The sequence below is a fragment of the Cavia porcellus genome, unplaced genomic scaffold (genome assembly GCF_034190915.1).
Source record: "Cavia porcellus strain 051 isolate PalLab524CR breed Dunkin Hartley unplaced genomic scaffold, mCavPor4.1 scaffold_6, whole genome shotgun sequence".
NCBI lineage: Eukaryota > Metazoa > Chordata > Mammalia > Rodentia > Caviidae > Cavia > Cavia porcellus.
This window is the reverse complement of record NW_026947489.1, coordinates 12,847,399-13,135,756: the sequence shown is the minus strand read 5'-3', so window position 1 is coordinate 13,135,756 and position 288,358 is coordinate 12,847,399. Positions and strand designations below refer to the sequence as shown.

At 41.6% G+C, this 288,358-nt stretch overlaps 2 protein-coding genes and 2 long non-coding RNA genes across 16 annotated transcripts; 3 read left to right on the top strand and 1 right to left on the bottom strand.

Annotated features, from left to right (window-relative positions):
* Positions 1-122,944: 122,944 nt before the first annotated feature.
* On the bottom strand, positions 122,945-233,379 carry LOC106028886 (uncharacterized). Of its 8 annotated transcripts, XR_001202518.2 has the most exons (11): positions 229,905-233,379; positions 198,556-198,836; positions 197,003-197,114; positions 195,256-195,369; positions 194,309-194,397; positions 188,859-189,022; positions 187,045-187,699; positions 181,972-182,105; positions 138,050-138,162; positions 136,742-136,866; positions 122,947-130,106 (listed from the first exon to the last, which is right to left on the bottom strand). It is a non-coding gene; the product is annotated as an uncharacterized LOC106028886 (long non-coding RNA). The 8 variants fall into 8 exon arrangements; XR_010047944.1 differs by having other exon boundaries at positions 122,945-130,106; positions 194,309-195,369; positions 198,545-198,836; XR_001202519.2 differs by lacking the exon at positions 195,256-195,369 and having other exon boundaries at positions 122,946-130,106.
* On the top strand, positions 224,031-225,531 carry LOC106028887 (uncharacterized). Its single transcript, XR_001202521.3, has 2 exons — positions 224,031-224,452; positions 224,563-225,531. It is a non-coding gene; the product is annotated as an uncharacterized LOC106028887 (long non-coding RNA).
* On the top strand, positions 228,420-241,752 carry Nr2f2 (nuclear receptor subfamily 2 group F member 2). Of its 6 annotated transcripts, none has more exons than XM_013158656.3 (4): positions 228,420-228,549; positions 229,190-229,297; positions 237,074-237,601; positions 240,293-241,752. In XM_013158656.3, exons 2-4 carry the CDS (start codon positions 229,255-229,257, stop codon positions 240,565-240,567), a joined length of 846 nt encoding a protein of 281 aa, XP_013014110.1. In that variant the 5' UTR covers positions 228,420-228,549; positions 229,190-229,254; the 3' UTR covers positions 240,568-241,752. The 6 variants fall into 6 exon arrangements, with proteins under 6 accessions (XP_013014110.1, XP_063106037.1, XP_005006353.1 ...); XM_063249967.1 differs by having other exon boundaries at positions 228,442-228,549; positions 229,099-229,297; XM_005006296.4 differs by lacking the exon at positions 228,420-228,549 and having other exon boundaries at positions 228,649-229,297.
* Positions 241,753-244,081: 2,329 nt separating this feature from the next.
* On the top strand, positions 244,082-253,615 carry LOC106028873 (uncharacterized). Its single transcript, XM_063249965.1, has 3 exons — positions 244,082-249,039; positions 251,521-251,591; positions 253,362-253,615. The coding sequence occupies exons 1-3, from the start codon at positions 248,462-248,464 to the stop codon at positions 253,433-253,435; spliced, it is 723 nt and encodes a 240-aa protein (XP_063106035.1). The 5' UTR covers positions 244,082-248,461; the 3' UTR covers positions 253,436-253,615.
* Positions 253,616-288,358: the final 34,743 nt, after the last annotated feature.

Genomic DNA, 288,358 nt, shown 5'->3' with positions numbered 1-288,358 from the left:
AAAAAAACGAACTTAGTTATAAGATTGTTAAAACTGTTACATTAAGTCAGCCTCCAACACTCAACCAACTTTTGTTTCCTTGTGTTTCACCACAGAGCAAATTAGTTAGTTATCTGAGGACATTAGTTTTGTAATATCTTATCTGATAGCATCATGAAGTAATTTCATTGCTCATGGTTAGATATTTTGAGGACTTCTTTTTTTTATTTTAAAAAGAATAAAACAAAACAAAGCAAAACAACAGAACAAAACAGATCAGAACAAAACAATGCAAATAACACAGGACTTCAAAACAAGACAACAGAAGATCAACAATGGCTACCATGGTGTCTCTTGTTTTTCTCAAAATAGCTGTCCATACCTTCACACACAATAAGTTAATACAAAATAAAATAGTATAAAAACGCCATCAAAACAAAAGAATGAGAGCCTTACAAGTCTTCCAAACCAGACATATCAATAGGAAATCACAGGAGAGATGGAAATCAATGATGGCTACCATAATGTCTCTTCTTTTCTTCAAAATAGCTGTTCTGGCTGATGCATGTCTATGTGCCACCTCCACGGTGTCATAAACATTCAACATGCTACAAGGTACTTCACACATGTTGAAATAAAAAACTGAAAGCAGACTAAAACTAATCAAAATCAATAATAAAAGCATTATTAGACTTCAAAACAAAATTAGCAGTGGCTACCACCATGTCTCGTTTTCTTCAGTGAGCTGTTCACACCATCACAATACTAAAATTGTTTCTTATAAAGCCTTAGGTGACGTTCTAGACATATAAAAGCCTATACATGTCACCTATCCTTTCTGTATTAAAGGGAAAAACAAAACAAAATGTAAGAAAAATAAGAAAAAAGAGTAAAATAAATAACTATAACAAAGAGCCCAAAACACTAGCGATGGTGCCTATACAACTTTTTCTTCCCTAGGATATAGTCACGAGCAGGGGAAAAGATGAACTCACAACTCACTGTGGCAAATTAAAACAAAATAATTGATGCTTAAAACTTTACTAAAAGAATATAAACTTTCCAAATGTCTTTGTCATTGCCACAGAGCCCCTCTTTTGAAGAAAACTATTCAAAGCCTCGGTATAAGAGAGAGATAAACAGTTAAGGAGCATGCTGGGTAGAAAGAGACTATGTCTGTGCCCAACCTCTCATGGCATTCTGATACTCAGATGAATATGCTTCACAAGCTACTAAAAGTCACTGATCCCTATCAAAATGAACACATCCTTTCAAGGATGCTATTTACATTCTTCTCGAGCTTTTTACTCAGAGGGAATAAAGGTATAGATAGATAAGTTTGTGAATATTAAATAATATTTATTGAAATAAATAATGAGTTCTTGAATGGGGACAGGTGCTCCTGGGGAGGGTGAGAGTAAGAAGAAAAGCTTGTGGGTCGCATTTTCCTGAGAGTGGGCTTAGGGACCTCTTCAGTATCAGCTCTCAAGAACGGTAGTTATAGTCAGTGCAGAGTTTTCACCTAGCATGTGCCAGGGCCTTGTTTCCATTCCCAGAACCACCTCCCACAAAAAGAATAAATTCACAGCATGGGCTGGGCTCCTAATTTGCAACGAATTCTAGGGATACCTGGCCAAGGCCCACAAGAACATTATCTAGCAGACAATGTACCACTAACTTCTATCTAAACTCAGGAGCTCAAGGAACCATAAATTGAAGAGCTAACCACCCTGTTACACAGCAGCTCCTCAGAAGCTGGGCCCTTCTCACCAACCTGCAGTAGACTGTGGACCTCAGAGGTCATTTACTGAGCCCCAAGGTTGCAAATAGCCCAAGAAACTCTTTCGTTTGGTTCTCACAGTGTATAGTTTATAACATTATATAATGTGTCCATAAAATAAATGCATAAAATATATGCATGTATACCACACATCTTTCAAATTTAGAGTATTCATAGCTAAAAATCACACATTGTCTATCAAGTCTGGGCTCTCCTTTTCACCTTGAAGCTGCAGGCTGGGTCATGGCTACTGTTCTGATGTGCAAATGTTCTCATGCTTGCCTGACCAAGGCAGCTAAACTAGTGGTTTTTGTGAAGATTAAATGTCATGTATGTAAGTAATTTTAAAATGTTCCTGGCACATAATAGATGTGCACTAAATGACAGCTGGTATCATTTATTTATTTACCTAGCTAGAGTCCTTTAGAGAACATCTCGAGAATTCACATCACTCATGTGATAAGCATCATATATGGTCTGAGCTTGTGCAGCCTATGAGTTTTCAATCTGGGAATATAGGAATGTTAAAAGAGAAATGTGTGTTGCTGCTACAGGTAAGTCCAGGAGCAGTGCCTAATGCCAGACCTTTCAAGAGCTTAGACCCATGCTTGTCAGAAATGTGGATGCTAAACAAGGTACTCGGGTAGCTAGAGCATGGTGCAAAGGAAGACACTAAAGTGTGACACACATTGTAAGTGTGCAGTTAAGTAGAATGTTCTGGAAGTGCCAATAAGCAGTCTAAAAGACAAAAACATTCAATCCACAACCCTCCCAGTAAGTCATTGTGAGCAATATACCCTATTCCTCTAGAAGAAACTTAGTAAAGCCATGTGATTCAAGGGCTGTCTCTCTGCCTATATGGCATCAGTCAACTCCAATGCTCTTTAGATGTAGACAAAGAGGAAATAAGAATAAACCTAAATACATAATAAATTTTGCATGTTATTATTTTCTAAAACTTCAAATCAAGCAATACAACAAATATAACCTGTGAGTTCAATGTAAATGAACACTCAGGTATGGATATTGTTTCTATATATTTAAATACTATATATGCAGCTACATTTATACAGATTTTGTCAAACATTAAATTACAAAAACTAGGCAGGTGTGCTGATTTTGTGAAGCCTCAAAAATCCCCCCATACATACACCGATATATAAAGATTCAGCAATGGGCATGCCTGATTAGAGACCAAAAGTGAAGTGAACTTTTCTTGTATTTTCCCAAACAGTAGTAAATACTCTTTAAGAATCGTTCTGGACAGCCTCAGCCAGAGGCTGTGCATTGAGATCTGATTATAGTGATAGAAATCTGGTTATTGGTGTAGAGTGCTGTGCTCCTGTTGACTCAGGAACAGAATTAAGGAGTTACAAGGCCTTTGTAACCAGGAGGTAAACCCTGCTCACACTGCAGTTGGGCTCTCTTCTCCTCTCCCCTCCCTTCCTCAGCATCTCTCCACCCTTGTCAGGGTCCCATCACCCAAGAACTTGATCTACTGCAATTCCTTCCCTTTCTGTCCTAAACCACCTTGTGTTTGACCACAGTCTTTTGCAGCTTGCTTGAGAACCCACATGCAGTCAGCCGAATGAAGTCTTTATGCCACAAAACCCAAGGGAAGGGAAACAAAGGGACAAGAAATCAACCCATCAGCCTGGGCTGCCTTTGCAGACGCATCAGGCCAAAGGCTGCAATTGCATGCATTTAGAGAAGAAAGTAACAACAAGCCACTAAGTCTCTTTGTAAATATTTCATTTCCTTCTTCCCAGAAGATGGTGAGTCAGAATTCGTTTTATGTTTCCACTGTGGTACTACTGCTGACTGTGAGCTCAGTTAGACATATTTGCAACTGTGCAAACACAATTTGAAGGTCCGTGGGTCTCTTTGAAAGAGCTCCTGACCCTCACACAGCTGTTCCTTCCAAGGGTCCTTCACTAGATTGACTTCCTTCCACTTTCTGACTTCTGTGTACACTCATCCTAGGTGATCTTGTTGGTCTCCTTGGCTTTAAGCACCATCCCTCTACAGAAATTTCCTATTGGAAATCTTCACCTAAATTTCAAATCTGTTTCCCAAACCTAACGTGGCCAAATTGAATCTCATGATTCTCATGCACTTTGCTCTTTTCCAAACCTCCTCTCTCTTCTTTTGAGTGGAAGAGAGTACACACAGTGTATCTAGTCATTGGCGCTAGTCAAAGCCTAGACATGCCCTTGGTTTTTTCCCTTCCTACTCTGCCAACATTAAATCCTTGGAAAGTTTTTCAGCCTTGTCTTAGTTACTTTTTACTCATCACTGAGACAAAATACCTGAAGCCCAAAGTTGGGAAAGGAAAGGTTTATTTCTTACAGTTTTTGGAGGTTTCAATCCATACTCAGTTTGGCTCCAAGGCAGGCTGGCATGGCTGGGCCGCAGTTCATGGCGGCTGCAAACAGCAAGCAGGAACCAGCAAAGAGCAAGACACACCTTCTTCCTGCCATTACATCACATCCTGGCTCCACCCCTAGGTGGGTATAGCACTAACACCATCAATCCAAGCACTAGACAATGAACCATCACAAATGCACAATGCAAACTCATGAGGCCTGGGGGACACAGACATAAACCATGACAAGCCTCCTACACCTCTCTCTCTGACTCCTCTGAGTACTACAGTCCACACAATCCATCTTCACGCTGGACTCCTAAAATCCAGTTTGAACTGTCACTGTTCACCACTCGGCAGCCAAAGTCATCTTTAAACACATAAATAAGATCCTGACACTTCTAGGAAAAAAAAACAAAAAAAAAACAACTTCCTCAGCTTCCAAACACATTTAGCATGAAATTCAAATCTTCATCCTGTTCTACATGGACCAGGCCCTGGACCTCATTTTATGCTACTCTTCTTGCTGATGACCACCCAACTTCCATAGTGATTTCCATGCTCTCTTAACATGGCCACATGTTTCCCTCTTATCCAGAACGTCCCAGAGCTGCCTGTTACCTCTGGCTGAAATTCTCGGTCCTTGGAATTTCATGCTGGCTCATTCGTATAACTGAGTGGCTTCTCAAATGCCACATATTCCGAGACACTTTCCTAGTCACCAACAATTTCCTCAAGAGTAATATGAGTGTCCTGTTCCTTCTCTTTTGCTTTCTGGTGGTGAGGTGAGCAGTTTTGACCCAGCACGCACTTCTCACCATGGTCATCCAGAATACTCATCAGAAGCCTGAAAGCATTGGATCGCCTTGTCATGTGTTGGGACTTCTAAAACCTTGAGCAAACCTTTTCTCTTTATAAGATAATTCTCTCAGACACTTGTTATAGTGACGGAAAAGTAACAACCCCCACATAGCGCTGTGTCATAGTCTGATGTTTTATTCTCTCTGGTTCAAATTGTATATTTAATTGTTTATATGGTATCATTTCCTTTTCACATATGACTTTTTATCCTAGGAGAACTTGCCCATCTAATTCACTAGAAATTCTCAAAGCCCAGGACAGTGTCTGTTCTGGAACTGGGGCCTCATTTGCGACACATGCCATACTGTCCCTGATCAGAAAATGGTGCTCCAGAAAGATAAAATATACACCCTTCATCTTATTTTGCTCCTCACCCTGTGCTTGATCATGGGCAAATGCCTAGATTTTTCTAAACCTTGAACTTGGAGCCTAGAAAGGAATCTGATTATAGTATCTTTAGAACATTATAAAAGTAAACTCAGCCCAGATGGTGGTGCACACCAGCAATTCCGGCACTCTGGAAGGCTGAAGGAGGAAAATTCCAACCCAGACCTGGAAATTTAGAAACTTGTTGAGACCCCGCATCAACATTTACAAAAGCAAAAAGAGTTGAGTATATTGACTCAGTGCAAAGGCTCTGGGTTCAAACCTCAGTTAAAGAAAGAGAGGGAGAGGGAGAAAAAGAAAGAGACAGTCAGAGACCGAGAGACAAACAGAAAAGGAGGAAAAGAGAAGAAAGTAAAGCAGGAAAAAAAGAAAGAAAAAAAGAAGAGAGAGAAAGAAAGAAAGCAAAAGGAAAGAAAGAAAAGCAGAGAGGGCAGAGGAGAGAAGGGAAAGAAAGGCAAGGCAGACACTCTAACTACAAGAAAGAGTAGAGATGAAACACAAGACGTTAGGGTTGCAGGAAAAGGAAAAAGAGGAGGAAATAGCATCCTATGTCTTGGGAAGAAAACCTTGATAGACAGGTGATGGAAAAGGGATCAAACTGAAAGGCATTGCAGTCTAGGAAAAGGTAGACACTGCGGTTAGTCATAAAGATTTATTCCGGGTGTGTGAGTGCCTTCTGTCTCCCACCCTTGGTGAGCATGGGGGATCCTTGCCCATCGCATTTGTGAAGCCAGTGGCAATGACTCAGCCCATGTGCTGTCTATGTGTGATCTTAGAGGACACAGATCCTCCTGGGAGCAAACAGAAAGAGGTTAAACAGCTGTAACATTGGGCTCTGTTTCATCCTTTTTATGATTATAACTTCAGTGTTTATGTGTGTGACATTTATGACAGTAGCACATGCTTAACATGTATGTTGGGATGTAATTTGGGTCTTTCAAACTGAGGGAAACCAAGAAGGAATCACAGAAGAATGAAAATTTGTGCAAGCTATAAAAATTTTGACCACTAACTGTACATATGTGGATGCAAGTGTGCATTTCACATTTTGCATAACATAATTTTTCTTTATATAAAACTTGTATGCACACACATATGTATATATGAATCACTGTGATGTAAATATGTACATGTGGCAATAGATAACCTATATTATGCATACATTTACATACACAAATTAGATAAGAGTGACAGTTTAGCTTTTAGTCAGAGCAATACACAAATTTCTTAGTTATCACCAAAAGCTTACATGATATCACTGTAGCTTGAACAGGGAACAGAACACTTTCTGTTAAAAAAAAAAAGTCCCTTATTTATCTTTATGTGTGCTCCAGGTATTGCAAATTTAATTGCCATAGTGTAAATATAAATTAATGATTAGTTCTTCCAATGGACATTTTATGGATTTCAGAAATTCAATAGTACTTCTTTTGCCCATCGATAATTATATATCTACATAAAAGCTTTTAATTATATGAGAATAGTGATAATAATTATAAAGGCCCATATTCAGCTGATAAAATATATATGGCTTCAGAAAAAGATTATACATATATATATATATATATAATGAATTATTTCTATGAAAGAATAGCTCAATGATATATTTAATGATTAAAACTTACACAGTTTTCAGGTTTTATATTTATGGGGAAAAATTACTGGCTTGTGGAAGAAGAAACATTTTTCTTCCTGATCTTTCTTTATTTTATCTTTCTAAGATTTTTACTTATTTTTTGAATGCCAAGCATGGTCTCCTGAATCTAAAAGACAGGTATAACAAAAAATCAGGGTTGATTTTCCATGACAAAGTTTAGTTTAAATTTTATATTGTGCAGTAGTTGATAGAATCTTATGTGTTTGTCAGTGTGTATTTAGCACAACAAAATTATAGCTATCTATGGAGAAAACCTGTCACTTATTTTCCTACTGTAATAAAACTGATCATATTTCTATAATGTTCATATACATTCACCAATATTATATGAGAATAGTGATAATAACATAAAATGGAATAAAAATCTAGTGTTTATGAGTCTATAACTTTGAAAATAGTGTCCTGATATATGGCCTGAACTAAATTACAATAAATAATTCAACAAAGAAGATCATTACATTTATAAAATGAGAAAAAAATTGAGAATTTAGGGTCCTTAGGTGAGGCTGGAAGCTAAGCTTCATTGGAGACATGATTGCACCTTTGATAACACAGACTTAAGTAGGACTGCTTTTTCCTACAAACTAAGAAATGAAAGTATGAATTTTCTCTCAAGACCATTTACCTTTTGTGGCCTAGTGTAAGGAAATAATGATGCGATAAGACTCTGAAATTAGAGTATTTCTATATTGCACTTCAAGGTTTGGATTAAGTGGGGGTGGGAACGGAGGAATTAAGGCTGGTCAATGAGATTAGTGTTCCAAAATTTTTTTAGAAAGAGAGGGAGAGAGACTCCAATTAGAAGTATCCTGGGGTTATTAGCGATAACAGTGCTCATATCCAATTAAGATGAAAACCATTTTACCAGCTTAATGTGCCACCTCTGGCAGTGTAGGTTTATTAGTTTTATCAGACTTGAGAAGTGAAACTTGAAATGATACGTATGCTGAGTACCAAAGAGACACTGTGAAGACTTGGAGATAATTGCTATAAAGTGAGATGCCTCAAACGTTGTTGATTAACAAGCATTGTGCATTTGTGGGGGGAGGGGTTGGTCATTTTAGAAAATATTGGACAAGATCCACTGATTTGTGCACTACCATTAGACAAGAAGTGACTACAACCTTCTTTGATATCCAAATTGCAATTATATGACATATTCTTATAGGACAAAACAACCTTCAAGGTCCCTGACGCAGAGTGTTTGTAAAATCCCAAGCGAACAAAGACAGTTGTTTGTGATGAATGTCAGGTTTTCTGTTTTCTCTTCCAGATTAAAGGATATAATGAGTAATGACTATTATTAATTATTTATAGGAAAATCTCTTGTATTATCTTCAAGATTCTTAAGATGGTATGCAAGCAATAAAGTTACTTTTGCTTTTAAAAATATATTTAAATAAGCAGTTGAACTTTTCAGGATAAATTTATATGTTTATTTGACTCATCTGAGTATTACAAATGCTAAAAAACAAATACATAAATAAAGCATCACACTCAGGCAGCAATAAAATCACTCTTAGAGTTGTGCAGTAGATATTTCCTTGACTTATAAAATACTTGTCACTTACTTCTGAAGTGATTGTGGAAAGACTTCATTCTACAAAGGTTCATCATGGACCAAAATAGGGAAATGATTGTCTTACTGTAACAGCTATGTGAAATGGGCTTATCCCTGTGATTATCTTTGTGTGAAAACCCAATAGCATGTGTCTGTTTGTGTGTTAGATATCTATAACTATATCATAATTACCACAAGATAAGCGGCTTACACAACACATATTTATTATGTCATAGCCTGTGCATCAGGAATTGGGACAAAGTGAGCTTAATCTTAGAGCTGTGAGGTCTCTCAAAAGGCTGTAATCAAGATGTTGGCCAGGGCTAGCATCTTATCTGGAAGTCCAAATATGCAAGTAATAACTTCCAGAATGATTTATATGATTTTCAGCCAGCAGGATTCAGTTTTGGGGGAGTTTCTGGACTGAAGGAGTTTGTTTCTAACTGACCCTTGGATGTAGTTCCTCCAGCCTTCGATTGTTGCTCTGACATGGTGAGCAAGGAAGAGAGTTGATTATGCAAAGGAATGGAAACAGTGACATTCCATCAACTATGGTACAATTTCTCTGGCTAGAAGTGAGTCTCAGGACCAGACTCCAGGAGAGGGGACTGCCCAAGAGCGTGACTACCAGGAGACAGGACTCACTGGAGGTCACATAATGGCCAGCCTGCCACAGGGAACCTCTGGTTGGAGGTGGATTTGCTGAACAATGCCCATGTAGGTAGGAAACCTGCTTCTGATATAACAGGAAATACTTTTGTCAGCTCTGTAAAGCTGAAGGATACATAGTTTCATTTGATCTTACAACCTTCATGTTCTGATCTCTTAATTTCTTTGGCTAAAAACTTGATTGATTTTGATGATTTTATAATTGTCCAAAGCATTTGACTTTGTTAAACGTTAAAAAAGAATGATCCAACTACTCCTATGACTTCTACTATGTAATGTGTACACACATTAACCAGCGACATGATTTGTGTGTATTTTTTAGAAAATAAAATATCCTACAGTATTGAAAGACAGCTTCCACTGTATTTCAATTCTCATTTTTGCCTTGCTATACAATAATTATGCCATGTAAATATTGTAATGTCAACAACAAATGACATTTTGGGGATAGTACTATTTTTCTCAAGAATACATTTAAAGTTCATAAGGACAAACATGCAAATCATAAGAAAAGGGGACAGATGAAAAGGGACCCCTTAAGTGGTTTATTATCCAAGGACTCATTTTTATAACACCCATACGACATTTTCCAAATCTGACCAACAATTCCAATTTCAGTTGAAAGTCCACCTGTACAAGAATGTTACCTATGGTTAGGTGGCAAATGGAGTCCAGGGCTGTCCACCTCCGCCTAAATTAACCTTTTCTCTGCATAATTAGAAAGCTGAATTTTAGGTCCAACTCATGGGAATGTGTTTTCTCTACTAGCCAATAAAAGTTTCTTCACATTATCATGTCCTTTTTTCAAGAAGAAAAGAAAGAAAGCATGATAAGTTAATGACTTCTATAAAGGACCATCCAGAAGCAGGAACGTTTATGAGCACTATGGAAATTAGTGGTAAAAGTACCAAAGTCAGCTTCATTCTCAATAAAGAGGAAAGTATTTATGTACCTAGTAAAGACTTAAAAAATCACATAGCAGCAGGAGTATGGACAAAGAGTTGGGAAATAATGAATCTGCAAATCATTATTGATTAAGCTGTGAATTCAAGATTGCCTCTTAACCTAAAAGATTCTGTGACCCACAATTTTTTCTTTTATTTTGCCAAATGCATGAGATTCAATTAATAGTTATTGAACACTTATCCAGTGTCTAGGTGTACATAAAGGTGAGGGGCATTCAGAGTCCATGTTTGGCCTGCATGTCCTCCTTGAGAAATGTCAAAACACTCCTTCAAACTCACCACATTCTCAACTTGAGGAAGAATTTAGATTACTCAGAGAACACTGTGGCCTATGGCACAGGTGCAGACAGTATTCTGAGGTCCTCCATGGTGTGGCTAAGGCCCACCAATGTTTCCTTAAGACAGTTAAGTACTAAGAACGGCTCCCACATCTGTTTGCAGAGTTGAGCTGACAGAATGGTGAAGGAAGCCAGGAATCCCCAAGCCCAGCAAAGGGTCTGAGTCTATCATAAGCTCCTAATACTTCTAGCATGTTGGATTATGGGAGAATCAGGTGGACAGAGATGCTTCCTCAGGTGTGTATGGAGAAGACATCCAGCTGTCAATCAGCTTTGCTTAGCACACTATCCTAATCTGTTGTGTCAACTATTAAGACAAAAACCAAGAATAACATTTTGCATGAAAGCTGAGGAGATTAAAGGATGTAACAATAAACAAAAAGAAAACAAATGCTACTCTGTTCTCCTGATAAATGTAGCTCAATAAATTATATGATGAATGAAAGACATTTAAGTCAGACGCAACTCGCAGTTCTTAGGATCCACAGTTGTAGAAAATTACTACTTGCTTTTAATATCCAGTCACTAGCTGTCCCCAGTAGTGTAGTGTGGAGTAAAGGAAAAAGAAACGGTGAGTCACATTAATTAATTAATATTTTTGTCTTTTTGGTAAAATTCAGCTGCTGGTGTATGGACTAGAAAAATTCTTTTTTACTAGTAAGATCAAAAGCTTTTGTAACATATGCCTTCCTCTAATGAGCCATATACATTTGCTTCCCTTTAAATAAAAATATCCATACTTATCAAAAAAAATTATTTTTTCTTATAAATGTGTGACATTTGACATTTTACAACATACATATTTTCATTGTTGTTTTGGCTAAAATTTTTTGATGGTTTATATGGTCCACGTCCTGGATTATTTATTTACCATATTCACGTATATTCCCAGGAGCCCAAAGCTGGTGTCACTTTTATTTTATCAGTGATAACAACCTCTGTGGTAGGAAGACAAGGGAATACTCTGTGTCCAGTGACACAGAGTATGCACAGGGTTTTCCACACTGCAAGGCATTCGTTATCTATATGTATCTCAGAATCCTCCTACTAAACTACAGCTCACACAGTTATGCTTAAATAATAGCAGTCAAGGAAGAGAAGTGAAGTCATACTGGGTAAGATTCAAAAATCTGATTTTAAATACTTTTCCATGACTTATCACATGGAAATAAAATATTAATAAAATTATGCTTAAAAGTCTGGTACATGTGTGTGACCTCAGCATTCTGGGAGGTTGAGGCAGGAGCACTGCAAGTTCAAGCCCATTCTAGGCAACTTAGTGACCTAGAGAGAACGTGACTCACTAAAAAATTTAAAAAGGGTTGGCAGTGTAGTTCAGTGCAAACATCCTCAGTTCAGTCCCTAGTACCATCACCAACACACGCACACACACATGCACATGCACACAAATCCTCACTTCAGTATTTCTTCATATACTGTATGGTCTTTGGTCACATTCCTGTGACTTCTGTTTACTTATCATACGTTCTTTTAGCTTTCAAGTTCTTTGTCTTGCCAGTGTTTGCAGATGGTTCTTTAGCTCATCCAACTCCAAATCACAGCAGCGTTTGCCTCTTTCTCATCCAAAGGGTACCCCTAGTCTCAGTGACTTAGCAGTACTCCACTATAACCAGCTGAGACCCCAGGAGCTGTGCTGTCCACCTGCAGTTTCTTAGGAGCTTCAGAGGGCTCCAGGCTTGAGCCAAGCTGTCTGGAACATCCTAGGCGCTCAAAAGACATCTTGTGGGGTGAAGCAGACAAGCAAATGTTTAGGAATCTCAGTTGATTCCACTTGGGAAACACTTGTGAAAAAATTTCTTGTCATGGATTTAGTGTTGTAATGATGAAGTTCTTTAAAAACAGGTATGTTTTACCGAAGGATGCATTTAAAATTTGAAGAAAGAAAAAAAGAAATTAAAATATTCTCAACATTTGCTATCCTGATTTATCTAGGACAGGGCCTTTTTAATTTAAAATTACCTACTAAAAATATTTTGAAAGTGACATTCAAGTCTTTTTCAACAATAAATTTTATGACCAATGAGATAAAGCCCAAAGTTCTGAATAGATGCTTTAAGTTAATTTATAAACAAACAAAAATATTTTGTCTTGTCACTTACAAAAAATAAATGATTAAGATTCTTTGAGAAAGAAGGTCTCAACATGAAGTGGAATTTTCACCAAATAACTTTAGCACACAGCTTTGGTAAAAGTTTATGCCGAGTTCTGTGTTCCTTAACTATACCATGAAGTAGGGGTAACAATAAACAGTCTACAATCAAACATTCACATTTGTCCTAAAATCAAGTTTTTTCCGAATTGTGTAATAATTAAGTTATAGAGCTATTTCACTCAGGACAGGACAACCATCTTTTAAAAAAAATCAAAAACTATCCAATGAGCGACTTAGTTCATATGGTTGATTTTGTCTCTTGCCTTCCATCTGAATATTTAACTCAAGAGAAAGTCCTGCTCTCTTTTCAACTAGGATCACAGCAGTTTCTGTTTCTAACCTGAGAAGAATGTGATCAGGACTGAAAAGCCCCCGTCCTATTGTTAGACTCCCCGGCACTGACCCTTGCTTTTAACATCATAATGAAGGATGCTCTTTAGTGGATTATCTTGAGAAGGGATTAACTCCTTCAAGTCTTCTTAGGGGGCAAGGTGTTTTGAGCCCTAAATACACACCAATTGCCTGCTTAACTTTTCATCTTATTTTGAAAACTGCCCAGCTGGGATTCAAATTCTTTTCCATAGAGCTGAATTTTATTAGTAGCAAAGTTGGAGTTGGGGGCAGCAGATGCTAAATATAAGCACTGTTCTTTTAATCTCGTGGGGCCAAATGTTTCAGATATTTCACTGAGACAGGCACGTCAGGATAAAACTCAATCTAAACTCCGCTGCAAACTCTGCGAGCGCTTAAATCCTTGGCCCCTTCTCCCAGGCGCATGACTTAAGCCTCTAAAAAATGATGCTTTTTAGCTGGACTCCACCTTTAAATGCCACTTGTCTACGTGGCTCTTGGGCCACAGCTTTTAATGTTGTTACTGACATTGTTTTATTCATACTCAAAGTAGAATTTAGATGCTTTGCATGCACACATGCGCTTTTGAGGAGAGGACTAATTGCTCTATAATTTATAATCAACTAGGTTCCTTAGACTCTGCTTCTTTATCTTAATAACCATTTATTTCTGTCTGCTTGCACATTAATATCAAATTTTTGCATTTGTTTCTATTCCTCAGACCCTCTTCTATGCTCCTTTCTATTAACTATGCCATTGTTTATGGAATCACTTGCCAGAAAACTAGACAGTTTCAAACTTTTCCCCTGTTTCTATTATTTCAAACTTCTTTCCTTAATAGAGTACAATTTCTTGTTTGTTCAACCAAAAGATTTCACCACTGAAAACACCTCACTTTAAAATGCTCGCTGCATGTAGAAAATTACTGGCCCATATGCATGCAGATGAACTTTTCCTTGGAGATTTATCTATCTTTCAGGCTTAATATTTTTTAACCATGAGCAAATCTTTTCAATCTATACTTTTCTAACAAAATGCAATAAAATAATTAGAAAATACTATGCTCCATGTATGTTTTAAAATATGTGTACAGCAGAGTCTACAACCAAAGGATTGTAAGAAAATGAACTTCCATAATTTTTTTTTGCAAAGTGCAAAGTATCCAGGTGCACTTTTCTCATGAATAAAATGAGCTCTCGCTCTTTTGATATCTACTGCTCTATATAATAACTCTTCTTCGGGCTATGCTTTAATTGTAAATAATCCTCCACATTCTTTCAGTGTAAACTCTTTAAGGAGTCATGAATTTTATTTATACTCTCTCTCTCTTTGAGAGTCTTTTGTTTATTTGCTGTTTCGTTCTTTGTGAAATAACACTCCCAGAGGAAAATCCCCCTCTCTGCTTAAGGAATTAGGCCAGAGACAAAAGCAGGGAATTCTTTAAGCCTTGTTTTGTGCTAAGAGAAATGTTTGACATTTCTGTGGAGAGGTGTTTAGTTTGGATTCATTAGGTCTTAGGGACTCTTTTCTCTTTCTGGCCTTTCAGTTTCTGTCACTGTGTTTTTTCTGTGTTTGGTAGACTGAGGGGAATTTGCCAGAGTGCAATTAGGTTTCCTACGTCCCAATAGCAAAAATCCGGTTGCTTTAATGGGTGGACCAAGTATTCCTTTTGCTCAGCAGGTTCAAAGCTGAGTTACACTTTCTGATACCCATCCAGACAAGAAAACTTGCAGGGACAGAGGCAAGGAAGAAAAGGCTTTCTGCTAGGGATTTAGCTTAGTGGCACAGCGCCTGCCTGGAAAGTATAATGTTGTGAGTTCGATTCCTGATACCAAAAACTAAACAATAAATAAATACATAAAAGCTTTCAGGGAGGTTTATGTCCCAGTTGAAATAAACACCTCTCCGAAGCATCTTTACACAAAGCTCCTCAGCCAACCCAGTCACTGTTGCATCCCTTAATGTCTAGGTCTTTGTTTTGCCTGTGCTTCTTTTAGACACCGTACAGAACGTATCTTTAACCTATTTTTCTTTAGCACAAAAAGAAAATTCAGAATGTTTGGGTTTTACAGCATATTGGCTGACATCCATTTCTTCTCATAGTCACTGCAAGAATGTTGATTGCCTGGACTGCACACGATGCATTCTTGTCATTATCAGAGGCAAAAATTTGTCTTCTGCTATCTAACAAAAATACTTTGCTGCATGATTAGTTTCACTGCTACAGTTAGTAGCAGCTCAAGATTTGATAATTCCCTAGATTCTTAGGCCAGCAATAGAGCTTGCTGGGTGTCCCATTTTCTTCTTGAGGCTGCCATGATGTTTTCTACTTTCTTTCTGCTGGCTTCAAAGGATGGAAGGGGTAACATGGGAAATCAGAGGGTGTCACTCAGTGTCACTTCAGAAATTAGGGAGCACTGCATACAGTCTGAACAGACTGCCTGAGACCTACATCTAGGCTATGTTCCCGAGCATGGTTGTTTCAGCCCAACGGGCTCTGCTTTGGAGCTTGGGACACATGCCTGCTGCAACTGCCGAGCTATGGGTCGCCCATGCATGGGGCATCTCAGGGAGAGATGATGCTAACAGAGGAGCAAGATGGAGCTAGGGCCTGGAGTCCTCCCCAGTGAAGATCATTTTGGGGACACTTTCTTTGGTTGGCTTGCAATAACCCTTGGGCAGATCTGGCTGGGAGAGCATTAAAAACAAACATACAAAAAAAGACTGAAACACTAAAAAAAGACCTAGGACCTGTGATTAAACAGGCAGAGGCCAGGTGATAAAATCTTCAACTGATGAATTGTGCAGATGTGAAGTGTGACTCCCCAGGCCACTATCCCTCTTTCCAAAATGCTAACTTGTCTTATTGAAGGTGCGGACAACCCTGGGAGCCTCGTCAGTCTGGTTCCACTGACAAAGATGCCTGTGAAGAGCTGGCCCCCTCCAGCCCATGGCCCCAAGAAGTTCTCTGCCCTCACCATGGACTCCCGCAGATCTCACATCTTTGGGTGTTAAGTTCTATTAGGTTTATTACAATTAATTTTAAACTTAAATTTTACAAATGAATTTTAAATATTATTCAATGCAGTGAAAAACTCAGGCTATTGTTTTGCCCACTGTTTTTAAAATGCTGGAGTATAAGCTGAGTTCAAGTTCTTCACGATTCAGAATTGTCTGTCAAAAATCATCATGAAATACCGCATTATTTAAAGGATTTGGAGAAAAATACAAAGAGGCAGAACTAGTAATGGTTGAAATCACCAATTACTTCATGAGCCTTTGTTCACCGAAGTTGGAAATGGTGGCAATCTGCTATAATTCCACAACTGCAAAGCCGGAGGCAGGAGGATAGCAAGTTTGAGCTTAGTGTGGGAAACTTATCAAGACTCTGTCAGAAAATGTTAAATAAAAAGAGGGCAGGAAATGCAATAACTACAACAGAAAAGGCATTAGTCACTAAAGAGTAAGTGAGGAGGAGCAACATGAAAAGCATTTGTGAAAACGTATGAATATGAACAGGTATAAGTAGCTATTTATGTTATCGGAAGAAAAACGAATCTAATGGAATGTGAATTAAAATTTTTAAAATTTCTTTTTTTCTAAAAGAAAGAGCAAACTGAGCATAGTGATGCAAAGCTATTACCCCAGAACTCTGGGAGACTGAGGCAGGAGAATTAAAAGTCAAGCCCAGCCTGAGCAATTTAGAAACTTTACAAGACCCTGTTTCAAAATAAAGAAAAAAGAAAAAAGGGTGGAGATATAGCTTAGTACAAATAACCCAGTGCAATCCCTGCTACCACAAATAAAGAAAAGAAAAAAAAAAGAAAGGAAAAGAAAAGGAAGAAGAAAAAAGAGAGAAATGATAGTTTTCAGACAGAAAAGGGGGATCAGAAGGAAACAGGAAAATTCTATGAAATGTAGGAGAGTCAGACATATGCTATGGTTAACCAAATGTCTGCCTGGAATTCAATGCTAGCAAACTTATCAGGCAGGGGCTTGTGTCCATGAAAACCATTCCTAGTCCTTGAGAAGAGAACAACACAGTACTCACTTTGAGTAGAGCCTGGCATTTTCCTTGGCAAGCCTATGTTTCAGTGGGGTTTTCTATGTCCGTCTTCTGCAGTGCTCCTAAGGTACAGAAGAGACAAGAAAGACAGCTGTGAACAGAGTTTTAACCTCCTTTCATTGACAGAGCAAGGAAGAAGGAAACCCATGTCATTGTCCTTAAAGTAACAGATGAAAAAACTTTCATGAGTAGAAGTCAATTTTGTTTCATTCTGTGGAATATACATGGGTTGACAACATGCATTTAAATAATCATATTTTTCATTTTCATTTCTTTTTTTTTTATTAAAAAGCTCAACAATAGTGGAAGGGAGCTTGTTGTGAGTGCCCAAAAAAACAGAGTTTTCCTAAAATAAGCATTGATATATTAATAATTCGGTGGCAAGTATATTGAACCCTATGCTACTAGGAAGCCATTAGACAAAAAGCCCATGATAACTACATAACAATGATAGAATTTGCTTTGCAAGTATGCATCTATTCATACCATATAAAATCAATTACTATAAGTCCCACAGGACTTTTCCCCCTAAATCTACCAAATATAATCTGTTCTAATGTGCAAAGAAAGCTGGAGAAAACAGATTCTGTCTTAACCCTGGAGATCGCTGACCCCCAGCACCTCAATGTGAAAATCCAAGTTTGTCATTAATTCTAATGACACCAAATGTGTCTCTGTATTTGAAATCTTGCTGTAAATACACTTCTTATATTCTAAACACAAAAGCTACTCTTCCTGCACAGCATTCCTGTTATTTGCTCATTAGCCTGTGGATTGTAACTTTAAATAAACATAGTTCCTAAACTTCTTAATAAAGACAAATTGACTTCTTCAGTTATTATACAAAGTGACATATTTTGTGATTGTTGTGGGGGAAGTTGTGGTTCTGAGATATGGTAAAAATCAGGATCTCTTTTAGGCAGTGGCTTGTATTTTTTCTCAGGGAGACCAAATCTTATTCTCTACTCTCTCATTTTTGCAGATAAGGCAGAATGACTTAAGGCATAAAAGGTCTGATTATGTTCCATATATGCATCTTGTTGCCAACTTTTGTCTCTGAGTGAGGTCTGAGATGTTTAGGTGTATATTATCTGAAAATTTGATTGATTTCCAAAGGAAATAGTTATGTTAAAAAGAGATGGATCTTTGGATATTATTTGATGATACAATTATTTGGCATCTAAAAATAGGCGAATACCCTCAGAATACTACTATAAGCACACTAGTATTCTTTATAGAATGAGTTCACCTTAAGACTTTTCAATATTTTGTGCCACAGTATTTAACAGAAAACCTAATGGTGCCTTTCTGATGAAAATAAACACTGCTGTGTCTCACAATACAAGAATATTTTTTCTGTCAAATTTTGAAAAGGTTTGAAAAAAATTTTCTCAGATTTCAACCAAAAAATAAAAACTGTTTTATAACAGGCACTGACAAGGAGTTTTGGTGCAAAATCCACCAAACAAAATCCACCCATCAACCATTTTCTCTAGTTGATGTGCCTTGTAAAGGTTCCTTTGCAGATATTGTTTTAAATGTGATTATGCTGCCTCTTTTCTTTATTGCTGCAAAATAAAGACTTTCTTCCCATAGGTTGCCTGTCACTTTTGAAATGGGAAACATGATGAATTGCGGCACATTTGCCTTGCTAGGCTTTATCAAGCTCATTAGAGATGATGCATGATCTGAACTTTACAGAAAGTACAAAAAAAATCATGGACACTCTTTCTTATCTCTCTGTTTACCACTGAAATTGTTCAGGTTTACTTGCTGCACAAACTGATCACCTATTAAGGACAAAAAAACCTTGATTATAAAGTGCATGACTTCTAGAACAGCGTTAAGCTTCAGTTGTAACTTCTCAATGGCTGGTAGTTCCAAACTTTTAGCTCAAATGTTTTTCTTTTATTTTCTCATTATCATGCTACCTATACAAACCACTTCACAAGTATGTATCAGTGCAATGAAAAAGTTCTTTTCACTTCAACCTTATGATGAAATAGCCTTACAATAAATGCCTCCAGTGAGAATGTTTCAGTTTAATAAAACCAAATCTTACTCGTGAATTTAAACAAATAATCAGGATATTCTGCTGAATACTCATTCTGAAAGAAAATTTTAGCATGGAGTTTAAAATTGAATTACATCAAATTAGCTTGAAACAAGTCCTTGAAGATAAAAAATAAACTTATAATGATAAAAAAGAGACTTTGTTTTTAACCTCTCTCTACAGTATTTTAAAAATTTATTTGATTTGAACTAAAACCTAGACAGATCCACAAGAATGAAGCTTGTCAGATTTTTAAAAAATGTTTTTCCAACTTTAATACTTATCAGCTAGGTGGATTTCCCCTTTATCTTTCAGGTATTAATTGCTATCAAAAGTAAGATACCAACGAATATTGTTTTTAAATATTTAATGGAATTGGAAAAAGCAGTTGTAAAATAAAGAAGGTGACTATGTCAATAGAAAACGTACCTATTATTTGAATTTTAGTTTCATAATAATTCTGATATCTTTACACTTGTGATTGATGTGAATCTTTGTCAATAAAATATAGAGGTACTAAAAAGATAGTAAACTTCAAAACTGTGTAAAATTGTGTATTACCATATTGCCTGAGAAAGTGTTATAGGTGTTCCATGAGTCAATCTCTTCTTCTGTGATTTATTTTTTTATTTTTTGGTACTGCGAATTGTACTCATGACCTAGCGCTTGCCAGGCAGGCGCTTATGCTGCTGAGCTAAATCCCCAGCCCAAGATAGTCTCTTCTTGTAAGGAGGTTTTCAAAACATGATACCTATACGTCCTGTGATAAATCCAACCACATAAATCAAGTTAATGTTTTATATTTAAGTAGTTATTTCCAGTTGGAAACTGGACATCACCAGAAATCTCTTTTGCTTGTTTTTTACTCACTTATGAAACTTTTTGTGTAGTGTCATCTGTGATACCTCCCACTGGTAACCAGCTCATGTCAGGAGGTAGCAGCCAGGCCCAACCTCATGTGCACACAGGTCACTGTCTACGTTGCTTCGTGCTGTAGATACCCAGCATAGACTGCGTAAAGCCTCAGCCAACCCCATACCAGCATATCTAACAGTCACTATTGGATAGCCATAGCCAGCACTGGCCAGGATAAACAAACAGTCACGCTTCAGAGACAGTGTAGCCAATGCAGGAAGTGCCTGGGACCCCACTACCCACTTGTCTGGAAGAACCCAGGAAAATATTAAGATAAAGAAGCAAAAAACAGTCCCTGGCCTCCAACCCAAGCAGAGCAGGTCTTGGAGATGTAAACATGGAAGAGTTTTGGAGCCACTAACCCTAAGTTTCTAAACTGATGGCAACTGAAGAAAAGAGACAACTTCATGGGGCTATGAAAGAAATTGGAACAGAAATACTATCTCAGACTTTAAAAAAGGAAATGAAAATATATGTATATATAAAGAGATGCTAAGCATCTCTAAAGAAGACATAGATAAAAAATAGAGGAGCATAGGAAAATGAGAGAAACCTTGAATGAACACTCTGAGGATATAAAATGCATGACACAGATTCAAAAAGATATCCATGAAATTAAAACTCCATTGAAAACTGGCAAAACTACTTGAAAGAAACTAAAGATAAACTTTCAGACCTTGAAGACAGGTTTCCAGCTAGCGATTATGAAAGGACAGATCTCTTAGACATAACAAGGAACTAGGAAACAACAATTCATTGGCTGCAAGACGATGCAAAAATAAATGACTTAAGAATAACTTATGTCAGTGAAAAGCAAGGATCAACACAAATGGCATAAAAATATTTCCTCTAAGTTAAAAGTTGAACGTTACTGATTTTCTCATAAATATATGAATTATATATTTATAAATAGTCTTGCTAGATAGATAGGTGGATAGATAGATAGATAGATAGATAGATAGATAGATAGACATCGTAGTTATGTAAAGTCAGCATTACCCAGTTGTAAACACCCACTGGAGTGTCGGAACTTATCTCCACGGGGAATGCAGCAGGAGTGCTACCTGCCAAGTTTGAGAAATACAATCAGTGAGTCAGTCCTTGGCACTGCCATGACAGAGAAAACTGTCTACAGAAAAGATCAATCCAAAATGTAATATAACAACCAGATAAAGAATTAAATTTCCTTAAAATGAGTTGATTCCTGTGAAGACACAACACAGGGGCTTTTCTGACACATCAAGGGAGGTGCAAGCTGGAATGGGATGTTGGGAAGGAATGCCCAACTAGCACAGGCCAGGAGCGTAGGGTGGGACAACAGGGCACCTCTCTTAGAAAGCCTTGTTATGATGAATTGAAGTTTCATAAAGAATTCCAGAGAAGCCAAGAGGAAGTTGTTAACCAAGAGGATTTATAAAAGAGGAGGCTAGCAAGAAGCAAAGTCCTGAGGTCACCATAAAGATATGCCATTGTTCACAGATTGCTCAAAAAGCATCAGACAGATCCAGGATGAGCTTCACTGCAAGAATAGCAATGCAAATCGTCTTGTATTTCATATCGATGATTGGCACAGAAACTCTGAGGTAGATAAAGTGAGAATCATAAGCTCCACTGTATAAATGTAGAAGCAAAGGTCCAAGATGCAGCTTCTTGGGAAATGGGGGATGTGCCCAGGTACGCGCACAGTCCCACGTACACATAGAATTGCACTCTATTTCCATCCTAGATCTCTGTCCAATACTGAACATACCAGACCATTGTAAGTCTTCTCTTTTTACTTTAATACCAAGATGGAAGAGGTTAAGCTAGACAGTTCATGCAACAAAACACCCAAACAAAAAAGCTATTTTCATTAGTATCTTTCTCTTTAATGTGTGCCTTTTGGTCATCTAAGTAATTTATTGGATAAGGATCATTTTGCATGTTTGTAATCATTTATGTTTAAGGCATAGAAATAGCAACAACATTATTCCTGAGAAAAACATTAAATAGACTACTGCAATCACATCATACTCTGTATGTATAAAAACTTTTATTGCACACTAAATAATAGTTCTAAGAGGATTTTCTAACACTGATGTGGAATCCATGTGAGATATGAGAAAAATATTGTTTCTATGGTTTTAACATTCTGCTTCATTTTCACAAGTGAGCAACTACTTGAAGGAATAAAGCCTGTCACTTTCCACCAAAGTAGGAGAGTAACTCTTAGCTACTTTTTGATTATTTTTTTCCCTATTCTTTTATCCATCTACTTCATAAGAAATCAGGAACAGGCATTCCTTCTCCAGAACCTATTTCTACCTATAGGAGCTAGAGAAAACATGTAGACTTCTCACCTGACCTTCCAAAAAAAAAAAAAAAAAAAAAAAAAAAGAAAGAAAGAAAGAAAGAAAAAGAAAAAATGAAAAAGTCTCAGCAGAACATCTCAGTTTTTTTTGTTTTGGTTTGGTTTTGCTTTGCTTTGTTTTGTTTTGTTTTTGTATCTGGGATTGAACATCTCACTTTTGTAAGTGGAATTATTAAAAGGAGCAAAGTATCATAACCTTCACAGTGATTTCAGCACAGTGGGCAATTTCTACTTTGCATTAGAAATTTAATCAAAAGTGCTTTGGCTAGATTACGTGGCTGCAAATGATACAGCAGTACATAGAAGCTGAAACACCTATAGCCGCAATGGTACACTGACTGATCTGAGTTTTCCAAAGCTGAATTCCCCCAGTGTGGCCAGCCCTATCTTACTGGAAAAGAGAAAGCTTTGCTATCGCTTTGTACCCTTGCAACTCCTTGGGTTTTATATGGCATTTTAATGGATGGTTGAATGAAAGAATATAGAGATCCAGGAAAAGGACTTCAGACAAATTCAGAGATTTAAAAATCAACAAGAACATGTACAAGGAAGAGACCCAAGAACCACAGGCATGGCCCTATAAAACAGTAACTCCTCTCCCGCCAGTTGAATCCACGTCTGCTTTGCTTTAGTATAAAACTGTACCTCCAATCATATTATGCTTCATCATTTTATAGACAACTGTTACCTAGCCTGCTAAACCAGTGCACACTAGAAGTCAAGAGGATATAATTTAATTTTATTTTATTTTTTCAGTATAGAGCTTTAACTCTTAGGTTGCCTGGTTAACCAGTAGGTCCTTAAAATGAGGAGAGTATAACTTACTTTTCTTTTTTTAATGGCGAGCCTTAGCATTGAGCTACATCCCTGGTCCTTTTTAAAATCTTTAGTTTGAGTCACAGTTGTGCCAACTCATTGAACTTTCGATCTTCCTACATCTGTCTTAGCATGTTGAGATTACAGGAGTGTGTCAGCACACCTGGCACACTTAATGCTATTCTATACAATTACTCATTTAAAGTGGAAGCTAGAAATTGACAAACCTGTCTAAATTGTGCCACTGTCACCCAACCCAACCAATAGCACTGACTTAAATATTCCAATATAAAAAGTTACTCAGTTTGTTTTTTATAGTTGTTGGCTGAGCTGTCCAACCCACATTCATTCGTGCATTTATTTCAACCTTTTTTTTTTTTTTTTTTTTTTGGTTAGTGCTGATAAGGAAACCAGAGCCTCACACATGCTAGGCAAGTACTCTACTACTGACTTTCACCACCAACCCCCGCCCAAATCCATGCCCCTTCCTTCCTGCTTCCTTCCTTCCTTCCTTCCTTCCTTCCTTCCTTCCTTCCTCCCTTCTTCCTCTCTCTCTCTCTCTCTCTCTCTCTCTCTCTCTCTCTCTCTCTCCATCTCTTCCTTTCTTTTTATGCCCATTTCTCCAAGGAGTTGCCATCAGTCATTTGTCATTGGAGTAGGGCTGAAATGTCAAGACAATAAAACAAAAGTTGGTACCGCTGAGAATTGCACTTAAAGTCTCCAGAGGCATGCAGGTTCCAATATGCAGTGAGCTATTTGAGTGAAAACTATCTTTTCCAAGACAAAATGCACCACTGTATGCTGGAAAAATCCTTCACAAGTGTGATCACCGCGTGAGCAGAGCATTTCTCCTGTATCACCTCATAGAGTGATGCAGCCTTCTGTAATTGACGCTGAAGTGCACTTGTAGCTGCATTTATCATTCCAAAAATAATTGTATTTACAATGCTATTTTCAGGTTCTGGTTACATTTGTTCTTCTAGTCACTCTCCTTTTGTTGGAAAGTCAAAAGTTTTCTTAATAAGACTGAAATACTTTGTGCTTAGGACATTTAAAATGGAGCCAAAGCAGTTGTTGAGAAGGTCTATGATAGAGCTTTAAAAATATTTAATCATTTGGAATCACTTAAAAGTCATTGCAGTTATATAAGTAAAGAATATATTCCACTTAACCATAGACAATTTAATTTCATAGGAATTCTGGTTAATATGGTAATGTAAATTAGTCTCAAAGATAATACTCTATAATTTACTTGAAAAAATTTGCATCTGTTATAAATATATAGATCTCTGTGATTAAACCAAATAGGATAAGAGAATTAAGTTTTATGCCAAGGATATCATATGGTATTATACCTTCTCTATAAAAAAAAAATAAATGTTTCCAATTTGGAAGAAAAACTTGTTGTAAATTCATGAAATCTGAAAGTTGCTTTCACATCCGGATTCTCATTTGGGCACCTGGTGCATTTCTCTGAAGTATGTCTACGTCGGTGTATTGGTACATCTGTTTCTTTAATAAATCTGCTTTGAAATACAGAAGAGTCATGCTGTTTAAAAGCTGGTGAAAGGTGATTGCTAGGCTTGAAATGAAAAAGCCTAGTTTTATTTTCAAAAACAAGCCCCTTCTCAGTTTGACTGAAATGCATTAAGCAGGACGGAGAGACTATCTCGTAATTGTCAGCAGATTGGCAATCTGACATAGAATTCTGGCAAACCTGGGCTTAATTGCTAAAATATGACTTCCTAGCAACTACAAGTATGTTCTGGCAATGTCAAGTTATCCCAAACCACATGACTTGACTTCTGCTTTAGAATTAAAATTGAAGATTTATCCCAGGTTGAAGCTGCACCTCACGCTTTCTGCAAGAACTCTGTAGACTGCAGACAGGAAAACGGGGTAGCGCGAAAGCATTGCAGTGCCCCAGGGGTCAATGTCAGATACAATCTAATTTAACATCTTTATTAAGGATCTCGAAGAGGGAGTAAGCCACATATTAATGAAATGTGCAAATTATATTAAACTGGGAGCTGGTGTAACCACCAGTAAGGACAAAGAGATAATAGAAATGCACCGAAAGAGGTTAAAACTATGAGCAGGAAATTATTACGCGAAATCACCTTCCTGGGATTGATCATTTTGGAGATGAGCATTGGGAGTCAGAAATCTCAAAGTTTGGGAGCTTTATGCACCTGGGAGCCAAGAGGAAGCAAAAGAGGGCAACCTTTAGTCAGTATCTAATTTAGATGCCAACATAAACACTTTGCAGTATGTAAATGTGCGCAGTCCTGCAAACCGGGAAGATCACAAACTCAATAATTTACATACAAACCGACTTAGATGCAGTAGTTTAACTAAATATAACACAGATAGCTATAAAAATGCCTGGAGCATTAACAGTATTGACACGTACAATGTGAACCATCATGAAATGAAACAAAGGCAAAACGTGTGATATCTGTATGCTGTGAACACAGCAAATAAGTACATATTCACCAGGCAACATCGGGAGGTCGCCACACAGGAACCACATTCCAAATGTTTGCTAATTAACAAAAATAAAAGTGTCCTTAAAAAATGTAGTGAATTTACAAGGCTTGTCTCTAGCATCTTCTATTCTCCCATTTGTCCCCAAATCCCACCCTAAAACAGTTGAAATAAGTTTTTAAAATGTCAAAATGCTGAAGTCCTTAATAAAAGAAGTATTTAAGGCAGCAGCTGACAAACTTTAATTTTAAGTAGAAGTTGCATGACTGTGGATAACTTATTCAGTCTGTTTTTGTCTTACGGTTTCATTTCTACAACTTTGGTCTCTGTCTTGGTTACTTTTCTCTCATTACTGGGACAAAATATTTGATGCCCAACATGAAGCTTACAGTTTTTGGACGGTTTAGCTGGCTCCCAGGCAGGGTGGCGTGGCTAAGCTGGGAGCTGCAGCAGATACCAGAAGTGACAAGAACAAAAGGGCAAAAGGGAAGAGCCCGTCTCCTCCTCTGCCCTGTGCTGTACACCGGATTCCAGCCCCTGTGTGGGTGCAGCACTCACACTGGGTCCCAACACTAGAAGAGGAACCAATCACAAACGCTAGCCTCTGCCACCTTTGGAAGGCCCACCTGCCATGACTGCGTGAGGCTTTGGGGGACATCCAGACACAAACCTTAACAGCCACCAAAATTATTGTGACAAGGAATTTTCAACCAAAAAACAAAAACAAAAAATCTTTGCATTTTATGACTTCTCATCTTTTCCCTTTCTAGTTCCTCATGAAACCACCATTGCCCAGGCCCAGAAAGAAGACCTTGTGTAGCCCTGCTGTCCTGCAAGGACTGAATTTATTGGGTTTCTTTGGAGCCTGTTTAATAGAAGGCACCTCCCACTGACCTTAATCTTTACCTGCTTTCAAGATCCAGGAGTGAAAAGAAACAGAGGAAAATTCCCTGGTGTCCCAGATGTTTGAAAATGGAATGAACCAGGGGTTCAGTTCAGTGGTGCAGGACCTGCCTGGCAAATGTCAGGTCCTGAGTTCAATTCCTAGTACTGAAAGAAAAAAAGAATAAAGAAAGAAAGAAGTTATTGACTTACAGCCCATAACAGTGCTTCCTTCTAAAGAGCAAAATTTCAGGAGCTAAGCATCTAAAAGCAGATCCAAGGGATCTAAATTGCAGAAGTGCTAAACTAGCAAGAAGACTATTTTATTCAAATTTCATACTAAGGCCCTCAAATGCATTTCACACAATTGTAGGATTGACTGCCTGAATTGAGGAACCAAGGTTTCCATGTGATTCAAATATATTTGAGGAGAACCAGAAAGCATGGGAATGGAGTTATGGGCACAACAAGAACGATTGCAAACACCAAACGAGGTTTGCACTGGTAGGATAGGAATGCTGAAAACTTTAAAAAATACACTTGCAATGCAGGAGAAGAATTATGTTAAATATACTAGAAGCAATTATTAGGAACATGGGGATAAAATTCAAAGAGAAAACAATACTTTCATCTTTGTATGAGCTGAAGTTATCTAAGTACATACTGAAAGATAATTTCATTAATGATTCCTAAAAATCAACGAATTAAAATACAACTGTCCACATGAAGTCACCACATTAAATACAATGAACTTACCCGCTTCACACAACTGAGGTTCTTCCAAATATTATAAAAATTTTGCCAGAAACTCGAGTTTTTCAGTCTTTAGTTTTTCTTCATGTATAACTAGATAATACATCAGAAGTCCAACTATGGAAATTTTAAAATATTTTTCTAATGTGATGGGACTCATTCTTTTTAGAGAAAAATCAATTAGGTTTTTCTGTCCTTGCCTTCTTCCAAATGTATGCAAAACAAAAATTATTGATGTCACAATATATGGGAAGGTTTTAGTGCTTGCTCTGTGTCAGCCTTTTTTCTAGGTAGTGGGAATGAAGAAGAAAGAAGACCTCGTCCTTACTCATAAAAAGTTCACCAATATGAGAGACACTAGCCAATCATTTCATACCATAGGCTATGCTTAAGGAATGGGCATTAATAAGACCAGTAAGTCTTCTCAGAATGCCATAATAAATAAATGACTTTGTGTTCCCATATTAAGATAAATATTTCTTAAATGAAAATATATGATTTTGTTCAGAAAATAAGATTAGTTTCTGAAGACAATTAGTATATATATATATATATATATATATATATATATATACATATATATATATGTAAAGTGATATCTGATTCCCCTATTAAATGCAATGGAAAGACTGTGCCTGCCATCTGTGGCAATTAGGCAAGGCCCTGTGATTTGCTTTGGTTGATGAAAGGTAAGCAGTCAGAATGAACTGCCACAAAGTTTTCATGGCCAACACTTCAATTCTCTCTTACTCCAGCAATCACTAAAGTGTATGTTGATAGGAAGGTAATTTTCAGAGCTATCCTCTGCATGGTAATCTGAAAATATACTCAGATCAGCCATGAATTTTGCATTAAGCTGGTATCAACCTTTTAGTATCAAACCCACTGATACATGGAGATGTTTGTTACTGCAGCATAATTTTGAGCATCTAAAGTAAAAGGCTCATTATATTTAAGGGCAAGGAAGATACATTCTTTATAAAGCAAGCATTGCTCTGAAAATAGATTCATTCTCCAAGGAGTCAAGAAGAGTTTATTGCATGTCAAAAAGATACAAAATTGTTTAAGCACACATATGTCAAACTTTGAATTTAGAAGAATATTTTGAATTCATGCCTTTTCTCTGCTCATTCTCATCCACAAACACTAAACATAAAGAGATCTTAAACAGACCATTTTGACACTAAGTGCACCTATCTCCTTCATCCTGTGAGTAGCCTATTGATCTACATCCATTCATACCTGAAAAATGTTTTGAAAGCCTCTAAAATAGAAAAGTGATTTTCTTTGTCAGACACTTAAGATTTTGACATGAAAAAAAATACAAGTGATTAGAAAACTATTCTTAAAATTGACTCCATAGTTATAAAGATGGGTAAAAATATAAATAAATATGCCTAAATCACAGAACTTAACACATAAAGTAAAAATGCACACTTTTTTGCATTGAAGATCAGTCTCTTGTATCTAATTTGAAGAGGTACTTAACAAGTAGTATAACAAAGGCTCACTTTCTATTATACTAAGTAATTAATGTAGTCTTACCCATTTTGCCTGATAGATTTCAAAGCAGAAGAGTGACAGTCCCTCCCTGTACTATCATTGAAAAGCTTCATTATAGATCATTTGTTTCTTTAAAAAGACATTCATATGCTTGTTGAAATGAGAAACATACTAACCATGGAGGAGTACTGTAGCTGTTTCCTTGAAGTTCCATGTGCATAATTGCCAAACAACTTTGGAGCAATAGCTCATGGAACTACTGAAGAGAAAAAGAACCCAGCAACTGGTATGGAATTTGAGTGAGAGAACAGGTTTGAGAACTTAGGTTTTTTTCAAGACCTATCATGCAAACTCCATGATAATCAGCTACCAAATCTAATTTTCTAAATACACTTGGTTCCTCTTTATCCACTGGAAACAGATAATTAGACCAATCTCCTTACAGTGTATGTCTAAAAGCAGGGATAGTAGCAGACTCTATGTATTCTGCACTTTTTCTATACCTATGAGACAGGCTACACTACAAATTAGGCACAGTAAGAGATCAACAACAATAACTAACAATAAAATAGAACAATGTAGTAAAGCACTGTAATAAAATTATGCAAGTGTGCTCATCTGTTTCATTATATTGAATTCACTCTTCTTTAACGACATGAGATGAGGAAGTATTTTATGGCTTCATTTCGACATATTCTAATTGTCAACATTGCTACTCTTGAGATTTGGTGTCCATTGTTAAATAATATGGCTTATCTGAATACAAGTGTTGCAATATTATGATAGCCTGATAATCAAGAGGATTGCTGAGTAACTAACTGGCAAGTAATGTATATAGCATAGATACACGGGTTACAAAGATGATTCACATTGCTCATGGGACACAGCAGAATGATGCAAGATTTCATTAAACTATCCCAAGGCATGTCATTCAATGCTTTTGAGTTGTTTCTTTCTGGAATTTTCCACTTACTGTTCTCAGACTACATTGGGCCATAGGCAACCAAAACCACAGAAAGTAAACTTCAGATAAGGGAGGACAACTGCAAAGCTCAATGCATTCTTACTATTTGAATAACTTCTGACTCTTCTTGATTACTTTGTGCATAAAGGTCAAATTTCAGAATTTGCTTCTCTTTCTAACAACCCTTGTGCTTCTACTATGCCAAGTGGATTTCACATCCCCAGATTTATTGTGCTTCTTTGTTCTCTTTATACATGTTTATCTTTTTTCTACTGTGAATTAACACTGAAGACAGAGTTCACTCATAGGATATCTCATCGAAAAGCCAAAATTACTTGTTTCTTTTTGCCTATATTGGTTGCACTTTGTGTCTTTCGCTGCATTGTACTATGTGATGTCATGTTTTCTTATAATTATTTATATACTGGCTCAAGTTGATACACTCAGTCTCTTCAATAGCAGAAAATATGCTGTACTTAATTTTCCATCGTGTCCTTTTCCACGAATGTGATAAAGGATACTCATATCATATGAATATGGCATATGATAAAAGGGAAATGCTTGGTGAATGAGAATCAGTGGATGAATGAATCAGATCCAAAATCAGTGGTGATTTTACCAATGACATGCTGTGTGACCTTGACCAGGTCATTTTACTTCTCCGTGTTCCCAATTCCTAATAAGAGCAGAGCACAGTAATTGCTACCTGCCATAGTGGGATGCTGTGGGGATTAATGAAATAATTTGTATAAAGCAATCTGAGCTCCCAAAAGAAAGGCACTATGTAAGAACAAAGTGTTATCATAATTATTGTGTAGCACCTTTCATCTGAGAATCTCAAAGCACTTCACCAAACGTTAACTCATTAATCTTCCCAACATTCCTACGAGAGCATTTCATGATGTTCATCTAGAAAAAGGAAACATACAGACCACAAAAGGTTAAATCCCCAGCCAACAATGCCATCCCTTTTGCATGCCAAATCCGAGAGCAAGTTTCAGGACCCTAGCTCTAAGACAGTCCTTTGAACATGGAAGCATGGCATTTTTCCCTTTGCCTGGTAAAGAAAAAGCCATTGAGCTGCCATGACTGGCTGGCAAAAATCCAGTTGGACTGAGAGCCCAGGTTAATACCTTCCACAGAAGAAGGGGTTGGAAGGGGTTGGATGGGAAGAAAGCCTATGACCGCAATCCTCCCCTCCGCTGTAACAGTTAGAAGAAAATGTAAGCAACCCCAATGCTGCTGGCTTACTCTCCTCCAGCAACGTGGGCTCCACTCTTTTCATCAGCCTTCTTTAAACTTGACACCTTTCTGGGATGTCTCTGTCTGGCAGCCAGAAAACATCTCATCACCTTTGAATACAAAGGTAGCAGTTTAGCAACCAGAAAAATAATCCTAAAGCACTGCATTCAAAAGAGCTTTCCCCTCCTAATACTGTTTTTCCTGCTGAATCTCATGAATGTTAGCTGAGACAGGTGGTACTAATCCGCCTTCTAAGAGGGAAAGGAAGAATGTTAACTATTCTGCATATCCTTGGAGGCAGTGCTATCGCTTGGATTAAGATGTGTTACATCAGGAACATCCAGGGAAGCAGAACCATTTCTATTTATAGCCAACCAGAAAGGCACCATTTGTGCTTTTTTCACAAATGTTAAATTCATACTTCCTAGAGTTTGAGGTCAAGAAGACTGGTCCAACTGTGTCGGCAAATTTGCTGCAAACATACAGGCATGTATGAAAATAATAGCGTGGTGCCGAGAGGCCAGGTGAATGCAGCAATCATCATTCCAAGAATGATTCTTCCACACACACCCACTTCCAGGGAAAGCTTTACATTTTATCTTGTTTTTTTAAAGCTAGAGGAGCAGAGTTAATTCAGTACGATCCACCTCATACTGATAGAGTCTCTGAGACCTCTGTAAGAATTTCACTCAGCTTCCTTTATACTTGCAAACTTTTCCTCAACTCCATTCATCTGCAAGCCCACTCCTCTGAAGTTAAGCATTCACAGACTTTCCACTGGAGACAGATTAATTCTGGGAGTGCTACTTCTGACCAGAGCTGTCTCGACTTCTCTAATGTTCTTATGCATCCTATATCTTTTGCAGACCTCCTTGATGGTCACATATAGAAAGGAGAAGGTACTTAGGAACAAAATCTGCCCATTTTTATGCTGTGACCTTAGGGAACTTCCTAAAACTTTCTGAGTCTTCTTTTATAGCCTGTTAAATGAAAATAGCAAGTCTACTTTGAATACATTTGGGAAATCACACACACACACACACACACACACACACACACAATAGTTTACACAAAAGATTGGTGCCTTTGACTGACAGAACCTCCAGATGATGGTCAAAACATTGAATTTCAATTCATGTACCCATCACAAGAAGATGAGATCTACTCACTGTGCCAGGAGGGCCTTCCAAAAGAGCTGCAGGACAGAGATTAGACCGGGGCAGGTCCCTGACAATGGGGATCCAGAAGATAAAACAAAGTAGGTCCAGGAGGAGGTAGCACAGACCACCATCAAGGTCAAAATAACAGGGAGTAATTTCTAGGAAGACTGGAAAGTAAGGATGAGAAATCATCACAGGGACCGGAGTTTCAGAATCATAATCCCTGGGGAAGGCAAAAAATATGAGAGTCAAAGAATTAACGGACTAGTCTAAGGATTGAGCCAGGAGTTTTTTCCTATACTGGTAAGGCCAGAGCCTTTTGCATGCCTAGCAAATGTTCTGACACTGAATAACAGTGCCAGCCCTTGCCTAGGATTTAGGTAAGGAAGTCTGTCTCAAGGTGAGTGTAGACAGACAGGAAAAGTCCGTAAAGAACCACTTCCACCAACCCACAACTACAGTATTAGCAAAATATACTAATATACTAGTATATGTAAATATATACTAAATGTAAAGATTAGTAGTTTTGCTGTAAAAGAACATCAGATCCTTTTAAAACTGTATTTCTCTCTATTGTTTCCTACTTACACTTGTGTATTTCTTTATGGCATCTGTCCCGACCACGCAGTTTCTTAACAGCACAATCAGGTCCCTCAGTTCTGAGTCCTATTGGATTTGCCTTAGCTCCTTCTCTGCCATCTTGTCATTCATAAATCTAGGTATCAAAGTTGGACTCCCATCTGCGACTATCTGAGAATCCTCCGAAGATACCAGATATCTTTGTGTTCCCAAGCCTGATAGGTATCATGCTACTCAGTCAGCAAGGAAGCTGAAGTTTCCAATGTCCTGCAAAACATTTCCTTGGTCATCTTTACTTCCTATTGAGAAGAAAACCAGAGAGGAGGCAAGAATTCAGGAAGTCACTGGAGCTTTTAAGAACCACCCAACCAGGAACGAAAGGGAGTAACAAGACACGAACATAGGAAACAGTCTGGCTTGCATAAGTGTCCCTGACACTTATGCAAGGGGCTGTACGGAGTGAAGTCTTGGTCCCCAGGCTATGACCATGCTGGGGGAGGTCTAGAACCTTTAAGAAGGGGAGTCTAGCTGAGGTCTTTTGGGAACAGGTTTCTGAAAGGGATATTGGAACTCCAGACCTTCCTCTTCCTTTCTTGCATGTCCCGGGCATGAGGAAGTTGACTTTGTCACATGTCTGATGCACTGACTCATCCCAGGCCCAGAAGTCACAGTCAAGCAATTGTGGAACACAAGCTTCAAAACTGAAAATGCACATTTTCGTTTTATGTGTTTGATTATCCCAAGTATTATTACAGTATTAGAAATCCGACCAAGCCACTGTGTAATGTTTACCTCTTACTTCTAGTTTCTATAGAGCTGCAGGCCCACACTGCAGAAGGTAACACGTAAAAAAATATACCTTCATGGTCAGTGGGCATGTCTAACCCACCTCTGTTCCTCTCTGCTTTTATTAGTGGAATAGAATAGCTCCTACATGCAAGGTTTAAAAAGATGCTTTGTCCTTCCCGGTTGGGGGTTGAATATGCTCACGTTCACATCTCAGAGCTCCTGTGTTCCTGTGCACTCAGAGTGCGGGAAGGAGATTCTTTACCTCACCAAAGATAACTCTGCACTGTGTTCTCTAAGCATTGACACCTGCACCCAAAGGCCAGCTGGAGCCAAACGTTTGTCTACCTCCCAGAATCTGGACAATGTGCCCTAGGTATCCCCTGAACCCAGCCTAAATGGATTACAAGTAATTTAATGAAGCATAAGTGGCTAAGTTGGTAACTTTAGGGCCAGGATAATTTTAGCATATTCAACTGGTTTCAAAAGTTAGATACCGTAAACACTTACCAGCTACTGAGAAGAAATAGGAGCTTCAGAATTAACCAAGTTCAATTATAAGGGAGGGGAAAAGTATTAAGAGAGACCGCCACTTTTAAAGTCCCTGTGTATCGCTGACAGGGTCTAGCAGACATTAAGTAATTAAATATTTATTGAATGAAAGACTGCGTGTTTGGTTTTACACCCAGCCCTCACTGCTCTGGGGTATTGTGTTTGTTGTGGGATCTCACTTGCTAGTTTATTTCTTCCCGCTCACCAGCACTATTTTGAATTCTAAGCAGTCCTTGACTTTCCAAGTGGAAAATGCATTCCACCCAATGACCCAGTACTGTGAACCAGTCAGCATTGTATAAGCACTTGCTTAAAGGATGGGTCTTATGGGCCACCTCATTTCTCAACACAGAAATTAGAATAACCCCAGGTGGATCAGGTCAAATCCCTACTGGAGGAGTTTGCCAACAGAGAGCGGTTACAAGAATCACTCCCATTTATCCTGCCTTCATGATGGGCCAGGCACTGTACTAAACCAGTAACAGATTGTAATCTTCACACAGCAAACAGGAAGACCATAGAATCCCGTCATTTATTGAAGAGGTTAATCACACAAGTAAGAGGCCAGAACTATGCTCTAAACCCAGATCCGACAGCTCCCCAACTGAAGCTCTCCCCACCATACAATCCTCCACCCCCCCAAAAAAACAGTCTTTCCAATTCCCTCAGACCCTTTTTGGTGTGCACCTTGGTGAAACCTTTGCCAGGGCTCTCAGAGTTCTCAAAAGTTTTGTTTCCAACTCAGGCTCAGCAGAAGACACATTTGCTGCTGCAGCCTAAAAACACTCAAAGGAAAAAGGAACAGGCTACACTGCCAGGAAGAGTAAGGAAAAAAGGGGCCTCCTTGCCTGCATAGAGAAATTAGAAAGCAGAAAATATGTGTAATTTTTAACTCTCAGACTGGTTTTTTACAAATGAAATTTCCTCAACCAGACTGAACATGCTAAGGTAGAGAAATCTGTATATCCCAGATTTGGAGACTCAAAATGTCATTGTAAATTAAGATATTTCTGAATGAAATGACTCCTCTAGTAAGTTATGTCTGAACATGACCACTGGAATTTCAGAGCTGACTATCGGGAGATAAAAAATGTAAATGAGCTTTGCCTGGAGGGTCCCAGGCTGCAGGTTTTTCTGGAGAGTGTGAGACAAAGTTGACGAAGCCATGGTTTCATCCCAAGTAAATTAACCTTGTAGGAAGGGCCAGAGCTTCTTACTAATGTCAGAAAGTGCCCCCAGACGCTCCTGTGGCTCAGTCATTTCCAAAGAGTGCAATTTTATTTAGGAAACAGAAATGTCCTTTAACATTTCCCCTTAACCAAACACAACCAGGTTAATTAGCACGTTCCTCCACGCTGTTCTTTTTAGGCTGACAAATTTCTTTTGAAAATTGAGAAAAAGAATAAGTCTTTGAACATCCAGACCCTGCAGCTCCTTTGCACTGAGCGGCTTGTATGGGCCCTGGAAAGACTCATGTTCACTTCAGAACAGGTTTAGCAGCACCCTAGACCTTCTCTTATGGGAGTCTGCAGATCCAGGTGCCTCACAAAGATGCCTGGTAGATGTGCGTAATGCAAAGACTGCCACTGCCACCTAGGCTTTCAGGGTTCAGAGTTATGGCTTTAATTTACTGACAGGGTAGATGGTTAATGATGGTGTCACTGTACAAGACTGGGATTATGCCACTGAGGCCAGGCAAAGAAATAAATGGAACTGGGTATGGGTCACTTCTCACTACTGGGAAGTGGTACCCAAAACCTGTCATTTAGAGGGGGAGAGATTTATTCTGGCTCACAGTTTTCAGAAGATTCAGTTCATGGTCAACTGGATCCAAGGCAGAAGCATCAAGGCAGAAAGGCACGGTGAGTGAAAGCTGCTCCACCCATGGCAGCCAGAAAGCAGAGGGAGAAAGGAGAGCACACCCTTCCTAGGCACCCAGCCCTAACCAAGCCCCACATCCCCAAAACACATTCAGCTGTGAACTCATCAGTGGTTTCATCCACTGGTGATTATTGCACTCCAACAATCTAATCACTTTCCAAAAGCAACATCTTTGAATATAGAACACTTTTGGAGGGACCTAACAAGAAGGAAGTTGGGTAAGACAGTAAATGCTTAGCTGATACAAGATACTGAAGAGAAAACTCAGAATACAAAGTCCACTGGACGGATATGCTTCAGAACACACTGTGTACATAAGAGTTGGAATGTGCTAAGCGTTTCTCATCTGTGGGATTCCATGCTATCTCTTCTATGGCGATATCTTATTTAACAGTCTGTTACTAAGACAGGCCAGGCTCAGCCTGCAAACCTTCTTTGTAGATCAGTTAGTCCATGCTTCAATCTAGTAGGTACAGCTTTAAAATGCAGAGGCAGGGGACTGGGGATTTAGCTCAGCGGCATAAGCACCTGCCTTGCAAGCAGGCAGTCGTGAGTTCGATCCCCGGTACCGATAAAAAGAAAAAAAGAAAAAAAAATGCAGAGGCAGGAAAAAGAAGGAACCATCAGACCACAAGCAAGGAAGGTAGTCACGCAGTGAGGAAGAAAGGAGGGTGGCAGCCAGGTGAGCAGCGTCCTGGGTAAATAAAAGAGGCAGGCTCCAATTCTCAGCTCTGCTTTCCTGGCTGGATCTGAGAGCACTAAGAGAGTGACTGACAGGTGTGCTGGCTCACTGGGGCAGCTGGGGTTCCACAGGTGTTCAAGGTTCAGGGTTGAAGTTCCAGCAGAAAGCTGCAACCCTGAAGTTCTCCAGTCTTGCAGCTGATTCCTGCTCATGGTTGGGCCACGTGAGCCGCACAGAGAAAGCTGCTTCCTTCTCGTAACCCTTGGTCCTCCTTAGCTTTCCTTTCTGCCATGCCACATAAGCCTTGGGACTGCAGAGTGTTGGTTCAGCCCCACTCCATCACTGAATGGCCTTTGGGACATTCTCTAAGCCTGCTTCCTTCATTTACCCAATAAGCAGAGGGATTTCTGCTTGTCCTTGTCTCAGTGTCTTTTTGAGGATAAAAAGACCCACCTGAGAGAGAAGTAAAACATAATGTGATCATCAAGAGGGAGGATGCTGTGAGAGAAAATTTCCTCTCCCAATTTTCTTGTCAAAATGCAGACCGTGTCACCAATGATGGTAGTGTTGATAAGGGACCATAACATATGAATCTGAAGGCATTCATTTAGCAAATTATGAAGTATTTGTTATGGACGTGCCCTGTAATATCGCAAACAGAACCTCCCCTGTAGGTCAGATGCTCATTCAGCAAATTATGAAGTATTTTTTATAGATGTGCCCTGTAGTATCTCAAGCGAAACCTCCCCTGGAGGTCAGATGCTCCTCCATCATCACATTGAACATTTCCCCAAGTAAGGTATTCAAAGAAAGAACTGGGTATTAATCAAGGAATTTATTGGGAGTGATCAGATTGGAATTTGTAACTTTACTAAGTGGATGTTTTAGTGAGCAGCTATGATTTCTTCTTTCAACTCTCTTAGCCTATCCAGAAAACTATGAAGTTCCTGAACATGAAATTAAATGAAACACAGTGTGTAAGAGAAGAATTTATTAAAACTGACTCTCTAAAATCATAGTTCTCAAAGCATGGTCCCAGGATCAGCAACATATACTTTTCCTAAGCGATTGTTAGCAATGCAGATTGTCAGGCCACCCCCAAACCTACTGAGTGGATAAGACTTACATTTTATGTAGTTATTTCCTATGTTAATTTTAACTCTCACATAATAGTTGTATGGATATAGAATACAGAACGATGATTCAGTACATATATACAATGCAAACTGACCAAAGCAGGGCTCTTTGAATTTTCATCTTATGTTTTAAGTTTTTGAACTCCACTGTTTTAGTTCTTCCGAACTATATGATAGTGAACCATGGTCATTCTTCAGTGCTGTAGAGCCGTACAAATTATTCCCCCAAAATAGGAGGTTGGAGATTATCCAATTGCCCTAAATCTCTCCTTACATCTCTCCTTACTGTTCCCCAGTGTAGCCTCTGCCAAGCACCATCCTCTCTTTTTTGAGGTCAAACTTCTGGCTACCACACATGAGAAAAACCAGATGATAGAAGGTCTGTTTGAGAAGACCCTATGAATTTCTGTTCCATTGCAGTTTTTGGTTGCTGCTAAGAAGCATCATAAAGATACTGAGGCAGGTAAACAGCTCAAATTTAGTGTTAAACCAGCTATCTCAAAAGAGATGGGACAGAAAAGTTTGCTTTCTCATCCTGTCATAGGGAAAGTTTTCCCAATTACAAGTATTTTACATGCAACCTTGAGTAAATTACTGTTGACTGTCAAAGAACCATTATGGCTCTGTATTATCTAGTCTAAAATTAATTTGGTGTCAAAAACCCTGATGATGTATGAATGGAAAAATAACTATTTGAGAAGGATATTTCTTTTTCTCTATCCTTAGTACCTGAATCAGAGATGATCAAAAGCATCTTGATCTGAAGTTGTTATATCAATATAATTAATAAAGAAATTACAACTAAGAGAAGTGATGCAGAAAAGATATGACCTTTATTGTCTTCAAATTCTTTATTCAAAGTTTACTTATATGTGATGGTGTTTCTGATATTTATTGTTTTGTAAGCCTTGTAAATAACCATGTCAAATAACAAGCTTGGCTGGGAAAACAAGATAAATACAACTTTTTAAAAAATTAACAGTGACAAATTTAAAAAGCTAGCAACTTCCCACATTTCCCATCAAAGCCAAAAAACAAAACAAAACAAACAAACAAACAAACAAAAAGCTAAGAGTTCTGGAGATTTTGTACTTTAAATACAAAACATGATGAAGTCTTTTTGGGTGAGATGCTTCCTCTTCGTTTTAGTCCATGTGGCTGTGAAGTCTCGTCCTGGAGTCTTGCTCGGGATCAGTCTTGCTGGTGACAGGCGTAGGATTTACAGATCAAAGATATGGTAAGTTACTGCTGCTTGCTTGCATCAAAAATTCATGCTGAAGTTGTTCACCTGGAAGTGTTCATCCTAAAGTTACTCTGAGACCTTAAAATTTTTTCTTTACTTATTAAAACTTCTAGTGAGGACAGGCTTTTGTTCATTCATTCATTTATTTGAGACAGGATCTTTATGTAGTTCAGATTAGCCTTGAAATCACCGTGTAACCCTGATTGGCCTCGAATTCACAATAATTCTGTTGCCTCAATTCCCCCAGTGCTAGGATTACAGGCATGCACCATCATGACCAGCTCAAAGACAGCTTTTTCTATATCATGACCCACTCAAGTGGCACATGTATGTGTACCTGATCCTCAACAAAAATATAAACAGATCAGTGCTTCGCACAGATTCACATCTAATCAGATGAAGTCTATACAAAACCATCTATTAAACATGTATCAACATTCATTCACAATCATGGCTTATGATGACTCTCACTTCACCTCTGCTAATTCTCAATCACTATTTTTAATCAAGTAAATCTATCTTGATAATGATGGGACAGATGGTTGAAGAGTCAAAAAGTTCAGCATGTTTGGAACTAATTCAGCTAAATTAGTAGTGACCAGTAGTTCTGATAAGTAGTGTCACTAATTTGCTCTTGCAGAAGACAGATTCCATGAAGACTCTAAAATGTGATTTTGTTTTCAATGACAATTAATCAATTTTAATATCATCGTGGGGTTTTGTCTCTACTAATGCTGTATCTAATGACTTAACTGGAAGGTAAATAGTTGAGCCAGGTTGGTTCACTGTGAACTGGATTTCTTGAGAAATTAACATAGAACTGTAGAAGCAACTAAGAAAAGTTATCTAAGGCATTCTTGCTCATGCCATCTGTGAAAAGAAAGCCTGCTGTTGACCTGGCTTCTCTGTCAGTTAGCACTTTCTGTGTCACACAAGGCAATATGAGATTCTAAGTTATCCTAAGAATTTGGTGAGCCTTCCATAGAGCTCTGGGTTGACCAGTTGTTTCTTGAAATTGACTGAAATAATCAGGTGTTCCAGATCGTATCATGGTGGTGCATAAACGGGGGCACCGTGGTTAAACCAGGAGACTTAGAACACTGAAGTCCCAGAGCCTTCTCAAAACAATTTAAATACCTGAAAAAATTTACAACTGCAAGAACTAAATATGCCTCAGTACAACTGAATCATGTGAATTGGTGAAGCTGTGACAATGATACAATAATCTGAATGTCAAAATGGGAGATTAGCTAAAATATAATCAGCCATAAAATGAAATAATAAACATGCCCACTCTGATTATTATGAGGTAAATAACATGGAAAGATATTTGTGCTATGTTTAATTTAAAATGGATTATATTACCATCTGTCAATATGACTCAAATTCTTGAAATTATAGGTGTGGCACATTTATGCATGTTCCCTAAAATGTTAGAAGGATTTCTTCAGTTTATATTTTCTTTTCATTCATTTGTCTAATACTTTTTCACTGGTTATGTGTGGCTAAATCATGAGAATAAGATTATAAATATTAACTTGGTATTTTTATATGTTTATCTTATTTTATTTTATTTTATTTTTGTCAGCACGTCTGCAGTAAATGACTGCATTCCCTGTGGAGAGTTGGTCCATTTGCCTAATATGTATTAATTCATTTTTTAGCATTGCTTTTTTCTCCCTTGTCCTTCCCTCCATCTCTCATTCCCCTAATTTGGTATTTGTAATGAAGTACTTTTCTTGGGACAATACACACTAGTTTGATATTTTAACAAGTTCTCTTTCTTGGGACATGATGTTCTAAATCTTTTACAAAGTCAAAGAAAATATTCCTAAGAGAAGTCATTATATGGATCGTTGTTTCTCAGAAAGCAGGATTCACAGTGGAGACTTCCTGCGGGCTTGGGAGTTGCCGTGTGTTTTCCTTACAGTATTTTTTGCCTTTCTATCTTGGCATTTGAAAAGATAACTATAGTTTCCAGGGTGTTTTTCTGCTTGTCTTGTGCTCTTCTTCAAAGGGATGTCAATATTTCTGCCTCTGGAATTGTGGTACTACACAGGTGAAAGATAATGGTCAATTTGTGAACAGAGCTAAATCTTAAATGTTTGTTATTAAATCAGTGATTGTAACCTTAGAATATATTTTCCTCCAAAAACCATCATCCACAATTATTATGTTCCTAAACACATAAAACGTACATAGTTAGACAGTATTGTTTTTTCACCAGGAACTTAGCTAGCATATGTCACTATGTTCAGACAATCTGAGTAAGCAGGAATAAAGGACCTCTATCCTTTTATCTCCCACTTCAAGCCCTCTGCTTCTAGTAAGCATCTTGGAGACCAGCACCTTGAGCCCTAGCAGGAACTTTACTGAACAGTACAGGGGAGAGCTGGGGAAGGGAGGGTTGCTGGAAGGCTGTCGTCCAGGGTGAAGCCTCCAGGCAGACGACAGCGAGCAGCCTGAGGAGGAGGGGGCAGCATACTGAGGTGAATTTCCCAGGCACATCTTGATCCTGGATGGAAACCAGGACTCTGATGAAGCCTCAGTGTGCTGGGGCCACCATGGAGTGAGCCACAACTGTGAGTGTCTTCTCATGGTCTCAGCGCGGACTTGAACACAGCCCTTTTTAATTTGCTTAGTATTATCATTGTTCATAAAACAAGAATAATGGTGACAATAACAACCTTAATGCCTAATTACACTCAGCTGGTGTGAGTCTACAACCAACAGAGCATTTTGTGGGAATAAACTAATTTGCCTTAGACCTGCGATTATGTACATTTGCTGCTTTTTCTTAGGGAATTAAAGAAATACCAACATCACAGATAGGTGAAAGATGAGTCCTAACTGCAGTGTTTTGTGTCTGCTGTGGTCACTTCCATGGTAAACCACCCTTAGACTGTCCTTAATATTTTATCCAAATAAATTGGGCTCTGTACAGCAGACTGATGTAGGGGAGGGCAAAAAGGACCAAAAATGCTTCTATGATGCCCCTGGAGGAGGGAATAAGAAGAAAGATCAAGAAAAGCAAGGACAAAGAGCGGTGCCTCCTTATGGACAGATTTCACAGAAGCAGGGATCCGATGGAAGGACCAGAGGAAGAAAGAGGGAAGAAAAGAGGAGATGCTCTGATCACCTGGCTGTGACCTATGACCAGGTGACCTTTAGGTTTGCAAAGAAATACATAAATGTTGCGTATTCTTTAGTGTGTCTGTAGGGCTAGGCCACTGCAGCACAGCTGGATACTGCATTTCACAAATACTTCCTTGGGTCTTGCTGGAAATATTTCCTCTCTGAATAAAGTCTTCCTAGTGAGGTGTTTAATGACTCACTCTGGACTATGTTGTGGGTTAAAGGTGGCAGTCCCGTTAATAATGGAGGAGAGATATTGACTGCAATCACAGATTTTCTCTTATCGTGTGCTGATAGTGTTTATTGAATAATGCTCCGACTACTTAAAGAAATAGCATTGATCCACAGCTGTTTTAAGACGTGGAACTCCAGGTGATTTATGTATACCTGTGTGTGCATTTGTGTGCTCTTGGGAGCTGCAGACTTGTTCTACGAGGCCACAGAAACACAACTAGGTATACAACACATATATAGAAACAATATCAGAAAACTAGGTTGGAAAACGGACTTGTATTTTTACTTCTTTGTGCTTAAAATACATATTAAGCATTGGAAGAATGTGTAGCTGCTTGGTTTCTTTTGAAATATAAGAAGGCAAAAAAAAGAAGAATTCACCTGTATTTTCTTAGACTGGCTTCTCAAATTGTAGATAATCAATTGGGCTGCAGAGTTTATAAATAATACTAAACCTCTGAATCAGAACCTCTCTGTGGAAGCTGCCAGAATCTATATTACTAAAGAATTCTCTGAGTAAATGTAACATGGACCAAAAATTGAGAAACTCTGATCCTTGCCATCCTTATTAACGATCTGCCCAGTGGACACCCAGTTCTGTTTTACTACTTATAGAACTGTCTTGTTTGCAGTGTGAAATTTCATGGACTCTTCCAGCATTATAAGCAATACTGCTGTGCTCTTTTCTCTTAAATCTACACTCAGGAAAGACATCTTCTTTTGAGGCGTATAATTTAATTTTCTTAATCTATACATTTTTAATTACAAGTGATAGGGAATATGGAAATTGATTGATAAGAACATATTAAGTACTTCTGCCCAATCTACATGAATTTCACTGCGTAATTATAGATTATCACATGTTAAGTTTAAAAAACATAATCTTTGTATGCACTGATACCTTCAACATTATGTTTTTGGTACTTAACATTTAACAAGTGTCAATGTACTAAATGTATGTCCTATATAATGAATAATAGAATAATTCATTAAACATAATCCTTTAAGTTGGACACATAGAAGTTCTCAAAATAGGACTGTCATTGGAATGATAGAGTATTTTTCAGCTTTAAAAAGAAGGAAAATTTTGTCATCTGCAAAAACATGCTTGGACCTGCATGACATTATGTTAAAAGAAATAAGACAGACACAAAAAATAAAAATAATGTATGATTTCAATTATAATGTGAAATCCAAATGCCTGAACTTAGAAAGATAGATACCAAGGGCTGATGGGTAGAGTAGTGTAGAAAAGGTTCAAAATTCACTGAGGAGAAAACTAAGTTCTGGAGGCTTACTTTATAGCATGGTGACCATAATTAATCAAATTGCATCATATACCTGAGGTTTTCTGGGGCTGGGAGTGTTGTTCAGTAGTAGAGTATGCCTAACCTTCCTATGATCCCGGGTTCAATCCCATGCACCAAAAGTAAACGAACAAGCAGAAAAACAAGAAAGAGAAATTTGCTAAAAGAGTAGATCTTTGTGCTCTCATATAAAAAAATTCATGAGCTAATGATTACACTGATCAGCTTGATTTTCACAATGTACATAACCATCAGAACATTATTTAGACTTTAAACATGCACAATTTTATTTATCAATTGTGACTCAACATAGACGAAACAAAAAAGTATGAATATACCTCATAATTAAGTATACCTCATAACTAAGGATACACAGGAATTAATGAAATAACAGTGAATACTTTAAAAATCTGTTACAATAAAAGATAAATTACCACTAATCCCCCTCAAAAGATCCCTACATATTGGAACACACTTGTCTCATCTCTCTCGCCCTTTCCGTAGCACTTCTGAAAGGCTTCTTTTGGAGTGTCTTTATTTGTGTTGACGTGGCTGCCTTGAAGTCCTGGATTGATGCAACAGGTTTACAGCAATTTCTGTCAAACAAAAATATTGCAGTGTATCCTCACTCGGTTTATTCACCAGACCTGGAACCATGTGAATTCTGGCTCTTTTCCAAAGGTTAAAAAAAACCATGAAAGGCAAACATTTGAATAGATAAACATTGTGACTCCAATTGAGGACCCGGAGGTAATCACAAAAATGCAACTAAAGACACAAAAGTGGACTTTCAGGGCTACTTCGAAAAGTAGCGAGAAAACGGAGTAAGTGATGGAAGAACATCAATGTGATTTTCACTATGATATTTCTTAAATTTAAGCATTTATTCGGCTTTTTATCATGCTTTGTGTACTTTGTGAATAGAGGACAAGAGATAATTTAGGAAGAAAGGAAAGGAGAGGAGAAAATAAAAACAGGAGGGGCTCATCTGTTCACGGGTCTTGAAGACCAAGCAGTAACCGGAATTTCCTGTCTTCCCCTCCTTAATGGGCTCATGAAACCTTGGCATCCGTCATTCCCATGCAGTTGCAAAGTTGTCACCTGCTGTGGATTCCATTGCTTGCTCCTCTCTTTCCCTGAAGGCACAGCTCCCCAAGCATGCATTTTAAAAGTGATGTTGATGATGCACATGGTCACACACCAATGGATTTTGTGTATCTGCTGTCACATCAGTAGGAGCTAGGTCCTGTATGTATTATGACATAATTTTCACGATGCCATCATGTTCCTCAGTCAGGGAGGAGGGCGCGTCACCCGGTAACCTGTTAGCTAAAAGTTTGGTCATTGACAGTATTGTATCTGTGCCTGATGAAATATTTTGAAAGGTTCCATTTATCATGACAGTATACTAAAGCCAAATGTTAGGAAAAGAAAATCGCTGCCTATAAACATCACCTGGACATCGAACTCATGAAATAAGATCTCTTGGTTTATTTCCTGAACACTTGTTACATGTTAACGCTGAATTGTTCTTTGAATCACTACTAGGAAATTTTGTCATAACCTGGTTAGTCAGATATCAGTCCCACAAAACTAGATCCAGGTTTGCTGAAGAACACATGACATGTGATTGAAAAATAAAATGAGTAGATTTTTAAAGTTTATAACAGTAAAAAGAACACTGCTATGAATTCTCAAAATACACTCCCCCACACCAATTGTCCTAGTTGCTTTCTCAAGCAGTACTGGAAATCCTTTCTTGAGACTGTCTTTAATTGCACAGTCATCACTGCCTCAGTGCTGTGAACTGATTCTAAACATTGTTTTCACACGATTTTGACTTTGGGGAACAACCAGAAATCACAGAAACACATCCAGAAAGCGAGGTGGATGAGCATGCAGGCCTGTCTTTCAGTGAATGGCACTTCTCACTATATTTTTTTAATCACACCATGTAAAGACATGAAAGAGGCCTCCCAAAACTGTTTCAGGAAGTGGCTGGGATGATAGGAAGCCAGGCAAGGTGGTATACCAGTAATCTCAATGTTTGGGAGGTCAAGGTAGGAACATTGCCATGAGTTTGAGGCCAGTCTGGTCTACATAGTGCGTTTAAGACCAATCTAAGAAGAAAAACAAACCAACAGACAATCAAAAGAGAGTGATTTTAAAGGGTGCTTGAAGCAAGGAGGAGTATTTTGAAGAAAATTAATAGCAATGTATCTTTGACTGCAATAAATTTTTAAATTTAAAAATTCACCATGTATTTCAAGCAGGCCTCTCACTATGAATGTTGTAAGTAGAGAATCTGGGATTCAAATCTATACCCATTTATCACAAAATGAATGAAATTCTCTTGCAAAACTCACTGACTTTTGCAAAAATATTGAGATATTGCAGCCACACCAGTCGCCACTTAGCTTTACAATGAGCCAGAAACATCTGCATAAACTGTCCCCCCTCTCCTGTTACTACTGGAGACTCCTTCTGCTGGCCCTTCTGCTCATCTGCTGAGGCTTATCCACAGTAGCTTTATTTTTCTATGATATTCTAATCATTACTTCATTAATTTTTATTGAGGCCAATCAGACATCACTCTGTGTCTGTCAAATGGCATTTAGTCCCCAGAGCTTATGATTACACATTTTTGTGAAATCTGCTAATACCATTCACTACATTTACCAAATATGTAGACTGGCTATCACCACCAAGTCATTGTTTTATGAACCATCCTGTAGGGATATCAGTTTCATGGTTTCCAATTAGCATTATTTTTTAAGGTAAGAATACAATAGAAAATATCAATATATATTTTGAATAGTAAAGCATAAAATACTTTAAAAACTCCTGTCACAGGTACAGAGGTACATTTGTACCTGGATTGCAAATGTTCACCATATTTCTTTCTGCAGGTCCCAATCAATGTAGTTCACAAACTTTTCTGGGGCTGCAGGCTCCTGACTATATCTTTCATTTTTCTGTCTCCAAGTGAGCACATCACTGCTGTTCACTTAGCTGTGTTATTACCTCAGATTTTGAGAGAAAGGTCACTGCTTGTTGATTGTGAACACAGACTTTAAGATCTGCAAATGATATTCTGTCATTCCTAATGGGATTGTCTATTCCTCCATTTATCAATGCGTTATTGGACAGTGGGCTGTTTGGATAGCACAATTCAGTGAGTTTTTTTCTGGAGGAGAAAAAAAATCTTTCATTCATAATGAACTCATTCATTCATTTCACAAACACTTTTCATCATGTGGACATGGTCTTAGCCCGTTGAATATTAATTATCCACTTAGATGATGCTAGATATTATTGTGGTAAAAACACGAAGTCTGCCAAAAAATGTACATGCACTTGAGTAAAAGAAAAATTTATTAAATATTTTAATACTAAATTTATTGAGATATCATGAGATTAATACAAGTTACTTTTGGTCTCTGCAATTACAAGAGGTGCTCACAGTGGTGGCCATGAGCTTCCAGACATTTGTTAGCATGGTGAACTGCTGCTTGGGTGACGTTGGCCATTGAGATTACTTCGCATGCATTTTCAATGTCTTCTCTAAGGACCTGCAGTGTAGTGGGTTTTCTGCGATGCACAACAGACATCTATGGTTCCCCATACTAGAGTAATACATCTATTGAAAAAAATACTGTTTTTTCTTATTATTAATGTTGTTTATTGGTACCATTTAGATATGCATAATGATTTTGTTCGAGAGGACAAAGGAACTAGCAAGGGGTGGAGAAGGAAAGGAGGGAAAGAAAAGGAAAAAATGAGGAAAGAAGGATAAAATGGACACAAAGCTTTCTAAATAAGGAAGGGAAGAGAAGTTGAAAGCAGGACAGGGGGGTGGGAAAAAAGAGGAATCAGGTACACCACATACAGGTGCACATTCCATACTGTTTTTCTCTTCATGAAGTGTGTATACATTTGGGGGGGGGCTGTATATTGGATGAGGAAGTCTGGAGAAAATTTTCAAAAATATACCTTTTCAATATGATTTGTGCGTCAGGGGCCGCACAGTATGATTATATCCAAGTTCCGTGACTCTACACTAGACCTTAACCGGTTAAATTACTTCGGGAGAGCTAGGGAATAACTCATATCAGAGCACTTGCTTAGCTTGCACAAGGTCTTGGTTCAATTCCCAGCAGAGAAAAATAAAATTATTTGAAGATATGAATCTTTGAATTATGTCAAATCATAATTTTATGACCCAGAAACGATGCATGAATGAGACATTTGGAAAGTATGCCCTCTACATGCTGTGCATCCTTGAGGTTGTATCGCCAAGCTCACGTGCACATGCAGCGGGAAGTAGGTTTGAAATAAGAAAAGCCTGGGATTGGTTGGAGATTGGATAGCGTGAGAGAGTTTTCCATCAATGAAGGCAACCACAATTTCAAGAGGAAACCAGGACTAGAAGTTGGACCTTTGCCATTCCTCATTGTTTAAGCAGAGTGCTAAAGATCAGATAAAAGTTAGAAACTCGGCCTCTCCTCTGGTTGAAAAGATAACCCTTAAGGATTGCATAGATTTGTATCAACTTTGTTTCTGTTTGTCCTTAGTCACCAATATTTTTTGGCACAAAATAAGGACAACCCATGCAAATGGAGGGGAGGCTCAGTGCCAAATAACTGGTTCATTTGGAAGTACTGACCTGACATACAGAAAGACTGGACTTGGTTAGCTTAGTTGTTACCCAATGGTTTTTTTTTGCTTTTCCTCCCCTCATCTGGTGTGTGTGTGTGTGTGTGTGTGTGTGTGTGTGTATACATGTGAACTCTCTTCAAGGCTCGACTTAGACATGTCGTAGGTGACATGAATCTTGAGACGTGAATCTGTGGTTGAAAAGAGAAATGCAGTTTTGAACTGTGTAACCAAGTTCTCACCCCATAGGACCGCCTGTAACAGCACATTTGGAAATGAAGGAGTGTGATTAGATCAGATAAAGATTTTATGGAAAATAAATAAGTTGGCCCAAAATCACAGAATTACACATTTTGATAGACCTACATAAATCCAGATTTTTAGGTTGTAAATAGCTATTTCTAAAAACCATAAAATGTTGCAGCTGATGCTCCGTCAACTCAAACAAGCACTTATGCAAACACAAGCCAATGCTGAAGGAGAGGAGCAGAGAAAAAGCTTTTAACCCAAGGTGTACCCCTCCCTCGGTGTCTCACAGCACTTTTTCCCAAAGTATGGAAGTCTTCACTTCACCTGCTTCCCTTTCCATCCTCAGACTGAAACTAGACCTGGAAGAGAATCCAGGTAGATTAGTTTCAATTAAACTTTTCCTTTACCAAAGGCATTTCTGTTTGTGATTTGATGACCCAGTTAATAAGTCATCTTTCACATAATGACTGTGGAGGGAACACTTACCATAACTTATTCTTCTTTCGCCTGGCCTGCTGGTCTCACCAAATGGCCAACAGTAGCACGGTGAACATCTGGTCACTCTGATCATCCTCAAGATATCATAAAACAGACGGTGTGTGCATGCATGTATGCATGTGTGCATGTGTATATGTGTAAAATATCAAGTATGCACATAATGAGATTGTTGTGGTTTAAATCTAGAGTGTCCCCCAAAAGGCTAGTGTATTCAGGGGTGGAGCTTTTAGAAAGTGATTAGTCTTGGGGTCACTGTGAGCATCAGTGAATTAACCCACTGGTGAACCCCTCGCTGACTGAGATGCTGAGATGGATCCTGGTCAGCAGAGATGGTTTGCTGGCAACAAGACCTGGAGGGTGCATCTCCCTGCCTGGCTTCTCCGTTCTCTCTCTGCTTCCTTCTTCACAGAATGAGTACCTGCCCTCTGCCCAAACCATTCCACCATGCTGCTTCTGCCTGGTGGCCCACTGACCAGGAACTGTAACCACGAGTTCAAATAAACCTCTTCTCACTTACGCTATGGGTACTGGGATTTTGTCCCAGGTACTAAAACAAAGGTGAACTGAAAGACTTTTTCTGGCATTAAAGTCAATTTGTTTTAAGAAAATTGTTCTTCATTAGAATCCTCCCAAGTTTCTCCCCTACAGTGTAAACAACGTCAGCATTTGAAAATCACCCTTTTCCTATGGTTCCTCACTGGGTCATTCAACCACTGTGGAAAAAGCTCTTGAAAATCAGTCTCAGAGGCTCACCAGAGCTCACATCATTCTCAGCAAAACAGCCACAGCACAGCTAGTGAACAGCCTCTGCGTTTTTGGAAGACACTCTCAGCTTCACTTTGCCCTCAAATGTGCTCATGTATGCCTATTTTGGGAGTTTTACTGACTTGGGCACTCAAAGATTTTTGGATTTTTGACATCTAGTGGAAAAAAAAAGAAAACAGAGCAATCAACCAACTCCTGATCCTGGTTATCAAATGATGGGTTCTGCTGCCAAGGCTTTGTCACTGACCACATGAGGGAGGCCACGTTTTATAGGTGTTCACAACAGTGTAAGGTTCATGCCACTGAAGTCAGCCAACACTAGGTGATGTGGTATGACCGGCTGGGTTAGCGGGCTTGGCCACAAGAGGAAAAGCAGCAGGTGTTAATTCTCATCTAATTAAAGATCAAGATTTTTGAAAATAAATTCTAAGTTCAAAGGAGCAGAAATCACCAGAGAAAGGCAGCCTGTCTTTGTAGTTCTCCTATGCAGTATTGGTAGTCGGGCAGCAACCAGTTCCAAAGTTTAAATTAACAGCTCAGAGGTAGCAGCTACACATCCTAAATCCATGGGTGCCTGGAGAACCTGGTCCCAACTTCTTGCTAAATGAACAAATTACTGGTTTTACAGCCAAAGTGTTTTAAGAACTATCACCACTTTGTTCTAGTGTAAAGTTAAACTATGTGCGTGTGTTAATGTAGTACTTCATGGTGTGCGTTTGTGCGTGTATGTGTGTGTGTCTGTGTGTATACATTCCCACCCTGTGTACTCTTGTTTTATCTAAATTGCAGGCAATAGCAATACCATATCCCCATATAATTGCTCTATGTCTGGAGTCAGTGAGTCTGGGTTTAACGTAGAATTAGGGCAAAACAAGCTTTTGGTCACTTCAGACTTCACTCTGTTCGAAGTACATTTTAATATTCTGGTTGATAAACAGAAGATGAATGTTTGTATCAATGAAACAACTGTGCCCATGGCCCCTCTTTTTTAATCTGGCCCTTCAGAAGTGGATTTGAAAGCATTTGTGTAAAAATACACCTGAGCCTCAGCAAACTTCTTATCTCTGGAAGGCTAATTCCCTGACCACTCAACTTTGTTTTCTGGCTTCAGCTGTGAAGGAATGTCACTTACTAACAAGATCTTTAGCATATATGATACCTTTAGCATTTATGATACCAAAAATACTGCCTTCAGCCTGGTGTAGTGCTAAATTCCATGTTTCTACTTTGAACTTAACATTTTTAATTTGATTATTATTTTATTAAAATAAGATTTTGATAGGTTCCAATGATGATGATTTGTTGTTACAAGTTTGGTTTCAGGTATCTATCTATCTATCTATCTATCTATCTATCTGAAATGCAAATTCATCTCCACTATGCTCAAATGCACAGTGTATACAACTGGCATTTTTACTTGCCTTAGCTCATCTAAGCCCTCTCAGGAGACTCATCCCGCACAAACCACCCCTGCACAAGCCATTGGATTATACAAGAAGGAAGCAAAAAGGTTACCTTGCCAAATTTTACAGTGAGTGATACCTTCAGCAAATATCATCACTTTTTACTACCAGAGCTTCATGCAGATAAGCACTTAGTCTTTGGGGTTTCCTCCTGCCCCTCTCTATCCTGAGATGGAGTCTGTGTGAGGAAGTTCCTTTAGGCTTCAGGGCAGTAGCACCTAGGAGATTCACACAGGGATTCTAGGTACAGCCAGCATCTGATAAGGACTGGTGGCTTGGTGTTGTGTCTGTGCAGGTAGGAGCCCCTTAGCACTCACTGATGTATCAGACCCTGAAGCTCAAAGGGCCCCTGTGTCATTGGGTCTTTATTTGAATGATAGACTTCTGGGATTACAACAATTCAACCAGCACAGCCTTGTGTCTGTAGCATGGTGGAACTTCTGCAGCACAGCAGAGCTCACACTAAGAGGGGAGTAGTGCAGTTGCAGATATGGTCGTCATCTCAGGGGCCCCTGGGGAGCTCCAGCTCCATGACCTTTCCTGGTGGTTTCCCAGACTGGCCGTGGATGTAGGTGAGGCCGACTATCCTTAGCTTCTCTAATGGCATCTGGTTGTTTCTAGCAACACTCAGAACTGTTCACCCTAATCTTCTCCCCCAGTACTGACCCATTTATCCTGACATGGACCATTAATCCTGATATGTTAACTTAATTGGAGGAAGAGCTGCTTGCCCCCTTAGTAGAGCAGCTCCGGGGTGCAGCTGGGTGGACACAGAGGTATGACATCGGGTACCATATCTGTTCCCTCACCTGTTTGTCTCTGGCACTGTTTGCCAACTTTTCTCATATCTAGGTGGTCAGTTGACTAAGCTGTGTCTAAAGAAGCAAAAAGTCAAGTGATCAAACGGGGAAGTGTGACATGCTATATCTCATTTAATTATCTGTAATGGCTGGAATTCAGATAAAATGGACAGAGCTACAGCAGCTCTATTGGACCCTGTGGAAATCTTGGCATGGGGTTTCTGTTGGTGTAAAAAGATATACAAATCTCAAATCCCATGCAGTGAAGAGTGCCAGCCAATCTTCCAACTCGCCCTCCCCAAGCAACACAGGAAAGAAACACATTTCTATCTACTTTCAACCACCATTTAGATTTCCCACCACTTAAAACCCAGCCTAATTCTACTACATTTCCTCTGTCCTCTACCTGTTTTCTAGATGCTTCCTAAGTTGACATGGGATTTTGCCATTTGTCCCTTTGATGTGCAAAGAGTTCTTTTTCTTGAGGAAACCTGTATCTCATGGCTCAGGCTCTTGGTCATAAGTAGGATTTCCCCTCTCAGCAACACAGATGACCTCATCTTCCAAGTCTGTTTCCAGATGAATAAACCAGAATAGGAAGCAATTTAAAAATTTGTTTACCAGGGGTTGGGGATTTAGCTCAGCGGCATAAGTGCCTGCCTTGTAAGCAGGCAGTTGTGAGTTCGATCCCCAGTACCGATAAAAAGGAAAAAGACAAAAAAAAAAAAAAATTTTGTTTACCCGTAAAGACTAACTTGGTGCAGACACCAAAGACCCATATAGTTGATATTGAAGACTGAATATTATGAACCTCTTTCTTTTGCAGTCAAAATCGCATAAGTGTCACCCTACCTAGGACAATGAATGCTGTGGACAAAATGAGTGATTGTAGTTGCAGGGAGCCCACTGGGAAATTGTGGAGAAGAAGGAAGAGAACAGACATGAAAATACTTAAGAGTTATCCTCAAAGCTGCCATAGTGGTGCACATCTATAACCCTGGCTACTCTGAGGGCTGAGGAATGAACATTTTAACTTTCAGACCAACCTGAATATTATAGTTATAGAGCATATAGTTAAATCACTTCTGCCCAATTATCCCACGTGCACAGGTGAAATACATTATGTTTACTTTTTTCAGGTTTTGAATCCCTTCTGGGTGACATGGAAACAGCACCACCTCTGCAGCCCAACTAACTTCCATCCCAAGTTAATCCAGAGTGTCATCTCACTGCCCAAAGCCTTAAGGAACATATCAAGGAAACCCACTACAGTCCCTTGCTAAGGTACAGACCTGGAACATGGGGAGGGCTGAAGTATAGTGTACACACACACACACACACACACACACACACACACACCATACTACTTTAGGTCCCTCTACCGAGTATGCAAGCTACACAAGGCTGAGAACAGCAGCTCAGTGACCACCATCAGCTATCACAAATGATTTGCAATGGGTGGTTCTCTGCAGCATCCCTGCTCTTGGGAGCAGGACTTGTCTTGCTCTGTGGCCTCCGCCTCCTAGGGTTGCTAACCTGCCAAATCCTGAGCTACATTAACCCTTTAGACATTACTGTCCATGCTCTGCAGGCTGCCTGCAAATAAGCAGGATCTCCTCTCCTTGGCTCCAGGTCACCTATTCCAGAGCAAAACTGCTCGCTAAGTTTGATAAAAGTTCTTCATGAAATCACCTTTTAAACCCACCTCTCTCAATGATGAAACTGCATCTGTCCACTTATTTCACCATACTCCACTCCCAATTCAGTGTCCCAGACAAAATCCCAGCTCCTGCATGCTGTCCCCACATATTCACACCACAAATTCCCACCCACCCTGAATCCTTCCTGCAGGATCCTCCCCTGCTGCCCGGGCTCCAGGCTGACACCACTCCTTCTGCAGCTTCAATCAACTATGTTCCCTCTGGTCCCAGGCTCCCTATGAGCTGTCTCCTGGACCCACAATGGTGTCCCACCTCATCCCTGACTTAGTAAATACATGACCCTGGTTCATCTCCCCACAGGTCTCCCTGCAAACATCACTTTCTGGGTGCAGCCATTCTGGATGTCTGTGGCACTCCTGTCTCCCATCAGGACACCCCACACACTCTCAGTCCTCTTGGCACATGTATTATATGTCAGATCAACTTGTCTGTGCCTCCTGAGGGTGACTTAATGATATTGTTTTCTTGGACTTCACTTTATTGCTCAGAGATAAGAATTCTATAGAACACCAAGAACAGAGAGTGGACTTCTCTTGAGCATAGGAAACCCAAGAATGGGGGCTCCCAAGTGGAATCTTCTGACATACAAGGCAATCAATGAGAAACCTGAAAATCTGTGAGTAGAAAGGAATATGCTTTAAGAAAACACAGCTTTCAAGTGCTTTCTTTGACAGGTGCAATTAAATACCTACAAGAAAACCTGAATACATGACTGATTCAATCTCATTTGTGTTTTACTTTTCACAAAAACGAGTGTAATAGTGCGTATTGGCTGGCACACGCAAGGCAGCGAAGCCTCTCCATATCAGTCCAACTTGCCTGTGTGAGTGCGCGCCTCACCTGGCCTGTGAAAGTTGTGGGGATTTTTTCCCGGGTGTCAAATCTCAGCACAGAGTTTCTATTGGCCCCTGGCTCATCTTTTCTGTGACATAAGCAGACTTGAGCTGGTGGTGGCCTGAAGAGTCTTGCAAGAGCCTACCCAGTATGCCCTTCCTCGAGACTCCAAGTCCAGTGAGTTTGCAGTGGTGGTTCACAATCGTTTATGGTGAAGTGAAATTGGCCAGCGCTGTACATCAGGACTTTATTTCCGAAAAAGATATCTGGCTGGTAAATGTTTATCAGCCCATGACCAAAGATAAGAAAATTCACAACCAAATCAAGAATCATGTCTTTAAATGAATTGATTTGAGGCTACCAGGTCCTGATTGCCTTTCCTCTAGTCCACTGAAAAACTCACAGGTGGCACTAATTAGCACATTGCACCTAAGCCTTCTATTGATTTCTGAGGTGAAACTCTTAAGCCACAGCAAGATCAAATAATAAAATAAAGTAAGATCTCCAGTGTAGAAGTTTCTCATTACGCTTAGAATTGCTTCTCCACTCTGACGCCATCGACCACAGCTGTGGAATTTCTGTCAACTCTTTTTCTAACTTGATTGTGAAGAAGCAGAAGAAGAAGAAGAAGAAGAAGAAGAAGAAGAAGAAGAAGAAGAAGAAGAAGAAGAAGAAGAAGAAGAAGAAGAAGAAGAAGAAGAAGAAGAAGAAGAAGAAGAAGAAGAAGAAGAAAGAAAGAAAGAAAGAAAGAAAGAAAGAAAGAAAGAAAGAAAGAAAGAAAGAAAGAAAAAAAGAAACCGGTGGCTGTCCCCCTGTCATGTGATGGTCAGAAACAATGAAGGAAAGGGGCCCAGGGTGGCTGTCACCTAGTCCCGGAGAGACCTGTTGCCTATGGATTCTCCTCCACTCACTTTTCCTCTCTGTGCTGGTCTACTCTTTTAAATAGACATTCAAAAAAAGGGGTTATAAGTGGAAATCAGGATCTTAATTGAGAGAAATGACAAATCCTGTGAATAATCCAGTAGTGCCCACAGTTAAATTTTGAAAGTAAAGAAAACTCCTCATGTAACATAACTACACAAAGCCAACATTTTCCCTCTTCACTTAAGCTTTGGAGTAAAAACAACTCTAAATTTAAATTTATACCAAATCACATAAATTCTCCATCTGGAGCCTGTTTCTGATCATATTTCCTTTGGGATCCATTTTCCTCTCTTGTCTTTATTTGATATAGACTTATAAATTTGTTTTATAGTCTTTTTGCTCTTTTAGTGGAGATTTCCATGATATCGAGAAGTCATCAGTGTCTCTAAACATGCCTGCTTCCCCAAACAGATGTGAGCATTGTGTCTCACATCAGTCAATCCTACAAAGCATAGCAGGACCTCAGGACAGTGGGAAGGAGGCTAATTTTGAACATTGGAATCAACAGAGTTAGAGCACACACTTGCATGACAGATAAGATGCGCCAGACAAGTTTCCAAACACTTTATATGTGTGAAAATATTTAATCCGCTGAGGGTCCTGGAAAACAAGAATTGTTTCTATCCATATTTAAGAGTAAAGGGAAAACTCAGGGCAAAAAGATGTAACTTTCCTGGTAGCACAAACTGGTGAGTAACAGGGCTGGAATTCAAACCCAGCTCTACAGTTTACACCTTTATTCCTGCCCAGCCAACATGCAAGAGGTGGTATTTATTATTCAGTAACAGCACAGCCAAGGACACGTGCTTCATTTATCTGTCACCTTAAACTACCTCTGCTGTTTTTTTTGTGGAGTCCAGGGACCACGCAAATCTGAAAACCCTTGGCACTTCTCAAGAATGCAGAACCTCAGAAGCCTGATCAGACCTAATGAGGTTCTCCCATTTCTCCTCCACTCAAATATACATATAACATCAGAGCCTGGGGTATATCACCCCTCGTCTGATCCTGAGGGCAGTGACTTTCTCCAGCCACATTCTTGTTCTTTGCCATACATGAACTTCTGAGCCAAAAAAATGATGCTACAAGAAAGACATAGAATCATATCTGGCTTGTAGGTCTTCAATATCTGCCATAATGAAGATGCCAAGGCAGAGGGAAATTCAAAAAGTCAGCAAAGAGAAGATGAGACCTTTGGCCTAGAAATTGATGGACATAAAGATGTCTTCTCTACAATGAAGAGCTGTTGGTGGGTTGTTTCCATTTTGTTTAATGGAAAACAATAGAATCAAATGCCCCATTGAAATTCTACCCAAATTCATCCAAGTAAGTAGGAACAAAACATCTGGCATTGCCAATAGATTTTGGATTTTGACATATACATACTTCTTTTGCAAATGTGTCTTTGAGAGAACATTCTTACAATTAAGAAGAGCTTCATGCTGATGACCTTTTAACAATTTTACCATAAAAAGAGTCGATCTTATCTATATAAGATAAGCCTGACACATGTTCATGAGTATCCCTCCTTGCTCAATTATGATGACAATAAAAGTAATTAATATGAGTAGGTTCGTTTAACAAATAATTCCAAGTATCATATTGGGAATGCAAACTTTTTTTTTTTTACTAGAGTTGAGAAGATGCAAAATACAAATGGCATTGGTACTGACAATCTTGGGGTGCACAGTGAAAGATATTACTGATTTTATTACTCTTTTTTTTTTTTTTTTTTTTTTTTTTTTGGTACTGGGGATCAAACTCTCAACTTCACACTTACCAGGGTATCACTCCTTTAAAAGATACTTTAAATTAGCCCTAGTCAACAACAAAGAATGTTTTATCAGGTACTTTCTAATTGATAATTCTTGTTTATAAAGAACTAAGGAAAACCAAAGCCTTGAGAAGAAGGTCCAAAATTTGATTGTTTAGGCCAGTGTTTCCCAAACTTTAATAGCACAAGGGACAGATTTCATGGAAGATAGTTCTCACAAACTTGGCTAGAGGGAAGTAGGTGGTTTGGAGGTTAGAGTCTCATAAAGAACTATGCCTGACCCGTACCCTTCGCAAGCGCAGTGCAGTGAAGTTCATTCACCTATCACAATTTAGGGACTGTGCAGACCTGACAGTAGGCAGAGCCAATCAACAGCAAAGAATGGGAGCGGGTATAAACGCAGATGAAGCTTTGCACATGTGGACTGCTCACCTGCTGCTGCTGCGTGGCCTGGTGTCTAACAGGACTCCTGGGCATCAAAATCTTCTGCCTCTAAGACATCTATCCAGTCCCCAGCAATGAACGGATGATGGTGGAAATTCTCTAGCACCATTTGCTTACAAGGAATTATTGATTCTGTGTTTAAATTCAACTTCTAAAACATTTATAAATTCCATCCACTCATGTAACTTTTAATGGATTTGTTATCTGAAATAAGACAAATGGAAAACACTCATACCATGGTCTGAGTATTTCATCAGTGTGAGAACACAAGTTAAAAGCTTGGCATCTGATACATGGTTTGAACCTAAATCTATCTTGACCAAATGTTTACACCTTGTCTTTTAAATGTCACTGTGAAAGCTACTTGCCTTTCTATTTTCTGTTAAGGACCCTGATGATCAGTAGCATTGCACATTTCCATTGTGAAGGATTACCAAAAATATTTCAGATGAATTTCTCCTAGAGTACTTCCTGATTTATTTCTCAAGTTATTCCTTGATATGATAAGGGCTGTATGAAATTTTTGGCGATTTCAAAACTATAACACAATTCCAAGCTAAGTTCATCCGTTTACTAAATTAAAAATATCTATATTCAGGATATGAATTTGTGGATTATAAAATCAATCAATTAAAGGATAGACCAAATGAGTGGAACCATGCAGTGGACTTAGGCAAGCCAAATAAAACAATCGCATACCAGACACTATAGCTGAATCAAATGCAATAATATAAAGCCCAGGAGGTTAAGTAGATTCCAAAAAGAATATTATTATTTAGAATTTCCATTTCCTCTGTGTTAAAATCTGGGAACTTTTATTTCATTCATTTGATATAGGTTAGATGTAAGAAAATATCATTATATGTAAGACCATAGTTCAACATTCAGACCTCTTGATTAGGGAAACTATATATCTCCTAGTATGAAATCATTTAATATTATACAGAACACAAATGTCTTGTCAAATTTTGCTATTGCCACAGTTTAGCTGTGATTTTCCTTTATTGCTGCCCTCCCCTACACCTTGACCACAAACCCCAATTTTTCCAGGCACTGGGTTCCTAAATGGTTCAAGGGAGCCTGAGACCCACAGTCCTGGGGGTGAATTCCTAATAGAAATTTCACTTCCTTATCCAGGATTGATTTTAAAAGGCCAGTGATCAAATTCTGCCCAAAGGATGGTAAAGCAAAGAACATGAAGGATCTTTGGAGAATACCCTGTTATGTTTCCCCGTTGTCCAGACAGTGATGCTGCTGAGTGAAGTGGTAACACTTTCCAGCAACAAAACAGAACAAGATGCCAAGGTCAGAATGACAAAGTCAAACAATAGAGTGTCTTGAACTTTGATGACCTCATTGAGCTGCTGAAGAAATCCAACTTGTTCTATAGCCTGACATCTTATTACACTATATAATAATTGTTCTGATATTTAAGTCAACTGGCCACCAAATCATCCTGATCAACTTCACCTACACACATATTTCAGTCAATGATGGCATTACTTGCCACCCTGATGTTTCTCCCTCATTTGATTAACTCTTTTTATGGAGGCCTCACCTCCCATCAATCATGTTGGACACTCTGAGCCCCCTTTGATAAATTTCTATGAAAATAAGTTATGTATTAGATTCTTTGATACTGGACAAAACAGGAAAGTATACCAGTTCTGCTTCTATGCCTTGGGGAAACAAAATAAGTTGTTCCAATTCCTCCTTTGGATTTCAGCTTGGAAACTGGTTAGGATCCATTCACACCCTACAAATGAGATCCAGAAAAGTGGACCAGAAAGAAAGAGTCCTTTCAGTTCAAAAATGTTCCCACTGTACCATATACTCCAGATGGATGGAATCCTGTCCTATTGTAATAATGCTGTAGACATTATTACTGATAGCACATGCATTTTTTTCACTAGCCCATTGTTAAAGTTTCAGTGTAAACTTGGCTTCCTCAACTGCTACCTGCAATATGTCCGTAGGAAGTAAAGTTTCAGAATAAAAGATGATTAAACTGGGCATTCTGTAATTGAAAAAAAAAAACATTTCAACATTTTGTGAGAGTCACGCTCTCCATATCACATATGTAAAACAAACAAAGCAGAGCCCATGCAAAGATAAACATGATGGCACAGGTCACCCCTATCCAAGATGCTACCAGGGGAGACACACTCCAGACTTCAGGGTCACAGGATCAGTAATGGCTCAAGTGACTTCAAACTTCATTTCACTTAATGATTATAGATGGCATTTTGAAGAACTATCTTTCCAAATAAGAGTCACCTTATCATGAAATGAGTGGACCAAGTGGGAGTACATTGGAAATAGTTTATCTTCATCCCAAAAATAGCTAGGCATTTGGGGTGATAAGCAACATAATCCAACTATAAGAAGGAAAGTGGGTATCAGAAACAAATGGATCTAGGAATGCTAAAAGATCCTTTTCCATTCCTCCTTATACAATTGTCCTCATGTCTGTCCATACATTTTTATTCTTTTTTAAAACTTGGTTTCTCTTACTTGCCAGTCAAAATAGTAATAAATATTGCTGTCAACAATATAGCAAGTTGGATATCCAGTTCAAGTTGCAACATTCCTAGAGGTAGATTCCATTCAGTTCAAGTGTCCAACTTTGGACCAATCAGTTTTGACCAATGGAAAGTACTGTGATTAGCCTTTTCGACTCAAAAATCCTCTTTTTAGCCAATCAGAGCAGAGATCTAAGGAACAAGATTGCATTCTACAAAACGGCTACCTGTCTCAGCCCCAAAGTCAAAAGGAAAGAATCAGAAATGATGGAGCTTAAAGTACTGCTTATCCTCAGCCCTGTCTTCATAGTGTACAAGACTTAGAGTAAAATGAAAACATGGGCCCTTTGTTTAGAGATTATTAAGCATGTCAAGCAATGGTATGCCAAACCAAGTGTGAAGCCATTCTAGGTGTGGGGCCCAATGTTGGTACGTGTGGGAGTCCCGTGAGGTGGTCCCGATGGTCTTCTGTAAGCATATTTTAAAGATCTAAAGACCTTACGTGATAGTTTATCAAGTTGCCAAGTCAACAAACTAGACACATGTAATTAGGGCCACTTATTTGTTCATCTTTTATGTAATACTGTGACATAGGTACCCATTCCATGTTATATAAGAAAAAGTGACAAGATCCTTCATCCAAATTCTACAAACTCAGAAATTCCACACTCAAGTCTTTTGACTGGAGGTTAGGGAAGGTGCTTACCTTATATAACAAATCCACAAACTTCATCATTATGTTAGATGGTGGTTTAAGATTTTTCTCCATCTTCAATTTTGTTTTTAATTGAGTTGCAATTTAGTTAAATGGCAAAAGAAAATCCATACTTGAGTCAGAAAAGCATCCTCTTCTGCCTAGTTTAAAATCACTATTGTAAATGAAAATGTGGTTGTGTTAGACTCTAAAATACGATTAAGAGACAAAATATCAAAGGTTTCTAATACTAGGAAAATATTATATTTAATATGAACTAAACAGTAGCAGGGGTCACCTTGCTTAGGCCCTTGCTGTGCTTTAATGTTGGTTGTCCCTCAAAAGTCAAGGCTTGGTCCAAAGTGTGGCATTACTGGAAGATGATGGAACCTTGAGGAGGTAGGGGCTAATAGGAGGCCCACAGGTCACTGGAGTGAGCCCACAAAGAGGACTGTGGGATGCTGACCCCTTCCTTTGACCTATTTTGTTTCCTGGCCTTGAGGTGAGCTGTTTCAGTTACCGCATGGTCCTGTCTCACTTCAGGACTAAAATAATGTAGCAAATCAATCTTGAATTGAAACGTCCAGGATAGAGAGCCCAAATTAATCTTTTCTCTTTCTAAGTTAGTTATCTGGGATATTTCTTTTTAGTAATTGAAAGCCAACATAGCGCTTCTTGGTATTTCTGTAGATTCTAATGAATATGTAATATATAACATACATTGGTGTTGCCATTTTATCTCTGACTTTCTCTCTCCCCACACTGGAATTTGCAAACACTCACCTTTGTCCATACTACATACAGCACAGCAATACTTTTCTGTTTGTAACTATGCTGACCCAGTAGTGATTGTCCTACCCTTTACTCTTGACAATATCAAAACCAATCCCACAGGTATCAACACTTGTCACATTTTACTAAATATCCCAGTCTTATGGGGAAGCAACACAGGTCAACAATTCACATGAGACTGCTACTGTGTTGAAAGCTCTTCAACCCTGTTCCTGTGGGGACCAGCTCCCTGGGTTTCTCTGCAGCACTTCTCAGAGCAGAATTTGCTTGGCCTGGGAGGGGAGTGAAGCTCCTCTTTGCCTGGGGACCACTGCATAGTTCACCCCTCACACTGTGATAGGAAATGCTATTTCTTTGATCTGTTCTGCTGCTTGCCTATCTTTAGCCACCCAAAGACTTTGACATCTTTGCTAAACTATCACTGATTGAACAATATAAAGAAGTCACTTGGATTTTTACTTTTGAAACACTCTTTATATTATCTTCAAACTATCAGCAGCAGTGTGAATAATTGCAAGGAAGTAGCACCAAGGGTGAATTTCCATTGATCGTCACACCATAACACCAACTGCCAACCCTCTCTATTCCGGCAGAACTTTTCCACAGGAGGCAAAAGTGACCACAGACAGCTTGGATTTTAAATAAAAATTGTACTTTACCACACTGCACTGGAAACAAGTAAAATAAGCTCCTTTATCTGTTTCATAAAGCATAATTCCATTTAGCTTATTTTAATCTCAATTTTCTTTTGTTTCTATAGAAACAAAAAAAAAAAATCAAACCCTGGCATTCAGTGCTCACACATGTGAATTTTCAGTTTATAAAATGGTCTTTCTCTATTGTTTTAATGTCTAGCAAATTCAAAAGTACTGTTGAAGCCAAGTTATTTATCATAAAATATACAATAAAAACACCTCTGCCCCCCAAGAAAGGCAACAATAAAGAAAACTGAACTATATTTTATGTTTTTTGAAACTGCTAATGCCACAGGGTAACAAAGCATTGTATGAGGCATTGTGCTTCAACAATTTGGGTTGTAAGTTGTATGCTAGTTTCTTATAATTACTTTAATGTACCCTATCTCTTCTCACAGTTTCTTAAAAGAAACTAGATGTTGTGCTCAGCCATAACAATAGAATATGCTTTAAATGTCCAGGAAGCTGATTTGGGATACAATGTGGCCAATGGAAGCAAACATCTATCCTACAAGTTGTTGTATAGAATGAATGGATTAAAAGTATTAGCCACCATTTATTGGTCACTTTCCAAACAAAATCGTACGTAATACCTAGAAAATAATTCCTATGTAAGAGATAATAATGTTTCTAAACTATCTGGCAAGAAAGGAACTTTTTTTAGAAAGGTTAAGTAGCTCATTCATGTATTGAGAGACCAAATGGGAACCTAAATTTAGGGGCTGAGTGTCTTTGCTCTCCCTTCCTCAGGACAGCCATGGAGGCTTATTTGTTCTGCATCATTTTCCCCCTTTTTGGAAAGCAGTGGTTCTCCAAGTTTGTTCTGTCACAAATAGCAGCAGCACACACAAGGACAGAAAGACACAAGGAGAATCCCAGTAAACACAATAAAAGAGACCAACACAATGCAAAGAGGAAATAATGGAGGAAAACGTTTATTCAGAGTGGGCATTCAGGGAATTTCAGCAGGGCTTTGAAGGATGAGCAGAACAAGGACACAGGAGGAGAAAGTTATGGGGGGAGAGTGCAGCTGCCGTGAAGGTAACCTGGAGCATCAGAAGATAAGATGTCAGGGGAATCAGACTGGGAACAGGAGCTGGAGCCAAGCAGAGCTCACTCGTGCAATCAGGAAGTTTTAACAATGTTCCAAGAGAGGGACTAACATGACAATAGCTGTGCTTTGGAGAGAAAAATTAACTTTTCAATACTGGGCATTAAACATTAGACATTTGCATTGAGTTACATCCTCAGTCTGATTATGTCTATTATTAGTCTATTATTAGTTATTCATTCATAAATTTTGAGACATGTCTTTTTCAATTCACTAAACTGCCCAGGCTGGGCTTAAACAAACAATCCTCCAGCTTCAGCCTCCTGGAGTGCTGGGATTATATGCATAGGCTACCACACCTGGCTTGAAAGAAATATTGGAAGTCGATGTGTAGGACAGGATGGTGAGGGGTGGCAGGAGGTGCTCAAAGCCTGGAGCACAGGCTCTGTCCAGAGCCTTGACTGAGATCTTTAGTAAAATTGACTCCACTTGGTATTTCAGTCTGAGAATGATTAGTGTAGACAGTTACAAATGAAAAAGACCAAAAGTAATCCCTTCCAACTCTACAGCATGATCGTTGCTTAGCTTCCCTTGTAAGATTTCCTTTTTTATTCCTGATTGTGAAACTCACTCTTCTTGATGTAGAAATGTATAAAATTTAGATAACTCTAAAGTTAACAGGAATCACTTACACTCAGAATATTCTTAGCATTCTACTGTAAATCATGAAAACGTGTGTGTGTGTGTGCGTGTGTGTGTGTGTGTGCCTGAATGACCTTTACGCACACAGGAAGAGACGAGACCTAATGTAGTCTTCTCTTTGTCCATCACTGTGCGTAACAGGTGTGTTTTCAGGTAATCAAAAATTATTTGAAGAAAAATACTCATAGAATACATAATATTACAGCTCTTGGACTTTTCACTATTTAACACTCTGCTTTCCACTTTCCATTAGAATATAATAAAATTATATTCTAAATTTTAATTATTTGCCTAAGTAATTTCTTGCAGGTTGAAATTAAGGACATTTTAGAGTTATAGCCCAAAGTATCTTAATTTCATATCATCACAGTAGCCACAAAGATTTTTTCACTATTTTGATCTCAGGCAAAGTTCATTAACTTATCAATCTTCCCACAATCTGGTCAGCATCAAATATTTAAGTTTTTATTTTTATGACAACATTTTACTGTTAGAGCTGCTAAAACATTTCCATTGTCTTCTTAGCATAGTCTGATAGTGATATGGCTGATGCTTTTTCAGAATAGAGCTAATCTTCCCTGAAAGTATTTTTCTTACATGGCCATTTTTGGTCTGTGAATACCAACACACGCTGTCAGTAGCTATCAACAAATGTTCCAAACTATGAAAAACTGCAGAGTGAAATGTTCTAGAGACCAAAGGAAAACTGCATGAGAATCAGGAGACAAAAATAAATCTTGCTTCTGGACCTACAGCAGATTCATTTATTAATTTATTCACTTTAGTAATATTCAGGGTGATAAATTTGAAATAACATAAAGGGCTCCATTGATTATGTACAGAACATTGGGTGCAGACCAGATTTTCTTAATACATGAGAGGTTAAGAATGATCACTTTTGATGTTAATTGGAAGAATTCTCTGTAGGGTAGGTGCACTCTTGACAAATGAGTTCTCAGCTAATTTCAGGGCATGGTAAGTGAGTGGTACACTCTTTAAGAACCAGTTTTCCTCTCATTTATCAATATTGTGCCCTATAGTGTTATACTGTAAATTACTTTTGCTTATGATTACTTTCTTTAAAAATTAAATTTGGAGTGAGGTCAAGTATATAACCCCTCAGCTTTTCATTGAGAATAGTTTACAAACACAAAAACTTATGATTTCTCTCTGAGTTGGCCTGAGAAATACTACAATATTTGATCCTTTCTAAAGTGTCTTCAGACTTTCCCAGCCTGAAGCAGCCATGATTTCCTCTCTGCTCCCACAATTCCTTTCATCTTTCTTTATTGTGTCATGTGCTGCCTTGTCACCATGTTGGTCTTCCTCACAGAACTGTATGCACCTGAAGACCAAGATCATGGTGTTCCTTTATTTATTTTTAATAGCTACATAATAATAGTGCATATTTATGGAGTGCAGTGCAATGCTTGTGACAGATGTACTATGTATAATTCAAATCAAGAGGGAGGACGTGTTTTCTTCATGCTGTTTGGTGCCCATTACTAATACTCTCCTGTTTAACAAATCGATGGGTGAACCAAGGAAATAATAGCAGTGTAACTTTGCAAGAATCTATGCATAAGGTAGGTGTGAAGTAAGATAATGACTGTGGATGATCAGGAGGTGTCATCTCTCTTATCCTGCCAAATTCAGTGAGGGGTTGGCTTCTTTCTTTTTTTCTTTTTTTAAGAAAACATAGGAAAGAAAAGATAACCAGGTTGTACAGATACTATGACACCTACTCAATCTCATTTTTCATTTTCTTCCCTTCCGTTAGTGTTCTTAGCTTATTGCAGCAGCTTATTGTGGTCAGATTTTTTTGAACTACATTTCTTTGCCTCCCTGGTAAATTAGACGCAGCCCTCCCTAGTCAGTTTAATATATGCAATGATAGTTGAGCAGTTATTTCAGGAAAGTTCCCCTTAAAGGATGCCCCTTGGCCATTGACAGATGCCCTTTGGTTCTGTAGTCTCCCTTCTCTTCCTGACTAAAATTCAGAAGAAATAGCTAGAGCTCTAGCAACTATCTTCAGAATGCAAGAATACACATCCCACAGAGGCACACAGACCCTCGCATCAGTCCGTCCACCCTGTAAGTGTGGCGGACATGGTTAGATAAACTTGACAGGCTCACAACTAAACTTGGGAATTTTCTGGAACTTGAGGTCAAACAAGAACATTGGGATCAAGATAATGGTGGGGATTTGAAGTTTTCACACCAGGAGTTTATTCTCACATACAAACAAAAGGGCTGAAACAAAGGGATAGGAGAGGAGGGCAGGCTTAGACAACTGAGGAGATTTGACTTTGAACACTGAGCTTGATGAAACCCAGGTGAAGATAACAAGCTTAGGAGGACCCTGATAGTGGCCCAGAGTTTTGAGGAGGGGAGATAATTGCAGTAGAAGAATGGCAGGGTTTACTTAAGGTATCAGTCAAAGAGAAATCAATAAAGCATAGAATTTTGAAGAAGCACCCAAGGCAAGAGAAAAGGATTCAGTATAATTGGCAGGGTGTGTGGGGGAGGGGACCAAAACAAGCAAACCAAAAAAGAGTGCTTCAGAAGGTAAGAAATGCAAAATGGCGAAAGAGAATGATCATTCACAAACTGTCATTCGATGTGGCCCTTGGGAGTCAGAAGTGCCCAGGGTCTCAGCACCCAAAGGTAGAAATGTACAGGGATTCCAAATCCCTGAGGATGTGTTGACAACAGGGTCTTACACCCAAACACTGACTCTGAAGGGAGGAAGAGAGAATACCAAGTAACAAATACCACTGAGGTGTAGCTGGATAGTGTGTCCTGCTGGGCTGATTAAAGGCAGTATTTTCTTTGGATGACATCTATAACACTTTAATGTTTAATCAAATCCAACATTTGTTAATCCTTATCTTCACTGTGTGTATGTGGTGTAAACTACAGGTCACATCGCGTGCTGGGTTTTTGTGAGTGAATACTTTTATGTCATTGAATATTTGTTTTTCAGGAAATAAGTGTCCTATCCTTAATGTAAGAAGTCTTTTTGCAGTGTTCTAATTCCACAAAAAGTGGCCCTTGCGTATATTTCCACCTTTCACCTTTCTCTCTCCACAGTTGAAAAGCAAATGCTAAAAACTGGCCAAAATCAGCATCACTTTGTGCAGGGCATAGCTAAACCAAGCAAGTTCTCTTTTCTCCTTTGGATACTTCCACTGAGCCTAATCCATATTTTGGGTCTGAGCACTACCCACCCACCCACAGACACAAGTACCTCTTCTATGCCAACTCAATAAGATTCAGAAACGTAAGTAACTGTGTGGGAAATAATTTAGAGGATTCTCAGATGCTGAGACTACTTTGACACCTAGAACTATAGAGTGTGTAAAATGGGCATTATTTGTCTATCTGTTTGAGACAGTTTCTAGCTAGGCAGTCTAGGCTGGCCTCAAACTCACAGCAATCCTCCTACCATGAACCACCATGCTTAGCTATTTGATTTACTACTGCCAGAAATATTCTTCCCATTTCACAGGTGATAAAATCTGTAACCAAAACTTTCTAGTGACATATGCTGGTCATAGAGCCAGAATGCAGAGGAACTGAGTTGAAACCAGATGGTTTTGGTGGTAACATGTAAACTCATAATTACTCTAACTTACTTTTATATGATCATGGCCACTATGATCTTAAATATATTTTTAAGTATCTTGTTCTGCATAATGACTCAGCTAAAATAGATATAATTATTTCCATTTTTATTAATTTTATCCAGAGGTGATAAATCCTCAGGAATCTGCCCTGGTCACTAAGCTAGTGATGGATCAACCCATCATACGAGCCATGTTTTCTACTTTCGCTTCCAAGCCCTTTCTGCTTTAAATATCCTGGAATATAAAGCACACTCATAAAATCTAACCTCTGTTACAGCAACTGGATACATTTAGCATAACAATTTTGGTTGTGTATTTTCTTTGTTTTCATTTACCTAATTTTTTTAAGAAATACTGGTCTCCAAAGGTTTCCAACACCCATCAGTCCACTCTAGAGATGGATCAAGCAGATAGTTTGGAATAAGACTCTCAGGTCAATCATTTTTAGAACCAAAAGCAGAGTGAACCATTTTTGGTTTACTATTTCGAGGTTCTGAAATGTTCAGTTGCGTTTGTTCCCTTTGGTCTGCAGCCAGGAATAGAGGCAGAAGGGCTCAAATACCAAATGAAAGGGTGTTCTCACAGTGTTTCTGGCTAGGACCAGAGTAGAAATATCGTAGAGCTTACAAGCAAAGCTGTTCTTCCGAGATTTTCATAGCAGACCTGCAAAAGCAAGTTGCTTGCAAAAAAATTTACATGGTTTGAGTAGTTATCTGAAGAAACAGACTCTTAATGCTAACTCTTCCTGACCTGACTCTGAAATCTACACCCTGCACCCAAGGATCTTCTTCCTCTCTCATCCATCCCAAGCCATGCATTCATACAGGAGTGCCCTCTTTTGCTTAGCCCTAAATGAGTAGGAGATTATTTTACAGATACACTTCAACCAAAGATACTCATTGTCATTTTCAGCAGGACGTATAGAAACAGAATAGTTCATTTTTCTTTAGAAATACATTCCAGACAAATCACATCACCCTCAAAACTTACATAATTCTATTGTATTTCTCAATAGCTCTTAAATTGCCAACTTCCAAGGTAATCTTATCTAATTAGTTTAAACTCATTGGTGTATGTTTGGATCACGATATTTTTGACTATTGGATTAATTTAGCTCTCAGCCAAACTTGCTCTTTTAGTTTTATTCCAAACTGGCTGCAAGGGTCAGGTATGATCTCTCAAACTGTATTTTACTCTTTTGTTTTTTAATTTAATAGCCATGGACTTGTGACTTTCTTCTCTGTAGTTATTAATTTTATTTCTAAATTGATGGTTTAATTCCTTCCTAGATAACTTTGTTCTACCCTCATAATCTCAGGCAGTTAATGTTAAATAGCATCACTGCTATCATGAGAGTCCACTGAAATCAGCAGTTCAGAAAAAAGAGCAGATATTTTCCAGGATGACTAGAAAGGCTGTGTCTCAATCAGACCAAAACAAGCAGTAAATTCCCTGAGAGAGGTTATAGAAACGTAGAACATTAGTTAGCGATTTTAGAGGGAAGTGATCCTTAAGGCATTTTCTGCTGAACATCAATTAATAATGTCTTTTAAAAAAAGAGTTTAATAGAAAGGTAACTTTTGAGATACATTGAGTTTGACAGACTGAAGCAGCATGCTTTCTTCTGTCCATTTTAGAATCCTTACAATTCTAACAGTCCATGGAGAGGCAGGAAGGAAGGATGATGTGCCAAATACAGCTGACCTGGGCACAGTTATACCCCAGAGCATCTCATGGAGATAATCCACTTTGGGAAGCTCTGACCTAGAACGACTAAGGCTCACTGGAAGAAGAAATAAAGGCGCCTCCCCTGAGCATTTTGCTCATGCCACAAGTAGATTGTTGTATTGAATCTTCACAGTAATCCTGCATGATGGAGAGGAAATGTTATTCCTATTTTACAAGTGAAGAAAATAGAGTTCAGTGGAGTTAGCAGTAGTCATTGACTCCAGCTGCTTGTAGACAATAAGAACCAATCTCTGAGCTTTGGAACCAAAGGCTCAGGAGGATGGTCCATGTGGACATATGTGTATCCAGAGCTCCACTGATGATAACAGTGTAAGTTTTGCGCGGAACCCACTGAAATATCCTATTTCTTTACAGCCAAAGTTGTGTAAACGAAAGAACTGAAGTTTTGAATTCTATTTTCTTACTTCTAAGTCTCTTGGTCTTTCTATTGTAACATACCAACAAAGAATGACGCTTAGTGTCTTCAAGTAAAGATCTAGAAATTGTAAGAAGATACATATAGGTTGTACATGGTTCAAAGTAATGCAGTAGCCTCCAAGATGGCCAGGTCAACCACACAAGGCTTTCAAAATGATAGCCAACACATCACTGTGTGTGCTTATTTCTTACAAAACTACCTGGGAACTTGTGTCTAATAAACACTGCATGAGGTGCTGTCAACTAAAAATACTTTCTTTTCTATTATCAGATGGAAGCATGGTCCCATTTCTCCAGAGCATTGTATGTGGATTTTGAATATTTGGTGACTTGTTCTTAAAAACCTAAGTTAAACTGTGTTCTCAATGATAAAGCCTCTTCTCTGGCATTTCTAAAATCCATGAAAAATTTCCCTGTTCACCTACAGTACTGATTTTTCCAGACCTGCCTGCCTGCTCTTTCATTCTGATTTGTGACTGTTCCAGGTCAACTCCCATATCTGCACTAAAACTGCTTGTTTAAAAAAAAAAAAAAAAGAAAGAAAAACCTGCCAGTAATTATTAACCCCTTTGCTTCAGCTTCTTCTGTAAAAGAGAGCTACTGGACAGGCTCCCGGTCTAAAACTCTAAACACTGAGTTTGTAAAGTTAAAGTGCCTCTAACGCCAATTGATAGGAAGAGGGTTTTTATGATTTTCTCAAGCAATTGTTCTCTCCTGTAGACATTTTACATTTTACATTGATCTCTTTAGGCTTTTTACACTTGGCTAATGCTTCTGTTAATAAGGAAACTCCAGCAAGTCTTAGCTGGTAGAATGTCCATCACTTACACCACTCAACAATGGATGAATGCACTCCACAACTTCAGAACAGAGCAAATGAGTACCTAAACCTGAGGAAAGCTTTGCCGTAAAATGAGCTAAGAAAATAACCTGGCAAAAAGGAATGAAGAATTCAAAGAGAAATTAACTTCTCATTCTATTTACAGGTCAAATGCCTCTTTGGGGCTACATTGTGCACAGTTGGTAAAGCACATAATACCCACATAGTTGAGTCTAATGGCTCTTTGAAACCCATTAAAGTGTACTAAGTCAATACATATTTTTGGTATTCAGTGCTTATCTGAAAAACACATTGTTTTACTTAAGTGGGTTGCTGTTTGAATTGGGTAGTTTACCCAGTAGGAAACGGAGGTTGAAGATTTGTGGGCTTATGTGGTACTTAGGGAATTTCTGGGGTTAAAAACTGATACCCATTTCCAAAAATGCATTTCAGAATTGAGAAAATAAATGATTTTTCAACTATTCATATCATGTAAGAGTTGCGAGTATTCATGACAAGAAGAAACTAAAAATATTTGCCAGAGTTAAGAAAAGTCCCTCTGTACCATCGAACACCAAATGTCACATGAGTTAGGTAACAGGAAACTTTTGCACAGTGAAAGAAATATTTTTTTATTATTCCATAAAACATTCTTTTTTAAATTTTATTTTAAAGAGGGTAAAATTAAATAGAACAAAACAAATCATAAGAAAACAATGTAGGAGACACAAATTTCAAAGCAAGACAACCAGAGATCTTTACTGTCTATCATATTGTTTCTTGTTTTCTTCCAAATAGTTGTCCATATTTTCACATACAATGAATTCATACAAAACAAAATCATATAGAACTAATCAGAACAGGATGAGGAAGGCACTTTAGGTCTTCAAGATCAGATAATAGGGAAGTCAACAATGGCTGCCATAATGTCTCTCATTCTCTTAAAATAGCTGTCCATAACTTCACATATGTTGAAATTAAACAAAACAAAACAAAGAATAATAGTATTGCTGGATTTCACATCATGACACTATGGAATCAGCACTGAATGCCTTAGTGTCTGTTTTTCTTCAAAGGAGCTGTTCATTTCATCGTGCCTTATAGAATTGATTCTCATAAACTGTTTAGAAGTTCTACGCATGCATGAGTCTCTACATGTATACCTATTCTTTCTGTATTAGAGGAAAAACAAAACAAAACAAAACCAATTCCTAGAAAACCACGAAATGAAAAAGACGTACAAACAACAGTAGCAAAAAGTTCATAGGACACTGACAACATAGGTCTTCAAATCAAAGTGGTAGGAGCATAACTAGGTTGTTATTTTACATTATGATCTTCAAGAGTTCCTCAGATCACCATACAATAATATACACAATTGTTCCAATCCTATGACTGTTAACTATTTTGTGCCAGGAATTTATGGAATTTGTAGCAAATCATCTTAGCTATACTGTGTGTTTATATAATTTTATATTTTTTCCTTTTTGTTCTGAAAGAAATATTTTGAAAAAGAAGAGGGAAGAACCTCATTAAGTGTTTTTATTAAAGCAAATTGGAATAGTTATCAATAATTATAAATATAATTGGAATAATTATCAAAATTAGAGGTCATTTATAGATCTACTCATTCTCTTATGTCTACAGGGCTAAAATCATTAGCCCATGTTCCCAGAAAGTTTGTGTCAATGATATTTCTGATCCTGTGATAAAATATGTGAGACAATCAACTTATAAGGAAGGAAAGCTTATTGTGGCTTATACTTACATAGGCCCCAGTCCATAGTCACTTGGCTCCATTGCTTTCAGTCCTGGGATGAATCAAAACATCATATCAGGAATGTTCAGTGGAGCAAAGCTCTTCACCTAATTAGGCTGGGAAGAAAAGAGTGAAAAAGAAGAGGCTGGAATTCTAACACCTTTAAGGCTATGACCTCAAAGACCTAACGTCTTCCTACTCATCCTAATCTAAATGTTCTGTCACCTCTCAGTAGCACCAAGGACTGGGGACCAAGCCTTCAACCAATGACATACTGAAGATCCAAACTAGTAACACTTCAAGAGCACAGTGCAAGATGATTCACATCTTACCTCTCTCCACAGCAGGCCTTCACCATGCACAAGGGAAGCTACAACTGTGGCTCCCTTCAAAAACAGTTCACTGAGGTATTCAAACCCCAGCCATGGCTGAGTCCTTAAGGAATCCACAATCCAGTAATGCACATCTTCTGTGATTTATGCCACTGAACACTGAAAATTGGAAGTGAACCTCATTTATTCTGTGTTTCTCTCCCAGATGCCCATACTCCAGAGCTGGGAGGTGCCTTCACCCTCACATTGGGCCCACTCCCAGCAGCTCCCCTTCTCTACATCCCACTGTTACTGACCTTGTTCAAGCCCTCAGCACAACTTCTTAATCAACTGCACCACCCAAAGTGCTACTCCGCACACAGCTTTGAGCAGAGGTACTTCAAATCCGTTCAGGCCTTCTGGTGTTCTCCCATACGAGGCTTAAACAAGTTGGCCTGAAAATGAGAACTTCCATGATCCTATCCCTGCTTGCCTCCTCAGTGACCTCACTGTCATCACCCCTTCTATTAGCTTTGTACGCCATGCTGTGAATTGATCATATTTCCTTATACACACACACACACACACACACACACACACACACACACACACATGCTGCGTGTAGGTTTATGTCTCATGGTATTTCTGCTCTTCTGCTTGCAATGTCATCTTGCTGACCTCAGATCCCCCCTTCTAGTCCAAACTGATCATTGCAATGCATGCTGTAAGGCCTAACAGAGACCCATGACCACCCGCCCTGCAAAGTGTCCCCATTGCCTTCCATCCCACCCTAACCAATGAGGTCCCATCGTCTATGTTCCCATAAGGCCCTTCGCCTTGCACTTCTACACATGACACTCTGTGTGAGCTTCAGCCTGAACTCTAGCTCTTGGAAGTTCATAATCATATTGAACTTAACTCTGCGTTCTAATTGTCTAGCGCAGATCAAGTATTTAATAGATACGTCACGTTTATTGAACAATTGAAGAACAAAGCAGTAATACCCTGGATGGCTCCTTTTTCTGAAATCGTGGTACAGTACTGATTCTCATTTTAACATAGATATAGGAATTTCAATTTTTTAAGGATTTGTAAGCATCTGATTCTTCACTTGACACATAACATCAATGAAGTCGAAGCACTTTGAGTGGGATTCTAGACTTGATTCTAGATATAAATCACTTGTTCTCTCTTAATTTGATGGACTGCCAGAATCAAAGGTAGAGATGAGGGAAATAGGCTGTTTTATCTTAAGTACCTACTACTTCCTGGGAATTATAACTTCTGCGTAAGTCAGATGGGAGTCAAATAACTTGGCAAAGGTCACAGCTGCAAGTACGTGGCAGAGTCAGAGCTACAGCTCAGAGCCAGGGCATAGAAATATATGTCCTTCCAATAGTACAACAGCAAGAACACCATTCTCTTGTGTGCAGAGAGCACACACCATCCAAGAATCTGCGAAATTTTTAAAATGCCTAATACATGTGAAACTCACAACTCTGCCTATGGAATATTATATTGAAGTGAATTTCATTATTTCAAACAGCTTGAGCCTGATTTCTTTAGAGCAAAGAAACAATCAAAACAAAGACATAAAACCCCCTGGCTCGAGCATTGCTCACCTGTTTAAAGGCTATGGACCAGGGCCTGTGGCTCAGAGGAAGCTCAAATAAGAGGAAGCTTTATTTTTCCTCTTTCATCTGGCAGAGCACAGTTTTGTAATCCTCCTTCCATTAAATACCGTTTTTCTTTTGCCAATCCCATCTGATTTTAAAATATCATTTTTATGAAGGGTAATATCACATGTTAGCAAACTGTAAAAATTAATGGATAGAGTTGGTAAGAAGAAAATGCATTATTTCAATAGTTTTATTTTTTGCCTATTACACATTTACAAGTTCTGTTGTTTACATGGATATGTATTATAGATGGCTCTACTCAAAACATATTACTTTAACACTTTGATCATTGAGAAATTTACATCAGCATTCTAGTTTCTTTCTCACTCAAAGAACTCTTTTCTAAAAAATTTGCCTGGATTGTTGTTAATATTCTTCTTCTAAAATAACTATTAGAAATTCTCACAGAGGATCTCATAGAAAATTATCGTACAAGTTGAATCGAGATAATTAGCTGATTAATATAGTTTCTGAAGTTCTCACACTGGAACTTGGTACATATAGATATCTATAGATATAGACAGTGTATGTATGTGTTTTATACTAACGATGTTATATTGAGTTTTGGACCTAGGGGCTTTTGCACTGCACTACAGGGTCTCTCACTAAATCACCAGGTTGCCCAGGCTGTGATTGAACTTGAAAGTTCTCCTGTTTCAGCTTTCCAGAGTGCTTGGATCAATACTGTCACTGAATGAGCACAGATCCTGGTGCCTACTACATTGTTTTCATGCTATGTGTTCAGTGAGAAAATGCTCTCTAGGGATCTGAGCTACTCATCTATTGGTATCCCTCCTGTGCTTGCATTTTTGATCTGACCACTAATCTATCAGGTTGATCACATATTAAGCAAAACAAAGTGGAAAATTTTAGGAAGGCTCTAAGACAGGACAACTCACAAAAACAAAATGCTGGATTCTTAAGTGTCATCAGGACAAAGAAGGAAACAAGAGTTCCAGGTGACAAAAAAATGGCCTCTGAAAAATCCATTCCAGAGATATTTCCATGTTTGTCTCCACTCGGATTTCAGCTTCCCGAGACATGGAGAATGGAGGCTGAGTGTAGATTCTACCCACCTTCTGGGGCTTAAAAAAAGTCAGAGTGCAGATTTAGTAAAATATTCAAACCATGTGGCCTGAGACCAAGCAGTGTTGGCCACAAAAGAAAGGTGTCCCTTCTGAGTGTCCACAATAACAAATGAAACTGACAGGTGGCCACCAAGTCAGCAAAGCATTCCATTTCCTTTTCTAATAAAGTGATAAAATTCCTGAACATTGATTTTAGATCCTGAGGCCTCAAATTTCTCATATAAAGTAGTCAGCCATTCTATATAATATTTTCTAGCTGCATGCTTCCTCTTCCAATCATCCCAGTTCTCTCATTTTCCATGCTCTGTAGAAAGAGAGAAACAGACAGAGACAGAAAGAGCCAGAGAAAGGCAGGAAGACAGAAGGATAGAGAGGCTAAAAACAAACTAACTAAACAATGGATCATAACAATGTGAAAACATAGAGGTTGATTTTGGATGAGCAGAACTTTGAAATCATTGTATCGTAAGTATTACAAGTTATCAACTGCACTCATTAATAAATAATACTGTCATGTAGGATCTTTATTAATATGTTTCTCCATAAATGAAATCTAAATGACAGATCACAGTCTCTTGTAAACGTACAAATGGACTGATAGTTTGAAGCATCCCTAGAAAAAGTGAATAGAAAACGCCTTCTATGTATGAGATGCAAGGAGTTGCTGGTTCTCTTTCATTTTCCAAAACTTTTATGACATTCCCCAAAAAGCCTTCCCTCTTTCTATGACCAGCTCAAATGTCATCTTACTATTTATTATTTTTATTACCATTGTTATTTTATTACTACTACATGTATGTAATACTGTCATGGTTTATGTCAGTGGCCTCCAAGCCTCACGCAATTACCATTCAACCAAATCTAGCATTTGTGATTGATTCATTGTCTACTGGTTAGATTGGAGGTGTGAATGTTTCACCCACCCAGGGGTGGAGCCAGGATATGATGTAAGGGCAGGAAGAAGGTGTGTGTGTGTCTCTCTCTCCCTCTCTCTATCTCGCTGGTTCATGCTTTTGCTTTTTCCAGCAGCCACAAAGGGTTGCCCTGACATGCCAGGCTGCCTTGGAGCCAACTGAGTATGGACTGAAACCTCCGAGATCTGTAAAATTAACCTTTCCTTCCCTAACTTGGGACATCAGGTATTTTGTCTCAGTGACAAGTGAAAAGTAACTAAAACAAGTACAAAAGGTTTACCTTCCTTGGGGGAACTTGATACATGTATATAGCCTGTCTTAATTTTTATTTCATTCACCTCCCCTCTCCTCCCTGGCACCTCCATGCCTCGCTTGATCCTTTGCCCTTTTTTTGTTCCTGTTTGCGGGGCTGCCCACTTCCTTTAAAATATTCAGTTCAGCTCCCCAAGTCTTTGGTCACACTCCTGTGTGTACATACAAGAATTACACCTTTATTTTATTACCTTTTTATATTACTCTAAATAATAAGGGATTATATTTATTGAATACTTACCATGTTCTAGAAGCACAAGTGTTTAATGATGTCAGTAAGAGAGCACCAGTGACCAAATTGGTTAGTGCGTAGTACTTACGTAACAGTATCAGTAAGTGTTATATTATCATAATCCTTATAAATGTAGATTTACTAATTGGAAGGATGAATATCTCATTATTTATAAGATTATAAATATTATACTATTATCCATTGACCTGTTAGTGGATATCTTCTGGCTGTCTTCATTTCATAGATTGAAAGTTAAGGACCTGTCCTTGGTCACATACCTCCTTTTTCTCAGCAACATTTCGGGCCTCTGTGTTTAAATAAATACTTCTTTTTTTGAAGCCTGTGGCTTCAAAGGGAGCAGAGGCACCCAAGTGTGAGTGGAAAGGACTTTGCTCAGAAAGGCAGGGGAGAGCAGAATAATTGTAGCAGAGAACAGGAAAGATAAAGTTTTATGCTTAAGGAAGTCTAGGCTCCTCTTGGCGGCAAAATATCCAGCCACTTTTCTCCCGATGTCTTCAGAAGACAGGATATAGGTGCATTTATTGAAGATGGTTTTCAGTCTTAAATGTTCACAGGCTACTGATGTGCTTTAAGCCCGTCAGCCTCCCACTAACACACAACTGGCTCACACACAGCCAGAACAAGCATTCTCTGGAGGCAAAACCAGTACTGCAGACCAGTGCTGCAGGAGAATCTCTCCAGGGCCGCTATCATTTCTACCAGCTTAACCTGTAGCTGGGCCTGCATACCTAGCTGGACATCTTCAAATCCTAAAGTTCCCCCTTTTGACAAGAAGTTATGTTAAAATATTCTTTTAACTTTTTTCAAAGGCTGCAGTTCTTAACCAACTTCTTAACAAAAATATTTTAATGAAAGTGGCATAAATCCACCATCCAGTATTTTCTTGGTTGAGCATTTGGCAGCACTGTTGGTGTGCTGGGAGTGGGACCTAAGAGTCATTTGTGTTCTCCTTCTTTCTGAGCCTGGCGTAAGGGCAGGTAATGTTTTGCAAAGCTGGTCTTGTAAAGTCACTTTAGCTACACATTTTGATGCAAACAAAATAGCAAACAAATTTGGAGCTTCATATGCAAATTATTAAACTGACAAAGTCAACTTAAAATTACAGTATTCAGATCTATCACCATCCCTGCCCTTGGCAGTCCAGTAAAACAGCCAGCAATCACAGATTTATTGAGTATACACAGACCCTCAGAAAGAGGAAAAAAATCACTGGCTCATTCTTTGAGTCTTCACTCCTGTCTTATTTTTTTTTTCTTCACTTGTGTCTTAAAAGACAAGCATTCCAAACTCCTAAAGTCCATTCTTCAAGTTAAAACAACTCTAATCTTGTTTTCAATTAATTGAATATTCAATAAGTGAAACGAAGTGTGTCCCATCTGAAATCTGCACCCACAATTCTCGAACTGGAAGTATGAAGAGAAATATTTTTAAAATGTTTTACTCCTCCTACAAAAGTAGATTGCTTCGGAGTGTCTTTTTGATTACCACAGATGGTTCTACACATGTTCAGGGTTGGGAGGATAACTCGGGGATTTCTTTTGTGGTTCAGGAGGAAGTTGAGTTCAAAGTGCTTGAGAATCCTGGTATACCAGAGTCTTCACTTTTGATGGACTTCGGGGTTGGGTGGCCTTCACCAGTTTCATGTGTGATTAACACACCCCTATAGAGGTGAGGCTGTAAATATAAAGTCAAGTTTATCCTTTAAAACCTAGAGTGCCCAGTGGCCTCCAGGGTGCGTGGTCAGGTGTTTCCTGGTGAACACTGCTGTGTTGTGTGAACCTAGAACCACTGTGTAGTTGTTCTGCAGTTGATTGTGTAGCCGGATATGCATACGTGAGCAAGCTAAGGACAGGACGTAGTTAAACGTAGCCAAGGGACTGGACGGTCCAACTCTTCATCCAGCACTTCTCATTCCCAGGATAAGAAGGAAGTGCGTGGAATGCAATAGAGGGGAGAATTAGCTACTCTCATTATTTTTTTGTTACTTCTCTTTCATGGGAGGAGCATAAAGCAAATAGATGAATTTTCTATAGTTAAAGAAATAGGAAATGAAATTCTACTTTATATTGAAGAGGGAAAGCCTAGTTCAACTCAAGTATGATCACTTATTTTACTTTCTAACCTGGCTTAACACCTTCGATTAAACTTTTAACTGCGCTCTTGACTGGATGAATATATATCGCCTTCATAATGAAGAGGGTAACTCACTGATTATCCTATACATGATCCATTTTTATACACTGTACTAAATCGTATTTTTCCAATGCAAGCTTGTTTTGCACATGAGAGCTAATAAATGTGGGACATAATAAGAAACTTAAAATTATTTGAAATCAAGGAAAGTGTCAGGGACAGAGCAAAGTTTGGGAATGCAATGCACACTGAATCTCCACAGTTTACCTTACTTACTTATTGTTTTAAGTAGTGATTTTACAATTTGGGCAAGACACGTGTCAGTATCACTTAGTACAAGCTTAATAAATGTTTGCCACATGAAGATATGAAGGATTCTTCTATAAGAATGCTTTAAACTTTCCTGCAAATGTAATTCAATAGTTCACTCACAATCAAGGTGCTATCATCAAGATATTCCAGGACATTTTTGTCTCCATGACTGACCAGTATTGAAAATAAACTATCTCAAAATAGATATGACTTTATTGTATCCTTCTGAAAGTTAGGCAAAAATTATCATGGCCTATTATACTGTACCACATCAAACTATGGAATTATTTGCCATATCTTCTTTCACTGTGACGACCTCCCACCTTTACTGTGGCACTGTCCTTAGGTGACACCTGCTTTCCTGGTAACCAACAGCTCGGTGCATGCAGTGCTGTAGCAGATGGCTTGAGGCATGATGTGTTTATGGCAGTGATTACTTTATGAATAGTGACAGCTGATCAGGGACATAATAAAACAATAGTGGCTGGCATCCTGGAAAAGGTGCTAAATAGGGGTGACATGCTTAGTGAGGGTCATACCTCTCTCTTGAACTTCATTATCAATTCCAAAGGGACACTCAGGCCAGCCCAGCAATGGCAGGTTCGCACACAGAGGAGAGAGCCCAACCAGCTCAAAGGTTTCCCTCCATGTTAATTGGAATGGTGGAGGGCATCCAGCTTTTAATGTACAAGGCATTTGGATGAATAAATGGCAGTGTGTTTTCTTGGCTTTATTCCTTGCAGACTATCCCCTAAGCCTGTGGCCCAATACTCAAGCACTTTTCAGAGATCTGATTCTTATCTCCCTCCATGAATCACATGAGACCAGGTAGATATGAACTTTTCTATTGAGTAGAATTTTGCTTCTGAGGACTGGTGGCTTTGCACATCTCTAGGAAGAGTTAGCAGGGAAATCTCCACTAAGGATAATGTATCCATTCCAGCACTGGGTGGTGGAGAACACTGTAAAGTAAGTAAGATGAAGTCCTTTTAGTCAAGCTGCATAATTTCTTGGGAAAAAATATATGCACAAACAATCATAATCCAAAGTGGTGAGCTGGGATTATCATCTGAGTTGAGAAAATAATGTCACAAATTTAAATGTATGTGTATATGAAATGATTTAATGAAATGCACATTCAGGACAATGGCTACGGCTCAATGGCAGAACACTTGGCTGGCACATGTGAGACTCCGGGTTCCATCCCCAGCTCTAAAAATTAAGTAAGTACTCAGTGTTCCAATGACTTCACCCAATACTGCTGACTTACTGTGGATTACTAATACATCTTCTTAAAATATAGTACATTTTTAGTAATTGAAAGAAACATGAAGTCTTTCATGGTACACACGGTTTTGAGGTGTCTGGTAGGTTTTTCTCGTGCTCTTACACTTTTCTTACCTCCCTGTAAAAATAACACGCCTGCATAATCTAACTTTTTTTAAAAAGTTACATGCAAAATAATTTTCACTATGTAATGGGGAATGATACAAAGAAGTATTCAAGTGCATTCTAAGATTTATGTATAACCAATGTTCTCTTTTAAGTCTCCCAACCAAAGCTGAGACTATCACAATGACATCCTCCTGCCCATTACAGTATCTTCCCAGAGTGACGATTAGAAAATTACTACATTATGTCTGCCCTGGAGACATGAGAAGGCCCTGATATATTTCAATGATTTTACTTAACCTAGTAATTAGTTTACATGGTTTTATAGAGATTTTACTGCTACAGAGATGATAGTTTTGCTTTTCAAATGTAGTTCTGATAGCAGTCACTTCATTTCATGGTTTACAAAAGATCTGATATATTGGCTAAGAGGTCATCATTTAAAATCACTGAAAAAGGAACCCAGCATCTTTCACTAACCAAATACTGCTTTGCACATTCTCACATTTATGTTAAATATTCCTTGGTTTGTGTACTCAGTGGGCCAGGGAAAAAAGATTTTGTAAGTATAGCCAGTCTTTATTAGGAATATCAGAAATTTTGCATACAAATGCAGGGAAGAGATTTTGCAGTTGTCAAGGTTTTGAACCTGTTTCCTATGAATGTGAAAGGAATAACAAAAATACTATGGGAATGATAATTCAGCCAACAAATTCTTTATTAGGCATCGCACACTTAGGTTCTCATGTACAGGAGTAACAACAAATCATTCCTTTCCTCTTGAAATGGGTTTCCTAGAAGAGGAGAGAGGAAACAGAATGATGGAGAAAGCAAAATGATTTCACACAGAGAAACAGAATGATGAAGACACAAGAGCACGCTTCAGGAATTGGGACAATTGAGAAGAGACATAAAGAAGGGGACGGAAAGGGGCAGCCAGAAATTGGATAAAAGAATGTTCCAGAAAGCAGAGGCAGAGATTTTCATGCAATGTGGTCATGGCATAGCGAACAATGCTTCAAGAATGCTGTAAGACATCAGTGCCTTTGACTTACTGCTATCAAAAAACTGAAGGGATACCAAGGCTGTCCTGTATCACACCAGTTCTGTATATGAATGGAAGTGTGTAAAATTTCGGTGCAAATGCACTGATAGAAAATCTTTTTCTCTTAAAGTTTGTAAGACACAGATAAAATAATCCATAAACCAATTACCCGCCAAAAGCATGACAGATGTTATACAAGTCAGCTTGTAATGTAAGGTCCACCTGTAGAGAAAGTGCTCTACTATTGAATTTTAGGGGAAAACCTTTCACCAACATTTACTTTGTCTTTTCCTTTTCAATTAGCTTTTAAATTTTTCAGAAGTAGAAAATAGATATTTTCTCTTTAAAAACATGCACCGGTAAAGATAAAAGATCCCTCTGACCTTATCATCTAGCTCAGTACCTTCTCTAGCTCCTCGGAGATGAAACATTTTGTCATACATTGTTCGCAGAAGTTGCAGGAAATTTTTCTCTTGGGTTCTTCTCCACTGAGACAAAAACAAACATCACTGAGAGAATGCCGCTCTCTAGCTAATGGACACCCACTTTCAAATCTGGGTTCACCCCAAGTATGCTGATGAGGGACCACTCGTTACCACAAAGCAATGCGGTTCCAAGATCAGAGATCACCTTCCTCTAATTTTTGACTTCCACCTACAGCTGTCCATGATCCCTCAGAAAAACTAGTGGGGAAAGTAGTTTTGCTCTGAAAGCCAACAAAAAATCAGCCCTTGAGATGATTTGTAAAAGGATTTTGTAAGCCATGAGCAGAACAGCATGGTTTCCTAGTAGGCATGGAATTCAGAGTTGTAACCGAAAACATTTATTTGGCTACAATTAAACATCCTAACACATGTTAGCATTTGTTGCCAATATGCTTCCTAATTAAGAACAACATAAAATCATAGGAAATCCTGTATCCTGTCTTCATGCACTTCTGGTGCATCTTCAGTGGGCTGACTTTATTTCCCAAGTATAACTACACATGGGGAAGAAAAAGCAGGTTGATAGAAAAGTCCTGTTTTGCCAACCATGAACTGTGGTGTCATTAACAAGATTTATGTAGATTCCAGAATGTACCACTAAGTACTTTTTTTCCTCCTTAAATAAGTGTTGCTATTAAAAACTAATTTTAAAAAACCTAATAAGCACCCCCCATAAAAAGTCAGCACCATTTATTTGGTAAGGTATTATCTCTAACTGTGGTAAAACTTCAAATAGTTTCTATTAAAAATTCCATCTGTGGGATTATCTGGACAATTGGCCGCATTCATATATTTTATCATGTTGATTAGACTTCAAGAGAGACAGCACACTAGGATTTGGTTTTCTTCTTAAATCTTCCTTAAATCCATGTTAATTTCATCTGAAAATATTTAGAGATGTACCTGTGAGTTGCTTGAGATAGACAAATGAACATCAGAAAATCACTGCACACACACACACACACACACACACACACACACACACACACACACAAATGTACATGATATTTGTAGCTAAAGCTAGGACTGTATGAATTACCCTTAGAAACCCAGGATTTATCAGTTTGGATGTAGTCTTTAAACCTGCAGAGTCAAACAAATTGCTTACTTTCCCTATCATCAGACGGAAATCAAAAGTTAAAAAACTAAAAGCAGAAAGTTAAAAGCAACCATTCTGGCACGTTATACTTTAGATTCGTCCTTCTAGATCTTTCTTTTTTTTCTTTCTTTCTCTTCCTTTCTTCATTTGTTTCTTTTCATACACTGAAATCAGCTTTGAAATAACACAAAGAATTAAATCTCAGGTCTGACAAGTTATCTCAAAACATTTCTGTAGGACTTTTTAAAAATAATTTTAAGAATTATTAAGTATTTGTCAGTGAAACACCCAGCTGCCCCTTTCCTGAGCATGGTTTTTGTATTCCTTTTGGTCTCTCCCCAATTCCAAATCTATTTATTGCTTGTTGTTCTTGGCTCTTTCTCGCTTTTCATTTTTCATGATTAGTTCTTTATGATTGTGTGTTTCCTTCTCTTCCCAGCCCCGCCCCCACCCCATGGCTGCCAGCCCAGTTATTCTCTCCGGGCTCTTGAGTTTCCCTTTACTAATGAAACCAGAGTTGCCTCCCTGCCTCGCTTTGGCTATCCAGCTGTTTCCGTTTTAAAACATAAACTCATCTTGAGTCACTGAAGTTCCTGGGCAAACCTGCCTCTTTCTCCTGAAGAGGTTGATAACAACATGAGCGATTAAAAGGGTTTTTAGAGAGAAGCACATCTGGAGGACTCGGTCATGGAGGAAGGATGGTAAACAGAAAAATGAAACTCATAGTTTGGAACGTTATGAAAAAACTCATTTTTCCTTAATGTCTTGATCTCCTTCAGCAAGTGGGTCTTCTAGAAGTGCACTCTCCTTCCCAGCCTCCTTCTCTTCCTACCTCGTCCGTGAAACATTTCTTGGCCTCTGGGAAAAGAGCCCAGCTAAGGCCACAAACCTGGACTGCGTATGATTAGGTGGTGAAAAGGAGCCAACCTGTGTTGCAGCCTGCCAAGTCAAGTTAATTTACTGCAGTACTGTGACGGTGCAAGCAGGTCTCAATCCCTATTTAATCTCTGGTGTGCCCTTGACATCATGGAAATTACTTGCAAAACTAATGTCACCAGATAAACCCTGCTAAGTCTTTCAGAGAAGGCTCCCCAAACAAAACGACCTGTTTACTTCTTAAGCTTTTGAATCCCCCAAATATTTCTAGAAAAATTGAGGAGCTCCCCTCTATCATTTTACCAAAACAGATTTCCTAATCTCAGGATTGTAACTGATGAGAGCTCACATGACTAGGAATTTGCATTCTATACAAGCATTGGTTGGATGTATTATATTAAAGATCCTTGGTCTGGTATCTGTAACAGCTCTGAGTAAAACTCTAAAAGGAGAAAGATTTTTTTCCAGTGAAATTATTGGTCATCAAAAAATAAAGGAAAAACACACAGGAAAAGAAAACAAAAAAAGTATTCATTAGCTGAGAATCTCACTTAAAAACAATTTTCCATTAATATAAAAATTTCCACTGGAAAGAAACAGGATTCTGATGATCTGGTAGTAAATTCTTTACCATTTACAAAACCATTCACAACAACTCCATAAAACAGGAAGTAAGAAAGTTAGGGATATTTGATGAAAAACCTCAGGATGTTCCAAGATAAACATTCTCTTAGAACTAAACTCCACCCAGAATGTGTATCCTGGATACCTATACGGTGGAGGTCTCTTCAACAGAGATGTCGCAGAGGATTGACTTGTCTTAGAGGAAAGAGAATCCGAGAGAGTAGGTTACGGCTTGGGTATAATATTTTATTTTCTAATCTACTGTGTCCTCTGACATGGTTTCAAGGCTGGGGTCTTTGAACAGAATCAGTCCCATAGGCATGATCCTGCCAGGAAAGGTAGACAGAAAGGCCTTAGGTCCTAACAAACATGACGTGCCTGATCGTGATATTTATAACTGCTCAGCCCTGCCAACTGATATCATAGCTTCCAGTTCTTCCTGACCCCGGCTTCCACTGCCCATCTGACCTTCCAGTATCCCCTGCGCCTGCTGTTTGCCTCGCAGCTCTGACTTACAACACACCTGATTGCAACCACTGGACTCTGTGGTGGTGTCCCCGAGGCAGATTTTGACCTCTGGGTTCTGTCTGCCCCTTTGGTCCCCTGAGAAATATTGACCTGAGGCTCACTCTGACCCTGTCTGCCACAGGTCTCCCAATGTTATTAGGCCAGGAGCCAGGCAATGACATGGCCTGTGCATTCAGTGGCCATGCATGCCCACGGATCAAGCTACAAGAAGCCAGGCAGGTTGGGAAAAGCTGGTCCAGGGAATCGCTGACCTATTTCCATTTCAAATTTCAACCTTTGTAAATTCAATAAATGCAGCAAAATAAAGCAAACCCCCCAACTCCATCCCAGCATTTCTTCATAGGAATCTGTCAGAGGAGAAATATTTTATATATTTTTGAGCCATCTCTGTGCTAGGACTAAAAATATCTGATTTTTGGTTTTAATTTTAGCATTTATCTTTAAAAAGTACCAATGCGTAATGCAATATCCTTAAAATGAAAGAAAAAAAAAAAAAAAAGAAAAAAAAGAAAGCAGTGCTCATTGTTTCCAGGTCAGATATTGTTGCTGGTAAAAAAAAAAAAAGAAGGCTTGATCCATGAACAAGATGGATTTAGTATGAAGCTAATCATGCCTGATCTTCAGGGCTTTTCTTGGCAGATTCCTTCCAAGGGCCTGAGAGGAGCCCCCCAAGTTCTGCTTTCATTATCTCTTAACTTTTTATTTAAAATACTTCTCAAAGCTATATACTTATCAAGCCCCACAATACCCGATTGTGATTCAGTAACTGAATTATGGATTCACACCAAGGGGCGGGGGGTACATGATCTATCAGTATGCTTATGTGGAACAAAGATTTGCAGAGGATTAAGTAAAACGTTGGAATGGTCTTATCCATCACAAACTCAGAAAGGTGTAATAAAATCGAAGCATCGTGGGCCCACCAGTTGGTCCACGACTGCTGCCGCAAGTGGGCATTTAATGCCAGCAAACTGTCACACATCATATCAAATCGATGTTGCTCATCTGAGTGCTGTGTTTGTCACTGTTTGAGTTCAGTGTGTAAATTTGTTTTGGATTTGCGCTGTATCAGAGCTATACACTACAGGGATGTATGCCTACTTTGGAGCTTGTGTATACTAAGGAACTAATTTTGTAATCAAAATGAAGTAATTTCAATTTTGTACAAGGAGAAATAGTTTAAAAAAAGAAAGCAGGGGTAAAGAAGGAAGGAAGTTAGGAAGAAAGCAAAAGGAGCTCCAAAGAAAACAACGGTGTGGGCTAGAGTCCAGATTTCTAAGTCAGATCTCAGTATCACCCTACCTATTGCTTGAGTGCTGCACAAAGACACTCATTAAGCGATGTTCTCATTTATTCAGCAAAAACCCCTGACCCTGTTAAGGCCCCAGGCTTCAGTCTGAGAGATTACTACTTGCTATAGCTATCAAGAAGGGAAGGGATGAGAACATGCAGTCCTCCAGGTAAAACAGCACAAATCTAAGTAAAAATAATCTCACCTATGTATCAGTCACAAATATTTGTGTACAGCCTTTCTGGCAATGTGAGATGACTAGTAAGGTGATCAAGATGATGTCTTCCTTTAAGAACAAAACATCTTTGGGAATTTTCAGTACATTAAGGCCAGAATACGATTCATCTGCCACATTCCAAGTGGCATGCTCCTGCAACTAAGTCCCCCTGCAGTTTAACTTCAGAGCTTCTCTGGGGAAACTAACTAATTTTTAATATTGGTCTAAGCAAAACATAATTAGGAAGGCAAATTTCTAAGAGGGAGAAATCCTGCAGAGTATTCCCAAGTCAATTTATGTGATTCTGCATCCTTTGTTGTTTGAGTTCCCTTCTTCCTCTCCCCTTCACAGGTAATCATGGATGGCCTGTAATTAAATAATCCCAGGTAATGAGCAGCGGGAGCATCCCTGGAGAGTTGCTTCTCAGTAATAAGCCTAGAGTTTTATATTTGCCACTATTTTGATGCTGGATATTCACGCTCCTCTTTGCTTCACATTTGAGCACATCTAAGAATCCTCTGCCTTTGATCTGGAAGCAGGGAGGAGATGCTCTGTTTCATATCTACAGCTGCATCTGACGTCTACTGTTGATTGTTGCATCCTTGGCCACTTTACCCTTATCCTTCCAGGAAAGGGGCTAAAAATGAAGGGGGTGTCACTGTTACTGAGTCATAGGACATTAAAGCTCGGCAGGGCCTGAGAGATGATCTTGTCCGAAGAGAGTTAATGAGACTGAAAGTTTTCCTGTCTGCTTGGAGGAAAGCATTGATAGGCCATCTGATCTGAATGTTTACTTCTAAATTTGGCTTTTTTTCCAAACACTGGTGGAGTCTCTGCCTCATATAAGGCATCATACTAATGGCTGCATCAGTCAAGGAGATATGGAGGCATGCTTTTTGGGGGTGGCTGAATCTAGAGTTTGTGATTGATTCATTGTCTATGCTGGAATTATGATATGTGAGTGCTATACCCATCCTACAATGGGTAGCAGTTTAAGGACAGAAAGATTCTTCCCTCTCTCTCTCTCCTTCCCTTTTGCCCTTGTTTTTGCTGTCTTCTCTCTCCACCCTGCCTTGGAGCCAGAGGATGATGGACTGAAACCTCCACAAACTGTGAGCTAAATAAACTTTTCCTTCCTTCATTTTTGGGATCAGGTATTTTGTCTCAGCAATAAGAGAAAAGTAATTAAGACAGACACCTCAGGTCTGCCACACAACATGAGGGAAAAATGATCTCTAAATGCCACTTGGTTCCACCTGCCATTTTCTTCTTTATTTCTTTTCTTTTTTTTTTTTTTTTTTTTTTAACACACAGCTATCTTGCTGACCTCTGCTCCACACCTATGATCTCTTATGTAGGCAACAAGCAAATAACACATTCACCAGGGGTCATAATAAATAAAAGAAAGTAAAGAGGACTTTTGAAAAGCAGGAGTATCAATTACAGTTCCAGGAAATCTGGAAAGCAAAAATGTAAATGAGAGTCCCTCATTATTTCTTTTTTAAGGATACTACTGCACTCAAAATGTGGATTTAAAAGTAGACTGTGTCGGTGTTGCTCCCGGCCGGCAGGAAGAACACGCGACAGATTCTGACGGTGTGCAATCTTGCCTTTATTTGTCTCCGCGTGGGCCCCGCGAGGCCTCTGCTCTGCCACCAGCCCTTTCTCGCCGGTGGACTTTCTCTATCTCTCTCGTGCTTCTCTCTCGCAGCGGGAGAGGCACTCACTTTTATAGGGTAACAGTGGCCAATCAGTTTAAAGCACGCGATGCAGGCTGACTGGCTAACATCAGTTGTTGCTAGGCAGACTATCTTACAGAGCGGGTTGTTTAAGTCGCCAGGGCAATCAGGGGGCAGGAAGCAGGCGCCAACTTGGCTCACTCGATGGGAGGGGTAATCTAGCTCAGGCTTTGTTCTTTCTTACAGGCCTCACGTCCGCCAAGTAAGGCAACCGGGCTCGGCCGCGGCTCCCAACAGACTGGAGCACATACGCATTTGCGTCCCTCTGTGTGTTCCATGGCTCTCTCTAGGAAAGCCAAAGTGCTCTCACACATAGATTTAAGATCCCAGTGTCAGTGCCACAGGGCACAGTGTGGGAGACAGGCAATAGAAACAACTAAAAGCATGGCTGAGAAGAAAACTAGATCGTAATCCAGGGCAGTCACCTTGCAGGTAGATAATCTCAAGGGAAAAAATGTCACCATTCCTGCTCCTCAGAGCACAGTGGTCCACACCAAATGGCACAGAGCAAGTAAAGCACCATGCTTGGTGTACAGTAGGTATTCACTACATGGCAAATAGTTTATCACCACTACTTAGTGGGTTCTGGGAGTGTGAGTGATCAGGGTGACCCCATTCCGACTGCACCACATCAAAATAAACATGTGCAATGCGCAACAGGTGGGCTGCTTTATCTGCATGATAATGTGCAACTGTTTCCAGAATTCTTACCCTGAGCAGATCCTTTTCTGCAAACTACTTATCTCCTCTGTTTGCTGCCCTAGTCTTGCACAACACCCCCCCAACACACACACACCATTTACTATTTAATTGCCTAGCTGTTTTAGCTGCCTGGACAGAGCTAAATATAGCGCTATCCTTCCCAACCAGCAACCCTTTCAAGGAGCTAAATTGCCTTGCTTTTAATTCTCTACCAAAACCTGATCTCAAGCTTTATAAAAGAGAAGCACCAAGGGCCCTTCTACAATAGAATGTTTCGCAATTGACATGCTGTCCCTTGCTTGAAAGGTTTTGTATACTGGCACTTAATCCTTGTTTCAGTTACAACCCCAGTAGGGAAATTTGACTCTTGTACACGAGTTCTTCATTTATTTCTGAGCCAAGATAATTCTAGGATTACCACTTAGAAAATTGGAAGAACAGACTTGGGCACAGTTTTCATGCAGACAGCATTGAAAAGAGGGGCATGTAGACTACCTTTTTGGTGACAAGGTTAGGGATAGGTATTGTGGTTAAATCCCATTAGCAAGAACATTACACTCATTAAGCGAATGCTAGAGTGGGAACTGAGAAGCCTTCTTCCCCCAATCCACCCTGGGTGTCCTCTCCTCCTCCCAATGGCTTGTTCCTCCAATGGAGTCCCCTGACTTCTTGCCCAGAGAAAGCCTATCCACAGTAAATCACAGGGTATGCCCATGCCAAGTGGCTCCAAAGCCAGAAGACACACACTGTAAAGGACACATGTCATTCTGCAAAACTCTACCAGCACACACCATTCCTAAACTGTCCCTCTTACTTCTTGGGCAGCCTTTAGCGTTTGGAAAGTATTCCTTTGTGTTAAAGTAAACACAAACTATGCTGCTAGCATCATTCAAGAATCTAAAGATTCTATTAATCTGACATCTTAATTGTTATCGAGGAGAGGAAACAGGGGTGCCTTTGTTTCCTGAATGACCACATGCTTCTAAAAAGTGGCCCACAGTGTCAGAGTTTGCATCTCAAGTTGCAAGCAGCTCTGTTCACCGTGGACCTTCAGTGGAACTAATTCTCACACAGAAAAAGGGGCGGCAACAGTGCACAGAGCCGAGCACAGTCAAAGTGCATGTCAGGGATCCAAATGAAGGCATTTTCTCCCTCCCTTCCTGCAAGGTAGTTTAAAATAAGCACTGATGAATGTGTGTCTTCATAATGTAGGAGCAGGCTACTCACACAGACACACACCACACCACATTGAACACCAGCATGAAATCAAAAACCAAAGAAAAATTCCTGCAACAGTGAGAAAGGAGCACACATCAATGTAATAACAGCATTCTATGTGCTTATTCTGTGTGACACAGAAAAGGAGGCATTAGCTCCCATCTCCCAACCATGGACCTGCTACTAGGAATCCCACATTCCCTGAGAATAGGGAAACGGCCAGCTTAGCTGAGAGACACACATGGAACCCAAACACTGTACCACTGTGGGTTTGGCAGCATTTGAAATGAGCCTAAAACTTTGGTAAAAAAAAAAATCAACTTTAAAAGATGAGTGGGCCCAGAGATAGTGAGGCACTCTTAGAGACTGAGGCAGGGCAGTCACGAGCTACAGATCAAATCTGTGATTTAGGGACACGCTGATGCACACAAAAAAAGAGAGAGAAATAGGCTTGGGATGTAGCTCAGTGCAAAGGCCCCTAGGGCAATCCCTAGTACTGCCAAATAAGTAGGAGTAAGCACTGTGGTTAAGAAATGCCGATAAACTAAGAGAGGTAGAGAGATCCATGAGTCCTGCAGGTGCTACTGAATTTCTAATGCAATGAAAACTCATCAAAATTGAAAAACATCAAAAATGTATTTAATATCTCTCACCTGTCAAACATCATAGCTTTGCCCAGCCTGCCTTAAACATGCACAGCTAGGCAACATCATCCAACTCAAAGTCCATTTACAATAAGGCATTGACTATCCTTTATCTTACTGAATGTCAGTATCCAAAACACGGCCAGCACTGTGGCCATGCAGCTCCTCCTGTTTCTCCCGGCAATTTGATTGGTGGCTGCTACCCACCATCACAAGAGACATCACTAAGCATCATCAGCCCAGAAAAGACCACAGTTAAAATTCAGGGGATTCTCTCTTCCAAACTCTGGGGCCTTCTTACTAGCACGAAGCTGGATAATCATAGGCTGAGCCACCTTCATTTGGGAACTGTTGTGCTTTGTAATGAGCATGCGATATTCAGGAGTTCCTGAAAGAGTATACAGGAAAAACAAGGTGAGGGTGTGTTTTAGAAAGAGTCATTTACATTGCATTCAGGAGAAAACTAGTTTGCTACATTTGTTGTGCCCTAAAATAATATGATCAAAGACAGCCATAATGAAGGATAATGCAGTAGTGGGCAAAGATACATAAGATTATTTTTTAAATCAAAACCCTGATGAAGGTTAAGGCCATTTTTCATTCAACAGACTTTTGGTTGCTCACCCACCAGGTGCCAATCCCTGAGCCAGCTTTACCCAGTTGAGTGGTGCAGCTCAGAACATTAGACCTAGAAATAAAAGCAGTAGATTCTGTAGGACTCGAAAACATAGGGAATGTGCAAGTGTGGGAACTCTGAGTTGAGGGGCCAAAACTCAGGTGGGTGAATGAGTTGGGCGAGCTATGCACAGACAGAGAAGTCAGGGAGCAAGATGGGCTAAGTGCCACCGAGGGCAAGTTCACAGCGGGCAGAAGTGCATAGGTGCCAGTGTCTTCATATAACAGTGCATGCTGTGGTGCCACCTTCACCAGACACAGACCAGAGCAGGAAGCAGGGGAGAGAGAAAAATCAAATCAGAGCCAGGAAACCAGAGAGGTCCAAACAGGAGAGCCATGGGAAGACAGAGAAGACCAGCCCAAGAGGAAAAACTGATGTCACTCAAGCATAGAATATGCAAAGGGATGAGCAGTGCAGTTGCTGATCTTTATAGATTTGCTTTGTTTTGGGTGGTGTGGGGGATTGAACACAGGCTCTTCCCACTGGGCCACATCCGTGGCTCTTTTATTCATCATCATCTTCACTACTTTCTTTTTTGTTGTTTTATTTTTGAAGACAGGCTGTTTCTAAATTGCCCCAGATGGTCTCAAGCTTGACATCCTGCTACCTCAGTCACCCAGATTGTTGCGGTTACATTCATCTATACGCCACCATCTCAGCCTGAGAAATTTTAATGTTTAAACTTTATGTTGAAAAATGAGAATGTCCAGAAAATAATCGATCTAGATCAACTCATAAATTTCTGGATCTATCTAAAAGGTCCACTGTGGCTGACATACTAAGAATTGGCCAGAACTTTAAAAAAGTAGTTTGCTCTCACATTCACTCCCATAGGAGCTCCCCAGTTAGGAAGAAGGCATTGTAAAGAACTGCTTTCTCCCCAGGATTCAAGAATTTACTCCCAAGAAACTTCAAGTATCACCCAGGTGAGAAGGGGTGTGAATGGTGGTCTCTCTCTCTCTCTCTTTCTCTCTCTCTCTCTCTCTCTCTCTCTCTCTCTCTCTCTCTCTCTCCTAAGGTAGCTAGGTTTTCTACTTTCCTGAAGTAAAAATTTATCAACAGGAATCTCATAATTGACAGGCATGCACCATCTTTTTTTAATCTTCTCTTCCTGGAGGACAAATGCCAAGTTCCAGGCTGAATTCACATTGCTGAACCCTGAGGTCTGCAGGGGAAGTGTTCTGGAATTTACCAAAATAGTCTGGGAGGTGAAGGAATTGTAATGCAGGTGCCTCACCTCTTCCCTCCACTGGTGGCTTCTCCCCCAAGCACTGACGCCCAGAGCTTATTTACTGAGTCAATTAACAAAAGATAACCTCCCATTGTGCAGCCATCAATAAATCAATCGTGTTAATACTATCTTGGAATGTCCCCCACTATTGACTTTCATATTGTTTACATTAGACATTTGAGAAAGCCAGAGCCCTTGAGTCGGCTCGTTTCAGCGTTAATGGATTCTGGAGTAGCCGTCACTGCATGTAACTCTCCTTACAAAATATTGAAGTTTCCGTGGGGTTCACCTGCTTTCCGATAGCTAGCAGGGCATATCCTCCTGCCACCCCACACGACCGGCAGCCGAGTCTGATGAATGCTTAGTGAGGCAAACACTCTGCGCAGTAATGGAACAGTCACTTAGGGCACACCTACTTCTTTGTGATTTGAATAATCTATTTCCACCCACCCCAGCCCCCCACTGTTAACCACCCTCAACAATCTGGGGAATCAAATTAATCTTCAATTATGTGAAAGAATTTCAGGAACGAGCACAGCTCAAGTTACTAAGTAACTTGCTTGTGTGAAGAGATTCACACTGAAAGACGAAAAGGGAGGCTTTTAATGAAGTCTCCTCTCCCTCCAACAAGGTAACCCGCGAGAACCCCCACATAGGAACCTCAAAAACTTTGGAGGCCAGCTTTCAGACTTAGTTTAAATAAGTCTTGCTGCGTATTCTGCAGATGTATAAAACTAACTGAATATAAGAATCGCAAAGTTAGGCCTCACGTTTTATTTTTTGGTTAGCACTTCCTTCTGAACGACATCAGAAACACTTAGGGAACAGGTTGTTTGTTTGTTGTTTGGGTTCTCCTCCCACTGCACCCCAACCTCAGCTGGGAGAATCCTCTGCGTTCAGGCCGAGGCAGTTTGCTAAATCTCCAGATAGGAAGGCGGGGAGGGGGAGGGAAAGCACCAGTCCTGGAACTTTTTGAAGGTTCGGATTTCAGGGCTGGCTGCAGAGTGGGCAAAGTTCACTGCTCGCTCTTTGCGACATGCTACATACTTTTCAAGTTCCCACTTGCTTCGTAGAGAGGAAAAAATGTGGCCTCGGAGTTCAGGTTGCTAAGGGGGAGCGGAGCCGATTTCACCGCGCATTCCTTGCCTGAAAGATAGGCTGGCTTGTTGTTGCTTCGCTGTAAATACCAGAAAGTCTTGATCCTCTCCACTCTAAACAAATACACTCGCTGGAACTTTGAAGCCTTGGAGCTTCAAAGGTGGGAAACCAGCTAGGCCACTCCATCAGCTGGTCCAAGACTTGACAACAGTATTATTCTACCTCGTAGCATACCCCCTTATCAGACATTCCTTGTCACAATACCTTGTGACAATGCTGGGTATTTGAAACATCCGTGACTACTGGATAATAAAAGAAACATCTCATTGTTCTTAGCTTTCTGTTTGTTTGTTTGTTTTTGTTTTGATTTTTAACCTCATGATATATATATTATATATAACATATATATAACATATATATATTATATATATATATATATATATATATATATATTTCTTAATAGTGTTTTGAAGAGGGTAAGAAACAGGACCTTGAAAGAAAAAAGCAGACATTGAATTGACTGCTCTTATAGCCTGCTCTGTTACCCTGCCCTGAATATCTCTAATGAATATATATGATCCTGGGTCCTCTTCTACAATTAATAATAAGTTTTATTGCTTCAACTTGTTTTCATAGCAGAAATTTTTGTTTTCCAAAAGGATTTTTTTTTAAATGACTAAGGCCTTAGCATAGGCATCTTACACAAAATGATGAATAGTTATCAATTCTATATAATAGACTTTACAAAAAGAATTAGGAACAATCACAGGTGTAGTTCGCCTCAGTGTACCACTGTGCATTGTGCTCTCAAAACCATTTTTCATGTAAAAATATATCTACCTTTAAACAATATTCATGATATCCAAAAATGCAGAGTGAATTAGAAGGAAATCTTCTTTACACCCTAAATGAGTAACTCATGATGTTGCTTATTTGGGACTCTGCAAACTTTGGGTCAAACTGGGAAATGTCGATTCAAATCCTTTCCTGCTTTAAAAAATGCAGGAGCCATTTGAAAAGCCTTTGTTACTGCATGGATGCCTTCCTTTCTATTTTTGTGGCAAGGCCAGCCGCCTCCCCTCACCAGGAAGTCCAGCATCTGCTCCTACCTTAAGTTCATGGCAACTGCTCAGTCCACCGCTCCCCACCCTGCCACAGAAAGTTCTTAACTTCTTTTATTTTTTCTCCACTTTCATGTTAACATTTTTTCAAAAAATAAAAACTTACTATTTAACGTCAATCGATGTCTGCCTGGATGTTTCTCTGTGCCCCTACCAGCTCTTTTTCTTGGGAGTCATCAGTTCATATGGATACCTAAGTGCTTAAATAGCCTTTTAAATACCATAGTTTCACTTTCTTATCAGCAGGGCTTCTGAAAATTACACAAAGGCCGAGACTCATGTCCTATTTTGAGATTCCAATATAAAAACATAAAGGCATCCCCAAACAGGATTTGAAAAACGGATTCAGTTTAAATATCTGATGTTCACTAATGTTATCTAAGAATGTGCAACATAATAGAGTATTATTTCAGTTATCGTAGCTTTTGGTTTGGAAACAATGCCAAAAGTCTATATATTAGGCATGAAGGCGAGGCCCTAACCCTCTGGCCCTGCTCCCGCCTCCACAAGTCCCCCACATCAGATCCTACTAATGGACAAGGACCACTGTGGTTAATAAACATCACCAGGCTGGAGAAGGCAGGAACTTCTATCCTATCTGCACCTTGTCTGCAAAGAAAAAATGGTGCCCTAAATATTCCCACAGGTCTCTTCTAGTGCTATTCTGTGGCTTTATATTGTTCAAGGCACCACAGGCTGCTAATAGAAACAAGGAAGATAACATAATAAAAATTACTAGTGAAGACAAACAGGCTTGCGTAGATGGGGGAGACCTAGGAAGTCACACAACAATAGAGTGCAAGAGCTAGGAGCATGGTGGGAGGCAGAGGGACAAATGGAGAACTCTCATCTGTACCTGTGTTCCCAGGGCTTGGTTAGCGCCAGCCACACAACATCCTATGACACCCAGACACAGCTGCATACTACTCCCATGGTTACCCAGCTGTTCAGCATTGTGCAATGGGTGAGTGCAACCCACAGGAATCATCCTGACCATATTCAATGCTTTTAAATGAACACATTTCCGTTTTCCGAGCAAAGATCTCTTCTCACTTTCTCATATGGAGAAGATAAAATAACGAAAGTAACATTACAATTATGCAGCAGTCACATGGTCCCAGGAAAGGTAGCTTTAGATCCCAGATCTAAAGTAAAAAATCAAGTAGAAGCTGTTAGAGTTTACTGGCATAAGAGAGAAGTGAGAAGTATAAAAAGAAAAGAACAGGTTTATTGAGGATGAGGAAAGGAGCACACAACCCATGGCAGCTGGGTTGTCTCTTTCAACCAGACACAGACAGGCAGAGGGTTATATGACCTCTGACCTGAAGTGGCACATGAGGTGGGTATTGATGACGTGTGAGGAATTGATTGGAATTCGCTATGGGTGCAAACAGGAAGGGGAGTTGCAATCAGAAAAAGAAGGAGGAAGTGGCAAGCGCTCCTACTTTGGCCTTCTGCCATGTTAGACCACCACCATAACTATACAGCAATTTATACTATGGCAAGAACCTTTCAGAAGCAAAATACCTTATTATGAAGGCTCTGCTAATATTAATGACTCAAAATATGCTGTTTTTTGTAGATTTCAACAATTGTGACTCTCAGGGTTGAAACCTTGGGAACTCGATTGAAGAGAATGTTGATGGTTAAAATAAGGAGTGTATCTGTTAGGTTGGACCATGAAAATAAGGAATTCCTTTAACAAATTTCTCATCCACGATTTGGAAGCTGAAGTGACCCTAAAGCTCCATGTGCTGAAGGTTTGGTCAGCAACCTGGGTTACTGTTGGGAAATGGTGGAGTCTTTAAGATATGGAGCCTCATGGGAGGAAGTTAGGTCACTGGGGTTGTGGCTTTGTAGGAGATGTTGGGACCTGGCCCCTTACTATTGCTCTCTTTTCTTCTTGGTCATCCTGTGGCCAGCCTCCACAATGTACTCCCCATCATTATATTGTGCCTCATCACAGATCCAAAGCAATAGGGCCTGTTGACCTTGCACATAAACTTCTGAAACCATGAAAGAAATAAATCTTTCCTCCTTACACACTGATTTTCTGAGTATGTCATCATAGTGATACAAAGCTAACATAGACACTTGTCTGACTTCCCAGTAATAAGAACAATAATATTTGATAATGATGATAATAAGTGCTTCTTTCATACCCACCAGGTGCTGGACACTGTGTGAAGTGTACTGAGCATCCATTATGAATCCACTTTGCTCTTAGAAGTTTATATACCCAATCATAATGAATGCCCAAGAAAATGCAGTAGGAAGCAGATCCTATTATTCTTAGTTGCAGAGGAATCAGTGTAAACAGAAAGTAGTTTAATAATGTGCCCCTGTGTCAAAGAGTTGGAAAAAGAGGACCTGGGGAACTAGGCTATGTAGACCTGCCCTTTATCCATGTCTCCAGTAGGGGTACGAGAGGCCATGAAGTGGGGAACTAAAATCCATCTGAACACTAATTAGGAGATAGATCTTCAGTTTTCTAAGCAAAAGCTGCCTCCCTGAGTCTTCATGCTGCCATCAAGAGAATAATAATTCTTCCTTCTTCAGTCTGATAGTCTTTCTATCTGAGATTGGCAAACTATGGCTTTTGGGCCAAATCTGGCCCTCCATCTGTTTCTGTCTGGGCTGTGAGCTAAGAATGAATATCACATTTTCAAATGGTTACCAAAAAAATAAATTTTCCAAAAGCATAGAATATTTTGTGACACACAAAATTCACATGAAATTCAAATCTAAGTGTCCATAAATGAAGTTTTATTGGAACACAGTGATATTTCATTTGCATATATTCTGTGGCTGCTTTCACTCTAATGCAAGGTCAGAATTAGGTAGTTGCAACAGAGCCCATATGGCCCAAAAAAGGCTTACATATCTCTTACCCACTACAGAAAATATTTGCTGAACTATGCTTTAAGTAGCTGGGGGGAGTTTCCTTGTCCTTTCCTAAATTTGCTTTGTATATGTGTGGTTAAAAAAAATACTTCAAGTCCTCCCCTTCTCTTATCATCTCATCATCCTGGAAACTCTTAAATGACATTGCCTTGGTAACATACATCCTATCCCTCCTAGAGTAGTGCTCAGGGGTAAATTCATATCATGGAACACAGCTCAGCAATGAAAAGGAACAAATTATGGTAGAGACATTAAAAAAAGAATGAATCTCCAACTACTATGCTGAGAGAAAAAGCCTGACACAAATTGTTTTTACTGGGTGCTTGTATGAATATAAAATTTTGAAAGAGATAAAATAATCTACGGTGAAAAAGGTAAAAACAATTTTGAGGGGGGCTGGAAGAGGAATTGCCTGGAATGGGCACAAAGAATCTACTTGATAATACAAACCTTCTATGTCTTAACAGTTGCTTGAGTTATAGAGTTGTATATATCTGCCAACATTTATAGATAGAGTTCGATGTAGTACTATGTCTGCCTCAAAAGACTGTAAGTAAGTACTGTACTCGAGTTAATGATCAGCATGCTGAAATATTTAAGGATATCAATACCTAAAACTTGAAGAGCTTCAGAAAATCAAGGTGGTTGAGTGGCTGGACAGAGAAATGAAGAGATGGCAAAACATGTGAGACAGCAAGAACAGAACATGTTGACCGGGAAAAGTAGGCAGTGGGCACAGGACTGTCCACTGGCTAATTCTTTAAAGTTCTATGCTTAAATCTCATCATAAGAAAACTCATTTCTCAAAATAAATCCTCTACGTTTTCTATCTTGAAGATGGTAATATTATCTCAAGTACATACCTGTCTCAGAACTTATTAGAGTGTAGATGATAGACAGGAGCCATCCATGTCAGTTTAGCTCATAGAAAAAAAATCTTAAAAGTGGGCCCACTCTTATTATTTTGGAAATTTTAAAAAGTCTTCATAAGTAGAGAATAGCAAAGTGAAATGAATTCCTCTAGATACAACCGGAAATGACACCATTCTTTCCACTACGTTGGCCATTCTTACATTAGCTTTCCCTTTCCTGTAATGTAACTAAGCAGATCCTAAGGGTCCTATCTTAGACTCACGAAATGAGACATCTTGTGTATAATCCTGAGGACTAGTAGTGGGAACATGTTCTAAGACAGAGTCTGACCCCATGGCAAAAGATGACTTTTTCTTCTGTGTTTACATTTTATCATAAAAAGATGCCTAAAAGGAAAGACATGGAAACACCCATAGTGAAATGCTCCCACCAAATTCTTTGTGGAAAATAGTGCATATTCCTTGAGTGAACTTACACTTTTGTTCTGTAACTGTGTAGAAAGCAGAGGAATGTTTTGACTATTGCTGAATTGCTAGTCTTTTTGTTATGGATTAAAAACTAGTGGTCAACTTAACGCCAGCTGAATTAAATCAGCTTGGTGCTGAGCGTGGAGGTTCACCTGAAGAAAGTTGCCAGCATAAATAGAGACTGTGGAGAAGAAGAGATAGATGTTGTGGGTTTCTCTAAATGTTGCTGTTTTGAGCCATTTGGTCTCTTGGAGGAGCTCATCTTGACTAGCTTCCCCAGTGGGGCTTCGAGCATTCTCATCAAAGGAGCTCAGGACCTTGTTGGTGAAAGTGGCTGTGGTTCACTTTGGGGGAGCTCTGGTGCTTACATCGAGTATTGCTTCCTGGCTCCAGAGAGGAAGACTTGTGCCGTTTAATCTCCAAACTCATCATGCTGGTTTCCTGGCATGTGCTCAAGTGTTCTTATCAGAGGAGCTCCGGACCTCCGTGTCGCTGAGGAGGTTGTGGTGCTTTTCAGGACAGCCCTGGTTCTTTATTATGAGCATGACTTCTCAGCTCCAGTGTAGAACCCTCAACCTAGCAGCACAGCTCCTTCACCCAGCTGGCACAGACTTTCTAGTTTCCACCACCAACCTTTGGGCCTTCCCAGCACAGCTGTGTAAAAGAGACTTGCATGAGTCCTTCTTGTGGGCTCTAGACCTTCAGATGGACTTGTGGGATGCACTGTCATGGGCTCTAGGTTTTCACCTGGACCCATGCAGAACATTGCTGTGGGGTCCAGGCCCTTGGCTGAATATTCTGTGTCTTTAGTGTTGTGGGTAGATTTCCTGCACTTTCTTGTGTTAACACTGGGTGACTATAATTATAAACATTATAAACTCTGTGTCCTGATTCTAATTGTTCTCTATACAACCCTGATTATAACACTTTTAGACCTCAGCTGTGGTTGTCATGCATTTCTCCTACTAAGGTTCATTATCATTTGTCACACAACAGTCTAACCCCTGTTACAAAAGTTAGATGAGTGTGTGTGTGCATGTGTGCATGATAAAAATTAGAGAAAGTGCTCCAAATAGAAGGGTTTATCTCTAGTTTAAGAGTTTCTATATGGGGCCACTGCTATATATTATATGCAGACTGATTTTGTTGCTTTTATCCAGCACAAATGTTATTAGTAGCAATCACAATCCTGCTTCAGTTTTTCAGAGATCAATTAGCTGGAAAGTTCTTTTATCTGAATGGAAGCTAAGCCTCAAGGTAGCAAGCAAGAAAAAGTCCTGAGAGCAGTCCAAATAGTGTGAGAACATGGGGTATCAAGCTCATATATTTACTCATGGAACAGACTCCAAAGCCAAGAGTTAAAACCTTATGTGACTTAATTAAGCCAAACTCTAAGAAGCTAGGATTTCCAGTTCATCCCTTAGAGAAGGTGTATATAAGCAGACATATTAAAAACAGCAAGAATTGGGAGGATTGGTAGCCACCATTCCAAGTCCCCCAAAATACTAATAATTTGGGGAGATGGAATGTAAGGGTAAAAAGAGTTCATGCTCATGCCGCTGTGATGGTTAGGATCTGCAGTGTCCCTGAAAGGCCCACACAGTGAGGTCTTATTGCCAGCCTGTAACACTACTGCAAGGTGGTGGGACCTTTAGGAGAGGTGGCCTAATGGAAGGAAGGTCAGACAGTTGGGATCCCCACTCCTCCCAGTCTCTCTTTTGCTTCCCAGTCACCATGATGTGGACAGGTGTCTTCTGCCACGAGATCATTCCATGCTGTTCTGTGCTACTCAGCCCTGACGCAGAAAGGCCAAGCAACCATGTGTCTGAAACCTCTGACACGTGTGCCAAAATCAACTTCTCCTCTTTGAAGTTGTTTGTCTGAGGTATTTTATCACAGCAACAGAAAGCTAACACAGTCACCTACATAGCATTTTACAGACTGCTCCTAAAATTATAGTTCTATAAAACACTACTTTTAAAATTACGTAAAGGAAAAGCAAAACTCCTGAACTGAGAGTGTGGCTTGGAGGTAGATGATTTGGCTATCACGGAGGAGGCCCTGGGTTCGAACCCCAGCATAGCAAGTAGTAGTAATCATATGAAAGTGGAGGACACTGTATTTCCAGGTGTGATTAGAAAATACTAATATAATTGTTCATGCTTTACGTTTTTTATTGGGATTCTAACAAGTTCTAAAAATAATATTGGATTCTTGTTCTTTCCTCATTTCACTGTTTTTTAAAAATTTTTACTAAAACTTGTAGATATTATTTTCCTTTTCTCACGTCCATCAATCTGCCCCAATCTTCTGGTCTAGGTGTGGCTCCTATTTCTCCCACAGCCATCTTTAGACAGATGTTTCCTGACCTAAACTTCATATTCTTTTTGTTTTGTGCAAATTCCAGGCAACATGTAGTTTCTGAGGCCAACTTCCCATCTGTCCATGTGTTCTCTTTCCTTCAACTTTCACTTCCTAGTTCCCTTTCCCACGTCTTTCCTCTCCAAACTGTATGCCAAGCATTCTTTCCCTGGACTCCACTTTTAAATCCTTCCTGTGTTTCCTCTTCATGTCAAAGGTTTGCAATTTGTGCTGCTTTTGTTTCCTCCAGTGTGTTTACTTCGTTGCTTCAATCCCAGTTACTTGTCTTCTTGAGCCAAGTCTCATGCTTAACCTGAGAGTCACCTAAACATCCCATTTCCTCCCATCTGTGCAGTGTCTGCCACTTTCTCTTCAACGTGCATTTCTCCAATGTGAACCCACCAGCCCACCCAAAGTGCAGGTATTGCTTTAGTGCTGGTCTTAGGTCAACTCCACAAAGTGGGAGTCTGAGTCCGCTTGATGGAGACTGACCACCATCTTCTCAACAATGGATTCCAAACCAGTAGAGCAGTGTTTGTTTTGCAACCAAACTCTTGGCTCTGTGGCTTCATTTCTCAATTTCTGCATTTACACAATGGCAATAATCCTTTGAGCCTGATTATGATGCAGGGTTGGGTGAGGTCCCTGAGGCCACATTTATGCAAGCTCTTTATGACTTTTAAGGCTGCTGCTTTATCCTTTCACTTGAAAAGTTTATTCATATGAAGACCCAGGCACAGAGTTCTGTTCTTTTTTATCTTGTTCATTTCCTGTGATCCTAAGAAGTATTTGCGTAGGCTCCACCGACTTCCACCAAGTTCCCCAGTTCTGTCACTTATAGGGCTTGACAGAAGTAACCTGGCGAGTAGTCCAATGTGTCACCTCTGGCCTTCAACAGTTGGCTGGACCCTTGTCCCCATCATTATTTACTGGGTGTAGGAAATTGCAGGAGCCCACTTAACCTGTATATCCTGGTTTCTCATCTTTATAATGGGACTTAGCATAAGCACAGGCAATTCAGAGGGAGTTAGGATGATGAGAACAGTCATAGTCATAGCTGTGTCACCTCAGCGAGGGCAGCGATTCCATGCTTCTGTCCCTGCCTTCTTAATCTCCCCCCACTTCCCTTCTCTCCATCTCTCTTTGTTCCTCTCTTCTCCTGTCCCTGCAGGGATGGATGCTGGGAGCTGGTGTCCCTGCACACCCCGTAAACTCTCAGGGGAAAAGTTCAGGCTTTGAAGCCTCCCGCAGGTCTGCCTGTCTCTCCTCCTCCAGATTCTTCCCTGGCAGACTCCCCAGCTTTCTACCGTCTTCCTGATTAGAGAGCATGTCAGCGTGGCAGGATAATTTACTGAGATATTAATTTGTGTTTTTATCTGTGTTTGCTGGCTCTCCACTCTACAAAGAAATCTGGGCCTCCCCGCCTGGCTGTGCCCCTGCCTCGGGGTAGGTTTGTTTTTAAAAAGACCAAAGCCAAGACACCTGGCTTTTGTTTCCCCAAAGTCCAAACTCAGGGAGGAGATAATGTCAGCAGGGGAAAAGAGGAGAGAAGCTCGGGAGTTCGAAAGCAGCCAGCAGGGAGAGGTTTGGAAAGGTTTTGATAGATGGAAAAGAGGACCAGGTCCCCATCAAGGACTTCAGTCCAAATCATGGCAGCTCCCAGAAAGAGGCTGAGCCTCAGATATGATGGATTTTAGATGAGTCTAATTACTGGAACAAGCATCTAGGCTTCCAAAATCAACGAGCATTCCCACAGCCCATGCACAATGAGACAGCAGAGCTTGGGCGGCAGAGAGATTCATGCATACAGCGACAGAACAACAGAGTACATCAGCACATCAGCATCTCTGCCTGCTCAGGATGCTCCTACTGTTCTGAGATCCATGCAAGGATTGAAACAGTGGCCTCCCAGCAACCTTGGATCTCCATACACAGAAGGGGAAACTGAGGCATCCAGAAGGACCTTGGCCAAGATCACACAGTGAGGCCATGGTGAGGTCAAATGGGAATAATGAAAGGGCTCATCAACTCAGTCTAAAATGTTGAGTGGAATACTGCATCAGCCAAAGCATAGCATTAAAACTGAAAGTGGAAGGCACTGTGAGAGCCTCTGGACCATCAGCTGCAGCCAAGCCTGGCATCTCTCAAGAGGTCACCGTCTCTGTGCCCATGGCTCCAGTGCTTTCAAGGAAAGAAATGATTGTCTTTCTCCAGTTGAAGCAGAGTGTGCATCTCAGAGCATTGTAAATACCACTGAAAAGGCCTGGAATTCTGCTCCCCTGCAGCTGTCCAGCTGCTTGGCTTATCCAGGTACCTGTTCTTCCCAAGTCTTACTTTTCTGATCTGTACAATAGGAGAAAAAGAAGCCATAGCACAGCAGTTACAGTCATTAAGCATCCATTATTGGGAGCTCTTTGGGAGCTCAGACTGCAAAGGTCCTCATCCTTGTGCTTAGTTTCCCTGCTCAACCTCCCTGGCTGCTTTATGGAATATCTCAGTGTGTCACACCCTTGACCATCATTCAGAGGATCCCAAGCCTTCATCCCTGATCTGCTAAGAATGATGCACAGATCAGGAGGCGAGCAGCTGTGAACTACATCTCTCTTTAAGCTACATCACCGCCTGAGCTCTACTACCTGGCTGATCAGCAGCAGCATAGTCTCTCCCTGGGGAGTGAGCCCTGCTGTGAACTGAACACACTAGGCATCTAGGCTGCCCACGCCTTTGAGTCATTCCAAAATCCATACCCACTGCCCATCTGTGAAAATTGTTCACCAGGGAACCCATCCCTGATGCCACAGAAAGTCAAGAAAAGTCACTGGTCTAGTTGGAGGAGAGACCTTTGAGGAGATCTTCTGATGCCATATGAAGAGTACTTCCAGTGGAATAATTCAGTATCCCACAGAGCCCCAAGAAAGGGCCTTTAACTATCCTGCAGGGTGGGCCTGAGGGCAGTTTTCTGCAGAAGTTAATGGACCAACTTTCTGAAAACAGCAGTCACCTCTACCTCACTGAGATGAGAGCTCGGAAATGGCTTCTGGACCTGGGCCCACTCCAAACACTGCAGTCAATCTGAGGCTCTGAGCGACTTACATGTTGCATCACTCTGGGCCCCACATCAAGCCAGCAGAGGAGAAGCCAAGAGTGCACAGGGCTGCTGGCACATTCCATAAACCCAAATTTCCAGTGTTGCCTTGAGTGAGATGTGTAGAGGAAATTTTCCATGTGTTGATTAAGCTCACTGAGCATGTGACACGAAGAGGAAATGTAAATGTGGGATTCTGATTGGCAAAGTTCAAAAGCCTCTGATTCCAATACCCAAGTAGAGATCTGTGAGCCATTAAGAGTGTGTACTCAACTTCCAGAATGCAGAGGTTGTGAAGAAATGTCTTTCTGGAATGTTAGAGGAGAGCGAAAAAAAAAAAAAAAAAACAGCACTGAATAGCAATCTTTGGAAAATACTTAGTTCCCAAAGCAAAACATACACATTCCACGAGATTGAGAAGTAATTCAACTGTTATGCTTCTGAATAATTCTAAAGTAGCTCCATAATGGATGTTCTGTTTTTAAAGAAAATGTTGTTAAATCTGACTGTGTTTCCCCTTAGATCTACTAAAGTGAGGTGAGCTCATAAGACCAACCCTGCCTTTGAACTGTTTTTCAGTTCTTATCATGCTAAACTTAGCATAAAACCCCAGACCCTGTGTTTCCTTGCAAAGGCTGTATTTTGTTGCCAGCACAATGATCAAGTCCACTTGTCTCTTCTAGGACACAAGAGGCTTTAGCTAAGTCAGAACAACTCACATCTAACATATATATTTATTGATTGCAGGGTTCACCGGGAAAGACAAGCTGAGTTATCATTTAGCTGAAAAATCTAAGCAGCGTTTATGTGCATGAAGAAGAGCACATTCAGAGACACTGAGACAGACTGGGAGAAATGCATTACACACAGCTACGCAAATCTCTTCAACCACACAGGCAGCCAGCGCGGAATGAATGGTCCAGGAAATGGCAAGAGCTCTAGAAGGCTTATCTACTTCCCACCCCCAGCCCAACCCTCAGAGATTAGGAGTACAATCGCTTGTGACAGATTGCTCCCCAGTCTTCCTCCTTACATTTTATATGATAAATTCAACGCGAAGTGACAGTCACAGCACGCGTTCAGAGCGCTATCTAAAAAAACTAATTTTACTGAAGTTAGGACTCAATGAACGAGAAAATGTGAATGTACACCTAGGGCATATCTCAAAACTTTAATCTCTATGAGAGCCATAATGGTTATTTATGGTCTGGGTGATATTAATATTTGAAAGGATTTCACTAAAGGAGCGCTGGGAGACTGTGAAATTCTACTGTTACGTAAGATAATAATATTTCAGTGGGTCTTTCCCTGTGCTGGTACCTTAATGAGGCAGGAAAAGGCAAAAGAAAAAGCCTGGCTCTTGTTACTTGAGTAGCAGCCGTAGCTGACTGGCCAGTGGTTCATTTATAACAAACAGCTTTTCTTCCTTTTTTTATTTTTTGGAGATGGAAAAATGGCTCAGATTGCTATTGCCTGTTTAAATACGCAAATGCAATTAAAAACAGTCCAAATCCAAGGACTCAATTGATGGGTAAAATTAAGGTCGCCTATGCTCCCCTAATCCAGTTGCTTGCTAAATCTCGGTTTTAGCCATTATGGCTATGTGGGATGGAAATGTCTTGCTGGTGCTGGGGTTCATGTACACTGACTGGGTAGCTAGAGATAAATGCTGTGGGCCTTCTGAAATGGTCAAGTGCTTAATACTGACCTTCTGAAACAAACAAACAAACAAAAAAAAATGGGTTCTGCTCCCCAGGACCATGTCAGGGTCCTTTCTTTGTTTCTCACCACCTCCTCCACCTCAGGCCCAGGAGGAAAGGAACATTTTCCCTGCCAGTTGCCACCACTGATGCATCCCTTTGCTATCTGTACAATCATTCCATAAAAAGAGGAGTCTGTGTTCTTATCCTCTGGGAACAGTAGCGCCTGTCCTCCTTCTCATATGTATAAAGGTTATGCTTCTGTTGCTTGATATTATTTTAGTTTCTTAAGGAGTTATTTGAGGTATTCAGTAGAAAAAAAAAACATTTAATATATGGGAAAGAAGGAAGGAAGGAAGGAACGAAGCAAAGAAAGAAAGAAAGGAAGAAAGAAAGGAAGGAAGGAAGGAAGGAAGGAAGGAAGGAAGGAAGGAAGGGAGAAAAGGGAGGGGAAAAAAAGGTGACATTTACAGCCAGGAGCTAGGTACGCCATTGCAAAGGTCATCAGTGAGTAAACAGATATTAATGGTTAGCTGAATCACTGGTACACAAACAGGTCACATTAATAATTAACACCAGGAAAATCTAGTACCTTCACTGAAGCTCAGGAAAGCGCTGGCCCGCAGAGCACACACCCCAAGAAAGGATGAGAAAATGTCCCTTGTGATTTCCGGTTGTTACAAGTGGGAAACTGTTTTTTTATTTTTACATTATTCATACTTTCACCCTCAAAAAGTTAAAATAAGTGGGATCCATCAGGTAAAAAAGTGAGTGGGAGGTGAGGGAAACTTCTGGGTAATCGGGTCTCTGTTCATAGATCTGTAGCCTAAGTTTTTCAGCTTTCTTGTCTCCCTACTTGTGAACATTGCTCAGGAAAGTTACCTCTAACCTCCAAAGCCCTTCTAAAAAAATTAACTTTCTCACTTCATGGTGATGCCTGTGCCTCAGATACAAACTCCTGGGCTAGAACGGTTATCTTTTGCACCCTGTGATTGTATTCATCTCAATTTTTTAAGTGGGGAAAGTCAAATCTTGATCTATACATGTGGAGACAAAGGCTTTTAAATACATTCCCCTAGTTCTCTATAGGAATGTTTTAAAAAAGAAAAATAGTAGCACAATAGACCCAGCAGAGAATCCGAGTTTCTACAAGAACCTAAAACTGACCTTGGAACTGTGTGAATAAAACCCAGATGAAATAGTTTATATGTATAGCCTAACGGTTTGCAGACAAGGGAGTGACACTGCTTTCAGATAAATGTGAAGAAACAGTTTTTTAAAATAAATGTGTAGTTTGACTACCAAGCCCACAGAAGACACTGTGATATACCAAACCTGAAAATCAAATTATTTAAGGCTGGTTATACTAATATCAGCCTCTGACCAGCTGCTGAGACAGACTGTAAAACCAGACTAGCCAAAGGCAGCAAAGAAGATAGATTTGAGAGAAAGTAGGAAGGAATAAGACAGGAGGCTTGCACCTTAGGTAAATGGAGGGTGGAACTGAGCATACACAAATGGCAGAGGTTTGGGGAATGGCTTTGTACCTGCTGGTAAAGACAAGCATTGATCTGAGGGTGTCCTGACAACCTACTACTATGCCACAGCGACGTTCTAATGGCTCCGGTGACCCAGGTTTTCTTATATGCCCTCAACACTCTTGACCTAAGGTTCTCTCCATATCATCTGTTTTATTTTATTTTATTTTTGGTGCTGGAGGTGGAACCCGATACCTTATACATGCTAAGCACATACAGCGACCTACATCCCCAGCCCATATCTTCCCTTTTGACCCAAGAAAATCCTTACTGGTCTCATAAAACTCAGGTCAGTGCACATCTCTTCTAGAAGGGGATGCTTTTCTGTGTCTCACCAGGCACCTCTGCCAACCTCTGGCTTCCCAGCCACTTCTGAACTATAATGGTGGGATCTATCTGCCTTCTCCTATCAAGATTCCGATTCTCTTACTGAAGGCAAAGCTACTCTTTTCATCTTTGAACCATGTGTCTTAGTTCATTCTCTGCTGCGATAGCCAAATTCCTGAGACCCAATAATTTGTAAAGAATGTAGGTTTATTTTGGCTCAGGTTGCTGAAAGCTGGAAAGTCCAAGATCAGGAGGCGCATCTGGTGATGGTTCGTCTTGCTTTGACTCATGATGGAAAGCAGAGGGGCACGTGAGCATAGACAGAAGAAAGAAAATGGGACAGATGCCTCAGGATAGCTAACCCATTGCTGTGGGACTTGAGAATCCATTCTTGAGGACGCCATTTCCAATCTCCAAACACCCCCCACCAGATCCCGTCCATCAACACTACTGCCAAGGTTACCAAGTCTTATGATGAGTTTGAGGGTTTTAATTTTTGGGTGGAGGAAAACTCCATTGAAATAATAGCACTATTTGGTTGGAAAATAGCACATTAATGTTGAATGAATGCAGAAATGAATGAAATGGATGGATGCCTAAGCAATAATGTCTAGTAAAAAGACACAATGAGTGAAGTATTAGTTAATCTCTTTAGCTTTCCTTTTTCTAAAGCTTTGCACATGTTCATTACAACTGCATTTGTGATAGAAAGTTTTACTTTGAATAAAGTAATATTGCAGGAATATTTTTAATCCAAACACCATGTTCTGCCTTTGGCTCTCAAAAGATGTATATCTCATTATGCAAAATGCATTTAGTACATCTCTAAAAGTGATCAAAGTCTTAACAGTTCCAGAATTACCAAAAGGTCCAAATGCAAAGTCACCTCTGAGACTCACTACAAACTCTTAGCTGTGAGCCCTGTAAAAATCAAATACAGTTCAATACTTCCAACATACAGTGGAACAGATTAAGCTTCCCCATTCCAAAATGGAGAAATAGAGGAATAGAAATACATGGGATCAATGCAAGAGTAAAACCCAAGAAAGCAACTCTGAACCACATATTAGGATTCTAGCCTGGTGTGGGTTAGGGCTCCCTAAAGAAACAGAATCAATAGAAAATATGTTTAATTATCCAAGGGGAAGCATTTGGTAGGCTTACAGGAGCAGGGCTGGGAGGGCCCACAATGGCTATATACAGGATCAGAAGGGAGCCAGTCCACATCGGTCATCTCAGCCATCTGCATGCTGAAGATCCAGGGGACCCAGCAGCTGTTCAGCTCAAGAATGCAAAATCTGTGGAACAAGAAGCATCAAAGATGCAACCCCAGTTGACAGTCAAAGGCCCGAAAACTCACAGGAAGGTCCTTCATGTCCATCTGTGTTGGAAGGCTAAAGAAACTGGAAACCAGTGTTCAAACGCAGTGGTGAACACTAGAGCTCCGCCAAGAAAGGACCATTTCTTCTTTTCTTCTTTATTCCATCCAAACTACAAGCCAGTTGAGGAGTGCCACCCACTTTAGAGTGAGCTTTCCTTTCTCGGTTGGTGGGCTTACACGTCAGTCATCCACAAGCACATACAGAACTGTGCTTTACCATTGGCTAGGCATTTCTTAACCCATTCAAGCTGATATATCTGATTACCAATCACGATAGAGTAACTCTGCAACTTGCTCACAAATTCTCTTGTGGGGAAATGTAAATTGGATTTGTCCAAATCTCTGCCAAAGTGAGTCTTACCTGTTTCAGAAATATACAGTGCATAGCATTTCACTCTTGCTTACAGCCCCCTCCACACCACCACTGCTTTTCCTCTAGCTTTTGGACACCCTGCACCCTGACCAAGGACTGTACTGCTGTACACTGTCAGAATGTGCAGTAGGCACACAGCAGCACACCTGTGACAGTGTCCGGCAGATGCTTGAGCAACTTCCACAATTTGTTTGCACCTATGAATGTTCGTAACGTGAGGGCTGCTCATAACGGTGCAAGTTCACAACTCAAATATCTGTAACCTGGTGAATTACTGTAACTTCATTCGTTCAAGTTGCCTAGGCACGATTAAACAGGACAGAATATGAAAGGAGAAAGAGAATGGATATTACTGGGATCTTTTACTGGGATCTTGTCACTTACTTAGAACTCTGTATAATTAACTTTGTTACACAGTTGATGTTTTTAACCATATGAAGGGGCTGTCACTGTCCTCATTTTGCATAGAAGGGATCTGAGCTTCAGTGTGTTGAGTAACATGCAGTTAATTACAATCAGAGCCAACGCTCTCACCTCATACACAGCACTGCCTCCATGTGAAAAGATTCTATACTCCAGGAGCTCAGTTTCCAGCTCATATGACATCACAAAATCAATGACTTCTATAGGTAACCAAAGCTCAGGGTGCATATAGGCCAATCCTAAGATCACAGATGGTTAGAGAGATATGTGATCAAGGCTAGCGGCAGTAAAAAATTGTTTGTAAAACATATGGGTAATTCACAAAGTACTTAATATTCATTATAAAAAAATAATTGACCAAGGCATCCACTGAGATGAACAGATAGAGAAAGTCTGGTACATAGATGAAGTGGAGTATTATTTAGCAGTTAAAAAGAAGGAAATCCTTTCATTTATGGCAACATGAATAGAGCTGGAGCACATTATATTGTGCACGATGCCTTTGACTGTGGACTGGGGCTGCATCTTTGATGCTTCTTGTTCTGCAGATCTCATATTCTTAGGCTGAGCAACAGACAAGCATCACATGATCTCACTCATTTAGAATCTAAAAACATTGAACTTACAGAAGTAGAGATTAGAAGTGTAGTCACTACAGCCTGGGAAGGGGACAAACACATAACTAGAGAGAGGCAGAGATCAGTGAGTACAGAATGCAGCTGAAGAGACAATGTGACTCCCAACACCCACAGCACGGTAGCTTTCTGTCACTATACCCAAATAACTAACTTACAAAGACAGAGCTTTATGTGGGCTCACGGTTCAGGATGGGTCAGTTTTTGATCAGACAGGCTTATTGCTCTTCGTTCTCTGGTGAGGTTGATACATGGCCATGACAGAGCATGCGTGGCACAGGAAGCAAGAAGCAGGCACAAAACAGGGCCACGGTCACGATGCCCCTTCAAAGGCCATGTACTCAGTGACCTCAGTGGCTCTCACCAGGCTCTATTTCTTAGCAATTCCACAGCTTCCAATTACTGTGATATAATCATTACATGTTGGAAACACACATGGAAATATTACATTATAACCCATGCATACCAACAATTAGATATCATCTAAAAAATGCCCAATGTCTTCTCAAAGGCTCTAGTATTTTGTATTTACAGGTTATGTTATGTTTATATACCATTTTCATTAAATATACAAGTATATTTTATAGCTCAATCATTTAATAATTATAGTTTTCATGAAAAGCTTTATAAAAAAAACAGGTTTGTGATAGCACAGAATTGCACCTTTTCTAGCTAACCAGTTTCCTTTCCCTCACAGAATACCAACGACCTCTCTCTTAGACAACAGGACGAGACTATCGGACTGAACCCTGGCAGGGAAAGTACCACTGAACAGAGAAAGGTTCCATAGACAATAATTAAAATAATAATTAAATGCCAGAAAAGGGCAAAGACATGTGCTTTTTTAAAACTCCAAGGAAAGAATAAAATAAAAATAAGCTTCTGTGAAAATCATTGCAGACATCTTTAAAAGCTTCCCCAAATTTCCAATGGCTCCATTATTAGCAATTCTTAATGCATGAGGTAGTCATTTAAGAATAAATCTTTCAGTAATTCAAAACAAGGACTCTTCAGTAAATAGTTGAAATTAAGGGGGGAGTGAGAGTCATATGGTTTCCATTAGGATGATAAAATAGTTCACTTGAAACCTTTTACAATACGCTTTGTTAAGGGAGGTGTCTGTGCCTCGCACTCCGTCACTAGCCATTTGACACAACATAAAAAGCTTCAAAAGCCATGTTAGGCCTCTTAATCAAAAACTAATTGTAATAGATATTGGGGAGTGTTAACACGGTGACCGCTAGGTTGTACTGTGCTTTGGAAGCGGCAGTGAACATTAACCACAACCCCGGGTTGATAGGGCTTATCTCAATTTCAGAGCTAAGTGCTAAGTACTGGAGGCCAGTATCTCCTTGCTATTGCTTTGTACCACTTTTGGAGTTAATTGCCCCATAAGGCTGCTTCTTCTTAACGAAATTTATGTCACTGTCAGAGGACTTGAAAGATACTGGTGCAGTTTCAGACTTTACAGAAAACAGAGACATAAACAGTGGGGAAAAGAAAATACATACTTGGATCCTAATGCATTCTGGGCAGGGCTGGTGCAAAACTCCCTAGCACGGGGAGGTATTTGTACAGCATTAACTCTTTCAAGCCTGTAATGGAATACTCAGTGAGCTCACCCTAATGGAAAGGGAAGACCTGACATTGTAGGGTCAGTGGTCGGCATTCAATAAATCCTTAATGATCAGCATTGCGAGGTCAGAACTGCCAGGAAGCAAGGACTGGAGTCTTTGTTGTGTGTGTTTAAGACATGGTCAGTGCACAGGAAATGTTTCCTGAATGATTAATGAATGAATAAATAATCCAACTAGAATACAGTACTGCAGAATTTTCAGAGGCCCTTAACAGCTGATCTCTATGACCATCCACTTGACAAACCAAAGATTTCATTAATGACAGCCTAATCTCAGATGAGCACTTTGCAGTTCCCTCTCTGAACTTCTTAGCTTCAGATGGACCATGGAGATTCTTTATATTCTTTTATTAAACATCACTGTTTTCCTCCTCCTCTTCCTCTCCTCTTTTTCTTTGTCTTTGTCTTCTTCTGCTTCTTCTCTTCTCCTACCTACCCCGTAATCTAGGATTATCTCTGGTCTTCAACTTTGAAGTCTTCCATAGTGATATTTAGCAAAGTCTGGAGTTCATATAATAGTACTGATTGTAGTAAATTTCTCAGTATCATGATTTTACAAGAGGCTATCTCTAGGACAAAGTAAGTGAAGGCTGAACAGGAAATCTGATAATTTTTCTTTGACTCTAAAATCACTTTAAAACAAAAAGGTTTTGAAGAAACAAACAATTTTAAAGTTATGTTACTGTGAAAAGTTGACATTCAATCATCTAAATAGTCTGGAGAATGGCAAAATATAATTTTTCAACTAACTAGTTGTATCAACCAGGTAGAAAAACCATTTGCAAATGGATGAAGATTTCTCATTTCATTTTGTAAGTGCTTATATAAGTTTTCTATCACACAAAAGCTCTCAGAGGTGAAGTTATTTTCTAATCAATGCAAATAAGAAGTGAAATCTTTACCACCATTTTCCTACCTATAAAACTAGTAACATTAAGTATCATTTCAGATTCTTTTATTATTTTAGATGATTTATTTACAAAAAAAAAAAAACATCAACAGTACACGGGAAATTAATATGGGAAACTGATTCCGATTATACGACGACCGGTGTGATTTTGAAGTTTTAGGTCCTCCCCTGTTCTCAACCACTGTGCCTCTTCCAGTGAGTGTGTGCTGTGATTGTCACTGTGTCCTGATAGCATTTTCCTAACAACTAATGATGCTGAGCATCCTTTCATGGCTTCTTGGCTATTTGCATATTTTCTTCAGAGAAAAATGTCTGCTAAATCCTTCGCCCATATTCAATTAGGTATTTGTCATTGTTCAGTTGTATTATTTGCTGTTCGACATACAAGCCCTTCCTGGATATATGATATGAAAATATTTTCTCCCATTCTGTGCATTGCGTTTTCACTTTTCTGAAGATGTTTTTGAAGTATGAAAAGTTTTGGCTCACTTTAATTAGATCAACTTTACCCATTTCTTTCTTTTTATTTATTTATATTTTCCTTCTCGGCATCACATCCAGAAAACTGTTGCCAACTCAGTTTCATAGCTTTAATTCCATAGTCTGTCTTGAGGCTATTCTTTGACATGATACGAAGTCTTAGCCTCTTTCTCATTGTTGAGACACAATACTTGACACCCACAATCTGAAAGAGAAGAGGTTTGGTGTCCGGCGCCGCGTCTGTCCCGCAGAATGAGGCACACGAACACTTTGTCTCTGCAGGCTCCTTTATTGACTGGGCTACAACCTCAATACACGTCCGTCCTTGACGGCTTCCTACGTGTTGTACATCGAGCACTTCCTATACTTGGGCTTATATAGCTAATGTTATCCAATCATGGGATTACACGTGGGGACAGGCGATTGGGCGGCAACAAGGAAGCAATCAATCATTACCATATATGGCGGGGACAGTAAGCCGAGCAAGAACCAGGAAGCAGGATGTGTGCGCCATCTTGGGCACACGATGGGCGGGGGAGCAGCGAGGCGGTAGGCGGACGCCATCTTGTGGCTATATTCTCATGGGTAATACGGCAGGCTCCCAACAGTTTGGTTTGGTTCATGTTTCAGTCCACAGTTGGTCGGCTCCAAACAAGAAACAGCATGGCGGAGAGGCCTGACTGAGGAAACACTGGTCAAGTCATGGCAACCAGGAAGTAGAGTGAGAAGAGAGGAGCCCTTGAGCAAAAGCCCTTCCAGGTCATATTGCCAGTGACCTTTCTTTTCCAAACAGGCCCTGTCTCCTAACAGCATGTCAGCTATATTGCCCCACAATCCCAAACCTGTGGAATACTCTACTTAGGAGCACATGAGCGTCTTGGGAGATACTTAGATATAAACCATAATAGTGTGGGATAAGGGGTATGAGATTTTATGCTTGTATAAGGAGACCAAACACCATATTTTGATAATATTATTTTTCTACTATGACACTTCTTGACAACCTTGTCAAAAATTAATTGAGTTTTCAGGTTTAGTGGGACATTCCTCTGTTCCCAGCACTCTGGGAAGCTGACACAGATCACAAGTCTGAGTTCAGTCTAGGCAATTTATCACTTAGTGATCATATAATCTCCAAATAGGGATAATATTATTTCTTTATAACAGCATTGTCTTCCTCGTGAATTGGTCTTTTTATTATTATAAAATGTCCTTTGTGTCTAATAACTACATTTATGTTAAAATCTATTTCACCTGAACTAATAGAACCACTTTGTTGGTTACTATTCTACTGGTGAACTTTTCTATTTTTAAAATTTCGACGTATTTGTGTCTTTGATGCTAAAGCATGTCTTTTTTAGGTAGCACAAAGTTGAATTATGCTTTTAATCCTTTTTTATAAGTCTCTTCTTTCTGTTTGTATCAATTAGTACAGTTATAGTAATTATGAATAAGGTCATATTTATATCTGCCAGTCTGGTATGTATTTTCTATATAGTTTATGTTCTTTTATATTCCTTTACTCAGCCATTACTGCCTCCTTTGTGGTAAATAGATATTTTACAATATGCTTTGTCAATGATTTTCCTATTTACTTTACTGTAGTTTTGTTATTTTCTTGGTGGTTGCCTTGCATAGTATGCTCAGGACTGTAGCTTACAATCTGGTTTGTATTAATAATGACCTAGTTTTAAAAGTATACCAAAACTTTTTCCAACAGAATTCCATTTCTTCTTCTTCCTTGTGCAATTACCTTAGATAATCATATTATCTATTATCTATACTACAGCTAATCTATACTACAAATAATTTTTAAATTAATGAAAAGCTTTACAAAAACACTTGTATTATCTTTTATACTTACCTATGTATTTACATTTGTTAGTTATCATTTACTAACTTTTGCTGCAGCTTAAAGGATTCTTTTTAGGTTCCTCTTGTAGGGAAGGTCTATTAGCTACAGAGTTTTTTCTCTGTGTTACTTTTGGTTTGTTTGTGTTGTTTGATGTGGGGTTTTTTCTTCCCAATAAGGATATATTTCCCATCTATTTTTAGAAGATAGTTTTGCTGGGTATAGAATTCTTGATTAATCATCTTCTGTCATGCATCTGAATATGTGAACCATTGCCTTTTACTCTTCATTTTTTGACAAGAAATCACATATTAATCTTATGCATAATTACCTTACTCATGTCATGATTCTCTTTTCTTCTTTTTCTTTTAATTGTTTGACAATGAAGGACTGATTCTTTTTTCCAAAAACAGTTTAAAGTCACTCCTCACCCTTCTTACTGTAGACTTTGAACTTAAGCAAACAAATGTTTCATCCTTACAGTCAATTATCGTGGACACTATTTCTTGGTTTATACGTACCATGTAAAATGGAAATAATAATAATGTACAAAGGATATTCCTAAACCTTAACAATCAGATAAATATTGACATTTGCTGGCTCACATGAAACATTCTATCTACTCTTATTCTTTTCAAAGCGTAAAGCCCCTTAGTGGAACATCTCCATGAAGGGAGGAGCCTCACTTCATGGTACTGTGAATAGGTGAAGATAATTCTTACATTCACACTTAACACAAACATCATCTTGCTGGAGATTTCCTCGTCCGGCCCAGAGGACTTGTACTCTACTCACTCTCTTTCCAGTTACAGATCAAGTGATCTTAATCTGTATGTTTGAGCCCAGAAGTGTTTCAGATTTCTGATCTTGTTATATATATATATATATATATATATATATATATATATGGTAGTATTTACATATGTGTAAAGGGATTTTAGAGATATGACCCAGTTAAATTGAACTATGGTTTACATACACCCTATCCTGAATATAATATTATATATTGACATTTGTTGGTTCACATGAAACATAGGCTGAATTTAATATTACACAATATTTTCGTGAATTTGTATTTTGGTGGTAATCCAGTACATGAGATCAAGTGTGGAATTTCTTTCCTGTAATATTATGTCAGGGCTTCAAATTTTGAAATTTTGGAACAGTTTGGATTTCAAATTTTCAGATTAAACATATCACCCTGAACATGAGTATCCATATTCTACTTTGCTTGGGTCAGGGAGATTTCCTGTGAAGCAGGATGTTGTATTCTAGAACTGGGGTGCTGGAAAGAGGGGAGGCAGGAAAAAGTGGTAACTTACCATCTTCTTGCTTTATTTTTACTTTTGTTTTTGTCTTCATATTCCTAAGCCACTGTGTGATATTATTTTGCTGTCTCACTTTCTTTAAATGAAAACATAAAGCCCATGAGGGTTTAGGCAAGATTTTGTCTATGTGGTTTGTAGCTACGTTCAGATTCTGTAGGACTACCTGGCACACAGTTGGGACTAAGTAACTGTTGAAAAGCTGCATGGACACTCGATTGACTGATTCAGTGATTTTCTAAAATTCTTTTTTATTCTTTAAGTTTAAAAGCCTAAATAATTAATACAATGATGTAGATGACACTGCAATTCACAAAAGAGCATCTTATGTGATAATAATGTCCAAGTGGCATTGAGAAACTCAGATAGCTGTGTTTCCTTTTTTCTGATTGAAATATAATGAAAATGAATCCACAGGAATGTAGACATTTCTCGCGTTTACTTTAAAACATTGGCTCTAACCAACATAGCCCAGATTGTAAATAGAAGATTAGTGTCTGTGAAGGGAAAGATTTCCATCCATAAAAGTACATTCAAAAGGAAATCTCCGTGTTTTCTTCCCCTAATAAAAGCAGAAGCATTACACTTAAGACTGATAATCACCTTAAATATTCCATGCGGATGTAAGAATGCAAATGTTAAAAACACAATCCAAGACCACATCTTTGGACTCCAAAAGAGGACCCAGAGGAAGATGATGCCCTTTTCCTCACAATCAGTTTACTATAAAAATGAAAAGACATAAAGTAGCTTTAGATTTAATTAAAGCAATTGACTGAATTGCATTTTGTAGTTGTGATCATCATTAACATTCTTGACCTCTCTGTCACATAGATGTGCCAGAGAATTTTTCCAGTGGATATTTATTATGAATATGATCATCAATAAGCACCATCAACATTAAAATTAATTTTAACTTCTTCATGGAAGACTGAAAGCACAACCAGCTGTTGAAAACCATCCGTTTTAAATCATTTTTTATAGATTCAACATGACAAAACCTCAACTACAACTAATAGGAGATTTTATGTGTGTAGGCAAATATATATATTATTTAATTTTATTGTATATCTAAATCTGGTTGCATTAATCACATGACCATATTTTCCAGAGCCCAGGGATTCGCTTGCTATTTTAAGCACTTCTGTGCAGTCCTGGAGCTGGCCTGCTCCACGTCCATGTGGTCATGCAGCGACACATGGGCATTTGGTCTTATTTTGACTGCTTGCAAAGAGCTTAATAAAAGACAGGCATTAGGGCATCAAAAGAACTTAGTCCACAGGTGTTCGGAGCTGGGCTAACTTGTATGTTGAACAAACAATTAAGCTCTGGAATTTGAAACCCTAAATTCTATCAGTTGAGCACCTGTCCCAAAGGGAGAGGGAGAAACACCTTTCATTACATTACCCTGGGGCACGCAGGCTTGGGGCTGTATAGAGTTACAGCTGATGCTATTCAGGCCCCAGGGTTGAGAGGCTGCTGCTCTGTCTCTGACTGCTGACAGCCCAGGGCTTTGAGTAGAATGTCTTTGAAGAATGTTTCCATCTCTGTTTACCTCCACGGCTCTGTGCCATTTCCTACTTTACCCAGCGCTTACTACTGTAAGTCAGATCTATGCAAAAGATTTCCATTATACCACTTCACCTAATCCCTGCCAACAATATGGCAATGCTTAGAGAGGTGAATGTAGCCTTCCCGCCGTGGTATAATCTCAGGCGATGGAACCTGGATGCAAAACCAGGCCCACTGGACCCCAGAGCTCTTAATCTTGATTCCCCAGCCTTCTCATGTGCAGCATGCAGACTGCTGCAGGCTCCAGGGCATCTTCTGGCCTCCATGCTGGCTACCCATTGAGGTTTGTCGAGGCTCTATTCCTTCTGATTGACCTCATCCATTCCCATTAGGTACCCTGTCACTGTCTATGAGCCATCAGCTATAAACCCAATGTCTCCAAGCAGGGTTGCCTGTATCCCAGCCATAGAGCTTCACATGCTGTTCCCATCTCCTCTGGAGGTGTCACATGGGCTGCCCCAGGGCTCACTGATCTGCACGAGTCTGCTTCTCACTCAGTGACATTTGTCTGGTTTTCTTGTAGGAACCCAACCCTGTCCCATGAGCTCCTCCCTTGTCCTCTTCCTTTCCTTCATTGTCACCCTGATCACATCATCTCTCATCAGCTCTGCTTTCTAATGATTCACATTGGTCCTCTTCTGTCCTCTACTCCAGCATGGCCCAGCAATATTAGGCTAGATTTCGTACAACTGGATGCAGGGAACGCTACTGATATTTCAGTGGCAGAGATCAATAATACTGTAGTGCATAAGACAGAATCACAGCAAAAATTATGCAGCCCCAAATGTCACTGGTGCTAAGGTTGCAAAACTGTTCTAATCCAAGCTAATATTATCTCTTACCTAAACTGTTGCCATTGACAGCAATTCATCCCTCACCCCTTCTTTCCTTCCCCTCCTTCTGTGCTCTCCTCCACGTTGACTGATGGCATTTTAGAAACACAAATCTAATACGTGGCCTTCTGCTTTTGTGTATCTCATCAATAAAGCACACAACAAGTGCTCAATAAAGACTTCTGAGTGAACTGATAGACGACCCAGTCATCTATTGGAACAGTTGGAATGTACACTGGGATGTTTTCCAGTGGTTCTGTTAGCATCCAACCCAGTCCTGCAATATCAGGATTAACACACGATGACAGAAAACCTTTCTGTTTAACGTGACCTCTGTGTTTCTCTGAATCAGAGCCTCCAGCTGGCTCTGATCCTATTTGTCACTTCTAGCAGGGAGAACCCCAAAGGCCACAACACTTGGCTGCTTCTTGCTTTTTTCCCCTTCACAGATCACCCCAAGGGAGGCATCACTTACAGTCTCCCTCAAGTTCATCTTCAGCATCTTGATTTACCTCCCTGACTCCCAACACCTGTTGAATTATGAAACAGTCCATTTCCACTCAGAATTCTTAGCATAGGGCTGGGGATACAGCTCAGCAGCATAAGCTCCTGCTTGGCAAGCACAAGGCCCTGAATTTGATTCCTGGTACAAAACAAACAAAAAAAAAAGAAAGGAAGAAAGAAAGAAAGAAAGAAAGAGAAAAGAAAAGTAAGTTGAGAATTCTTCATTTTCCTCAGCCAATTTTTTAAGTTGAATTATATCAGGAAAACCATATCGAGCATATTTTCCCATGTCACTGTCTGGATGAACTCAAACCTCCCATGGCACTGTGGCACTGCCATGTACATAAAACTTACCCTTGGCTTTCCACACCTCAAAAGAGTACTCAAGGTCTGCAAAGCCTTCTTCGATCTGGCCCCAAACACCTTTTTCTTCTCCCATGCGACAGTATCCCTCATTAAACGTACAACTCAGCCATTCTGAGTTCTGGTTTGTGTAAAATCTCTTACTCAGTTTTACTATTGTTTGCCATTGTTCGAATCCTTTGCCATCTTATGAGGTCATTTGTGCCCTGTTTGTTTCTTCTGGCCGGTGAATTCCAGGTTACAGACTGAGTAGGGCACTGACACTACTTTATATGTGAGGCCGGGTTCAAATCATTTTAAAATCCATTAAGACAGTTTGTTACAATCATTGTTTCTAAACCATATCTGGACTCAAGGTTCACTCTGTCTAAAACCTACGTACCCTGTAAGTCTCCTGCAGAAAGAAATTTCTCCGTCTTTCTGCCAGATAAAAGCTCAAGGCCATAAGCATTTTTTTTTTGTTGGTTTTATTTTAGTGGAGCTGAGGACCAAACACAGTGTCTTGTGCATGCTACACAGGAGCTCACCACGGAGCTGCGTCTCCAGACGCCCTAGAAGGTCTTAAAGACTGTTCTAATCACTGAGCCAGGCCTGGAAACCTTCTCTGCTTTGCTCCCAGAGGGACGCCTCCCCTGATATTCAGCCCCAGGCGCACCCTGTAACTGCAGGTCAGTGCTAAACCAGACAGGGGAAAAGGCTGTCACCAAACACCTTCAACCATCTGAGCTACTCTCACACTTGGCTTATGGAGCCTCATCTTAGACGGTCTAAAATGAATGACCTATTTGGCTGCCCTCTGCTTTCCCTCTGTCCCTCAGAAACACAAGGAAGGTTCTCTGAGCCTTGTGCAGGCAAATTCAGAGATCTGCTCATTTCTGTGTTCCACCCACTGGAAGTCAGTCAATAGCAGCACACACCTTTAGACATTGCCAAGGGAAGTTACATTTGATCTAGTGACCTACAGGTGAGTGGTAGGTCATATGTAATTATCCTTGGGAGGCGAGTGGAAGTGAGTAACAAACCTTCCTACTTCACTCTGAAATACCACCAAATCCCTTAAGGGAGTCCACTGATTATACTTTAGGGGGTGCATATGAGCCAGCTCGGGTAAATAATTAGACTGTATTTTTAATTAATATTTCAGTGCCTTCTAGCATGATATTAAAGATTATGATGCGATTGGAGGTTAGTAGAAAAACTGTCTCACTTTGATGAAGGCAGAATGAACAAAGAAAGTCATGTTAGATTAACCAAAAAAACACCCTTCCATTTTGGCACCCTTGTGTCAAAAGTTCCCGGGCGCTTAAAGGAAGTTTTCAATTTAGCAAATGCTCTGTGTGCCAAGGTGAATGTTGGTCTTCAACACTAAAAATAAACTCAGAAGAGAAAATGAAAGGCAGTTACTGTGCATTTCTAGTTGGCAGAGCTGCAAAACTTTTTACAAAATCATGTGAACTTTACGAGAATAATAACAATTAACCCAAATGTCTTAATGGGCACCATTTCAATGTTTGTTTCATAAAGGTTCATAAAAGTATAGGCTCACGAAAAAAAGCCAGTTCAATTACGCATGAACTTTTCATTATTTTTAAACACATTTTACCTATTTTTAATTGATGGAAGTGTTACATATTTTGCCATATGAAGAGTTTTTCACACTTTCTTAATTCAAACCAGGTGGATTTTTACAATTCACATATACAGGTTATTATTTGGTCTGAACTGGAGGCCAAATAAAGTAATAGTAAAATTCATTTACTAGATCACAATGCATACATTATTCCCTAAAGAAATTTATTTTATACATTCAAAAGATGGAAAAAGATTTGTTTAACTCTGGCTGATCCTCACAGCTCGCTAATGATGAGGCTACTAATAGTCTACAGATAATATTCTATAGAGAATATATTATGAATGAGAAACCCAAGCTTCAAAAAGTTGTGTCACTTGTCTCAGGACCACATGGCAGGGACAAGTCAGAATCCTAACAGAGGCATTTATAATAGCTTCTGCAAGTCTCAGATAGCAAGCAAATCAAGTAGAGGGTCTATCGTTTTACTTTTGTTTGGTTGGGAGGATTTTGTTGGCTACTTTTAACTTTAGCTATGGTTGCCGTATCAGGGATATATTAATAGCTCAGTGCATATAGTTAATAAATCATCTGTACTCAGCTTTCTATTAAGTGCAGGTCTCTGCAATCTACAGATTCATGTATTTATAGTCAGGCAATACCTGATATTAATGACGATGACCCCTGAGATGTCGCAAGACAATAAACAGTCACCTGAAGCATCACAGAACAATAAAATTACGTTTGTTTGTGCCCCAATCAGCAGATTAGTATCTTCCATTGTTGGCTTCGAGCTGGCCAGCTCTGACCATCTGTCTTACAGACAGCTCAATTATAACATGTCCCAAATTAGAAACTCCACATCTCCCCAGCATTTCTCTTTCCTGTCCGGGTTTCCAACTGCAAACTTGGGGGTCCCCCTGAGTCTTCTTTGTAGCCAGAGCCGCCACTGTGAGCAGCTCCCATCTCCATCCGTTCTCCACGGTTCCTGCCTTCACCCTAACTCTTTTGCAGAGAAGATTTCGCCAACCTCCTTGTCTGTTACCTTAGGGCTCCTGTCTCCTCATGGCACTTTTCTTCCAGGTGCCCAAAGTCATCTTTCAGGAGCAGAAGTCATATATGGGCTAAAGACTGCTGGCACTGCCCCTAAGCTAAAGCAATGTGTCCTACCGTGAGATCTGTGCAAACAGTAGGAAAGGGGCAAGAGTTAGATCCAGCTCTTGGGAATTTTCGGTTCAGAGGAAGCCTATCAAAGGAGCTGAGAAGTCCTGCAAGAAAAGACTCATAATTTGTCTGTCCCAGAGAGCTTGCATTTTACTTGGCCTCAAAAGCTCCTTCTCCATCGAACTGCATCTTCTTACACCAATCATCCCACATTTATATTGCTATTTCCAAGGCAATGTGCTCATTTTTGTGTTCTTTTTTAATTTAGTTTTTATTAAGCTTATTGGTTTAGCTTACAGATACATAATGATCATATTCATCAAAGGGAATTTGTACCGGTACATGATATACCTTGATTCCTCTTTTTTTCTCATTTCCTTTCCCTCTCTTCAACCCTCTTCCCCTCCTTATTTACAAAGCTTTGTTTCCATTTTATCCTTTATTTTCTCATTTTTTTCTTTTTCCTTCCACCCACCCCCCAGTTTCCCTCCCTTTTGAACAATTTCCTCCTATTTCACAGTATCTATTGTACATTTTGATTCTTATTTACACTTTCAGTTTCTCACACCGGAGAGACAGTGTAACATTTACACATCTGTGTCCAGTTAATTTCACTTAAGAGTATGGTCTCAAGGTCCTTCCACTTAACTATAAGCATTCCAGGTTTATTCTTCTTTATGGCTGAGTAGTACTCCACTGTATTTTTAAAAAAACATCTTTTTTACCCACTCATTAGCTGATGGGCTGTTGGGTTGTCTCCAAGATTTAACTATTATAAACTGTGCTGCTATAAACACATGAGTTTGCATATATTGCTGTGGAATAATGCTTTTAACTCTTTTAGGAAAATAAGCAAGAGAATGGCTGGGTCTAATGGAAACTCTAGTCCTAGTTTTTTGCTTGTTTTGTCAAAATTAAATTTTCAAATTAGCATATTCCTCCCCAAGTTTTCAGTCTGAAGCACTGCTGCTAAGAATATTCAGACTGAACTCCAGCACGACTGCCTGACTGAGCTTTTCCTCCAGGCGCTCCTCATTCTTGCTCTGCAGTAGATGGTCTCTCTGGGTGCACAGAGAGAAGTCCATCTTCTATATAGGGTTACTTTACTCTTCCATTTTTTTATCTAGAGCACCTAGCACAGTACCCAGTAGGTAATAGGCACTCAATGAATACTAGTAGAAGATAGGCTTCACTGTATTCTAACTCAGTAACTTTCCACACTGTACATATCAATGCATATTTATATATATTTCCTCCAGAGAGGTAAAAGTGACTTCAAAAAGCATGTAACCCCTTCCCTCACTATGGCTCAGAGAAAGCAATTTCCAAAGGGAGACTGAATGTGTCCACTGTCATTACTATAACAAAATACCTGAAGCAGGTGTTTGTTTGTTTGTTTGTTTGTACCAGAAGTTGTTTGTTTTGGCTTCCAACACTGCAGGTGCAGAGCCTGGGGCCCTCATCTGGCAATGGTGAAGCAGATCTTCTTGATGACACAGTGCCTAAGGCAGGACTGAGTGTCACACAGGAAGGGACAGAGAGCCCATATCTGTATCGGTTGAGTCTCTCTCCCTCTTCTTATAAAGCCACTGGGATTATGTCACTGGGGCTCCATCCTCACAACTCTAATAACTTCATCTAATCCTGATTTCCAAAGGCCCTACATGTAATCCTCATAGACAAATGTAGTTTCTATCTTCTTAGCCCTCCCTAAGGGGATTAAACATTGACACTTGAACCCTTGGGAGACACTTAGACCACCTGTATGGACATGTGTCCCCCCTGTGTCTCAGGAGACTGGGTCCTCTCCAGTGCTCTCTCCAGTCACTTGGTTACTGCCCACACCTCCCCCACCTTCCCACAAGCCCTTCTGTATCTGTATCTCCAGGAGAAGATGATGGTCCCCAAAAGAACAGAAGAGATTTCTCAGACACTGATCAGTGGAAGGCTCTCATGAGCACCAGCCATGGTTCTGGACGCCACAGAGTGACCACCCTCATCTAGAGATTTATTGTGGCCCCGAGGAACTTCCTTGATCCTGACCAGCAGAGCAAAGTCCACGAGCAAGTCTTCAATTGGTTCTAGCTCCAAATATGTTAAATTTCAATGAGCTACATGAAATATTTTTTAACAGCGAGGCAGATCTGAAAATGACTCTGCCACTTTCCAGCTGGGCAAGCTGTTTCATCCTTTCCTTTCTCTTGTCTGAAGATGAGGATAAATGAAGCAGCATTTGAAAACATTTAACACCTTGCCTGGCACATAGCAGGCCATCAATAAAAGGGGGTTGAGTCTGATTTTACTTTTTCCTGAGTTTCACAGTTTGTAAAAATAAAAAGAGAAACCACTTATGTAAAATTAATAACCAAGTCAAAAATCTGTTACTAAGTACATTTTGGACACATCTATTTGTCTCTGCCCCTCTGTGTTAAATTAAAATTAAAACACACGCTTTAAAAAAAGTCCTCCTTGTTCAGCAGAATAGAATCCTACATTATGCATCTGAACCACCCATTTTAACATTAACTGATTTTATTTGCTGCTAAAGTTTAGTAATTTGAGGTCCCCTGGTTATGGAGGCAAGGTCTAGACAAGATATGTGCACCATGGTATAGTTCTATCATAGGAGACTTAGTCTAATCAGGGCAAAATGCAAGTATTTCTTTTATAAGGTCAGGACTTTGTGGATTATTCTCCCACTGTTTTGTAAGGGACTGCAATGTGTGAGGCAGTTTATAGCAGACAGATGGGACAATGCACAGCTCCCGCTGGGGATTGGACCAAGTCGTACACAAGGAAGTCCTGGGGCCCTCTGAGCCTAGGACACCAGCTCCACCAACATGAATCCCCCTAGCACAGGAGTTCATGAGTCGATTGGTTCACTTCTTTTCCTTCCCAAAGATTACCAGGATCAACTTGCATAATCATCATGGAAAAAATTAAAACGCTATTCCCAGAGATCAAGTTAATAAAGGCCTTTGAGACCTAGTTTCGTAAAAGAGAACACATGTGATTTTTTCTTCAAAAAGGTGTAAAGCCTTTGAGATAATGTTCAGTTCAGTAAAGCAAGAATGACTTCCTCCTCCCCTTCCCAATGTTTTATATTTGTAGTGTCTTACATCTCAATTAAAACCCTTGAGAAACTTCTTCCCTTAAGAGCATGTAATGAATTTAATATAAATTCAAGGGGGAAATAAAAGAACAAGGATGAAAACACCAGAATGAAGCAGAGAAAATAGAATGTTATAGAATACACTTGGGGTTGAAAAGCCATGTGCTACCCCTTCTGCCCATGATACAGTCTGTGTTTCCTACAATCCTACTAAAAACCATTTCGCCCTTGATACTTAAAGCCAGCCTAAGATAGACATGTCTATAGCAAATCACTTCACTCTAGCAGGGACAAATCTAATCTTTAGGACCCTAATGTAGGCAAGAGCAATTCCTCTTGAGTTGATACTGTATCTACTACTTTTACGTAAAAACAGGTTCTACTTTCTCCCACATAGGGGATTAGAACTCTGCTCCCAAGAACGGCATTTAATTAATTTGGCAGTTGGTTAGTTGGATAAAACCCTGGAAACATCTTACAGACCCACCCTCACCCTCTGGGTAGGAAACAATGGTCAAAAGGCCAGTTATGCAAATGACAATAATGTCAAGCCAATGAGCTCTGCATTCTACTGACCTTCCCAAGGCCACACAAAACAAGTGAACAATACAAAGAGTGCCTCGCTCCTTATTTACTAAAAATTTTACCTGCAATGTCTAAGAAAGTATTAAAGAATAAGCCAAAGAAAAGACTTAAATCAACCGATATTGCCTATCACAACTAATGTTTCCTGTGGGCTTTTCAGTTTGTTTTCACTTCTTACCTAATTTTGGAGAATGCTGTGTGGTAGATAAACTTGAATGTCTTAATTATTTGTGCTGCCTCAGTTTCTTCTCCCAGTATGAGGACCCTCTGGCCTCACACATGCGTGCACACATGCACACTCATACACACTTAATATTTTATATCTGGCAGACCCAGAAACAACGAGATGCTACATTTTTTAATTGTCTCAAATGAAGAACCATTCTAAGGGGACAATAAATGCAGCTGTGGTGACATTTTACACTTTATAATTTATTTATGTCTTTCTGGTGACCAAGATAAGCTATTTGAAGGTATAAAGCTATCCTCCATTGCAGGGAATGACTAAACTAAATGGAGCTCGAAAGTGTTTGTTGAATATGGATACTGGGCCAGCACTGTGTTCTAGGCTTGCACAATGAGGTCACCATAAACCAAAGTACAGGTCATGCCTCGCACCCAGGCACTCAGCAGCAGCAGCTCCGAGCTATCGTGTTCCGTTCGTACTGAGCACAGCACCCTGGTGCCAACCGTGCCCACTTGGACAAAGGGCGGCCTTCTGCAATCCATCTGTCACCAGGAGCAGCTTCCTGCTACGGTATTTGGCAGAGGAGGCTCAGGATCTAAGGCCACAGAGCCTTGTAATGTCATGGAAGATCGTTTCAGTGAAGGGCGATGTGAAACACCTGAAAAGCACAACCTTTGAGATAAAAGTCAGACAGCTAACCCTTCTCCCTTTATACTTTCTATGTCAAGTCCAATTTTGGGTTTCCTTCTTCTAAATAGGACAGTCTCTTTTCTCTACACCACCATGTCTGCCTCTTTGATGTCAACTGGCATCAGCGTGGTCAGGGGTCACCTAACCACTGGGATGTACCCTGAGAACTGCATCATGAGGTGCCAACCTCATGTGAATGACAGCCTGTACCTGTGTGAACCTAAATGTCCTCCTCACTGTTCCCTGCGGTGTCTGGATGCAATCAACAAATGTAAGCATCACGCGCCTGAGGCTGCTGCCACCCATCAGGTCACGCAGTTTACAGTAAACTTTTTAACTGAGAAGTACAATCCACGATAATAACAAGTATGGCGTCGTAAATCATAGACCAGTCACCGTCACTTACTATCACTATCAATTACCGCACATTGTCCATAATTATAGTGCTGTACTTTTACAAGCCCAGGGGGAATGTATGTTATTGTACATCAGCCTCATCACAAACACATGAGCAACAACACTACTGTAGTTATAACCCCACTGGGCCATGGGAAATTTTGTTTGTTTATTTGTTCTTTGTTTTGTTGTTGTTGTCTTTTTGAAACAGGGTTTTACTCTGCAATTCAGGCTGGCCTTGAACTCACTTTGTAACCCAGGTTGTTCTCAGACTCACAGGGTCTTCCTGCTGCAGTCTCCTGAGATCACAGACATGTGCCACCACACCCAGCCAGTCAGAGGAATTTTATGCAACATGGGACCACTATTGAAAATGTCACTATGTGGCTTGTGACAGTACTCACTTTCCACAGTTGCAATGGTTGTACCCAAGTTCTGGAGAAAGTTTAGGAAGTGCTGTGTGGGTGACATGCTCAGAGCAGATATGGTCTGTCCTCTCATTGCTAGTGCCTGTGTTAGGCCCAGTGCACGATGCTGATGCGTTCAGTCCCCTCAATTCTGTGAACCAGGAGTCCTCAACCATTTAATCTAGTTAAGAAAAATGCAATCGCATTCTACTTCACATTACTCCACATTGCACAGTAGCTAAAATGTGACCCCAAGATCTCTTGTCCTCCAGTGTCACTAAGTCAGCAGGAACAGGAGGGAAAGAATTGGAGGCTGGAACAGGAGCTCGGTGATATTCAGAGCTAACTTCCAACACCCAGGATGGCTGTGGGCGGGTGGGTGAAAGACATTCAGGAAGTATCTGTTAGACTGACCTCAGGAAGCAAAGCTGGAGAATGAACCTGTCGAGATCTAAGAGGCATGCAGGATGTGGCCCCTCGGAAGTGTACTCTGCAGGGGCCAGCTCACTCCTGGACACGGGCCCCCACACTGTTCTGTGCTCATTCCTCCTCCACACGCTCGCAGGCTTCTTGGAGATGGGGTCTTTATTTCTATGTCTTATGCAGAGACAAAAGTTCAGACTGCTGCCCACAGTGTCCACTATCACCTGCCCAGGGGCTCTTCCTCAGGTTCACTGCCCATCCAGGCTCTGTACCTACATAAAAAAAACAAGAAAAATCTTGAAGAAAGGTGCTCATCCATCTTCCTGGTGGTCTTTCATTTCTTTGCCAATAAGGTGATCTGCTTCACAACACACTTCAATGTATTTGACATCTGTCATAAAACCCAGGTCAGGCAGATCTGTCTCCTGTTAAAATAAGCCATTCCGCAGAGACTTTTCCTCTGCTGTTTGGCCCCACAAAATAATTATAGACATATTGTCTGCACATCTAGCCAACCCTCTTAATGGGAGCCATAAATTACCAGTTCTGCTTCCCCCTGTTTCTATCAGAGAAGCAGGGTAACACTTGGAGAACCAGGAGGAGACACCATGGTACTAAAAGCCGAAAGGATGGTGGAGCAGATGGGGGGTGTCCAGCTGAATTGACCGCTGTCAAACAGACACCTTCCTTTAACAGCGTTCCAGAGTTAATCTCTGTAGCGATACACAGCTGTTTGTCTGTGATGAGGCATACATTTTCTCAGAACACATCACTAAGCTGGGTCTGACACTCATACAAAACAGAAGGAAGTGGGAAAGAGTTCTCTTCAGACCTAAGTGGGCTCAGCCCTCTTAGGGGACGAGACATACAGAAGAATTCTGAGATCACACACCCTCAGATCAGGACGAAAATATGGAAGAGAAACATCCTTCACTATTTCCTTTTGTTTCTAACTCTGGAGGCACCAATTGGAAAATCAGATCTCAGTTTCCCAAGTTCCCTGGCAGTTGAGAGACTTGTCACAGGATTACTAAAATTGCCACTATGCTAAAAATGTGTAGACCTGTAAAATGCATAAATCCGTAGATCAAATACATATTGCAAAGCATGGATAACAAAAATATAATGTCTCACCCTCATGTAGAGTATGCAGCTTTCTCTGATGATCCCAGAAAATGGTCTGCTTTTTTTTTTTTTTTTCTGTTTTGCAATCCTGATTAAATCTAGGGGATGTAGAGCTATATCCTCAGATCTTTTTCTTTTGAGACTGTCTCACTAAGTTATGAAGACTGACCTTAAAGTTGCAATTCTCCTGCCTCAGCCTTCCAAGCAGCAGGAGTTTCAAGAAAGCCATAGACTGGTTTAAAATAAGCAAGTTTTTGAAACACATGCTGACTTTCCTATAATTGTTTTGTGGAAAGGGGTAGGACCTCCTTTCTGAAGACATTTGCAAATATTTCCACACAAGTGACACTCTAGCAGTTCAAACGTATCACACCGAACAAAAAATATCTGCTGAAATATCAGTTTTACTTAGGCAAAAGCAAGGTTTGTTAGGACAAGTGAAGCTGGGAATTCTTCCCAAATTTGGGACCACACAAGCAGCCCCAGCAGGTACTTGGTGAGGGTTGTGGGGAGAGACAGATTGATGCAGAATGAGTGGCAGAATGTGGCAACGAGGAAACAGAGGTGTCCTTTAATAAGTTACCAGAGTGAATTCAGAATATCCAAAGCCCACTGGCAAGGAAGTTTGCTCTCTCAGGGGCTCCAAGCCTGTAGTTTGGTAAGAAGAGAGGTTTGTGTGGACAGTAGAGACCTTCTCAAGTGTCAAATGGTGGGCACTAGAAAATAATATTTCCAGTTACAAATTCTTTCCTGGATCCTTCTCTGCACCCAACACAAGGATGGGTACTAGGCATTTTTGTTAGCTCACACAAAACCTGACGGCTCCATGTTTAGATGAGAAATGGTCTGTCTTGCTCAAACTGGGATAAATTGTTGAAAGCAGTACAAATGCTTAAGCGTCTTCTTCAGGATCGGGAAATCATCTATCATTTGGACTTTGAGTTGGAGCATTCCAAAGGAGAAACTTGCTTTCTACCGTTCCGCTGCTACACTGGGAATAAAGACGGCTGTTGAAAGAGATGCGTTAACAGTATCTGGATGAGAGATTAACTCTACAAGGGGCAGAGGAAATCGCCTATTTCCCCTTGTCCAACCCACTCAGCTCAAACCACCCCAAACTGCCAGTGGATTTGAAATGAGAGGAAGCAGCTAATTTTATAACCAATAACAACACTGAATGCTAAGGATGTTAAGATAAGGGTAATTCAACTCATGTTTCTAACTACGAGGAGATCAGAAGCAGGGATCAGAGAGGCACCAGCAATCTTGGATGTTCCAGACCACACATTTTCAGAGCCTCTTCTCTAAGTGGGCATCCTTCTCCTGCTTAGAGTTTGACTGGTGCTTCTTTAGCATAGTTGGAGCTCCGCAAAAGTGTCCGCGTGGCACAAATCCTGCCAGTCTTCTGAGAGATGCGTGGCCATCAGTTTCTGAGAGGTGAGGAGAGGCAGACTGCACGGTCTGCTTTTCCACAGCTCTGAACATCAGGCCACCACCGAGTGACCTGAGGTCCACAGAAGCCCCTCCTCACGTGGGCTCTCTGCCCCTTTCCCAGGTAAAGTCCTTCAACAAGATCGCAGTGATTTCAGTCCAGCAGTACTAGAAGTCAGGCTGGCAAAGTGGTCCATTTGTACTGGGCGCCCCTGGACAGTTGCCATACGTTCAAACATTATTTTTCACCTCTAGGCTTCGATAGGTGGCTTTCTTTGAGGGGAGCTCCTGTTTCACTGAATATCATATACACATACCACATGCGCCATGAAAGAATTAGCCCAATTTTTTGCCAGATTTTGGCATGTTGCCTGTGGCCAAGGTCATTGGGAATTAGTGGCTCTTTTCATGTGACTAAATGTCAGGAAACATATTGCTACTTCTCGAGAAATGGCTCACTTTCATCCCACAGCAGAGAGCTGAGTTCTGGTCCCTGGGATTACTCAGGGACCTGCTACCAACGCACAAAGAACAAAAAAAATCTCCTACCTAAAATAGGAACCTGCCCCTTGTTTCAGTGGCATTGATTTCCGCTGAAGATCTGTAAAAACTTTGCCATCTCTTGGGAATGTTCAGTTCGGCAATTGTCATTCAGGTTCCAGACAAAAGGCAAGTGACACATGCTTTATGCTAATCCAATACCCCCACCCCTTGACTTACAGGTCCTTAATCACTCTAAAACCGCACACTTCCCCAGAGTTCTCTTCATCTGCTTAAGCCTAAATTCGTGCCTGCAGGTGGAGAAAGACTGGATACTACTGCTCGATCGCTGGTGATAATATTTCTACATCCATTGTTAAGCTTCTTAAGTTTCTTCTTCACTTTAGAGAGTTTAGCGTATCATTTGCTGAAACCCTGTGTTCACTGTGCCTCAGGTAAAGTAAGATTCGATACCATGTTCCAGGGAGATTATCTGGGACTAAGATGCTGAAGGAGTAGATCAAGGACGCTCAGCCAGTTCCTCAGCAAATGCACCTTTATAAACTCTCCAGGGTAAAGTGGGTCGCTGGGTGTTGTTCTGAGACATCTGGAAAAGTCAGCCGGGTAGAGGAGGCTGTTAGAGTGCTTTGTGCTGAGCCTCGGGGCTGTAATGCAAACCTGGCTGTGACACACCACAAGTGACTAAGACCCATCCCCTTGGAAGGGGGACCCCAAACTATTTGTCACCTGCTTGGACTTGGAATAAGAAGAGTCTGGAAAGGATCCTGAGTTCCGGTGGGTGCTACTGACCTCACAGGGCCCTGGGGTGCCTTCTTAGTACTCTTGAAAACCAGGGAGCTAACTGCGGCTGACCTGAATATCCATCTTCTAACACCCATGCGGGATAATTCTAGAAACTGAAAGCAAGGCAGAGAGGTGGTTCCCTTGCTGGAGGGACAGAGAGAAGGGGACATGTTGGTCATGGTGCATGGAGTTTCATTTTATGGAGGATAAATAAATTCTGATAGTATACATTGCATTGTGTAATTGAAGTGTGCATAGAGACTAGATTTTAAATACTTTGACCACAAGGACATTAAAAAATAATAATAATAATAACTCTGGGACGATGGGAAACCCTACTTTGTACATCTTTTTTTTTTTTTTTTTTTTTTTTTTTGGATTTTTTACCAGTACCAGGGATAAAACTCACGACCACAGGCTTGCAAGGCAGGCGCTCATGCCGCTGAGCTAAGTCTCCAGACCCTAAGGTATTCTTTTTTCTTTTTTTTTTTTTTTTTTTTTTGTATTCACTTTGCACATCTTGACTACACATCAGTGTTTTTTGATGATGCTTCAGTAAAACAGATTGAGCTGGAATGGAGTAGAGTACTGAGTCACTGCAAACACCATCCTGTGAGGACCCACCCCGTCCATGTAGCACACGACATAGCCTCTACCTATATCTGGATTCCTTGACAAACACCATGTGCTTTACAAGCACCCAACAAATTGTCTGGCCCTCCTAGACCTCAGTTATTGGCTTCAGGGTTTTCCACTTGCCAGGCATGGTGGCACACACCCTTAATCCCAGCCCTGGGGAGGCTGAGGCAGGAGAATCACCACCAGTTCGAGGTAGGTTGAGATACACAGTGAGCTCAAGGATAGGCTGCACGACATAGCAAGACCTGCTCAAAACACCAAAAAATATTTTTTTTCCTCTTTGTTTGAGATGGGGTCTCACTGGATAACCCATATTGACCTAACAGTCAGATTTTCCTGTCTCAGCCTCGTCACTGAGTTTACTGCTATACACTGCCATACATGGCCAGAAACATATTTTTTATCAGCGATTCAGACTTTTCAGGTATAAAAAACCCTTCCTTAAACGGTTTTACTTCCAAGCCAGGCTTTACTTCTTAAGTAGTTGAGCAATCTACTTTCCATTCCTTTAAAACATGAACTAAGAAAGCAAATGAGAGGTTTTCCTTAAGGGGCACACAGAGAGTTAAACAAACAGGCCCTCCCCACTAGACATTTTACACTTTACTTCTTGATTAGCGCAAGTGTTCCTTTAAATTAAGACAATATGCTCGCAGCGATGAGCTGCCTTGGCCATCTATCTTCCTCCTGTGATCTGGCTCTCATTGAGCTGCAATGAAGCCATTTCTTCTGCCTGGGGCTGATTAAATAGCGTAAGCCCCGTTCTCTAAAGAGATCTGAAGATTCTTTGCAGAGCACGTGTCTGCCCGGCACCTGCAGACTCCACATCTCGGTTGCCATCGTAAGTGAGGCATCTGTTCCCGAGAGGTGGTCTCTTTACATCACCTAGTATCTTGCTGGTCAGAGCACAGACAGCTCATTCACTACCTGAGGCTGCCACTCAACAGGTAATCAATGGTCGCAGGGGAAGTGTTGTCCTGATCAAGAGTGAAAGGGTTACTTCTTTGGGCAAAAACTTGTGACTTTGGTAAAAAGCCTTTATGGATCCCAACATATGATCTTCTAATAAGCACACATCAGGGAGGGTAAAAGGAAACCTTTGAAATAAGGCAATTCTTTATTTGACCCCTCTTCTGTTCATTGATGCTATTGATGCCCAGTGCCAAAAACTGTGGTAAGACCTGAATATGAAAAACAGCCCCTGGCGTTCTCCAAGTCGCCTGTGAGTGATAGACACAGACATTAAACCACTAATGATTAATGAGTGTGCAATTAGCAGGGGGTGGAGCTTCCCAGATGGAAAGTCACCCTGGGAGTATCCAAGATGGAGGTCTGATGTCTCAGGGCTGCAGGAATGACTCCCTTGGGGAAGTGACATTTAAGCTGACACCCCAAGAAGAAAGAATGGTAAGTTCATACAAGGTCCAAATGGTGTTTTTCAGCCAAAGAAACATATTCAAAAAAATAAAGTGGGCACTTGGTGCATGTGAAGAGGATGAAAGAGAGAGAGAGGAGATGGAGCTGGTGACATGGGCAGGGATCAACTTCACAAGGTCTTTGGACAGGTTTTATCCCACAAGTGTGGCATGCACAGGTGGGGGGAGGTAAACCAGGAAGAGAAAGCGTCATTGCCACCAGAGTTTTCCTGTCAGTTACTGAGCAGGAGCCAGCGAGCACTTTCCTTGCATTGCACAGACATCTGTGACTTCGATGTCCCTTCTAAGCTCCCTTCCAAGTGAACCATTTTTGCAGATGAGGAAAGTAGGATTCGGAGAGGGTAAGTGTCGGCCGCACTCACACAGCTGCCATCACAGATCAGCTTCCTAACCCAGGCTGCCGCGCCAGCTGAACCCCGGTGTCTCCTCTGAATCAAACCCTGCCCGACACGTGCACTGAACCATCAACTGCAGAGCCCTTGTGACACTAATGCACATTTGACTTTCTTCTAGCTGTCTGACCCTCTAGGAGAATTTGATCTCCAAGGTGTTGGTTGACAAGCTGAAGATGGTAACAGCTTCATGTCTGATATCATAAAAATTAAAGATACAGTGGTTCATGGGTTTAATTAATTCTACAATTCTGGAGGAAATGGCTCAGTCCTGTTCATTACCTGATGTGGAGTTTACCAATGGCAAAATTTTGCTGAGCAGTTCTGCTCAGGAAATAAATTACTCCTGGTCAGAAATGCTCAGAAAGCAAAGTGTGGCCTCTTCTAGTGAACTCACCTCTCCCTTACAAAGGAGCCCTAGAAAGAAAGTCCTAACCTACGGCTTTGTAGAAACTCAAAGGCTGGTGTCTGGAATTAGATCCAGGTTTGTCCTAAATGGGTTTTGGCATGAATGTGAAGAAACAGTTTTGTTTATTCTTATTTATTTTTTACACTAGAGAGACAATGTCATATTTACAAATGTGAGTCTGATTTATTTACCTTATGAGGACAGTCTCAAGTTGCCTCCATTTACTTATAAAAGCCTCAAGATCATCCTTTTGATAGCTGAGTAATATTCCATTGTATAAAATACCACATCGTTTTCATCCATGCTGCTGTTGCTGCTGATTTATAAATATGAACAAAAAATTCGTAAGAATATAATATTACAATATAAATATAACATAGATGACTACATAAGATCCAAATTATCCTCCAAATGAAGGAAAAAAATACAGAAAATATATAAATGGAGGAAGTTATCAGAACAAGACCATCTGCTCCTTTGATGGTTTCTAGACTTAGTACACCACGCACCTCACCCTTCCCGTGCCACTTGTGACCCAGTGTCTTGGTTACTTTTCTCTCATTGCTGGGACAAATATCCAACACCCAAAATGAAGAAAGGAAAAGTTTATTTAGCTCACTCTTTGTGGAGGTTTCAGTCCATAATCAGCTGACTCTAAGGCAGGACAGCACGGTATTGGGGCAACACTTCAAGGCAGCAGCCAGAGCAAAAGTGGGGAACAAGCCTCTTCTCCTCTCCTCCTTATCTTGTACACAGGCCACCCTCACCCTACCCAGGGCTGGTGGCCCACTCAAAATCTCTATGCCCTCCTCTTGCACAGAATGAGAATGTTTACTAAGTAAGGATCCTGGCTCCCTGCTGAGTCTCTCAATTAAACTTCTAAACTTCTCAAGTTGACACAGTGTATCAACCATAACACCCAGCATACACAGAAGGTTCACAAAATTGCTTTATAAAGTGAAAACAAAATGCCTTTAATGGCCCCTGCCCAGTGCTTGGCAATAATAAAACTGCAAGCTTAAATCACCCAGGGTGACTTCTACGTTGCTGCATAGCACGACTATAATCACAAAAGGTCATGAAGATCTCACATTTCGGAACAATCACCAAAACCTGCCCATAAGGGCAAGAAGTTCAAGTAATCTGAGATAACCAAAAGTTCCAGAAAGTTTAATCCTCTGGGGGGTGGGAAGATCTATTCTCCTCTCACAGAATTTTTCTCTCATCACATTAATTCCACCATCATCCCTTTCTTCTCATGTGTCACCCACACTCTACTCTTGCCCTTTGCTATCCTGTCCCTGCAATCACATAGTATCTGCTCAATAAAATGTTTGCTAAGTTGGATGGGCACAGAGTAACAAGTAGCACAATACCGAGGGAAAGCCAGGCTGTTATATGCCCATCCCAGGGGACAGTCAGATAAAGATTACTGTGTTGGCACCCACTGTCCCTATTACACTGCTGCCCCGTGGGACAAGTCGGTAAGGTTCACTCACCATCGTCCTGTGTGTAGTTTGAAGAATCTCCGGTCCCAGCGGTAAGGCGACAGCTCAGCTAGGGAAGCCTTGTGTCTCCTAGGAAGACTTTATTGACCGTCACTAACCTGACCCTGGAACGCAAGCAAGCAGTGGTCAGTAGAGCTTGGTCCTGCCAGCCTCGTGGGGGAGGGGGTGGATCAAACGACAGACAAGAAAGGAATCACCGTGGGTCCTTTCTCACAGGCTCAAACCCAGCATCAGTTAAATGACTGTGAGACATGCCCTGTCTGGCCACGGCTGGACACACACAGTTTCACTCAAACCATCATATAAAATTTTACACCTTTAAAAGAAAAAACAAATAACCTATAAACTGTCTTTTATTCAAACTTTATAAATTTGGAATCAGACATTATTAACAGCATCAGAGCAGTGTTCCTGATTTTTTTATCCACCGCCCTCTTCCTGGGTTTAACAGGTATGAGACAGGACCACAAGATCACAGGCTGTGTGGACGGATGTCTCACGTCTGCAGCCCAGGTAAAGGATGGTGCAGGGTCTTTGCCAAAACTACTTAAAGTAGATTATGTAGCTGCATTTGGTTTTCAATAAATGCATGAAAAAAATCTCTGAGATTTACAAACAAAAAATTCTTACTTCAGAGCTCAAAGGCAAAAGAACCTTCACTGACTGCTAGACATACTACAACTTGAATGTTATAGGAACATAGAATATATTTATTGTTCCTAGGCTCAAAATTTCCATTCCACTCCATTCGAACACTGATTTGGAGCATCAGTAACACCGCCAAAGAGATCCTATGACCTTAACGCAGAGTAAATATGAAGATAGGAAATAAATGTCACCTATTTTTAAAGTTCTCTGCATGCAAATATCACGCAGAAGTCACGACTATCTCCTCCTATACCACTTCAACATCTGGGCCAGACCCCAAAGAACTTCAGGGCAAAGTCGTTTTGATCTTTCCCAGATTTAAAGTTTTACTTTGCATGATGGTGTCTGTATTTATAGCTATCAGCAATAGGTAATAAATTTCTTAAAAGTCCAGTAGAATCAGAACCACAAAAACACAAAAGAAACTTCTCATAAAGCCTCAGGGTCTATTTTACCCACTAAGGAACAACCATCACTCTGTTCTTAAGCCATCACACAGAATGATCCCCTACAATGACTTATGCTAACAGCCACAAAACCGGGTGCTAGGACTTCAGCTTCAGACCTCTTACCCTGCTACCTTCAAACCGTTTATTTGCATGAATTTATGTCAGAGTTGCAGGCGTTTTGACAGGAAGAGTTGTTTGGAGTGGCACAGGATTCCGGAGAGGAATCTGAGCCCAGGTATTAGCAATGGAATCAGATTGTTGTGGATTAACTAATAGTCCACTGGTAACCCCCAGCTGAGCTGAATCAGTGTGGTTCTAGGGTATGGAAGGCCCACTTGAGGATTGTTGCCAACAGCCTAAAAGCAGAACTAGAGGGGAAGATGGTGCACTGTTGATTCTCCTGGAGAAGCTTCTTGTGCTGGCTTTCCTGATATGAACTTGGCTGTTATCATCGGAGGAGCTCAGGTCCTCACTATCACTGAGGATGACTGCAGTTCTTCTGAAGGGAGCCCTGGTCCTTACCTGGAGCATCGCTTCCTGGCTCCAGTGCAGATCCTTCAGCCTGCTGGCACAGATCCTTCAGCCCACGGACACAGACTTTCCAGCTCCCACTGCTGACCTTTGGGCCTTCCTGGTACAGATCCTTAATACAGACTTGCAGGAGACATTCTCATGGACTCTAGGTCTTCAGATGGACTTCTACAGGACACTGTCATGGGATCAAGGCCCTCAGATGGAATCTTTGGGTGTCTAGTGTGTGCAAAAGTCTTCCACACATTTACATTTGACTCTTTGAATGTTATAAAATAATACTTTAAATTATGTGTCTTGTATTAAATCTTTTCCCTTGTAAACTCTGACACACAGCTGCTATGTGGTTCTAAGACACCACAGGAAACTGAAACCAGAAGATGTTATATGAAGACAGAAGTAGCAAGATGAACGGCTTTGATGAAAGCCACGTCAGTCTCTTTATCCAAAGGGCGCTACCTGCGTGGTAAAGAGATGAAGTTTGACACGCAGACAGGAAGGCCAGCCCCCTGCAGCCACCATAGAGCTCACAGCAAGTCTGCCTCTCCTTCTGGGACAGCAGTGGAGAACTCCTGGCCCAGGGGAGCCCGGATGGAGCCATGGAGGGGACCAGGGTATGCTCAGGAGGACCTGGTGGCAGCCACAAGGACTCTCAGGAGCTATCCATGCTAATTTAGTTTCCTGTATGCCCACAGCTAAGCAAGGCCTAGGGACATCCAGATGCCCTTTATGTATAAAATATTGGGTTGAACACACATCATCCCCAGAAGAACATGAATAATATTGACTAAGCCTAAATTTAAAATTCGAGCAAGTAACTGAAATACTTCTTGATAATATGAAGTGTAATGGTGCAGGACTTCGTTGTTATTCTTCTTTCTAGAACAGATGATTCAACAATATTTCCTTGGGGAGGCTGAGGCAGAAGGATCTCAGCTTTGAGATTCATCCTGGCCACTGTGTGACTTAGTGAAGTCCTGTCTCAAAATAAAATTTCTTTAAAAGTCTGAGAATGGAGGGTCAGGGATGTAACTCAGCAGCACAGCTCCTCACAAGATCCTGAGTTCAATTCCCAATAACCAGAAAACAGACAAAGGTCTGGGAACGTAGATGAATGTAATGGCCTAGGTTCTATCTCTAGCACTGTAAAAAAAAAAAAAGCAAAACAAAACAAAACAAACAAACAAAGAAAAACCTATGCATGCTGTATTAGTAAATAATTTGCAGGGCTGGGAGTTTAGCTCAGTGGTGTAAGTGCCTACTTGGCAGACATGAGGTTGTGAGTTCAATCCCGGGCACTAAAATAAATAAATAATTTGTAATATACCTTAATATAGCTTCTAAGGACATTTCATTTGCTTATGTAATGCAACTGTTTTAAGCATTAGGAGACTACATCTTTCAAAATTCCATTCATTATTCACAAAACCCAAAAATTATGGTTCAAATTCATGTAACAATTGCAATCCATAATCATGAGTAGCGATGTGCAAGTCTAGAATGTGGCATTCACCTTGATGTCCACTAAAGGACAAAGGTTAAGTAGTCTTATTGAACTGAAGAATCTACAAAGGAAAATGATCAGTCAACCAGTAATACCAAATGAGAAAAATATTCTTGTGTGTGTGTGTGTGTGTGTGTGTGTGTGTGTGTCTGTGTGTGTGTGTATGCGTTGCAACATGAGATCTCACCTAAAAAGAAGAGAAAAAATTGAAAGTATTTCTTCCAATTTCCAGCAGGAGCTCTGTTGGGAAATAATTCAAATACTGAAGAAAGTTCTATTTTAAAATATTGTTAAAACAACAGAACATGGATTGTGGGGAAGTATTGGAACTTCTCCCTGTGACACATATATTGCTTCTTATAAAAAAGACCGTGGGGTATTTGCAATTATATGTCTCACTTATTTCACTTAATACTAACATTATGTTCTCATATTGCATCCTTTGCGTACAGATGTCTCAAGTTTATCCTTACAGCATAGTAGTATCCCATTGTGTATCAATGCCACATTTTCTCTATCCATCAGTTGATGGATATATATGCTGTTTCTAAGACCTAGCTAATGTATTATAAATTGTGCTGCTATAAACAAGGATATGCATGTATCCTAAAAGGAGATAGCTAGGTCAAGTGGAATTTCCATTTTTCGTTTTTTGAGCCTTCTCCACACTGACTTCCATAGTGTTTGTACTAATTTACATTCTTATCAGCAAAATAGAAGACATTTGCTTTTCTTTTCCCCACATCCTCACCAGCATTTATTATTATTAGATTTTTGTTTGCTTATTCTACTAGCTTATCTTACTTTGTTGAAAAGAAAGTTTTGTGTTATTGTTTCTTTTTTGTAAGAATGTTTTTTTTGGTTTAGGCCTTATATGCTGAGTAATTACCTTAAAGGTAGCAATAGTATATTAAGTATTGATAATTTTTTATTATTTTGTTATGAATTTTTTTCATAAAATAAAAAAGTAAAAACAAGGCAATTTCATAATTTTTTTGTACCAGGAATGGAACTCATAACATAACACTTGCCAGGCAAACACTGTGCCACTGAGGTATATCCCAGTCCTTTCTTTTTTCTTTCTTTCTTTCTTTTTTTTTTTTTTTTTAATGAGAGAAATTGTCTCACTCTCTAAGCCTTTTTAAAATATTTTATTTTATTTTTTGTACTGGGACTTGAACTCAGGACCTTGTGCTTGCCAGGCAGATGCTGTGCCACTGAGCTATATCCTCAGACCTTAAAGAAAGGAAAAAGAAAATTTAGCTAAGGTAATTATACCAGTTTCTTTTCGTTCACTAGAAAGAACACTTTGTGCTTATATCTTTTGATCAATTTTGCATGTCTATGTCTTGTGATCTAAGAAACTACTTTGGAGATAACAGTATGTAACACATTAACCATTGTTAATTTCCTATTATATTGTTTTGAAATTCTGTATCATAAAAAAATCAAAAACAGATAGTTTTGTATGCTTTTGATTTGTTTTTGATTTGTTATGACAGAAGTATTAAAATGTATATTTGTGCAACTAAATGAATCTTTCCTTTCATACTAGTTATCAAGTGAGGTATATATCCCCAGAACTGGATGACACATGTATAGATCCAAAATTAAAATATAGATTGATGGGGGCTGGGGATTTAGCTCAGCAAAAAAAAAAAAAAAATATATATATATATATATATATATATATATATTGCCAGCAAACTTTGGCAAATTGGTAAATTGAGTACTTTTCTGTCCTAGTAATTTATGGAAAATGAAGAATGTACCATCCCCTTAACACTGTTGTGAAACACTTTTATTTCTTTGTGATTCAAAATTATTTCCCTGCGCAAAGAGGGATCTGATCACAAATGCATATTTTTGCATTTTGAAAGCTCGTTTTTGTGGTGAAAAAAATCTATAAACAATAAAAAGCCTTTTAGATGTGTCAAGCTCAACAGCGTGTCAATGTGACTAACAAGAAACATGGTCTTGCAGGAGGTCCACTTTTAAAAACATTTTAAATGATCAAGGACATAAAAAAAGAATTTCCTTCAAATTTTTCCTTTTGATACCCAGTGATATGTTAAGGACACAAAAATAAGAAAGAAATTCTTGTCAAAACAATGGTTCATCTCCCATGATTAGGTCTGTTTACATGTACAACAGCTGTGACCAAAATTCAAAGTAGCTCTACTTCCAATCTTGATTAAAGACATTCAAGACCAGACCACGTTTGTGTGTCTTTAAAAAAAGTGTTTTAACTTTTCTGCAGGGACAAATGTGTTTCCCAGTCACTCATCCATGATGCTGAATTTTGCAGTTATTGCCAAATATGGAAAACTTTGGAAAAAATTAACTGCAGTAGCCAACAATGAAGGAATATTGCATGGCAGCATAGATTTACTGTATCAAATTGGGTGATTCAGGCAAATCATTGAGTCTAGCGGTGAAAATTCCTTCATATTAATGTAGTGATAATAATATAAATAGTAATAGCATTAGTGATAGCAAAGGCTATCATTCTGAGGGATTTTATTGTCTAGCTGCTATTCTAAGCACCTGACATGATTTGCTGATTTATTACATACAATAATCAGTTGACATAGACATTATCACCTCTACAAATAAAAACTGAAGGCACAAAGTGGCAAATTGCCCAAAGTCACCCAGATTATCAGCCTATTAATAAACATCAGCCTTAAAATAATTCCTCATACCCTCACACAAATGTAGTCATAAATGAAAAAGTTGGCAGAAAACTGATTAATTACTCCTTACTTACATAGCATACGTCCAAAATACAGCCGTGTTACCTTTTAGTTACTGAAGTAATGGTGTACACACATACACACAAATACAAACATGCACACACACATATAAACACACATATTCATACAAACTTTTTCAGATATGCAGTGATGTGGCAAGTATGCTTGAACAAGTACGTAGGTTTCTTTCTTTGAAATGAGTCATAAGGTTTTATTATGCACAGGAACTTTCTGCCATAAAGTAAACACGTACTGAATGTTTGATAAATGAATGCATGTTCCTCAGTGTGCCAGTGTTTGTCTTCCTTGCTTGGCACATTACTCAGAAATCTTAGATTTGTGGGTGACAGAAAATGGACTTGAGCCTTCTACAGTCCAGCCAGGGAGCCGATGCGTCCCCAGAGGGGATGAATGCAATTTTCAGGCTTTGGCGAGGGCTGACTCCTCACTGGCTCCTGGTCATCGCATCCAGCTCCTGCTTGCTCCTGCTCTGGGCTCCATCGTCTCTCCTCACCGGCAGCCCTCTTGGTCAGGCTCCTGTCATCAGCAGTTACTGTTTTCTATGCAGCTGTTCTAGAAAAGAGAGCACATCTTTCTTTTTATCTTCAAAGGCATTTCATGAAAGCCTTGGGTTGGGATAGCCAGGCTGCACATCCGTCTTCAAACCAATCACTTCCTTCTCGTGGATAAGGCATTCAGTTGGCCAAGAAACAAGAGGAAGAGGAAAGGAAGAAAGAGAGAAAACTCATAGAAAAAAGAAAAGGATGGTGACAGATGGAATAGAAACATAAGTATTATCTCTTAGAAGTATCCAGCTGAATTTCATTCTCAGTGCTATACCACAAAAAAAAAAAAAAAGAAAAAGCCTCCTGTAACAAGTAACACAGCACATCATTCCATGTTCTCTTCAGTCTCTATTTGTGCTGGTCAAATATATTATATTCAGGGGAAATGGGCACTGAGCTGGGAACAGGACAAATCTTCTAGGAATGATGTCACTCACGAGGGAAATTGTTGCTTCCCCTGCTCTGCTGTACTTGGTGGTAATTAAGATCACTTCTACAGTGACCATTATATCATTCCAACAACCTCACATTCATATTTAAAAATGATAAGTTGACAAAAGCGTACTACAAAGCGTGCACCATGACACGCTTGCCATGTCTTTCTCAGCCTCTAGGGAAGTGACAGGAGTTCCCCTGTGGTCCTGTCTCACACAGGGAGCTCCTCCTGCCTGGCTGCATACAAAGGTCTCATTGATGACAAAAAGAATCACACTTACACAGAGGGCCGAAGGGCTGGGAATCCAGGAAATTCTCAACTGTTTTAACAAGAATGAGCACCACACCTTCTGAGAGCTCCAGAGTGACCAAGTCACAAAAGGTGGGTCTGGGAGGAGAAATGGGAAGAACTCTGCAAGTGCCTTAAGGCGACTAACTTAGGAGAGATTGAGCGTTCTGATAGAAGCAGAGGAGTTTGGGTCTCAGGCCACTGCTTGCAGCTGGTCTCCCATTTTTGAGAGGAAAGAGAAAGAGAGAGAGAGAGAGAGAGAGAGAGAGAGAGAGAGAGAGAGAGAGAGAGAGAGATTATTCCATAGCCACCTAGATACTACTTCTCATGCCCTGACCCTGAGGTTCACAAGCTATGAATTAGAGATTCTCTTTTCCCTGAATATTTGTTGTTGTTGTTGCTGTCGTTGAGCTTTTATTTTTTCTTTTAGTCCCAGGAACATAATGTTGAATACGCTGTGCTCCGTGACTCAGCTCCTACACACTATCATTATGTGATTGTGCTGGGTTCTTATTTATTATTTCTACCCCCATCCCCTGCCATGCCCTCCCTCAGCCTGGGAGCAGTGGCATGATGATGTTCCATACCCTTAAATTGGTGGGTGTTTTCTCATAGCACACATAGAGCTTCCTGATTTGCTGTGCTTTTGTCCTTATCACACACAGTTTAGTTTACATAAAAGGCACCCATAGACTTGACTGACTCTGTTTTCTTCCTGTCACCTTCACAGTGTAGCTGTGAAGCTTTGCCACCCCTGCATCAGGCTGTTGCGTGGTATTGCCAAAGAAGCCTTGCTGACACGATTGATCACCCACCAGCTCAGTGCCGAGGCCCCTCAGGACCACACATGACTCTGATCAGCACCCTCATCTGGCCCTGTGCGGGACATGTGTGAGAGTCTCTGGGATCTGCTCCCAGAATGTCCTGCTGGACCATGGGACTAAGGGATTTTTCTCTATCAGCTTCCCTGTCTAGGCAACCCTGTGAGACACCCAGGATAGCAACAGAACCAAGTTCATCATCTGAGACTCAAAAGAAGTGCGTGCTATGCCTGGCTTCGGAAACCTCATTGCTGTGCTTTGAACGTGTGCTGGGTGGATTTCAAAACTGTTTATGTGCCAGGAGTTCATTTTTCAGTGTAGTGTTTTGGTGGGGGTCACAGACCTTTAAGAGGTGAACCTTGTGCAAGGTTGGGACTGGCCCTTCCTCTTGCACTGGCTTCCTGTTTTTCCTTCTTGAATACCCTTGGCCACTGTAAGGCCAAGCCTCAGGTATTTCATTATAGTAACAGGAAGTAGAATAACACACTTACTAAAGAGGAGAGTTAGAATTCAAGGCCAAGGTTTTCTCATTGCTAGGATCAACACTTGCAATCTGCCTCACTGCCATGCACAGGGATTTCATGATACAGCGGCCTCGGCTAGGTGCCAGAAGGTCAGAATTAGGACTCCTTCTGGAAAGACAGGTTAGATATTCTATCATCCCTTCATCAAGCACCTCTGCTGCCTTCTCTACCCTGGGCTTTATGCCTGCTGGTCGTGCCGAGGAGATCCTGCCACAAGACCATTGTATAATCAGTGGGGAGAGGGAGCCCCATTGGCTGAGAGCCAGGCAAGCTTACTCCGCCTCACACCCCTGAAGCAAGCAGATTAACAGCCACCATCTGGCAACCAGAGGCTTTCTGTGCACATACTCCACCCCCTCCAGGGAGCCACACTGTGTCCAATACCAGTCAGACCCAATGAAACTTTGATGGCTCTATTAATGAAGATGAAAACTTGAGATATGCCAAATACAGATTAAATGACATCTTGGTAACGTGATTATCTCTGAATTACTAGCTACAGAGCAAGGCAGCCAAGTGACTAATCCTGGGAAAACCTGCGTGGCTTGCACAGAAGAGTCGCTACTTCTGACCACCCGAGCATCAGTCGCATTTACTAAGTGAAACATCCCAGTGTGGCTTCCTCTGCCGCAGAAATCACTCTTTTTCAGAGGAGATTTGATGTCTGCATCTCACAATCAGATTGATCAGTGACCAAATGAGCAGGAAGTTGCAGAGAAAATGGGGAACAATCACAAGAACCTGGCAAATTACACATATTAAAGTGATAAATTTTGTAAATTTGGCAGATAAGAAAAATGCAGAGAAAAGTCAAAAAGTTCTAAGTTCTATCATTTTCTCCAGCTTTCTTTCTACCTATGTGTTTAGTCGACTGCTATTTAGTAAGCTTTTCTATGCTAGAGCATTTAATATATCAGTGCATGCAATCTCCGTGGGATGAGCATTTCCTTTTCTGTTTATTTTATGTGAGCAATTTTAAGATTTAAAAGCATTAATAACATTTCTGGGGTTGAATATCTACTACCTGGCTAGCCTGAGAGGCACCCCCACTTCATTCTGTGACCACAGTCAGTAACTTCTGAAGAAAATACTGTGAGCTGATTTCCCAGTTTTAGGATGTTACAGGACATTTTGAGAAAACTCCAAGGGTTAGTTTCAAAACAACTGGAAAGCCAGTCTGAAGGGGAAGCCGTAAAAATTTCATCTTCTTTAAGGAATTGTGAAGTACTGATGGATTTGGAAGAGGGAGATTGTTAATGAATACCTATAAATAATTTGAAGAATAGAATGTCTTCAATTTAGCTGGGATTGTGTAAGAAAAATCTCTCTTTGGCAGCTCTGAAGTGGACTATGAAATCTCCAAGAAGTGCATTTAGCTACTAAATGATTAGAAATCATTCTGACAGTTTAGTCATAAGAGGCCAAGGACAAGAATTGGAGTAGCGGCACATGGTCTAAGTTGTCTGTTGTTCAAAGTCATATAAATGCATCTGCAGAGAGCTCGCACTTTCTCTTTTTTATTGAAGTACATTTGCCCACACATGCAATGGATGCGCTAAACGTGGGCTCTAAGAATCTTGATATACTGTACCTGTTTCAATCAGATGCATAATTGTGGCAGAACGTTATTATTTACTTTTCACTCTACGACTAGCAACTTTAATTTTTGGTTAAGCTCTTGAAATCTCTTTCTGGAGAAGCAAATGAGATCACATTCCCCATTCTCCTGGTTAAGAGTGTCATTATCACACTGTCGACTCTCAAACAATCAGCTAAATTCCACTGTCACTCCGAATCCCTTCTCTTCCTCTTGTGATAGGTTCACAAACTTATTCCATCTTCTGCCTTCTCAATGGGGAAAATTTTATAGAAACTACCATAAACGGCGCATAATTGTAAACGGCTTTAAAAAGCCATATGGAAGGATGAATAATATTCCTTTTTGTTTCCGTCGTTCCTAAACATTCTTTCGCTTTGTGTTTTTACAATACCTTTTACACCCAGCTTTGGTCGAATTGTCATTGGCCATTTGCCAGTTTGAAATGTTCTACAAAATGAATTGCTCCTTTTGTAAATAAGAAAAAACTCAGTAACTGTGGGAAATCCTGCTTTAAAGTACTGTGCTTGAGTCTGCTGGTTGGGAGCACTTTCCGAGGGGGAAGGGAGTACAGTGAGCTTGCTGTCTGTTCTGTATGTATAAATCATGATCCAGGTAATACTTGGTGCTTGCCTTCATATCTTCTAGCAGCTATAATTTGGAACATTGCAAATATTCTTTCTGGAAGGAATCACATATTTCCTGTTTCAGGATGTTCTTTCATTCTGGGTTAAAATTTCAAATAACACCAGTACCTGGTAGAAATTGGGACAAATTTTTAACCACTGATTTCAAGGCTGAAGTTTAATGAAGACAACATAGTATCCAAGGGAAAGTGTTTGCCCACTTTTATTGACTTCTCTCTCTTATAGTTTACTTTAAGAAGTTAATTTATTTCTGTTATAGTTTAGATGCTAATCTCTTCTAGTACTGTTCTCACAAGGGAACGTCTGATTTGGCCATGCAATCTTCTAGAAATATCTTCTTTAGAAATAGCTCTAAGTGGGATACCAAAGCCCAAATCAGAACTGTGAGACATTCTCAAACCAAGTGCTTATCAAAATTAACTCAAGAATGTACTACAGAACAAGTCACTCAGTGGAGCTGTTACTGTGTAAGTAACAGTGTTTGTGATTTTTAGGAAATTAGTGAAAATGGAAACACATAGAAAGTAAATTTTTGGAGACCTCCTTCTTTTTGATACATAAGAATTGAATCGAGGGACCACCAAGTGACATCCCCAACCGTTTTTACATTTTTCTTTTGATATACTACCTTTCTAAGTTTCTCAAGCTGGTCTTAAACTTAGGATGTTTTTATCTCAGCCTCCAAAGTACCTGGGATTCTATATCTGAGCCACCATGCATGCCCAAAGCTCACATTCTAAAAGGCATTGAATTAAATGTTTGTGGGCCATTAAAACAAATTGTATATAATAAAACACTATACATATATTAAGATAAATTTCCTTCCAATACTTTTCTTTCCAATATGGAATTCTTTTTGAATCATATACCTTAGCACAACAAATGATAAGGATAAAACAAAACAAAGAAAAACCCTACTGAAAAGATGAACTATTGGACTACAAGGACCTATGGTCTAGTAAAACAGTGTTTCTACACTTCCATTCATGATGTGAATTTCATTTTCACCTCTGAAAATTAGCTGAAATAAGATATTTTATGCCTAGATATATGAGCAGGAAATTGCCACTAGGTGTGAATAAGAGGCATCCACTCTCTTTATTCTAATGAAAATGCAATCAGTCATATTTACACTTAGAGGAGAAGACAACACACGCAAGGGACTCAAACATTTCAAGATGTACTATTAAAAATCAGCTCATGCTCAACCTGTAATGAGAGGAACCCTACTGATCAATGAATGTGATGTAACGAGAATCAAGCCTTGTGAATTTTAAGTGTCCCCACAGATTTTTTAAATATCATCTTACGGAAAATCAGTATAGATGCCTCTCTAAATTCAGAAGAAAAACATCTTGGCTCTCCTCGGTCACACTGAAAAGAACAGTAAGAGCTACTCAGAATCTCTACATGAAGGGATGTGATGCTTCCTGACTGCCAGCCAGATCACAGCCAAGAACTAAACAGAAACACAGTGACAAGGGCCTGGTGCATACGAGAAGGGATGAGTGTTCCTTTTCCTGTGTTATCTCTCATGGGATGCTTCACCCGAGGGAAAATCCATTTTTCAAAGACCATGGCCCAATATTACAGGATTTTACATGAAACAAAGTATCTGGAGAGGTGGATTTTGGTGGAAATTTTACCTAAAGCCACATTAGCTGATGTCACTACAAACAAATACAGCATCTTAAGGAACATTCAAAGAAGCGATGCTTAGGCTTTAGTGTTACCTGGGTTCGTATGCATGTGTGTTCACCTGTGTGTGGGTGTGTAACTGTGTGTGCTAATCCAAGTGTCTTCTGTGAAGGAACTTGGTCACAAAGCGCCTACCCCTTTAGAAGCCACTGTGTTTTGTTTCTATATGTGACATTTTGATACTTTGAACAACTACATTTGATTAAAATCTGTCAGATTTATCTTTTTAGCAGGAGAAAAGAAATATGTGTTTCTCCAGAAAGGAAATCAATGTGTCTTCATGATAGATGCAGAATGGAAGGCTGGATACTGTCGCTTTAAGTGATGAAGCCCAAAGACAGGGCAGCTGTCACTGCTGGCTGCTGACATCACTGTGGTGAGGCCCGGCCCTGCTTTAAATCTTATAATCTTTGTTTATAGGATAGACTTACAGTCACTGACCTAACAGTTATTACTCCAACTTGCTAAGTAACAAAGTCTCGCATCTGAGGCGTCCAGCTTTTGCTTTAGTTTTCTTTAACAGTGTCTGTAGCCAGGCTTCTGCTCTGCAGCTTGTCTGAAGGATGGAAAAGGAGACTCTCCTTTCCATAGCAAGGCATCGGCTCTCAAGCCCCATAATCTTACCAGGACTTCTCCTTTCTCAAGGCAAACACAAGGAGACCTTGCGAGCCAGCTGTTCCCAGGCGATGCCAGAGGCAAGCAAAGCAGGAAGCATCCTCCAAAGTCGATGAGAAGCTTGTTTTATGACCAAAATATGTCCAAAGGTCTCCTCCCTCTTGGAAAGCACTCACTTTCTCAGGAGCTCTTGGACTCCACATTGAGCTGGGCTGAGTAGAAAAGAGGGTCTTGTCTGGCACTGGAAGGTCGTAAGACTCTCCACTTAGAGATACTCCCAGCGGCAGACTCGTGTCCCATGCAGACAGCCAGAGGTGCAGAGGGGCACCTACACCTGCCCTCTGCAGGTGCAACCAGCAAAACCATTCTGATGAGATTATTAAACAATGGTAAAGTCTGGACCCCACATATCAGTTTAACTTTCCTTATTACTTGTCTTGTGAATAAACGTCAGTTTCTAGTGCTTATTTTTCCCTTTCTACTAGTTATGTTTTTAGACACAATAAAACATACTGAATGCATTTTTCTTCCTGATGATAGGGAATTGGTACAAACGCATATGGCACGTTGACCCTTGTTGCTTCCCCTTCACCTCCCCTCTCTTGCGTGTCGTCTCATCCCCACACTCCCTTTGCACCTCCACATCAGTCTTCTATTTGCAACCAATTTCAATAATCCATTTATATGCACAAGCCCTCCTAACTTCCTTTGAAATATGTTGGATTTTTTCTTTACTCGGCGAATGTTTCTAGAAGGTTCTTTGTAGATAGGCATGGGGGAGGGGGCTCTGCCTATTGATCCTGATGAAGCCATTGTCATTGCATTCAGAGCACTTAGGAGCCTGGATGGTATTTCTTATTTCTCATGCCTCTCCTCAGTTTGCATGCTAGAAATTAAACAAGCACAAATAACTAATATCTTTGTCTAACAACAAATGATTCTCTTCTCCAATGCCTGTCCTCTTCTGTTATCTCTATCCTGCAATCTCTATGCTGTAAGAAATCAGAGTATAAAAACCCACTGAGCATCAAAGATTATATGTAGCTTGCATGAGTTAACTGTATAAAATTGTAAAGACTAAGATAGGTTCTTGCATTCTGGTAATAGATCCTGTCTAGTTAGTGATATCATAAGCTTTCCATAAACTGATAGATTTCATTGCTACATTGTTTTATTGATTGAGTGTAGCAGATGTTCTAAGAAAGGCATTGTAAATTGATTTCCTTATTGTATGAACATCATAAAGTACACTTAATCCATCACATTTATATCTATACAATAACACTAACCAGTCAGTTTTTTTTTTAATTTCCATTATATGTATCTTTGTATTTCCTTTATAATGTTGTATTTCTTTAACTTTCTCTTTTTTTTTTTTACTTTGTCTTTTTCCCTTTTATCGGTACCAGGGATCGAACTCACGACTGCCTGCTTACAAGGCAGGCGCTTATGCCGCTGACCTAAATCCCCAGCCTCTTCTCTTCCTCTTCAATCAGACTTGATAGGATGAGGTCTAGATATTCCACATTTTTGAAGAAATTAATTTTCATTGTACATACTTCTTTTTTTCTTTTAGCTTTGTTAAATATCCTCCCTCTACATTACTATTTAATTTTGCTACTTTTGACTTTATTTTGTGCATTTTAAAATTTATTTTTCAGTTCTTATTCTTTAATGATAAATGTTTACTCTCCTAGGTCAAAGTTGACTCTTGTAACTAGATATCTTGATTTTGTTTTTTAACTTATTATTTGATAAACTACACTCATTCATATTTCTTGTAAAACTGATTTATTTTATTCCTGCATTTTATGTTTAATTTCTAATATTTGCATTTTTCTACTATTTATTTTTGGGCTGTTTTTCTGTTGTTTGGTAACCAAGTAAAATTTCTCTCTTTGGTCTTTTCCTTCCTTGGTAATTTAAAAAGTATTTCTGCCTGCTTGTGTCCATAAGTACTGAAGTTAGTTTTACCCCCTATTAGTATCATTATTAACGATGATTTTTTTCCCATCATGATTTCTGCTTTTGTGCAACCTTTAGCTCTTAACTTGATGTCTCTTATCTACAACATATCATTCTTTTCATTTCTTCTGCTCCAGTAATTGATACTTATCACAAAAGTACAAATTCCCACCAATATCACTGCATGATGTTTCATTTCTACCCATTTTGGTCTTGAATCCTTTTTTTAACTTAACTAGAATGCAGCTAGAGGATTTTCTGTAGTGTTCCTGTCAGACAACTATCTGCGTAGTATACACTGAGTTCTTCATCTCAAATTGATTTTTCTCTTGGACTAAATCAATTCTATTTTACTGATCAAGGGCTTCTTGGATCTCAGGACTTCTCACAATAGATTGTATCTCATCATCTTTGCCTTCCAGTAGACGTGACTCTGTGCACTTAATTTCACTCTCTTTTAGCTTTTAAAATTGTGAAAAGTGTGAGCCTGATTTTCCTGGACACTTAGCCCAATGTCCCTATCAGAAAATTTCAATTAGATTGAGAAGTTTGGGGAGAGAGAATTCTGTGCTTTGGTTTAGTTTTTGAAGTGTGGATGTTTTGTTGTTGTTTTCTTTTGCTTTGTTCTGCGTATAGAGTTATAGGTCGGGCCACCTGGGGAACACTGTGACATGGGATGTGTGGGAAAGAATGCTACTGAGTTCTTTTGGGAATTGTGCCTAGAAGGGATGAAGAAGCAGGATAGGAATTAAATAAACGCGAATAATTAACATCTTTGCCTCACAACAAATGACCCTCTCTGCCCTCTTTTCTTACCTCTACCCTGCAATCTCTGTGCTCTAAGAAATCAAAGTATAAAAACCCACTGAGCACAGTGGATTACACATAGTTTGTAGGATACCTACAGGACTGGGCAAAGGGATGAGGTGAGGGAGGGTGTGGCCTTAAAAGAGGCTCCAGCTGATCTTGCAGGAGCTGAGTTTGAATTAGCAAGCTGGGACCAGAGGACTTGTCCTCGGTATCTTACATTAAGAAACTTTGGAGCAGCAAGTGGACCATTGTCACCATGCAGTCCTAGATGGGGCCCAAAGAAAGCTCCACACCACCAGCTATGCTGAACAGTCAGGAGCTTAATGAGATATTCAGCTTTGTGGTTTCATTTGGATTTATTCATTTTTTCTGTATATGTTAATTCTTTCTTAAACTCAATTCTTGTCATCAGAAAGCTAATACCCTCTTCAGTTTGGAAGAATGTGCTTCCTAGTCTTTTTCTTTTTTCTGTCTGAATTCCTCATTATTTGCATGGGAAATTTCCTAGTTTTTCTTAGTTCACTGAAAAAAAAGTTTTGTGCTGTTATCTGGTCCTTTCTTTTCTGTATAAGAGAATCTGTTTTGTATCTGTGCAACTTTACTGTAAAGATATTGCATATTACACCGTGAATACACCATGTATTAACTATTTTTATTCTTTAATTATTCTGTTAGGCTATTTTGTTTTCTTTGTCCGTAAAGGCGCTTCCTAGACCTGTGCTCTAACTCACCTATTCTTGTACTCATGTTCTTTCTCTTCGTGGCGTGTTCTGCTTCCATTACTCTTCTTGATCTCTAATTCAATTGCCAGCTGAAATCACACCCTTTTTCTGACTCACAAAAGGGATATTTTAACTTAGAAATCATTATTTCAGGATCCAAAGTTGCCTTGTGGTGTTCTAGTGGCATGCCTATGAAGATATTCACCATTTGCATGTCCATCCCCTTATCTGCACCTCAGTGAATCATTTTCCACACATTTTAATTTCTCTCTCCTGGTTCCTAAATTTCATTAGACTAACTGGGGTCTCTCTTGAAGGTCATGCTCTATGTCCTTGTATTAATCAGGCAGTTTTAGTGTTGGATGTGGGCAAACTCAAAGACGGTGGGAGACAGGGGAGTTTCTACTCCCACAACCACCTGCTGAGGCTGCAGGAAGGTGGAAAACATGTACAGGCCAGGTAGAACTTGCCTTCTCTTCCTGAGCCACCAGGTCAAGGGTAGCAGGGGCTCCTTCCACAGACCATGTTATGATGAAGATAGACCAGAACGTCTCTCCTTCAGCGATATGAAGCCTTCCACCTTCTTCTGGGCCTAAGAAGAAACAAAGTGCCTCTTTCTTTTGAGGTTATTAACATTTCAGGTTTTTCAGGTATCACTCAATCTCAAGGTAACCCTCAGCATCCAGGATCCCTTCACTCTATGGCTTGAAAATGATGGAAAAGAAAGAGTCAGGGCTGGATACTCCGTCACTCACTGAATCCTCACAGATCCGCCCTCCAGGTTTTTCTGGGACTCTGCTGTTGACTTGCGTGGGTCCGATCTTCCCTTTCAAATGCTATCTTGCAAGTCGCATCACAGCCTATATGACTCTGCCGTTTCCTCTGCCGCTATCACATACAGTCCAGGGCATTGTAGATACTCATTAAGCAGGTGCTGGCCTTGGCAATAAATCCTGTGATCTTATTCAGTGCCTTTCATAATCTTCATGGCTTAAAGTCACAATCTGAATGGATGGAATTTCTTCTGCAACACTTACCCAAGTATCCCATTCAGGGAAGCCATGCATATCAACCCACTTATCTCCCAGGAATCAGATAAATCAAATCCACTGAATGCTCAGTTGGAGAAGGGAGGGATATATGGCATTGGATTTAGGAAAGATAGATCTGGGCTCTAATGCCAACTTTCTGCTTATCAACCAAACCATCTCTAAGGCTCAGCTTCCTCACCTATCATGTCAGTTTTTAAAAATAGCTCTTGTTGTACAAGCTTGTGATAATTAAGTGCAATAATGCATTAATATGGCTGGCAATTAAGAAAAGTTTACCACTCTGCTCTGCCAGCATTACCTTTAATTTTTTTTAATGGCATGATATGCATAGATATTTTCAGGGTACAGTGTTACAACTCAATACATACATACAATATAGAATGACTACCCCAAAGTTGCCAGCATTTCTGTCTTCACAAACATCCTCACTTCTGTGTGTGGAGAGACTTCATGCAGCTCTGTTCTGGTCATTAGCTTTATTGTCGTCATAATTGTTGACAGTATAAGGACAGGGATGGGTGCTTACAGCTGAGCGACACAAGCAGTAAAGAAGTTCTGCGAGGAGGATGGGGAAGGGAGATGCTTAACTCTGAGCCTTACTTCAGTGATCCTGGACGCACTGGTTCCTGAGATTTTAAATCATTTTCTAATCGTGATGACAGGTCCGCATCCTCAGCCCGTGTTTTGTTTCTAGTTTACTAAGTAAGATCACACAGAACTCGTAAAGGTGTGTTCCTCCCACACTGTTACGCCAAAGCAACGAGAGGGATGGTGTGTGTGGGAAGGGTAAGGTGGGCATCAGCAACACAGCCCCCCACTGGCCTCTGAGGTTGGGACTCCTCTACCTGTTTCTCACAGAAAAACAGGTGCACCCTTGCCAATTGCTCCAGAACAAGAGGATCTTCAGTTCCGTACCTGTTCCTCCAGACCACAGGACTCTCAGGGGTCACATAGTCTCCAATGCCAGATAACCAGGTTCCATCATGATCTCTGCCAGTTAGGAACTGTGTGGCCTTGGGCAAGGCTCATGACTGTGTCATGCCCCCAAGAAAGTGGACTTTACTAACAAACGTTTAGACATCACTACGCAGGTACTTTAAAAATATGAATGCACTTGATCTTTGTAATAGTCATAGGAGGTAGAGAAGATAGATGAAGATTAAATGGTTAATACATGCAGTGGGTTTAGAGGGCCCTGCCTGGCACACAGTAAATGCTGTGCAAGTGTGATTGTGAGCTGGTGTTGTCATTATTTTAAGTGCTATCTGTTAGCTGCTACTATCTCTGAGATGATCTTCAGCTTCTGGGGTTCCGCCGTAGCACTTGGTGGCAGTTTTTCTGTACTCATCTCATGAAGAAGCTCTCTCCCATTTCTCAGTCTCACGGTCCTTATGCTATATCCATCCCATTCCTTCCCACTCCCCCTCACACTGCAGGCCTTGGCCAGCCTTGTGTTCTGCATCATTAAGTTCTCCCAGCCAATTCACTTGGTACCAAGTCCCTTATGTGTTTACTAGGTGCAACATCTAATTACTCAAACCCAAAGCATACTAACTAAATGTATTTATATATTATTCTCAGTTGAAAGCATTTGAGTTTTTTGTAAAAAAAAAATTAGCTGGCTTATAGCATAATGAAAACCTCCCTGACAAACAACTGTATCATATTTAAGTGCATAAGCCTAGATACAACCACTGTTAAGGATATGTTTATGGCTTGTTAAGTATAAAATATCAGATACAAGGTATACATAGAATATAGTATCATTTTTAACATCCTTCACAGTAGAAAGTAAGGCCCTAAAGAAAAAAAAATGACATTGTAGGGTTAAGTCCAGACCACATTAGCAAAAGTCTTTCTTGTAATCCATGTTAAAAAGTTTGGGGTTCATCTCCAAGGCAATGGTAGAACCTTTCCAGTAATGGTTTTCTACAGAGAATTGACATAACTCTCCCTGCATTTTAAAGTTTAAAATATCACCTCAGCATTAGTAGACTGGATGCTGAGGCAATGTTCTAGGCCAAAATGAAAAATTACAGGAGTAAAAACTGTTACCAGTGAAGAGAAGGATGGAATCCAGTGATAAGGTGCTAACTCTGATGTACTTGTGATTCACTGAGACAAAGGAATAGTGTAGTGCAGACCTCAGTCACTGCGCAAATGGTGACATACTTTGCCAAAGCAGACACCATAGGAAGAGAGAGAGATTGGGGCAGGGTTTGTCAGGGGGATATAATCCATTTACTTTTCCAATTGCAGAGTTTGTGTTATCTCTAAAAGTTCTAAGGAGACGGCTGCATTTGCTAGAATACAATAGCCAAGAGATCAGGGATGTTGCTGGTTTAGTCCAGTGCATCTGAGGTCTAACAGCACCAGGCAGATGCTAAGTGCTCAGCATATTCCAGGTGAAAATGTGTTCCTGGATGAGTTTATGGATCTCAATGTGATGACACTGTTCTGGACAATTGGCTTAGTTACTTTGTCATTGCTGAGACAAGGTACCTGATACCCAGAGATAAAGAAGAAAAGGTTGATTTCAGCTCACAGTCTATAGATGTTTCAATCCACAGTTTGCTGGCTCCAAGGCAGAGCAAAATGGCAGAGGAGAAATAGTTCATGGTGTGGCAGGCAGGAAGCAGCAACAGTAGGCAACAACCTTCCTGGGGTTTGACCCCATCCAGGCTACAAGCTTCTCTTTTTGTGATGCCACTTGTACTCAGGGTGGGACTTCTGTCTTCCATGCATTGCTTCAGCCACAGCCTGAACTATGCTAATGCTAATCAGGGGACTGATTCAATGCCACACACCCTTAATCATGCTATCACATACTAGATCCAGTCAGCTCTGAAAAGACTCACATATGCATACATGAGGCACTGGGGTAGCAGGATGTCTAGATATAAGCTACAACAGCAATATTCAGTGCTCTCTCATTTTATTGCAGAAAATCCTGGAACCTCCTTGGGTGTCCACTGTGGCCCTGTTACTTCATAAATGTGGCCCAAAGAAGTGTTATAAAAACCATACTAAGATCCCTAGTGCTACTGTGACTTTATGTTAACAAATAGAAACAGGGATAGAAAATTATTCACTGACAAAAGAGCAAAAATGGAAGTAATAAATTTTTGAAGTGGTCAGACCAAGGAGAATGAATAAAGTCAAAACACTGGAGTGAGCTAAGAGGGTTTTATAATCACCTATTTGTAATTCAGTTGCCATCCCAATGTTTAGGAGAGCCAAGTACAATCACCTGAGGCCGTGAGTGCCATGCACATCAAAAAGCCTGCATAGGAACATTGCATTAGAGTAAGTAGAGTGAAAAGGGGCAGACATCAAGAAAAAAATCTGGAAAATACTTTAAGGAAAAAGGAAAAAAATGTACTAAGTGGCTCTGCTACCTGGAGGAGTTGCAACAAATCTTCCTTTCCCGAGGAGCTTGAATTACCTGTCTATCCCTTTAAGCATTTTCATGTACAAATCAAACACAGATGGCCCATTACGTTTATGACCTCACTGTCAATTACTCTAGATGGAGCATGCATTAATTATTGAAATATTTTCATAGTATACAAGTTTTTAGTGGCTGCATTGCCACAGATACTCTCAACTTTCTGATTAGAAGCTGGTGTAAACAATTTTATTTATGAGAATTAATCTCTTGAATGTAGTAAAAACTATAAATACAGTAGTGGATTTTTTTTCTCACTTACCAAAGCCAAACGGGAAACCCTGGCCTCCATCCTTGGAAGTCAGTGCTATGGTAGCTTCACACAAAATACATAAACTCTGCCAAAATCTATTACAATTGTAGTAAATTTTGATTACTGGAGTTGTTATTTATGTTGTGAAGATAAAGATAATATTGGGAATAGTCCTCTCCTATTCAATGTATAAATTACATCCATAAAATATCTTGTTTTGTAAACACTAAAAAGAATAAATAGACTAAACTTGGTTGAAGCTTCATATTGCTGCATCCTATTTTGTTCAAGGCAATAAACACTCCCGAGGATGTGACAGTCCACAGATGTATTTAGACTTTTAACTATGCCACTAGATTTGGGGGTAGGGGGATTGATGATCATTAATTATGTAAAAATAAGAAAAGAATTCCAGTGAAGAAGCACTTTTACAACAGGTATGTAGAGAGACGTTTGGAGGACCTTAGAAAAAGATACAGGGAATTTTAGTCTTTGAGAAAGGAAGTTATTTATTTAATAAACATTGATTACCTACTCTATTCCAGGAATTGTAGGCATTGGTAACACTTTAGGGAGAAAACCAAAGATCTCTGCTCCTGCAAAGTATGAAGTGTAGCATAACTGATTGCCTCCTTTAATCCACTTTGCCCAGAGCAGGACACTAGATAGTGTGTGTGAGTTGAGCTCATGTAACTAAGGTGACCCATGCACAAGTCAGGAGACCAAGAATAAGTCCAAGTGGCTCCAAAGTCCATGCTCCTAAGTAGCCAGTTGCTTTTACCATTTCCAATTTACCTTTTTCTGGCTCAAGGTTTTATTAATCTGGGTCCTTCATAGTTTGTATCTAAATGGAGTTGGCTGGCGTTTTCCCCGTAGAAGTCTTCATCTAGTTGGGCTATGTTTTTAATTACTTGTCTCTATTCCTTCTCTATGAAACTTACAGTAGCAAATATTCAGGCAAAGAATGGTATAAATGAGATAGGCATTATAAGAATGTGGATTTCATATCCCATGGGATAAAGTGGCCCCAAAGCCAGGCAACGTCAACATGCAATCATGGGCTTCTTTCTCTGGTCAAAGCCAAACAGGTATGGAAAATTATAGCTCTAGCAAGGCACACACAGAGCACTAATGGCACTCTGCTTTCACAATGGGCTTGCACAACACAAAAGTGAGAAATTCTCACATAACTCAGGAGCATCTCTGGGTGGAAAAATATGATACTTTTCTAGCCAGAATCACGCAAGAAGGTGCAAATGTAGCATATGTGTCTGGAAAAAGTCATCTATTGGTGAGCGAAGCTTACATGGTAGACCTTTCCAGCAGACATCTGTCAGATACACTGCTAGTGGGGAGACTCCTTGTGAAAATTAATGACATATTAATTAATTAAATATTCTTCAATTAATTTTGGATATTAATTTCACTAAATTAAAAAGTGATATATTTTCCTACTGCTAATAATAGAACTCTCTCAAGGCTTTTATGCACTTTATACTTTTTAAAACTCTTTCTTCCATTGGTGTTACACAGAGGGTTGCAGACCTCAGGAGTTTTTTTCCCCCCTGTGGTCCTAACAAATTGGCAGAGAAGAGCCTAGAACCTAGATTGACTGAGTAACAATGATCAATCTCTGGACATTCATTCAAATTATTTTTTATTTCATCCTAACCAAAGTAGATAAAGAAAACACCTTTGTGTGCATAAATCAAATAAGAACTGAAATTCAGGTATAAAGAATAAGTCAACGATAAAAACATTTAACAAAACAAACAAACACTGAATCCCATCCAAAACTGAAGTAACTAGGAAAAGGAAGGAAAGAGGTTGAAAGAAAAAGAATTAAAATGAATTAATCCATGGGCCAGCTCCCCCACAAAGAATGCAATCATTGCGTACTACAAACATGTACCAGTAAAAATTTTCAAAAATTAAAAATTCTCTCTTCCTGCAAGTGATATAATGTTAGAAATAGAAATTATAGAAAATCTTAATAAATGTAATTATATATCTAAAAAAAGAGATAACCAAGTACACAAAATCTACTGAGGTTATATCACAAATATACAGGTGAAGAGAAGGATATGGATACCATAAGGATAAGAATACAAAATGAAATACACAGTAAATTGCCAGATAAATCCAGGTATACAGAGCAGAAGTAACTGATTTTATATAAGACTGAGAAAATGTCCACCCAGTTACAGACAGAACTATCTGTAAAAACTGACTGGAAGAACAACATCACAGGAGGTTATATAGTTTTATGGTTTCTTATGGGATTACATCACAGAATTACCTTGAATGCTTGAAAAACTAGTCTTGTGGTTTACTCAGGAGTTGGGACAAGCCAAGTGTACTGGTGCAGGCCTGTGATCCCCGCATGCTCAGAGGCTGACACAGGACTGCCAAGTTTGAGCCCGGTCTAAAGCAACTTAGCAAAACTGCCTCTCAGAAGAGAAAATATAAAAAGAGCAGGGAAGTAGTTTAGCCCAAATACTGGATCAATCCTCAGGATAGTAAAAAATTTTAAAAAGAGAAAAAGAAGAAGAAAGAGGAGGAAGAGCAGTTCTGAACACAGACTACTAGAATCTGATTTTGTTTTGTTTTGTTTTGTTGAGACAGGGTCTCACTGCGTGGTTTAGGCTGGCCTTGGGCTCACTTTGTAGTCCAGGTTGGTCTCTAACTTGTAAGGATCCTCCTGCCTCAACCTCCTGAATGCTGGGATTATAGGAGTGTACCACCACCCCTCTCTGGAGTCTGATTTTTAACAAGTTCTATTTTAAACCATGTTCTAAAATCTTCATAAGCCAAAATGTGGTTCATGAGGCAGGATCAGCATCTCCAGGAAGTCTCTTGGGAAAGCAGTCTGAGGCCTAATCCCAGGCTTACTGGGTCAAAATCTCTGAACTTAAGCAAGATTCCTAGGTGGCATCTTTACATCTCACATTAAGTTTACAGCATCCTTCTGCTTCTATGCACACACGTGAGAAGCAAGTCACATGACCTGAGCCACTCTTCGTGAATCAGTGAAAAGCCTAAGAACTGTGTCTGCAGTTGCTTCCTTCCTGGTCTCATGCTGTGGAGTTGCATCAGGCTCTGATGAAGAATGACAAAATCTTTAATTATAAATGTCTCCTAAAGTGTACTGAGGCTCAGCATCTAATCCATGGGCCATCAGGTATTTCAAGTGTTTCCAAAATTCACCTCCAAAATATTTTTGCAAGCAAAACGTGATTCCCTATCTTTGAATTTCCAATAATTCCCCCATAATTCATAGTTTTTCAAAAACAAGCATTTGAAAATCCTGTCTGCTAGTTTTCTTTGCCCTTCTAAGATCATTAATTCATGAGGATCACTATACTCGGGTATATTTCCAGTTGTGGGAAAAGTTACACTGTATAGCCTTGTCTTTGATCACCTTCTAAGTTTGTTTGAACCAGTTTTACCACTTGGAATTGGGGCTGTTTCGAATTTTGTCCATCTCTGGCTTCTTGCTTACAAGAGCATTGTAGGCTCTTTCTTAACTAAGGGGAACTCTTCCAGCCACCTTTCCGGAGTTAGCAAAGAAGACATTCTCCTGTCCAACTCTCACCATATACCTTCTTATGGTTTATCCTCAAATGCCCTTTGAAAGCCTCATGCAACCATAGAGATGGCCAAATCTAGCATTTTGAGATTGGTTCCTCGTCTAGTGCTTGGACTAGTGATATGAGCGCAGCACCCGCCCAGGGGTGGAGCATACAGCGTAACTACAGGAAAAAGGCGAGTCTTTTTGCTCTTTTGCTGTTCACCTTCTGTTTGCAGCAGCCATGAACTGCTGTCCCTCAGCCCTGCCATTTTGTCCTGGAGCCAACTGAGTATGGACTGCAGCCTCCAATCTGTGAGAAATAAACTTTCTCTCCCCTAACTTTGGGTGTCAGGTATTTTTTTCTCAAAAACAAGAGAGAAAAATAACTAAGACATACCTGAAAGTAATACAGCTATATAATGTTACAACATAAAAGTGATTTTTTTTCATACAAATAACTTTTAAAGAAAAAATAACTTTCAATCCTAAATTCATGATCCAGATACATAGAAAATTAGATCCTCATAGAAGTTTCCACTTCATCTTTCCTGATCGTTACATTAAAAATGTTTAGTGTTATTATAGGCTTCATAACATTTGAATGTTCATATATTACTTCACTATGAATTGATTTTATGCATATCATCAATCTGCTACTCTTGGTATATAATTAACTTCTAATTCTTCATTATTAGAAATAAACTCCAAAAGCTAATCTTAGGGATTTCAAGATTGGATCCAACTATTCGATAGTTACTGTTAAAGAAGGGAATACTGGCTGGTGGCCAGTATTACATTTCTAAATTCCTTCCATAAAACTATTTGTGAGCATGTACCATGAATTACAAAGGGTGACAGGCAAAAAAGTTTTAAACAAACCTATTCTTATTTTAGAAATAAGTTAAAAGCATATGTTCAACTAATTGATGCAAATTGTCACTTGTCATTTTCATCTTGGAGTTATATGTTGAATGTTAAAATTGTTAAAAATTTACAGTGAAATCATGTTGTTATTAATTCCCCTCAAAATATCCCCCTTGTTTCAAACACACTTATCCTGACATTCTTGCCACTCTCTGAAGCATTTCTATACATCTTCTTTTATGAGTACCTTTCCTTGGTAACCCAGATTCAAAATATGAGCATTTCTGTCACATAAAAACATTATGATTTGTTGTCATCCACCTTATTCATGGATCTGCCATTGTGATTCTTCCCCAAAGTCAAAATGAAAGGTTGGTGTTTTGAGTTTATTCTTTTAATATAATAATTTTTAACTTTAAACATATACTTTATTTTCCAATCACATCTTCTATGCCTCTGAATTAATGTACATCTAAATGTGGTATTAATTATGTATGAGGTTCACTTCATTGCACTTAAAGTTGCTGAGTTACAAACCATCCTGAGTTACAGAATTGCCCTGTCCCTGCCTATGGCTACACTGGAGTAGAACTGAATAAACTTAGCTATAAAGCATAATATTTTCATACTCCTGCAATTTGATTACGTTCTCACATTCTGTTCTAGAGTATCAAAACTGTATCCAACACTGAGACCCAGCTTAGTCTCTGTTTAGATCACTCTTGGTCCACCACTTCTATTAGAGCTACCTCAATAGCTATAACTTTTGTGTCTTCTACTGTGTTGAAATGACTATCACTGTCCAAAGTCTGCACTCACTTTTTGGGGGCATGAGAAAGACTGAAGAAGCCTCACTGAATGGCCCAACTTTGAAGGCAGAGTCTTCTCTGATGGTGAGAAAAGCACATTCCAAGTTCTGGGGCAAGCAGAGAGGCAGAAAACCTAGGGAAAACATAACCATTTTTGTTTTGCTAAATAAAATAAATAGGAAATGGAGAAAACAGTGTTTAAAAGATGAATATTAGGAAGAAATCATAGACGACGTTGAAGAGCAGAACAAAGAGTTTAGAAAAGAAGCCAGCTCAAACTGTAACAAATCAAAACCAAGTTCATGCTCCATGATGATTCAGCAGGGTAAACTGAAGGAAGAGACAAGACCTAGACTAAGGCACTACAAGCACAGAGCCATTGGGGTGAACAGGGGCTGAAGCCTGATTCAAGAGGGAGCAGTGAGAGGGAGAGGAGGACAGGGTGCGGTCCAGCAGAAAGGAGCAGGAACTTGCTGGGTGACAGGGACAGGGAAAGTTGTTCTGGCCCGTGGTTACCAAGTCGATCCACTTCTTGAGCTTTAAGCCCTAAACAAACTCTCCTTTATCACAGTACTTTCTATCTCTGATCACAAGGCTGTCTTCAAAAGCAGGAGGCTAGGAGTATAGCTCCGTGGTCGTGTGCAGGACAAGAAAGAATGCAAGAAGAAGAGAAAGAGATGGGAGAGAGGAGAGGAGAGAGAGAGATGGAGACAGAAGTAGAAAAAAAGAAAAAAAGGGCTCAGGGAAATACATTGGTCTCAAGTATAACGCAAGTTAAAACAATTGTTTGAATTGTGACGTTAATGCTACAGTGGAAATGGATGTGCATCACTGCCTTTATTCTGTGCTGAACAGATGATGTGCTTGCTTTGTTTTGTTTTGTGACTAGAGGCTTCCAAGCTCTGAATGTGGCCACCACTATTTGTAAACATCTGGCCAGGTTCCGGTGATGAGGTTACCTGTCCCCATCTTTCCCAGGAAGGAGGAAAAGCCCAGTGGGGAAGACATTTGGGGTGCTATCCACCTTCTTGGAGAAGCAAAGTTATAAAAGAGAATCAGAGTAACTGGGCCTATTGTAGGTATAAGGTGAGATGAAAAGGCTTCATCAGAGATGATGGTAGTACCTTCATTTACAATTAAAACCTCTGAGTAATTTGGAAATAACAAGTCAAACATAAAATATGTCCACTCACGACCTAGTAATTTCACTTTAAGTGCTTATGGTAGAGCAGGGCACACAATTTGTTAGTGTTATGTATGTAAGTACATAGAAATATTTTTAAAATATGTAAAAAGATATCTACCAAAATGGTACTTATAATAACCAAAAGGTGGGAGGAACCCAGATGTACATTATATAGAATAACTTGGTGAGTACTGATCCAGCCAGGCCAACCAAAATTCTTGAAGCAGTTAGAAAGAATGAGCTGTACTTGTTTCTACTAACAAGAAAAGATTTATAAGACCTGGGTGAAAGAAATTACCGAATCCACAATGATACACAAAAGATGACAGCTGTGTTTGAGATTTACCAATGGGGAAGGGCCTGGCAATATGCACAAATCTGATAACATAGGTCACATCAAGGGAAGTCAAAAAAAGCAAATGGAATTGACAATAGCCACAGGGAGAGCTGCTTGATCATCTACATTTCGGGTGGTTCTGGAGGTGCATGCCAATCTAGCGCTCTACCAGTGAGCTACACCCCAAATCCCTCGCTCCCTTATTTTTAAGCAAAGTCTCACTAATTTGCCCAGGTTGTCTTAAACTTGTGATCATGCTACCTCAGTCCACTGAGTAGCAATCATCCTGCTGGGTTCCTCTGTTTTATGTTTACAAGGAGAATATCTGGCAATTGCTTTCGGTTCCAAATTTTATTTGAGAATTTAAAATTTCCTAGTCCTAATTAGCTGTGAATGGAAGAGGGGGTCTTATGAGTGACTGAACCCAGGACCCTCCCATTGAGCTATATATCTACCCCATTATTTTTATTTTTATTTTGAAACAGGTTCTTACTGAGTTGCTAAATTGTGCAGACTGGGCTTGAACTCATAATCCTCCTGCTTCAGCCTCTCAAAGTACTGGGGTTACAAGCATATACCAACATAATCATCTTGATCTTATACTAAAGACTTCTTTCCACCAAATTGACTGGTTTTTTTTTTTTTTTAAGAAGTTCTGGAGATGTACATAACTCAGTGACAGAGTGCTTGTCTAGCATGTGTGAGGACCTGAGTTTGCTTCCCAGAACTTTTTAAATATATATATTTAAAAAGTCAATGACATACTGTTTTAATCCAAAATGTAATGACCGGAGTATAGATATACAGACAGAAACCCAGGAAGGCCAACCAATCTCCTTTAGCCAATCACCATAAAAGCTGCCAGCTTTGTGTAATATATCAAGGCAATTCTGCCCAGTATAATCTTGGGGCCCCTATCAGAGAAATAATGTCACAAGATAAATAGCAAGTGGCATGGCACTGAACTGATGCAGAAAAAGCTCTATGTCTGCTGCATCCTAAAAGGAGTGTGACTTAGATGAGACCCATGAATGAAACTGGCTTCAAATCTAGAGTGAAATTTATCAATGAAATATTATTCTAGGCTCAGAATTCAGTGGAGGTGCTTTGCTTTCTAAATTAGAAATTCTATCTATGGTACATTCGTATTGGTTCCAGTCTTCCAGAACAGGGGGGAACTAATGCAATTGGACTATAGTTTAGCAGATAATGATTATCGAGATCCGCTTTGGCTCCCTTGGGACTTTTTCACTTAAGAACCTGATAGTGTTTGGGGTAAAGTGTCAGAAGAGGGATTCTAGCACATGACAGCAAAGAAAATATTAACCTTCTATGTTGCCAAGAGTTGGATTAATCTTTCAACCAATGTAAAAGGGAATCAGAACATGAAGACCGAAGGACAGTTTAAATATTCTGAAAAGTACCAACCTAGCTCTCCCTGAAGCATGAGCCTTCGGTGGGTTCCAGTGACTCTGGCCACATTGCTCTGGTTCTTTAACTTAGGAGAAGTCACATTTTAATGTGTCATTTTATGTTTTGTGTATCTGAGGGCAGTAATTGCTACCAAAACTGGTTTTGAAAACTATTTCTCAAAGCCTGAGGTTGCACATGCAATGTGCGTGGCTGAGCACGTGAGAGTCACTCTGGGAAAAGAGTGTTTAATGAGTAACTTCACAGTAGAAGGCCTGGAAAACTTCCTCTAAACATTAGACCTGGACTCTCCCTCTGAAATATATTAACAGCATCCAGAAGACTCAAAGGCGCTGGCGACCACACTAGGCTGATGCAGGACGTGAGGTTTCCATTCCGGCGCGGGGCACGGTGGTTGCACCCACAGGATCCCTCCCCCACCAAGACAGCATTTGGAGATCACATTTGACCAGAGCTGTACTGGAGAACAAGATTGATAAAGCCAAGCAATCGGAGTTCTTTCCTATGCATGAAATTGATTAAATGCTTCACTAAATGGCTTATAAATTTGCTTCTCATATTTCTGTCACCCACTGAAAAGATTACAGAAAGTCTGCATATAACCATGTTGTATACAATACCAAATTACAAAAGGTTGTAAAAACTAATGTTTTGTTTAAAGTTTTGAGCAGGACCATATGCCTCCAGTGACCTTCAGTAAGCTATTTTAATTCAAAACATTTCAAAGAATATAAAGGGGAGAAATATTCAACTACATAACAAACCAGAGCGGCAGTGAGTAGCTCTCTGTTTGCTCTGGTGAATGCCTTCCTACAGGGTGGAGAGAGACTTCCATCAAATGCCTTGTGCCCGGAAAGCCGAGATGCATATGTGGTGTCTACAGTCCTATGTTTACAAAGAAAATGAACAAAAGTCAGGAGGACCTCCCAAAGTTGAGTCTACTCTATTATTTTTAGTTCGGAAAGAAATCCCCTAATGAGTTTTCAGTCTTGGGTAGACTTGTATGTAGAAAAGATGATTATTAGCCTAGGCGGGTGGGATTGTTTTGTTTGAGGGTTTTGTTTGGTTTTTAATCTTTGCATATCTTTGCAATGTCACTTACATTCCATTCTTTCTTCCTTGTGAGAATTCCTCCTAACTATTGTGTAACAAAGGGGTGAGAGTAGCCTAGGGGCGATTTTATATGCAAGCAGGTGACCTGCAGATGTTACTTGGGAAACTAACCCCTTTCTTAACACGACCTTAAAAGTACCTTCACTTCTACAGGGAAAAATGATATTCCTTCATAGCATTTATAAGACAGCGTGTCCTCAGCAAGAATTAACATTTGGCATTAATGCAGTTTCAGCAGTAACTTTAAGAGGAGAAACTTTATAACCAGCTATGTATTTAAAATTTCTACTGGCCTGAACTCGAATCTCCGTCACTTTCACAGATAGTTGCTATGGAGACTAAGATGGCAGCCACAGGCATGGCCATCCGGAACCCAGGGAGGTAGAAATGATCAGCATTGAAAGGAGCAGATCTCCTTTTCAGTGTGAGGTCTGGCCTGAGGTACAATCAATTCTGCCTGCAGTTTCTGGGTGCTTGGAAGGAGTCATGAGGGAATTATCCCTCATGTATGAAAACACAAAGTGATCTCACTTGTAAAACCCAAATAAAACAATTTTTTTTTTCAAATGACTGTTCTGGGATATTTGCCAACACTTCAGGGATGATTTAACCAGACCATCAATAGCTAGACAACTTATTTAACTCATTGGTGATGGTTACACGAACCTTCCTTTTGGCAGTAAGCCACCACATAAGAAATCCTGATGCCAGATACAGCATTTCATAAATTATAATAAAGCGACTCCTTGCTGTATACGACACAGAACTCCCTCCTACCCATAACTATTTGTCATCTCGAAGCTTTGAACCCTTGACTTCTGAAAGTTGACCTCCAGACACTAATTCTATAAGGATGTCCTTTATGAAAGGGTTTTGGCGATCAAATCCACTCACTGGAGGATCGCTTCCCTAGAGATCACACAGTGCATAGTAGGGTGTCTGCGGCTTTGCAGAGCACTAGTGCAAAGTCAATTTATCTCGATGTTCCTCACTTGGTTTCAGATTATTGTAGCAGCTTAAAATTGTTCTTTCATACATCCTCTGTTGAACACTAATTAAATTTCCTGCATATTTGATAGATTAATCCAAGTTTGGGAGAACTCAGCAACCTTAGGGCTGCCTCAGAAGAAAGACACTGGCCTGAACAAAAGAAGTCTCTCTGTTGCCCTGGTACCAGAAGGTCTTTGCCAATCGCCTTCCCCTGATGCTGTGTTGGACCCTGGTCCATTTGCAGTGTCCTCTCCTAATGGAAGCGTAGTGTGGGCTCTGAGGCTACTAAAAACCAAACTAACTGAACTTAATCCTATACACAGGACATTTGCCTTTAAACCTGATATTGAATACTCAAGTACATCTTAGCTACACATGAAAGAAATGCTTCCCAATGGTTTTTTTCTTCCAGTTCTTGCTTTCTTTTAATACTTTTTACAAGTCCTCCCTCCCTTTCCACTCTAATAGACAGAATATCTGTTTATTCTTTCCTTGCCTTAATCAAAGTCATTTGTACATCAAGATCATTCAAAACAAAAAACTGGCAGGGAAGAACTAAATGAAAATGACATGATTACAAAGATAATACCGGACCAACTCTGATTTCTTCAAGTAAATTATTTGCAAACTGCAGCATACTAACTAGTGGGAGTAACGAATTCTCCATGAGGGACCTCAGAGATGGTGAGGCACAGGGCTGTGCTCCTGGCGTTGGTGGGGATTTTTGCCCCAAGCCACAGGTCTTGAACGGGAAGAGCATCTGACCCACATGCAGGCTAATTCAGCAGGTTTAGGGAAGAGGCCGAGATCCTGCATTTCTCACTCTCTTCTTGGTGATGCATGGGGCCAGCACTTTGAGAATCACAGCTTACAGCAGTGATTCTAACCTGTCTAACCTAACCTGTCTAATAAGCATTACCTGGAGGCTCTGATTAAAAACATCAAGCCCTGGCCCTACCCTCAGACTCCTGAGATGGAATCTCTGGGAAGAAGGCTCCATATTTTTAATCAACTCCCCTATGATTCAGATCATCCAGAGCTGGACTTGTGCACTCTGAGATGGGGCCTCAGATCTTGGACCCCTGCCTGCCTCTGAGCCTAGGGCCTCTTTCCCTAGAGGCCTCTTCAAAGTGAAGAAGGCTGAGGACACGTGAGTGCCTCATCCAATAACTTGTCCAGTAATTGGTATATTGATTGCTAATGTCATCATGTTTTAGTATATATAAACCCCTCACTCTATTACACAGCCCCCAACAACCCAAAAAGTCATTGTTTATTCATTGTAGCTCCCAAACTGGCCCTTGTCAGCTCCTGCTGGAGGGCTCGCTGATAAAAATCAGCAGATGATTGGACGCACACATTCTTAACATGACTGACCCATGACATCTCAGAGGGCAGCCCAGAGCCTGTCATTACAGTACAATACTTTTCTTTCTTCCTCCTTATCTAGCCCAGATGATTTTGAGATTTTTATTAACTCATTATTGACTGAAGATGTCATTAGAGCCAATGGGAAGGGGCTTTCTATTTTTTTTCTTTCTTCCTTCCTTGCTTTCTTTCGTTCTTTTTTCCTGTCTTTTTAAAGTGGGAATAAGTTGTACAATTTGCTGGGATGGGGGGATGGGTTAGTTGACAAATAGCTAAGATAAGCCAAGTAGAGAGACTTACTTAGTGAGAGTTTAAAATCTGATTCACGAATACTGGGATTCAAAATCTGCACAAAGTAATCCAAATTGCCTTCAGAAGCACGCTGGCTAAGAATGGAGCAATTTGATCAAGGAAATAGCAGCCCATAAAATTCAGCAATTTCTGCTGTGTTGTGGACCCAATCTTTCCAAGCTAAGAGATAAATTTAAAAAAAAAAATTTTTTTTGGTGTAAGTCTACTAAAACCTCTAAATGTTTCTTAACCTAAATAGTCATTAAACCATATCTTGTTTCTTTGTGCCTTTAATTTTCACATCTGCAGAATTGCTTTTAAAAATCAAATTAGATCTTTTGAAGGCACTTAAATAGCAACAACCTTATGTTTTTTTATATGCTCGGGGCTTCAGCCTTTTCATCTGGGTTGTGTGTCCAATTAATGGGCTATCACAAGGAAGCACTAATCATTTCGAAAACTTGAGACTATAAAAAGCAAGCAGACCATTTCCATTATAACTGATTGGCTAGAGAGTAAGCTATGGAGGAAATGTTCAATAATTAGGAAAACTTTTTAGATGAGATCACACACACACTAGTGTCAGTCACATAAGGTGCTTTTCACTGTGCTGAAGTTTTTCAGGTTCAGTTCAGTTGCTGCTCTTTGGGGTTCTGCCTCTGGTATGTCAGAAAGAAATAGCAATATATCATGCTGGATCATTCATTTGGCAAAGGAAATGCCAATTATTAGATGCATCTTGTATGCTCCTAAGTGTTTACTAAATTCTAATATTATCCAAAAACTGTAAATTAACAAGTCCTCCTAACACATGGCAAAACTACTCCCCAAGAAACAAAATGGTTAGAAAGAAAAAGATTTTTGCCCAGGGAAACTGAGGACAGTAAACTATGATCAACATTAAAATACGCTTAAGCAACATCATATCCTGAAATCCCCAAATTACCTCTTTCTTCTCGTATTTTTTTGGCTGGTGGAGGATTTCATTCACTTTGTGTTCTGCTAAATAGAATAATTAGTATTTGCAAATTAACTTCACACAATCATTTTATCTAATTCAGTAATAATGGAACTAAGTCTTCCCATTCACCTTTCTGCATATAATGTTGAACACTCAGTGAAACTTGGCGGGGGGGATAAATTAAGAATCCAGATGTTTTTAAAGATCCAGATGTATAGTGTCAAATAAACAAAACATCAAGGTTTTTACTTTTTTTCCTTCTTCATCCAGATGTTTAATGTCATGTAGACACTCTTAATCTGTTCAGGCACAACTGGTGTTTTTTTAATATCATTTGCCAATATTTGGAAATTCTTTCTTCACAAAATTATCTCTAAAACTCCCATTTAGTACATTCATAGGGAAAACACAAAGCATATTTTCTTCAGAAACAAAACAAAGTACCCAGTAGACTGACAACACAGGAACACCGTTCAGAATTGTATCCGAATCTTTACAGTGAAAAATATTTCCTATGTGAACTTTTAAACAATGAAAGACAATTCAATCCAAAAGATTGGAATAGCAGCTTAATTTTAATTGGCATGTGTGTATTAGTTTCAGTTCTAATAAGTAACTGGAGAGTCACAGGCAGGCTCTCAAGTGTAAATGATGGCCGCCTCTTCATTGGGCTTCATTCCCAACTTATTAACTTTTTTACTAATTCCTAAATGACACTACCATTGACTCTCTTTTACAGATTCAGCCAAACACAGGACATGACACTTTGGGGGCAGGGAATTCACCTTCATTGAAAATGTACAACAATATTTCGGGAAAAAAATTCATCTGCACCAGTATGTACAGACCTTTTATCTTGACATCATTTCCTGAGTAATATACTATATCTATTCATTTAATATTCTTATTATATTATATGTTAAAAGTCACCTAGAGATGGTCTAAAATATGCAAGAGGGCATGCCAGGATTCTAGGCAAATACTGCACTATTTTCTTTAAGGGATTGAACAGACACAGATTTTGATATCCATGAGGGATCCTGGAATCAACCTTCTGTGGAAACGAAGAAGCAACTCAACCTGACATTTTACAATCTTCTGTAACTTCAATTACATGAAAACACAGACTTAGATCTAAAGACAGACTTGATAGTGAGTCCCTGCCCTTCCATGTTCTATGTATGCTTGAGTCAGTTTATTTACCACATGGCCTCAATGTTCTCTTCTTTAAAATGGAAAAAGGGTTGGGAGCATGGTACAGGGATGGAGTATGCAAAGCCCTGTGTTCCAGCTCTAGCACTGAAATTTTTTTGGGAGGGGAAGGAAATAGCCTTGTTTCAATCTAGCATGAGGATCTATTGAAAGAACTTTGCATGGTCAAAGTACTTTATAAATATTTATGCTTTATAAAATTGTTAGCATACAAAATAGTCTATTGTCAATATTATATATATTACATAAATAATATCACTATATAAAAGTGTCATCACTAATAATATGAACTCCAAGAAGACTCAGTGAGGACAGTAACACAGAGAAGACCTGGAAAACTATGTTTCTAAATTATATCAGAAACAATTACAATCCCTGGCTGGCCAAAGCAACATCAGATTCTAATTCAACTGTGGTTCTATCCTTTGCATAGCTGAATAGAAATTCAAGTTTTTCTTGCTCTTCTTTTTATTGCAAGTAAACAGACTAGTTATAAAGCTCACTGAATTTGTCTCTGACTGCAAAAGGGCATTTATACCAACCTAGGACTCTTGTTTTGTGGGACTGGTGGGTTTAACTCTGATGGGCTTGCACAGCCTCCTTCCTTCTGACCAGTGCCAAAGATTCACTTCTTTGCATCTGGCAATTCTGTGGTTTCTGGCTGACCAAACCTCATTGGGGTCTGTCTGACATGGGAGATGGCTTTTGTCTCTTTCCTTCTTTCTTTCTATTAATAAGTTTTAATTAGGATTAAGTTTTGGCCAGACTTCCTCCCTACACTATACCAGAGCTTCTAAGTAACAAGTCAACTTATGCCCTTATAAAAAAAAAAAAAAAAAAGTGACCACTAAATCTCTCCCAAACATTTCAATCTTACATATGTTTGGAAATACCAAGAGTTTTTGAGAAGGTATCAAAACTTTTGAGCTATATGCTTAACATAGTGTAAGGTTTGTGAAGTACAAAGAAGAAATACAAAGAAATGAAAGGAAGATAACTTAGTTCATTTCAATTTTTTTAAGCCATAGTATCAGAATACTATAAAACAAGCAAACAAACAAACCAAAAAACTCATAGAGGAGGAAATTTCTTTCAAAGTTGAACCCAACTTTTCTCTGTCATATGATGATTGTCAAGATAGAATGAATAATCAACTTTTAGTTCAACTTTTAAGTCACATATCACTTATTAGCATGTTGCCATAGTTGAACACTTGCTTGGAAGAGCTAGAAGTCAATACAAAAGGAAACAATCATAATGAAAGTGTAGATTTCTACCGCCATAACAAGGCAAGGTGTGTGTGCTGGAAGAAAGCAGGGTACCGAAGCCCATGACAAGTCATGATAAATGGGTCGTTATAAAATTCATGTTTAGGCAGCACCAGGCCGGGGATAATGCCATTCGTCATGGCAACACTAGGCCGCTAATGAGTCCTCATTGCATATTCATGTCTGTGTGGTGCTTGTCTCCCTCCCACCCTGAACTAGTGCCTGGAAATATCTCTACCTCAAGCCGAAGCTCAGCTTAGACCTTCTTCTTCTTTGCTTTGCTTTTTTTTTATTTGTTATGTTGCAGCAATTACACTGTAAAAGTGCTGCCCAAGATTGATTGCTCTGATCTGTAGTTCAATTGTAAATTAGAATACACATCCCCCCAGGGACACACGGCCCCTATTTGTGATTAAGAAAAAAGCCCCATAATAGACTAATAGCTAAAGTTCTCTCTCTTTTACTTTCAGGCAATTAGCTTGATGAAATGGCCTCTTTTTGTGTACCCTGGAAGTGTAAACCGATATCATAATGAAGTATATGATGTTTATTCTATTATTTTCACCTTGCTGGGTATGCAGGAATGCATAAGTAATGGCTGCTTTGTCTAGTACATTTACTGATTCACAAGTAAACTATTTCTTAAAGATGCAGTGTGCGCTTTCTGAGGCTTGAGCTAAGCAACCCCTCACTGTGAGGTAACCTCCATGCAAAGGACTCTCTAGTCAAGAGGAGGAAAATAAATTTCCTAGGTAGTCATGAGAACAGGAGTGTGATATTCAAGGAGCTTCTGCGCACTGGGACTGTTCTGGGTTGCTGAGAAGCGAAGTGTAAATGGCAGTGTTCAGAATCAGTGAGGACACTAGTGCACTTTGGAAAAGTGTCCTGGGGTGACTCTCCGCTCCCCATGATATGCCAGCTGACTGTGCTGTATCCTTTATCTCACCAAGTAGTGGACAATCACCTCCTTAGTTTCTAACCTTGGATAGAGCAAGCTTTTCCTACACCATTGTTATTTAGTCATTTTTAATGGACCCTACCTCCCAGCTCAAAAAATGTCAAGTGCTTTTAAAACTAAACTTGGATTTCCTGTGTTTCCCGTGGCAAGAGAACACTCTACAGCTTCCTGCTGACTGAAGTTTTGATGGAGACCCAGTGAATCCAAATACTTGTATTGGTGTCTTGTCATGGCCATTTGTACTCTTTACATCCAACATTTTAACATTTGTCTTCTTTCTATTTATAATGATCTTCTGATTAAACGGGGGGGGGGGGGTCCCAAATGGCAAGGCAGAAAAAAAATAAAATAGAAGCAAAGACAAGGAAAAGGAAAATAGGAGATGTGATTAAAAAATATGGTGAATGTTTAAATTATGGTGAATGTTAAAATATGGTGAAAATTAAATTTAAAAACATTTTACAATAAAAGACACATTACCCTTAATCCTTTGCAGAATATTCCTCTTCATTTCAAATGCACTTATCTATCATTCTTTCCATTTTATAACAGTTCTGGAAATGCTCATTTAGGACTGTCTTGCTGTCTTAATATCACAAATCAGCTCAAATTGTGTACTTTTCATGGTCAATTTAACTTTGGGCAAGAGCAGAAGTTGCAGTGTCAAATCCAGTGGTTGTTATGGTTTGCATCTGGATGTCCTCCCAAAGTCTCATGTGGCCATGGGGGCAGGTTTCTAGAGCTTGTGATTGATTCATCACCCAATGCTGGAATTATGGGTGTGAGTGTTACACCCATCCTATATAGAGTGTGGTAGCCTATGTACAATACAGGGGACATAAAGAGTCATCTCTCCTCACTCTCTCCTCATCTTTTGCTCTTGTTACTTTGGTTGTTTTCTGCCATTAGTGAACTATTGACCACTGACAAGAGTCACCCTGCCTTGTACCCAGAAGATCATGGACTGAAACCTCCACAATCTGGGAGCTAAATAAATCTTACTTAATTTTGGAAATTGGGTATTTTCTCAGCAACAAGAAAAAAGTAACCAACACAGAATTTGGTGCCAGACAAGTGGGATCATTGCTATGACTTTACATAACCATGTGACTCAAGAGCCTTTGGGAATGACTTGTGGGAAGAGTTTGGAAACATTCAGAAATGTCACCTGAAAGAGTAGAGCTGAAACATGTTAGGTGGTTCTGTATGGGAAAGGCCAAGAAGGCTGATAGAAATTCTGCAGGAAAAGTCCAGGCTTGAAAGGTTTCTGCTAGAAATAAGGACTACACTGGCTGCTGGACTCCAGACAACATGTATTATGGCTTAGTAGAAAGTTTGTCTGTTTTTGCTCATGTCCAGAGATTTTTGCCTGAGTCTAAGATTAAGTGTGGCAGACTAATAAATCTGGCAGAAGAAACTTCAAGACAGTCTAATGTTGAGGTAGTGGCATGGCTATTGTTGAGGGATTTTACCTTGATCTATGTTGAGAATCAAAATGAAAGAGCTCCACATAATGATTTAAAATGCTGTGAGTTTGACCAAAAAGGAAGCTCCACTAAAGCTTTGGACTACAAACATAGAGCTGAAGAGATCTCTATTGCTGAGAAGGAACAGAATAGAAAAGGTGGCCTGAGGGCATCATAAAAAGCAGCAAGGCTCCACCTTTTGCAGTCCCAAAACTGCAAAAATGAAAGACTTTTCTTTGAGGAAAAAGCCACAGAGCACCATGTTCCAGAATGGTGGCATAGGTGGACATGCCAGGATTCAGAATGGCAGCAGCATAGAGAATTTGTTCCTCAAAATTAGATCCAGAGTGCTCAGCAACCAGGCACTTGACCTCTACTACAAAAAGAAAAGAAAGGTTGACTGCCACTCCAGCTGGCAACAGCTTAGCATCATCCACGTGGTGCTGGTTTTAGGCACATACAGAATGCAAGAGTTTGAGATTATGCAGGTTTCAAAAGATGGTTTGGGAGGCCAGGAAGTGTGCCTCTGAACAGGCAGTGTATGAAGTTGTGAGTATGAAGCCAAAAGTACAATGGAGGCCCCAGAGATTTGGAGAATCTAGAAACGTGGACCATCTGAGGAAACCTTCAAGGAAGAAGTAAAGTGAGCCCAAGAGAGAAGATGTGGATGCTACACCCATGCAAGTACTGTAGGTGTGGAACCACGCAAACCCTTTGGAGCTCACGGCTTGCCACAGATGTCCCACATGGAAGTACAACACTTAATACTTGTCCTGTTGGGTTTTGGACTTGCTTTGGTTCCAGTCCTTTATATTCCCCTGTTTGTACCTTCTGGAATGGTAATGTTTGTCTTGTGTCACCAAATGTTAGAAGTGTTTAATTTTTCATTTGTACAGGAGCTCACAGCTCAGAGTTTGCCTTAGATCTTGGAGGAGACTTGGGACATGGACTTTTCAGCAATGGTAAAACTGTTAGGATTTTGGCAACTCTTAGAGGACTAAATGCCTTTTGAATAAAGGACGTGCATGAATCTTTGGGGAGCCTATCTCAAATACCTCATTTTGTTCCCCCACAATGCACCTCATTTAACCTAGTAATGACTTCTCTCTCATTCAGGCCAGTGAAGACAGGACTTGGATCTAAAATCCAGTAGATATACTTCTTCAAGGATGCACTCATTTGTCATGTCTGCCCAGGTGCACCCCTGATCAGGCCTCACGTGTGACAAAGAACTCTGCTTAGGACTCTTAGGAAAGCAGCTCTGAGCTGTTGTCATTCACCACCATTCAAGCCATGGGTGGGTGCCTGACAGATGGTTTGTTCCTTGTTTGAGTGGCCTTGAGATTCTCCAAAATGAGACATTCAAAGCAAAATCCAGGGAACAGACAAAATCAAAAGCAGAACCTTGTCAACCATGACCTCTTATGAGAAAATTCAGCTTCCTAAATTAAGAAAAAGACAAACCTTAGAAATGACTCCAAAATAAATGAGCCTTGAACAGTGTGTAAGTACTTCCAAATCTCAGGTGTACCATTACTTAAACATATAGAAAAAATAAGGTTTTGTCATTATGCTTTTCACTCATCCTGTAATTCAGTCTATAATCCATTTAGTGAGTACTTGCTGATAAAATAGACATCATCCAGCCCCTCATAGAATCTACAGTTCAACAGTGGAGATAGATACTTTATAATCTCACCAGTGAAGGCAAAATACCAAATACCATCATGTGCACAAATTATAGGTAGAACATAAGAATCATAGGGCAGATGATATGAAAAATGCTTCAAAGCAGAACAGCTTGTAAGAGAAGGCTGAAGACTCAGGTTTTAGGTGAAGGTATGAGAAGGAGGAAAGTATTTCTGGAAATAGCACGTGCAAAGGTCCAGGTGTAGGAAAGAACTTGGTAAGTGAACAGAGCATTAAACAGGCCAGCATGACTAGACTAGCAGGACATGTCAGTAGAACAGGATATGATGCTATTGAGGAAAGAAGATCTAAGTATTTAGGACCACAATGTATAGCTCTTTGTAGACCATACCTTTGGGCCAAAATCTAGGGTACCACTTTAAGTCTGATGGAAAACAGCTGAAAGCTCTGAGAATCAAAGATCTGTGATCAGCTCTACAGCAACCCACAGGACAATGATGTTGTCCCATTTTAAATAAGGAACTTTGAGCAGGGATATAGCTCAGCAGCATAGCATCTGCTGGGCAAGCACGAGGTTGGGAGTTCAATTCCCAGGACAAAAAAAAAAAAAAAAAAAAAAAATTAAGAATCTCAGTTTTTAGGACAGGAACACACAACAGTTTTTCCAATGCCCAGTACTAAGTAGACTCTAGAGAACCACATTCCCTTTACTTTGGTTCTCTGAATCCCAGCCCCAGCCTCCCAGCACTGAGTGGACAAGGTCTAATACCAGATGTATCAAAGAGCCAGAGTCAGTCTAAGAAACAATGACAGCTCATACAACAGTAAGGCATGGGCTACAATGAGGATACTAGAAGACAGGGTCTTATGATGTGGAATTAGAGCGCTTGGTCTAGGCAGCCCATAAGTGCTCATTGCCAGCATCTTAGAACACTGATTGGCCACGTGACCTGCTCTTGAGTTGCTTACCCATATCCCCTGATCTCCTTAGAACCATCACTCTGGAACATCGCCCTCTGACAGGGAATGCTATTGTCATTGCATATTAACTCTTGTCTCATTCACTTGCAGTAAAATGCCTCCTCTTCCTTCACTACGTTTTCCCTAACACCTACTATGATGTGGGGCACCTGTAGGTGCTTCTGGTGTTGCACTGCTTCATGTATAAGACAGTGTGCAACACCCTACATTGTAATAATGGATCTTTTATCTATTGCTTCTCACGTGTTCCTGGAGCACAGACTCCTTCTCCATCTATACATCTCCAGTTCATCAAAGCTGGCACCTGACACAAGGTTGATTCATTGATCAGTTCTTTAATGAATAGATGAATCAATTAAGTCTAAAAGATCTCCATGAGTGGAGCCAACCCTACCCCTTCATTAGTTCCCCACAAGATGCAAAAACATCACGTCATCAAAGCATCTTGCATATCAATATTCACTGGTGAGAGAACTCATGTCAACTCTGCACATCAATATTCACTGGTACCCCCTCAAAACTGGTGCTCCATTGATCTCCACATATTAGTATACACCAGGTTACATGTTCATGTAAGAGCCCATGAATTCTAAATAAAATCTCAGAGTCAACAGAAATAAATCAATTTCCTAATTTTGACAACTGTTAAATGAGATGCTAGCTTATCCTTGGGGAAAACTGAGTGAAACTTACAAAAGAGCTCTCCAATTTATTTTTATACCTTCTTGTGAGACTTAAGTTACTTTAAAATAAAGGGCTGTAATTTTTTACAATGAACATTTCTTTATTTTTATACTCGTAAATCCTTATATATACTTTTCAGATGTATTTCCAGAATATCTAAAAGTCAGTAAAGATTAGATGGTGCTATCATGTATTACACTGCATGTAGGAAAGGTACAACCCATCTGATCACTGTTCCTTTTGTCTGGCTGGGCTGGCATTTAAAATATGCTGGGCGAGGAGCGGGAAACATTACTTTTGCATGATTCAAGCATATCCTCAAAATGATGTTTTCATAAACAAAGTGCCAACAGCTATAATCTTCTCTTTTCCTTTTATCTTAATTCAGGCCAATAACAAGTATTTCTGCTTCCTTCTGCAAGATTCCAGGCTTTGAAACACAGGAAGCAATTATAAGTTGCAGAGATCTGTTAGTAAAAAAACTCAGAAGAAGTCAGAATGCCTTTAAACTTCTTTCTCCCTAGTGTTAGCCTTTGAGCATGATGCTAATTTTGGACAAATATATTTAAAACAAATAATGTTGATGACCTGGGACTCTAGTTTAGTGATTGGACACTTGTCTAGTATGAGGCCTGGAGTTCTTCCCCAGCACTACAAAAATAAAGAAATGAATAAATAAAGTCAATGTTCACACTCCGACAGTACTGCTGGCATTTTTAAACTCAGTGTTTAAGAGCCCACTATTGGTTACATGGAAATCTATGTGGTTCATCACATTGAAACTCTGAAGCCTAGTAAGCAACTGTTCTACTGTCTTGGAGATTCAAAAGCCACTAGCTAGTAATCCATGTGTAGCTGCAAGAGGTGGAACACTCCTATAACCCCAGCTACTGGGGAAGCTGATGCAGGATTGCAATTAGAGGCTGGCCCGCTCAACTTCATGGGATCCTGTCTCAAAATAACCTATGGAAAGAGCTGGGAACTTTTGTCACTCAGTTGTAGAATGCTTGCCTAACATGCATGAGATCCTGGGTTCAATCCCCAGCACTGAAGAAAAAAAGAAAAGAAAAAAGAAGGGAAGGAAAAGAAAAGGAAAGAAAGTTTTGATATGCATGTAGATCAAAGTAAAATTTCACTGTATCTTTTAACAAGCCCTTTCTTAGCATGAAATGCTAATACCATTTCCAGTACTATTCCGTTAATAAACTTCTTGTGGCAAATAGGATGGAAATTATTTAAAACCTTGTAAATGCCATAAATATAAAATTGAATTTGAAGACAAATGGCATTCAACCATATTTTCTCTTCCTTTTCTAGAAACTGAAGACTTTCTTGGTTCCATCTAAGAAATGTGTGCTCAGAATTTCTGTAGTTTTGTGATAAACTATGATAACTAAGTTCAGCTCAAGGAATGGCATGGCAGCTCCATCTAGAGAGACCTACCAGCTTGTCCAGAAGACATTCCAAAGGGTTACAGTAAGGTAGCCATGTACAAGAAGAGAGTGTCTCTCTGCTGGCTAGAGAAGCTCACTGAGGAAGGGTATCCAGCTTTACTTCTTCAGGAAAACATTCAGGAGCTGTAAAGACAAAGCATCACTTAGTAAAGGAAAGCAGGGATGTGACAAAAATACTTTTACTGTTTGGCTTATTGGTGCATTGAATCAAAGAAGAAGGAACTGTAACAACCTTCACTCCTGCCTAAACTGAGACACTCCATCCACCTAATCTTTTGTGCACCGAGAATACAGTTTTATTCCGAAGAAAACCCTCTTGAAAATATCCCCAAAGAGATAAAATGTCTTTAAGATCTCACAGCAATTTAATGCTTGCTGTGGGCCAAATCTTCCAATTAGAATCAGTCACTTTAAGTGCTGAAGTCGTATAACGCTAATAGATCACTTTATAATGTGAGCAGTTTTTAAAAGTCGTATTTAATTTTCCATTATTACTGTACTGAAGCCTGGTTGTATCTGTCTATTCCATTATAGATTCTGACATCCAGGAAGGGATAGATTGCTGCTGGCTGATGCATTGCTCAGTTCTGGCTTTAATTCTCAGAGACCTGAATTCGAACTCTAAAATAGACCATATTTCAACTTTCTTCATAAATATGTTTATTTTTATTTCCAAACCAAATGATAAGGGCTCCTTTCCTGTTTCATAATTATTTTCTTTAAGAAAACTACAGATTGAGGCAAAAGCCACCATGGTACATGTGTGTGTGTGTGTGTGTGTGAGTGAGTGAGTATCTGAGTGTATGTATCCACACGCACACAAGTGTGTGGTTTTCTTTAAGAAAATGAAATGAACCAGAAAATAAGCCCCTAACAGTAACCTGAGAAATCAAACAAAATCATTTACAACACATGGGATTTTTGCAGGATATGTCAAGATTAGATGGTTTAAGGGAGCTATCCTGAATGTGGAAGCAATTATAACAAAATTCATGACTCATTAGCAAACACTGCATATTGTGTTTCTCATTTCTGGGTCAATGTTACTAGGAAATATAGATGTAAGATTTAGATTTTCATTGGTTTCAGTGTTAGATTATAGAAAGTTAGACCCGGCAGTGACAGAAAGCAAAGACTTCAGGATTTTGAACTTCCTCCTTTCTCATCTGTAGGCGGTGAGGTCCTCAAAATATGGGTGAAAAATTACCATTACTTGTATATCAGTGAGCAGTAAATTGGTGATAGAAGGGTTGTCTGTAAATGTAAAGTAAGAATTACATAGTGCAAAAGTGTACCAGAGGACGTCAGTAAGGTTTTTGTGTGCACGCTGCTTGGTATGCAAAATGCCTGGTGAACTCAAGTACCCAATACTGTATGTAATGGGAACCAGATGTCTAACAGAGAGAGAAAAATATTTTATAGCAATAAATGTGACATTGACTCTTAAAGGGTTTGCTGCTTTTAAACAACTTCCCAGTCTCACTTTCCTTCCTATTTTAAAATGGTTTCAAGTAGATTGTGTCAGGAAATTATTTTCATGTTCTGAAAGAAAAAGTATTTAATTTGCTACTAACTTCTAAAATGCATACATAAAGAGAAGTGATCTGAGAAAGATAATTTTAGAATTCATTTACCAAAACACTGTGCTCAGCAATGCAATATATATATATATATATATATATGCAAATAAAATATAATTCCTCTTGCCCTTAAGGAACTCAATATAGTAGATGAGACAAGGTGCACGTAACTTGGGGACATGGCAAAAACAAGCTCTGGGAAAGAGGCACAAAGTGCTCTGAGAATTCAGAGGAAAAAGAGAAAATCCCACAGCTGGCAGGCTCTGAGCATGTGATCATCCCCAGCGTTTCCCATCCTGCCCCTCCTCTGCACAGACAGAGAGGCTGCCCTGGCAGGGGTCCCCAGTTCTCTGGCATGGCTGGGACAACAACTCCCACGGCTCATCTCTCTCCACTGCTCAATACTCACTCCAGATACAACCCTAACTTCACTGCCCGAGTAGCTGTTCTGAAGCACTGGCCCATCTGGGAAGAAGAGCACCCTAATAATAAAGGGGCTACCTTTCTAGTAAGACCCTCAGGGTCCACTTCTCACTTTGCCACACACTGGTTGTGCCTTGATGGAAGTCATTTAATGCATCTATCTGTAACACACATCTCAGGCCCTGGGAGTCAGGGTTTAGAGTAGTCCTGCACACAATGTGCTCACTGTCCCTGGCATAGAATCAGGCCACAGTTAGACACTCTCTTCTCTGTTCCCTATCAAGCATCCAGTCTAGTTCATCTAGGGCAAAATCTAAAGTCTTTATTTTGTATGCCAAGCTGCTTATGTGCTGGTCCTTGTATGCTTCAATTCTTTTTCTGGATCTCTTCCTTCAAACAGCAGACACTTTTGCACCCGGGTCCGCTTGTCATTATCCAAGTTCAGCTCCATCTCTGTACCTCGGCATGTGTGGCTCCATTTGCCCTAAATAGCCCCATGTCCACTTGTTGCCATACAAATTGGTGTTCACTCTGCAGGCCTCTCTTCTAGCAGATCCTCCTGAGCCTTTTCTGATTTCCTGCGGAAGAACGAGCTCCTCCTTCCGCCAAGCTCTGGCCATAAACTGACATGGCGCACCCAGCACAAATAAGTGAAGTGGTGTAAGGTAAGAAGCAGGAAGTGTGGAAACTTCTTTTTTTTTTTTTTTTTTTTTTCAAAAAAAGAAAACTTTCTTTCATAGCTAAAAGGTCAGCCCCTCTTTAACATCATCATGGTAAACAGGGCCCAGTATGCTCAAGTCTTCCATTTTTCTAAGGTAGGACAGATTTCACTTTTCACTGCAAAGGGTCCAACTGTTCACTGTTGAAAAATTTTTAAATTTAGATGTTGTCATTTTGCACCAAGTAAATCAAACCTCGGGGACAAAACGGAGACCTCAGTTCTTGAACTGCTTAATTCCACAATGTCTTACAGTGCACATCTCCATCCCAGCAAACTTACCTTTGGCCTGTAATTATTTGCACTTCTATTTTCCCATCATGCTAAGCTTCTTGAAGACAAAACCCATATTGAATTCTCTTTTTCTTCCTCAAATATCCAGCACAGTGAGTGGCTCCAAAAAGTACCTCGCTAAGTTTCATATTGATATTTTCCTAAGCTTGGAAGCCAGGGAAGGGTTTGCAGAAGAGAGGTCATTCCAAGACGATCAAACAATACAGACAATCATGATACAAACGTCCCTATTTTTAGAGAGAAAGGATTTTATAGATATTGCAGTCCTTAGTCGCTATCTGCTTTCCTTTGAACCATCTGCAACTCTTCCTGTACCAACTATAAAGCCCATCCTACAGCTAGCTGCACTAGAATTGTTCTCAAAACATTAAGCTGGTCTATAAACCTTGTCTGTCTATAAATGCAATCTACCCTTGGCACATAAATGAATAACTAAGTGGTTGAACCGACTTTACTTGAAGGAACTCCACCTAAAACGTCAGAGGTGAGTGTTCTAATTTTGTTAGAAGGTGAGCATGCATCACACTGCAAACACAGCAAGAAGCACTGCCTCTAAATCCACAGTCAAGTAGATGGTGAAGTCTGGGGAAGTGGGCAGTGGAGACCAGGAACAGCAGTGACAGTACAGGCTTACACACTTTTCCAGTGTTCATAACATTGATCCAGTGTGGAAACTTCTGGGCAGTTAGCTCAAGGGAAAATCAGGTATCCATCTATATTTAACTGTAAGAATGCTCACTGCAGGGGGCTGGGGATTTAGCTCAGCGGCATAAGCACCTGCCTTGCAAGCAGGCAGTCCTGAGTTCGATCCCTGGTACCGATAAAAAAGAAAAAGACAAAAAAAAAAAAAAAAAGAATGCTCACTGCACTTCTGCTTATTTTGTTGAAAATATGGGTTCTCTCACTTAAGCAATATAAAAGATTGGTTTATAATTATTGATAATTATAGGGGAAATACATTGAGCCCTTACTGTGTGCAACAGATAATGTGCTGAGAATTTCAAGATGCATTATATAATTTAGCTTTTCCTTACGCCCATGTTACATATGCAAAAATTGAAACATAGCATGTTTAAATATTTTGTCCATATTATACAACAAATACGTGTCAGAGAAGGACGTTTGAACTCAGTTCAAGCTTCATCCATTAATTGTTCTTCTCTCAGAAATATTGGCATATTCAGAGTACTCATGATAAGGACATCACAATTACAATCTTGGAAAGTACACAATACACAGAAATATGTGATATATTGTTCAAGAAAAAAATTAGTTTATACAAAAGTGTCAGTATGCAGTTGTTGGGTGGGAATATCAGAATTCTATAGATGCTACTTCATTGAAGATGGATATAAGGTTAAGTTACAAGGCCGTGCCACAAAAATCACTGCGGGCCAGAAATTAGGACCAGGATGTAGGTTTCTGCCCCAGTAAACTCATCTTTCTCACTTTTTATTCTCTCTCCTTCGCTTGAAAACCACCTTCTCCAGTGAAGCTTTAAGTTTCTTAGATATGCTTAGCATACCTAAGCATATGATATAGGTCGGGTCTCACCAACTTAATTTATCTAAAGGAAAGAGCAGGAGGTACTGGTTTAACTGGGACCAGAGACGTTCCGGCTGATGGCCACTCCTGTTCCAATCACCTGGGGCCAGATGAGCTCTGTGGAACTGGTTCTACAAAGCAACAAGGGGCTTGCAGGAAAATACTAAGCATCTAAAAGGTGGTACTATTTTTGTCTATAAAAACCATAAATACAGAGGGAAAAAAGATAATAAAGGCTAACATCAGGGTATTAACAATGTTTCTGTCTATATTGTTTGTTTTATTTTTGCTTCTCTTTGTGTTCTAAATTCCCTATCGTGGATATATATCACTTTTGTGCTAAAAGGACAAAAGAAATCCAGCCCACATGAGGATCAAAGAGGGAATTCCACAGTGGGTGGTATTTGGAGACTAAAGGCTCAGAAGCAAAGTGTTTTTAGTAATGATGGAATGTAGGGAGTGCTTATCAAAGAAAGGTAAGCGACTAAACAGCAAACCTCACCTGAAATCCTGGATAGAGTGGAGGAAGGCCCTCTCAGGAAGCCATGTCAGGTGTGCAGGCATGGTGTGTGCCAGGGCTCCATACCCTGTGACCGTGCCTGGGCAACCGGCTTCCAGGACAAGAAAGATCAGAGCAGAGGAAAAAGGCATGTATCACATGGAACATAAGGCAGGACTTAGAAAGCAGGAGACAGTGGTCAAGAAGGCAGAAAGCAACATCAAGATGTGTTTTCCAAGTAATCATCAAGTAATGAGATGAGAAAAGCAAAAAGCAGTTCATTGGTCTGAAAATGACAATGGAGTCAATAGAGAAGGGGAGGAAAGAGAAGGGGAGGGAAGGGAAGGGAAGGGAAGGAGACAGAAGGGGAGGGGAGGGAAGGGAAGAAAAGGGAAGGGGAAGGGAGGGGACAGAAAGGGAAGAGAGAGGAGGGGAAGGGAGTTTGGGCTTTTTTCAAGCAAAACATGATAAAGGCGTGACCACAAGATGATATCAGGTAGGGAAGAGCTTTAGGAACACACAGAACAATGGAGCTGAAGGGGAGAACCAGAGGTGGAAGCCAGGGAGGAGGACAGGTAAGGAGTAAGAAAGTGTGGGGAACAGAGGCCGGCAGAGCACTTGCTGCCTCGCACACACAAGGCCCTGGTTCAATCTCCAACTGTGGGAAAAAAAAAGTTATGGAGAACAAATACATGAGTTTAAATAAAGTTAGCAAGAACCCACATTCTAGGGCTAGAGAATAGTTTGCCCTGTGATGAGACCGATGAGCACTCATCCTGTTGAGGCACACTCTTCCTTTGGAATGTCAATATTTCCTTATTCTCCACTGAGTGCTTAGTGAAGTTTTTAGCTCTAACTAGATGGCAACCTCTCTCCTCGATCCAGAGAAGACATCTCTGTGCCTACCCTAGAACCTGACTAATGGTTGACAGAGTGTGTAACATAGGTAGACAAAAAGGCCATTGATTCTGTTTCTATCTCATTCTCTTGGGACCCTCATCTTTGGAGTCCTGATCAGCTGTGTAGACAGCCTGAGCTGAGATGCTAGGAGGAGGCTATCATGACACGCTTCTGTGCAGGTGACAGCACCAGCTGAGGGGACACAGGCGGCCAGCATCAGCCATCAGACCTGTGAGGAAAGATGTGTTGGCAGGGACCACCCTCAGCCTCATGAGGACTGCCTGCCTGCCTGCCTGCAAGCCACCCTGCTGGCCCCAGGGTGACTCTCAGAACCATCTTGTCATTCAGAAAGATAACTGGAGCAGACATCATTTGTTTTCAGTAAATATTTTTTTAAATTTGTTTCATACATAGATAAGGCAAAGCAACATTGGTTCTGGATTTTTTTTCTGCCTTTTATGTTATCCTTCATTATTTTTCTTAATAAGACTCTCCTCTCTGGCTGGGGATTTAGCTCAGCAGCATAAGCGCCTGCCTGGCAAGTGTGAGGTCGTGAGTTCAATCCCGGGTATGGCGGGAAAAAAAAAAGACTCTCTTCTCTCTCTTCTCTCTCTCCCCCTCTTCCAACCCCATCTTTTCCTCCCTCCCCCTTCCCTCCCTTCCTTCTCTCTCTTTCATTCTCTACTTTTTCACAGCCAGGGTAATTGTAAAGCAGCTACCATCCAGAGAGCCTCAGCTCTCTCCGTGCCTATGAAATACCTCGATTTCTCTCTTTTGATGTAAAGAAACTCAATTCCTTTTTGACAACTGATATTGATCCCATTTCTCTGTGCTTTCCTGACTTTATCCTCCTTCCTGAATACTCTGAATCTTCTCTGTACTTCTTAGGTTGTAAAACTAAGAACAAGATACCCTACCCCAGTGATGATCTTGGCTCTAGCATGCCCCTCATCTGAAAAGTGATGTTATTCTTGGCCTCCTTCGAACCTTCTCATGACTGTTCTGCGCATCTGCTGCAGGAACTCTTGACTCCCTTCCCCAGCAGTCCAGGGAGTCCACAGACAGCAGCCCCATCAGGAACCTGGGTGGGAAGATAGCAAGCAGGGTGGTCAGAAGGGCTCAGTGGGCCTCCGGTTTCCAGGGAGGCCATGTAGCTGGTTTCTCAGCTGACTCAGACAGGAGTGACTCATACAATGGTGGCTAAGCAGTTGATAAAGCTGGAGGCTGAAGGCTTTGCAGAAACTAGATCAGCAAGTTTCCTTCACCCCTTATGTGCAAGGGAGTGCAGTTCATCTGCACTACCCACAGAAGTGTCCCAGTCCACCACCTTGGTGTGTCAACTATGACAAGCCACAGATCCACGCCCTTCCTATGATGCTCAATGACCACAGAACTGCACAGCAGAGAAACAAAAAGCCACCCCCAGGAATGGCAAGCATGTAGCTAAAAGGAGTGTGGCGTGCAGGACTGGCAGGCCACACTAGCAGCAGGCAAAGCAGTATCATATCAGGTCAAGGAGAAAGCCCTGAAGCCAAAAATAGCTGCCCTTCCCAGTTGCCACAGCATCTAAAATTATACCATTGAAGATTTATTCCTTTGCGTACCTCACCTTTGATGGGGGTGGACCTGGGGAGGACCCACAGTACGTCTTCACACAAAGGTGCAAGAGGCCTGAGAGACTCAGGAGTTATTTGGGGGTGGGAAAGGAGGGAGGTGTTGAAAAGGCAGGAACAGGGCACAGGAAGTACTGGTGAGGTATAGCAAAGGGCAGCTTCTCCTGTTTCAGGGTTTTACCCAGAAGGAGCCTGGCTGGCAGCTACATCATAAAACCAAGGCCCGAGCAATTTGCCAGTAAATTTGAAACATGCATGTAAACAATCCTAATAATGTATTCCTTGAAATGCCTTTATAATACATTATTATGCAGAGTGGTGCATGCCTCCACTCCAAATTGCCTAAATGGAAAAAAAAAAAGGTACACGAAGGGGCAATTAAAAATAACAAGAGGCACCGTGAGGAAATGGTATACGCCCCAACGTGTAGGGAAGTTGAATGCAGGTGATGGGGTCACTTGACCAAAGTCATGGTTGGGAGGTGGGGGGAATGCCTTTAAACTCCAGGCAAGGACTTCATCTTTTATAGTGGGAAGTTTGGTTAACCTGGCCCCAGAAGATTAAGAAGTCAACAAAATAAAAGCAAACAATCACTGTGAAATCCACATCCAGGTGACTATATCAGTGAGCAGAAGTCCATTCACTTGCATTTTTAGAGTTCTTAAGGAAGAGACAAGAATTTGGGAAGATAAATTCACACCACGTAAAGCACCTCTGGGGCAGAAAGCTAAGTACCACAGAGACCACTGGTCGGCTTTTGGTAGAGGGCAAAGATAAAATAATGAACTGAGAAAAGTATGGAGAAAGCGAAGAATGAAAGACTGGAGGCACAGGTGCTGAGGAGAATTGATTTCTGCAAGAATAACCAACATCTCCACCCCATTCAGCAATAGAGAAAGAACTTTCACATAATATTACCTCCAGCCCTCCCACCAGAAAAGGAAGCTATATACTCATTTCTATGAAGGAGACGTTAGATAAAGGCAATTAGGTGGCTTGCCCAAGGTCACAGAGCTGGTTAGTTGGAAACATGTTCAGATCTTAAAATCAGAATTTCACTAACTCAATTTCCTGCTTTTTTCTACTCCGACAATCTTTAGAGTTACAACAGGCTGTAGAGAGACAAGAGAATGTTACTCCTGGATCTGCTGAATCACTTACCAGGTTAGATCTGTTTCTAAGCTTTCCCTTCTCAACCTTGATTCATTCATGCGTTCAGTAAATAAAGACTGAGCCTGAATCACTGCTGGAGGTTGTTCTGAAAACTGGACTGGAGGCAAGGGGGAGCTTTCATCTTGGTGGCCAATTTCAACTAGCCCCCTTGCAGACAGTCACACCCTGACCATGGGATCTAAAGTAGCCCCCAGCATCTTTTTCCAATCTAATTTAATTTTCCCATGATGTAGTTGACCCTCAGCATCCATAGGGAGTTAATTCCAAGATGAATGAATCTCTTTCAATCTCCTTATATAAAATGATAGATTATGCACATAACCTATGACTATTCTTCTTAATATTTAAAATCATCTCTAGATCACTTATAATACCTACAACAATGTAAATATATAAGATGCTTATTCTACTGTCTTGCCCAAATAATCCAAGCAGTAGCAAAATCTGGTTGAATCTCAAGATGTGGAACATACTGGTAAAAAAGGGCTGATTTTACTTAAAATGATCACAAACCACACAATTCACGTTTTTTTTGTTGTTGTTGTTTTGTTTTTTTTTACTATTTTACAGCTTGTGTCCCTTTCAAGAAAATGAGGTACTTCTAGAAAGACTCAGCCTTATTCAAAGCTGTCCCTCCAAAAGTAAAATAGCTTCTATACAAATAAGTACTTGATAAACATTTGTCCAGTAAATGACCCTGGAGAGCAAAGAGTTCTTTGTTTCCAGTGTCTACTAGGTATTCAAAATAATCTGAAGCCACTTATTAAAATCATATCACTAAATCAGAATTATAAAAGCAAAAATAGAAATATATATAGGACAAAGTAATTGATAATAGTGAAGAAAGTACTTCAGAGAATTAGAGCTCAATTTGAAATTCCTTTATCCTGTTGCCATTAAATGCAAGAGCCAAGACCATCTTGTGACACTAAAAGGCTGCAAATGTAAAATGTATAAAAAGAAATACATTTTAAGGGGGCATATAATCTACCTGTGGAATTCATAGCCGCAGGATGTTATTGAGGCAAATAGTCTAGCAAGATTCAAGAAAGGATTAGACATTTATATGAATAGAAATAATATTGGCAGTTACACTAACTAGGTTAAAAAGTTACAAGGCATGTCCGTCCTGGGCTCCAGGGCATAACTGTTCGCCTGCAGAAGGAATTTCCCCCTGTTGATAGGGCAGCGCATAATTGGACAGCTGCATGGTGGCTTGTATTTTTGCCGTCTTCTGTAACATAGGCATAGACTACTGCCCAGGGGAAGTTCCTGGACTAGACGACCCAGTGACCTCTAAATATGACATTTCTGTCTCCTTGGCGCACAAACCTGAATGGGACATAGAGTATAAGGGAAGTCCTTCAAAATTTGAAGCTGAGAATTTTTTGATTTTAGAAAACAAATGCTAACAATAATTTCCTTCTTTTGGATGATGAAAATATTTCAGGGTTATACCCAGGCCATAATCATCATAGCAACATAGTCAACCACACTGGGAGGTTTCCCAGGACCTTTCCAGATCTCAGCACATCGCAGCCACTGTCAATCTCACACCAAGACATGGTCACCTGTTTATTTGTGTCCATCTAACCCTCTACCTTATGTGTAGGATTAAAAAACATACTGAATATTTAAATTTTTAAAAATTTCTTACAGCAAAAGGCACATTATCTTTAGTCCTCAAAATACTTCCCTTTGTTGTAAATGCATTTTTTCCATCATTCTTGGAACTTTCTGAAGTAGTTCCAGAGGTCGTCTACAGAGAGTCTTTCTATGGCTACCTCAATGTCTTAAATCATTTAACCACGTTAATGGGCAATTTCTATCAAATAAAAAAATTACAAGTGTGTCCCCTTTCATTTTACTCACCAAGTTTGACACTGTGTGACTTCTGGCTCTGCCTCAAAGTCAAAATGACCATAAAATCTAGGCACTTTGAATTGCTTCAGAACCCTCAACAGACAACTAAAGAGCCCCATGGAAGAGGACCTCCAGAACTGCTTTCAGAAAGTGGTCAGTGGAACAAATATGTAGGAAGCAGGCGACGTGGTCTTCAGGGGGTGATTAATGGCAGTGTGTCTTTTACCATGATGCATTTTAACAAATTAAACGTCCATGGGGCTAGAGGTTTAGCTCAGCGGCATAAGTGCCTGCCTTGCAAGCAGGCAGTCGTGAGTTCGATCCCTGGTACTGGTAAAAACGAAAAAGACAAAAAAAAAAAAAAAAAAAAAAAAAATTAAACATCCACACTATGGTCTGATCACACCTCATGGGTGTGTAATGAACGTTCACCCCTGCAGGCGTGGAAAGGAAAGCTGCTTGTAATACCATCCATTCACCTCGCTAAGCTTTTCTCTGAGTCACGGACCCGCCATGCTGCAGGCACAGCCTTCGACTCTTGCTGAGGGGTGGCGTGCATTATTTCCACTTTAACATGGAAAACCTAAAAGGCGATTTTTAGCCATGTATCTGGTATTTTTTAAATGCTGAAGTTAAATGATGCATTATAGTTTCAGTCGTTACTTATCCAGGTGTAGATGACATTCTAGAAAAATCCACACTCAAATGATTAGAAAATGGCAGGCACCGAACTAGGCTATAAAATAAATTCTGCAAAGCAAAACAGAAAAAGACAGACTAATTTAAATCCTCAGGCCAGGAGTGGATTTAAAAGATTTCTAACATTCTTGAATGAAAGCAAATAGATATATTGCAAGATGCTGTTAATATATGTTTTACTGCAGAGTAGAAAAGTCCAAAGATTCCATTAATATTTTCAGGTGAACTCTTACAAACGAAGTTAACAAACACTGATGTAGGCCTGAGTCTAAAAGAAAATTCTCAATCAAACCTTGAGGAAGTTATTTCAAAATCCTTCGGTTCTATAAGTAAGATTCATTCCTCTGGATTGTTCCTGAATTGGCAGAATATCAGTGGGATTCTCTGAGCTAAAGATCATTCATGGAGTGCTTAATTCTCATCCGGAGGCAAAACTTTGAAACGTTTAAGTCTTGTTGCAGATGCGACCTGCTATTTCATTAACAGCTTGCAGGCATATTTGCCTATTTTGTCTCAATATAAGATGCTTTGTTTGTTTTTTCACGTGCTTTTCATAAGAATATAGCTTGTCAGATACATGTTTTCTGGTATAGGCTATGAGGGAGAGTTATTGCTTGTTTCTCTTTTACATAAATCTAATAGCATATTATAAGGAATTACAAGTTATTAGAAGTAAAGGGTATAAGATCTGTAGTCAAAATGGTGTTGACATCTCACACTGACAGTATGATTTAAGATAAACCAACTAATCTTTCTATTCCTCTGCTTTCTCATCTGTAAAATGGACATATACTAATTTCTACAACACAAAGCCCATGTACACACTACATGAGCCAATGCCACTAAAGCACTGTCATATATTCCATCAACAAATGTTAATTATTATGATCATACATACTTTGTATGTTTATAAGCATTGGGAGTCATGTCCCATCTCCCCATCACTGCGAGTTCTCAGATATTTTTGTGTCTCCTTTTGCAAATTACCAGTGAGTCTCCAGAAGGGCTGTTCCACATACCTTATCACAGCAACACAAGTGTCCATCTCATCACCCCTTGGAAGACAATGAGCGTAAAGGTAACAGGAAGTAGAGAGGTCGATCTTTCTCTAATGCAAAGGGGACAAAGAGACAGAGGAAGGCAGAGGAGAGAAATGGGGTGAAAAAAGGAATTAAAATGTGTTATGTACCTGCACCAACCCCAACAAGGAAGGTAAACATTATGTACTGCAAGCATGTACTAATAAAAAAATTGAAAATACCAAGAAAAATAAGGAGGAAAAAGGGAGGAAAAAAAAGAAAAAAGAAAGTAAAAAATTTTAAAGTGTACCAGCACAAATTTGCATTTTCAGATATAGGATCAGGGGAAATTCTGTGACTTTTTCTTGGGGTACCTAGGATCAAACGCAGAACTTTGGGCAAGCAAGGGAAGCGGTCTATCACGGAGCTTCAGTCCCAGCCCTCAAAATTCTATCAATAGTGCAAATTTCTGTCCTGTTACAAAACATCAGTACCTTCCAGGTGCTTCCTCCAAGTTAACTGTGCTTCAATACTCAAAAACCTTATCCTTGATTGGCTGACTGAAGTTGCAGAGGAGAAAAATGACTTCCTGGTTTTCTGACATCTGATGTCCAGTTGTCCCATAAAAGCCAGCGCCCAACTGCCCGCCAAGCAGTGTAAACATAGTCTACACACGATCGTTCCCAGGGGAAATGGGACTTACAAGGCCAAATACAAACATTCTCTCGTAAGGTGAATTAATGCCGAGTGACCCAGCCCACATTTGACCACAGCTCACAGGAAGTGTAAACCAATGAGACCCAGCACCTGAGCTGTGAAAGGGATAATCTGTGGAGGAACAGTTGGTTTGTGCAGCTTTTCAAGAGACCTAATAATACCTGGTTTTGTGGGAAGAGAAAACAAAAAGAGAAGAAAGGCAGTGCTTTGGCCTTTGGTATCAAACTTACCACATGAGAAAGGGGAGAGCCTGTCAATGTCGAAATGGAAATTTTCTAATTGGAGGCAACAAAGTGAATGTTTTTTTCCGCACATTTTCCATACCAATGGCTGTAGAAAGAAGTCTAGAGGAGAGGACCAAAAAGTCATCTGAGGTCTGTACAAGCATTGTTCTTATAAAAAGATTTCTGGCCTGCCTGCTCATTCAAGCAAAAATCTGATGAGAAATCTAAGTGGACATGGCTGGTGAGGTGGATCAGCTGCTTCCCACCTCCATTATAATGAAGTACTCCCTGAAAGGACTCCAATCATAGCTGAGCTCCTTTGGCTCTGCAGATGGTACAACACTTTTAGTAGACCCAAGAATCTGGGGCTAGCTAAGCAGGTTGAGAGGACTGGTTGTACCAAGGTGGTGACCACTGGCTCCATGGATGTTTCTGCGCCTGAGTCTGAAGCACACTTAGAGCCAGGCAACATGGCGAAAGGAACAAAGACTCCCTTCACTTCTTGCCTGGGTGACTCCATGCAAGAGAGCACTGAGTCTTTCTAGACCTCTGCTCTTAGATCTGAGAAATGGAGATACTAACACCTGCTCTGTAGGGTTATAAGAAGCTAGCAGCGACAGCTCTTGGTACATAAGCATGTGTGATATGTATGCACACACATATACACACACTTGAGTTTTTGAAAATCAGTTCCTCTTCTTCATCTTTATAGCTCGCCAGACAATTTTTGAAAAGTCAGTCAAGAAAGGAAGGAAAGAAACATATCTTTTTTTTTTCTAAGAAGAAAGAGCAATTAAACATCAAATATTAACTGCTCCTGGGAGTAAATTTTTTTAATGGGTTAAAGGCTTGGCCATTATAGGCCTCCACTATGTAATTTCTAAGAAAAAACCAGGTAATATATTTTTCTAAATGAAGTGGAAGATAAAATGCTAGAACCAATGTATCCATTCAGAAAGCACTTTTTTATCCATTTTCCACAGCCTCCCAATTGCATCATGCTTTTAAGAGACCCAATTTGTTTAACAGCACTTTATTTCAAACCTTCACTTGTGAAAAGCATTGATTTATGATGGGGCTGATTAAAGCAATGGTGTCTTAAGCAATAATGATTTCAATTATAGGACTTCCACTGCTGTGCATTATTCTGATTTTCTCTCCATTCTTTCCACATTTTTATTCACTAAAGAGGGGACATGAGTAGATGATGTAATTTTGAAAAGTCCCTGGACAAATTTAATATCAGAAAGAAATGTATAGACAGATAGACTGATGTAGCTTTTTTGATTATGTGAATGTATTGTATTTTAATACGCTCTGACAAACTGGTGAACAGCTCCCTGATGAGCTCCTATCTGATATCATTAGGGTTATTTAGTGCTTGGATTCTGCTCAGTTCCCACAGGAACTACTCAGAAGTAGCAAGAATGTGCACACTAGATTCACTCCCAGTCTAGGACTTCAGTCTCACTTTCTCTTTTTGTAGGGCTGGAGAAAATCATTACATTCATTTACTCATTAAAATCCAACAACCATCGAAACAAATATCAGATAGAGTCACTCAATCCTAAGGGCTTGTGTTACGCATGTTTTGTTGCTCTGACAAAATACTTAGAAAAATCATCTTTTAAAGAAGAAAGTTTTGGGGCAGGGATTTAGCTCAGCAGCATAAGCACTTGCCTGGCAAGTGTAAGGTCATGAGTTCAATCCCTGATACAAAAAAAAAGAAGAAGAAAGTTTTATCTTGGCTCACCGTTCCAAAGGTTTCAGGCCATGGTCTCTCAGTTCTGCTGCTTTGGCCCGAGGGTGCATCACAGTACATCACGGCAGGAGTGCATGATAGCAGATACCTCTTCGCCTCATAGCTGTTGAAAACCAAAAGAGAAAGAAAGACATAAAGAAGCCAAGCTCCCAAATACCTTTTCAAGGGCATGTATTCAGTGACCTAAATTCCTTCTTCTGGGCAGCAGCTCTTAAAGTTTCTGCTTCTGTCCACTAGTACTAGAGGCTGTGGACAAAGCCTTCTATCCATGAGTCTTTGGTCCAGTTATACTTTGTAATGGTGGCAGACAGTCAAAGACCCCTTTCTGATGGGAGCAGCTACTCTTGGATCTTAGCTATTTGTTACCAAGGAGCTAGAGGAACCAAACAGTACCACAACATCAGATGTTTCAAAGAAATCCAAAAATTCATAACTTTTAATGTGCAGTTGAAGTTTCTTAATTTTTAAAGGCTAGAGAGGCATTGGGAAAATCCAGCCTGCAGCCTGTCTCTATCAGGCTTTCTGTTTGGTGCATAAGTGATCAAGCTTGTAGTTATTAGAAAGATGTGCCACCGTGCAACACTCAGCTGTATAATAATTTTAAAAATTAAAGAAATATTTTTATCCTTTTTCAGGAATACTTGATGAGCACCTATTATGCACTAATAATTGTAGTGTTAGACACTGGTGATGCAAGGAAAAAAATGGTACTTATTAGCTACCTTCAAGGAGCTGACAGTCTAACACTTGTGTCTCTGAAGGATTTCAGGTTTTATAACCTTAAGGATAAATGCAATCTAGCATTGAAGCTCGAGCTATCACATTGCTTACCCTTCAAGTAAATTACTTTCCCCCTATACTCTGATTTGAAGCTCCATTTTAATTTGAGAACTAATCCTTTGAATGTCAAAGTCCACAAAGGATAAATTCCCAGTAAGGTCTTCAACAGCAACTGGGAAAAAATTCCAATCTCACCTTGATAAAGTTTTTCTCCATCAAATCAATGTTACAAATTACTTGATTAGACACTTCTGTTAACCACGCCCTTTAATGATTTAAATCTAGCCCTTAATCTCAAGTATTCTGTGCTCCTATGGTTTTCATAAAAGCTAAATAGCTAAAGCAATATACTTTAATCTACCTAGACTATCACCTTAACAGGTTTTTAAATTTTTGAAAGAAAAGAAACCCTATGATACAACTGAGGGCATTCAAATTAAGCTATTGAATTCCTGACTTAGTAGTTGAAAAATGATGTACCAATTGCATTACAGGAGAAATAAGATCAAAGTTAAGATTCTTTCTTTGCAAATTTTGTTATTACTTCTCAGGCTCCTTGCAATGCTTTCGAAATATTTCCATTGAATTGCAGGTGGATGCTTTGCCTTCTCCTGTAAATACGTGATTGCCTTCCGTTTGACTTTCTGAAAGTTCTTCAATGTCAGTGAGCAAAATTTGACCTGAAGGAGGCAGAACAGGTGGAGCACTGTTCTGAGAACTTGGCATTGGACTGATTTAAACACAACATCTTACCCATTCTGTACCTTAACAACAGGAAGAAGACCTGATCTCCTTCTTTGTACATAATTTGAATCCAAACTTCAGCGCGTAGGTTCTTTGTTTTTCCTTTCTTCTTATCCCCTCCCTCTAGCAGCCTGGTGAGCTTCTTCCCAGCATGCAATAATTCACAAGCCACAGGTTCTTCCTGCTTGGGCTCTGGAGGCTACAGATCCTCTGAACCTTCTTACTGTTTTATATGGAGGCAATTCTCAAGAGGTCTTTGACTTCTTTATTAGAAGCTTCTTGCGTGAGTCTTTTCTAGACCCTTCGTGTGACAAAGGAAAAAGCAAAGGATGAAGGAGGGAAGTGACTTGCCCAGGGCCTCAGCTGGTCCCTGAGACCTCAGTCTAACACTGATTCTACTTTTTCTAATAGCTGTCATGACTAACTGTTCTCAAACTGGAATTCTACCCAAGTTTCACCGTTCAAACAAACTTACTGCAGTTTGAGCATGCCCAGTCTGAAAATCTGAAATTCAAACTGCTCCTAGATCCAAAATGTTTTCACACTAATGGATGCCACAAGTACAGCATTCCACACCAGACCTCACGGACCAGAGCATGGTCAAAACATGAGTGCACAAAAAATGTAAAAAAATAATAATAATTATCCACAATCTTTGTGTATAAGATGTATTTAGGGCTGGGAATGTAGCTCAGTGACATAAATGCCTGCCTGTCAAGTGCAAGGTCCTGAGTTCAATTCCAAGTACAAAAAAAAAAAAAAAAAAAAAAGATGTATATAAAACAAATGAATTTTATGTTTCTACTTAGGTTCTATCACCAGGAAATCTCATTATTTATATGCAAATATTCCAAAAGTCTAAAAATATGTGCAACTCAAAATATTTGTCATCCCACACAGTTCAGATAAGGGATACTCCTAACCAGATGTGGTGGTGCATGCCTGTAATCTCAGTACTCAGGAGGCTGAGGTGGGAGGATTGCCATGAGTTTCAGGATAACCTGGGCTGCATAGTGAGTTCAAGTCCAGCTTTAAAACCCTGTATCAAATCACACACACACACACACAATGGATACTCAGATAAAAATACTGATGAAATGGGAGGCTGTAGCTCAGTGGTAGAGTGCTCGCTTAGCATATAGGAAGCCCTGGGTTCAATCCTTAGTAGGGGAAAAGAGATGAAGAAACATTGATAACCCCTTTGTAGCTCTATGTACCAAGTGCTACACCCATCTCTAGACTCACAATGAAAGAGAAGGATTCTAACCTTGATCCAATCACCAACTAGAGATCCCGCCTCAGAGAGTCTCTGTACAGAGCAACCACGGACTAAACATCTCCTAGAAAACAACACCTCAACTCTTACTTTAACAAATGCAAAATATGAGGCCCAGGGTGGCTTTGGAGCCAGTTCATGCTACAAGACAGTCTAGAAACTGTGATTTTGACTACTGAGTCCAATTAATTTTTTTATTTCAGTAAGTTCATTTAATTCATAACACAGCCTTAGTGGGGGTGGAAATCTTGTTTGAAGTTTCATTTTAATTTGAGCACTATTCCTTTGAATACCAAATGCACACAAGACATATATACCCATTAAAATCACCAACAGCAATGGACAGTATCCCCTGGGTCCCAGAGTTTATAGACATGTGCCTGTAACACCACAGAGCCTGGGATAGTATGCATGGCAGTAGCACACACCAATCTCTGACATATTAGGGCAAACTCAAAGACCTGGAGTGATAAGCTAAGGTTAACAGAGACACTAGAATTAGCATTTGCACACCATCGTGCTAATGGAATGTTTAGGTCTACCACACATGTATTTTTAAAGACTAGTCAGAGTTTGTATGTATTTCCCATGACCCTGTAGATCAATAGTGCTCCATAATCTTAGCTGAAGCTACAAATGGCAACTGGGCACATTTTAAAAAGTAACTTAGATCTTTTATTTTTCTCTTTCTAAATGTGGTCTTCCAGGAAGCTGCCTCTGGACATAACTATAGAAAATTAACACAATAAGTAAAGCATTATAGAACAGCTATTAACTGATTACACTAATAAAAACCAAATGGGGGCCTTAATTCTGCCCCTCTGGGAAAGCAGGACAGATAAAATAAACAATAGGAAAAAATACAGAATAAAAGATAATTGATTTTAAACAATAATAACACTAATAATATCCTACCGTGGCTTAAAAAAAAAAAAACCTTGACTTTTCTTTGGATATGACAGAAGAAAGCTCTAATTCAGCCTCAAAACCTAAGCATGATGTTTATAGGGGTGCTCTCCAGGCAAACAAATTGGAAAAACTAAGGAGTGCTGGCAAGGTTTTCAAATGCCAGGCTCCTGGCTACATGATTCCATTTAGTGCATCATCAAAATGCCTCCCCCAGAGGACAGCAGGACCTCACCATCCATAGCACCAGTCCCATCACAGTGGGACAGGAAGTGTGGTCCAGGGAAAATGTGCAGTGAAGGACAAGGCCAAGCCAGACAGAGAGAGAAGAAAACTAAGAGTATCCATCATCTTGAGCAGAAGTTGGGGCCCTCTCACCCCACCCCCAGTACAGTATTTTCCATTGGATAACTCCTGAGATTCTTGAGCTTGTTTAGGGCTAGGGTAGAAAGTCATGGTAATAAAAGGGTCCTTGCTTTGCACTCACTATGGAGAATGTGGCCCATATGCCTGCCTCTGAACCTAATAGACACAAGAGTAAATGCCTTGTAGGTGACAAGTGTCAGGCTAATTGTTCTGGAGACCTTGTCTCTAACTCTCTCATTGCCTCACAGTTTGGAGGTGATGATGCTGGGGGGTGGCTCACAATGATCTGATCAGCCCCAAAGGCACTGGCCATCCTGCTTCCCATTGGCAACCCCTGAGCTGCTTCTAACTTGTTCCTGTACATTCTTCTTTTCTCATAATGCTTTAACCATCGAACCCATGGAACCAATCATTTTTGCATGGAAACTGCAAAGCCTCAGGTTATTTTTACTTCCCACTGGCAAAAAGTCAGCACATTCAAATGAAATGATAATTTCTGCGTGCGAAAATAGTTTAGCATTTTCTTAAAACACAAAAGTAAAAATAATCTTATGCAAGACACTAACTTTTTAAGTTGGCAAGAAATAGCTGGGTACTTTCACATGATTTACTGAGTAAAATGAGGGCAATTGTGATTTTTAATGCGTTGGTCTAAGAATCAAAGGAAAATTCTACAGTCAGTAAACAGTGAGTGTTTAGACTTGAAAAAAAATTGATATATATACAGGGTTTGTGTGTAGAGACAGAAAATATTTTTTATTATAAAAAGGGTAACATTTATTCAGACCTTGGTAGGTTTGAGAGACACACAATGCAGACAGAAAGTTCTAGAAAGAAATTGGACCCCCAAATTACCTAAAATCTCAAACTAACCAAACATGCAATGTATTCAAGCCTTCATATTTCATAGTAAAATATCAGAGGCATTCCCATGAAGGAATATCTTTAAATGATTTAGGAGCTCTAGACTTCTGCAATAAGATGGGAAAAAATGAACAAATTACATAACTTAGAGAAGGGGCAGAAAAGATTATTTGCAAATGAGAATAATATCGGCCTAGATAACTCAAAAAAATCGAACTCTCAGATTGTTTGAACATTAAAAAGCAGACGAGGGACAAATGCAAAGCAAGAAATTAATGAATAACTTTTTCCAATAAGCAGTTAAAAATATAAATAGGAAAATTGCATTCACAAACAGCGTTAAATAAATGTGAGGCTGCACAGAGAAATGATATGAAGAAATTCTAACTTTATAGGAGATCATATGCAAAGAAAAGTGTGAAACCATGACTTATTTTTGCATGAGAAAATCTAATACCAAAAGGCTTCAAATTCATATATATATATATATATATAAAATACAAATTAATATATATAATACATATAATATATATTCATTTTGAACTTGAGTTCTTATTAAATAACAAGGAGGGAACACTACCCAGAAAACTAATTTTAATGAGAAAGACCTTGCATTATGAGATATGCAGGCAACTTCTTAAATTATAATAATAAAAAGAGGGCTGGGGAAAGTGACAGAGGCAAAAAGATAATAAAATAAATTTAAAATCACAAAATGCTGCATATACATAACTACAATGCTTAGATCAGTTAGGAAAAGGGGTTTACTAAATGTTTTATAAGCAACCATACGAAACAAAATAAAGCCCTGAGAAATGAGATCTAAATGTTTTTTAAAAACAAAAAGTCAAAAGTCATTAGTAGAAAATGTAGGTTAATGTTTATCTCACCCTGGGGTGTTCAAAACATTTCTAAACATAAAAGCAGAAGAAAGAATAAAGAAAAAGATTTATAAACGTAAATTCAGAAACGCATGCATGAATGCACTGACAACTCAAAACCAATGACGGTCTGCAAAGTGTGACAGTGAAAGAGTTAATAAATTTGAGCTAAAAAAACTTTTATAATTTAATGGAATAATCAGCGGACACTTTCATAAAACCACATGCAAACGTTAAATAAGTGAAACTAAAAATAAATATGTAAATCACATATACACAAAACAAGACACATTATCAAGAAAGGTGAAGAAAGATCACATCACAGTAATCAAAAGAATATAAATCACAGTGGGACACCAAGTTTCTTATTTTGAGATGAGTTAATATTATTTGGGGAGATCTGCATTTTCATTCACTGTGAGTGGGAATATAAATTGGCATAAATAAATATTTTAGGGGGCAGCTCTGCAAATGTACCAAACATAAAATAAAATAAAGGCTTTGCCTGGGAGTTATCACTTATTGCAATTTATCTAAAGGAAATACAGAGACACATGAAGGTTTCTTAAAAGCAAAGGGCTACAAATAAAACAACCGTCCAATGACAGGTCAAAGGCATCGCAGTTCCTACCTACAGGAACTTGGAATTCGGACATAAAACCCAAAGGGTTCTCACAATGGAAGTCCAATAGTTCTGCTGCCTTGTCCAGTGGGAATAGTAGCTTACAAAACAGTGGACCGCAGCAGGGCCTCAGTCTTACTGTTCAAATACACAAATAGGTGTGTGGGGGAAAAACTGAAGCCAAAGATTAGGTGATGTAAATCCAGGCTCCAGCAAGGGCTGCTTTCAGAGATCAGAGCCCATTTTCATTCGCTTCATCCCGCTTGTCCATCATTCCCAAACGTTCTCGTGAACCTTTACACTTTTTGCAACCAGGAGAAGAGAATTTTTCCTGTGTGTTTAAATCCTAGTTTGCTGGAAGCGTGTCAGCAGAAGGTGGGTTGCATGGAGAGAATGCTGCCAGGGGAGGAAAGGGAGCCCAGGCCACAGCCTTCTTAAGCGGTGAAAATTCACCTTCCCCCCTATTATACCGTTTACTTCCCACCCTTTTTATCTGTTCTCAGAAAGATTGCAGCTTCCAATGCCATTTTATTTGCTCCTCCTGTGAGTGACAGACCTGAGTGTCCCAAGAATCCTTAATGTACTTTGTGTCAGGGGCCTGTGGGTCAGTAAGGTTATTAATAAACATCGCCTCTTGTTCTAATTTCGTTCCCTCCTCTCCTTCATGCTTCTCCTCCTGCCCTGCTTTTTCCTCCTGCTTCTTTTTCTGTCTGACCCTTTCCCCCGCCTCCCTGATCTAAAGGACTCAGCCTTCATCTCAGCTCAACTTCTGGCACTTTTCCCATAACACTTTTTGAACGTGGTGGTTGGTCCTGTTCGGTATTCACGGGGAATTTAATTTTAGGGGAAATGCTCACTGTCCTAAATCAATTTGATGCAGCTGATGAGACAGTCACAGGAGGGTGGAGGGATAAGCAAAATGGAGGCAAAATATGGATGGGTAGAGGGAGTGTTTTATTTTTTAAGAGTATCCCTGTTAGAAGAGACGCCCTGACCACAATATCAGCCAGAGCTTGAAAGATGGGTGGTTGAGAAGCAAAAAGTTTTATTTTATTATTTTTCTGTTATCTTTATTTTTTAACAGAACAAGCATTTATCACATGTAAAATCTTATTGTACTTGAATACTGTAATGGTTCATGGACATTCAAGTTGGATATATACATATCAACGTTATTTCCTACTTGGAGTTTGACTTACCACTTAAATTGTATTCAGGGTAAGCCTCTTTTGTTTTTGCTGGTGGTGATACAAATAGAAATGACAACATTGCTGTCACCAAATTGTCTCGCTCACACTCTTCAAAGCCCCAGAATTTTATTCGAAACCTCTTCAAATTTTTTAACTTAAATTTTCTAACTGCAACTGCAAATCAAGGGAAATTACTTTGTTAACTAAAAAGTGTGCACCTCACTAACACAGAAACAAAACTGTGTGTGCTCTTTCCAAATTTATTAAACTTCAATTCTTTCTTCTAAAAAAAATACATCACATCTTTAACTGAGCTCTCAGGGAATAACATGGGCCAAAGAATGTTTACTTAACAGTGATAAAGCAACATTTTCATGCGGGAAAATAGGGGGAAAGAAACACATGATTCTGTGTTGAATTATTCATACTTTTCAAATTAACCTCTTGTACTTTTTCATATTCAAGAACACATTATTTCTTAAGTGTAACCTACACTACCTTTTAGGAGTGAGTGGAAATCTTTTAGTGTGATGTAACTTTTTAACAGAGGATTAATCCAACAGCAAATTGAGTATCTTCATGGAGCTCTGGTGGCACAATTGGTTAGCATGTGGCACTTATGCAAATTGGGGGATCTTATATCATAAATGCTGAGAGAGAAAGAGAGAGAAGAAATGACAAGAGGTCTATATTTAGTGGAAAGATAGTTTTCAATGTCTAAACTCCTTATCATGAGACATACTAGTTTTATAGATTAGAAGAATTGGACCTGACTTTTGGTCTTTCTCAAACTGAGAAAGAAATTCTACATGAACTTTGAAGGAATTATGCATTCAGTTGCTTCTTCTTCTTCTTCTTCTTCTTCTTCTTCTTCTTCTTCTTCTTCTTCTTCTTCTTCTTCTCCTCCTCCTCCTCCTCCTTTTCTTCCTCCTCCTCCTCCTCTTCCTCCACCTCCTCCTCCTTCTCCTTCTCCTTCTCCTTCTCCTGTTTGTTTGTGTGGTTATTTTGTGTTGTGGAGATAGACCCTGGGCTTCCCATACACTAGGCAAGTGCTCTACCACTGAGCTACACCCCCAGCCCTATATTCAGCTTCTTAATGCTTTTCCATATCTCTGGACATGACATGCAGGCACAAATCCAAAATTTGGCTAAAATCTTCCTGAGAAATAGCCATTAATCAGGCTTGATCAACTCTCTTCCTTGACTCCTTCCTTTTCAGTTTGCCTCCGAATATATCATTCTTGTCTGTCCTGTATCAATAATTAAAATAGGGGTGTAGCTTTAAGTGTATTCTGTTAAATGCATGTTCATTTGTTAGTCATGGGATAGTATTTCATTAAGTTATTTTAAAGGCAGCATTTCTACTGACATTGACAGGTTGGCATAAGCGTTAACTGATTAGGGTGTGGTGAGGAAAGGAGGCAAGCTCAACCAGGTGCCTACACAGTGACACGCAGTGTGAAAGTGTTGTGCACTCACTGATGCATGTGTGTCGCACTTGGTACTGTCTGATATTCTCCCCGCATCCCTGAGGACGTTATTGCCAAGCTCAAAATACAGATGAGAAAAATGGGGCTTACGGACATTACACAACATCCCCAACATACAGGATTTCTTTAGCACAAAGCAGGAAATCAAACCCAGATTCTGCTGGCCAAGCCTTTACTCTCAAGGATTCTGAATACACAGGGTTATTTGCTACAGTGCCAAGGGCTGTGATTCCAGGGTTAGGAACTACATCTCGATGTTTATTACAACAAGGACTCGGGGTCAGTTAGCATCTTACAATTGATCTGGGAATAACCTAGAATCCCAAAAACACCTCTGAAAGAATTCCTTTACGAGCATGCTAGAAAACACTCTGAAGACTCTAACACCGCAATGATCATCCTAACAAAACAACACCTAGGCTGTGCATTTCAATACCCATGCCAACACAGATGCAAACCAGAGACACCTGTGACTTCAGAAGTTGAGCCCCTTATGCCCTTATTTTATGTATTTTAAATTTGCTATATTTCAAGAAGGTGATTGGCTCCACAGTTCTGCTAAATAAGAAAAATGTTCTAAAGATCATCTAGGGGAACCTTTCTTTGTAATGCTCAGCCTGTTTTAGCTGCTTCCAAGGCCCAGGAAGGAAACCGCAGGTTGTAGGACAAGCATAAAGAGTGAGGTGAGTATCGAGCTACAGTTCTTAAAGCTCTGGGGATAAGATTTCTTATGAAAACTGGCAGCTTTTTTTGTTCTTCTTCAGCCTTTTTAACACACAGCCAGGTCTCTCTGTTTCGCTGCCCCGCTGTGGCTGTGACTGCACTGGGCTAAATTTATGCTGCTGATAACTGCTATTGAAGTGTCTCTGTGGGACAGGCAGTAGGAGTTGCGTATATATAAGCGGAGCAGTCCTTGGCCCGCCAAGTGTAATCGCATATCTGCCTTGGGAGATTATGGGTATGATACGGGCGATGCATAACGGATAGGGCAGTCTGTGTACAAATTTCAAATGACTCACTACACTCCTTCCAGAGGGTTGCTGTCAAAAGTATTAGCACATTACAAACAACAACACCTGCGTATCCTGTTACCTGTGCCCCCTGCTCCTCCAGAATGGCTCCTCCCCCAAGTCTTGCTGTAGGTAATTGTTTTGGGGATACCTATTAAATACATACAAAGGAGAGCACACTGACAAATTTTAGTCTTTGAGCTAAGCTGTACTACTACAGAGGGAAACTATCGAATGTTTTAAAATTAGCATAGGCGGAAGTTCAGAGAGAATTGGCTGTAAAAGGTATTTTCAAAAGATTTCTAGTCTCAACACAATGAGAAGTTAACTGAGCGTCCTGAGGCTGAACCAAGGGGAACTTGACTGTGCTGTGCACTTGAGTAAAGACCCGCCCTGACATCAGCGGCTTCACTGCTGGTGTTGGTGGAAAGGTAGGGAGAGGTAGAGAATTTCACATAGTGGATGACATTTAAACATTTTTAGTTTTGAGCATATATTTTTGAGTGAGTCTGCCCTTGACCTAGAAATCTTGAAGAGCTGACTAAGAAACACTAGCATTCTTGATAAGCTCTTTTTCACAACCCAAATACACAAATGCCAAGGCTCATGCAAGCACGGACTAGACAGAATATATTTATTCTCGCCTTCTGATTAGACTCGGGTATGTGAATTTTCTAATTCTCCATGCTAAACAAAGACATGATAGATTTTCCTCGATAAAGATACTGGTGATACTTTTGTTCATAGGAAGATTGCCATTAAACAGCCACCACAGAGATGGTCTGAGGTTAGATGTATATCCTCTCTTTTCATGGTCAATATTATTACTAATATAATAATATTGAAAACCTGTTAGCCCTAGAAACCATAGTACTGGTCATTCCATCTGCTTCTATGCAGTGGGTGTCTACAGCACTGTGTAAATTCATTCACCTATATTTCCAGCATAGTAGCACCAGATATGTTCCTGAATCTCTCTGGAGATACAGATGTAATCAAGACATCACCACCACCCCCCAAATAATGCATAATATACACCAGGCACTAGCCTAAGTGCTTTAAATATATGAATTAACTTAATCACAAAAACAATCAACTCTGATAGATTCATGATTATCTCTATTTTACAGATGAAGAAATCGAGGCACAATTAAATTAACATCCCTGGTGCCATACGCTGGGTATAGTGGCAGACCTAGTATTTAAAACCCAAGCAAATCTCATTTCAGAGGCCCTTTATTAACCGATACTTAGGAGTTCACCGAAGAAATAAATACGAAACTATTTTCAACATCATCACTAGCGACACTGAAGACCCTGGATACTCTAGAAATCCTGATATCAGCAAAGCTTAGTTCAATCACTTGGCAAAAGTAGTTTTTAAAATGGTAGTCAATTTGTAAAGTAGCAAAAGATGAGAGAGAGAGATTTTAACAACCACCAAAAAGCCAAAGCAAAATGAAATTTAATGGGGATAAACATGAGACATTCTTAAATGCATTAAATCCCTTCTATAAGCCGCATATGATTGAGATCTGACTCCAGCGTAAGACGACTTCCTGATGAAGGGTTCTCTTTACCACTGGTGGCACAATACAGTGGGCAGGCACTGTCAGCGTGGGTTGGATAGAACTCAAGAGTATTTTACTTGTTTTGAGATGTTTCCAGAGATTCTCAGGGGCAAACCAAGGCCAACATAACAAAGCTGCTGAGTTTGTGTCACATGGAGAATTGGGAAATGCAGCCATTAAAAGAAAAGCAAGGGATTGAGGAGTGTGACAGTTATCTTCAGGTACAGACCAGTCTATCACTGGGGAAAAAGGCCGAGGTTCAGTTCCATTATTGTGAGGAGAAAATCTAACCCAATGGATAAATGACCTGAAGACAAGGATGTGTGCTTTTGTACAAGGAACAAGGCTGTCTATACATAAAGCTCTCACGCAGTAGCAATCTGGAGACGGTGAGGCTTTCCCCTTCATTTCTCTAGGTGGTCCTAACTGATGACTTTCTCCAAGACCTTCACACATTTGTGGCACCTGCCTTGAACCGGCGACTCCCAAAATCTTACACTCTTCACCTGCTTGACCACATGTGCATCTCCAGAACTCAGAGTTTAGCAGAAAATAGGAACGTACCCTCCAACTCTGTTTCTGGGATGGGACTCCCCTTGTTGACTGTATTATGCAGCCTTAAATTTAAGAAATAAATAAATAAAAACACATTATCTCTTCTTGGTGAAAATAAGCCAGATGCCAAGTCACCAGCCACAATTAGAGCTAGACCCATCTCTTCTCTCACATCTACATTCTGGCTCACACTTGGGTCCTTTCCTTTACCCAACCAACCTAGCACTGTTGCAGAGCAACCTAGGCCTAACCTTATTCTAGAAAATTGGTCTGGTCCCCAGTGGCCACTCTGTCATTTATCCGAGAGCCTACTATCATTTCTAAGTTAATTTGTGATTTAATTGTAAATGTCGGGAAGCTCTGACATTGAAGAAAATGGTAAATTGTTGGGGATAACCTAGGATCAAAAGGATCCAAAGTTGAACAAATATGTGTTTTACTTTGTTTGTTTGTTTTAACCATCTTTAATCAGAAAAAGACGTTGACATGTGAAGGATCCGGACTGGCATCATCTCTGAGTTGCCTGAGATGAAAGCCCTGGGTTAAGGCCTGGCCAGTGACTGGACACAGGTACTTTCCAGCTCAGGGTCCCTCAGTCAGCCACCTCAGCAGCCTCCAGCCTATTTTCAACTAAATGTTTGCCCAGTTGACCAAACCAGACAAAGAAGACCTCGGTTCCTAACTGCAGTTATTCCCAATTTGATGGTCTAATGGTGGAATGTAATGTGATTAAATTTTCAAACACATGCACTACCACTAGTGATAACATACTAGCTTGCCTTTTCAATACTGCTGTGTTAGGCAGCCTCCTCTTCAGGAATGGATCCCTCCTATTTCTTCTTGCTTCTTAACTTCGATGGCTGTTTCCCCCCTACAAGGTCAAACCCTGAACATTAGGATCACATTAAGGGACAGACAAACATCTTTTTAAAAGTTCTGGAGTGATTATGGTTATAAAAAGTAAAGATTGTTCTTCCTACATAGGGGGATAAATTTGAATCTCAATCCCATGTGTTCAAAGCTCTGTCAGCTTCTGAGTGTTGGCCAAATGTCCTAGATGCCTCCCTTTTGCCCAGAAGATCTGTATTTCCCACCATCTAGGCCTAGTCATTGTCAGCAGCATAGTTTTGGTAATAACTTCCCTATCTGTCATGGTTAATCCAGAGCGCATTACAACGTGGAGTTAAACTGAAATGCTCTCGTAATGAAACATAAAAGGCAGGAAGCATTTATTTCCTAATTTCTTTTCAAAAAATCATTTTTGCAGAGTGGCACACTGAGAAACTATAACTGGGCACATCATTGCAGTTGGTTAGAGTCTTCTCCGAGGGATAAAACCCTTCTCTTCACGCAGGGGATCTGTGCACTAAGCACTTACCAGGAAGCCCATATTCAGTTCCCTTTTCAGTGGAATTTTCAGGCAAGTCACAACAGGGCCGTTCTATCTGCTTTTCTCCGTGCTCAGACACAGGTCAAAAGAGAAATCAGTGTTAGGCTGAAATTCCTGTAATTTACAATCTTCAGCTTGTGGACCAAAGCCAAAGGGGCTCTGGGCTACAAAGTGTAAACAGACCATGGTTGCCTCTTAATCTGAGTAATTGGTCCCAAATGCTGTTACCACTTTACAGATCGATGCTTTACATACTTTTTAAAGAATCTGGAACTTTTCTCTTTTGGCAGCAGCAGTTTGGAGTGTTAATTCACTCTTTCATCAGCACTAAGATTCCTATAAACAGCCAGGTGATATGACTTGGGGGCCTGCAGACTCGGAGGCTCGCTCAGGTCCTCCTCTGAGAGTTCACTCCTTTTTCTCAGGTCCAGCATCCTTCATTTCATCCCATAGCCAAGCTGACTGCTGTGTGTTTCATCAACACGCACACAGTTTCGGAACAAGCTGAGCAGACTGGGCCACCTCCTAGAGGATGTCGGCCAGATTTCACAAACGGGGCTGCATCTCATTCCCGCATAACTGTTCTCATTGCTAGGATCCTGCTCTGGTAATGCAGCCCAAGGAATCTGGCCCAAGGGCACTTATTTTGTGATATCATCTTCTGAACAAAAATGTGGAGACACTGTAGAAGAGAATCCAGTGTGGCATTCTGGGAAAAGAGGAGGCCTGGGGAGGACTTCAGGTCATCTGAATTTGAGCAAGTTACATCACCTCTCTAAGGCTTGTTTTGATATCTATAAAGCCCAATTAATCATATGTACCTTGCAAATTATCATGAGAATTAAATGAGACCAATAATATACAGATAAGAAAGCATTACTCATATTAACATATTATGCAAAGTATTTTTAAATAATTTTAGCCTATTTTTTTCTTTTTTGCTTTAATCTATATAAGACTGGAAATAAGGTATTACTTTTCACCTGGACTTCAGTAACAAAATACCATTTTTCTTGGGGGCCTTTCAAGACAAAGGCAAAATCTTAGCATTCCTTTAATTTGCTTTGTTTTTCTCTTAGACCTCCCTTTGTTCTTCTTCTCTCTAACCTCCCTAGTAACATTTTTGAGCTCTCATTTTTCTTCTAAATATCTCTTAGAATGCAACTAAGTTCCCTTTTTAAGTGTTGCTTAGTCAAATTCTACCTAGCTGCTTTGATCTTCCATTCCAAGTCAGTCTCTCTTCCCTCACCATTTGTTTCTTTAAATTTCACTCGTTTTCTCCCTCAACCTGTCTGTCTGTCTCTGACATAAATGTATATCTCACTAAGACTCCTACATGTTAAGATTTTCCAAGCAGCAGTGCACCACGCAAAGATGTACAGGAAATTTAGGAAACTAACACTTTTCCTAAATCTGCAATACAATGATTGGATGAGAATAAGCTTTCTCCACCTTGGATTCGTCCAGTAAGGTTATCAGTGTCCTCAGTCATCCAAAAATGGGAATGTATCCCTCCTGTTTGTCACTGATAGAAGCTCATTTTCCAAACAACACTGTAATTGTATCTTCTCTCGAGAGTTAGTACATCACTGGACAAAAGTACAAGGAATCCTAAGCATGACGATCCTGGCGATCTAACCACTTTTACCAGCAACGCAACCTGGGGAGAATCGTGAACTTTCCCTGTGCTTTTTTTTGAGTTGCAGAATGGAAATGACAGTGTTTGCTCAGTTACCATCACAGTAAACTAAAGTAAATCAATGAGGGTGAAGTGGTTAGAACACCTGTATGCCTCAGAAGCACCCTTGAAATGCTAGTTAATATTTCCTCCGTGTTCTCTTTAAAAAAAAAAAAATCTTACATGTATTTAACAAGCCAAAAACTGTCAGTTTCCTCTCTGTGTTCCTGATAGGTGACTACCTTTTCATGTGTAGCACTGAAGATTTGCTTCGTGTATTGTTCTTCTCTATCACAGATAATGACAGGGAATACTTAATAAAATAACGATTTGAAAATTATCAGTTCTCTCTGCCCTAAGGCATGCTCTGTACTTCATTAGCTAAAGTGGGATGCAAGTTTTATTATCAACCCAAAACAAAACCAGAGTTTACTCCAAAGTTAGTGAATTTAGATGAGGTTTAGAAAAAAGCTGCTTTGGATTTTAGCTGATCTCCTTTCTATTCCCAAATGCCATTAGAAGCTGTAGTTTCAGATGGATACCAAATGAAGTCTGGTACATTTCTCTGAATTTTACCTTGAGTTTGTCACTTGAATGAACTCAAATTTCTTATAGCCTCATGCTTGTGTTTACAGTTTCTCTTCTACTTTTATCTCTATGAGAAAAATATTAAGTAAAAATTCAGACATGCTGTTCGATCTGTGAGAAACAGTGTAGTGCCGTGGAGCGTGTACATTTCTGTATCTCAATAACAAATATAACTTCATGCTTATTATTAGAAAAATGTATTTTTTGTAATATGTTCTTTAATGAGTAAGCTGTTTTTGCAGAATATTCCCCAGATCTACCACATGGCATCCCAAATTGATTAGATAATGATTAGCAAAATTATCTATTTCTGTCAACATTTAAAGATCTGTATCACATCATCTCTCATTACTGGCTGAGTTAATCTGACTTTAAAATCAAATTTGTATAATTTAAGCTTTCTCCATTTTTGTATTTTATCCTCAAGAAGTCAGAAGCCTAGACTTTAAGCCAGCTAATTCCCCCAAATTATATGCCAGAGGCTCGGGAAGATTTAAGGATAGATCTTTTATAGCAAAATGATAGGTTCACAGTTCCTGATTGATGATTTTGTACATATAAATGATATATGCCCATTAGATAAAAGGGCCTTCTAGGAGACAAGGTTAGAAAAATTTCTAAATCTCATGTTTGCAGAGATATGAAAAACATGTAGCCTGTGTCTATGTTATTATAAGACAAAATAATCTTAAGTAACATCTATGAAGCTTATACTATCAATGAGCTCTGTGAAGATTATTTGCCTTAAATTGCATTGTTTCATTCCAAAATTAAAATGGAAGCTTTCCACTTACATTTCATTGAACATCTATTTTTTTATCTAACTTAAAAATTTTCATTTAACTAAAAAATATTCTAGGATAATTATTTTTCATTAAGAAATGCACATTATGTGAAACTCTTCCAGAGTACTATGGATACTTTTCTGTAGACTGACCACATTTCATACTATTTAAAAAATTAAAACCTGAAAACAAAACAAAACAAAAATAATGTCATGGGTTTTTCCTTCTTCCAATTTGTAGTCCCCAAACTACTGCTCGTAAAAATAAACTTTACGACATCTTTGAAAATCCCAAAGAACCTCCATCAAGATTTTTTGGCTCAAAAAGAAAGCAGTTTTGATATTCAAAAATTTGGCCTCTCTCAGTCAACTCCCAAAAGGGAAAAATCAGCTAATTTTAGCAAGATGGCAAATTGAAAAGATTCCATAATCTAACTTCGTCTTCAATCATACTTTAAAATATGATCAAACAGTAGGGACTATGGAAAAATATAGAAAATTTCAAAAATAACTCAAAATAGAAAAGTTGAGCATTTCTTTAGGAAGCATTTCTGTTTACAAATTGGAGAATGAATGGCATCTTACTTGAAAATAGCAGCACGTCTGTAATGACATGTCCTGGTTAATAACAACAATAACAGAAAAAGTCCACGTAATATATTCTGTTATTGCACCATTTAAAACAATATTAAACATCAGATTTTTGTCGGCCAAGTATTTCAGAGGTCATCCTAGAGAACAAACCAGCCAAATACCAACACATGGACACAAAGGCACTCACAATCAAGCAACACACAACTATGCATGCACAGATACATATGCATGCACACACAAACACAGAAACACTAAACCTGAATGGGCTTTACTCTGGATTCTTGATAACTCAGGCATATTGTAAACCCTAGAAAGAATTTTAATCTATATGGTTTGAAAATAGGAGCTTTTTAAATATGCTGCATACAATTTGTGATGGTCATCTCTAAAATGCTGCTTCTTTATCCTTTTCCATTTGGCATGAATGAGGCTAATTAATTTCAGGCCATACTTGATGAGGTCAGCACCATACGAGGGGTGCGTGCTAGACATTGCTAATCTCTTTCAGCTGAGAGTGATGAATTAAAGATGAAGCATGCCTTTGCAGGCCTAATTTAGAATGTATATCAAAAACCTACAGCAAATAATACTATACCCTACAACAAAGGAAAACTTGTTTTCTCAGGCTCTCTGAGTTGTGTTGATTTTTAAAGACATTTTCAGTCCTATTTGGAAATCCAGCTGTAGATGGATGAACCATATCAAGAATATCAAGCCATCTCTCACACACATGCCCATGTGGACAAAAGGAAAAAACAGAAGAAAACAAAATACAACAAGCAGGGTTTGATCCTTTGTGTCTTAAAATTCCACCTACGTATTAGGCACTTTTCTTTTTCAAAGCTACCAGAATAACAAAGATCCCAAATTAGCAGTACCTGTATTCAAGTGATGACCACCCAGCTCTACAGGGACATTTCAAAGCCACACGCTAAATGAGGCAGCCTGTTGTTTTTAAAGCAAATATCCTAATGAGGCTTATTAGGTTTTTCCATGTCTTTATTTTGAAAGCCAATAGAGATTGACCAGGTAGATAATGTGATACCTTTTATTAAGCCAAGAAAGAAATTGTAATACAGATGCCTCCAGGCCAAAATGTTCTTATGAAATTCAATGCTAAGCCAACTTCCGAGTTGTGAAGAAGGAGGTACTCGCTGATTTAACTACAAAGAGAAGAAGGAATTAGTCATAATTTCTCAAAGATGACTATTACAAGTCCCTAAGGGTGACAAGAAAGGTGGTTTAACCCAAAGACTGGGAACTGTACCTTGCAAAAACTGCTTCAGCAAAACTAGCAGGCAAAGTCTTGACACATTCCTCGAATGCACTGGAATTTCTAACTGGTGGCCGCACAGTGCCTGACTTCGTCGTATCCCAGTAGCTCTCATTAGAACAAAGCTGCTTCGAATTAGGTCCAATCTACATGCTGAATCAATCTTTCAGCTCTTTGATTGCTTCTGAAAATATTTATATTTCTTAATAATGCACATTTTGTCTTGCAACTTCTGATTAAACCCAGACATGGTTCCCAGAGCCAGCAATGTATACGGAAGGATGATTTGAGACAGGAAAAGGAAGATAAAAAAACAAAACAAAACAAAAAACAACAGATTTTTTTTTAAGTTGAGAAACCACTAGGGAATATAAATATAGTAATTTTTGGTTATGGAAGCATCAGAAAGGTTTATAATAAAAATAGATTGGAATGTCATAGTCACCAAATAGATACTACAAAATATTCATGTTGTGGTATGATTCTTCATTGTGGCTTTGACTGTATGGCTGGTTAGCTATATAGGTTTTATGAAAAATCACTGTAAGAGAGATTTAGGAAAATTTCATATCACTACAAATAATAAACCATACAGGGTAACACATGAAAAATAGATAAATAGTTACAACACAGACATGACCAGATGATTTCATGTATATTTTTCTTGAACAAAGAGCATGGTATAAGGGAGGTCTTTTAAGGGAGGAGGGTGTGAGGATTCCTAGTTTGGGTACCAATAAGAAGGGTTCAGTTTCAACTGTTTCACCAGTTAACTGGCTAACCGTAAATCCTCTAATCTTTATAGTCCATGGTTTTTTCTTTCTGTTTTTATCTGGGAAATGAGGCAAAGTTTTTATTTTCTTGAGAACCCCTCTAGTTTCTAGTACAGTCAGCCCTCTATCAAGAAGTTTAACCAACTGATGGCTGAAAAAAATACATACGCATATATACATATGCTTTTTAAATCGCCTCTATACTGAACACATAAAATTTTCTTGTTATACTTTAAACAACACAATACAACTATTTACATAGGGCTTATCCTGTGTGAGGTACCATGAGCAATCCAGAGATGATTTAATGTCTACCAGAATATACCCACAGTAATGAAAATATTGTGGTGCTTTATGGAAGAGACTTGAGTACCCCTGGATTCCAGTATCTGACAGGGATCCATTAAGGGGATATTAAGGGACAAATGGATTCATTGCTCTCTGGAAGCAAGAGAAAAAAAAATGGAGCTTTCTCCTGAAAAATGCCCCCAGTGTCAGTCTTCTAGAAATGGGAACCCTGCCTCCCCTGCAATGATGACTGTCCCTTGTTTGAACAGAGGTAGCTATTGTGTCTCTGTTACTCTTTTCTTCTTGGGGATCAAGAATGAGAAAAGTATCCAAAAGCAAAGTTCATTTGGTCTGACGATCCCAGTACAGAGATGAGGAAAATAAAGGCCAGTGAGGTTGAGATTTCTGATTTAGTGACTAAGCCAAAATTTAGACCCAACTCTTGAGAAAGGAGGCACACTTCAGGGTACAACACTTACCTAGCATGACTGAAACCCTGAATTCAATTCCCAGCAATGCAAAAAGTAAGTAATATATAAATCTATGTCTCTTTATCTCTAAACCAAGGCATAGTCTATCAATACATGCTGCCGAAGAGCTCAACAAATTTTTAGATTCTGAAAACCAATGAGATTACTTGTGGCCACTTGCTACAAGTCCAGGCTTCTTGCAATTGGAAACAGTAACAGGGTAGGCTTTGAATTCAGACTTCCTGGATTAGAAGAACATGTCTCCAACTTCCTAGCAATGTGAAATGTAGGCAAGCCTCTCAGCTTCCTAAGACCCGTTTCGTTTTCTTTTCATTTTTTTCTTAGATAATGGAAAAAAATAATGTCATCCAGGAAAGTAGCATGAGCTTAACTAAAATAACATGCAAATGCTCACCGTAAGGCATAGTAAATACTGGCTGCAACTGCCATTATCACCCATTTATAGAAAGGAACTGAGAAGACAAGAGTTTCAAATTCTAACTGTCCTTTCTTCAGCACTCTGATTTCAGACACCTTTAAGCCTCAGTTTACTCACCAGTAAAATGGGAACTCAAAATATCTGCCTGGCCAAAATTTCAGTAGAAATCAAACAACTCCTGCATGTCTTGAGAGTACTTTTTAAACTGTTAGAGCACTATACAAATAGAAGAGTTGATTTTTTTTCAAAATATTATTATTTCTAGCTTAGAAAGCCTCTGGGTGCTTTGACTGGTGAACAGATAATACAAAGAGATTATGAATTTCTGTTGGTTCTCAAATAAATTAACTTAAAAATAGGTTCAAAGCAAGCTAAGAATACAGCTCAGTCATAAACTGTATGTCTAAAATAATTGAGGTTCTGGATTCGATCCCAGAACCCTATTCCGCCAAAATGAGTTACATGAAGTGTCACTAAAATAAAAAAAAAAGCATGTTCTACCATTCTGCCCTTAAAATTCTCATAATTTTCTCTCATCACAGCATTAAACAACTATTGGGTCACAAGGTTTAAAGCAGCAAACTCTCTTGGCTTCCCAGTAAAGAACAGAAAAATCTAATTGTAAAAAGCACACATTTTATGCACTATTAAAGGATGACTTTCAAGACACCTCCGTACCCTTTCTCAAGATGCTGTCAAACTTTACTCTTTAACCAGCTGTCTATCGCACGTGAATTTTAAAACATATTCATTATGGAGATACAATTCCATTTAAGCTAAAAAAGCATCATGGGACGGAGAATTGTTTTGTGAGTGGGATTATTAAAGAGTTGGGGCCTAAAGGTGTATGTCTATTTTAAAAAGAAATTTTCTGATTGCAGATAACTTCTCAATTTGATTTAGTGTCGAACGATAGTGATAGGGTTGATAAGTGAGCGTTCATCGGTAATTCATCTTGTGCTGGTAGAAATTTACAGCGAAGCTCTGCTTTCCCAACAGTGACAAGCCCTATTAATCTTCTTCAGACACATTTCAATAGGTGTTCCCATCTGTGCCCAACATCTAAACACTCTGGCATCACTGGTGACTTGAAGATACCTTCATTTCAAGTTACACCAGTGAAAATGTGATACTAGATTATACTCTATTTTTTAACCTAATTCTCCCTCTTCATTCAATTAGCCTTTCTTGCCTGGATTTTCTGCTCATGTGTAACATCATTTCCCCAGGAGAGCTCTCAAAGATTTAGTTTCTTAGAGATGCACAATCTCCCTCAAGGTTAGCAACCAACAAATTTTTACAAATTAAAATTGTGTAGATTCCACTTCCGACAGTCATTGATTGGCCCGATCGTGTATGACCTTAGAAAGTAGAACCTACACAAATAAAGCCTGCCTGTGTACTGAGAAGGTAAGAAAGAAGGAAAGGAGACCAAGTCTGCTTCTATTCGTATTCCAAATGCACTTTATTAGTCAGAACTATGATGCTAAATTTTAGTGCAAGGATACTAGAGAAAGCAGAAGCAATTAGGAAAATAGGGTAGTGAAGAGAAGCCTGTGATATGTTAGTTCAACATGGTTCGCTCCAGAGTATGAAAGCTCTTGCCTTTCTGGTGGACCTCTCTTTAGAAAACGGAAGAAAATAATATGTTACAGAACCAATTATTTTAATTAAAATTGCCTTTTTCACCAGCAACATTCTTGCTCTAGCTGGATACTAGTTTAGCCTAGTGAAGAATGTGTTTGATCTGGATTATACCTGAGTGCTCTTTGGTGCCATGTTCAGTGTTATAAAGGGGTCTGGGATTGCAAAGAAAGTGACTTTGAAAAGCATCTTTCTTGTGCACATTAGAAATCTTTCGAAAGGAAAAGCTATCAGCACATTCTTATTTTGGAAAGATAAATACATCGGCATAAAGATGGAATGTTTTAAACTTTCCTGATTTTTTTTCATATGAGGTCTGAAGACACATGTACACATGAGCTGTGTACATACGTGTGTGTTCACCCAGGCCTTCACGTGTCTGTTACTAGCATGTATGTAGATGTATGAAAAAAGATCCCATCCTCAAAAATGCCTCCCCTTACATAAACTACTTTGCACAATGATTATTTGAGTTTCTGTAGATTTCAATAACCTTATTGTAGGTGGCAGGTTTAAATGTGCCATATTAATAACTTGTTATCCACCACAAATTAAGTCCTTATGTGTCAAAAGCACTCGGCACTGGATTATCTACAAGACAAGTATTTATTGAATAAATGTTGAGTCCAATTTCATTTTAATGTGACTGACTGTATGTTTCAGCCTCTTAGCAGAGATAAAAACACTCAAACCTGTAACAGTGTTGCAACCTTATACCTGACTTGTCTATTTCCATTATTGTCTCCCAACTTAGAATTTGGAATGAAGGCCTTTTTTTCTTCCTTTTTTTTCTTTCTTTCCTTTTTTTTTTTTTTTTTTTTTCCTTTTCTTCTTTGGTTGTTGTTGTTGTGAAGAGCAAGGGGAGAGATAGAAAAACGGCTGGCATTCAGCCTAAAGAGAAATCATTGAAACAAATTAATCCTATGCCGTTTAAATTGACATGGTAATCCATCATCAGAGAAGGCAAACTCTGAAAGCAATCTAGAATCTGCCCTGCTCTTTCACTGGCCCTGGAGGCACAAAGGAGACAGTAGGAGAAGGAGGGGGAAATCATAAAAGTTAGAAATGCCTTAGAAAAGAATAAAATTGGTTATATCAGCGCGCACTGTCCAGCCTCTGCAGCTCTCCTTTGGAAAGGAGAGGTTAACTTTCAACAGTTGCTGCCCAAGCTCCCTCCCAGTGGTGGATCCCTGGAGCCAAGCTCCAATAGTCGGCCTCCTCTTCAGGCTACTGACTGCAGTCTAACTGCAGAGTCGAAAAAGTTGACCATCTGACATTTGGCAGGACCCACAGTTACACAGAAACTCCCCAAAGTGGTAAGGGTCTTTCGGGCCATTTAGGAATTGGATTTTGTTTTATTTTGTCTTGTTTGGTGGACTATAACGGGAAAGAGTGAGGGGATTGTCTTTCTTTTTCTCTACCCCATTATCACCTTATTTTGTACGCTTTGACAAAAGGCATGATACTGTAAGCTTTAAAAGACTCCCATAGGGTCCCGGAAAAACTCAGGCAAGCCACCATTCCCTACCCCTTGTGTTTGTCTTCTATCCTGGAGGCTTATTTCAAATCTCTTTTCATTTCAAAAAGCCTACAATGAGGTTAGTTACATTTGATTTAAAGTTCAAAAATTATCTCTAAAACAGAAGTTTTCTATCTAAGGAGACAGTTAAGATGCAATAAAACCTGGTTAAAAATTTCAATGTGAAAAATAATGTACCTGTATTTTCTAGATATTGGATTTCCAAAATCCTAAGTGGCTTTTTCACTTTAGTTAAACTGTGTGATGATATTTTTGATTGTTAGGGGACAGTACACCTACAGAACATGACCTCATTATTACCTGAACATGTTAATATGGATAAAAACTGAACATTATTTTCAATTCAATAACGTATTCAGTTAGAATAAGAAAATTTGAAATATAGATATATTCACATATATTTATATATAACAAAATTATTCTATTAACAACAGTGAAGATAAAAACCCAAATACATTAATCCCAATGACATAAGGGCAGAAGGACATGAATTAAAAAAAATAAATAAACTACACCCAAAAGCTGCCGTATTTTTATTTACCCAGGATAGAATGTCTTCTAGTTTGTGAAGAAAACTTCGTTACTGAAACTGTAGAATGAATATCACATCTCTTTTCTATAATTAGAATTTTTAGTCACTGGTTTTTAAAGGGAGGTGGATAATTCTTATACACTGATTAGTGTAATTTTAAAGGATATAAGCATAAAGGAAAGTTTTTACTCATATCCAGGGTAAATAGGAAAAGAGAGTTAAAGGCTTTTACATAAAATATTCACCCACATTCATACCAGCTGCAATTTTAAAACTTGTTAGGAAACAAGAAAAGTTTGAGATGTTTGCTTTTAATAGAACCTGGGGTTTGAAATAGTAGCTGTTCAGTAACTGCACATTGAATTGTAGTTCTTGAAAAAAAATTCTGATGCCTTTGAATTTGTTTTCAGTTTGCATGCAATGTAGATTTTTGTGATGTAGCACATGATTTTAAAAGCTACTGAATTAACCAAAATCACAGGAAAAAAATCAGTAAGTAAATAAGCATAGTTCTTTTTCCTCTCAGAAGTCACTAGGAAGAAAAATAACTTTTAAAATCCTTTGCTGCTAAAATTTCACAATACCAGCTTCTTTTTAATTAGTGAGTAATGTAGCAACAAAGCAAAAAGGAAAATCGTACCATAACTTTTGGAAGAAGTTATTAACAGGCATTCAGCAGAGAAACAGTGTTCTCTAATTTTGAAACTTCTTGACATGTGATGCATTGTGGCCCCATCATGAAACACCCAATGTGACATTTGTCACTGGAGTTAATATGCCCTTCCTTTAATGTGTTCAGTTTTGCTTTAGCTATTTAAAGTGACATTATCTCCATCAATTTACCATAGACAAGTAAGTGGAAATCTCTTGGATAAGCTTGATTTATTTATGATAAATTATAATGGATAGATTTACCCTGTACTCAAAAATACCAACATAAATTTTCTTCAAACAATTGACTAAACTCTCAATGACTACTTCCTATGGCCAAGAAACTAAATATACTATTAAGGAGCTTCGTATTCATTTTGCACACAATTTCTTTATTTTTAAAATGCACTTGCAACATTTTAAGAAAGAGGCTTTTAAAGGACAGAAATGAAGTCGATACGTAATTAATGAAATGTTTTCTAAATTCATACATAATATTTCTCTATTATGGCTATCTTTGGCCATCTACTTATTGTCAAATAGAATGCTTTATATTGAATCTGTTTTTTTTTTAATCTTCAAAAAGTCCCTAAAACCAATAAAACAAAAAATACTCCTTAAATTATATTACTCCTTCTAAAATTCACCTTGTTTATGGTTCAAAAAAATTAAAATTAAATTATGTGTTGTTCAGCTTGTACTTTTTTGAAGGACACTGATGTGGCTAATTAACGATATTAATTTCTCTGGATATTTGCCTAACACCTTCACATTTAAGTGACTGGCACCTGATTTCACTTGATTAATGCTTTTCTTTAACATACCAAAAATTAACTGTCATCTTATACATTTCATTATGAGGCTCTTGAAAAAGAGAAAAATTACAGAATTAGATCATCATCTCTTACTTTGTCCAGTTCTAAATAACTACTGGTGTCCACATGGCTTTTGATGTCTTTAGAACTTTCTCAGCAAGAGCTGCCTCGGAGTCTAATATTAATATTAAAAGCTATATCACCCACATCAGACTTGTTTAAATGGGCAGAGAGAGCTGCCTTATGCCCTCACCCCTAGTCATCCTCCTTTAATTCTCCAATCCATTGAAAAGTGGGGGGGGGGGGAGTAGAATGGCATATCACTGGATTTTTAAATAAACAGATTATGCAAATGATGGTCACCTTTTGTTTCAATGCTCTGGCAAAGCTACCAAACTGAAAACCTGATGTTTCTACTTTGAAGTGTCTTTTATGATTTTGCAAGCCACAATAGCTTTACCATTACTAAGTTGCTTCAGCTTGTATTTTAACAATAGCGATTCCAAGGAGCTCATTCAAAACTCCTTTTTGCACTGTCTGGCCAGCCCCCGGAATGTACACGTGAGTGACAGCTTCTGTATGGTGCTTCATAAAGTATATGAACCTTTAATCCACCCAGGAACTTCTAATACCATAAGAATATTTGCACACCCATGTGTGCACACCATCCTGCATATGACCATCCTGGCATGACCCATTCAAATGACACCAACTTTGAAGCCAGCAGAATGTATCTTCTAATTTCATCCAGGTTTTATGGCTATAATTTGGCTACTGACAAGATTCTAAAACTGCTTTTACCTAAATGAAAAGCAAACTATGCATTGGGTGTGGGTTCGGTTGATTTTTGTTCTTTTAATCCCTCACAGAATAATCAGTTGTATACCTGTTAGAAACATTTTTAAAGTGAACTGGTCAGTTAAACACAAGAGAATATTTTCTGACACTATTTCCTTGTTCTGTAAAGTCCATCCTCATGGCGTGTGCTGCATTGATGGATGGCGCTCCTGTCTCTCTGAATGCAAACCCAGCTTGCACAAGGAGGGTGGAGGTGGGGAACCAGACGAGGGCACAGAGCTGAGTCTGCTACCCCTGCAATTAGAATGCATTGATCCTTCCTCCCTCTCCTCCTTCCTCCATTCTTTCCTTTACTCCTTTCCCCCCTTCTTTTCTGTCTTCCTTTTTATGACAGGCCTTTTTGGTAGATTAGTGGAGTTAACCTTCGCTCTGGTCAAGCCCAAGAAGAGTTAATAGAGATCGGACTCCTCCAGACAGCCCTCCGGGTCAGTCATGCCTGCGAGCCTCCAACGCAGAAATCACAGGGTTTACGGGAGAAGGAATTCCAGGCACTGATCCCCGCACACCTGAACACATCCCTCCCAACCCACTGGAATTCTTATTTTTAAAAAAAAAATCTCTCCTGCAAAATGGTTAATTGCATGTGCAACTAAATTTCCTGTTGCATCGAAAAGCCAAACTGGGCAGCCTGAACTGACTCTCCCAAGGGACCAAGAAAATTGAGCAAGGGGAGGGCGACCCTCCCCAGACACAGGGCTGCACACCCACAAGTAGCCCTTGGTTTCTTAAGGAAGGGCAGATTTCTGAGGAAAGGGCAGAAGCGCTAAAGGAAGAAACGAAAAAGAATCTGCTGTGTCCCCACCTTCCACCTTTTCTTTCCCCCAAAATTAGTGCCTACTTGATTATTTGCAGCTGTTTGGAACCTCAAGGTTTGTTCACAGTAGCAAAGGAGACTCGCGCTTCCAGAAGTGAAAAGCCATTTTCCTGCCAGGACTTTCCTGCCTTGAGTTTGTGAGGAAGGTATTTTTCTTTCTTCCAGCAGATCTCCACCCCTCCAGCCCTGGGCTCGAGCCTTGGAACCTCGGTCAGCTCTACGCGTCTCTACGCCCCAGTCACTTCAGCCCTCTGCACCCAGCGCCGGGGCCACAGGCTGGTTCCCACCGCTGGGGTGTGGCCCTGATATCCCCAGAGCGGATTTCCCACCCGGAGAGGTCGGAGAGGTCCTAGGACCTCACTGACGTTTGCCACCGGCCCTCCTGCCTCCTCCTTGACCTTGGACTTCGTGCCGCCTGCCCACGAGCAGCAAACCTGGAGTCCACTGGCCACGCAGTCCCCAGCGGGCTCCGACACCCGGCTGGCGCCCTCGACACGGAGTGGGTGGGTGGTGAAACACACAGTGGGGCTGGGCACGGGGTCCTCTTTAGACACAATAAAGGAGAGGGGAGGCAGAGACTGACCACGGAGAAAGTTCGGGAAGCTTTAGGTGCAGCCTGGGAGGAGCCCTTCAATGCCACAGGCGGAAAGCTAGGGGTTTAGGCCACACCTTTGCATCCTTAGGCTGCCTGGAGAGATCGCGGGTGGGAAACGTGCCCGCATCCCCACGCCACGACTGCCACCCATTGCCGTGGCCACCTGGCCACAGCCTCTCGCGCCGTGGAGCCCGTGGCGCCTGATCTTCGGCCCCACAGCGGCCCGCGCATCACTCGCTGGTGGCGGCCGGCGAAGCCGGGTGTCACCCCGCAAGTCCCGGGTCGGTGGCTCCCGTCGAGGAGAGAGGGGACCAGGCCTGCACCTCGGGGGAGCCCCGGCGGTGGTCAGCAGCTCCCCTCGAGGCTAGTTCCCCTCCCACTCGGCACAGCCCGGTCCCCTCTTTGTCACTCCGGGGGCTTCTAATCACTCCCTATCGATTTCCCTAACTCTTTTCATCCCGTTGAAGACACATCTTAAAACACTCCGGCCCGGAGTGTGCTCTGGGCTTTATCCACACTAATAAAATGATTTACCCTGCTCTCCGCGCTTGCCTCACAGAGGAAAATCGTTCAAGCCCCGGCTATTTGTGTGTGATCAGTAAATATTTAGTGCGGTGACATCCTCAGCTAGGCTGTGGATCGATTCGGGGCCCACCGGGAGGTGCGCAGTGCCCAGGCGGGGCGCGCCCGCCCGCCCGCACAGGGGGCTCCTCCCGCTCTCGCCGCTGGCCGCTGATTTACGGCCTGGGCATCCACCAGGCTGGGGGGTGCAGCGCGCGCCTGGAAAATTGGCTTCCCAACCTTTTTACTTTTGACATTCAGCCACCTCCCCAGGCTCCAATTCTCACCCCCTCCCCCCAGCCCTCCTCCTTGCAGAGGGCGCCCCGAGAGCCCTTCCCCAGGCTGCGCGCCTGGCCCGCGCCCCCCGCGGCCGGGGACCACCTATCACAGCACTGCGCCGCCACGCAGGGAGGCCCCAGCCCCTGTGCCCCGGTCGCCTCCTTCAGGCAGGATGCTCTCCGCCCGCCCACACCTCCAGGGCGGCGAGGGGGTGGAGGAGCCCCAGCTGCCTTTGCGCAAGGAGTGGCTGCTGTCTCCGCTACCCTTTCTGAGACCCTCGGCCTCTGCCCTACTGCTGCGTCTGGTCCTCGAAGCCCCTTGGGCCGGAGGGCTAGGGTGGGAACTTTACTTTGCTCCAGGAGAGACGCTTGTCTTTCCTTTGAAGCAAAAAGACGCTTAGGCTGGAGGTGTGGAGAGCCAGGCCTCTGCCCTGATCCTGCCTGCCAGAAGGCTTCGGCAGAGATGCCCGCGCTCCTGGGGCCCACTCGACCTCCCTAGATGGGCGCATACTATTTCAAGATCACAGGGCTGGTCCCCTGGGCCTGGCAAGTCAGGAAGGGGACTCGTTCCCGAGTGGGGCGTCTCACAGTAGCACCTCGTCCTGTGAGAAGTGCCACCTCGGGATGCTACTTTGCGGGAGTACAACTGAGTAGCACGGAGCCCGCAGGCTTCACTGCTCTCCGGCCAGGGGTGCAGGGCCAGAGGTCCCCCGCACCGGTGCCCACCTGTTAGCCGACCTGTGTCTTGCTCACCTGTACCCTCGGCCTTTACCATTCCCCTGTGGCCCACTAAGCAAAGTGCTCGACCTTGCCGGGTCCAGGCACCCTTCCCAAACGCTGGTGCCCTTTGTCCCACATGTGATTTTCTAAATCACCTTATCTGCAGACTATATCTTTATACTAATGCATACTTAATTGGTCCGTCTTGACTGTCCATATAAAACAATTTAATTAGGGTGCTTTCTTGGTTTGGAGAGCAAAGAAAAAAATCTGCCCAGTGCTTATTGTATTTAGCACCAATACAGGCAGAAAATGTAGCACAAGTTTTTGGTTGAAAGAGCACCTCTGTGCCCATTGAAGGGCGTTGATCCGAAAAGACAGAAAGGACAAGTAAAATCGATTTGAAGCGACCCTCTCTGTCCCTTTCACACCATTCAGAAACTCCATTCCTTCTAAGACAAAGACCAGCGCCTTGGGAATTTTCAGGGAAGAAGAGGACTCGGTCCCACAAGCCTAGGGCACTTTAAAAGAAATCCTCAATATTCTACTTTAAACCTGCACTGGTGCTGTGCCCCCCAAATGCGAGTTTCACAAGTGCCCCCTCTGAAAAGCCAGGCAGCCTGGCTGGCAACCCCCCATTCCCTGCTTGCTTGGCCTTTCGGCCAGCTGGGGCCAGCCTTTAGGGTTAGCGCAGCCCTCACCTCTGACCCCAAGTCTGGAGTGACTTCTAGGACTACAACTTTGGCCAAAGTTAAAAGAAAACAACAAAATCGCTCCTAAATCCAAGGAAAACAGCTGTGCAGCTGCCCCAGCCACCTTACTCCACAGCCACCTCCATCCCCAACTTTTCCCCCTTCCTCTTTTGCAAGGAATTGCTCTAGCCATCTCTGACTAGATGGGGTGAATTTAAGGCATTGGGGAAGCATGTCTGGGTTTCTTAGGTTTCTGGGTATAGTGGGTCCTCTTTTAGGAATCCCGAATGCCAGGTTATGCCACTGACGCCCAGGCTGGGCAAGGAATCATGGATCAGACCTGGCAAAAACAGGGAAGAAAAGAGAAGAGGACAGGCAGGCGGGAGGCCACACTGTGATCACCTTCGCCTGCCCTCAGCCTGGCCTGCCTGGTCCAGGAGCCCTCGACCTTCAGCTCAGGTTGAAGGGGGCAGGGCAAAAGGGAGAGGGCACCTCTGAGTTACACAAGTGGCCTCCTTCTTCTAACAGAACGAGTTCACCACCTCCCCAGAGGAAACTCACCATCCATCCACTCAGTATCACTGAGGAGGCAAACCACAAGGAAAAACTTCTGTAGCCCATATTTATGGTATTAATGAATAGTTTAAAAAAGATTTACACTTCTTATGATCAATATTCTGAGTTATTTCCCTCAAAGTATATAATTACAGTGTCTTCAGAGTTTTCATCATTGTTTGAGGTGGCAAAACCATTTGTAATTTTCATTAGCCAGTAAACATGTAATTAACATTCAGCACTGTGTTTAACTTAATTCCTGTTTAAGACAAGGACAAGAAGCAGCCGAAGAGTGTTAGTTCCATTTGTCAACTCTGACATACATCTTACCATAACAGTTTCCTAAAATAAAAGATCCGTGTTTCCCCATTATTCTTCTCTTAAAACAAAACAAAAAATCCATTAGTTAAAACTGCATTAAACTGGGAGAGGCGGCGTAATTTATTTTCAATATTTGCTGGTCGTTGGATTTCTGCTTCCTTTACTCTTTTTAGGGGGAGTGATAGAGGGAGGGGTGGATTGAACATTCAGGCTAGGAAGGCATGAAATGGGGAACCCCTCCCCCAAAAGAAATAGATTTCCTGTTCAGGAAAGTTCTAGAACGGGCACCATCAAGGGGAGGGAGGCAGAATGCACAGGGGAGAGGGGAAAATCACTTGGGGGACTGGAGTTAAAAGTAGAAAATGAGGGTTCCAGCAGATTCTTAGGCGAAATGTTGCCTTCCTGTTTCAAGTCCTATCTTTGATCCAGGGTAAGAGGAGCTTGTCTGCCAGCCTGCAAGGCGGCTGCTTTTCCCCCCCTTTCCCACCTCTGTTATTTCCCAACTTGCTTTAGGATTAGCCTCCATCCCTCTCGACCCCAAACAGTGGAATTTGGCTGTGCCTCTAGTCATCCTGCTTTGCAGCATCGGCTGGAGTTGGCGGTTTTCTGCTCATTCTGAGCCGAGGGCTGCAGCCTCTGCCTAAACTCATTAAGTTGGGAGATTTTTTTCAATTGGACGGGTGTTTTTAAAGTCTCGTCTTTCCAGCCCCAAACAAGGTGTAACAACACACTCTTCCTTCTAAGGAATGAGATGAGAGACAAGGATCACTCCAGACATCTCCTACCTAGGTTTGGGGTTTTTTTCTTAAAGGCGAGGCTTGCATTCCTCAGCAGCTATGTACAAAGCTCCCTGAAACCTTGTGTCTCTAAAGTTAGTGTGCAGGGCTTTCCTGGGCTGAGAGCGAACGCCTAATACATGGGGAAGCACTTCCTGGAGGTGGACGGTCTCTGCCTTCACCTTTCCTCTTTTTCCCTGCAGGCTAGTGCCTACTTTTTATCAGTTTGCACAATCGCTTAGATAAACACCGAGGAGGAGATTCTCTTTAATTATCAAAGACACATCTTTTCAGGGGGCCAACAAAGCGTTTATTTCACCCGCCAAACTAAAGGAGAGTTATTCCAGTTTAGAAGGAAGATGCAAGCGGTTTGGGATCTTGAACAAGGAAAATATGGTTTTGGTATGTTTACTTACAGTATTTTTTTTGCTTCTTTCTCTCCTGTCTCACTTTTCTCCTTGTGCTGTGTGGGGTTGGGGATGACTTGGGGCTTTGCAGATGATGGTTTGCTAATATGTATGAAATGCCTAGGACTGTGGTTGAAGGGGCTTGGGGAAGGGGAAACAGCGTCAATTCGGTGCATTGCCATATTTTATTACATGTGTGCGGTGGGAGAGGTGGTAGAGGGAAGAGGAGGGGGGGAAATGCAATTGCAATGCTGCCAAAATATGATTAAACCGAAGCATAAAGGCTGCGGTGCCTCCCATCGCCTCGTCCTGTCTCCTCAAACTCATTTCCTTCTATAAGAGCAAACTGCAAACCAGCCCTGTAAGCCTGGTCTTGCTAGCAGCAGAGGACTCGGTTTTCTAGCGGAGGAGCTGCTAGGCTCAAGCTGAGTATCAGAATTTACTGTTCGATTTGCCTCTGCGCTTCATTTTGCAACCTTGTGCAACTGACAGCCAGCCAGGCAGGCAGGGAGGCAAGCCTTGCCCGGCGCCCTCGGCCGCGGTTTCGGGAAGGGAGCGCTCGGCTAAGCTAGGAGGAGAATCGCAACGAGAAGGGTACTCACCGTCGGGCAGGGTGGTGGAGCTGGCGTGCGGGTTTCAGGCAACCTTTTTGCTGTCTATTGCAACCGCGCCGGACTGACTTTAAGAAGCAATTCTGTGCTCCGTCCAAAACGTTCAAGGAACGGGTTCCTCATTTTTAAAAAGCCAGCGAGAGAGACGACAGAGACAGAGAGAAAGAAAAAGAGAGGAGGGGGTGAGAGGGACGCACATAAACCCAGTTCAAAAAAAAAAAAAAATCATCACCTCTTCACCAGTGACTCGGGCAGCGCAGAGGCGGCGAGATCCGAGTACAGTCCAACCAAGCCAGAGCCAATTAATTTTAAATCCTGAAGAATTATTCAGATTAAAATGTACAGAAGTTTCATTCTCCTATGTCTACGTGAGCCCAAAGTCGTTTCCCTTTAAGAGCTCCTTTTCTTTTAAAGTTGAATTTTAGGCAGCGAGGACTCTTACACTAGGGGGCAGACGGATACTGTACTTGCTCCAATCTTAAGCAATTTTTTCCCTCCCGGCATATGCTCTGATTTAGCACTGTAAATTTTTCAGAGGACCCAACTCTGACAGCCCCTGGTGATTTTCAAAGTACCACAAGCCAGTGGTTAAAAATTGCATTGACTTGGAAGTTCAGAGGGCCACAATAGAAGCCCCTTTTCCCATTCATGGAGCTCCAGCGTGGTGGAAGAGAAAAACACACACGGACTAGATTGAGGGAAAGGAGGAATTCAATGAATCCTGGTGGACGGAACTGGTTTCTACTGAGTTCAGAGTTAAACTCGGCATGTGCTGGGGTCTGTATTCTTATTGTGATTTAATCTGTAAAGAACACAGACCATCCGGCTACTTTTTGCAAGAAAATCATATCCCTGGTTGATTTTTTAAAGATTAAGACAAATATTTTTCCAACTTTCACTAGCCAAATTAAAGCTTGCCATTCCTCTCATTAGAATAAATTTACATCTGCAATAAAAGACTGTGTTGGATTTAAAAGAAAAACAATAATCATATGTATAGTGGTATTTATCTTGTAGTCTGAGAGCCTGCTTAAAGTTAAAGCAAATAACCATATCTGAAGAAGACATTTAAAAATATTTTGCCTTTTATTTTTCTTCTGCCTAGTTGTCCTGTCTCTGCTTCCATGCAATAAAATTGACTTCATTTTCACAGTGATATTTACCTCTCCTAAGCAGCATTTCCATAAGTGAATGGACCCTAAAACATAGTGAAATGCTTCTAACTTCATGGCAGCCCTGTGATCTTGTGCCTGGCAGGCTTCAACTCTATAGGAGAGATAGCTGGCAAATAGTTCCATGGCCTTTAAATTCAAATCTGTGGCCTTGAAATTCCAACCATCCCTAAATAATTTAAAAAGTGAAGCTCTTCTTCATCATCGAAATCATTTCTTCACGAGTGTGCAAAAAATGTTTACCACGGACGTCTCTGCACTCCAGAGGCAAGATTAAGTTTTCCCTATAATCAGTCATTCTCACCTTCTATTAAATTGAGATGAGGATACCCTTTAGATTTCCTATCTGAACCCCCGTCTCAGTATTGCTAAACTTGTCTCTAATCTTCTGACATTTACAGCATAAGGCAAGTCCTGGAATCCCAGAAGTTGAAAGGGGGAGAAAAAAACCAAAACCCTCTTTGAAATGATTTCTTTTCCATCCTTCTTGTTCTCTTTAGGAAAAAGTTATATTGTGTCTGTAATCAACTTGAAATTCTCAGCCTGGCTTCACTCTGTGACAACCTTATAGCAAGTCAGGTTTATGACAAGTCAGTGCCTATTATAGGTTGTTATTTCTTAAAACACTCAAATAACTCCAGCACCTGCAGCTTTAATGAAATATGTGATTTCGGTGGAGAATAAGAGGGTTAGGAGGGCTCCAGGGATGAAATTTACAGAGAATTCTTTTCTTTCCCTAAAAACCAGCCCCTATCTGCCTACTTATTCCTTACTTCGTATTCTATCTGTGTAAAAAGACATTGAATGCAGACTGCAAGCTGCACATGTCAATTATATGTGTGGTTTATTTTTAAACACCTTCATCTCATCAATGTTTTTGAACTGCTAAGTATAATTTTCTGAAGTCATCAATTTACTTCTTACAATGTTCCTATTTTTCCTGTGGAGTTCGGTGTCTTTTGTGTAAAATATTACAATTGTTCATGAACCTTGTTGGCTTATGGGTTTACAATTTTTCTTGGTGTAAAGTGTCCTTGATCGAAACACGATTCTCTTGTCTAAACGTGGACTAATCATAATGCACTAACTGGTTATAATCAAACAGCAAGGTTACTGCAGTGGAATATAGTATATGTGTGTGTGTAGGGAGCAATTCTACTTGTTTGATGTTTAAATCAAGCACCCTGTAATTCAAAGACACAACCATATCAATGATGTTGGCATACTGAAAAGAATGGTCTAAGCTATGAAGTTGTGCTTTTTGCAGTGACTCTCCAGCATGAATATGGCTGTGTGTGTTTTTGTGAGTTGTGCAGGTATTATTTCCATTTTGGGGCCGAATCTCTGGGTGTGTTTTCATGACTGTATGAATGCTTAAAAGGAACTTCAAGGCAATGAAATCTGTCCTCAACTGTTCTATGACCTAGAAGCACAGTCTCAGAAGTCTTTGTCTGCGAACATAGACAAATGTGCATCTGATACATGTGTGCCTACATGTCTGTACAGAGGGTGTGGACGAGGAGACTGAGCGGATGCCTTCACCTGTCCATCAGCGGGCAGAAGGGTCTTTTCCCTCTTACCAGGACTCGGTGTGTGGCAGGATGTTGGGTTGCAAGTGAGCTAAAACCAACGAGAGAGGATAAAGTTGAGGAAAATTTATTTTAATTGCGTCATGACAATGAGATGAAGTCTACTTCTGCTTCTCAGCATCCGAGATACTTTATTTGAGCAATTAAAATGTCAGGCCACAAACCTATGAAATGTTAACCCTACAAGGAAAAGATAGGCACCGAGCGGCTCTTTTCAACATAAAATAAATAAACAAATAAGAAACGACCTCCCAAACTGAGCAAGTGTTCAAAATTGATTAAGAGAAGGGTTTCCCATCACCCGGATTTGGCCAAATCTTTCGCTTGGAAAATGCCTGAAAGCTCAGTTCGAGGCACCTTCCCACTTCCAGCCCCTACCCCTCTGCAAAGAAACCGGGGAACTTTTCTCTTTCTTTGGCTTTGTGGGCACCGGGACGCGCCGGGAGTCCCCGGCGGTGCGCGAGCGGCGGGTTTCGAGGCACCGCCAAGTTGCGAGAGGCGCAGTCCTCGATTCCCTCCGAGCCTCCGGCGGAGCCTTTAAGAGGCGTTGTGTGTGTGTGCGCGCCGCGCTCGTCTCCCCGCCAGGGCGGAAACCTCGGGTGCAGGGCGCGGGGAGAACCCGGGGGTCGCGCTCCCGGAGCCGGCGCGGGCCCATCCCCCGCTCGGCGGCCAGGGCGGCGCGGGCCAAGCGGTCCCCGCCCCCCTTGGTCCCCCCCCCCTCCCGCGCGCCCCGCGCGGCGATCACAACGCCGCTCGCGCTAGGACCGGGCTGCGCCCGCGGTCGCCATGGCGGGGCCGCCGCGCTCCGGCCAATGACGACGAGGGGGCGGCGCGCGCGCGCCTGGCCAGGCCAACCCCGGCTGCTGCCTTATAAGGCGCGCCGTCGCCATGGCAACGTGCGCTAAGTTGCAGCAGTGGTGTCAAAGTTCACTATATAGAGAGCTCAGTGAGCTGATCGCGGAGAAGCCACTTCTGCCAGCCCTGGCGCCTATAAATCGCATTCCCTCCCGCGCCCCCCTTTTTAGCATATTTGATCACTTTGATTCTCTGTTCTTTTCTCTCCGCGGTGTGTGTGTGCGTGCGCGCGTGTGTGTTTTCTTCTCCTCCTCCTCCTCTCCCCGAGTTGCCTCCTTTCTCCGGGTGCTGTGCTGCCTTTTTCCCCCTCTTTCATTCTTCCTCTCCATCTTTCTCTCCCCCCTCTGCTCACGGAGGATGTGCTTCTAGGTGGTGATCTGCCCTCCTTTCTCTCTTTTATCATTTCTCCCCCGCCGCCGGCGAGTTGACTCTTTCCCTATGTGTGTGAGGCGGCGGCGGCAGCAGCAGAAGCAGCGGCTCCGGCGGCGACAGCAGCGACTTCACCGGCGGCGGCGGCGCTAGACGCGGCGGCTCCGGGCCCAACCCGGCGGCTTCAGCGGCGGCTCCGGCGGCGGCGGCCCAGGCGGCCCGCGGGGAGCGGCGAGCGGCCTCCACCGAGCGGAGCGGAGCGGCGCGGGCGGCGGCAGCCGGAGCGAGCGAGCGAGCGGGCGAGCGCGGTGCGCGCCGGGCGCCCGGGGCAGGCGGCGGCGGCGGCGGCCCAGAGCCAGGACGACGCCGCGCAGCGCCGGACGCGGACCACTTTCATGCTGATTCCCCCGGACTCGGGCAGCGCTCCGGCCATTCCGCGGGCCGCCGGCCTCCGCCCCGGCCTGCCTGGCTCCCTGGGTGCGCCCGCGCCCGGCGCCTCGGCATTCCTAGTCCTCCAGATTTCGATGGCTTTCCTGAATGGCTGACTGTGGGCTGCCCTGGACTTGGCCCCCGGACAGTCGCCTCTCCTCCTCCTCCTCCTCCTCCTCGTCCTCCTCCTCCTCCTCTTCCTCCTCCTTCTCCTCTTCCTCCTCCTCCTCCTCCTTCTCCTCCTCCTCTTTCAACTCCTCGGCTGCACACCAGATCTGAGAGCGAGAGAGTGAAGGAGAGGGAGGGAGGGAGTGAGAACGAGCGAGATCTTTGGAGATTTTTTTTTTTTTTTTTGCCTCCTACTTCTGTCTTGAAGCCAGACAATCGACTTGCAGCGCTCCCTCCCCTCCCTTTCTCTGTCTCTCTCCCCACGTTCTGCTCCCACTCGCTCTCTCTCCCCTAGCCCCTTCCCCTCCCCTCCCGACGGAAAGCCCCCCGAAACCAACAAAGCTGAGCCGAGGGAAACAAACAAAACAAACACACCGGGCCAGACAAGCCTTCGACAAAACTTTGCAAAAGCAAAAACAAAAAAGGAAAAACTAACCAACCTCAATCAACTAGCCCTGAGCCACCCGGGGCGCCCTCCCGCGCCCTCTCGCACCCTAGCACACACAAAAGGCGGCGCACCGGAGCCCGAGACCCGGGAGCCGCCGCCGCCCCGCCGCCGCCCGCAGCCAGGGGAGCAGGAAGTCCGGACGCGGCCCCCATAGATATGGCAATGGTAGTCAGCACGTGGCGCGACCCCCAGGACGAGGTGCCCGGCTCTCAGGGCAGCCAGGCCTCGCAGGCGCCGCCCGTGCCCGGCCCGCCGCCTGGCGCCCCGCACACGCCACAAACGCCGGGCCAAGGGGGCCCGGCCAGCACGCCGGCCCAGACAGCGGCTGGCGGCCAGGGCGGACCTGGTGGCCCGGGCGGCGACAAACAGCAACAACAGCAGCACATTGAGTGCGTGGTGTGCGGGGACAAGTCGAGCGGCAAGCACTACGGCCAGTTCACGTGCGAGGGTTGCAAGAGCTTCTTCAAGCGCAGCGTGCGGAGGAACCTGAGCTACACGTGCCGCGCCAACCGGAACTGTCCCATCGACCAGCACCACCGCAACCAGTGCCAGTACTGCCGCCTCAAAAAGTGCCTCAAAGTGGGCATGAGACGGGAAGGTATCGGCCTCTCATTTCTCCCTCCTTCGCCTGGGGTCCCGGGGCCCTGGGTGCGTTTGACTAGCCTGCTCTGGGTAAGGAGAAGCAGCCCCAGCTCTGCTCTTCGCAATGCAGCCGAAAGGGGTTTTCTGCTAGCAGGAGTTCTGCCCTGAACCCAGACCTCCAAATCCGCATGCTTTGGCGGACTGATTTCCTTTCTCTGCGAGCTGTTTTCATTTTCTCTGCATTGACCTAGAGTTCATTCGAGTTCACCCTTCTTCAAGGGATGGGGTGTTGTTTTAAAGCTTCTCTTGCTCGCTGGCTCTCTCTCTCCTCTTGTTTTTCCTGCATGTTCAACATATGTCCCTCCTCCCCACTCCTCTCCCCAGCCCCCACCCCCTCAAAAAAAAAAAACCAACCTGAGATTGTACTTTTGTACGGGGGTTCAAATTACAAATGGCAATTTTATGCACTTCGCCGTATTAACGCTGCCGCCCGGGCAGCGCTCATGTGACCCTCCGTGGATTAACATTCTGCTAAAAGAAATATCTCTGGGTTTTTTTTTTTTTTTTTCCTTTCACTTTTGAAACCCGGAGAGCGCTATAGGGAGCAGGAGAGGGTGGGCGAGGGGCCTGGGCTGCGGCTTTCGCTCTGCGCGAGTTGGGTCTTTGTGATATAAAATTCGCCCAGCGCTGCGAGCCGTGCTCTGCCAATGGCGCGCTGCGCGCGGGGCGCGGGCTCCGGCTTGGGGCGAGCCAACGCCGGGGTTTCTTTGTGTTCCTGGGAGAGCGACTCTCCCGGTCCAGAGTCAGATAACAGCGCCAGCCCGAGCCTAGCCGGCTTTCCCCGGCCCTTCAGGGCCTTGGCCCGGATGTCCCGGCGTCCGGCGCCTGCTCCCTGCCTCTCCCCGGCTGCCTTTCGCCTTAGCCGGCCTCTCTCTCTCCGCCCTCTCCCTGCGTCTCTCTCCAAGCTCACTGATTAGGCAGACGCCAGACCTCGACTCTTTCCTCGCCTCTCGCCGTGGGGGTGGGGGTGGGGGCTCCTGGCCGGGTTAGGGCTGGGGTTGGGGCTGAGGGGTTTGGGGGAGTGTAGTTGCGGGGTGGCTACAGGCCGTCTGGGGTAAACCCTTGTGTCTTGCAAAAGCGTCTCACCCTCCTCCTAGACTCGCCCCTCCCGCTCCCTCTCCTCCAATCAATAAGAAATATCAGCTGTTTAGCAGTAAAGAAGAAAGATGCCCCCAGAATGCTACATCCCGCCCACAGCTCCGGGGACCCCCCAGGCAAAGCGGCCAATTCTGGGTCCTTGGCCGACCAGCCCGAGCGGGCCTCGGAGGCAAGTGTACTGGCCTGGCCATTCGAGCCTGCCTGGGTGGTGATTTCAGAGGAGTGGTGGCGGCCGGGCAACCGATGACTTCCAGGACTATGGAGGGCCTGCCTGGCTTTGGTGTGGCTCAGGGCCTAGGGCAGGTGGGAGTCGGGCTAGGGCAGACCCCGCGGGGGACCTGGGGATCAAGGCTAAGCATTAACTGTTGAGTGTCTCTTTTTCTTCCCCAGCGGTGCAGAGGGGCAGGATGCCACCCACCCAGCCGACCCACGGGCAGTTCGCCTTGACCAACGGGGACCCTCTCAACTGCCACTCCTACCTGTCCGGATATATTTCCCTCCTGCTGCGCGCCGAGCCCTATCCTACGTCCCGCTTCGGCAGCCAGTGCATGCAGCCCAACAACATCATGGGCATCGAGAACATTTGCGAACTGGCCGCACGGATGCTCTTCAGCGCCGTCGAGTGGGCCCGGAACATCCCTTTCTTCCCTGACCTGCAGATCACGGACCAGGTGGCCCTGCTTCGCCTCACCTGGAGCGAGCTGTTCGTGTTGAATGCAGCGCAGTGCTCCATGCCCCTCCACGTTGCCCCACTGCTGGCCGCTGCTGGCCTGCATGCTTCGCCCATGTCCGCCGACCGGGTGGTCGCTTTTATGGACCACATACGGATCTTCCAGGAGCAAGTGGAGAAGCTCAAAGCACTGCATGTCGACTCTGCCGAGTACAGCTGCCTCAAGGCCATAGTCCTGTTCACCTCAGGTAGGAAGGAGCCCTGTCCTTTCCTGTGCCCCGGTGCAGAGCTAGGACCCAGAGAGGTTGGGACATGCCAAGGCAAACTCAGCCTTTCCCTCCTTGAAAGGCCAAGTCCTGGGTGCAATTCGAAGTGACAATTCTGTGTAGCTGCTGGGCACCACCAGGCTTGGCCTGGCCAAAGGATGTCTTTCTGAAAAGATGCTGAGACACATGTTCCCAGAGTGGCACAGGGGGCAGCCTCTCAGGCCTTTTCCTCTTCTGCAGTGCCCAAACGGGTTGTACGGTTGTACTCTCCTGCTTCCTGTCTGATCCTGGGTCCTTTGGGCCTACTTGGCCCCCAGGAAATCCCCTCAAGGCTCTGGCTTTTTCTAGCATGCTGGCTGGGCCTCTAAGTGATGCTTTTGGGCACAGGAGGAGCCCTGGCATCTTCCCTGCAGAAGAAAGTTTGCCTTTGCAAAGGGAAAAGTTTCCCTTGTCAGTCAGTAGGAATTTGAGATGCAGGCAAATCCACCCTGAAGGAAGCCAGTTTTCTATCTCTTGTTCTTATTAAAATAATGCAGACCTCCAGGAGAAGGGGAGAAAAGCTGTCAGAAAGGGGCAGAAAGGGGAAGGGGCCGTCATAACCTCAGAGTGTCTGCAGGAGTGCTCTGGGTGCTTGCTTCTCTATCCAGACAAAAGCTGAAGGCAACTTTCAAACAATCTAAAGAGCATGCCAACTTGAGCTAGAGATGAGTGTGACTGGAGATGTAAAACCATCATTGACTGTATTATGAAATCTAATTAGTTTGCATGTAGTTTAACCTGTGTGAGTAATAGGTCTGATATTAATTAACTCTTGAGGCCAAATGATTTTTGAAAGTGACTGGCTTTCCATTTCGGGCCACACCTGAGCCTTTTGGCTGCCTCCAGGCTCAGTTCAGCAGAGCCCAGGTGGGTGGAAATCACCCCCTCCCTTCACATTCTTGGACTAAGTTGTCAGTTAATCCTTTTGTGGTAGCTGAGAGGGGGGAAAGAGGTTCCTGGCTAAGAATAACAAACATTTGGACACTAGCATGGCTTGCAACCTGGTCACCCACTCCAGGTTTTTAAACTGGTAATCAGGAAAGTAGAAAAAAAGATGTATAAGTTAGGTGACAAACAGAAAAGATGTCCACAGTTTTTTCTCTTATTGTTTGAAAGAAGTCTGGGGAATCAAGTCATTAGCTGAATCTATTGCAGGTTCTGAGTCTTCAGCTGTCTTTTGTACAGTGCTGTGATTCACATAAAGTCTCCAAACCCCAAATCCACCCTTTGGAAGTCACTTCTAATCAGTTAGAGAGCAGCCTCTGGACAGGGAAGAGCTGTGAGGTGGAGCTCTGTATTATTTTCCCCCTGAGCCTGTCATATATCCAGTGTGTGTGATGCTCGTGCAGAAGCAGGCAGCCCCCTGGCCCACAGCCCCTTCTCTTCCCCCACACCCTGCCCCCCAGCCCAAGTTCTCAGCCCAGACCATGGCCATGGCTGTTAATACCTTGATATCATCCTTAGTTGTTCCCCTTATCCTTGGTCTTTCAAGGAAAGAAATGACTGATACAGTTTAATTTATTACTGTTTGCAAAATGTGGAGGCCTGTGTGAAGAATGCAAATCACCTCACAAAGAGATAAAGGTGGCTGTTATCTGATGCAGAAGGAGCCTCACTGAGCAATGCAGAGAGGGATGTACTAGGCAAACATCCTGAAATTCCTCCCCACAGACACCTATGCATTCTGTAGACATGTACAGTCCTAGACATGGATTTGAGGAGGTCAGCTGGTTCTGGTTTGAGGGGAGGAGGTGGTGGTGACTGTTTTGGAATATCTGTTTTAATGATTCACAATATGCATGTGTTAACCCCAGTCTTGTCTGGGGAGCCCAGAAAGGTCAGGTCACCACCTGAACCGCCTTCACCAAGAAGCCTCTCATTTCAAAGGCACTTATTGTATTTTCACGTATCAGAAAAAGAAAAGTGTTTTCCTGAAGATAACAGAGAACGGGGGATTGCTTCTTGGAGGGACCTGGGTTAAAAAAAAAAAAATAAAGGAGGGGGTGGGAGAAAAAGAGAGAGAGAAGAAAAGAGGGAAAAGAAACAGCTCAAATGAACAGAGAGATCACAGTTTGCATGGCTGCCCTTCAATAGGCTAAACTGACAAGATCAGTTTTAAAGGGCCACTTAAATCAGTTTCAAAGACTGGAGAAAAATGAGTCGCCCTCTTTGGGGAGACTCTGAGGCTGGCCTGTGGACGCCATTACTGGAGCCTGGGCCAGGTTGTCCCCCACCCCACGACCACTATATAATTATAATCCAAACTGTTATTTACTGAGGATGAGGGAGAGAAGCGCTGGCAGTTTTGGTTTCATCTGTTTGTCTGTCTGAGTACTGACTTGGGCCAGATTCACCCAGTGCAAGTCTATTGGAGCCTCCCAGGGATCCCTTCTGAGGACTGGGCAGGGAGAGCTGAGCTGTGTTTTATGTTAAGGCAAACACTCCAGGACCTCATCTCAGGCTTTCTTCCCCCCAGTTCCCAGGTTTTCACTGCAAATAGGCATTTGCCCCAAACCTGAGTTTGACAGAGCACTGTGAACGCACGACTCATGTGACCATTTCAAACCTCTTAATCTGATGACTGAATTCTCCTTCCTTTTCTTCTTTTTTTCTCTCTCTCTCTTTTTCTTCCAGATGCCTGTGGTCTCTCTGATGTAGCCCATGTGGAAAGCTTGCAGGAAAAGTCTCAGTGTGCTTTGGAAGAGTACGTTAGGAGCCAGTACCCCAACCAGCCAACACGATTCGGAAAGCTTTTGCTTCGCCTGCCTTCCCTCCGCACCGTGTCCTCCTCAGTCATAGAGCAATTGTTTTTCGTCCGTTTGGTAGGTAAAACCCCCATCGAAACCCTCATCCGGGATATGTTACTGTCCGGCAGCAGTTTTAACTGGCCATATATGGCAATTCAATAAATAAATAAATCAAAATAATAAGGGGGAGTGACACAGAGAAAGAAAAGGCAAAAGACTGGTTTGTTTGCTTAATTTCCTTCTGTTAAGAAAGGATATAAAAGGATGTTACACATTTGCTAAAAGAAGAGAGGGGAAGAATTTAATGGACTGTGAATTTCAAAAAAAAAAGACTGTCAAATGAACTTTTACAGAATGCATTAAAAACTTCTGTGTTGGTCAGAAAAACTTGCTACTTATCATTTTTGTATAAAAAGGAAATTAGTCTTTTTCTTTTTTTGGTAAATTTTTGAAAAATATTGCTAAAAGTGAATTTAAGGAGATTGGGAGAAAATTAGCAGAATGGAGGAAGTAAGTCTTTTTTTTTTTCCAAATTATTAATTGTCCTGTGTCTCTGTACCTCTAGCTGTTCTTTTTTTGTACTTTTCTGGTTCCAAACCAGTTTATTCTGTGGTTCTATAATAAGTTTTGATATAATCTTGGCTTCTTAAAAACTGTGTATCATTAAAATATATGTTCTGCAAGAATTAAAACTGAGTCCATGAAACTATCATAGGAAGACATAAAACTTTAAAAAGCAACTCAAAGATGATGGAAACGCACTTACAAGTGGTGACCAAAAATTGAAGGTGGAGTTGAACACTCTAATTACAGATTGGGAGGAACCACATACAATACTTAATTTCCCCTACCCTCCCTTTGCCCCCCAAAGACACCACAGCAGACCTAAGTTTTTAAAAATATTTTAAGAAAGAGAATGAACTGTGGAATTTATTGGCAGCCAAGGAATGTGTCCAAGACACATGCTGAGGTTTTGAATAAAAAGTGAACTTTTGTAATTTGAATTGGGTTCCCTCTTAGTTCTTGAATTGTTACGGAAAATCCTATCTCTGTTTGTATATTTGCCAGCCCTTTGTATTATAATTGTTGATATTTTCCCTTTTTAAAAAATACCATTGAAATCAGCATGACAAAATAACACTGTTGGCACTTATAGGTAACGTGATTGATTCAGTATCTTAGAGTTTACAGTTTGTGTTTTAAAAAACTGAAGGTTTTTTTTTAAGTGCAACATTTCTGTATACTGTAAAAGTTATAATAACTGAACTGTTTGGTCGAGTCTTTGTGTGTTATATTCAAGGAAAATTGAAAGTATTCAGAAATTAAAATATTATTTGATATCTGAAACCTGCTTGGCGGTCCCCACTCACTGTCTGTCCATGGAGAAGAGCCCCTAGGAGCTCTGGAGGGGCCTGAGCCGGCTGGGGGGCTGGGGGGGGGCTCATTTGTTTGTTGCCCCCAGTGAGTTTGTCCAAAGGTGGACTAGAATATTTGCCTGTTTAATTTGGGTGTGTGTTGGGGGGGCTGAAGTTAATGGTTTATCTGTGGTTTAGGAAGTGCCACACTGATATAGTAAGCCACCCCCATTCACCTAATCCTCCTTTTAATTAAAAATGGATTTTCCAGGAAAAAAAAAAAGGCCCTTATATTTGTCACACTTAAGTGCCTGCTTAGGAAAGGTATTGTGAAAAGTATTAGAAATCTTGAGATCAGTATCTATTTTATGATCAGGAAAAATACTCTTTTGTACATTTCTGACAGTTATGCAGAAAATCATTCAAGCAAGCTAATCACAGCATTGGAAATAGAGGGCAGTTGTCTGCAATGAGTTTTTCCTTAAGTAGTGTGATTTTTAAAAAAATATTCTGTGGTTCTCATCTAGCATGGTTGTTGAGAGGATTTCAAATTGAGTGACAAAGCTTACAGCGCTAAAGGGTCTGCTTTTCATGTATATATGATAACTTGCAGTTGGGCAGTCTTTCCCCTCCTCCTTTACCTTCAGACTGTGAGAGCCTGACCACAGGTCAAGGGAATCTTCTCCATTGGAGTTATGTACATAAATACACTTCGACATTTGGACATTTCAGATTGTGTAGATACAATCTGTGCTGCTCTGGGATCCTTTGTCCTTAGAAGTCAAATTAAAGGGGGGGGGGCAAGAAAGAAGAAAACTTTACAGGGTGTGCTGATTTGGAAGCAGTAACTATTTGTCTAAGCCTCTCCCCCCCCCCCCTGCTTTTTTCCTAGTGCTGGGAGCTTGCTTGTTCTTACTGAGACTTTTCAAGCTGCCCTCCCTGAGATATACTTTACCATGTTGTGATTGAATCTTAACCTGGGGAGGGGGTACTGGTGAGGAGGCTAAAGAAAAGGGATCATTTTGTAAAGTGAATTAAACTTTGATACTCACTTCTAGTCAATACATGCAGACCAGAAAAATCTGATTTGTGCATTCGAGCGGACTTCTCCCTCTGGCTCCCAGCTTCTTTCTGTAGATATATACATCCCTAAGTATAAGTATGTTCTCATAGCACAGTATCTTTGACCTTTAGATGGAGGTTTTCTTGGTTATTTTCTCCTCTCGCAAGTGCTATCCATGTGAGTGTGTGAAGTTTTCCTTATAAGTAAAACACAGGCCCTTTCCTTGTTTGTTTTGTTAGTTTATTGTAAACAGCCATTGTTGTAAATTATTATTGGCATTAAATTATAATTTATGATTTTCAAAGCAAAAGACAGTCCCTGTTTTATTATGCTTTAAGCATGTGCTCTAGGCGTTGAAATCTCAGTCTAAGGTTCAATGAGCTTGGGGTCTGCGAGGCAAAAAAGAAAAAAAAAAAAAAAAAGAATTTTTCGACCGGTTAACACAAAATCCCTTGTATATGTTTAGAGTGGCCGGAGGAGGGTCTGTTTGGAGTCTTGAGTTCGGTTTAAGTTTATTGCATTTAAAGAAAGTTTCTCTTTTCACGCTGAGTTAGAACAAAAGATCTTTGCTGCGAGTGAATTGGACAAAAGACGAGGGCTGGGACTCAGCTAGTGCGTTCTGTGTGAAATTGACGAGATCTTTAAAAAAGCTGCTAAACATGGCGACTCTTTCCCTTTAAGTGTCTCTTTTTCCTTGCTGTTTTTTTTTTTTTTTTCCTACATCTGATCAGAGCTCGCTTTATTTCTTTTCCCAAGCCCGCTCCCCCCTCCTCCTCTTGGCGCTTGGGGGTGTGAGAGAACCCAGTTAGACGCGAAAAGCAACAATAGTGCAGGAGAGAAAGGGGCGATCCCTGCTTCTGGCCACTTTCAAAACGAACCTGGGGGAAGCCCGAGCTGGCGGGAGGGGATTCCAGCGGTCCGCCGGCCTGGCGGCGCCCCGCCTCGGCCTTTCCCCAGTAGCTCTTCCCGGGCCGCCGGGGGCCGGAGCTCAAAGTTAGCAGGCGGCGTCCGGAGCTGGGTCCGCGGGCTCAGCAGCCGGCGGCCGGGGCAGCACCGGGGCCTGGAGTTGGAGCAGCTGCGGGAAGTGCCGGCCCCCGCCCCCGCCCCCACTTACGTACGGCGGCGATCCGCCAGCGCCCCGGGAAGTGCGGGGTGCCGGGCGCGCGGACTGCACTCCTGGGATGTGCGCGGTGCAGGGCGCGGCGGGCGGGGGCGGGGGCGGGGGCCGGCGGGGGCGGGGCGGGGCGGGGGCGGCCGGAGTCGGAGCGTGTGAAACTCTGCCTGCAGCTCGCTTTTGACTTGGTCCTATGAGCGGAGCCAACATGGCGCCTCCCAGTGCACGGCGAGCCCCGGGCTGCCAGGCTCTGCAGGCTGGGTAATAGGAAACACATTGGTCACCAAAAAAAAAAAAAAAAAAAAAAAAAAGTGGGGGTGGGGTGGGCGCAGGGGGCTACAGGCCGTTGGGTCTGCAGGCAGAAAACCCTCTTTTAAACTCCTGCTTGGCAAGTGAGTGCGGTCCTCAATTATTCTGTAGTTAAAGCAACAGTGTTCGTAGGGAGCCCAGCACCCTCCTGCCCCCCTCGAGCTCATCCCTCACCCCCCCGTTATTCTGGAGAGTTGATATCTTGTCCTCTGTCTTCCGGGAACCAAATAAAAACTGTGTATGTGGGGGGGGGGGGTCTGTATGCACAAATGATCCTAAATGTTTGACTGGTATAGGGGGAGGGGGAGAAGCGAGATTTGCAGACTTTGGTCGGTTCTCATGAATGCAGGGGCTGCGCCGGCTTTGGCGCGGGCCGGAGCCCGCTAGGGAGGAGAGTGCGGGCTGCGAACCCCGCTGGACAGAGGCAGAACTTGCTACTTGCAAAGCAAAGTTTTAAGCAAGGTGGCTTTCGGGGAGGAAGGTGGCCTGGGGAGTGATAGTGAACAGGGGCCTAGGGCTGGTTCCGGGGGAGGGTGAACGGCACCCCAGAAAAATGTGCACTTCTTGCACGAACGCTTCTGCGGTGGCGGATCCTCTTTCTCTAATAGGGTTGAGAGCACGGGATAGGCCTGGCCTCCCAGATGCAGCGATGCAGGACCTCTTTAGGACCGGTAGATTGGGCCCGGACCTCGCTCTGGGCCGCAGGGGGAATCACACCCGCTAGGTCCAATTCCGGCCCTAACCCTGGCCGGCAGAGCCCTATCTCTGCCACCCGGGAGGGGAGCAAGGTACTCTAAATTCTAGGCCTCGTCAAGATTTATTGAAGTTGGGTTTTTAAAACGTGCTTCAGATGATTTTTCCCATTTTCTCAAATTTCAAAGGCGCCCTGCAGTGCGGCTGCCTAATTAATGGTGAAATTCAACTAAATCTAATTATGCAGTAATTTTAAAGCAGTTAGTGCTGGGCGTTGGTCTGAAATAGGACCTCAGTTTTTGAAAGTTTGCTTACTGTATTGATTTAGGGTAAAGCTATCTTTTGTATGGTAGAGGAAGACGGGGAAAATAGATTTACTGCTTGAACTGGAGGGCAGATTACCGCGCAGCACCCCACCTCCATTGCATCTTTAAGTGTATCTCCATTTCCTCTTCTCTCCCTTGCTCACGCTGTAAAGCTAGGCGAGGTGCTAACTCAACCAGGAGACCTGGTTTCCTGGTCCGAGAGAAAGGGAGAATCTTTCCCATGGAGACACAAAGGGCTTGGTGTCTGACCTGCTGGCTGCATCCATAAAATGCCTGACAACGGGAAAGGGCCCTGATGTCCTAATAGAGATTTCCTCCCCTTCCATCCATTGTCATTAAGGCCTAGAGCTGACTCCTGGTGTTATAAATCTTATCATCCTTCTGATAACACACTTGTAATAAGTAAGCGTCCTATTCGGAGTGAATGGTAAAATTGCCTCATTCGATGTGGCATCTGTGCCATTAAAACTTTTTATTTATTTATTTATTTCCCCTTGGAGTCTTGCAGGTCTGGCCTTTGGCGGGTGACTAGGTTCTTGCCTACTGGGCCTCTAGGGTAGGGCCGATGAGAAGCGAGGTGTGAGAGGTGAGCCGCCTGCTTCAGCTTTGGATCTTAGGCTGGGGTGAGAGACCTCCGGGTGGGGAAGACCTGGGGGTGGGGGGCGGTGTCCCCTCTCCACCCCCTTCAAAATGAGGTTTCTTGAAAGAAACATGCTTGTGATTAGCTAAGCAAACACATCTGCTTTCGGAGTTGGGCCTTCGTTAATTAGCTGAACAAAGGGCCGTTTTGCTTTTTACCTTTTGCTGGGGGAGAATGTGTTATTTCAGGAGTGTCTCGGGCCCTCCTCTTTTCAATTGCAGCCACGACGTTAATTTTATTGGGATTACTGATGGGAAATGAGGTGGTGCAGGCTTCCGAGAGGAAAAGCTTGATCATTACCCCCTTTGGAGCTATATTTTTCCACCCAACCTCCTGCTCTCAGGGAGGGGCTGGGGGTGGGGGTGGGGGCGGACTGCGCAGCGAGTTCGGAGCAATTGGAATCAGGCTCTCGGTATGCTGATCTCGGGTGACAGAGCGTGTGTTGAAGCTGAACTCTATAATTTGCACTTCTGTTCCTTTATTAGGCCTGGACAACGAACTAATGAGCTTTGGCCCAGTACAATGTCACTTGTATTTATTTTCTTATGGCAACTTTGAGATAGCGGAAGTGCTCCTTACCGAGACCCAGGGCGGTCCGGAGTCCTGCAGTCTGCTGTCCATCCTGGTCACGCCTGCATCCCAGGAGAGCCAGGGCAAGCTAAGAGCGCCCGCAGAGCTGGCAGAGCAATGGACGGGGCCTTTAGGTGAGGGCCCTTGGGCCTTTCAGAAAAGCATCAGGCTCTTTGGTGACCTGACAGTCCTTCAGGTCCCGGGCATGTCCAGCCTGAAGTCCCAGGCACTAGATGGTCAGGGTGCAAAGGTGGCATTGTTTCCTCTCAGCTGCAGAAGAAGGAAAAATCCTGCCACCAAGTTTGCCAGGCCAAGGAGCCCTGGGAACTAGCCGGGCTGCTCTGGGGTGGTCTGGACATCTGTTGTATGGTATAGGAGGCCTGGGCTGGCTCTGTAGCTATATGGTTGAAGGGAGAAATGGAGAGGATGCTTCAGAGGGGTTCTCAGGACCCTGGAGTGGGGGCTTCACCCCTTCCTAGTTTGGCTGCTCCAAAGAGTTACAGTTGCAGAGACTGGAATGGGTAGACAGTTGGGCAGAAAGGGTGGGCAGAGGCCGTGTGGCAACTGTATGCCCTGACAGAATATGAACCCCCTCCTCCAACACACACAGACACACAGGCAAGCGCATGTGCACGCCCTCACACACACACATGCTTGCACATGGAGTGCAGGGGGACTTTGGAAGGGAAACCCTCAAACTGGAGGGGAATGAATACTTCGGTCCACAGCCGGAGACTTCCCAGGACTCTCACCTGGCTCCCCACTAGGCATTCCTTGCTAATAACACCCAGGCACTGTGCCCAGGCTGCCCCACCTCTCCTCCTCCACCCCTCTGTCTTACCATCCCCCCATCCCTTCCTTCCTTCGTGCAAATGGGTGTTAACGTGGGTCTTTATGTTCTGTCTATAACTAGGATGTAATCATGCGCCCCATGCTTCTCTCTGAAAGCATTTAATAAATGTCTATTAAAGCGCTACAAATGTAAGATGAATTTAGTGGCTCGGCTGCCTCCTTGAATCCAAACGGTAATGATGGATTTATCAACGGGGATTCGCCTTCAGCACAGTGAGGGAGGTTTACTCAGCAAATATGTTGGGGCGAGCACCCACCCAAATACAATCATTTGATCCCCTGCAGGCGCTGGCCACCATGCGGCTTCCTCCTGCCAGGTCAGCCAGGCAAGGTCGTCCAGGGCCGGTGCTAGGCCTCCTCCAAGTTTGACCTCTGGTAGTCTTCAGCCAGCCTGTAGATCGCAGTCTCTCTGTGGCAGGTGTGGGGGACCTGGCATGTAGGTCAGAAGCTGGGGAGTGGCCGTAGAGGTACCAGAGCTCAGGATGCAGTAAGTGGAGACTGGCCTGGCTTTGCTAGGAGACCTCAGTGGGCTCCCTTGTACCCTTCTTGGCTTGGCCCCGGGCACCATTTTAGAGAGGACACTTCTGAACAGAGGTCCCTAGTCCTCAGGCCCTCATAGAGGGTCAGTGTGCCCATCCTCCTTGGGCTCTCTGGACCTCACCACATATAAGCAGTCAAAGCGACTGTCCTCAAAGATTAGGGAGGCACCTCCAAGACAAGGGTGAACCTTGCCAGCCTCTTGCCCTAGACAGATGAGGCTTTCCTCCGGTTGCCCCTGCCCGCTCGCCGGGCCATTTGAAAGTGCTTATGGCTGTGGACGTTGAGAATTCAGTTTGGACTGCGATCATTAACGCACAGCCCATTGACCACCACCTCCTCCTTTTTGTCTTTTATCTTTTTTTTTTTTTTTTTTTTTGAGGGGGAGGAAAGTGCTGGCCTGTTCCATCAAGCCCAGTACGCATTTGCTTTGGCCTCTGATTTCTCTTTCTTCTTTGGAAATTTCATTGAGATGTCTCTGTACTTCGCTTGTCAGTTATCTTTGTTCCTTTTAAATAAAGGGCTTTTAAATGGACTTATTGCTCCCAGCGTGGGTTCCTCTCTCTAAATGTTAGAAAATTGTGCCATCTACCCGCTATGTTGAGTACTGTCACACTCGGAGACCTCAGGGACCTCCGGGCCGGCTTCAATGCTGCAGTGTCAGGGGCCGCGGGCAGCAGGAGGAGGGGGCGGCTCACGTGGATTTTTACAGCTCTCCGCCTGCAGCCGGCCCGCGTGGTCGCCACAGGGCACGGCCCGCGAGGCGCGCAGCCGCCAGCTCGGTGGCCGCCGCGAACTTGGCGGCTGCTGCTGAGCCTTTTCCAAAGCGCAGCGTGGCGGGGACTCTTTCCTTTTCGGCGATGCCACTGGCCTGGCCGAGGGGCCGCCGAGGCTGGCTGCAGATGCCAGCAGCTGCCTGGGGTCCAGGAGAGCGAGGACAGTGGGGGAGGGGCCTTCGGCAGGCGCAGGAGAAGCAGTCACCCCGGCACCGCGCAGCTCCGGAGCGCTCGGGCCGGCACCTCGCAGCAACCTGCGGCTCTCCGGGGAAGCCTGGCTGCAGCCCTGCGGCCACTCTGCACCGAGGCCTCCCTGTCTCACGGCCAGCGAGCGCTGGGCAGCGCAGCCCAGTCGGGCTTCGACTTTCAGCCGTTCGCTAGGGTCTGGAAATACATTGGGTAGTCTTTGTTATTTGTTTTTTATTTTTTTGCATTTTGTTTTGCTTGGGGGTTTTGTTTTGTTGCATCGCAGGACTACTTTCCTTGAGGGAAATGTGGTTTGCACGAAAGCATTGGAATGAGCCAGGTGTATGTGTATGTGTGGGGGTGTCTCCTCGCTGGGACCCCTCTTCTGGAAAATCACCCACCCACAACCACAGAGACTTTTGAATAAGTTAGAATGGATTAACAGTTTAGATTGCATTATGCGGCTTCCCTCCTCAAATGCTTTATTTTTTTTTTTAACCTATTAGGAGTATTAGCTAAGATTTTCAAGTGTCAGTAGAGTTATTTATGCTTGTGGGGAAAAAATCTCTGATATGGTTTATGACTTTTATTACATGTTCCACACTGATCGAGAAATGGAGTTTTAAGCAACATACAATTAAATCTATATTGCTCTTTGGAGAAAGGCCAAGAAACTCGGCAATCAATTAGTTTAGATCTTTTGATACTTGTTGCTAAAAGCAAAGTATAAGATGATAACCCTGGGTAGGGCTGTGTTCCCGGTGTTTTCCTAGGGCTGTGGGGCCACCAAGCAGCAAATGCCAGCTTTTCTCCCTCCGCTTCCCCTTCCCAGTTCTTAGCACAGGTCAGTCTTCCAATAATAACATCGTTTCTTCCTCTCTTCTCTTTTACTATGATTTCTCATCTTTTATTTTATGTTTTAAGTTTAGGTTTACAAATAATTTCTTTTTGAATTTGTCCATTTGAAAATGAATTTTCCATTCACTGTTCTTTCTTTCCCCTCCCCTTGCCTGACATTAATCACCACGATAGTAACAATTTCCAGACAAAAGAAAAATTATATATATGTTTTTTATCGGTACCGGGGATCGAACTCACGACCACCTGCTTGCAAGGCAGGTGCTTATGCCGCTGAGCTAAATCCCCAGCCCTAATTATATTCTTTATAGCCACAATAATAAAAGGATCCTCTCTCTGTGTGTCTCTCTCTTTCTCTCTGTCTCTTGCTCGCTCTTTCTCTCTCTCGTTTAAGAATAATTGTCTATATTGAACAGAATCTGCCTCTTCCTTGAACAAATGCTGGCATGTCCACTGGCTCTCCCTGGGTCTGGGCTCCCCGGCCTTGGCCTTGGCCCTGGTTAGGGTGAGGTAGAGCTCATCTAGACCCGAGGATGCCAAGGATGTTGTGGGAAGTATTCAGCATCCTGCCAACCAGTGTGTGGCTGCAAAGCTGGGGCTAATGGCAAATTCAAAGAGAGGCTGCTAATTTATTAAATAATTCTTCCATCCCCTGAGCACCTTCTCCCTCCCACCTTGTGAGGTGGGGAGGAGCCTGGGGCCGTGCTGACACCCCTAGCCCAGTTCCTTCTGAACCATCAGCTCAGCTACCTCATCACTAATTAAGGAGCCCTGGGCCTTGGGCTCCGAGCAGGCAGGTCAGCTCCACCAGGATGGGAGTCTACAATGTGCCTTTTCCAAAAAGATTCTGCACCAAGTGGAGGGATTGGGCAGACCCTCTTCCTCCTAGGTGGTGAGGACTTCGGGGCAGGAGGGGCCATTGCCTCCTCACAGTCGTCACCCTGCAGGGTCACAGCTTCTCTCCAGTCAACCCCCGCTGTTATCCCCATACAGATGCTGCTGCCCTAATTGTGACAGAGGTCTGGGAAACATTTTCGCTGCACTAATTTTATATTTCCCTTTCCCCCTTTCCAACATTAAACATAATTTTGCGCTGTCATTGTCACTAAGATTGCGGTTTGCTGATGTCTCTACTTGGAAACCCGACCCCTTTGCCTGCAACTGGGAGTCCTCTCCTGCTCCGCAGCCCGGACTGGGTTCCTGGTCTTTCAGGGACTTCAGGGTTTCCGTGGATATGCGGAGAGGGAGCCTGAGCAGTGAAGGCCAGATGGGTCGCTTCCTGAACCCCAAACCTCCCAAACCCCCTTTCCCTTATGACAGGAAGAGAAAATGTGTTTTTGATGTGTGTTTGGTTGATGGCTTGTTTAATAAAATTCCTCTTTGTGTGCATGTGTGTGCATGCGTGTGTGTATGTGTGTGTGTGTTTTAATGTCTCAGGGTATGCCACAGGGAGCCACTTTTAAGAATTTCCCTTTGAATTTCTTCTTTGCTTGTTTCTGTGTCTGTCCTCTTCAACTTTTATGTCCCCCCTCACAAACACTATATTTTCTCTGGATTAGCAATAATCCTGTGGCCCAGTGACCATGTTCCTGGAGATAAAATCCATTTATCCCTGTGTGGCTTCACTGAGGCCCAGTTACCCAGGGTCTTTGGTGACAGATTGGAGCAGGAGACATGAAGGTATTTCTCATTTCCAGACTCTGTACTTCCCTTCCTTTCATGTCCTACCCGGGAGGGGCTCCGGATTTGAACACCTCTCCCCACCTCTCCAGGTCTGCTCTCTGCACTTGATGGTGCCTCTAGTTGTTTTTGATTTGTTGCCCTTTTCTTTGGAAGGAGAAGCTGGTTGTTCTCTGCTCTCCCGGACCCACGCTCCTCCTCGGAGCTTGTCTGCTGCACCAAGCCTGGTGAGTTTGAGAGTGATTATCTCATTTCTCTGGTGCAGAGGGAAGCGGCTGGCAGCGCCCGGCCAGACATTCAGTGGAGGACCCAAGTCACAGACCCAACCCCAAGGTTAATTTTTCTTCATTTGCATCTCCATAGTCAGCTCCTACCACAAAATCTTGGTCCTGGCTGCTGTTCTGTCCTGCTCCCCTCTCACTGTTGCTGGCATATTCTTCCCCCACCCCATGTTCTGCCAGGTTCTCATTAGATCCATAGGCTTGCATCAGTGGCAGTCCAAGAGCCCACTTCATTCCTCCCCACCCAGTTCACCTGTTCCCACCTGGAGCCCCCTTTCCTCCACGCTTACAGCTCTGTCCTTCACACACCTCATCTGCACACTTTTTGCTTTATTTGCATTAGTTCCTTGTTCCCCTTTTACTTCTCTCTCCTCCCCCTTATTTTTAATGACTGCTAATAAAAGAAAAAGATACAAAATGGCAGGGGGGGGGATAGATGATCCCTGCCACCTCCAAAAGAAGCTGGAGATTTGTAATGACATAATACAAAATGACAAAGAAAGGAGAATTGCATTTGTGGTTTAAGGGAGCAAGCCGGTGTGTGTGTCTGGATCTCTGCATGTTTTTAAGACTTCTCAGAACTGCATTTGTACTGACTCCAGAGAGGCATTTGCGGAAGCTGGTCACCGTGCAGCAACTTTGAGTTAACCTCTTCTATCAAATGAATCTTTTCATTTAGAGACTAATAAATCTTACTCTCCAGCTACCTTTTGTCGATCCAGCCTGGGCTCAGAGATACAATACTGAGGATTTGTGATGATGACCACATAAAGTTTTCCAAGCTTAGCTCTGTTCTCCTCCTCCATCTTTTTTTTTTTTTTTAAACAACCTGAAAAATTCCCTCATCCAACAAATAAAATGAAGTTTCAGCTTCCTCCTTAGTAAGGAGAAGGCCAGGAGTTTTTCCACATTTTCACAGCGAGCCTGTTGACTGAAATGGTTTTACAAACTCTGATGCTGAAATGATTTATCGTTTTTCACCAAGTCATTATTTTGGTATGTGGTTTAGGTGGGGCCGAAACAATGTAATAATCAATGTAAGATGAGTGTGGGGAAATGGAGGGGGCCTGTCTATGACCAAGAGAGTAGACAACAGAAACATGAAAGCCAGTCGGTCTCCAGGGATGGAATTTGGGAAAAAGAGCCTGCACACGTCTGCTCCTGGGCTATAAAGAAATACATTGTTAACAACAACAAAACAGACAATACTCGGAGCTCTGCCTGGATCCTAGCTGAGCTACTCTCCAGATATTTTAGCAGCACTGTTCATTTTGATGGGGTTTCTGGGCCATTTGAAATTCAACCTTTAGCCAACCTGCTCATGGCGTATGCTTACAGAATTCATTTTCTGATTTACTGCCCCTCCTCCTGTATTTCTTTTATTTCCTGATGGCCTCCCATGGGGTTAATCTTTTTTCCCTTTCTTTGCTGCTTTCTAGTTTTGTTCCCCTCACCGACCAGTCCGTGTTTTTCCTGTTTCTACTGATCGCTCATTTGCTTCCTTTCTCTCTTTCCTTCCTTAAGAGGCAAAAGAAAATGAAAAGAACAGAAAGGGGATTTCCAAATGGTTCCTCTCGAAGCATTATTAATTACTGTTATAAGACGGGCGATTCTTAACTAATAACAAAGTTGTAAATTACCACTGACTTTTGGGTATTTCTCATTTGTCAGCTCTGATTGATTTGATTAATATTCCACTCTTGGAAATCATTTCAGCGGTACTTACAATCGGCACCACTCAGGATGAAAAGAGGAGACGTCCACCCCTGCCCAGGACCCTGCTCCTCTGACTTTACTCTTCACTTGAAGTTGTGGTTTCTGTCCTGAGTTCTGTGGCTTTCACTGAGAAGCAGCTTGGAAGAAAATGGGGTTGACTTGATATATTTTCTTGTGTTCAGCTCTTTATATGTAATTTTGAATCTTTTCAAAAGCAATTTAACTGTTAAAAGAGCAAAACATTGTTTCCAATATCTCCTGAATGTTATTTTTTTTAATTGCATATTCGAGGCTGTTACAGTAAATTTCTAAAAGCTCCCTAAATTCTGGAAATACAGCAAAGCCAAACTCTACTCCTTCCTGTCTGCCTTCTGAGAAAACACACCGGGCGACTGTGCTCAGGCCTTCCTGGTAGGGAAAAAGAGGCATGTGTGTCCAGGTAGGGCCACGGCCCCAGAGAGGACTGGGAAGATGCACCTCATGAGAAAGGGCCCTGTTTGCCAAAGCTCCCACTGTGTCCCACTTTCATGTCCCGATGCAAGGCTGGAAGCTATCAATACCTGCCACCACCGGTACCTCTGGAGTTTTAATCTTAATTATATTATTAAGTGAAGTACTGGGCTGGCAGAACGTTGAGCATGATTTATGACGTCTGACTATTAAAGGATCGATTGTAAATATCACTGCTATCATCTATCAATAGTCTTAGGCCAGGGATATTTCTCACACCCCGGTTGTTTGTGAGGGATACATGACAGACTGGAGGAAGACACTGTTTCTACTGGGGGAACCCGCTTGCCAGGGCAGCAGGGACTGTGTGGGGTGCTATTCCTCTCACTCTAAAGGCTTGAGAGTTTTTTTCTTCTCTATTGTTAAAACCAGTGAAGTCTCCCTCACTGAGGCCAGTAGGGAAGGAGGAAAGCAGATTACTTTTTAAAGAGTAAAATAGGCCTTCGCTCTTAAGGACCCAGTCTTTCCTCAATCCAGGTGATTTGCAGCTAGGAAAAGGGGGAGAAACAAACACCAACGAAGGTGAGGGTCTTTATGCAAGAATGGGTGCTGGGGCACATCTAGACCTTGTTTATGCCCTCGGACTCGGAAGTGTTCAGTTTACAGATCGAAAGAAAGTGTTCTCAGCCCTGAGCTGCTCCTTCACCGACCTTCAGCCTGCCCCTGCCGCCTCTGTGTACTCCGGGGTGCAGCAACCAGGTCTTGAGGAGCCAGAGTGTGGAGGCCTTTTGTCTCCAGACAGAGCTGGCGGCCTGTTTTCCTCTACCCTCTTGGGGCACAGCCTGGGGCCTCCTGGGGTCACCACCAGCTAGTGTCACCTCCTTGCTTTAGGGGGATGGGAGAGATGGTGGAGAATAGAGTAAAAGCCCACTCTGCAGCCTGGGACAAGGCTGGAGAAGCCCAGCAGCCTGGGGCAGGAGGAGCCACCTGACCTTGGTGATCTTGTCCCCTCCTCCCCACGAGGACGCACACAGGGCCATGAATGCCACAAGGCCCTCTTTGGCTGGTGAGGCTTTGGAGTCACTCAAGCGCCCCCTGGCACCCAAGGGAGGCGAAGCTCACACGGGAGCAGCCCTGGGCCCCAGGAGGTGCTGGACACAGGCCTGGCCTTGTTGGAGACCTGACCCATGGCTTCTGTGGTCCCATTCTGCCTAGGTCTGGCCCCTGTGGCCCTCGGGGCCCAGACTATTTTTCTCTGGAGATTCCTGCGCTTAAAAGAAAGAACTTAACTACAGCGCTTTGGTTTCTCTCTCCCAGGCCAGAAACCTGGGGCCACAGAGGACAGACCGAGACTGTAGCCCCACGGAGAGGTTTCATGGGCTGGCTCTTGGGTGCCTGCAACACTCTGTAAGGTTGGAGTGGGAGTTTGCTGAGAGGTACAAACCTTAATCCCCCAGCCCTGTCCCTCCACGGAGCTTCCAGGCCTGACCATGGCCAGCTCAGTTCCTCTTCGGATATGGAGGCTCTGAGGGGTGGACAGAGTGGCACATAGTAAGCTGTCAATAAATGTCAACTGTCCTTTTCCTTAACCATTACTAGGTCTGCCTGCTTTCCCCAAGAGTGTCCACTGCTTCACACTCATTTATCCCAGACCAAACACCATAACTAGATCCTCAAGGGGCCCCAGCGACACATTATCTGTGTCTGTACCCTCTGAGCCCTGGTCGCAGGGCACCCAGTGACTGGAGAAAATCTGGCAGCCCCTCCTCCAGGCCTGGGCCACCAGAGCTGGGCTCAGAGACCTGAAGCAAGTGCCTGGAGGTCCCTAATATGCCTTACCCAGGCCAGCATTCTGAGAGGGAATTTTAGTTAAACAAGAACATCTTGAGAAGGGACGTTATGATCCATCTTCCTTCCTTTCTTTTTCTTTCTTTCTTTTTCTTTCTTTCTTTCTTTCTTTCTTTCTTTCTTTCTTTCTCTCTTTCTTTCTTTCTTTCTTCTTTCTTCTTTCTAAAGGAACCTTTAAGTGAAATAATGCTTGGGTGGGAAGGATGGGAGCCCACTCCGAAGCATTTGGAGGCCAGAGAACCCATACACGGAGAGTCACAAACTTTGGGATGCCACTTTTTCCTTCCAGAAACAGTTCTTTGGGTAAGCAAGCCTTGGATCACCCTCCACCCTAGAAAGGAGTGGTAGAAATTATGACTATAGCTACCACGTCCATGTAACCGTGTTTTAACAGTCGTTTAATCATCACAAATAAACACAACTCCACCTTCTGTTTCGTTTTAATATCAATAATACTAATAATGCTGCTGGTACTGTTTTGTAAACGAACATCTCAGTGTCAAAGGCCCCCAACCAACAGCCGTAGGACCCACACCCAGGATTCAGACCGCACCAGGCCCTCTCTCCTTGCCTCTCCTCCAATCATCCCCTCTTGGGTCTGGGTTCGCTAAAAAATGACAAATGTTTTGTTCAGAACGACTCCTCCGCCTCTCATGATTTCTAACCATTTTTGCAGTATGCACAGAAGCACCCTGGGCGCAGGTCCCGCCTTGCGCGTCCCGCGGCCTGCACTGTTCCGTTATCGCACCTAATGTGCAGCTAACCTTGACCTAATATGCAGCTAACAGATCTGGGGCGAGGGATCCAGGGAGAAAGCAGTGGCCTAAGCAGGTAGATACAAACTTCAGGGGGATCAGAAATCCTGAAGAAGCATGTGATTCACAGTGTTCCCCTCACCCTTGCACAGGCGACCAAGCGTCTCCGTGCTCACTTGTCCTTTGGAGACGCGGCTCTGAGCTCGCCGCTGCTCTCCTGGCCACTGCGCGCCCGGGGCGCTCCCCGCGTTCGGCTTCTCCCAGCCCCCGGGAGGAGGCGCTGGTGGCCGAGTCGGCCTCGGGTCCCTGCAAGCTGGCGGCCTGGACCCCCATTCACAAAGCCCTACTTGGGAAAGGACACACACACACACACACACACACGCACGCACGCACGCACACACACGCATACACACAGACACACACCACACGCACTGTTAGGAGGGGAGTTTGATCTTGTCTCATTGGCGTCTCCGGCCTGAAAGGGAAATCATTTGGGTAAACAGCCAAGCTTCCAGGCTTAACGCCCGGCTCCCGCCCCCGCCCCTCCACCCCGCCCGCCTCCCCCATCCCCTTCCACCCCACCCGCCACCCACACTCGGCTCGGAAGCCCGGCCCCGAGCGAGCTCCGTGCGTCCGGGAGGGAGCGCAGGGCTCCCCGGGTTCAAGGGGCCGCAGCCCCGAGGGAATGCCCTGCCCGTGGTGCCCCGGGGTGCAGAAGCGGACTGCAGGGCGGTGGGACCGGCCTGGGTCACGGTAGGAACCGCGAAACCTCACGCTTCCTTTAGTAGCTGGTCCCGCGGGAGGGCACCGGGGAGCTCCGAGCCCGGAGGGACATTTTCCCCCAACGGATCGAATGCAGGCCGGCTGAGCCGAGGGGCTCGGCCACGGTCGGCAGGACGGGTACCCTGCGGACCACCAGGTCGTGACAGGCGTCAGCAAGGTTGTGTGCATGATGAGGGGCTCCAGCCTGGAGCTTCTGGGGCCGCCCTGCGCTCCGGGCACCCTTGGGTGGTTCCTTCTCTCCAAAAGGCCTCTGCAGGCCTCAACTCCAGGAAACAATTTTAATCTAATAATAGTAGGCGGTTTCCAAATTTGATTCTTTCCAAAAGGGTGTTCCTTACTTAACTGGCTGTAAACATTATTAATAGTTATTAACATGCAAAAAAACAAAACAAAACAAAAACAAAAACCTTTCCTGGTATTTAAAAGGATAAGAGTTTCTCTCCGGGTCACACTCTCGAGGATGGAGAGAACCTTGAAATCTGAAAATATCCTGATTAGATTATTAGACCTGATTATACGGTGATTTCCGCCCTTCTTTAATGAAATCTTCGCACTCCACCCTTCCTCTGTCTCCTGTTCTCTTTCTTTCTCCCTTTCCCAGTTTCAATCATTCTAATCCAGGAGTCATTAGCAACACCCTCTGGCTACATGTTTTGCATCAGTGAAACATTGTGACATAGTTGTAATACAAACTCCGCCGCCTTGCGCTGCATCTTGCGGTAGAAAGTGTAATAGCAATAAAAATCATTTTTCCTCTCCAGGCATTGGAGTGTGTGTGTGTGTGGGGGGTGGACTCACGAAACCTGAATGTGAAAAGCGAGTGGGGTGGAGAAGAGAGAAATGAACAGATGATGTGGGAAGGAGAGAGGGAGCATCGAGAGATAATTTTCCAGTTCAGAACTCTCTTCTCTAGTGAACATGCAGATTCAAATGTGTCGTTTTCTGTGAGCTCCTTTCTCCTGCTTTCACCCTTGCTCTTGACTGCCCTGCCCCAGTGAGCACCAGGACCCTCTCCCGCCCTGCCTCTTAGCTCCCAGGAGCTCTCAATCGTCACTTCCCCCCAAGTTGCCATCTCTGCACCCCTCAAGCTCCTTGACTTGCAGAGGCCTAGCTGCCTGCCCCTGCCCAGCTGGCTGCTGGAGGGATGGATGTTCTCTCAAGTCCTGTTGGGAAACTGGGGCCTCAGTCCTGTGTGGTCTCGCAGGAATATTTCTTGGCCTGATGGAATTGGGGGAAGGCAACCAGAAAGCTGACCTGGCTATTTTCCTGGTTGCAGCCCTGTAATTTCAGAACAGGAGCCCAGAGAGCCTTCTAACCTGCAATGTGGAGAAAGGGCACTCCCTCCGTTCCCTGTCTGACCCTGAGGGGCCTCACACTCCGATTCAGGGGACTAGAAAGAAGGGAGAAAGGTTCTCTGTGTTAGATTTGCTCAGACAGCAAAATATAGGGGCTTGCAGGGCACCACATGGTAACTCCACCTCAACACCGCCGCCCCCAATTTGACTATTATTTTATGTGCAGATTCCACTGAGTTCTTTAAAGAAAGATATTAAATCCTCAATCAGAACTACGTAAGATAAATATTCTGTGCCCCTTCCAGAAACAGATATTCCCTGGACCACAAGAGAGATGCTCGGCTTTCAGATGTACAGTGGGTGTGTGAGTGTATTGTATTTTATCACCTGTGGTGCACTTTGCAAACGAACTGAAACAAAGCTTCACCATTCCGCATAAGAGAACGAACTCTCGTGTGGGTTTCATACTCCTGTGGATGGACTTTAAGAGTGGAGCAAACATCTTATTAAATTACCAACTGGAGAAAAGAGGGTCAAATGTCCATTTGTGTGTCATAGAGAACGCGGTGTAATTTTTTTTGTATTTTTACAGCAGCTACTTTCCCTGGTCGGTAGGCAGACACCTTGAGGGCTGTTTCGTGGTTACGTTGTGTTGTCACAAGTGAAAGCCCAAAAGGAACAAAGTTCAGGGGGCTGGCGGCTGGCGTGGCAGAGCCTCCCTGGTGCCTAACTGCTCAGAAGGAAAGAATTTTGGGGGAAATCATCACCAGGAGGGAAGGACTTCCTTGGCACCCGCTTCATGGGACCTATTTGCATTGGTCACAGCCGAATGACACACAACACCGGGTAGCCCGAACTCCTGGCCTGCTAACTAGCACAGCTCATGTCCTGCTTCTTTGCACAAAAGCAGCTTCCCAGTTTAGCCACTTTAGGTTGGATGAAATTGTACCCATGTGTTTTTCTTTTTCTGTTATTTTCCTCTATTCCATTGCAACCGCTGTGGGATATGTCGGTCACGGATAATGCTTCTTAAACCGTGGGAAGGAGGCCTGTGCGTTTGGGCTTCTCTGGAGGTTTCAGCTAGGAGCGAGTCGGCTGACGTTCAAGTTAGGCTGTGGAGGGGCTGCAAGGCTTGGGCGCGCAATTCCAGTTTCCGAAGCGAGGTGGCGCTCCAGGGCACGGCAGCGCGCGGCTTCGCAGCGCCGAGCTCCTCTGCTGCGTTCCTGCAGCGCTAACGCGGCCGGCGGTGGCCTTGGCGTGGGGTCCACGCGCGCTCGGCCCGGGATCCGCAGGGCAGGCGAGGTCCCGAGGTCGTTACCAGGAAAGGCCCGGGCGGCCGGGAGCGCGGCCCCGCCGCGGACGCGGATTCCCCGGAGGCTGCAGCTCTGGGTGGCTGGAGAAGGTGCCTGGCCCTCGGGGTCCCCAGCGGGGACAGCCGGCCTGGGCGCTCGGGGACAGCGCACTGCAGCACCCGCCAGGCCCCCCGGGCCGTTCAGCCTGGCTCAGGAACTTTGCTCGTTCTCTATTTTTTTTTTTTTTAAAGAAAAATATTCTGGTGCGCTTCATCTTTATCCCAGGAGACAAAATTTGTCCCCCAAACAAAGTTTTTCTGATTTTTCGTTTCTTTCACATCCCTTTTCTTCGTTTTCTATAATCTCCTTCTGCTCCATATTTGTCTGTTTCTTCCTATTCCTGCAAGCTGGGGGGGGGGGTGAGAGGGGAGAGAGAGAGACAGACAGACAGACAGAGACACAGACAGACAGACAGAGAGACAGAGAATCACTAGTATTAGCAAAAGCCAGCATTGAGTAAAAGGCAGCAACAAAACGAGGAAGAAACTGCTTCGATTTATTGAACCCATCCAATCCATGCAATTAGGGTTCCACATGGTTTCTGCTTTTCCTGGGGGTCTGTTTCCCCAGCTCTCGACATTAAGGATAACTCGGAGGGATTGCCTTTCAGTTTGCCTTTCCTAATCTGTAGTGGTGAGAGTCCTGTAAAACCATTTTTGAAACAATGATAGGAACAGTAAAATTCTACACGAAAGGCATTTTCGTCCTGCATGAATTTCCTCCTGATTTTGCAGCCCAGCTTCACGAACAGCAGCCAGGCAGGCAGGCGGCAGGGCTGTGTGGCTGGAGTGGGCTTTCAGCAGCTGGTTCCACAAGGGTCCACTGACCAGTGGGTTGTCCTCCTCCTCAGTAGCTGTGGGTGCTGATCCTGGGCCTCTTTGTCTCCAGGAAGGTGTCCTTCGATGGCACCTGGCCTCCAACCTGTAACAAGCTGCTCTGTCCGTTTTAGCCTATATTTCCAATTGTTTCTCCTTTCTTAAGTTTCATCATATAAACCAGGAGATTTGGGGCCCAATGTAGGAGCCTACAGAAATTCAGAGGGTCACGTCATTAGGAATGTTAACACGGCGACCAAGAATTATAAACATGATCTAAAAGTCTATTCCAATTCATTTCTTTGAGTATTTATGTGAGCTAAGTGATGAAAAGTGACAGTTGTGAAATAGACAGCTTTTAAAAGTAATGAAGTCAGATGAGGCTTTAACCTGTCCATTGCTATAAATCAACTTTGAAAAAGACGAGTGAAGAATGTTTATTTGGGCACCTAACTGCCAGCATTTGTGGTCCAGTAGGCCAGCCAGTGACACAAGGGTGGCTGGATTCAGGGAGCCTCAGCACAGGGGCCCAGGTGGTTTGGGACTTGAAGATTTGGAAGGCAGCAGTCTGTATGTGTATGTGTGTGTAGGGGTGCGCCAGTGTGTTGGCTGCTGCTTTGGGTCACTGCTGTGTCTAGACGGGGTGACCCAGAACAGTTGGGAATTCAGAGGTGCCCACACTCAGGGGACTGAAGCCATTGTCAGTCCAGTGCAGCTCTGGGTAAGGTGGAGACAGGGCCTTGCCTGCTAGACTCCCCGAATCATTTAGGAAGCGCTGGTGGGAGCAGGCTTGGGGGTTGGAGGTGGAGTGGTATGCGGAACACACTTCCCCAGGCTCTGAGAGCGGCCAAGGGTTTTAGGTAACATACAATGACTTTTGTCTTTGAAGGGAAACCCCGGGAAATCGGGCCTGCAGAAGTGGGGTGAGGGAAGGAAAGGCCTCTGGAGGTCTTGGGAGAGAGGAGGGAGAGTTTGGATTCTGCCCTAGCCCCAGTCAGAGGATCCGAAAGAGACTTCTAGAACAGGAGAACTGGTGCTGTGCTTTAAAGGAAACTTTACATACACTCTCGGAGGCCCCAGAAGGTAGCCCTGCATCTCAGTCCTAGCAAGGCTGGGGCTGGGGAGGTCCTCTCTCCTGTGACTTCCTTTTATCCCCCATATTCCTCCTGTCCGGACCCATCCTCAGTACTGAGCAGGAGAACTCTCAGGGGCTTCTAGTGGCCTGGAACTGTTGATTTTTCTGCCCACACTTCCTTCAGGGAGGACACAGATGTCCCCTTGCCCTCTACCACCCTTGCCTTTTGGAGGAGCACTGGCCACTAGCATCCTCCCAGGAGGCCCAGGGCTGCAGCAGCAGCAGCAGCAACAGGTCCTGCCTCGATCTCTTCCTGAGTCCTCCGCCCCTTTCCTCTCCATTCTCATATATGGGGCCAACTGGGACGAGGGAGTCGCAGAGTGACCCACCGAAGGCCAAGCTACTGTGCCTTTGGCCCAAGCTCGCCCTGCCCGAAGTTCCTAAACTCCTGGCTGGAGCTACTGCTCCGAGGGAGCCTGCTTGCAAGACTTAGAGGCTCGGGCTCCTACGGTGCGTAGCCTACCCTCGGAGTGCGGCTCGGCTGCTCCCCCCAGTGTCCCCGCGGGAGCTTGGGTACCCCATGCCCCAGGCTGGAAAAGCGGAGGAGGTAGAAGTCCTCTGGACCGGCCCTGGTGGTCACAGTGACAAGGGACTGACAACTTCCATTTGCCGACCCGGAGGAGGGAGGGAGCCTCGGAGAAAGGGCCAGTGGAGACTCCTCCTCCACTCCGCCCCGAGGTAGCCCCGGCTCGGCTGGCACCGGGTCTCCGCCCGCCAGAGCTTTACCAGAAATCCGGCCTCTGGCAGGCTGCTAATTAGCTGGGGCGGCAAAGCCGCGGAGCTGGGGAGCTCCGGGCGGGAGGGGGTGGTGCTCAGGAGGCGGGGGACCCACATTTCCCTGGGGCGGGCGGTAGACTCCTGGGGGCACCTCCGCTATCCCCCACCCCCAGCCACCTCAGAGCACCTCGTCCCAGCCCGGCCTCCACGCTGGGGCCCCCGGGTCGCGCGCACCCGCACTCCAGACTCGGCCCGCCCACCCACGCGGAGGCCTCCTCCCGAGCTCGCCCAGGGAGCCGGGCATTAATTACCGCCCCCCCCCCCCGCCCTGAGCACTATCCGACGACTTTGCAAACTCATCGCCAAATGCTTCTTCCTGAAGCCCGAAGCCTGCACCGGCCCCAGAAAAACTGGGGAGCGGGGCGTGGGAGAAGGTCAGGCGCCTGCGGCTCCGGGAGCACAGGGCTCCCCGGGTGCCCGCGTGGGCTGCGGGGCGGGTGGCTGGAACCTCACCCCTGCTCCGATGGCAGGGCGGGACGGCCAGCCGAGATGCGAAATAACATGAAAGTTGGCTTATTGATTTCCATGTAAATTACAAGCCGGAGAGGCGGCGAGGGCGGGCGACGCTGTGGATTTTCTCCCTTCCTCCCCCGCGCTGCTCCCCGCCGCAGGGCTCCGCGCCCCTGCCCGCCCCGCCCGCCTCCGCCGGGAGGACCACGATGACATCACCGCGGAGCCCCGCGGCCTCCGCCCCGGCCCGGGACCCCGGAGCGGAGATTGACAGGTGTCGCTCACGAGGACAAAGCCTCCCAGGTGTCGCCGTCATAGCCCCATCCCCGCCAGCCCTCCCTCTGGGCCCCCTCCCTCCCCACCCTCCTCCCCACCCCGGGCCTCCCCTGGGGGCGCAGTCTCGTCCCCACCCCTCCCGGAGCCCTGGCTGCTCTTCTGGGGCCTGGACCTCAGATCCAGAGAAGCAGGCGGGGCCGGGATGGTGTGCGCTGCCCGCTGCGGAGACGCCCAGGACCCCGGCGAGGGTCCCGGCTGAGGGCACCCAGGGGACCGGGGCGGGGGGGGGCGCATTTCACAGGAACCTGCGCTGTCTCTGGACTTCCCTGTCCCCTCCCCCGCCCCGTACTGTAACAGACGCGAAAATAATCCTGCCATCTGGCAAATCCCAAATTTGGCGACCGAGCTCAGACAGCAACAGCGACCGTGTCATCGGGAGTCGGTGGCGGGTCCGGCCGACTCCTGCGCTGGGGCGAAGGCCACGCTGCGCGCCCGCACGCGCGCACCGCGCTCACATCCCGGCCCGGCCCGGCCCGACCCGACCCCAGGGGTGTGAGTGTTTTCTTCCGCCGTGGGTAGCCACTCTGGGAGTTCAAAATAGGGGCACTGCGACGGGAAGGGGCCCTACTGCACTTCCCGCCACGACCGCCCCGAAGAGCGCACACCCAGATTCGGCTTCATTATGCACAACGGAACGTAATTTATAGCCGGGCGGCCTGTCGGCGGCAATTTAGATCATTTGGTGATAAGGATCACACTTATTAGATTTCTTCAAAGCCGATGGGGGTTTTTCTACTTTTTTTTTTTTTTTGGAGGGGATGTGTGCTAAATCGCCCAGTGCTGGTGTGATAACTGTCAAAAGTTTGACATCAAAGGAGCTAATATTATTCAGTTACCAGAGAAGCTGTCTGTCTAAGTAAGAATATCTTAATTACTGCATCGCGAAGGTAGGAAAAGGGTCGAACCTGAAAAGGGGCGAGATATTCAGCCGCGCCTTTTGACGCACTATCTGTATTAGAGGGATGCGCGCTCTTAATCAGGCCTGGTTCCACTTCTCTTCCTCTCCCCCGTGGTCCTCTGAACTTTATAACTATATGTAAACACGTTGTCAGCGGGGACATAATCTTCTCGGGTTCTTATTAGGAAAAAATTTCCATCCTCTCCCGTTCTAGATTGGGCAGTGGAGTCCGCTCCATCAATGAAGGGACTAAGGTTTCCTGGACAATAATGTGGCAATTGTTGATGGTTTGTGACCCATAAAATGTGGAGGTGACTGTTCTGGCTTTGGTATGTAATTATGCAAAACACTTTCCATAAAGACTTGCCATTCGATCTAATGGTAGTCCCTGCGGTCTATTTCAAAAAGGGAGGGTCTATGTACAGACAGAGAAAGGTAACATTTGTTTTAACACAGGTTTTATGGGGGGGAGATAAATACAAACACATCCCAACGCCGCCCAAAGTATTTTTCCAGGCGAATTAAAATAATTACGAGGGGGTCTAATAAGTTAATCATAGCAACACGGCCTATGCAAACACAGGGGTGGGGGTTGGAGACTCAGGCTGCGGCCCACCACCTCCCGACCCGGACCTGGGACGGGGGAGCGAGTCCCTTCTGGGGTTGGCAGAGCGGTGGCACGGTGTCCGTCCACCTGCGTGCGGGGTTAGACTCTAAGGCTGCACTCCAGGGCTGGGACGAGGGAAGGGCCCGGCTCCCTCTACTCCGCAGGGTTAGGTCGGTGGAATTCCTTGGCGGGGCGCTTGGAACAAAGCAGCTCTCTCCCAGGAGGTGCCCTCACCGCGTTTCCCTCTAGTGCCCTTAAGGCCCCTAGCAGTTGGGGACTGGAGCTAGGGCCGGGCGGATTTGCGTGGAATGTCTGAGGCCAGCGTCCTTGCTCTGAGTAGCAAGCGTCGGGCACGGCGCCCCTAGAGTAGCTAAAGCTGGCACCCCTGGACTTTGCAAGCCCCCTGAGATTTAAGAAAATAATACTATAAAAGGAATTTAAAGGGCTAAAGAAAAAAAAAAGGGATGAGATTGAAGGTCCTCACTGTTCCGCACCTAGCACCCGCTGCTGTTTAAAAAGAAGTGTTTTCCGGGTACCCCACAGCCCCCCACACACACCCGAGACAGGCCGCCCACACTCTGAACGGCTCTGCGTGGGCCTGCGTGGCCCGGCTGACCGCGCCACAGTGACGCTGCTGCGGGAGCTCCGCTGTCGCAGGCAACAGGGGAGATTCTTCAAGGGGGGAAATGATGATTAAAAGCGAGAATCATCTAAATATCAAAGTGACGCATGGGGAGACCTGGAAAAATATTTAAGCTAATGAAAAGCAAATAAAGAAGCAGACACTTAGGCTGGGAAATTAAATATTATGTTTAAGATGGTGCTTTTGTGCAGGCTTGAAGATTTCCGATTCATGTACACATAATAAACACTCCGGTTTGTCATCTAGAGGTGCAAATCTGAAAGATATTCCAACAAATGAAGTGCTGGCAGGGAGAGGAATAAAGAGATCGGCGCCTGTCAGGGGTCAGGCAGCCTGAGATTGCTTCTAGAGATCTTTTGAAAATTTCACACGATTGAAGGCTTAGGGGCTTCACTGCGTTCGCATTTCAAACTCAGATCAGTGAGATCACAATAAAAAATAGAGGTCTGGGAAATTTTGATGTAAAGATGGCCACGGGCTGCAGGGCTCTGTCACCAGGGCTCTCCCTCTCTGTCTCTTTCTCTCTCTCTCTGTCTCTCTCTGTCTCTCCTTTCCTAGACAGATACCCTGACATGGCTGTGATCTTTAGATGACAAAGTTGTCAGAAAAGAGACCAAACTGCATCTTATCTTGGAACTTCCTTTCTGTCAAAAGGAATTTGGAATTTTATTTCATATAATATATATATATATATATATATAATCTATATATATAGAAAGAGAGAGAGGGAGAGAGAGAAAGAGAGAGAGAGAGAGAGAGAGAGAGAAAGAAAGAGAAGATTCATTTCTAACAAGTAGAAGAAGCTTAAAAATTGGGATTTTATAATTAAAGTTCTGTTCCTAGAAGCTTGGGTTTGGCTTTCCTCTTCATTTATCCAGGTAAAATGATTTCTCATTTGGTTTACACTCTGGTAGTACACTGAAAATGCATCCCAGAATATTGTGGGTGCCTAAGCACAAATGTATATAGGACTGTACACTCCAGTGTGTACACAGGTGTGCACACACAACTTTAACCCTGAAACTTGGAAATTGCCTTGGCTGTCTCATAGTCCTCTGCAGTCAACACTCTGTCATATTTTGTCACTGCTCCCCAAGGTGTCAGGACTTTCTGCTACAAGCAAGACAGAGTAAAATCAATTGTCCCTGTGATCGATCCACAGCATGAGGAGACCTGATGTGAGGGGTTCAATGAGAAATCACCCGTAGGAATCTAGAAATACAACCATCCAGAAAAGGTGCAAAGAAGCCTCCTCAGACATCAGGGAAACCACCTAGAGACCACCTTGGGGATCACCAGAATGATGGCAAATATGCCAATCTGGGAATGATATAAAATTAACTACATTTGGTTCAACAAACTTTAGGAAGAGGAAAAAGAGGCTAACGGTTTACCAGGTTTAAATTTTTCTCTTAGATGAAAGTGTTTTGACGAATAACTCCCATTATAATTGAGTTTCATTAGCTGTAAAACCAAAGTGAGCAAAAGCTGGCTTCCTTTTATCTATTTATTCAGAAGTTGGATTCTTGAAAACGTCCCTTAAATGCAACAATTTAGATCTCTGTGGAGAGAGGACCACACAGTGGAGAGAGAAGATAACTATATGAAAACACCCTCCAACCACTGAATGAAGTACTGATTCACAGGTGGACAGAGGAGGGGCAATGTAAGGGCTGTGCTGCTGGTTTATAAGTTCACATCTTTGGTGATGCTAGTCCCTGCACTTCTGGCCCGCTGCTGTGGACGATCCAGCTGGGGACACAGAGGTGAAACCTGCTAGGCCATGTGCCAGGCAGGACAGACTTCAGAAGCCGCTGATGGCCTGCACCGGGTGGAAGAGAAGGACTTGGTCCCCTGGCACCCAGGGTTCAAGGCTAGGAAAGTGGGAAGAGAAAGTGAAATGTCAGGACCCTTAAAAGGCTCCTTCAGAGCTTGGGGGACACCCAAGTTGCCAGTCCTCAAGGGGAATGAATTCTCATCCTAGAAGATCTGAAGAGAGGAGTCTGGGATCTGCAGGGGTGGTACAGCCTTCACATCAGCTTCTCAAAAATAAAGATTTTTTTCTCTAGATCCTTGGTAATGGAATAGAAAACAGTCTTAACTATAACTTTAAAACACGTGAATAGAGATACTCATGAAGGGGAACCTTCTTTTCAGAAACAAGGTCACCTAAAATGCTCTCAAACTTGCTCATTCTGAGTTTCCTAGGAAGGGTGAGGCTTCCCAAATGGGTTTTAAAAGTGAGGTTTTGTGCATTAAATGCATAGGAACCTGTTCTGGCCTGAAGACAAGCACCAGAGAGAAAAAAGGAAGGCAGGAGGATGTAAGGGAGGTAAAGCACAGCCTTGGCCAAATGGGAATTTAATCGCCTGGGAGTTGTAGAAGCCACTTGGCTCCTGCCGGGAGGCTGCACAGCCAGGCAGGGGTTCCTTATCCAAGCCAGCATGGGCTGGCATGGCACCCAGGATCTCCCCTGAACCCGGCCAGGGAGACATTCAAGTCTCCTCTGGAGGAATGTGGGAGGTATTGGGGTGACCCCTCTCCCAAAATGCAGAGTTGGTGAGGCTTTCAGTAAAAGGCACCCCAAGGAAGTGGTCTTCAGGGATGCTGCTCACTTGGGTCACAGAACAGGAGTTTTCTCCCTCCTGGGAAATGGGGCCCAGGCAGTTTGGGTCCCCACTCAGGTTGTCCCTTCTGCAACATCTTAACAAGGAGCTCCAGGAGCAGAGACCAGGGCAGCAATCCCAGGACACAGGCTGCAGGCAGGCGACCTTGGGAGATAGTTACGGGTCTCAGTTTTCCAATCTCCCCAGTCCAAGGACACAGGAGTCAACTTTTCTTGCCATCCGATTCTCATCAGACCAAAAGGGGTGGGAGTCAGTGCTCAGTGGGGGACTGCAAACAGGAGGTCAGAGGCTTCTCCAAGTCTGAGATGAAACAGTGCTGTCAATTTTAAACCACACAAAGCAGAAAACAACCCAAACACCTCTGCTCCCACACACGGTTTGGAACTCTCTTAGCCTGTCTTGGGGCACAGCAGTCGCCAAGCACCACACTCTGCTCCCAGCCCACTGGGGCCCAAACCCAGCCGGGCCTCCCATAGGCCTTTGCCTAATGGCACTGAATTAGGAAACCCCAAGGCACCTCACTTGTATCTGCTGATGCTTGCTCAGAAACTGGCTGCAGTGGGTGGGGTGCACCCCCACAGCCCAGATCGCCCTAGGCAGAGGTGGGGTGCTGAGGAGGCCTCCGGACTGCAACCCCCAACCCAAGTGCTGCTCTCCCCAGGAGTAAAGCACGGGGAAAAAAAACCACTGGGGCCTAACTGAACGGTGGATGGGAGGGAGCCTCTCTCAGCATCTTCCGGCTCTGTTACCCCAAGCACACCATACTCAGTGTTTCGGAGGCTTGGGATCCTTCTGCCACTTCAGGGAGTGCTCTGTCTTGTAGAAGGAACTTACTACAACATGCATGTTCTAAATATGTTCTAAAATAATGCTTTAAAGATAAAACCATGGAACTTAGAAAATCCTGGCGAGTCAATACCTTTCATGTCTTTTGACACGAGACCCACTAAATAAAATTCACTTTCAAACTGCCTTCTCTCAAATTTTAAAGAAGTGAATGTTAATTTTACTTTATTTAAATGACTGCTGCGTGTGACACGCTGATGGCCTCTCCCTCTGCAGCCCTCCCCCTGGAGTTTAATTTAAGGAGTATTGTGCTCTGGAAATAGGCGGTTCCCCTCCCATCCCCAGCACACACCTTGCTTCATTTGTATTGATACTAATTTCGCGGATGCCATTTACGTTTAGCAAGAAGTGTCCACGCCAGGATTTAAGTGACAAGTGTGTCAGAGCGGAAACGCACCAGGAACACCTAGCCTTCCCTGGATGTCTGCAGCCCCTGACCTGCGGGATTCCGAGGCCCCTCCCTCCTGACCCTCAAAGCCCGTGAGCTCAGTTCACAAGCTGGTAGATGGGCAGTGCGCACAGCTATGGCCATAACCTCGGTCACCTCTGCCGCTAGGGACCAAGATTCTGTGTCTCCGATGCAAGGGAAAGGAGAGGAGTCGTGGGGGAGTCTTTCTGATGCCTTACCCAGTTTGTAGGGTCTCTTGCCAATTTCTCAGTGTGTTTCTGTCCAGATATACTAAGCTCTTTGGAGTTAATTAACCTGTGGTCCAGCTATGATTAATACAGAGCAAAGACGAAGACAGGGAGGGGAGGGGAAGAGGACCAGAAGGAGAGGGAGAAAATAAAAGTAACCGCCTCCAGCCGGATTCCTTTACACCGGTCGGTCACAGTTAGTTACCGACTTTCCAGCTGCGAGGACGTTGCGCGCCATTTACTGTAATTGAATTGCTGTTATAACACCTTTCAGGGGGACAACAATGCGCTTCAAAAAAAAAAAAAAAAATAGTTGCGCTTGCGGCCTGCGGCGGCTTGTGCTATCCCTGGGGTCCCCGGCCACCCGCCAGGCAGAGACGCCCCACGGAGATGGGGACGGGGCCGGGTGGACTCGGGTGGAGTCCGAGGAATGTGGTTTCCAAGTGGATTCACGCAGGGCAGTGGAGGAACTGACCCTCTGGGGATGTCGGGTCAGTCAATGGGCCGGTACTGGAAACCGAGCCTAAGGGGTGAGGGTGGGAACTTACACGGCAGAGCCAGGGGAAATCGGGGTTTTGGTGGAGAGTGAATTCTGCACCGAGGAGGCCTCCGCCTTCGTTTTCTTGTTTGATTTGCACTGCGGGGAACTGTGCGCTGCACCTGGGTGGTGCACCACACCTGGAGCTCCTCTCCCAGCCTGGGTGCTTATTTGGAAACCCCTCCGCCCCGAGGAAATAAGAAAGTTTCGCCGCAGGCTGGGGGCCGAGCAGAGAGGCCCCAGCGCGCGCTTCCCTTCTTCCCTTTTGCACCTCGAGTTTCTGCCCTGCGGGCGCAAGACCCAGAAAGTCGCCACTGCCTGCGCCTCGGTCACAGCGTCTGGCTTCTTGCTCTGTCCGCCCCGTCCTCCCTCAGCCTCCCGTCTTGCCTGTTCCTAGCAGGGCCCTCGGGGTCACTCGCAGGACCCCTTCCCACATCCCTCACCCTGCTTGGTCCCCCTGCGCGGTCTCCGCACCGCAAACTCCGAGGGCCCTCAAGCTTGCCTCTGGCTCCAGCCTGCGCTGCCCGGGGCGCGGTCACCAGGGCGCAGCAGGTTGAAAGAAGTGCTGGGTGCGGAGGAAGGGGACCAGGTCTCCACCTCGCCGGTCCTGAATAGGGCTTCTTTGACCGGATCGAAGAGGCTCCGTGGCACGGGCAGGCTCTTGAGGCTGGAGTGAGCCTCACCGGTGCTGAGAAGGTGACCACAGTGTGGGCACCTGTATGAGCTGCAGTGGGGGTGGGGGATACCCCCAGACCTGGGCATCTCACCTACGCCAGTCAGCTAGAGAAAGCGGGAATGTTCGCGCCCACGCTGGACACGCGGCGTCCAGCTGCGTTCGCTACAGAAATCAATGTGGCTCCAAAGTACTTTTTAGGGAAGGTTGAGACTGACACCTGAAATCTGGACAGGGGAAAAGTCACCGGTCCTGGGGAGGAGAAACCACCCTGGCGGACAGACTGGTTTTCCTTTGGCAGGTCGGGAAGCCCTACGGCTGTCGTTTGTGGGTTCACCTAAGGAATACAGAGTTATGTGTGTGTGTGTGTGTGTGTGTGTGTCCGAGCGCACAGGGAGGGAAATGTTGGTAAGGGGTGCAATAAAGGAGGGGTTTTGGCATCCACGCACTTAATTTTTTCCCCCTTTTCCTGGAAGAGCTCCGGGTTCTTTTGAGGCTCTAGACATAAGGTTGTCTTCGGAACCGAAAGCCCATTGCTTGTGGAGGCGTCTGGCAGCAAGAGTCTGTGTTTTTTGGTCGTGAAAGCAGGGGCGCCCGCTTTGCGCTCTCCTAGCCACCCACGGCTGCTTTTTCTTTTTTGCAAAACAAGTTCTATTTGTTTCTCGCCTGGCCTGAAATGGAGCAGGGCTGGGGGCGGGGGGTAGTGCCCTGTCTCCGGGTTCTCCTAAGGACTCCTGCGGAGGAGAGCAGGTTGGAGGTAGAGTTGGACAAGGCCGTTATAACTGCAAGATTGGGAAATCGAGGCTGGGTTTGATGCGGAGGTCTGGGGGCTGCGAAGGAGGCAAATTGTTTCAGGGCTCAGCTGAGGACTGGAGGAAAGGAGGCCTCCTCCGAACACACTTGAACTCAGTTTTCTCTGCAGGGAACCCCAGAAACTTCGATTTGCACCTCAGCGTCCCTAACACAGGACAGGCCTGCGCCTGCCTCTTTCTGCCTTGGCGAGTGTGAGGAGGAAGCCGAGAGGAGAGGACTTCAGGCAGCCTTGAGACCTGAGCAAAACCTTGTTCCGCTTTCCCGGGTCATTATCAAGGTGGCGGTGGGCCTGGCTGATCTGAGGCTCCCCGGGGTCTGAACCGACTGCCAAGGCTGGGCTCCCTCCTTAGCATGCCGTGCCCCATCTCTGCCCTCACCCCTCAAGTCCTGACCCCATCTGTACCCTTCCATTTTTGACTTTCTGTCTAGCCTTGACTCTGCAGCGATTTTCTCCCTGATAGTAACCTTTGCCAACCAAATTGATTGCTAGCAGCTACAAAGATTCTTTGGGAAAAGACAAAGAAAAATAGAAACACGGAACTCTGGTGTGAGTCGGGAGCTCTGTGCCCAGCTAAGTGTCTGATCTGCGTTACCTCTTTCCACACCGCAACACCCCCAGACATAAATATCACACCCGTCTCCTTTTTGCCCCTGAATACTGAGGCCAAAGAAGCAAAGAACCTCAACAGGTTTAACCAGCCAGGAACAAGGGTCTGGCCAGCCGGCCTGGCCCCAGGCAGGACAATGCTAAGTGAGGGCCCTCTGTGAGGACAGCACAAACCACCAGTCCCTTGGGTGCTATCCCTGCCTTCAGGAGCCAACCCTACTTCCTAGCAGTCTACAGCTTCCTGACTACTCAGCAGAGAGGCAGTAGGTGGGCTGCTTCTAGGGCTGGGTCTCTGTGACTCTGTTCTTGAACCGAGGTGGCTCAATGCACCCTGTGTCCCTCCCTAAGGAGCAGGGTAAACATTCCTCTGGGAGAATCCATGAGCAGAGTGTTTGCATTGGAGAGACAGGCAACAGAAAGGAAAGCACCCATAATCCCTGGCGACTCGACTCGGGGACATTTTATTCCTGGGAGAGCAAAGCAGGCCAGAGGATGACAGACAATAGGAGCTGCAGCACCCGGATGAGGGCTCACATTGCAAACACACCAACAGCTTCCCTGACAGTGACAAGAGACTGATGTAAACACACACACACCGGAAAAGTGTTCTCACCCAAAGGAATCCCAGGTTCTGCAGGGCCCCCAGAAAATGTCCTCAGAGTGGGGTACTGAGCTCTTTATGTTACCAGAGTTGCCCTCTGCAGGTGGCTAAGAGGGAGCTAGTGGCAAAGAAGCCACTGCCCTGCATTTCCTTCTTAGTCTACTCTTCTTCTTTTTTCACAGTGATCTTAAGATAAATTAAAATCTTTAAACTGATTTTTTTCAATTTAAGGGGGCAGATACTGTCTTGAGGGTAACTGCAACAGAGTTATGTAAGTAGCAATGAGGGAAAACCATTAATTTATCTTAACCAATCGGTGGGAATAAAGTTCATTGTTCCTTAGTCTTTAGTTTTTTGTCTGCACCTCACCCTCATCCCCAGTTTTCTTATGATAGTAAAGATAGTTTCTTGAGTTAATAGGCCCATGTTCAATGAATATATATAGAAATATATATAATTCTGCCATTGTCCTGACATCAGGCCTATAGATCAAGGCAAAGTAAGTGGAAGCAAATAGACCATGTAAGGATAGTTTCATTTATACCGTATCACATCTAACATTAAAGCCTAAAGCATCTAAAGAACCAGATTTATCTGGAGACCCCGCTAGCTGTGTGACCCAGGCATGTTCCTACGTCATGTTTTGAAAATTAAATTTTAATTTTTTTCAGCGTGTCACATGATTAGTTATATTGGTTCCCTCCTCCCTCCAGATGTAAGCACAGATTTGCAAGATGTAGGCACAGAGGCTTAAGGTTGTACAAATCTAGACAGTGGTATGGATAAGGTTTGAACCAAGCTCACAAAGCCAGCATTTCTTCTCATTCGAACCAGTGTTGCAAGGTTTCCGTTAAGTAGATTGAAAGGCTACATGCAAAACTCTCTCTTACAATATATTCATTTGGTAGTGATATGTTGATTGAAAGGTGAGAAAGGTGCAGATTTTGCTCTCTTTCTCCATTGCCTCAGTTTCTCATTCCCTAACTCTTATCTGCAAAAATGGCAGTTACTGAAGAGATCCAAGTGTGTTTGTCATTTTAGGTGTAATGTCACATGCGTAGGTCTTTGCAAACGTTCACAAGGATACATAGATTGGGCACCTGCTTAGAGTCCTGTTCCCCCTCCATTTTTCGTGGGCATGTGTCACACATGTGGAAAGGACTCTTGAGAATTGAGACTTACCTGAAGAGTCAAGGCCAGCCCTGGAATTTAGCTCTGTGGTGCAGCACCCTCCCAGCAGGCATCAGGGCCTGCATTTGATTCCCAGTATCCCCATCAAAAAAAGGAGTCAATGCCTTGTTACCTTGAACCTGGGCCACCCAGTTCTGCTAGGCCTTTCGTGAGCACCAAAATTGTAAGCCTTCATCATGAAATTAGAATGGCTCCTGAATTCTCTGCTTCTCTTCTTTGACTGAACCAAATTTAGAACCAAACTAAAAATACACGGTCCACCAAATATACGGGAGATTACAAAGCAAATTGATGATTCAGTATCCAATTCAGTAACTGGATAGAAGCTAAAGTCCCATATCCATGGAGCTAAACATCTGATATTTCTAAGACCATTGTAAACAAAACCACTGCACTTAATTATTATTTGATTGGTTCAAAACAACAAAATGAGAGACAATGTTTAATTTTCTACTTTGGAGGGAGGAGGGAACCACCAATGTGTTCTACCCATGTGTCAGAGTGGAGCCTAGATCAGCCTGCCCTACAGAAATATTAAAAGGTAAGGTCAGTTAAAAGCCAAGATCAGCTTTGAGTAACTGCTCATCCTGTGGGACTGTTCTGAATTTAGAGCTTTCCAGCCTGGAAAACTGATGATGACTATTTGAAGGAGGTAAAGTATGCTCCAGGATGTGGGTCTGACTATACAGTAGCCTGGATAATGCAGGAATCTAGTTGGGGAGGAAGAATGATTATTCTCCAGCTTCCCAAGGGTATAGTCTTAATTTTTCATTTATTTAACATCTACTTATTGAGTTGCTAAGAGGCTCCTAGCGTGACATTTATGAATACAAAGATTAATGTCACAGTCTTTTCTCTCAACAGTTCTTACAGTTTTGAGGAAGAGGCAAGGAAAGGTGATATTACAATATATTCCAATATCCAGAGCTTTGCAAACTTATAAAGTAATCTGTTGTACTGTGGAAAACTGCGGGGATACATTTCATGGGAAGATGATTTTGACGGGGCACTCAGGAGGTGGTAGGGACAGAACAAGGGTAGAGATGAAAAGATAGAATGAGAGCCAGAGAGACTGAGGACACTTCTGACTTCTACTAATGGGAAGCACAGAGTAAATTTAGCAAAAGTCAGACCACTTCTCAGTCCTCTGAGGGACAACCAAGGTTCTTATTCCACAGACTCCTGGAATTTGTATAAAGGAGCTACCATCTCCCACATAGTTCCTAATTAGTGTCATCTTCAGGAATAGCAGTAGATGTGCTTATGGGACTATGAGAAGAGATTAGATCATGAAGAATGAGGCCAAAAATCCTCCTGCTGGAATGCATTGCTAACATTTCTTGTATGCCAAAAACCCTGGCTCCTCTGGCTTCCGCTTTGGTGCCCGGGACCTTTACCAGAGCAGATGAACCAGGCTGTCTTGGTTAGCTCCCCACGATCTGTCTCCCTCAGGGCTGGAAGCTTCTTAGAGGCTGGGAGTCTGGCTGATTCTCTCAATCCAGTCCCTGGCACTGTGCCAGGGGCACAATTAAAGCTCAGTGCATTGTGAATGAGCGAATGATGCAAATTTAAGAATATACATTTTAAATTTCTGTTAATGATTCCTAGAGCACGTGAATATCTTTTTATGTTTGTCATTGGAGTTTGTAATTATGATTGCATAGAGCAGTTATTGCAAAATGGTTCTTATTTAAGGTGGGACCAGCCTGGAGGAGCTGAAGAGCCTGAGTTGGGATACTGAGCCCTGTGTTCTGTCTGTCTTGACCTTGAAAAATCACCTCCAAGAAGCTCAAGCACACCAAGACTAAAAACAACTGTCTAACAGGCTTCAAATTAATGTGGCCCATTTGTTGCTTTAGTCGCTTCTCAGCTGGATTGTGGGCTCACCCAGATTCTTTTTTGCTTTTCTGCATTCAGAGCCCCGGTAAAATCTTTTGTTGCTGTATATTTGTCATTTTATGTGTAGTCTGAGCATTTATCAAGGTACTTTGAGACAGACAAGCCATGCAGACAGTACACTCTTGCCCCATGTCTTCTGTGTGATATTCACATGAGCTGGAGCAAAGCACTAACGTGCATTCTTAAAAGCTGGAGTCTTCTGACTGCTGTCCCAAGGAGAGACTAAGATCCCCTCAGGAGGAGGAATTTGTTTCAGATGTTTTGATGGCCTTCTTTTACACCACTGCTCTGTGTTAACGTTTCCCAGCCCAGACAGCAGTAGAACTTGGAAACAAGCATGTAGAAAAGCATTAAATGAAATCAAAACATGATCAGCTCCCTCCGAATTCTACCTTATGTTTTAGTCACTCTCCTGGCTCCCTGGCTTGGAGTGAATTCAAATTCCCACTGTCTTAGTGGCAAGGAATCTTCTCATTCTTCTTTTCTGAATATTTTCCTCCTACCACTTTGTCTTGCATGTGAATCATCTTTTAAAAATTCAGATTGTAAAGGACTTCACCAGTGAACTAGAATATATTTTTTTAACATTATGTTTGCTGGGTTTCACATTCACATTGAACATTCTTCCCAAGGAAGTCTATAGCTTTCCTGTGTTTTGAATCAAAAAGGCCATGTTAGCCTTACTAGTCATGTCTGAGACACCAGCCTGTGTCTTGTACTCATAAGGTAATACACAAATATCTAGCCACTAATATGTGAGTCAAAGACACAACATTTTGAGAACTGTGGGTCCCCATTGGTAAAGAAAGAATCACAGTGTCTTATTATCAGTGTTACAAGGTGATCCCAGAAGCTATTATAAGAGATTCAAATGTGATTGAATGCCATAAATTCCACAGACGGGAATTAGGGTTTTAGGTCAGTGGCTGTCCCTTCTGCATCCTGGTGGCTCTGTGGAGACTAGAAGAGCTGGGCTAATTGGATGGTTCTGTTAGTAATCTGCTATAGTAAGTTCCCCACAGTCCACATGCTGAAAGCTTAGTCTCCAGGGTAGTGCTGAGGGAAGGCGGAGGCAGGACCTAAGAGGTGGCCTTCAGATTCTGGGAGGCAACCCAGGAAGGGGCACAGCAGTCTCCTCCGTCAATCCTCCTGGCTCTCTTTTTGCTTTCCAGCCATAAATTTTTCTTCTCCTATGTGCTACCACCATGATGTGCTATTTTACCACAAGCTCAAAGCAGTAGCGTCAACAAGTCATGGATAGCAACATACAAAACTGTGGCTTTCCGGATAAGCTTTTTGTCTTATAAATCGATTATTTCAAGTATTTGTTACAGCGACCTAAAGTTGCTGACCACAGAAGCCGATATGGTTTCCTCTACCTCCTTGTAAAATTATGGTCATGCACCAATGCCTACACATAGGAATCTAAGTTAATCATTATGACAATATATCAGTTTAATATTCTCAATGCAAACATTCCTAAGAAATAATAAGGAAGATCTATTACTTCATTAGAGAATGATTATTCTTCAACCCATGATTATATTTACTGCATGCAAAAACTTGTGAGGAAAATGAAAAGTCCATTAATCATTGACTAGAAACTATAAATATCTAGCTGTTCGAGGCTTTCTGTGTAAATATGAAACACACTTCCTACTTTGCAGCCGCGAATCTGGCCTTGTGCACATAGAGATGGCCTGGTTTTCATCCAAAGACAAAGCATTGGAGGAGCTGGTGCTAATTTTGTCTCTCACTGAGAAAGATAAAGCTGAGAACAAATAGTTAATATTTACCTGTCAAGAAAGCAAGCATTTCAGGGCAGTGAGCTATTATCTTGGCATAAATCTGAAATCGAAAGGAAAAAAACCACAGAAATGGGTGAGTTATAGCAATAAGATTGTCTTGTATTTACTCAGTTTGCTGAAGATGGTCTAAAAAAGTTGAATTCCATCCCTGACTTGGACTACTTACAGAAATATTTTGCGTGAAGGGACAATTATCTAAAAATTGACATTATACATTTGTAAATTCAAAAGATGAAGTCATTTTCATTTAAAATGTAAGATGCCAGTTAATTTCCTTATGTGTACAGTACAGTTGTTCTTGCAGTCTTCCTTATGCGAGGTGGCCTTTAATAATCCTCCATGGTAGTCAACGAAAAAAATTTCTTCCTATGTTGCCAATTTATTGAGCATAAATTACTGGGAACCTTATATGGAATAAATTATGTTCTTAAGCCTTCTCAGATGTGCAGCCAATAGAGATTTTAAAGCAGAAAATGAAATGCAAAATTTTGCTTGGAGGGGCATTGGTGTGTATTTGGAGCTTTCTCTGGAGTTGTTTCCTCTCACCCTGTGAGGGGATTACAGGGCTGTGTTCCAACCTGAGGCTTCCTTAGCTGCATGCAGCTCTTCAGAAACCTGCATGTGGTTTTCTTCTTAAATTTAAATAAAACAACAAGGAATATTGCAATGTTGATGCAGCAGTGAGCCTGAGGGAGGAGAAAATGAAGAACTCTGCTAGAGTCACAGACAAGACAAAGAGGTCAGTGTCACCAGCCCCACGTGTGCCATTACCTGACTTGAGTGTCTTTGTTGAGACCTCGGCACTGCCATCCCTTTTTGTAAAACCGTGGTAAGTGCAATTCATAGGTACTCATAAATGCAAGGTAAGTTTAATTGATTTGTGGCTTTCCACACTGCTGATGATGAAGTGGTACTTTGGCTGTTGAAAGGTGAGGGGAACTTGATTTCAGTGCAGAGATGAGATGCTGCATTCTCTAAACTGACAGATGGAAATTCTGCTTCAGAATTCATTATGTAATGTGAAGGACAACAGTGAAAATTTGAATCTGCCGAATAGTTCAACAGGTCAAAATGCAGTCAGACCATTAAAAGTTAAATAAATTGGAACATTAAAATTCAGTGAGAAATACACTTGTATGGCAGTTTCCAGGGCCCCTGATGGTCTTAAATTTCTGTATCATTTTAAGTTTCTCCTTATCTTTTTGAGCTCCTGGGTACTCAGCCTTACTAGAACTTCCTGTCTATGTGACCCTTTGACATGCAAATGGAAATTTCACCCTTCATGTAAAGGTACTAAACATCTCCATGACAGACTGATGCTTTGCGAGAGGAAAGGCTGAGAAAGGGCTAGGATTACTTTTGATCGAAGTTTATCTCTCTCTTCCTATCCCAAGCATATGACCATATATATATATATATATATATATATATATATATATATACACAGAAAAATAAGTTATGGATCAGCACATATTATGATGAAGAAAAGTAAAATACATAAAGAAAATATTAACCCTATCGTTCTAATCAGCATTCCTTTGTAATTTTAAAATTGTCTACACTCACTCTCTGATATTTTTCCCCTTAAGAAGAGGAATCTAACTCCTAGGAGTGACACTGTAGTACTTTGGAGACTCAGTAACGTAAAGGTCAATGTGGCCTCTGCCTCCGGTGTGTGCTTTTCTTTCTGTCTCGGGTCACTGACTTGAGGAAGCTTTACAGGGAAAGCCATGCACCAGCGAATGGACATCTCTCCCACTGCAGAGAGGAATTAAAACTCACCAACAGTAGGAAGGATCCCGGAGCTAGGAAGGTCCAGTACCACCCGACCACTGGACAGACGTCTCGTAGAGAACGAAGCCGAGTTGCAGACTGAAAATGAAGATCCCACGGAAGTCGATTCCACATTTCTGAACTTTAGAAACTGTGAGATAATAAATGTTTGTTATTTTAACTTGCTGTGTTTTTAGTTAACTCGTCATACAGCAATGAATAACCAGCACACTTCTGGGAAGGAATTAATAGAGTACTAACTATACTAGGCACTTAAAATATTTGTAGGCACTTAATATTTGTTGAATGTGTGAATTGCAAAGCATAAATGAAAAGTTTGATTTATATTCTTCCGTACCTTTCTCGATTGTTACAGCTTATTTTAAAGTGTCTTCGAAGTTTTCTCAGAAAGGATCTCTTTAATTATTAAAAGTCCAGTCATTCAGCAAACATTTATTGATGCTGTAGCCAATGCATGACTTTTAACTACAAAATCCTTGTGAAGTCAATTGAGCATTTGCCAAGCTTTTAATAAGAGACATTATCAAATTTCGCACTGCTAGATTCTCTGCCTATGGAGGTTAAAACCCAAATTTTGGGTTAGTTAGGCCAAGAACTGGGTGGGTTAGGTAGGAAGGGAGAAGTTGCTTTTATATCTGACATACTCAGGATATGCATAAATGATCACAAGGTCAATCAGTAAACCGCTGGGACAGGAATATCTCAAGGCAAGCCTCAGTTACAGGAACAATCTGGAAAAGTCTGTCTCTCTATACTCATTGGTGTGAAGGGCGGCTGAAGCAGAATTTCAGATCGCATAATCTGTTTTGGAATATCACCTCTCCCATCTACCTACTCTGAGATATTATCATTTAAACTTCTTGAGCTTCAACTTCTTTGTCCCAAATTTGAGCAAACAAACCTATGATTTGGAGATTTTAACAATACAAGTTATAGGGAAGGTTTAATTTACTGCTTGTCATGTACTAGACACTTCAGAAATTGTCAGAGACTTTGTAATGACGAATTTTCATGCATCATACACTATTCGGACTACTTTCCTGGTTATGTGCTTCTCCAGCATCCGACCTCGTGTAGGACTGTGAAATTCTTGGAAGATCTAGAGTCCCAAAAGTGCTTAGAGTTGGGTTATTCTGCCTCCTGACAGAAAGCCCAGTAATATAGGGTAACATGGAAAACACCAGCTTCCTGTAGGGCTGGACTCCTGGAGGAATCTTACCCATGTGGTCTCCTGACGACTTGTGCTTATGCCTTTTGACTCATTTCTTTCACGAGGCCATGGGAGACTGTTCTTGCAGTGACCTTGAGGATGGGTCCAATGTGCCTGTAACGCACTTCTAAGGTCTAAATAATATGGGCCACTGAGGAAAGAGCCCAGGTGAAGTGCTTGGGCAGGACTATCTAGAGAAGCAGGCAGGAAGAGGTTGTCTTGTCCCTCATGCAACTGCTTCAGCCTGGACTGAACTGTGTGACACAGTGTGGACCAACCTGAATTGCTCTTTCTGAGCTTATTGACCCTTTTTGCTTTGCCAATTTCATCTATTTTTATGCACTGTAATTATCTACTGGATTCCCTCTCATCCCTCCTTCCCCTCTGCCCACCTTTCAGTGATGTGAGGTGGAGGAAAGTGATGAGGGGGGTGTTTGGGTTTCTCCTTTTTCACCTTACTTATACCATGTTCCTTCATCACAGGGTCACCTAGGAATTTTTCATGCATATGAATTTGTTTTTTGCATGAATCCATTTTTATTTTAGATAGAAGGCCAAGGGAGCGATGGTGATAAAATGCAAGTAAGACTCTGAATAAAGTGAACACAGTCCTTCCTGTATGGCCCACTCCTTGCCTGTTAGTACATGATCATTATTATTATTATTTTTGATTTTAACATTTAATTTATTTTATTTAAATTTTTTTTTAGTACATGAGTATTCTGAATCTCATCCATTTGGTATCTTCCTTGAATGAGTTCTCTAATCCAAGAAAACCATGAACAAATACAGTTTATCTTACATCAATCAATTTGAACATGCTTCTTAGTTATAAGAACAAAAATATAGGGGCTGGGGATTTAGCTCAGTGGCATAAGTGCCTGCCTGGCAAGCACAAGGTCATGAGTTTGATCCCTGCTGGAAAAAAAAAAAAGAATAAAAATATAGTGGGCACATCAGGAATATTGAAATATAATTATGATTCAAGAATTTAAACCACATCTGCAAATAAATGAGTAATAAATTAGATAAAGAATATATATGTATAAATAAAGTATCTGATATTTTATGTCAAATCTACATTTCTGTTCTGTCCATTTTTATACTAGCACATGTAATTTTCTAGTTTGATGTCCATTTTTCTGATATTTGGTAAGATCGGTCACATCCTTAAATTTGTCTTTTAAAATTCCTGGTGGAAGGACTTAGGAGTCATATGCAAAAAGGTCTTGTAGAATTCTCTCTTCTGAGGGAAGAGAAATGCCTCAGACTTTCTCGATATCTTCATCTCTCCTGCAACTTGTAAAGAAAAACATCTTAACAGAACTGTTTGGTTCATAGATTTTGGTTTTTTGCTTTAAGTATAGAAAAATATAATGCAGCAATTTTAATATGTGAAAGTCGTGGAAAAATACAGAAATTACCTGTGTTAGTTAGGCTGAGCCACGTTGGCGCTGTAATAAGTTAACACTAAGGTAGTTGACATAGGACACAAAAGGCACATGTCTCTTTCATATTACTTGCTGGGTGCAGGTTGCCTGTGGAGATTCTGCTTCACATACCTAGTGAAGCGCCCTGGGTGGAGACTCTGCCATCAGTGGCTGGGTCATAGCATATTTGTGGTGTCCTCCTCATCCCCACCAATGAAGAGAGGAGGGAAAATGGGCAGTGAAACGCCCACAAGTGATGCGTATCTCTCTTGGTTTTGTCCTGTGGGCCAGAACTCATCACATCCCAGAATAAATACAAGTAGCCTGAGAAATATAATAGTCTTCTGGGTGCTTAGAAAAGAGAGGGGAGCTGAATACAGGTGAACACCTAGCCTAGCCATCCCTTCACCCAATGGAATCTCTTCGTTTTGTAGGTAAGAAGACAGGGCGGAAGGAGGCTGGCATGCTAAAGTCAGAAAGCAAGCTAAGGGTCAGAGCCAAGACTAAAATATAAGTATTCTGATATAAGAATATATTTCTGTTGTTCTTTGATAGTAGCTAGATCTTTCTTATATGCGAGTCAATGGCTCAGAAATTTTGCCTGGCTATTGAAAATATGTAATAAAGCATTAAGCATAACCCAATAATCATGACTTCGCCGTGATTTCTAGATCATATTTTCTGTTGTGATGAAGGTATTTTTTTCTTTCTTAGGCAAGTATGAATGTTTGAAATCTACGATTATTACCACCATGACCAGTAATGATGCTCTGTATATGCTTAGTGTCATAAACTTTGTAAATATCTTTTCTCATTTGTTCTGCATATAATTCATCTTAGATAAGCAGATTTAGCATTTTTAACTTCACATGATGCACACATATGGCAATGATACAACATTTGTAATCTCACGGTCAGTCCCTGGCATCCTCAGAATTAGAATTCAAAGTGATGGACCTGAAGACCACTGACAGACCAAATCAATTCCATCTCTCTTTTGTCCTGGGATTGTAGTTCTGCTCTGCGAAAAGAATAACCATGTGATTTTCTTCAGGATTTTCTAGTGGCAGGATGAAGAGCATCAATTGAGTCCTAATCTGTCTTTTCTAGATCGTTATGTTGATAAAAATGCAGCACACACTGACATCTGGGGGAACAACATTGCAGCTCAAGTTACAGCTCCAGCATTCAAATTCTTTTGTCAAAAAAAAAAAAAAAGTCTGTTTGGGTTGTTTTGATGTTCTACGATGATAAAATGTGTCTAGTACCTGAAAGAATAATATGGGACCAGAAGGGCCCCTGCCATGTTCCCACACTGCACCTGTGTTGTGCTGTTCCTAATATTTAAGGGGAATGGACGGGAAAGTGAAACAGACTGAGTTAATCTACCTACATATTTGGCTTTTATTTCTATTTCCTACTTAGAAGCTACTGGAGCAGACCATGTACATAGTCGATAGAAATTTCCATAACTGCCACATTTCTTTGCGTTAGTGAGTTGGACTTCAATTTTTTTTTTTGGTGCCAGGGATGGAACTCATGACCTTGCATTTGCCAAGCAGGCACTTATGCGTCTGAGCTAAACTCCGGCCCCCTTGACTTCAGTTTTGAGTAACAGCATCTCACTGGGGACTAACACAGTAAGAGCATGTGCTGGCTCCCATAATGGTAAAGACCAGAGGAAGAGCTCAGGGAGTAAATACTGCCAAAAGGAAAGTGTTTTCATCCTCTGGCTTTACTTTCCTTTGTTTTAGACGCATTCTCAAGCAGGCTCTCTTTTCATGGCAGCAAAGATGTCTACTAGCATCTCTGAAAACAAAAAGATCTTGATACCTTAGAACAGGTAGAAAACTCGGATTGTTGAAATAGTAATTTTATCTTCTCTCTCTCATTTTATTCATTTTCTAATTGTTTTCCACAAGAAAGATAAGCAGATAATACCTTTGATGTGTTTATTTTAATAGAAAAATATTTTTTGGGGGGAGGTATACAGGTTGTAAAAACTTTTTAAATTACAAGTCTTTTATAAATGAGTAAATAGGGGCCGGGGGTTTAGATTATGAGCTCAATCCCCCCCAAAATAAATAAATGAGTAAATATAGAGATACGGGCGTCTATGCTAGACACTTTTTTTAATCCCCAGGTATTCCCTGTTATTCACCTATGCCTAACCCATAGGCAGTGAGGATTGTAAGCACAGCTATTTCAGGATGGGAACTTTATCTTTATATCTTGTTTTTTTTTTTATTTTATAGCTACCAATTACTGCTTCTTGGAGCCTGGAATGTACAGGGTATGGCTAAGGGGCAGCTACTTTCTCCTTCAAGTCACAACCATTTATTTATTTATTTATTTATTTATTTATTTATTTATTTATTTTTACATGTATTTTTCACATCTGGCGTGGGTGGAACTGCTTCCCCAACTGTCACATATGAAACACTCGCTGTGTAACAACTAAATTCACATAATGACACCGAGAGAGGATGCTCCCCAGTAAACTTCATCAGCTGGCGTCATGCAGCACATTCCTGTTTCCTAACTTCTGTCACCTGAGCTATCTCACTCTTATCGTGGAAGCTTTGGAAGGGACATAGAGGGGAATAATAATATTATTCTTCTTATATCATAGATGATGAAACAGAGATGTGAATACGAGCAATAATTAACATGATTTTCAGATCTAGACCTCAGGTTTCTCTCACTGCAACTCATTATCTAGTTTGGATGAGGGCTTCAGTATTGGCTGCAGGCAAACAGGAAGAATACAGAGGCATATGACCCAGGGCTGGAAGCCTGGATCTGCTGATTGCTAATTGTGTGACCCTGGGTAAAATTTTAATCACTTGCCTTCAAGTATGAGTCTTCTGTGTTGCTAAGTAATTTCATACCTGATAAGATTCTTGTAATGATTAAAGGAAATAATGCCTGCATAGCTGTTAGCAGGCATTTAAAATCTTGCTCTTGGCTTGATGTGCCAGGTAATGCTATTATCATTAGTATCTTGGAATGCTGATGCAATCTTCACAAACAAAAAGAAATGAATCATTCAGTGGTGAAGCATTGCATCATCTCCTGCCTTTATACCTGCATCTTAGAGGCAGGATGAAATGGGTGGTGAATTGCCTCTGTCAGTTACTTACCTGACTGTAACCCCTTCTAGATTTTTCCTTCACCTTTCTGCTTGTCCATTACAAAGATCCATGTATCATGTGTAGGTACTGCATTCACAAGATTAAAAATTAAGACTAGTTCTTACCTTTTAAAGATAAATGCAATCTGAAGTTTCATTAAATTATTAAATTTACACTTATAAAAAATTAAATTTAGACTTAGAAAAAAAGCACAAAATTCATTTCAGTGTTTCATTGTAAACTAAGAGCCATAGACACTATTTCTCTCATTTTGTTTGTTTTGGTGTGTCTTGATTCATACTCAGTATAGGTTTTCCCTGTGTTAGTTTCATGAAAGATAGACTGATTGTTTCCACACAACTCCTATGCCAGTTCTGCTGTGAAGTAGTCATACATACAGTGGTCAAAACATGAATTTCATTGGTCACAGATGTTTTGAAGAATTGAGCCAGACAGAACTAAAGGGCAAGTTTTGAGAAGGGACAGTTCTTTCTGGTGATCTGAGTTGTTTCTTTCATCTTTCCAAGACCATCGCACAGTGTATCAGAAATGGAGTATAATGAAAGAATGAGATATAATATTTGCCACTAGGAGTTGTGGTTTAATGGTGGATACAAGAAAATATGGAGGGCGAAGGGTGTTGAAAGTTTAGGGCTGGTACCAGGAGTGCCTGTCCCAGATTCTGAGAGTTCTCAGTGATGGTGCCGTCTAACAGAGGACTGACACGGGGGTGAGGTTAGCCTAGTTAGAGTCTGCTGGCAGAAGGAGGGGGCAACTGTTTCAGCCTAGGAAATAGAAGAGGCAAGGGCAGAAGGAGGGAGGGAGTTTAGCAGTCGTGTGAGTTGCAGGATTCAAGTAGAAATCTGTTGAGAGAAGGACAGAAGAAAAGGCAGGACCAGGACAAGCAGTGAGTGTGACAATGAAACACTCTATGCCATTCTCAAATCTGTAAAAGCAGAAGTGACTTCCACTGTGCTCCTTTCTCTTCCAAGGGACAGATACCTTTTCTCATTGTTTAGGCTTTCTGGAGACCAAGTAAAAATAATGATTGCAGATGTCCCATGCGCCTGGCATAGTTTTCTTTACCTTACATTGATGTAAGCTTATCACAATCTTTTGTTGTAGATAATATGGTTCTGCCTATATTATGCATAGAAATACTGAGTCAAAAGGAGTTAAATAATGAATTGGCTAATGGGAGACAGATTCAGGACTGGCGTCTAGTGACTCCAGAGACGCCGCCTTCATGAAGAAACTTTGCAGTATTTAGATACCTGTGTGTGAGGCTGGAATGCTTGTAAAGCTTTCATTACTTTGCTATAGCCACTGGAGAAAACTCTCCTGACGTTTGCATTAAGACATAGACTTACTTATTTGAGAAATGGTCAGGACAGTGTTTCAATGAAATATACTCATAGGAAAAGGGTGGGAACCAGGTATAGCTCAGTGGTAGAGCATTTGCCTGGCACGCAGGAGGCCATGGATTTGATCCCCAGCACTGTGGGCAGGGCATTCTTAAGTACCTCAAATTATAGGCTATTCTAAATTGTAATCATCTGTCACCACGGGACTAGCCACTGTCCCTTAAAGAAGTGACACATCCCGCCTCGTAATCTATAGGTGATGCATTTGCCCTGCCTTTTCAGCCCTGCTTAACTCTTTCTGTTTTTCTCTTCTTTCTTTCCTTCCTCCCTCCCTTCCTTTTTGAAATTCAAAGAAACAGTCCATCCTGATTTATTCAGGATTGTGTTTTGTTGTGTAATTTTTTGATAGCAAGGTTTCCCTTATTCCCAAACTGTTCTGTGCCCATATCTGAATATCTTTCTCAGTCTCTCTTTCAGAAGCCCATACATTAGAATGCCAAGGATGCAGTATCATTTTGGATGCATCTCCCGAAGCATAAAGTGAAGTCTTGGAAATTTCAAGGAAGAAAACAAAGATGTTAAATGAGGGAAGGTAATAGCTCCCCCTGCACCGCGAGGATAGGCTGAATTTAAACAGTGATGAATACTGGTTGGAGGAAGAATCAGATTAAAACAAAAATCAGCAGCAGCGAGGTTGATGGTAGATGCCTGTAAGCCCTGCCCTTTGGGAGACTGAGGTAAGAGGACAGCGATTGCACCCACCCTGGGCAATTTAGCAACTTAGGAAGCCCCTGTTCCCCTCCAAGAAAAAAAATACATAAATTAAAAAGAAAAAAAAATGAAATATATGAATTTACTCTCCAATTCTTTGAAAACACAAAACAAAACAAAAGACAACAAAAATTGTGTCATACTATAGTTAAGGAAAATAATCATTTGCAAACAATTTTTTTTTTAAGAAATATCACTCATTAGTCCCTGGAGTTCATTTGTTGCATTGTTTAATTTTTTTATTGTTTCTTTCAAAAAACTGTTAAAACGGACCAGGCCATCTGCTCTTCATGTCCCATTTCCACTGTCTTCCTTGGGAAAACACTTCTCAATTTTTCCGATCAAGGGTCGCAGGTATCCTTTTGCTGACTGTCCTTGTAATCAACTGTGATCTTCTAGAAGCAGGTGAATTGATTGCCTCTCGCCTCCCCCACTAGCCAAAAGAGCGGGTCATACATTATCCTGCCCCTTTGAAAATCCCAAGTCAGTGATTGATTTTATGACTGCCAGCAGCAGGAAATTCCTCGGTGTGAATTCTAGCAGGTGAAAAGTATTTCCCATACTTGTTTTAAATTTCCTTAGCATTAACTTCTCAGAGTGGCCCGGCCTCTTAGGGGATGATGGAATAGGTCTATCAGTTTTACTGCCTAGTATCTATCCTAAATGCCTAAGTAAATCTGTCTCATTTTCCAGTACAGAGTTAGTAATTCTAACTTGTGAAATCTCCCATCATGAACAAATCTATATGGCACTCCCATTTTTCGCCCTACCCTGGAACTCAGCCATCTCTGCACTGCATTTCTTTGCATGTAGAAGTGAAACATAAAGATGATAATCCAAACAAATGTGCATTATTCTCCCTCAGTATGCTATTGTATTAGACTCACCTGATTACTCTGTACAAAAATGGG

Bases quoted from the DNA above. Each gene is read 5' to 3' on its own strand.
- Nr2f2 (XM_003475266.5), top strand. From the start codon at position 235,100: ATGGCAATGGTAGTCAGCACGTGGCGCGACCCCCAGGACGAGGTGCCC. The intron at 235,542-237,073 runs GTATCGGCCTCT...TTTCTTCCCCAG, and splicing joins AGTGGGCATGAGACGGGAAG to CGGTGCAGAGGGGCAGGATG. The intron at 237,602-240,292 runs GTAGGAAGGAGC...TTTTTCTTCCAG, and splicing joins CATAGTCCTGTTCACCTCAG to ATGCCTGTGGTCTCTCTGAT.
- LOC106028873 (XM_063249965.1), top strand. From the start codon at position 248,462: ATGTTGAGTACTGTCACACTCGGAGACCTCAGGGACCTCCGGGCCGGC. The intron at 249,040-251,520 runs GTAGTCTTTGTT...TTTCTTTGGAAG, and splicing joins AGGGTCTGGAAATACATTGG to GAGAAGCTGGTTGTTCTCTG. The intron at 251,592-253,361 runs GTGAGTTTGAGA...AAATCATTTCAG, and splicing joins TGTCTGCTGCACCAAGCCTG to CGGTACTTACAATCGGCACC.